At 37.2% G+C, this 286,047-nt stretch overlaps 2 protein-coding genes and 1 pseudogene across 4 annotated transcripts; 2 read left to right on the top strand and 1 right to left on the bottom strand.

Moving 5' to 3' along the window:
* Window positions 1-119,679: 119,679 nt before the first annotated feature.
* Window positions 119,680-125,865, bottom strand: SPINK2 (serine peptidase inhibitor Kazal type 2). Its single transcript, XM_074229360.1, has 4 exons — window positions 125,625-125,865; window positions 123,601-123,650; window positions 121,411-121,520; window positions 119,680-120,043 (listed from the first exon to the last, which is right to left on the bottom strand). The coding sequence occupies exons 1-4, from the start codon at window positions 125,683-125,685 to the stop codon at window positions 119,998-120,000; spliced, it is 267 nt and encodes an 88-aa protein (XP_074085461.1). The 5' UTR covers window positions 125,686-125,865; the 3' UTR covers window positions 119,680-119,997.
* A 54-nt stretch (window positions 125,866-125,919) lies between these two features.
* On the top strand, window positions 125,920-262,293 carry REST (RE1 silencing transcription factor). Of its 3 annotated transcripts, XM_074229357.1 has the most exons (5): window positions 125,920-126,208; window positions 129,244-129,350; window positions 234,605-235,524; window positions 243,216-243,299; window positions 256,454-262,293. In XM_074229357.1, exons 2-5 carry the CDS (start codon window positions 129,262-129,264, stop codon window positions 258,298-258,300), a joined length of 2,940 nt encoding a protein of 979 aa, XP_074085458.1. In that variant the 5' UTR covers window positions 125,920-126,208; window positions 129,244-129,261; the 3' UTR covers window positions 258,301-262,293. The 3 variants fall into 3 exon arrangements, with proteins under 3 accessions (XP_074085458.1, XP_074085459.1, XP_074085460.1); XM_074229358.1 differs by lacking the exons at window positions 125,920-126,208; window positions 129,244-129,350 and adding an exon at window positions 231,115-231,199; XM_074229359.1 differs by lacking the exons at window positions 125,920-126,208; window positions 129,244-129,350 and adding an exon at window positions 232,349-232,417.
* On the top strand, window positions 209,097-209,873 carry LOC141516294 (E3 ubiquitin-protein ligase RNF170 pseudogene; annotated as a pseudogene).
* Window positions 262,294-286,047: the final 23,754 nt, after the last annotated feature.

Genomic DNA, 286,047 nt, shown 5'->3' with positions numbered 1-286,047 from the left:
TCCACAGATAAAAAAAATGAACCTATCTCAAGGTTGGAAGGAGTCAGATCCAGACTGTATGGGAAATGGAGAAGGGTTGGGGGAACCCTTCTAACTTACTTGCTTTGAATGGAACTTTCAGTTAGACATTGCATCACTTCAAAACATCTGCCTTGGGAGGTTGATTTCATGAGTTCCTTTGGCCATCTGCCAAATTGAGTGCCAGCCCACGGTTGCCTAATTAGCAAGAAGTTGCTTTACTACTGGAACTGAATGTACAATATGGTGGCTAAGGGGGAGAGCCGGGTTGGGATGATATTATTTTTATTCAACATCAAGAACTTTTAATCTGATTTCTTCAATTCCCACTGGTATTTCTCTCCCTTATAGGATGATTCCAAACATAGGAGTTGAAAGGTTCCTCATAGAAGTTAAATCAAGACTAGATGTGCTTGTGGGTATGCATCTTGAGAAGGAATCCTGATCCTGTGTGTTTGTCACCCTTGGAGGAAGTTACTGAGAACGACTGAGGTCTATTGATGGTTGAGATATATTGTACAAGTGTGGGGGCACTGGTTCACTACTTTTTACTTATTAGTTCCATACACAAATCATTGATTATTTGCAATGTGCTCACCCTATTAGGTTAGAGTTTTTGTGTGAGAGAAGCTTTGAGGTGACTGGGTATGGGAGTGTCTGTATTTCTTTCAGCACATACTATGGGAAGGTTAAGTGTTTGCTTATTTTGCTCTTCTTTTTCTGCATTAATTTTTTTTCTTTGATCAAAGATGAATATCTTGGAAACAGTAGTCACATGTAAAAGAAAGGAAAATATGGCATGCTAAAAAATGAAAAAGTGAAAGAAGATAAGTATTTTTGTACATCTGTGGTATTCAAAGAGCGTACCTGGTGCCAGAGTAAAAGTTTTGTTTTCTATTCTCTAGGCTCAACTGAGATACGAATCTATTTATTCCTGTCTCCCTAATTCCTTGGACACAAGTACTATGTCTTGGAACTGGATAGAGAATATCACAAGACATTTTTTCACAGGGAGGGGAAATGATTTCCAATAGTCACACATCTAATAAACTGGATTATTAGGACTTCAAGTTTTTAAAAATTCCAAATCCAGTTAGTTTGGTGTTACAGTTTTTTCTCATGAAGTAATTAGTGTTATAGCATGTGTATATATATATATATATATATATGTATGTATATATACATACATATATATATATATATATGTGTGTGTTTTAAAATCTACAAAATCCTTTCTTTTCTTCCTATCACTCAAACACTATCCTAGATCCCTTCACTTTGCAGTTGTGAGAACTGAGACCCAAGAGGCCCAAGGTGACACAGGCCACTATAAATTACTGTCAGAACTGTGTGTGTGATGGAATCAGCTCACAAGATAATTGTTAAATTTTCAGTGTGAGCATTTATATATCAAAAATCTGCACATGCTAAAAATCACGTTTTAGTACTTTGTTAATTTCCTTGATGTCAAAAAATGATGGAGAAAATAATAATGCATGTTAGATTAAAAAGTGGATCCTGTGCATATATTTCTAAACCAGAGAGCTAGTTATTAGATATTTACCAGCATACCCCATCCCAAACCAAAATCCAAATTAGCGTTCAGTCTGTGAGGAATACACTTGTAAAACAAACTGCCGTACAAAGGAAGGAAGGTTTGATGAAATTAATGGGGTACTAGGAAAAGAAGAGGCCAGACCTGTCACCCCTCCTATACAGCAAGGTATAATTTGGGGACAGAATGATAGATTTGGCATTAGAAAATTTGGGTTTAAACTGAACCTTTACTACCCTACTCCCTACTTCCCCCCACACACACACTTTTGTGATTTATGGTAAATCACTTCCATTCTCCGGTTTGTAAAAAGAAAAATAATATGAAACCAATAAAAGAGGTGAATTTGATTTTCTCTGTGCTGCCTTTAACTAAATCTAGTTGTTCTTTATTTGGTTTCTTAATATTCTTGTGAGTAAAATCCAGCAAACAAGTAAAACCCAGCAGCTAACTCCAAAGCCTAACAGGGACCATTTGAGGGCAGCCCATTTTGTTCACCTTGGATGCTCTGTAGGCCCCGACTGCTCCTCCCCATCCTAGTGAAACCTCACAGACCCATTTGCTGTAGTACTTAGTCTAGTTGTTGCCCTTGGGCCCTAAATGGGGTCATCCTGTCCAGGTCTTCCCTGAAGGAAGGGGGAAATAGCAACATCTTATGCACAGAAGCATAGTATTAAAGCCTTCTCATTTCGAAGCCTCTCATTTGAGAAACTAAGGACCATAGAATTTGTGACTTGGAAATCACGCAGAAAGCAAGGAAGCAGAGTCAGCAACTGATCTCAGGCCCTCTGCCTCCAAATCTAATATTTTCCCATTATCTCAACCAGCCTCCAAATAAGGGCTAGCAGTCTTGGGCACCTGTTGGATCCTAGGCTGTTCTTCACCATTAATGGTAAGATTTGAGGAATGTTCCATTCTTTTCTCTAGATTTATAAAATCATAGAACCATTGATTTAGAGTTGGAAGAAACTCTAGATTTCATCAAGTCACTCCCTTCCCCTCATTTTATGGATGAGGAAAATGAGTCACAGAGAGGATAATTGTTAATGATATGATAATATGTTAACATGATATAATCAAATAATATTATTTAATATAATGTAGTTAACATAATATTATATATGTAATATATAATGTATATTATATACATATATTATATAATATATACATATATAATATACTATCATATATCAAATCATATTATTATATTTATAATAACTAGCTTTTACATAGTGCTTTAAGACTTACAAAAATGCTTTACAGATATTATTTTTATTTGATCTTCTCAAAAAACCTGAGAGGCAGACACTATTTTTAATCCTCATTTTACAGCTGAGAAAGGTATGCAGATAGAGATTAAATTCCAAGCCCAGAGGTCATACAGTTAGTCAGTCTTAGGCAAGATTTGAATTCGTATCTTCTTTACTGAAAACCCACTGTATTCAATGCCACTTTGCTGCCTTAACTTTCTGGCTCCCCTTTGATTTCAGACTGATCATATTGTCCTTCTGGGAAATGCTGGGAAAAGCACTACAGAAAATTAAGAAAAATAAACTGCAAATATTCCATAAATATTAGTCCCTCCTCAAATCTGATTTATTACAATGAAATTTGATATCCCTAGTCTTTTCCTGTTTTTTGATATTCTCATTTGTGGTCTTCAGCTAAAGCCTGGGAACTGTGGACTGCTGCTTACAGTTGCTTTAGCTGCAGAGCCTTATCCAGTTCTAATGTTCTCTAACATCTTGAAATGTTTCATAAATTCTCCTTCCTCTCCAGGCTGTTTGGAATTCTGTTGTCAGTTTTGAATGTACACCTTCCACCTGGGTCATTCTAGGCCAGAAGTTCTTAATATGGTATCTGTGAATTTGGTTGTTTTAAGTATTTGATAACTTTTTCACTATAATTGTATCTTTTATAATCTTATTTAACGTTTAAATGTATTTAAAAACATTCTGAGAAAGGATCCATTCTAGATTTCGAAATGACCCCATGTGATAAACTTTCCGTACTTACAGGATCCTAGGAACTACTTCAGGAGAAAGTTTAAACCCAAATTCTTCTGTCTTGCCTCATTTCTGCTCTAGACCATTATCTGGGTCAGAATCCTCCTCCTGCCTCTTCTCCCATCACCATCTTCAAAGGGCAATGCTTCTGACTTTCTCTCTCTCTCTCTCTCTCTCTCTCTCTCTCTCTCTCTCTCTCTCTCTCTCTCTCTCTCTCTCCACTTGGGCTTCATTAGTAGCAAGACTTTTCCCTTCTGTTCTGGATGCATACAAACTCTTAATTCATCTGGCCCTTTGCCCAGGACTTCAATCAAATGAGAGCTTTCAGGACCTTGATCTTTAGATCCTGACCGTGAATGAGGCCCTGAGAGAGTAATTAAGACCTAAGGAGGAAGGGAAGAAGAGTTGTGGGAAAGTGACAGGTCATTGAAGGCCATCTCGCGGTAAATATTCTTGACTTTAGAGGACTGATGGTAACCTTTTCTTAGAGAGATGGTGGATTATAGGTACAGAACAAGGAATATGTCAGTTTTGGACAAAGTATTGGTTTATTTCACTTAAAATATCTTTTGTGTTATAAAGGGAAATTTTATTGGGGAGGGGGGTGATAGAGGGAAAGATCGAGAAGGTATCATGGGGGAAGCAATAGTACTGATTCTTAAAAAGCACTAAAAATGTTTATTTACATTAAATAGGTGTCTTTTTTTAAATGTTAGGGAGAATAATTTTTCCTTAGTACCTTACTCTTTCAAGCATTAGTTTGAATTTTGAAGTTTCTGGAATGGTAGCATTCTTTCTTCTACTTATAAGGACTGGGTGTGGAATCTGACTGATTAAAAGAGAATATCTCTAGCATGAATGATAGGGAGTTATAAGCTGGCCACCCAAGTGTCTAATTAACCTAATTTACTAATCACCTTTCTCCTCTCCTTTGTAGTTGAATTCTCACCCTACCTAGTTCCCAAAGTCACTGCAAAAAGTGGGAAGAGGTGATGAAGGGAAGTCTCAAACTCCATACTTCAAACTCATCTTGAGGATGGGGGTGCCACTAAGGCAAATTAATTCAAGGTCCAACCTGGGTGACACATAGAAATGATAGGATTTAGAGATGGAAGAGTTCTTAGAAATTATCTAATTCAAAAATCCTATTTTATGGATGAGGAAACTGAGGCCCAAGGAAAGACATTATTTATCCAAAGGTCATATAGATAGTAAGAAGCAAAGCAAAGATTTGTGACTATTATATCCATTATTCTTTCCAGTAGGTGGAAGTAGAAAGTTTGAGCATTGGGGAGGGCAAGAGAACATAGGTTTTTGAAAAAAACTTAACTGAATTCAAAGACAGGTGTTCTTAACCTATTTCTGTGTGTCATGAATCCCTTTGTTGGTCTAATGAATCCTGTGGACTCCTCAGAATAATGCATCATTGCCTATATTCATAATAGAAAGAAATGCTTAATTTCAATTAAAGATTAGCAAAAATAAAGATGCATTTTTTTCTCTGACAAATTTCACAGACCCTCTAAAGTCTTTGAAGGTCAGTGTACCCCGTGTTAAGAACCCCTGCTCTAAGACATGTTAAATAGATTCAAGGAATTGGAGCTCCTCATATTATGCATTTGCTTAAACAAGTATGTGATTAGAATAGCCAATCTTTGTGATAGTACTAGGGTAAAGAGATGAGTCCTGGAAACATTTAGGAGATCATTGGAGTTTGAGCCACTGAGTAGAATTTTATTAACAGAATGAAGAAAGAAATCTGGAGGGGGAAAAAAAGTGACTCAACTTGACAGAAGAAACTTCTGAAAAAGTGAGAGGGAGAGAGATTGTGTGTGTGTGTGTGTGTGTGTGTGTGTGTGTGTGTGTGTGTGTGTGTGTGTGTGTGAGAGAGAGAGAGAGAGAGAGAGAGAGAGAGAGAGATGATGATGATCATGATGATGAAGATGATGATGGTGTCTAAGATTCCTTCATTCTTCTACATTCTAGGATTCTGTGAAATGGAAATAGGGCAGGTACTGATAGAAGATTAGAGATTGGAGGTAGCAAACAAAGCAATTTACTTGAGGAGTTGCCAAAAGTAGGAGGGGCAGCTCACTACCTCTACACATCATTGTGGATTTTGTAACATACTTGTTGGGAAACTGTAGGTTTAAAAAAACTATCATTTGTGATGAAATTAATGTTTTGGTCCCTTGTGTTTTATTATTCAATTTTTGTCCTACTATGCATTTCTGGAAAAGCTAATCTAGTCTTGAACATTTTAAGCATGGAAGCATAAACTGTGTCTTCTCTAATCCATTTCTATACTGGAACACAAGACTGGGCAATGGTTGCTCATACATAGATTACTGCTCATGATTTAATGTTGCCTATAAAATGCCTTCTGATGTGGGCTATTACATAAACCAAGGTAGCTGCTATTGCATCTGACTTTCAGTCTGACTGTGGAGTCGCCCCTGAGACTGGTCTTTCCAGTGAGTGCTGTTGTACCTGCAGGAGAGCTTGGTGTCCTGGGTTGGTTTCACATGGCTGACCCTGCTACCTTTGGTTTTTGTTTCATTTTGTTGACCTATTATGAAAGAGATCCAGGTGTTGGCTGCTTCTCTACTGCCCAGCCTGGGCAGAGTTGAAACTAAGATAAGTCTCTGACAAGTTTTTTGGTCCTGGAAGGGTCAGAAAGGGAAGAGGAGAAAGATAGGATGAAAAATCTTGCCTCTGTTCCAAAAGAGAGCTGAAGATTTTCCTCCATATAAAAAATGTCATCATTTCCTAGAGTAGGATGGTGCCTGAGGATTCTGAAATACTTGGCAGATTCTAATCGACCAACTGATTGTGTTCTAAAATCCACTTGGAAATCAGTGACTTGGAAGCAGGAACACATAGTACTTTTCCAATCAATGAACAGGCATTTATTAAATGAACCAAACACTGGGCTAAATTTTGGGGATATAAAGAAAAGCAAAAATAGTCCTTTCCTAAGGAGGTTGGTTACCCATGTCCCTTGACCAACTCATAGAAGCTTATTAATTCTAGGATATACCTAATGTATCATATTAAATATGTTTACTTTCTTCTTCTTTGTATATTGGTTTATGTGAATGTTTTAAGTTCACAATAAAAATAATTTTTAATTGATACTTTATTTTTTCAAATACATGTTATAAAAGTTTTTCAACATTCATCCATATGCATATGTATATTTTTTAAATTACTTAATTTCCTTTCACCCTCCCTTCCCATCCCCATCTCCTCAGTGGTGAACAATCACATTAATGTTGTACATACACATTTTTGTTAAATATGTTTACAGAATAATCATTTTTCTGTATAAGGAATTAGGACTAAGGGAAGGAAATACATAAGGGAACTTTTTAAAAAAGTGAATATAGTGTTCCTCAGATTCTGAAGGGTTTTGTTTTGTTTTCCTTCCTCTGGATAGAGATAGCATTATCCATTGGCAGTCTAATATGGTTGTCCTAGCTCTCTGAACAAAAAATAAAATTAAATAAATAAAAATAGATGAGTACAGTAGAACTGAGTTGTATTCAGAAAAATATGTTCAAAGTTCCAGCTTAAGAAATAAGAATTATATACCTCCTCTTCCTCCCATGACACATTGACATTAAACCAAGGGGCAGTAGGCATAGGGATAGGACTTTGGAAGGGAGGGGACTCCAGGGTTTATCTGTAGAGGGCAAGAAGGAGGATGAGGGGTGGGAGAGAGCTCTGAGGAACTGGGCTCAGTTCTCCAGGATGATTCCTTTTCTCAGGGTCCTAGGTTTTTATTTGCTGGCTTTCTTGTGCCTTGTTATCCATCAGTTGCATCCAACTAGATTTTTGTTTCTCCTTGATGTACCATGGAACTTAACTTACAATCATAGATTTAGAGATGGAAGGACCTTAGAGACTTAAGTCCAATTCACTCATTTTTCAGATGAAGGGAACTGAAGTACAGAGAAATTGCATGATATCCCTGGGGTCAGACAGCTACTAAGTGTTTGAGGATTTGAACCCAAGTTCAGGTCTGGTGTCCTGTCCAATATACCATGTTCCCTCTTTTGAGTGAAAAGCAGTTTTCTAGTTTCTCCCCTATTAACTTCCTCAGTAGAAAGTAGATCCAAATTCTTTTGAAGATTTAAAAGATAATTACTGCTAAGAATACTAGGCTAACAATTTGGGGGTTCTCTTGAAATTTCTTCCTACCTTTTCTTTTCAAGCCTATTTCATCTTCATTTCAAGTAATATGTGTCTTGGGCATTCTCTCACAAGAGTTAGAGAGGATACTCTAAAGACCAGAACAGGACTTTGGGCAAGGAATTATGGTGAGGTCTGTGGGCTAGGGCTACTGCCCAGGAGCCCAACCCTAGAGGAGAGAGAAAAGAGTCACTTTAGGGTATGAAGATCTGCCTTCCCCTCTTCTCTTCTCTCCTCTCCACTACTGCAAATCTTACCACTAAAGATCCTATTCTGAACTAGTACTGGGGTTAGAAGCAGAATGGAAAGCCCAGGAAGCCACAGTGAAGAAGGGGTTACTGAGAGAGAGATACCACGGGGAAGGGGGTGAGTTGAGAAGGGGAACTCTTGTAGATATGCAGTCACCAGGAGGGTGAAACTCCTCTCAGGAGGCTATTGCTACAGAACAAAACTGTTTGTAAATCAGAACACACTATTTATTGTTTTTTTCTTTTTTTTTTCAATTAACAAGCACTTATTTTCTCTCCCTTCTATCTTTTCCTTTTACCATTAGGAGAAAAAAAAAGAAAAACAAAAACTTTTGTAACATATGCATGGCCAAAACAAATTCCCACATAAACATGCCCAAAAATGTATGTCTAAGTCTTTATCTTGAGTTTATCACTTTTCCGTCAGGAAGCGAGTAATCTGATTTGTTATGAGACCACTGCAATGTTATTTGATCTTTGAATTGATCAGAATTCTTCAGAGTTTCAAAGCTATTTAGCTTTACAATGTTATATGAACTGTTCTCCTGCTTTAGCTCACTTCATTTTGCATCAGTTAATACAAATCTTCCCAGGTTTTCTGAAACCATCTCTTTTATCATTTCATATGGCACAATAGCAAAAAGAGAAGAAAAATAAATCAAAGAAAATAAGTACAGGCAAAGAGGAAACAAAAAAAATATCCATTTTTGTAGAGAACACTACATAATCAACAACATTCATTGCAACAACAACTTCATCAAAGTTGCAGGATATGAAATAAATTCTATAAGTCATGAATTCTTAATCATTTCTTGGTGTCACAGACTAGTTTTGCAGTCTGGTAAAACTCCTCAGAATGTTTTTGAAAGGACAAAATAAAAACACGGAGGCTTACAGAAGAATAGGGAATTCAGGAAACTCTCTGGTCTGCTAAGGAAGATGCCCCGGGGATGTTCAAAAATTCTTGACAGGAAAGTTGAGCTACCGTTTTAGAGTAAGATCAGCAAAGAGGAAGGAACGTGTGGCTGTTTGTGCCAGCCAGTCTCTATTTTCCCAGGAATCTTCTCTCCCTCTACCAGCATAAATCAACACCAGTCATGAGGTCCAGGTTCCTGATTTTCTTTCCCAAATGCATGGTCTGACTTGACCAGATAAAAGATTTATAAAAACACAATAGACTTTGGCCCTTTGGGGCCCCACTGGGCTGCCCAATTTGGCCCAGGGCTCCATCATTCTTCCTGATGTATCCCATATCAATGAATTGCTTTACTGTTTTTACTGATTTTCATGTTTGGTACTTTGGGTACTTTGAACCTTCCTAAGTCTGTGTTAAGACAAAAAGAAATCAGTTATATAGAAATACAGTTATCAAGATACTTTTTAAAAAAACAAGTTGGGAACTCTTGACTATGTCAATCAGTATTCTATATTTTACAATACAATAACAACTACCTACTGTTTAAGGTTAAGCATTTTCTTAGGCAACCACACAGTGAGGAAGATGGATTAGAGGAGCTTCTCACCCTGTGATTACCTGATTCAGTGTAAATAGCTGAGCTACAGTCTGCAAGATTGGAGCCCCCTTTGACCAGCAAACACTTAGAAGCCACAAAAAAGGGATTACTTTGGCCTTTTCTTTAAAGCTGCTTTGTCAGCGATTGTCTGTCAAAGATACTGAACTAATAGTCAGGTTCTAAATGACTTTCGCTGTACTGATATTTCAGAGCTAAAAAAAAGGGGAAGGAAGTAATGTGGCAGGGGGGCTATCAGGGGGTGATTTTCCAAGGCATCATAATGACTGGCAGCTATGGAGGAGGAATGGAATGTCTTGGAGATGGGAGAGCAGCAAGCAAGAATTCCCACAACAAAAGGAGGCAAAATTATCCATGCAAATGCTTTGGTAGAACAAGGCTTCTCTCAAAGGCACCACAAAAAAAAAAAAAAAAAAAAAAGTAGCAGCAGGCAAATAGGGTGTGTTTAGAATATGAGGGTGTCCAAAAAGAAATCAGACTTTCTCTGGAATGAAGGAAATGGTTGGTTAAGGAGGGGAAATGATTCTTCATAATGGAACAGAACTATTTTAGAGCTAAAGAGAGGAGGCTTTCCTTAGGAAGGATACCCAGCAATCAGTGGAGATTCAATAGCCAATTCCAACCCAGTATGCTCTTCTAAATAGCAAGCATTCTCAACCTGGTTCCATGAGTAGATTTCAGAGGATTCATGAATTTGGATGAGGAGAAAAGTTACATCTTTCTTTTCACTAGTCTTTAACTGACATTTAGCCTTTCGTTCAATTGTTTGAAACCATTATTCTACAAAGGGATCCATAGCATCCAAAAAAGTTAAGAACCCTTGTTCTGGGTGCATTTCCAAAGTCATATTTATAATAATTCATATAATGTTCAGTTCGTTTTTGACTAAGTCCTCAAAAGTTGGAAAATACCAAGTGTGAGATTAAAGCACTCTTGATAATTCTAGTAACTGAAGCCATTATTTGGGGGTAAAAAACAAATAAAGTTGGAGTCCAACTTATACAAGTTGGAGTACACACTTATACTTACATAAATGAGTCATGCCAACTTACACATGCAAGTTTTATGTATCATTACTAATGTTTCTATTTACAGGGCAGAGTAGGCACCACTCAAGTGGAAGGTTGTCAAAGGCAGTGAGTACTATAGGGAATTTTAGGGGCACTGGACTGGCCACTTGAGCACTACACAAAATTCTAAAATAATTAATTTTCCCCTTAACTCATACTTTTAGGTCTTCCCTTGTGCCAGTTTCCCAACTTTGGGTTCCAGGGGCCCAATAATATCTCCTTTGTCCTCAAGTATCCCTTTTACATTAATAATAATAATAATAATAATAATTCTATTTTATCTAGGTGTTAAGTCAGCTGATGAGCTAGGTGACATAGCAGAGAGAGTGTTGGGTATGAAGTCAGGAAGTTCTGAATTCAAAACTGGATTCAAACACTTATTAGCTGTGTGATCCTGGGCAAGTTACTCAGCCCTTTTGACTCAGTTTCCTTTTCTGTAAAATGAACTGGAGAAAGAAGTGACAAATTACCCCAATTCTTTGTCAAGAAAATCCTAATTGGGGTCTTGTAGAGTCAGGCATGACTGAACAACACAAAGTAGAATGTAAATGACTACCAATTTTAATCTCCCCCTCCCCCCAAAAAAGGTATTTTAAAAGAGGGCCTTTGACACAAATTAATCTCTAATTGCTAGAACTCAATAGGGTTTTAAAAAAGTCTCAGGCCTTCCCACTTCATTCTGATATTTTTCAGATCATAGGATGGGGTGTGGTTAGAGACATTTCCTAAATGTAAAGTCTGGGAAGCAATGTGGTATGGTGGAAAGAATGTTGGATTTGGAGTCAGAAGTCTGGTTGCACATTCTGGCCATTTGATTCTGGACAAGTATTTTATCACTTTGTGCTTACTTACATCTATAAAATGGAGGGGTAAAACTAAATTTCTAAAGTAGCTTTAATAAGATCTTAGATTTGATTCTGGAAGAGATCTAAGATGTTAACAATTCAGTCCTACTCTCATTTTTACAGGACCAGAGAGATTGTGACTTACCCAAGGTCACACAGCCACCAAGTATCTGAGAATATCCTTGACCTGGATTTTCCTCTGTCTATGTGACCACTCTGTCTCTCTGAGAGAAGATAGGAACATCACCCAGGCAAATTTCTGATGTAGTAGAAGTTTCTCTTTTTTGCCCTTTCCAGTTCCTTTTGCTATATTCTTTCCACCATTCCCCCCCGCCAACAATTTTTTAGCTTTTCTCATCTCCTGGAATTCAGTTGTTCAGTCATTTTTCAGTCATATCCAACTCTTTATGACCTTATTTGGGATTTTCTTGGCAGAGATACTGGAGTGGTCTGCCATTTTCTTCTCTAGCTCATTTTACAGAAAAGGCAAAGAGTTAAATGACTTGCCCAGGGTCATATAGCTAGAAAGTGTTTGAGGCCAGATTTGAACTCTGGAAGATGAGTCTTCCTGACTCCATACCCAGTACTCTATCCACTGTATCACCTAGCTGGGGAGCCCCCTAATTTGCAAATAACATGCTTAATAAATTCATTCATTCTATTATGGTATTTGTATCTTTAAATCTACATTTTAATGAAATGAGATGATTAAATCCCAGTCACAAGATATTTCTTTCTATGGGACTTTAAACATTTATGAGAAGGAACATTTAGTCAACTCACTAGGAAAGCCACAGCTTTTGGCTTCCTCTCTTATTAGCACTTAGCTGGTATGTGATGCATTCAAAATATTTCACAATCAATAAACAGCTCATTTCTGCCACATCTTTGTGAGAGGGTAATATACTCACCACTTCACAGAAGGCATTGCAAGATTAAAAAACAAAACAAAACAAAACACTTGTGCAAGGTCAGGTAAGCAAGTCTGGAGGACTTGGAATCTCAACTATTTTGCTGGAAACATTTGATCCCGTTTTCAGCTATAGCTTGAGATCTGTGTTCTCCAGAAAGCCTTTCCAGAATATCATTTATCCCAATAGCCAAGACATCCTTTTTCTTGATAGTTAGAAAAACTTACACTATCTTCTTTCATCTTTCCAAAAACTCTATGAAGCTGACAAGGCAAATATTATTCTCCTTTTAAAGATGAGGAATCTGAGTCTGAGACTAGTTAAGTGACTTAAACTAAGGTTAGATGACCATTGAAGCAGGTCTAGAATCCAATTCTTTAGACCCTTATGCAGGATCCTTTTCAATCTAAAATGTGGCACAATCTTCAATTCACTACTTTCCCTTCATCATAGAAAAGTAGGCCCTTATTTTCTTATTTCTGTAATTATATTGTTGGCTTTTCTTCTTCCCTATTAAACTTTTAAACTGTCTTTTTTTGAATGAGCATCCTAAAAGTGGATACTTCTCCTTTATCCTCTTTTCTTTATGAATACAGTTTCCCCCATGGTAATATCCTCTACATAACTTCAACTATTATCTTTGTGGATGACTCTCTAGCTCCCCAATTTACCTCTTAAGTACTGAACTCTTCTTAGGGCTCTGGATTCATACTTCCTGAGGCCTATCGAATTTCTTCATTTAATTGTCCTGTGGACAATTCAAGCTCAGTATATAGTATAAATCATTTTATTGCATTTTATTGTGCTTCATAAATACTGTATTTTTTTTTTTACAAGTTGAAGGTTTGTGGTAATCCTGCATCTAACAAATCCAAGGGCTTCATTTTCCCAACAGCATGTGCTCACATCATGTCCCATTTTGGTAACTATCACAATATTTCCATCTTTTTCATTATTATTATTATTATTATTATTATTATATCTGTTATGGAGATCTGTGATCAGTGTTCTTTGATGTTACTACTAGAATTGGGGGAAGGGGATTCTCTGTGAATCACACCCATATAAGATGAATTAATTGATAAGTGTTGTGTATATTCTGACTGGTCCATTGACTGCTCTTCTCCCTCTCCTCAGAATCTCCATGATTCCCTGAGATACAACAATATTGAAATTGGATTAATAACCTTACAATGGCCTCAAAGTATTCAAGAGAAAGGAAGAGTCAGTTGATGAGACAAACTTCATTGTTGTCTTATTTTAAGAAATTGCCACAACCACTTCAATTTTCAACAACCACTCTCCTATTCAGGCAGTAGCCATCAACATCAAGTCAAGACCCTTCATTAGCAAAAAATTACAACTCACTGTAAGCTCAAGATGATAGCATTTTTTTCTCAATAAAGTACTTTTCAATTAAGGTATGTACAATTTTTAGAAATAATACTATTGCATATTTAATAGATTATAGTACAGTGTAAATATAACTTTTATATGTACTTGAAAACCAAAAAATTGGTGTGACTTGTTTTATTGTGATATTTGCTTTATTGTAGTGGTCTGAAACCAAACCCACAATATTTCCAAGGTATATCTGTGTGTTAAAAAATAAAACTTTTTTTTTTTTAGGTTTTTGCAAGGCAATGGATTTAAGTGGCTTGCCCAAGACCACACAGCTAGGTAATTATTAAGTGACCAAGGCCAGATTTGAACTCAGGCACTCCTGACTCCAGGGCCAGTGCTCTATCCACTGCACCACCTAGCTGCCCCAAAATAAAACTTTTTATCTCTCCTTTCCCACCCCACTGTCTCACAACTTCTCCTACTGATTCTCCTGTTTCTGTTAATGGCATCACTGCCATTTTCCTTGTTAACTATATTCCAATCCAAGTCATCTTTGACTTCCTACCTCCCCCATCTCCTACATACAATCAGTTTTTAAGTCTTACTATAATAAGAGTTCAACAACTCCTGTCTGACCTTATTTGCCTGTACTAACTAAATGTCTGAAGGCCAAATACGCTATGAAACTAGAACTAGATGCAGGAATTTTGTCAAGAGGTATGAACTGGGTTTGAAGAAGAAAGTTACAAAGGAGTATTATATAAGGGAATAAGTATTGGCATATTTGGCAATGGTGAAAACTAAAATGAGAGTTACAAGACAAAGATAGTTTTCTCTTTCACTGAGAAAAGTAGTTCTAGCTAGAGTAAGGAGAAAGTATAGATGCAGGGTCAGTTAGTCTGAACTCACATCTTTCTGGAAGCCTGGTCCTGTTGACCCTAAAGCCAGAGAGGCAAATGACTGCAGCCAAAAGATATCAGTAAACTCCCTGCCATCTTTAGAAATCATGTTGAGAAAAGACCACCTCTGAGTTCTCCTTAGAATCATGAATTCTCCACTGGTGCCTATAAAAAATTATATCAATTTTATGAATCGGAGAATAGAAAAAGAATGAATATATTTTCAATTTATTTTCTTGTGAGTTTCTTTGCCCTTTGTATTAATTAGATATCTTGCTACCAGATTTATGGTTCAAATAAAGTCTTTGAGTAAAGAATGCCTTGAGTAGGGGAAAAGGAATTAACAGATTGGCACAACAGTTACAATAACTTGTCCAAGTAACAAACTTCCTCAGAATTAGAATGGACTAAATTGTCTCCATGAGACAACAAGAGATATTAAAACAAAGTCAGAATACTGGGAAGAATAAATGAAAATGTGAAGCATCTCATGGCAAAAACAACTGACTTGAAAAACATATTAAGTAGAGACAATTTTTAAAACTCATTTCATGACATAAAATAAATTAGCAAAAAAAGTCTAGACACCGTATTTCAAGAAATCATTAAGTAGAAAGAATTCACAAAACCCAAAATGAAAACTCCAACAACATTATAGCAGAAATCCAAAATTTCTGAGTCAAAGAAAAATAATTCAAGTAGTCAAGGAATAAGGGAGGGGTGGGGGCAGTCTAGAGAGAAAGTAACTTGGAAGAAAGTTTGGTTATAAACAAACTCTAACGATATATAAAATTTATTTATTGCAGCTCTTTTTGCAGTGACAAATAGAAGGGTCTGTCAATTAAGGAGTAGTTGAAATAAGATATAAAGTATATAAATATACCATATCATGTATATAAATATGATAGAATGCTATTATGTTGTAAGAAATGATGAAGGGGATATTTCAGAGAAATCTGGGAAGACTTGTATGAACTGATAACATGGTGGAGTTGGCAGAAAGAACCAAGAGAAGACTATTTTACAATCACAACAATATTGTAAAGACAAACAACTTTGAAAGACTTAAGAACTAAGATTAGTAAAATGACCAACCATGATTCCATATGACTAATGATTAAACATGCTACCCATCTTATTGAAAAGATATGAAATGGTGTAAAATGAGCCTTTTTTTGATATGGCCAATTTGTGATTTGTTTTTGCTTAACTATACATATTTTTAATGGGATTTGTTTTTCTTTTTATCTCAAAGAGCATGAGCAAGGGAGAGAAGGCTTGAAATAGTAAAATATAATTAGAAAAACTTTTCTAGTAATGAGAATTTCTACCAATTGATAGTAAGTTCCCTGAGAGCAGAGATTATTTCTTTTATTGTTGTTGTCCTTGAATCTGTCAGGTCTAGCATTGTGCTTAGTTTTAGATACTTATTAAATGCTTGTTGATTGATTGATTGATTGAGGATGATATTCCTGACCAAGGACCTAATGCCAACTTTTTGAAAAATGTCCAGAAACATTTTTTAAAAATCAACCATAAGTGAGGTAGTGGAGTTTCCTTTGCTACAAGTCTTCAAATAGAAGTCAAATGGCCACTTTTTTGGTTTGTTATAGAGAGGATTCATGGTCAGGTATGAATTGGACTATGTGGGTTCTTCCCTAACTCAGAGATTAACTTCCCTAACTGTGATTCTACTATATAATGTCTATATAAAGCTTTCCTATAATATGTCTATGCACACACACACACACACACACACACACACACACACACACACACATACACATATTTGTTTCGTGGTTGGGTTGTTTCATTTATCGACTGTACTGAACAAGCCTCCAAGTTGAAGGTGAGAGCTGCAAGGATCCATTACTCTCTCTCTTTCTGTCTCTCTTGATCACTCTCATTCTCTATCTCTATTTCTCCTCTCTGTCTCTTTCTCCTTCTGTTTGTCTGTCTGTCTGTCTCTCTCTCTTTTAAACTTTTTTAAAAAAATTTATTGAAGGCAATGGGGTTTCTGAGTTACTTGCCCAAGTTATTAAGCTGTCTCTCCTCTCTATCTCTCTCATCCTCCCTTTCTCTTTCCTCTCTCTCTTTGTCTCTGTCTTTCTGTCTCTGTCTCTCTCTGTCTCTGTCTGTCTCTGTGTCTCTCTCTCCCATGTCTCTGTCTCCCTGTCTGTTTCTCTCTTTCTCTCTATCAGTCTATCTCCCCATCTCTTTTTCTGTGTCTTTTTCACCATGATTAGATAATAAATTATCTTTGACAAGCTTGTGTCAAAAGCAGAATACTAAATTTTTCTCTTATAATAATAATCTCATATATATCTTTGTTGTTGGTGAGTAGTTTTAGTCACGTCCAGTTCTTCATGACCCTATTTGGAGTTTTCTTGGCAGAGATACTGAGTAGTTTGCTATTTTCTTCTCCAGCCCATTTTATATTTGAGGAAACTGAAACCAACAGGGTTAAGTGATCACAAAATTACTAAGTGTCTGAGGCCAGATTTGAACTCAAGAAGATGAGACTTCCTTACTTCAGACCCAGCACTTTATCCACTGCACTATTATTTGCTTTTATTTATTTTAGAGATTCCAGGAAAGGGGATCCAAAACTGGCAGAAGAGAGACATTAAAGGAAATAATTTCATAAATGGTAAAATGGTATATATCCGTGAATGGATAGGAGTGGTCAGGGAAGCTTCATGGAAAACAATATTTCTATTGAATAATACATATTATTTTGATAGGAAAAAAAGATACATTCTAAATAAGGGAAATACTGGAAGTAGAAATGAATATCTTGTGTCCCTAAGTTCTGGGGCTATACAAAGAAAAAAGAAAAAAGTCCCTACTCCCAAGGAGTTCACTTTCTAATTAGGGGTTACACCATATAGAGGAAGATTCAGGTTCAGGACAGCCAACAGGGTCCAAGAGTGCTCAGAATATAGTAGAGGGTTCACTAGAAGAAAGGAAATGAATTTTTTTGAAAAGATAGATTGGGAGTAAATGGTAAAATGCTTTGCATGCTAAATGATGATCAGATATATTCTTTTCAAAGTTCCTACCTTCTTCCATCACCATAATTCTTGCATTTCTTTTTTTCCTGCCTTCTCAGATTTTCATTAGTGGTCTCAGCATTCCCACATGTGCCACAACAAATTTTAAAATATACTCAGGATTTTAAAAGGTGGGGAGTCACTGGACTAGATGCTTCAACCTTTTGAATTTATCATTGTTATCAATTATTAGCCCATTTAAAATCAAATTCTCTATCCTCTTTCAGTCTTGTTTTTTGTCAAAACCAACACCAATTAGAAACTTCAAGGGTTTTTCTTAACAAGCGATGTTTGATTAAATGCTCTTAGTCATTATGTCCTTGGTAATAAAGGCAACTGATTTTGCTGACCCCTGGATTCTTTGCTGTCTAATTTGAAAGCCAGTTCCCAATAGGATCTCTGGGAGCTGGCCAGAGGCTTTTAAAAAACCTTTAAGAAGTCACTTAGTATCTGCAAGGATCTTTGCTCCTTTAAGAAAGAATTTCCCAGCCGTAAATTGGCTGATCCTGTGCTGGCATGGAAGAAATCCAACGGGTTCTGAAGGAACTGCATACCTAAGGCAAATTCATGTCTTTTAAGATCAACTCTTTGGTTCTCTGGAAACTACCAGAAACTAAATAGCTGGCCATGGGGCAGGTGGCATTCATGTAATTTTCTTCCTTTCACATTCACCAAGCACAAACTTCTAGCTTCCCTTTTTTTCAGTCAGTCACTTAAAAATTATAATCAATAGATCCTATCATCTTTAGACCCTCATGGACTCAGGTTCAAATCATGAAGACCTTTAATCATAACTCACCTATTTTGACTCATTTTTTCCTACCTAGTTTGAATACCAGAAACTTTAGAATTTAATCCAGGTTTAGGAATTCAGTTCCTTACCATGATAATGGACCCAGGCAAGGAATAGCATTAGAAAAGGAAAAAAAAAATAAAATCTAATGATCTGTGTAGATATAGGGCTACCAAATCTATGTATCTATGTCTATCTACTCATTTATCTGTCTATTTATTGGGACAGAAAAGAGTAAGTTAAATAATATCAGCACATTTCTGGATGAATCTGGTGTTCTAACATCACTTTAGAAATGAGGACTCCACAGGACTCATTCACACAAGGCAAGGTAGACAAGGTTTGTTTGTAGTTAAAGTGAGGTGTGAGTGATTTCAATGTACTCAGCCTTGTTTCCTCTCCCAGTCTGAGGCAACTCCTGACTTCCATTTGCCTCAAACCATACTCATTGCTTCCAATTACTGTCCCCCTCGGTGCCAGCCTGGTTTCTCTGTCTTTCTTCATGGTTACAAATATCAGCAGAAATCTCTATCTGCTTTCTATTTTATTGGTAAGCAAAAACTCTTCCCCTAATTATTTTATTAAGGGGCTTGCACCAGTCTTGGCAGGAAATGTCCTTCTCTGTCTTTTTCACATCACACACACACACACACACACACACACACACACACACACACACACACAGACACAGACAAATACAAATACAAATATACATTTTCAGTGAGACTCCCTCATTCCTAAGCAAAAAAAAGGGAAAAGTGAGAGTTGTCCATAGACCCTGTACTCCAATAACATCCTGATACAAGGACGTAATACTTTGGATGACTTTGTGGTGGTAGTTGGCACAAGTAGTGATCTGAGAGCATAACTTCTGAGATCCCAGCATCTCTATCTCCTATACAAGCATTCAAGGTAGTATGTATAAATCAAATATGGGATGGCCTTTATTTTATTCCAAAAAATATTGCAAAGGTTAAATAGGAATGCATGAACAGACAAAAATCACATAAACTCCCACTTGAATGGAAATGAACTTTGATCTGCTATTAGGGGCAATCTTTTGATATTCTATTGATTCCTTCTTTCCTACCTAGTCTCCCTGAAACTCAAGGTACCACCCTCTGATTTGAACTTACCCTGGCAAGTAAACATACTCTGGGAGCTGCTAAAAAAGAAATCCCTTTCACATCAGATATATATTATCTGAGTAATTCATGGCAATATCATGGATAATATGTCCCTATCTTTTCCTCCAGTTCCCATACCCCCATGATGTAGCTTTATTTCTTTAACTTCATGGGTTCCTTTGATAATTCTCTATTTACACCAAGAGTTTAGGATCCAAAAATATTACTCATGAACTTTGGATAAAGTAAATATATATACAAATAAATATACACGTCTGCCTCTGCTATGTGGTTCATTAAGGAAATCTTATCAGGAGGCAGCTGCCTCCATCACTGTAATGGGAAAGTTCACTCTCAGGACTGTGTTTTTGATTTGTGCCCAGAAAAGCAAACAAAACAATAGAAAGAAAATGCTCAGCTATTTGAAATTAAGGAATATTCCTTTTGGGCCACCTGGAAGGTATATAATGTACAAATCATCATTAAGTGCACCTGGAGAAAGGGAGGTAGGTAAGAAGAAGGCACAAGGGAAAAGACAAAAAGGGAAATGAGCCAGTCTACCAGCTTATCTTTATAGACCATAGAAAGAAGGTAACTCCTTTGACAAGAATCCAAATCTTAAGCTTCAGTTAGTTAAGCGTGGGGAGTTTCCAGGCTGCCAGGGCAGGGGCAAGTATCCCCTAGGCAAGCAGGAAAGGTTACCTTCCATGGGGGGGGGGGTGTACCTCACAGACTTTGAGACAAGGGCCCACACCCTGTAATTTCATCAACATGATTAGAAAACTCACCCAATTAGGGACTCCCCTAATCAAACTTCCCTTCTTCCCTTACTGAAGAAAAACCACATAACTGATTCACTCACCTCCAGTGTCTTGATTGTCTGTAGAGGTAATGAGTCAGATAATAATGATAATTAATAATAATAATAGAGTTAGATAGTACTTTTAGCTTTGTAAAGTGCTTCACAGATATTATCTTACTTGCTTTTGAATAACCAACCATCCCTGTAGCTTTTTGAACATGGAGCTCCCTCTGCAAGACCTGCCCTTTCTCACATTAGTGACTTTCTCCTAGAGTCCCCCATTTGGTGGAAAGGCCCAGACTGGCTTTTAGTCTTCTAAGAACCCTATTTTTGGCTTCTGGATTTCAAAATGATGTCTCTCCTATCCCACTCTTCCAAACTTTCATTCTCTTTTCCCACTCTTTTCATCTTTTTATAGTGTTGCATTTCCACCCCCATTAGAATGTAAGCTCTGTGAGGGCAGAGACTATTGATTGTTCTTTTCACTAGTTTCTCTTTATCCGAAGCAGTTAGCATAGTATCTGATACATAGTAAGAACTAAATAAATATTCATTTCCTTCCTTCTTGAACTCAGATCTTCCCAATCCAAGTCTAACACTGTTCACTGAGACACCTAACTGCCTTAATGATCCCTGTCAGTTATCCTCCCTGCCTTTGAAGGTTAAATTCCCCCATTAAGAAAAAGCAAACAAAAAACCCTTCCCCTATAATCTCATTCTCCATCCCATTTTTTAAGTAAAGGTTAGGCAAGGGTTAAGGTTTCAGATTTTAACAGAGTAGTTCTGATGATTTAAGGGGGGTAGGGAGTGTTGGGAAGAGGGAAAAAAGGATGTGCCAGAGAGGAATTGGAATCAGAAGCTTTCAGGGCTAGTGCCTAGGAAACCACATCACCTTGTATTCAGTATCATTCCCACACTGCTCAGTCTGTCTGAGCCAGGTGACCAAAGTCTAGGCCTTTTGCTGAATATAATTGCTGTAAGCAGACTTTACAGACTGGGGAGCTGGACAGAGATTTTGAAAAGATGTCTCCACAAGAAAAAATGACTCTGTTAAGTGGAAGAACAATAGCCCAATCCATACCTCAGTGCAAATGAGGAATAACTTCTAAATTCTCCCCCCCCCATAGAACTTTTATAATGTTCCCTTACCCAAATGCTTATTTTTCCACTTACCAGCACTTTTTGTTCTTTTTCAAGAAAAGAAAGACATCCCCCCAATAATACAAGTACACACGGGGGTCATCAAGTTGGAGTAGGGGACTGACCTTTGGGGGCTTAGCTCTGGCAGCTTGTGGGTCTGGGGAGCCTACTTGTAGCGCCCAGTGATGTGGAATAAGCAGACATGACTCTTTATGAAGAGCATACGCAGACATTTTGGGGAATATTTTCCTGTCTACTTAGCAAGAAGGAAAGAAAGCTTTTCCACTGGATTCTGGCAGCTAAGCCTGCCTACAGACAAAAGCCTAGATGACTTGACCTCCTTCTCTTTGTTGTAAGTCTCCAGGTGAAGACTGTGCCAAGGACCTTCAGTCCCCAGCGAGGTTGAAATGAAGCCATGAGCTCATGCCCCTGTTGTTGCTTTTGTCCCTGATATGTCTTATTATTTCCTTCCTTTTGTGAAGGAATATTAGAAACGGAACAGACCAGACTGGTGACCTTGTGAGCTTCCAAAAACTGAGAGCCCCTGGGGTCCAGAAACTTGGCCAGGAAGCCAAGCATGATAGAAGCAAAATCCTGAGTGACTTATATGACCCAGCCTTACAGTGGAACTACACAAAGATTTCTGTAAGTCAGGGAGAGACTTTTCTATCTCTCAGATGCCATATTTGAAAATGACTTGGTGGAAAAAAATGTTTTTCAGCCACTCTTCAGTTTTGAACCAATGCTCATCAAGGTTTGAGATGAGCTAGGGAATTGTGTGTTTCTGTATCCCTAGGAAATATCCCACTGCAAAAGTTAGTTAATTATTTGTTTAAATGTTAATTGTTTAAACATTCTATTGTTTGGTCATATCTGATTCTTCATGTCCCCATTTGGAGTTTTCTTGGTAGGGATATTTAACTGGCTTGCTATTTCCTTCTTCAGCTCATTTTACAGATGAGGAAATTGAGGCAAATAGGATTAAGTGACTTGCCCAGGGTCACACAGTTGATAAATGTCAGAGATTGGATTTGAACTCAGAAAAATGAGTCTTCCTAACTCCAGGCCCAACACTCTATCTCTAGTTAGCTTTAGCTTACTGGTGAAAGACTATTGCTATAAAATCACTGTACTGATGCTTAGACCATCAAGAGACAGGTTAGTTTTTATCATATTGTTGCAAGCTTGTCACCGTAATATCAACATACTGATGCTCTGCTTAGAATAACATGGGGGGGGGGCTCAATAACATGGAAAAGACCCCATAAGGCCAAGAACTCCCACTATTTCCTATTAGATCAGGCCATGGAGTGAAGATTGTTCTTTCTTTTAAGATTTTATGTATTTTGATTTTTACAATTTTTACCCTAATCTTACTTCCTCCCTCCCCCAACCCCTCACAAAAGGCAGTCTGTTAGTCTTTACAAGAGTGAAGACTGTTCTGAAAGAAGCAGTGAGAAGGATGGTTTTCCACAACATTCCCCTCACAAAAATCATAATGTTAAAGTCATTCCCTCATCCATATGATGTCATGATCTTCTTTGATTACAAAGGACAACAATGGAGCTGCTAGGTGGCGCCGTGGATAGAGCACCGGCCCTGGGGTCAAGAGTACCTGAGTTCAAATCTGACCTCAGACACTTAATAATTACCTAACTGCGTGGCCTTGGGCAAGCCACTTAACTCCACTGCCTTGCAAAAACTAAAAAAAAAAAAAAAAAAGACAACAATCATAAATGATATTGCAGCTATAATCACTAGCCATTGATATTAAGGAAAATGCCAGAACAGGCACTTAAGCCAAATGTATGAAAGACATACCCTATGCCCTCACAGGTACCTTAGAACCCTCAGGACTAAGATATAGCTTTGCTCTAGGAACTTTACTTGCCAATAAAAATGGGAATGGAGATAAGGTCCCCCCAAAGACTACATTGTTGATTTCTCACTTGACTAAAGTTTGGTCTTCATTCTCATGTTGACCAGAAGAGTCCTTGGGGAATTATTATAGAACAATTAAAAATGCTGTCTTTGCTGTAGGATTGGACAGAAATAGAAAACCAATGCATTTTTTTTTTTTGCAAGGCAAATGAGGTTAAGTGGCTTGCCCAAGGCCACAAAGCTAGGTAATTATTAAGTGTCTGAGACCGGATTTGAACTCAGGTACTCCCGACCCCAGGGCCGGTGCTCTATCCACTGTGCCACCTAGCTGCCCCAAATCAATTCTTTTCTGAAAGGAGCAAAATGCATTTTATGGGAGAGGACACTGATGCTCAGAACTGGTAATTGACTTAACCATGGTCGCACAAGTAATATTGGAAGGGCAGGATTTGAATCCTGGTCTTCCTAACTCCAGGGGCAGCTAGATAGTGCTGTGGATAGAGCCCCAGGCTGGAGTTAGGAAGGTCTGAGTTCAATGTTGGGCTTAGACACTTAATTAGCTGGGTAACCTTGGGCAAATCACTTAAACCTATGCGTCTCAGTTTCCTTATCTGTACAATGAACTGGAGAAGCTAATGACAAACCATTCCAAGGAAAAACCTAAACAGGTCACAAAGAGTAAACCACAACAACTTACCAACTCCAAGTCCAGCTTGTGACCTCACTCTATCTCTCCATATGAGATGGATACTCACAGAGGGACTTGGAAGGAGTACCCCTTCCCCAGTTTGGAATTACTCTTCCTTCTTGTTAGATATCTGGACAGGCAGAGCTTCATTTCCCTAAATCTCTCTATGTATATTCTTTCTCATCCTAAGGTGATCTTTTTTTTTATAAAAGATGGTTCAAGCTTCCAAATGAAAAGGGACTTTGGGGATAGGTAGGAAAATAGGTAGACTATCTCCTTCCAGCTGTCTTCTTGATTCCTGAGCAGGACAATTGCCATACTTTTTTCCTCCTATCTCAATATTATTTTCCCTTGAAGTACACGAAAATGACACAATTACCCCAGAAGTTCACTACCCAAAAGCCTTTAAGGTATATGCCTCTCTTTCTTTTTATTAATTAGCATCAAAAATAGTAGTCAACTCCCTTTGTATTTCCTAGATCCTGGAGATTTGTATTTGTTCGATTCTAATCTCTCTCTTAACATTTAAAAAAAAAATCACTTTTTAATTTGACCCAATTTTCCATGAGCTGTTTCAAACAAAACCATCAAGGCCAGCTACCATATAGCTTCTGCCTGGTCTGTGAGGAGGGAAAGTGTCCGCTTCAGCTCTGATACATTCCTCCATATAGATGAAGACCGAAGTTCCCACCAGCTGGTGGACTACTCAGGGACATAATGGTGGGAACCTTTAGAAGTTGAGGGGAAATGGCTTGGAGTTCTGAAAAGGAAAGTGGAGGGAAGAGGAAGTAACTGGATGTTCAAAGATTATCACCTTTCATTTGAGGTGATTCCATTGGTATTGGGGATTTCCTATTCAGGAAACTTGTATTAATGCTAATGACACCTTCTCTGTACCTTATATCCTTAGAGAGCTGCCTAGAAAACTGAGAGGCTCAGTGACTTGCTCAGAGTCACCTGTCCTGTATGTGTCAGAAGCAAGACTTGAAAGTGAGGAGGCAGTGGGTGTATGGGTGTATTTGTGTGTGTGTGTGTGTGTGTGTGTGTGATATTTCTTTCTTTTTTCTTCCTTCCTGCCTTTCCTCCTTTCCTCCTTCCTTTTTTTCTTTTCTTTCTTTGACCACAATGAAGGGTAATTATCAATGTTAGGTGGTATTTTAAAAATATATTTAAGTGATATAACAAAAGCAAAATTCATAGCACATTTCATTAGATGAATCCCAGGGAATTTTATGTTTTATAGTTTTTAAAAGGTGACCATTTATGTGTTGCAGAATATTACCTGTACTCACAAAGCTAGAGAAACTAACACCTTAGTACTAATGCATAATACAATATTGAATATTTTTTAAAAAATCATGCAGTTAGAAAAAGAACAAACTTTTTTTTGAGAAGTTAAACTGCATCTGAACATGCCAGTACCCAAGTTTATAAAAATATTTTCTATTTCCAGTTTGAGTTCTAGATGGAAAAACAAGAATCAGAGTTTTTGTTTTCTTTTACCCTCTCCTAATCTCACTTGTCTTTTAAAACTCAGCTAATGCTTCAATCTTCTGTGAAAACTTTTCCAACTACCTCAACAAAGATAAATCTTTGAGAAATATTTAAATATTACACATTTAATTCAGCAACAATTCAGTGAAGTAAACTTTTTAAAAACTACATAATATGCATTTTATTTAGCCATCAAAAATCTCTTTAGAGTGGTAAACATAACAATAAATAAAACATAGTGCTTATGTTTATAATCACTATAGTCCTATAGTCACCTCTCATTATATTTTCTGTCTTCTAGTTTTTAACCTTTATTTTGAGAAACAAGACATAAACAACAATTAGACAAAAAAGATATTATTGTATGTCTACCACTCTAAAGATGCTTAAATGAACAAATGAATACTTTTTTGCATAAATTGTATTATTTAGCACAATGCTAGGCATGTTTTTGTTGCTGTTTAAACATTTTTCAGTCATGTCCCACTCTTTGTGATTCATTAGGGGATTTTGGTTGATTTTTTATTTTTGGCAAAGTCATTAGAGTGGTTTGTCATTTTCTTCTCCAGTTCATTTTACAGATGAGGAAACTGAGGCAAACAGGATTAAGTGACTTGCCCAGAGTACACAGCTAGTTAGTGTTTGAGACCAGATTTGAAGTTCCAGATTCCAGGCCCCACACTTGTCTCCTGTGCCTGTCCAATAATTGATGTAAAATAAATAGATGTCACTTACTTGACTTGTCTTGCAACAAAACACCAATGAGCAAAACATATCTCTTCTTCTTGAATGAATGAAAAAACATTTTTAAAAAGTTCGCTACATTTAAAGGATTCTGCTAGATGCTAGGGATACAAATAAAAATTGAAAATAGTCCCTTCCTTCAACAAGCTGACATTCCAGGAAAGATGGAGCATATCAGGATGGATAATGGGGGGGGGGGGGAGTTTTGGTCTAGAGAGGGGAATGAAGTCATAGTGCAATTTGATTAGTACTGAAAATATTAGTTTAGCTACATTCCCACAGCAAGAGGGGAAAAGTTCTTCAGGTTTTTCTTCTTTTTTTAAACAATCTAGCAATCATTAAATGCCTACTAAAGTCAGTCAACTAACATTTATTAAGTGCCTACCATATTAATTAATGGGAGGACAAAGAAAGGGGAAAAAAAGTGCCTTTTCTCAAGGAGAACACAGTCTAATGAGGGAGATAATATGCAAACAGCTATGATCAAATAAGATCTAAACAGGATAAATAATCTCAAAGAAAAAGGCAACATTCTTGTAGAAGGTGAAACTTTAGATAAGAATTGAAAGAAGGAAAGCTAGAAGACAGAGGAAGGGAGAGACTTCCAGAGTTGGGGGCAATCAATGAAAAAAGTATAATGTATGTGGAAAAACAAAAGGACCAGTGTCACTGGGTCACAGGGTACCATGCATTAAGACACTATGCCTTTATTGTATATGGGAAAAAGGACATTATGTATGTCCTGTTACATGACTCATCATTACTTGGATTCAGATATAATCCAGATCAAGTGTAAACTACCACAAAGGTCAGCTATCTATATGACAATTAGCCCAACCAGCCAGCGTTCTAACACTAGGATCATAAAGTGATCTCACTCTACTAAGCCCTCCACTCATGAATTTTTAACAACTTGATCAAATGGTAGCTCCAAAAACCCCTGAACGCTTCAGTGAAAGGTGGGAAGCATTATTCTTAGTAATAGAAGAGATTTCTTCAATCCCCATTCAGCCCAGTGTTGGTAGTATTTAAATCTGTTGAGTCTTCTATGCAACGGTCCACTGAGACTTCACTCAGATGTCATTTAGTAAGGATGGAATCAACATATTGATTTCAAATGACTCATCTCATTCACTCTATATCTCACTCAAAATGGTCTATTTGATGTCTTATATCTCCACGCCTTAGAAAGGACTATGCCTGGAATGCTGTCCCTCCTTACCACTACCTCCTGGAAATTCCATTGCAATCTCAGTCCCAGTGCCACCATTCTACAAGAGAGTTTTCTGGAATTCTTCTTTGACTTCTCCTAGCTAAAATGACAATATTTATTTTGTATGTCTGTGTTAATTTGCCTGTGTTGTTTCTCTCCAGTAGAATATAAATTCTGTTAAAGAAGAGACTTTGCACATACCCAGATTATCTAGTATGCCTATGCCCACCCAAGAGAGGCTAGGAACCAGCTTCTAGAAGACAATATCCTTCATTCCTTTACCACATGGATGGTAACAGCCTCTTTCAAATGGCTGTGCAGCCAAAACCGACTGCATCTGGGTCACTTACTCTCTCTCCAGAGACATCCAGAAAAGGTGAAGTGTCTATTCACCCAAAGTATGGGTGCCATGATTTAAAGGGCTACCCTCTCTCTTCCTAGCTTTTTTTTTGAGCCCTGTAGTCCTGAGAAGCAACCTAGGGTTTAGTTTTGTTCTGTTCTGTTTGTCCTTTTCAGTTCTAGACACAAGTTGTGGAATCCTCAGATCTGGGATCCTTGAGTCATGATGACCTTTGAGGCAAACTTGGAAGCCCAGTGTTGCCAGTCCAACAGGGATGCCCTGAAACCTAAACCTAAGAAGAAAGGTGCTTTGGCCTTGGAATTTGGTGAGACCACACTACATGGTAACTTAACTAGATTGGGAATCTAATATTCTTTCCTTTCCCAGACTGAGGTGATACTGGGTGGGGTTTATGCCTTCAAGTTTTGAGGGACCATTTGTATTTTGTCATAATATGGACTATTGTCATATGTCATAAATATGGACTATTTTTTTATTTAAGGCAATGGGATTAAGTGATTTGCCCAAGGTCACAACTAACCTGACTATCAAGTGGTCAGATGGAACTGGGGTGCAGGGGACTCCCTAAAATAAAGGGACATCATCAATGCAGGCTTGAGTCAATGACAGAGAACCTAGACACCCTCCAATCCCCTTCAGGGTTGAACACTAGAAGAGGGTGAAATGTAAATATACTGGGCTTTCAGGTGGCAGAGATCAAGATAGTCTACTATACAATGGGAGTTTGAGAAATGCTTGTTGAATGAATGAATGACCATTAAGTAATCAGCAGTTTACTCACTTCAAGAAGCCATCAAGTAGCCATCAAGAAAAAAATAGCATTTTGATCTTCACTGACATAGTTGGGTTCAAACCTAAAACTTGAAGGTCGAAAGTACTTACTGTACCACTGGGTCACCATCTCTACCTTTCAGGGTTGATGAAATATGTTCAGGATTCACACATATGATGTTGTCTTTTTTTCATATGATGTTGTCTTGGGAAAATACAGCCTAGGTGTTAATTCAATTTTGAATGTGTCAACCAGATCTATTATAGTACAAGTTGGAGGTAGGAGGAGAGGTATAAGGAGGAACTAAAATAAGACATCATATCTCATGTAAAATCAAAACCACAATCACATCCTTCTCCACCCCCTCTAAAAGATAAAAGCAGCAGAATTACAGCACTTTATTAAAAGAAGACAAGCCAAGTTTAAGTCTCCCAGCAAAATTGGCTTTAGCATAAATCATTCAGGAAGTACTGAGAATGTGGGAATAACCACAAAGTAAATTGTAAGACGTGGTCATGGAAGCTAGAGGCAGACAAGAAGAGACCCTGCATGGGCACTGGAGTTTGGACTTATGATATTCTGGTCATCTCTCCCAACTTCCAGACCTTCTTTAAATCTAATGCTGATCAGAATGGCAAAGGTGACAGATGACAGAAATGACAAGTACTTGAGATCGCATATACTGTAATGCACTATTGATAGAGCTGTGAATTGGTCCAGCTACTCTAGAAAATAAATTGAAATTATATTAGAAAAGACATTAAACTATATGTACCCTCTGACCCAGTGTAACCACAATTTGGCACATACCTCAGGGAACTAATGATGAAAAGAAAGGCCTATGCATATCAAAATATTTCTTGCAGTATTTTTTGTATTTTTGTATTAGTAAAGAATTGAATGCAAATGCCCATTCACTGGGCATCTTATATGAATAATAATGATATAGTACGCTAAAAAGAAAGTTTCAGAAGGACCTGAGAAGACTTGTTTAAACTGACACAGAGTGAAGTAAGCAGAACTAGGAGAACCATTTACATGAGGACCTCATGTAAAGGAAAATAACATTGCAAGATATTGGTTTGTTATTGCCATTCGTTATCAAAGAAGACCAAAATGACATCACTATCTTTGAGACAAATTACAGCGTGTCCTACTGTGGCTGATCAGATCAATACGAACTCGGAACGTTGTACTATCGGGCAGGCACAAATAGTCCATGTGAGGGCAGCTAAGTGGTACAGTGGATAGAGCACCAACTCTGCAGTCAGGAGGACCTGAGTTTAAATCCGAACTCAGACACTTAATAATTACCTAGCTGTGACCTTGGCAAGTCACTTAATCCCATTTCCTTAAATTAAAAAAAAATAGTCCATGTGAACACCTGGGGTGGGTACTCTAAACTTATAGATGTCATGTTTCCCTCGAACTGCTTCAATTCTGCCTTTCTCATAGAGTGCTGCACCCTCACTGATGAGGGCACGCCATGCGGAATGGTCCTGTGCCAGTATCTCCCATTCTACATAATCAATTCCAAAGTTCTTCACTGAGACCTTCAGGGTGTCTCAGTATCGCTTCTTCTGACCCCCTTGTGAGCACTTGCCCTCTGTGAGTTTTCCATAAAATAGTTTTTTTGGCAAGCATATGTCTGGCATTCTAATAACGTGTCCAATCCATTATAATTGTACTCTCTATAGTAATGTTGGAATGCTAGGCAGTTTAGCTCAAGAAAGGACCTCAGTATCTAATATCTTCTCCTGCTAGGTGATCTTCAGAATCCTCCTAAGACAATTTAAAAGAAACGATTCAGTTTCCTGACATGGCACTGTCCAAGTTTCACAGGCATATAGCATTGAGGTCAGCACAATGACTCTGTAGACCCTCAGTTTGTTAGTTAGTCTAATACCTCTTCTCTCCCACACTTTCTTTTGGAGTCTCCTAAATACTGAGCCAGCCCTAGCAATGTGAGTGTCATCCTCATTGTCAACGTGTACCTCCCTGGAAAGGACACAGCCAAGGTAAGTGAGCTTGTCCACAGACCTCAAAACTTCTCCATTTGCTGTATTGGATGGTTCACATCTGGGTGTTGTGGTGCTGGCTGATGGAGTATCTGTGTTTTCTTGGTGTTAAGCAGAAACCTGATCAATACAGTGGATTCTGAGGACTGATGGCAAAGCAAACTTTTCCTCCTCTCAGAAGAGAGGTAGTAGACTGTATAAGGAATAAGACATAAATTGTCAACCATTGTCAATGTTTTACTTTGCTTTGTTTGTCTCTAGTTATTTATTATAAGAAAGAGTTTTATTTGGCCTTCTTTGAGAGTTGAGGTGCAAGCATGGAGATTATCATTGAAAAGTGACTATGATACTTTTTTTAAAAAAATTATTGATTATTCTTATTCTTCCTTATCATCATCCTCTTCCTCCTCTTCTCCCTCCTCCTCCTCCTCTCTTCTTCTTCTCCTCCTCCTCCTTCTTCTTTTCCTCCTCCTCCTTATTCTTTTTTAAGTCTGTTCTTTAAGAAGGATATAGACAAGCTTGAAAGAATCTAGAAAAGAGTGACCAGGATGACATAAAAAGATTTGCTATCCAGAATTTGGTTAGATAATAATATATGTTATTTTATAATATAGGATATATATAATATATAATAGTAATAACAGCATATAAAGAGTATTTTAAGGATTGCAAAACATTTTACTATGTTATCTCACATATACTGTGATTATAGGTTCTATTTTGCACATGAGGAAACTGAGGCAAACAGAGGTTAAGTGACTTGCCCAGGACCACACAGGTAGCAAGTGAATTGGACCACCAATCTTCCTTATTCAAAGCCTAGTATTTTATCCATTTCCTCATTAGGAACTGAGAAGGTTTAACTTGGAGAGGAGAGGACTTAGGAGAGCCATGATGTCTGCCTTCAAGTATTTGAAGGGTTATCATGTAAAAGAGGGATTTGCTTTAATTTGCTTGGCTCTAGAAAGCAGAACTAAGAGCAGATGGTGGGAACTGCAGAGAGGCAGATTCAGACTTGATATTAGGGGAAAGCTTCCTAACAATTAGAGCTGTCCAGAAGTGAAATATAATCATTCAGTAAATATTTATGGATGCCTACTCTGTTCAAGGAGCTCTGCCAGGCTGCAGGAGTGCAAAGACAAAAAGAAAGAGTCCCTGAATGTTGGGCTCAGGAAGCTGTCAGTAATGCAGATTATATATCATATGGGGCAAGTGAGATGAAAAAAGACTGGGCAAGGAGGTAGGAGTCATATCATGAAAAGCCTTAAAAACCAGGTCGAAGAGTTCATATTTTATATTCTAGGCAGTAGGGATCCACTGAAATTTAGAAAACAGGGGAGTAACATGGTCAGCTTATTTTAGATCTTAGGGAGAAATTTTTAATTTTTTCCTTTTCATTATTATGAATCTGGCAAACAACAAAGTCCATTTCCTTATACTAAGAATGGGAAAAAAGAAATGAATACAAGCCATGAATCTCCACTAAATATACCTTTGAAGGGGGGGAGGGTTTGTTTTTGTTTTTTTTACATGTCAAGTTTATTGTAGTGATCCCAACATTGACCACTTGTCTGTACTCCCTTCTGAACTTTCACTTTTTTATATTTAAAAAAGATTCTTTTCTTATAGGAAAATTAATTTGGTTGAATGTAGGATGAATTAGAGAGAAAAGGAAATTATACAACAGTTTATTCAAGAGGTAATAAAGGCATTATCAAAGGGATAACTGTGAGAAATGTTGACAAGATAGAATCAAGAACACTTGATAAAAGATTGAATAAAGGGCTAAGAAGGAATGCTTTGTGCATAGAACACTGAACCTAGAGTCAAGAAGACCTGAGGTCAAATCCAGCCTGATATCTCTCGCTATGTGACCCAGGGCAAGTCCCTTAACATGTCTTCTTCCATTTCTTCATCTATAAAATGGAAATAATAACAGTACCCACCTCCCAGGGTTATCGTCAGCATAGATGAAATAATATTTGCAAAGCCCTTTGTAAATCTTAAAGTGTTACATGATGGCTAGTTATTATGAATGTGCCCTTCAAAGCTGTGAATGGGGATGATCTAGATAGGGTTGGATTCCCCATGAATGGTTTGGATTTTTTTAGCAGGTTAGGTTTAAAAAAAAGTATGTTTATTAGTTTATAGCTTGGATTAAATGGTTTCTGAGCTCCTTTCTAACTTTGATGCTATGATTTTTTTTGTTATTTCTCCACTTCTTGATTGTCAAAGATATTTGACTCCATGGCAAAACACAGAAGCTTGGGATGTGAAAAGGAAGAAGAGAGGGGAAGGAGGAGGAGGAGGAGGCTGAAAGCAAGGGGGGATCATAGGAAGATTGGTCTCAAGGTTTGCTGTGTTTGGCAAATAGAAAGTGTGTATAGGAGCAGTTTTAAATCATGGACAACAGTGAATGAAGGTATTTTAGCATGAAAATTGGCTGCACATATTGCCTTGGAACCTAGGATACAGAAGTGGAAAGCTATGCAACTTTTCTGGGAAATATTTATTACCATTCTTATATTTGATGGAGTTCTTTGTTCAATAGTGTCCGTATGTGTACTTTTTGTTGGGTCCAACTTCTTTCTCCAAGGGCTATAGCATTTACATTTGGATGATATCCCTCAAAGATGGGGGGATGTTTAAATTTGTTGGCAAATAATTGGGAAACATATCCAGAGATTTATTACAGATATTCACTATCACCCTGCTTACCTTTATGGTGGGGAGCAATTTGGACTATCATCCTCTTTTTAAGTTTTCTATTCTTCTAACTCATCATTTGTCAGAGACACATCAAGTACTCAAAGGAAATTGTAATTGATTCTCTTTTCTTTTTTTTTTTCTTCCTTCTACTCTCTCTGTCTCTCTCTCTCTCTCTCTCTCTCTCTCTCTCTCTCTCTCTCTCTCTCTCTCTCTCAGTATGAAGCTCTTAAACTTTGGCAAACAAATTAGAATTTGCTTTCAGATAAAACTCTTAGATAGTTTAAATCAGCATCTCTGCAACTTGTACCTACTGCTTTTGGGTTTCCCTTCTGGTACAAAGAGGAAAAAGTCTTATCCCTCTTTCACACAGCACTTCAAATACTTGAAAACACCTATTAGATCCCCCATCAGTTTTTTGTTCTCCAGTTTAAATATTCCTACTTTCTCCCATCTGTCTTTGCATGACATCTTTGTCACTCCTTTCACTATGCTACTTATTCCCTTCTGGAGGCACTTCAGCCTTTTAATATCTTTTCTAAGATGCATTTATCTCTAACTTTAAAAGGGGCCCTGCTTGTGTCAGAAGAGAATAGTGCCAAAAGAACAGAGTCCTAAACACTCCTTTCTTTAATGATTTCTTATCATTCTGAGTCTAATAGGAATAATCTCTCTCAGAGGAGACATGGGGAATTAAAGCCTATGAAATTAATTTACCATAAAACAACAATTTGGAACATGAAAAAATTAAGGAAGCCAAAACTGTGAAGTGTTTCTTGCTTCATATTCTTTAGGGAGACCATAGGCTAAAGAGTGCCAGACTGGGCATCAAGGAGACCTGACTTGGTCCATGCTTTGCTATAACTAGTAATATGAGCTTATTGCTCAATTCACTTGGCCTCTGTGAGTCTCAGGTTCCATTTTTGTAAAATGGACAAATTGGACTGGTTGACTTCTAAAGTCTTTTTCCAGCTCTAAAATCCTAGGATTCAAGATATTTCTTAAAGAAGCTCGAATACATATATTTTCCCCTTCTTCTTGCCAAAATCAATCAATGGGAGCCAGGAACTATGGTGTGTTCAGTTTGTTCAGTGCTTTGATAGACATTGTAAGAAAGATGAAAGACATCTAAGTCATTGTCTCTACCTTCCAATATAAAAGTACTAGTTCAGAAGACAAAATTAACCCCAAAGAGCTTCTGATGAACTTTGTTATGTGGTATTGACTATATTACTAATTATATTTGGGGAAATTTTTTTAAAAAAAGGAAAAATGAATATAAACTTCAATAATTCTAGTAGGCCTTCAGGGTATGGGACTAAAGACAGATATTATAAGGTACATGAGATGTGTGAAGAGAAGACAGTTAATGGTTGAAGGGAGAGAGTAAACTGAGTGATATTCAGAACAAGGAAACAGATTCCCTAAGGCCCTAATATTAAGGGCACAACACATAATATATGACGCCACTTTGGTAAGTATTTTTTCTTCTTCTCAACTGAATTTGTTTAATTTATTTCTTGTATAATTTTCAAATCATGAATTATGAAGTTGATTTGTAGGAACATCTTATTCTACTTGCCCCAGGTTCATCTCTGACCTCAGATTAGCCTCCTTGCATCTTCTGCCCTTTGTTCTTGGGTTTCCCTTCTGGGAACAAGTCTTATCCCTCTTTCACACAGCACTTCAAATACTTGAAAACATCCATAGGATCTCCCCTCAATCTTATGAGATTAAAACAAAAAGATTTTGGAGGTAGATAGTTAAGAGAATGACCTGACTAGAGTTAACATCACATATAGAATCTACTGGAAACCGCTGGACACCTATCAATAGGATAGTTAATGTTTTGAGGGACTTTAAAAACCAGAGGGAGGTGTTTAGGCTTTATCTTTTGGGTAAAGGGGAACAATAAAAGGTTAGAAGGAGGGGAAATTGGAAGAATAGTCTGACAATAATTTGTAGAACAGATTGGAAAATGAAAGAGACTAGATGCAGAAATATATCTGATGGATATATTGCTGACCACCAACAATGTCAGAGTATTTCCCTCTGTATCAGCAAAGGTAGCCTACAGAAATAGAAATCTTGCCAAAGTCTCAGGAGACTTGAGGACATTCAGTTCTTTCTATCCACCGGCTGGACCTGGGGAACAAAGCCCTGACTTGTGGCCTTCAATGTTCTCTTTGATGGGGCCCCAGATGCACATGGTTGTGTGATCAGATGAGGTTGCCAAGGTACAGGGATGGCAGCAGGAAAATGTTATGAGAGCAGGAGGGGAGGCAATTTGGACAGCTGGCATCTTGGCTCTTCCCTAGGCAGTGAAGGCTGTGAGTGTGGTCTGAAACACACAGGAATCTAGGAGGGGCCACAAGGCCAGGACTGCCAGGCTGGGAGAGACTGGGCTCCACATGCATTAGATTTCTCTGAGGAATTTGTTTGCAAGGGGCTATTCACAAGAAAAGGTTGGTACAATCCAGTGTAGGAGAAAGAACATAAGGGTCAGCCTTGCTCTCCAAAAAAAAAAAAAAGAATAAGGAGATTGGTTTGTTAGGTGAGGTCTGTCTGAAAATTAAAAAAAAATATATCTCACCAAGTCTAACAAAAAATGTATTGGTCTACATCCTTAGACCCCCCTGTTCTCCAAAGAAGAAATGGAGATATATCTTCTTTACCTCTTCTTTTGGTCTTAGCTTTGATGTTGTAATGTACAGGGCAGCTAGATGTCACAGTGGATAACCTCTGGACCTGGACTCTAGAAGATTTGAGTCCAAATCCTGTCTCAGATACATTCCAACTGTATGACCTGAACAAGTCATTTAATCTGTCTGCCTATAATTCCTTATTTGCAAAATAGGAATAATAGCACCACCATCCCAGTTATTGTGATATTTATAAAGTTCTTTGGAAAACTTAATATACTATGAAAGTGCTGTTTATTGTTATTATTATTAATTATATTATTTTTGTGGGAGGGGTTTATATGTGTTTATTAGTCTTTTCATCTACCTTGTTCTGGTCATTATTTTTTCTAGTTTCAGAATAATATTATATTAAATGACTGGATTACAATTTGCTTAGCATTCTGAAAGGATGAGTATCTACTTTGTTGCTGAAAAAAAGAACTATTATGATCTTTTCTTGTGTATGATTCTTTCTTCTACATTTGATGTCCTTGAAACACATTCCTTTTGGGTGGCTGGGTGGCTAGGTGGCGTAGTAGATAAAGCACCAGCCTTGGAGTCAGGAGTACCTGGGTTCAAATCTAATCTCAGACACTTAATAATTGCCTAGCTGTGTGGCCTTGGGCAAGCCACTTAACTCCATTTGCCTTGCAAAAATCTTAAAAAAAAAAAAAGAAATATATTCCTTTCTAGAATTGTGATCTCCAACTCAAAGAATATAAAGACTTTAGACATTAAAATGAATTTCAATAAATGACATTTAAAAAAAGAAAGTAAAAGAGTAGGAGCATTTGACATGGGCTCCAAGGCAGGGGAATCATTGGGGCAAAGTATCAAGAAAATGTTAAGAAAAAATAGTTCTCTTTTCTATTTTCCTTCTGGGCCTCAACTTCCTTCCTTGAAAAACAAAAAACAATTGAATAAAATGAACACCAAGGCTCTACCCCGGTTCCCTTCAAGTGTTTGCTTCCTGGGCAATGAATGTATTTGACAATGATAATGTTAGCCAGCCAAGGAAACATTTCTTTAAAGGTACAGAAAAGAACAAAAGGAACAGAGGGAAACACAAATAAGGAGGAAGGTTTTGGAACCTGCTTGCCAAATTTATTACATACCTTAAAAAAGAGAGGAACCTGATTGTACATGTTGGAGTCTTATGATTTCATGTCCAACTAGGTATAGGTGCTACAGTTGGTTTCAACTGGCTCTTAAGGGCAGATTATTAAATTTTCAGTGTGAGCATTGAGACCTCAGAATTTGGCAAGAGCCACAAATCAGGACTTGCTTGTTGTTTAGTTGATTGTCTAGACTTAGGAAAATGTTAATAATGCAAATTAAGTTTAAAAGTGCATTTTCCAGAGCTGATTGTTAAATATTTACCAGCACACCCAAGTGTATAGCGTTCATTTTCTGTTCTTCATATTTGGAATATTTGTGTTTGCTCATGTTTGTCAAGTTTAGAATATCAAGGGGCACCTAAGTAGCACAGTGAATAGAGCATTGGCCTTGGAATCAGGTGGACCTGAGTTCAAATTTGACCTCAGATGTTTAATAATTACCTAGCTGAATGGCCCTGGGCAATTCATTTAATCCATTTCCTTGCCCCCCCCCAAAAAAAAAACCTAAAAAAAGAAATATCAAGTTTAAAATTTTAATTTAATTAAAATTTAAAATTTAATTTGAATTTTAAAAAACTAAAAAAAAGGTAATGAGCTAATGTTAGGCTTACATCACACATGATACAACCAAGTTTCAGAATTCATCATTGAACTGAGAAATACAACTCAAACCAACTCAACAAAATATTTATTAAGCACTTATTAAGTCTAGGTTACCAAAATGGGTACTGAGGATACAAAAACTAAGAAAAAAGAAATAAGATCATCTATCCCTACCCTCAAAGAATTAATCTTCTAGGGGTGAAGCACATAGATAAGAAAATACAAGACAATTTGGGGAAAGAGTGCTAACTCCCCCAGTATCAGAGGCAGCTAGTGAGACAGTGGTTAGAATGTGGACTTAGAGAGGGCAGCTAGATGGTGCAGTGGATAGAGCACTGGCCCTAGAGTCAGGAGGACCTGAGTTCAAATCTGACCTCAGATGCTTAATAATTACCTAGCTGTGTGACCCTGGGCAAGTCACTTAAAGCCTTGCAAAAACAACAACAAAAAAGAATGTGGGCTTAGAGTTAGGGACTTGTTCAGTCACCAACTCCTTTTCACCTCATTTGGGGTTTGCTTAGTAGAGATGCTGGAGTGAGTAGTCATTTCCTTTTCCAACTCATTTTATAGATGAAGAAACTGAGGCAAATAGGGTTGAGTGACTTGCCCAGGGTCACCCAGCTACTAAGTGTCTGAGATTTGAATTCATCTTCCTGACACCAGCCCTGTTGCTCCTACCCTTGGAGTCAGTGAGATTGAATTCAAATATCACCCTACAGCCATATGACTCTGGATGATTACTTCTGTTTCAACTGTAAGATGAGAACAAGAATAACCTGTTGTGAGGTCCGGGCACACTGTAGGCCCTATATATACACTTATTTTCTGCCCTCTTTCCTCCCCACCCCCAACCCACTATCAGCAGAGTACAATGGAAAGAACAATGAATTTTGTCAGATAGAGGTTCAGATTCCAGTTCTGATACTTATTACCCTGTGACCTTGAGCAAGTTATTTAACCTCCCTGGCTTTCAGTTTCCTCATGATAAAATGAGTTGGTTAGACTAGGTGACCTGAGATTCCTTTGCTTTCTAGAACTAAGGTCTGCTCTCAACATAGGAAAGACTTCAGAATTGTGAAAATGGAAAGAGACCACTTGGGATTTATCACAAAATGGGACAAATCCTGAGGTTGGGACAAATGAGGATAATTCAATATGAGTTGTTTTTTTTAAAAAAAGAAAGGGATAAGAGAAAGAACTGTGGAGTTTAAACTAAGACCAAAGTCTATTACCTGCAATTTTTTTAAAGTGTCTTATGGAGCTTTTATGGATGAAGCATTGGAGAGAGCTGAGTTTGAAGATTATAATATATGGAGTCAATGGAGTCAATGGCTAAAAGGGAAATGTAATGGGAGTAAGAGAAAGGAGAGGTAGAATAGGCCTAGATATTTCATATAATAAGTTTTTTTATTACAATGAGCTATTGCAATGATATGGAAGGGGGGAAGGCGAGGGGGAATGAGGAAACCTTTGCTCTCATCAGAGGTGGCTCAGAGAGGAAACAGTACATATACTCAATGGGGTATAGACATCTACAATAAGGAGGAGAGAAGGGGGACAGAGGGATGGGGGGGATGTGAGTGGTGGAGGAGAGGGTGGACTGTGGGGGAGAGTGGTCAGATATAACACATTTTCTTTTTTACTTCTTGCAAGGGGCTGGGATTGGATGGCCTGTCCAGGACCACAGGTCCAGGTGGTTGCTGAGCCTTAGGGGTGGTATGTGGGCTCTGGGCCTCTTGGCTCCAAGGCTGGTGCTCTGTCTGCTGCGCCACTCAACTACCCTACAGTACATTTAAGAAGAGGGACAGAGTGAAAGGAGAGAGAAAATATAGTGTATAGTACTGGGGAAATACGAAAGGAGGGAGTTGCAATCAGCAATAGTAACAGTGGAAAATTATGGAAGTAACTTTTATGATGGATTTATCCTAAAGAATGTGATCCACCCACGACAGAGCTGATGGTATTGGAACACAGACTGAAGTACATTTGTTTTTATTATTATTATTATTATTATTATTATTATTATTATTATTATTATTATTTTAGTGGGGTTATGGGGCAGATGGGGTTGGGTGGCTTACCCGGAGTCATACAGCTGGTTGATTGTTGGGTATCTGAGGCTAGATTTGAACTCAGATACTCCTGACTCTGGGGCTGGTGCTCTGTCCACTGCACCACCTGGCCGCCCCTACTACTACTATTATTATTATTATTATTATTATTATCATCATTATCATTTTATTTTATTTTGGGTTTTTTTGTTTTTTCAGGGCAGTAGGGTTGGGGTGGCTTGCCCAGGGTCGCACAGTCTGGGCCTGGATTTGGCTTTGGGTGCTCCTGACTCTGGGGCTGGTGCTCCATCCAATGTGCCACTTAGATGCCCCTATTATTATTTTTTTTAATTTTAATTTTTTCCTCTTTCCTTTATTGCTCATGAGGGTCTATATTTTTTGGGGTGGTATTATGTTTACTCTTAAACAAGAATATTTTAATAATGTATAAAAAACAACATTTGTACAAAAATAAAATAAATATAAACAAAAAAGAATAATATATATATATATATATATATATATATATACTTAATTCCATATACATGTTTATTAACACCAGATGAGGTTACTTATCCTTCAGTCTCAAAGAAGCCATGACATCAGGAAGTTGATACCATGACAAGCACATGAATTGGATTTGAGTGAGGTGGTTCTGGGCTAAGTCTCCTCCAGAGCCTTCTGAGTCTAGTGGTCAGATATGGATCAGGATGAATGGAGATGGTCCTGGATGTGAGGCAATCAGAGTTAAGTGATTTGCCCAAGATCACATCGATAGTAAATGTCAAGTGCCTGAGGTTGGATTAGAACTCTCATCCTCCTGACTCCAAGGCAAGTGCTCTATTCACTTCACCACCTAGCTGCCCCAGAAGGGGCAGTATGAACTGAGAGACTTTTTTATTATTCAGTAAGTTTATCTTTCCAAATAACTGGTCTAATATAAAGTCCAGAACTAATAGGCTTCAATGTAACTCAATTTCTTTTTGTGGTCTTCTTACAATCCTCTGAGGGATCATTGATTATCATCACTTGGCTTGTTATTTTTTTAAGGTATCTTTTTACACAAAATATCAAAATAAAATGTTCCTTGTGAAAAAAATGTCTTATATACTACATAATTTTGCTATCTCTAATATTTTATTAGGATATGATTTCTCCCTCAACACATACAATTTTGATCAGTATATAGCATGGGAACAATGTAAAGATTATCAGACTGCCTTCTCTGGGGGGTGGGGGGAGGGTAGGGAGGGGGAGGGAAAAAGTATAAAATTCAAAACCTTAAAAAAAGATAGGTATAAACAACTATTGTATATAATTGGAAAACAAATAAAATATTTTTTAAAAAGAAAAAGAAAAAAGAAAGGGATATAAGGAGGAAAAAAGACTGGTTAAGAGATCGAGGACTATGGATGTGAAATATGGGATATATACATATACACACAAACACAATACACCTACACATATGCACATACATATACCATATAATAGGTATATATGTATATATACACTTATGTGCATGTAAAAATACATAGACAGAAGAAGGGATTGTTGCTTAAATGTTTTTCTTTATGAGAAAGGGATCAGGAGCCTAAAGGGAGATGGATATCATGTTAAAACAAAAAGGTACCATGAAATTTGTTAAAAGACAGAGGGTACAGGGTGACCTTGACCTATGCTGTCAATGTGGGCATCTTGGCTCCATTGGAGACACTTAGGGTTCTTCCTAATATTCAGTATCTGGGTGTTACCAGACGAGAAACTCCCTTGACCTGACTGTCCTCATACTTTCCAGACCTGTCACCATCCAGTCCCAGAGAAGTTTGCCATTTTTATATCTGAAATCAGGTCAGGCAGGTAGGTGTTCTTAATTTTTTTTGTGTGTGACATGGGAGTCTAGTGAAGTCTGTGGAACCCTTCATAGAAGAATGTTGTTGTTGTTATATTCTATTCAGTTAGAATAATGAAAAATAAAGATAATAGTATTGGGATTTTTTTCACCATCCAAATTCATAAACTTTCTAAACTTTATCCATAGACTTTTTTTTTTAGAGTTTTGCAAGGCAAATGGGGTTAAGTGGCTTGCCCAAGGCCACACAGCTAGGTAATTATTAAGTGTCTGAGACAGGATTTGAACCCAGCTACTCCTGACTCCAGGGCCAGTGCTTTATCCACTGCGCCACCTAGCAACACTATCCATAGACTCTTTGGGGATCCATGAGTTCCAAGTTCGTTGATGAGAGACCAAAAAAAAAAAGAGGTCATCAGGTTCTAGAATTTCTACCTCAGTTTGTTCCATCTTTTTTTATTTCAATCATTTTGGTGCCTTTGGCTTTCCATTTCTTGTTTCTCCATAAGTCAAATGTTCATGAATTATTATCAAAATTATTTATTAATCTAATTCTATATTGTTACAAAGTATTGTGCATATGCTATCTCACCTGAAGCCCACAATGACCCTGTAAAATAGTTATTCCAGAATTATTATCCACAGTTTCCTAGAGAAGAAACTGAGGTTGAGAATGTTAGTGGTAGACCTGGAATTCAAACCTCTATTTCCAGATTCCAAATTCATTCTTCTTCCTATTAACAGGGAAAGTGAGTAATATGATCATACAAAAAACGTGAATAGTTTAACAGCTCTTAAAATTGGAAATTTTATTTACAGAGAATATTTTTAACTGAAGCCAGTACCTAATGAGACATTTGGTTTTTGTCAACTATGGGTCTCTTAAGTTTGCTGGTCTTTACCACATAAATAAAGTGAATACTACCTTGTCAGCTTCTGCCAGTTGGGGTTTCACACTCTCTCTTCAGGGAAATGTGCTCTGACAATATCTCCTTGCCAGCTCCCACATAAGCATGTGAAGCCCTGAGAAATGGGTTGTATCACACAGCTGCTAAAACAATGGCTCAAGAAAGAAAGAAAACCTTGGGGGACACCAGCTGATAGCCAGAGTTATGGCTAGACAGTCAAGTCCATCCGCATTTTTAAGGACTTAATACATGTAGACATTGTGCTAAGTTCTGAGGATACAAAAAAAAAAGACAAGACCTGTCCTTGCTCTCTAGGAGCTCATGATCTAATAGGAGACACAACATGCCAACATCTATGTGCAAACAATACATATACCAGATAAACTGGAAAGAATCCAGTAAGGGAAGGCACTGGTATTAAGTGGGATCAGGAAAGGCTGCTTATTAAAAGGGGGAAATTGTAGTTGATACCTAGGAGAAGTCAGGAAATTGGAAAAGTGTAAGAAAAGGAGGGAGAGAATTCCAGCCAGTGAGACCAGTGCTGTTTGATTTTGGGTAGGAATGGAAAGGAAAAATTGCTTTCCAATATGTATGGAAGACCTCATGTTAATAAATCTACTAGCATACCAATGTAGAATTCCTCTGAGACCTGGCTTTTGGAACTTCAAGGCTTCCTCTCTTTTCTCAGACACATTGTGTTTTATCCTAAAGCTTTTGTCTCAGGTTTAACTCATCCCAGTATAACCCTCAGGATCTATCCTTCAGTTAAAGATAGTAGCTATGTGGATGGGAACCCCAGAAAGTGATGAGATTTCTTAGGATGTCATGGAACCCTTCTAAGACCACTTTAGAGTATTTCCATTCCCTAGTATGTTGTTAAGGCTTTGGAATTTAGCTATTAAAAACCTGCTGCCATCTGTGCCTGAACAAATCAAAAATGCAGGTTTGTTCGATATCTGGAAAAAAGATCAGGACAGTTGATTTAAATTAAATTTCTCCTCACCAAATAGTTACAGTTAAGCAATGGGAATACAGCTTATGAACACATTCATTCGAAATCTATCCTCATATGATGCTTAATGTATCAATGCCACAATTAGATATAATTAAGACTCACCCTAACACTCCCTTTTAACTCCACCCTCACTTGCAGATGACAGACCAATACTCTCCTCAAATACAACCCAGAAAAACAAAGACCAACCCACTGAAACAAAGGGCCATTTGAACCCGTCTGAGTAATCAGGTGTGTTCTGGCCCCAGTATCACTGGATTCCAAACTTGGGTTGACTAGCACTCAACCCTGGACCTCTTAAAGGGGTGCCAGAAAGCGTCTGTAATAGTAGATTGGGTGGAGGTGCTTGGCTTTCTTTTCTTTGAAGGAGTAGGTAGCTACTTTCTTCTTGGAGAACTGTTGATTCCAGTTCTCTGGAATAATGTTCCTGCATTCTTTCTGCATACCTTTGTTTCAAAGAAGATCATTTTTCCTTTTTAGAAGGAAATTGTGTAATATAATGACAAGAGGGCAGGGTCTGAAATCATTGGATTGGATTATTGTCTCTGTTCTTGACTTATGGGGGAAGATGGTGATAAATTTAGTTTTAACTATTTAAACCCGAAGATTGAGTTATTTGATTGGCATTCCCCACCATACCTGTGGTGGCACATCAGCTAAAATGCCAGACCTGAAGTCAGGAAGATTTATCTAAGTTCAAATCTGGCCTCAGACACTTACTATGTGCCCTGGGCAAGTCATTTAACCTTGGTTGTCTCAGTTTCCTCATGTGTAAAATGATCTGGAGAAGGAAATGGCAAACCACTCCAGTGACTTTGCCAAGAAAACCTCAAATGGGGACATGCAAAGTTGAACACGACTAAGATGACTGAACAACAACAATACAATACCCGGTACAATACAGATCACATAGAGCTGCAGGTGCGGGGAGGTGTGTTAATAGGTATATTGCTGTTGAAGGCCAAAGCACATGTTGGTACCTCTCCAGTTACCCATATATAAAGGAACCACCCAATCATCAATAGCAATTGAATGATGACCTGTCTCTGTCTATTGAGTAAACTTATCTATTCTATATTCTGGAATACTGAGGCGGGGGGGGGTGTTGAAAGGTTACCAGTGAAGTCCATCCCCGACCCATCTTGTTCAATATTCCACATCTGACTACTCACACCATTTCAAAGCTTAGGTGAAGCTCAGGGAAAAGGATAATGAATTTGGAATTAGGTGATATGGATTCAAATCCATATCATAAATGCTTTGGCATTTATTAATCAATATGAACTTGGAAAGTCATTCTGAGTCTCAGTTTCTTCAAATGTAAAATAAGTGGCCTAGAATATATGATTTCTAAGGTCCATTTCAGATCTAAATCTATGATCCATTGGTACTTCTTACTATTCCAGTCCTTTGACCTGACAATCCAATAATGAGTATCTCCTCTCAAGGAAGTCAAAGACAGAAACAAAGGTTCTATCTCTCAATCTATCTATCTTATCTATCAAAATATTCATAATAGCATTCTTTATGGTAGAACTAGAAATCAAACATATTTCCATCAACTGGAAGAATGACTAAAAAAACCCTATGAATGAAATAAAACATTTTTACTCAGTAAGAAATTATGAAAATTTGGAATTCTGGGCAGGTAGGAGGTGCAGTGCATAAAGCACCAGACCTGGAATCAGGAGGACCTGAGTTCAAATTAGACACTTAATAATCGCCTAGCTGTGTATCCTTGGGCAAGTTGCTTAATCCCATTGTCTTGCAAAAACAAAAACAAAAACAAAAACAAAAATCATGAAAATTAGAGATTCAGACAAACATGGGAAGATCTGCATTCACTGCAAATTGAATGAAACCCAGAGAATGATATATAAAATGACCACATGGCAGGACAACACACACATATCCAGAATCAGTTTCTTCAGTCCCACTTACCTGCCCATCACTATCACCACCACTACCACTACCACCATTGTTATCATCACCATCATCTCCTCCAAGCAAGAGCAAGCAGAGCTCCCTGGACCCACTGGGTCTTGGGCTCCCATTGGCCAGTCCACTATTACAGCTATGCAACAATGTAAATGAAAAGATAAACAAAAGGAAGTTGTCCTCTGAATAACAGCAAAACCAATGAAAATGCTAGATAGGAGATAATACAATAAATATATTTATAACAGAGAAATTCATTCCTCATGGCAGAGAGGCAGGAAACTAATAGGATAAGTATTGTATACTTTGTCAGACAAGATCTAAGTAACATTTTGTTTAATTGTTTTTCTTTGTGAAAAGGAAGAATTCATTCTGGAGAAGATGGGTGAAAAATGACTTGATGAAAGGGCATCACTAAAACATTTCAAAATAAAAAAAAAGACAGGAAAATATCTGTTCTATATTGTACTCCAAATTTCTGCTAATAAGTATTAAAGAAATAATGAGTGCTAATAAACTAATATTCCAACCCCCTCTAGTTGCATTTCAGTTGGAGCCTGCTGTAATTACTAAGAAAGAATTCAGTTTTAAAATGTTTTTATCAATATCTTTTATATTTAATGGTCATTTTCATCCTCCCCTTCTGAAAAAGAAGATAAATAAAAAACATTTTCAAGCAACAATCTTGTCTTTCAGGGCATGCAATAGTTCAGCATTTCCCCATTTCTCTGCCATTAGGGAGGAGGTTTATTTCTTTTTACATTATTGTCATTTTTATTTATAATGTTCTCTTAGCTCTATTTATTTTACTCTGCATCTATTCACATAAATCTCATGTTTCTCTGAATTTCTCATATTTCTCAGTTCTTATTATTCAGTAACATTCATTTACATTCATATATAATTATGTTGGGGCAATGAATATTACCCACTTTGTTTCTATTTCTGTACTTTGATAAAGAAAAATTTCATATTTATAAAGAGATTTAACTAGAAGAGAAAGCATCTGGAGGAGCTGGGAAATAATCTTTGATTACAATCTCTGCTAGCCTCTAAGGTCTTTCTGCTCTCTTCCTTCTGGTGGTGGAGCCAAGTCTCACATGGATCTCCAGACTTTAAGATATTATTATATATCCTTGTTGGACATATATATTGGGATTGGAAGGAATGTTTTGGAGGAGGTGTCATAAAGCATAATTCATATACTACAAAGTCACTTGGCACAAATGGCTTCCATAAACATTAAATGACAATCGTGATTTGTTAATAAGGTATTGATGGTGGATATACAAGTCACCCTACTAGGCATGATGTTATGAATGGTGACAGCATTAACTTACATGAAATCCTCCCGATACCAAACCTCATTCTTTGGAATTCTAGGCTGATGAAAGAACAGGAAAGCATGATGAGCATTCTTGTGATCCAACAAGTAAGTGTAGAATTGTTGGGGAACAAGTAGATAGATAGATATAGATATAGATATAGATATAAATTAGATAGAGATAGATAGTGATAGATATAGAGATAGAGAGATAGATGATAGATATATAGATATAGATATAGATATAGATATAGATATAGATATAGATATAGATATAGATATAGATATAGATATAGATATAGATATAGATATAGATATAGATATAGATATAATTTGCAGGTAGTATCATTTTGCCTTCTCTCAGCTAGGTGGTACAATGAATAGAGTTCTCACCTAGAGTTGGGAAGACCTGGGCTCAAATCCAGCCTCAAATCCTTACTAGCTGTGGGATCCCAGGCAAGTTGCTTAACATCTATTTACCTCAGTTTCCTCAACTGTAATATGAAGCTAATAAAAGCACCTACCTCCCAGGTTGTGAGAATCAAATGAGATAATAATTGTAAAGCACTTGGATGGCCTGTCTAGAGCATAGTAAAGTACTATATAAATATTAGCCATTATTATTAATTATTATTATCGCTGCTTGCCCCTGGAGGAAATACCAAGAATGAGAGCATCTTTGCAATGTTTCTGTACAAAGGATGATGAACTAGGTGAGATCTGTTGGCATCTCTTCTCCCTGGAAACAGAACTTGGACACACCTCCATTTGCTCTCTTTGGGTAGGGATGGAGAGAAGGGAGAAGGGAGGATTTTTTAAAATCCATCACTGCTAATTTCCCAACAGCAATCCTATTTTCTCTTGTAACAAAATATAGTTAAGTTAAAACAAACCATCATATTCCTTACTTTTCTTTTTTTTAGGAAACAGCCATAGAGATCTCTGGCATCAGAAGGTATGGGTTCGATTTTTTAACCTCCAGGCCTCCATTTTTTCATCTGTAAAATGAAACAGTTAGACTTGAGAACCTTTAAGGTCCTTTCCAGTTCTAGATCTCTAGTCCTCTTGTAGAAGTGGCTGCCATCCCAGGATTTATCGCCCAGAGGCACAATCCATGTCTCTTACCCCAGGGAGTGATTCCAGAATATCAAGGTCCTTCAATTGAATTTGAGTCATGCCAGAGAGTTCTTAAAAGGACGCAGTCTTTGAGAGACAAACTGAGAGATGGAGCAGCGAAGGCAATTGCAGACCACATGCAGCATAGGAGAGGAGGGTGGGGAAATGGGGTAGGGGGAGTCCTTCCTCATCCTTGCTAGCATTGAATGAGATGAGTTAGGGAAGAATTGACTCCACAGGGGCAGCAACCAAAAAGAGAGATGAAAAGAAGGCTGAGTTGTAGGGGACGTTTCCTGGAGGCCGTTTTTGCCTCAAAGCAGAGGTTACTTAGAAATATACAATACAGAGAGTCTTCCTTCTATCTGTCAGGAAGTTTCTTCTGGGGTCTCTGAGTTATTGTGATTGTATTAACAATTTTTCATCCAGTAAAAATTCCATAAAACAGCAGAGAAAAAGACCCCACAAACCTGAGTATCATATTGCCCCTAAACTAAAACTGACCTAGCTGCTGTTTGTGGCTAATTAAATCTCCAGACTCTCATGTGAGAAAGGAAAGTAGAATGGCAAGTCTGGAGATCTATCTGAGACTCAGCTCCACCATCAGAAGGAAGAGAGCAGAAAGACCTTAGAGCTTTCTATAGCATCACCTACTCTATGGGGATCCAAGATCCCTTCTGAGTCATAAAGAAAGCTCAAAATGGAGTTTTTGTTTTGGAGGAAAATATTGTAAAAGAGAATTTTGACCATATGATAAGAAGGCCTAACAATAGGGAGCAACTCTTCAGAACAAAAAAGAATATTAAGAAAGAGAGATAGGGTAGTGTAAGGGAATTGGACTGGGAGCCAAGAATCCTGGGCTTTAGTTCCAACTTTGTTGCTATTACTACTACTACTACTAGCTAGCATTTGTAGACTGCTTTAAGGTTTGCTAAGTGCTTTACAATTATTATCTCATTTGATACTCATGACAACTTCAGGAGGTAATTAATATTATTATACTATATATATGTATATAAAACTTTACAAATGGGGAAATTGAGGCAGGTAAAGGTGGCTTTTGTTGTGGTTGTTTGTTGTTGCTGTTAAGTGGCTTGCTCAAGATCAACCAGCAAGGTAGGATCTGGAATCAGATTTGATCTCAATCTTCTCAATTTCAAGCCTAAAACTTAATCTACTAGGTAATACAGTAGGTTGAATGCCAGGCCTAGACTCAGGCGATATTTGTCTCATCTTCCACAGCGACTTCATTACCTGACTTTCAATCTTCCCATCTAAGCTAAACCTTATCATCATCCTTGGGAATGTCATCATTCACATGAAACACACTATCATCACAATTTATCAACCTCCTCAATTCCCATGATTTCCATCTCCACTCTCCCTCAATCACTCACTAGCCTTTAGCATGACTGGAACTTTTTCTAAAATACTTGCCCTCCCCCTCCTTTTCTTTCCCATTATCTAGCTTTCCATTTCTTGCTCTTCTTTTCCCCTTCTGATTCTACTTTTCACCCTCCTCAAGTAGTCTAGATTCTTAATCCCTCCCTCTTATTTACATTCTTTCCCTTATTCTGGTCACATCCCTCCCTTCACAGTCTTGACCTGATAACTATTTCACCCTTGATAGCATTTTCCCAAAACTTCTACTGTTCCTATCTTGATAATCCTTTCCTGAAATCTCTATTTCTCTTCTCTTTCCCTATTTCTCCACTGAAAAGTGCTACTAAAGGAAGCAAGTACCTTCCTTGCTAAGTCCACTAAAAATGCATGCCTATTTGACCTTAATTGCACCCTAAATACTGTATGGTTATTGTTTTTCAATAATGAGTCATATTTTTAACCCAGAGATATTCCCACTAATCGTAACAGGATCTAAATCTTCTCTCTTCTTAACCCCCTCCCCTCCAAACTCCCCTATTTTTTCTCTTCTTTTTTTTTGTGTTGTCTCCCTTAGTTAGAATGTGAGCTCTTTAAAAGCAGGGATTGTCTCATTTTTTTCCATTTGTATACTCAGCATTTAATACAATGATTGACCTATGTAAACTACTTAATAAACACATCTTTGTGGATTCATGAATTCATAACTTTACATGCCCACTTGACTAAGAGGATCAAGGTCATCCATTGTATGCTTCCTCTCTCACACACTCAAAACCTCTTTTTTTCTTGACCAGAGGATGAGATGGCCTTCTTTCTCAGCAAGACCTTCTATTTCTGCCCTTCCTATCTCTTCCTGAACTTTGCTTCATTGATCATCTTTCTCTCATCTTCAGTCTCTCCTTCCTTAGTGGCTTCTACTCTGCTGCCTACAGATATGTTCAAATCCCCTGATTCTTCAAAAGTAATTTCTTTGAACTTGCATTTTTCTCTAACTATCATCCTATAACTGAAAGACTTCTCTGAAAACTCCCTAGCTTTTGGAAGAAAGCTACTTGGTAAGTGATTTTTTGCTTTCAGGATTAGATTATATTTTATTTTCTAAGAAAAATTGCTTGCTTCTTTATAATAATAATGCCCTTTTATATTTGTAGTCTATAGTATTTTTATACTATGCTATATAGTATATAATATATAAAATATTCTTTGCTCCATAATTATGCCCTTTTATACCATATCTTTTATACTGTTATATAATATGATATATAGTATATCTTTGCTTCTTTACAATGCCCTTTTATATTTTTATACTATACTATATAATACATATTCTTTGCTTCTTTATAATAATGCACTCATACTTTTATACTATAGTATCTTTTTTCTATAATATAATTATGTCTAAATATCTATATTATAATCTGTATATCTATATTATATCTAATATATCTATATAATATCTATTATTCTATAATATAATATGTAGTATATTCTTAGCTTCTTTATAACAAAGCACTTTTATACTTTTAAACTATACCATATAATAAATAGTGCATTCTTTACTTCTTTATAGTAATAATAATGCCCCTTTATACTTTATACTATTGTATCATATATATATATATATATATATATATAATAGAGTTTTTATACTAATCTTTTCTTCCAAAAGATCTTTAATCTCTCTATCTCTAAATACTGCCACCTTTCTGTCTGCCTGGAGACATGACCAGACTTTCTCTATCCATCAGCATCACTGGAATTAAGGTTTGTGAAGGATTTTAAATATGCTACCTCATTAGAACCTTAAGACAACTCTGTTCTTTTCACAGTTGAGGAAACTGAGACTAAGAAAGGTTAATTGTCTTGCTCTAGAATCTGAGATGTCAGGTCTCTCCCACTCCAGGTCCAGTGCACTATCCATTGCACCACCCAAATACCATTAAAAACAAAACTACCATACTTTCAAAATATCCTATAACTCTTTCCCCTTTCACAACTAAACTCCTAGATTAAGTTGTCTACATTTATAGCTTCCATTCCTTCTCCTAAGATTGCAGATCCTTGGGAACAAGGACTGTTTTTTTTTTGCCTTTCTTTTTCTTCCAGTTCTTAGTATAATATGTAGTAAACACTTAATAAATGTTTATTGACTGTCTTACCCTCTTGTAACCTAGCTTCCAGCTCTAATCGCTCTATTACAATTGTTCTCTCTATGATCCTCATTTTTCTTGAGTCTTATGTAGCTTTTGGCCAATTAACTAACATCTCCTCTTGAAAATTCTTTCCCCCTTAGCTTTCATGATCCTGTTTCTGCTGATGCTCCCACTACCAGTTTGACTACTCTGTCTCCTTTGCTAGCTTATTACCCTACTCCTACCTCCTTAGTGTGGGTGGCCCCCCAAGGCTTTGTCCTTTCTTCTTCCCTCTAATACCCTTTCTTTTAGAGATTTCATCTCCCAGAACAATTTCTATGATTGCTTCTATTTGGAGTTGAGAAATAACCCATTCTTTCCCTTTGAGACTCTCACTTCTCCAAATGTCTATAGAACATAGCCACTTGAATCTTGCCTTCTGCTCCTCAAATTCAACATGTCCAAAACAGAACTAATCATCTTCCCTCTCTAAACTTGTTCCTCTACTTTGAATCACCATTATCCCAGGGTTTAAACTCTGAGAATCTAAACCTTAACCATTTTTCACCCTTGCCTTTTAAACATCCCACGCATCTAATTAGTTGTCTACATCTGTTGATTCTTTCTCTACCATTTCTCTCCTTTCCTTTGCATTCACACTGCCACTTTAATTCAAGATTTATAATCAGTTGTCTGGACTTTGTTGTAATGGCCTCTTTTTTTCTTTTCTTTTTTTGAGAGGCAGTGGGGTTAAGTGACTTGCCCAAGGCCACAGGGCTAGTAAATATTAAACGTCTGAGGCCAAATTTGAACTCAAGTCTTCCTGACTCCAGGACCTAGTTTCTCCATGTAATAGTCTCTTAACTGTCTCAAGTCTGCCCTGACTTTCCAATTCATTCTTCAAAGGACTGCCAAAAATAAAATCCTTTCAAATGCTGAGTTTAAAATAATGTTACATCTCTCTCCTACTCAAAAACTATCAGTGGCTCCTTATTTAATACAAAATGTTCCTATAATCTTGCTTATAGAAACATACCCATTAATATTTCTTATTTCTTAGAACATACTAAGAAACAAACATATTAGGATAGGGTCCTGGATAACATATTTTTTGCACGAATAAAAAAATACAATTGGTACTTAAATTCTAAGAAAACAATGTCTGAAGTTGAAATCTTTCTCAGTCATTCCTCTCAAAAGTTTAACCAGTTTCTAAATAGAGAGGCCAGATTCCCTAAAAATGATTAGAGTAATGAATGAATTAGACAGCATCTCTTTCTCCACCTTGACAAGATTGAGTGATTTTAGGGAAATTTTTCTCCAGGGTTAGCCAACATTTTGATTTTAGGTGGCATAGTAAATAAAGCCCTGGGTCTGGAATCAGGAAGATCTGAGTTCAAATTTGACCTCAGACATTTACTAGCTGTGTGACCTTGGACAGGTCACTTAAGCCTGTTTGCCTCAGTTTCCTCATCTGTAAAAATCAGCTAGAGAAGGAAATGATAAACCACTCTAGTATCTTTGCCATCAAAACCTCAAAAGGAGTCACAAAGAGTCAGACAGGTCTGAAAATTGCTAAGCACTAACAAAAAAACCCTAATCTTCATATTTTTGTTTTAATCTTTTTGTAGAATCTTGTCTTTGTGTTTTAGCACTATAAATTATAAGTAGAAATGACTTGAATCAGAAAAATTTTCAGTAATCAGGATATGATTGCCTATTTGGATTATATCTCTTTTCAGTAGCTGTGCTTAGAATTTAATTAAATTCACCTCTGACAGGCTTATGCCAAAAATATGGAATACTGAGTTTTTCTTTCACAGATTATACAACAATAACAAATCTCTCAGGGTTGTCCTGAAGAGCAAATGAATGAATATATAAAGTGCTCTACAAACATTAAAGTGCTATATAAATATATTGTGATTGATAAATCAGTTTCCTCTCACAAACCCTTTTTTAACTTGTACAAAATAAAAAGTCTCTTTCTTTCTCTTCAGCTTGGCTTTTAATTTCTTCAATTTTTGGAGACTTGCTCTCCTTCCACATCACTGCCAATCCTTTATGAGTCACATGCTTCTTGTAGGAAAATTCCTAGGAATTAACTCAGGAAAGGCAAATGGTAGGGAAGAATAGATTTGTGTGGTATTCATATTATGCTTTCCTTTCTTAAAAAAAGAAAGAAAACTAATCTGATTATTAAATGATTAAAGGCAAAATTAAGCAGACTCTTAATATTGAGAGAACACCAACAGACAGTTTTTTGAGCCAATGATTAGACATCCCCCAACTATCTTAAAAGTAGTAGTGAATCCAGCGAGGGGAAGTGAAATGTTACAGACCTTACCTTCAGGTCATAAGGACCAGGGTAGTCATTGTTGCATAAAGAAATTTGAAGAGACCTTCATGAAATAATGCAAAATGAAAGGGGAAAAAAAAAGAACTAAATCAGAGCACATACTAGGGCCATGGATAGATGAATGGATGGATGAAAAAGCATTTATTAAGGGTTTATTATGATTTCAAACACTTCATTAAGTGCTAGGACTATAAATCCTAAAATGAAGAGAGTCCCTGTCCTTGAGGAATTTGCATGCTAATAAGAGAAGATGATATATATAGATGATTGGTGGACAGGGGAATGTATTTTTATTTGAAAAGTTATAAGGATAATGAGTGGAGTCATAGGGAAATAGGCTTGCCATATAAGAATTAAAATGAGTGATGCTGAGTGGACAAAAAATTTTAACAATAACTTAGTGGCAGTGACTTTATATGTTAAAATTTATTCCTTTAAAGTAAATTATTACTAAACAAATTGAGCTGTTTCTCATGAAGTTCAGTGTTAAGTATAATAAAATATTTAATTATAGAACATAATGTGAAAAGAAGGAAGAGAAAAACGATTGAGTTAAAAAGTTAATTAAGAAACCTGATTCTGGATTCCATGGATTGGAGAATTAGGATTGTATTTATTCTGTGTGGATGCTCAGAGTTCACCCATGAAGGATGAGGAGAAGGACTTGACTCCCCCAGAAAATTTTCCAGTCCCTAGCCAGATGACAGATGGGTGCAGAGCTGAGCTGACTGGGGTCTGATGCTACTGTCATTCTGCTCCTACCTGGGCAGCAGAGACATGGCCCATTTTAACCAATAACTGTATCACTGCCTTGAAAAGCCTGAATAGTCTGAGTTAGCAGGCCACTGATTCAGTAATTCTTTCTCATGCCTTAAGTCCAGTATGACATTGAGAGGAATAGGGAGGAAGTTAGGCTAACAGTGAGGTTTCTGAATGAAAGATTCTCTCTCCCATGCTAGTTATTCTTTCAAAGGAAGGAGAGAAGAGAGATCCTTTTTTCATAATTAATTCATTAATCAACAAAAGGAAAAAAAACTTCTGATTTTAGTCTTAATCTTAACTTTAAATAAGACTATATATATATATATATATATATATATATATATACATTAAAATGACATTGAATAGTCCATAAATGGTCTACTTTATCCTTAACGCTTAGCAAATTTTAATGACTTCTTGAACCTCCAAAGATTCCAAAACAGTAATGAGTAGTATGAGTATCTGAGGCAGAGTCTTCAGAAGGCAACTGAAACCACAAATTCTGAAGAAATTAATATTTCCTGCACAAGAGTCTTTTGTTCTTAAAATATAGACTTGCTATTAGATTACTCACCATTCCACACCACATTAACATCAAAGGATCATCACATTTCATCAATGTTACCTGAGACTATAACACTTCCTTTCCTTGCTGAAATATTTATAGCTCAACTAAAGAATGAGGATTTCAATCTTTCTGCATTAGGAGGAAATGATATAAAGAAGTCATTTCTCATAGGAAAAAAGGAATCTGTAAAATCTTTAGATTTTGAAAAGAAATTAGTGTCTGTTTGGGCAACAGTGTGTAACTGTCCACACAAATGTATGAAACCGGATACCTGAATCAAGGAGTAATTTCTTCAGTTCTCCTTTTCTAAGGAAGTTTAGTGCTTTAGTTCTAAGTTTAGTTAGTAGATCACTTAGATTTCATGTGAGTCAATTAAGGACTGTAATTCTGGCTTTCTCGAGAACCTTTGGTAGATTACTGAATCAGTATGCATGATTCTCCTGGAATACAAGCTATACATATATGGAACATAAAATATAAAACATAAACTCAAAGAAAATTTCTAATTAAAATAAGTTTTTAAAAATAACGTTGTTGTTATTATTGTTATTACACAATAAAATTATGGCTATTTAGTCATTTCCTCTTTGACCCCATTTGGAGTTTTTGTTAGCAAAGACACTGGAGTGGTTTGCTATTTCCTTCTCCAGTTCATTTTACAGATGAGGAACTGAGGCAAAAAGGGTTAAGAGATTGACAGGTAATAGGATGGATTTGAAACCATAGACATGAATCTTCCTTGTTCCAAACCTAGTACTATGTTACCTAAATGACCCAACGAGGAGAAAATCACATTAAAAAAATAATTTTTCAACTTATATTTTCTTCCCTTGGATATATAAAAATGGTACATGAGTTTATGATATGCATTGTGAAATTGTTATTTTGGTAGAATTAACTAGCTTTAATTCAACACATATTATCTTTAAAGATGGACTCCCCCCCCTTGGTTAGAAGGTGGGGAAATGTTGCATATGCAGTCAAATGTGTTTGTTTTTTTTGTTACAGAAGGACTTAGTGTTGAGGGAGGGGCAGTGTTTAAATCAGGAAATTACTACAGTGCAAAAAAGCTAAAAACCCCAATAAAACAAACCCCAAACCTCATATCTCTGATGTACATCCTTAGTATTGTTTCTTCACTCTGATATCTCTGTTAGCATCTATTTCCTGGAGACTGTGAATTGTCTTGAAAAGGGTAAAAAACAATGGAATTCTACAGTATCACAGAATCTGAGGTGGTCAAGATCTCAGAAGTGATTTGAGGTAAAAGATACCTGATGGGATTGTCCTCTGCACCTTGTGGTAATCATTCTTCCCCCTGGAAAACCTCCTGGACTGAAGGTCTGGTGGCCAAAACTCTTTGGGACAACTCAAATGGTTTTTACCTTGATCATTTACAATGTTATCTTGAGGGAAGTCAGCTTTATAGTTATCATTGAAACATCACAGTGTTGGAGGTGGAATCTGAGTGGGGACAGTTGAGGTTTTAAGTTGTGAAATGCTTCGTTTAAAATTTCTCAGCTGGAATACAAGCCATGTCCTACTATATTTATATTATTATATTATATTATATTATATTATATTATATTATATTATATTATATTATATTATATTATATTGTATTGTATTGTATTACATTACATTGTATTGTATTGTATTATATTGTATTGTATTATATTGTATTATATTAGATTAGATTAATTATACCATATTATATCATATCATATTATATTAATTACATTATGTTATGTTGTGTTTATTATATTATTATATTATTTTATTTTATTTTAAAATTATATTATACATTATGTTATACTACATCATATAATAAAAATGCTCCTGCTGAAAGGAATCTCAGAGGACATTGATTCTTAGGAATCCCATATTGTGGGCTAGCATAGGCAACTAATCATTGCAAATACACTGAATATGGGTATGAAATACAAATATACTTTCTGTAGAATGAATAAATATGATATCTTGTATATATTTGAATTATTATTTTTCAAAGGTATGTAAAAACTTAAGATAAGAAAAATACAAACTCAATTTTAAAAATCCCTTATTTCTGGAATGCCTTCCTCCCCATCCTTGTCTGTTAAATTTGTGTCCATATGCCACTCCCTCCAGGAAACCTTCCTGAATTCCTGTGCCCAACCCTCTTATCCCCAATAGCCTTTCCCTCTTCAGACTTCACTTTGCTTCTGCCTGTCTCATTTACTTATCCCTTATTACTTTATTTATATATCCTCCACCTGCTATGAGTATAAGTATAAATCTTAAGGGCAATCTTAAGGGACAGATTTATAAAACTATGACTCCAGATCAGGGCTGGAAGGGGAAGACATACTCTCCCCACATAGTGATCTTGAGACTATTGTCCTTATATCCTATTCAGCACGGCCCATTCTGTGCAGCCTGACCCCCAAGCTCTCTCCTGGTCCAGAGCCACAATTACCATGGGTTCCCTCTCCTGGAGACCACCTTTCCCATTAAACCTATTGGAAGGTGAAGCAGGACTGCATCCACTCCTGGATGGGAATACACATGATAATACTGCCCCTATTTAACTATGGCCAGCCATCTACTGGACCATCCTCTCCTGTCCCTTAATCAAATGCTCTCAATGTGCCCTGGGTGGAAAAATACTTAATCATAGACCTGTGAAACTGCTTCTTCCTTAAGTATCCTGTCTCCTTCATTCCCCACTTATAGTACTCTTCACAGGGAAACTTCATAAGTGTTTATTGAGCAGAATCGAAGGTAGCTTCAACTTCCTCACTTTTACTGACATCCAATTCAGATTGAGTTAACTAGACTTGAATTCGGTCCCTCCCTCAAAATGCTCACTGCCTCCACTATTACTCAGAAAAACAAATAAACATTAGCTGTTCTCCATCTGTGTTCTCATCGGAGCCCATTTGGATCAGTAGAAGAGAACAGGATAAGATTTGTGTTAGGCATGTTGGTAGTGAAATGGAAGAGACCATGTTCTAGAATTCTGGAGGGCAGCTCTGCTCTGGGTGGATTTGGCTTTGAGTGATGGGGCATAAGAGAGGGAGGTGGCTGTGTTTATTGCTTGAGCACTACAATCCTTTTACCAGTCTACTCCTGGCCCCTTTTGTCTGCTAGGCTGACTTTCTAGAGCCTAAGCAGAAGCACTTTTTTTTTTAAAGCAGAGATATTTGTTTTTGTTTTTCAGTTTCCTGCTTTAAGAGTTTCTGTCAGACCAGTTTTCTTGAGAAACGTTTTGAATAAACACCAAAAGATAGAGGGTGAAAAAAATGTAATGGGGCTAAAGAAAGTTCAATTTATCCATATCATAGGTCTTAAGTTTTGGTTCCCACACAGAGGTAAATACATCTCACTGAGGCACAGAGAATCTCTTTGAGAAAGAATTAAGGAATCAGGAAGATAAATGCCTTGGGCCAGCCCAGTGGAGTCACTCCAAGGCATTCAAGTTCATCTGTAAATTAAAAAATAAATAAGACTAAAAATACAAGTGTATCTTGATTTTATGTAAGAGATATGTTCTTTATTTTGTGGATAAACAGCCTTTTTTAAAAAATGGAATCATTTTAAATACACTAGATAGATCGAAAGTCTTTGTCTACGAATCAGGAAGGATGAAAGCAACACCATTTATATAAAATAGGCATCCAAGTAAGTACAGAATCTGATTCTGTGTGTCCTGCTATAGCAATACCTTGGTCTTTAAATAACTTCTCACATTTCTATAGTCCTTTCAAATTTAAAAAGTGCTTTTCTGACATCTCCATGAAGTAAATAATGTGTTATCATCTTCATTTTACATAGGAGCAAACTGTGTCTCCAAGTAATATACCTAAAGGTCACATGACTGTAAGAATTAGCCTAGACATTATTGTAGATCTGTAGCAAAGACCAGAGCCTTCCATGCGGAGTGGCCTTGACATCCTGTGCCAACTCCTAGCTATATGACTTTGGGTAATTTCCCGATCCTGAACTTCAACTTATTCATTGTAACATGGATTAGATGGGGGAAAAACAACATGGGGTGATTGAACCTTCTAGAAATACCTGTCCAGCTCAGTCTGAGAAATTTTCTGTGACTTGAGTCACAGAACTTATATTTATGGGACCTACAGTAGAATCTTACTTTTTTCAATCAATTGTATGAATTACTGGAAACTTGGAAAGATAGAATTTTTTTGGATCAACATTGATCTCCCTAACTTAATCATGCTGCAAGTATAACAGTTGCTTTGGGGCAGGCCCATCACCTATTCTCTTTCCCACTTAAGCAGATTTGCCCCTTTTTAAACAGTCCCCATCTACCCTCCAAAGGCTTACCATTTTGATGCCAGAAGTTTGAATTGACTTTAGCCCCCTTCAGCTCAGAACTCCCAAACTCAAAAGATCTACCAGCCTTCCCTTTAGTAGGTATTACAAGTGGGAAAAAAAAAATCCTTAAAGAAATTCAATCTTAATTATGTTCAACTATGTTAATTTAGCTATATAATATGCTCAAGTGAGATTACTAAGGCATTATCTAATTAAAAAATAGGAGCTTGTTGAAGGGATTGAAAAGAGTTTATATGTTTTTAAGGACAAATAGTCCCCCCCAAAGTCAATTAAATTTGACTCAGCAAATATTTTTTATTGATTATTCAGAGATGAGATTGTTTTACTCTCATATTTCAAATTAGTGGAAAATAAACAATGAGGGTTTATTTCAATTTCCAAATTGCACATTTCACAAAAAAGCAATTTCCCCACACATGAACCAATAGTTTACCATTGTTTTCATTTATCCTGTTACTTCTAATAATAGTAAGGGTTGATACCTGCATTCACAGAAGTAATCTAAAACATTAAAGTCTTGTGTAGTGAAAAAAAAATGAGGGTTTTTACCCTAATCTATTGTTCCAGTTACTGCCCAATCTCCTTTAAAAGCTCCACAATGTTCCTTCCTCTGCCATGCTGATTCATCCTGCTCTTCTTCCTCATTCTCTCAAATGGGGTTAACCATCTATATCCATAGACTTTCACTACAGAATATTAGATTTGAAATAGACCTAAGATATTATCTCATCTAAATCCCTTTGTTTACAGATAAGGAAACTTAATCCTAGAACAAAGAATTGTCTTGTCCAAGGCATCAAACAACAAAATCATTAGCATGGCCAAGACCAGACCTCAATCTCTCTTACATTCAGTCTAGGATTTTTTTCATTATTTCAAACTTCACTTCTATAAAGAGAAAACATAATTTCACTCATCTTTTTCAGCTGCATTTATTATTCCAACTATGCGACATCTTAAATTGAATTGCTCACCTCAAACTTGAGCAGAACATGGAGCTATTTATCATCTATGACTTCAAGTATCCAATTTCTTCAGCATGGCAGTCAATAGCAATATATGACTTACCCTATAACCCCCAAACTAAGAATCTCAGTCATTTTTTTGTTCTTCATATTTTTGCTTCTTTCATTGGACATATTCAATCTATTGACTAAGTCTAGGTCTTAACCTTTTCAGTTTTGAGACTTCTATTCTTCAGCTCTTACTCTCTTGATTGGTGAACACTTCATTTAGCTTTCCTTCAGAGAGCTCCAGTCACAGTTCATTTTATTCCTTATTCTCTGGCCACCTTTTTTCTTTTTCTTATTTCCCCATCCCATCTCCCAATAGGAAAAAGAAGGGGAAAAAAATAAAGAAAAAACACTTGTAAAAAATAAGCATAGTCGGGGGTGGCTAGGTGGGGCAGTGGATAAAGCACTGGCCCTGGAGTCAGGAGTACCTGGGTTCAAATCCAGTCTCAGTCACCTAATAATTACCTAGCTGTGTGGCCTTGGGCAAGCCATTTAACCCCATTTGCCTTGCAAAAAAAAAAAAATCCCCCCCCAAAAATAAGCATAGTCAAACAAAACAAATTGCTCATTGTCCATGTTTTTAAAAAAAATGTTTTAATCTAATCTCTGAGTTCATAACCTCTATGTAAGAAATGATCCTTATATTCCACCTTTTGGTTCATAAACTATACCATCTTCATGGTTCCCTCCTCACCCAGCTCAGGAAATTCTCTTGCTCAATTATTTTAATCTCATAATAAATTTTTTTTGTCTTTCATTCTTGAAGAAGACCATGACTTCAGGGAAGTGATGCCTTGACAAGCATATGAATTAGATTTGAGTGAGGGGGTGCTGTGCTAAGTCACCAGCCTCACTCTCTCCTCTGAAGCCGTCTGGGCACAATGGTCAGATGGCCCTGCATGTGAGGCAATCAGGCAAGTATCTGAGGCTAGATTCAAACTTATGTCCTCCTGACTCAAAGGTCAGTGTTCTATCCACTGTGCCATCTAGGAAGTACTTTGTTCTAAAAGGAGTATGATAGCTATTCACTCCATAATCAACTCCCATGATTTCTTTTTTATTTGCCATTCCACTTAATGATCTCACCTTTTTATGTGTACTTCATGAAAACACTTTCATTATAATACAAACACTTGATACTAAATCAATACATTTAATTCAATAACTCCTTTGGTTTAGGTCAAAAGTCTCTAGAAGGCAGAGACCAGATCAATGAAGTTTCTTTTGTGGGGCTTCGGGGTGAAATTGAGAACTGGAGTAAGCAGGATGCTTTTACAATAATTTGGTAAAAAGTTATATTTAGGCGCGGCTAGGTGGTGTAGTGGATAAAGCACCGGCCTTGGAGTCAGGAGTACCTGGGTTCAAATCCAGTCTCAGACACTTAATAATTACCTAGCTATGTGGCCTTGGGCAAGCCACTTAACCCCATTTGCTTTGCAAAAAAAAAAAACAACCCTAAAAAAAGTTATATTTAGACAATAGCCTGGGCAAGGAGTCAGTTGGTGAGTCCTATATGACAGTGTACAGCTGGTAAATTCATTTTTATCCATAAGCTTTGGATAAGAGAGCAAAGAGTGTATCCTTGGACATATACTTCCCCAGTTTAGCAACCCTGCAGAGGTCACTAAAGAGGTCCCCAGAGTCAAATGTGGGGACTTAGACATTGAGAATGCATTAAAGCCCCCAGGCAGCTGCCTTTTTGCTCTGGATTGAAAAAGAACCCTACCTTGATTTTCCTGGCTCAAGATCATAGATATTGTAATTTGCACCAGTAAAAGAAATTCAGGAAATTCGAGTAATTTAGTCTGGCATCATTTATACTTCTATGAGTTTAAAATATTTATACTGGAATTGCTCCACTGATATACCTGACCCTATTCATGAAAGTACCTGTCACCAGCCAGGGAGGGGGGGAAATGGGGGAAGGTGGAGTTTTTACAGACCTTACAGTAAGCCTTAGTTACAAAACAAACACAGTTGAAACAAATGTTGCCAGCTATTAACTTTTCTTTAATACTCTAATTCCAGACCCTGAAAAAGATGCCCTGTATCTTTTTGCAGTTTACACAAAGCAAGTCAGCAATAAATGAATGTCATTCCCATAGAGATTGGTTGCAGGAACATCCTCATTCAACCCATAATTCAGTACTCCCTGACATCACCCTACTGATAGATGGTACCTACAAAGGTTTTCTTTACTAACTTTCTTTTGGTGATGGTTAATGAATCTAACCATTGCATTAAATGAAGAGGAAATAGGAATAGAGAATTAAAGACTTTGCACACTGTTGCTTAGAGATTCAGGGACAGAGAAAAATGGGGAGGCAGATTCCTTACCTTGAAAGTGGGTATTAGTGTACTCCACCCAAAAATCTCATTTTAGTTTCAGAATCTGGTAGTTAAAGAAACCTCAGGCCATGAGCCTTCAACCTTTTTTATGAGTCATGAATTAATTTGGTAATTTGGTGAAGTCTCCAGAAGTGAAGGGATCAAGCATTTAATAAGCCCCTACTATACTAAGCACATTAAAATATTATTTCATTTGATCTTCACGATGGCCATGATATTATTATTATTTCATAGTTGAAGAAACTGAGGCAGTTAGTGATGATTATTAGAATTCAACTCAGGTCTTCCTGACTTGGGAATAAAGTTTTTAAATCATTGAAGGACTGCTAATTTTAGTTAGCGGTAAGTGAAAATAAGGATATAATTTTTTTCCATCTATGTTCACAGACCCATTAAGCCCCCTCAGTTAAGAAATCTAACCTTATGCTTTTATACTATCCAATCTAACTTAGTATTCCAAGCAGGTATTCAGACATTTATTAAGTACCTGCTATTACTAGGCAGTAGACATGCAAAGATGGAAAATGGTATCTTTCTTCAATGTTTTTCCTATAATTTATTCCTCTCAAAATCAAATTCTCAGAGGGAGAAGAGAACATCAAGTTAAAATGAGCTGTATGCTATAGAATGATCAAAAAGAATAAGGATTTTTTTTTAAAAGGTCATGTTGGTCATCCAGCTTCCACTTGAGTATTTCCAGGGATGAGAATCTCTAGTGTAAATCCTTCCATTCTCCACACAACTCTAGCCAAAAAGTATTTTTTAATATTTAGCCAAAATTCATCTCCCTGTAATTTCTACTCATTAGTACTAATTCTACCCTCTAGAATAGGGAACCTTTTTTCCTGCCAATGGCCATTTGGATATTTATAATATCATTTGTGGGCCATACAAAATTATAATCTTAAAAATTAACCCCCCATATTTGGTCAAACATTTAATTAATTCACCTCTGGAAAGCTCTTAGATTTATTGAATTTGGAGTCCTGCCTGTGGTTGCTTATGGTGGTGCCTGACAAAATAATTTCAGAGGGACTCATATGGCTAGGAGGCTAAATGTTCTGTCTGCCCCTGCTCTAGAACAATAATGTCAAACCCAAATAGAAACCAAGGCTGCAAACTGAACATAAAGATCCCTCCCTCCATAAATTGACTTAGAAAAACACATATTTACATTAAAAGTATTAACACTATCTCTGTTCTATTGTATTTTTATTGATTTTAAGTATTTCACCATTCTGGGCAGCAGTAGTTATAACTATATTCAATAAATTAAATCCCTCCACTTGGGGGAGGGGGGAGAAGTTCTAAAATCTTCCTATAAACTTTTGATCATTAAGTAGACATCTCTGTTACTTTAACAATTGTACACATGACACAGTTTTAAATGCTCCCTCCCTACCACACACAAATTGTCTGGTAACCTTCCACTAACTATCCTCCAGTTTGTCATTATCTCTCTAAAAATGTGTCACCCAGAATGACTAGAACTTAAAAGATCTGGCTTTGAATCTCAGTTTTGCCATTTCCTGTTTCTGTGATCTTGGGCAGTTTTCTGATTCTTGAGTGTCCTATTTTATAAAATGAAAAGGAAGAATTTTGACTGCACGAACTACAAAGCTTTTCCAAGAGTAAGATCTTAAAATTGAATTAGAAGAGAATGGTTAGAGTGGGAAAGTCTGAAAACAAAAGATTCTTGAAACTTTTTTGCTCTTTCTTCACTTGAGTTTTTTTCCATAAAATGACTAATATGGAAATATTTTTACATGATTACATATGTATAACCTATAGTAGATTGCTTGCCATTTCAGGGATGGGGGGAGGAGAAAGGGAGGGAGGAAATTTGGAACTCAAAAAATTTTAAAAGAATGTTGAAAATTGTTTTTACATGTATTGGGGGGGAATAAAATTATACCTACAGGAACTGACACATATATGTCAGCCTTTGGTGAAGGTTGTTTGTGATACAATCAAAAGGAAACATAACTGAGGTCTTTGGACTTTCCCTCAAAGATATATACCATCACAATATGTGATTTTTATCTCACCAAACCAAATCTCTTTGTTTCAGATGTCCTTGAATGATTAGTGGGAAGAACTGATGACTGATAAAGGAATATGAGAAGAAATACAAGCAAAAAGAAGTGAGGAGCAGAGCTCCAGGAACTCAGAAGTGGCTCCCTGGAAGGGATTTTACTGTTAATACAATGGTAGAAGTTGGAACTGCTCAATGGATCCTTACACTAGAATAACACTGACCATTCAAGATACAAGGAAGCAGTTGGCATTGTCTCATGCTTTCTATGGTATGACCAGGAAGCATAACATGATGTTCTTGGACATTTGAATAAAGAGAAAAATCCTTGAACTAGTGAGAAATAGATTCTACTAGGGGCGACTAGGTGGCACAGTGGATACAGCACCAGCCCTGGAGTCAGGAGTACTTGGGTTCAAATCTGACCTCAGACACTTAATAATTATCTAGCTGTGTGGCCTTGAGCAAGCCACTTAACCCCATTGCCTTGCAAAAATCTAAAAAAAAAAATAGATTCTACTGCCCCCCCCCAAAGTGGTGGATTTGCATTTTAAAAAAACAAAAAAGTTTGAGTTGGGCTTAATGTGTCCAAAGGAAACTGCTCAAAGCATTAGTCTTGTAAGCACTACATTTTTGTCTCTAGAAAGAGAAAGTAAGAACATGAGGCATATTCTAATAGTGACTGACCATTTCCATTTCACCCACTATGCACAAATGACTCTCCAAACAGTCTTGTTTGAGGGTCATAGCTACATATAAACCTCCTTCAAATTACCTCTTAACCAAGATACATCCTAGTTTTGAGGCTCTTTATTTTCTGTTTTCTTTTACCACAAAGCATAAGTTAATAATAAAATATTTCTCTTTCTCAAATATGAAGAAATCTTGAGGAAAACCTAGACATCATTCCCAGGTAGCACTGTATGTATGTATGTACAAGAAATATCACATGCTGATTTCACATGAAGTTGTGGACCTTGAAATCTGAGCATAAATCTCAGTGGCATCTAATGCTCCAAAATGTTGTCAATAGATCTATAATGGTAGCAGAGTTCTACTGAGAAATCTTGGAATGGAGAAAACATACAAAAGAGCAATAATTTATAAAAAAAAAAAACATACCCTACCAAGTTATGGAGAGAGAAGGCAATTTGCCATTTTAAAAATCAGTTCTAGAGAATGATCAGAGCCCTACCAGATAGTGAACCAGAATCACTTATTAGTTCATCAGTTACCTGATGAACTGGTAACGATTCTGAAGAAAAAGAAAAAAACACCTCCTTCCCAGTCACCACTTGTTGCAGGAGATGATAATTCTAATTAAGAATAGAATTGGATACTCATCCATGCTAGAGAGGGTATTCATTTAAATAATAAATTCATCCTAGCCATAGGAGGAGATATCTATCTCTTCAGATAAGGAGGGAGAACCAAACCCAGAAGCAACTCTTTTTTAACATGATACTCCAGATGCAACTGTTCAAAAAGGAAGCCAAGAGAATCTAGCAGATTGACTCATCTAGCAGAGAAACTATATTCTATGAGAAACTGTATCAGAAGCCAAGAAACTTGCCCAGTCTGGCCTAATAGAAGATGCTATGTTCTTAGAGGAGCAAGTGCAAAATGACTTGTCCATTACTAGTGCCAAATATTGCAGTGAACATCACAAGGACTCTTCAGAGAAAGGACATCAAGGTTCTGCAGTTCTTCATTGTCTTAGCATTTCCTACACATTTTGCCCCTGACTATTGTGCTTTAAATCTGTTTCCATTCTCACCCCCACCATGGAAAATGTGATATTTTTGGAAATGCATCCCAATTTGGGAAGGGAGTACTTTGTCACTCCAGTTATTCCTCTGCCACTTGAGTAAATATTTTTCTAAAACATTATTTAGCTATTCACTGTTTGTTCCTGGGAAGCACAATAATGAGTACTCTGACTACAGTGTTATAAATAAAAGTACCCCTAGGCTTAGGTAACAATCATCCCTCTGGGGACCAATCTGATCAGTCTGAGTACAGGTGGAGATGTGAGCTCATAGTGGATGCTATGGAAATTAATAAAAAGGTTGAACTACATGATCTCTAAAAATTCCTTCCAGATATTCAGAACGAGACATAAATTTTCAGACTGAGTTAAAGTGTCTGGGTCTAATTTGGCTTTTCACTATGCTTATTTGTGACAAGAGAGAACTTTAAGAATGGTAGGAATTGGTTGATATTGAAAGTAATTCCAAAAACAGGAAAAAAAAGTCAACTTTTTAAAAAATGCATAAAGGAGCAATAGAAAGAAAGTTCAGAAGGGCACACAGACAAGCTGGGCAGTTTTGTTTATGTCATGTTAAATTTAATATATGCCTTTAAGACTACTCCTATTTTCTGATCTTTATATACTGAAATGTTTGTGTATTGATTTCATAAAAAAATTAATTTTAAAAAGTTTTTTCCAATTATAACATTCTGTAATTCCACAAGAGAATTAGTGGGAAAGAAAGCCGAAAAGGTCAGTTGGAAAGGAATTTTAATGCCAAAATAAAGATTGTATTTTATACTAGAGGCAAGAGGGAAGCAAAGGCTTTTGAGAATGGAAGTAACATGGCCAGATATGCTTTAAGAAATTCATTTTGGCAGCAATGTGAAGGATGGGTTGGGGAAAAACAATGGGAGCAAGAAGACCAATTACTAGCCCAGGTGAGTTAATGAAAATTTGAAATAGGGTGGAGTTAATCTGAGTGAAGAGAAGGGGATGGATGAGAGAGACTGTGAAGGTAAAAATCAAGTCTTGGCAACTTACTGGATGGCAGAGGGAAATGTAGAGTTAAAGATGAATCTCAAATTTTAAACTTGTATGACAAGAATAATGACAATGGTTTCAAAAGAAATAAGATTAGGTAAAGAAAGGACAGACTTGTTTCAACCAAATCTACTCTAAATAGGTTAGCCATCAAGTATCATGTGGCTTTCTATTTACTAAGATAGTAGAATAAAAGCAATTGAGACAGAACATCCCTCCCTCAAAAAAACAAAAACAAAAAATGATAATATATTGCCTTACACTGTGGGTTCAAGCTCAGAGAGCACATGACAGAGGGGTAATTCACAGCTCTTGGTTACTGGAAGTCCCTTTCTCCCCTTTGTGTGGAAATAATGAGGTTTTGCTTAAATATAGTAAATCTATATCTATCTGTCCTTAGCTGTTGGTGTAGATACTACCAACAGCCCAGGTAAATCTGGGACCTTTAGAAAATTGGTCAAAGCTTCTTCTTACCCCTCCCCAAGACAGTTTCTCCCTCATCAGAGTGCTCGAAAGCTATACATTCTGATTTCTGGCTTCCCATTCTAGCTAACTTGATGCTTTCATACAGGACTTGGAGGGCATGACAAGATTCCCCAATCAATTGAAACAGACCTCTTCATTTTTTTCACATTCAATCTAAATTTTTTCTTACTTAGATCAGATATCAAGATTAAAATAAAGTTAAATGGTTTAAATCCCAAACTTACATACCCAGTATTATTCTTTGCCTTTCTCTGTATCCTATAAGTTCCCCAAGGGCAAGGTCATGTCTTGTACATGTATTCCCTATAAAGTATAGCACCTTGTATGTAACAGACCTTCAAAAAGTATTGTTTATATCAGGATGATGATTTCTTTATTCCTCACATCCTCTGATACATTCTGTAGTCAAAAGAATCCTACTGTACTCCTTGAAGGAAATCTGAGAGCTGAATTAACCCTTTCAAGAAACTATAATATGGTTTAGTAAACTGTTTCCTTAGTATTTGGCAGGGGACATGTTTACAGCCCTTCCCAAAAGGGTTTAATTTTCAGCTAGAAACTATTTTAATCACATGAAAAGTTGGGTTATCCAGGGTACCTAGAGCCATTTCCTAGCCTTGATGAATAGGGGTTTAGCAGTTTGGATGTACTGTTATTTAACAAACTTATTATTGGCTTCTTTTCTATAGCCGGTCTTTTGATGGAGCATAACTTAAATTTATATAGCTATTTCAATGAAGACACATTCCTTTAAAATCACATTTTTCAAAGAAATAGAAGACTAGATTCTTGATCATTAGTTGGTGGTCATTAGAACATAATTCTACTTAGATAATAGGGATGACAAAGGTAAGCAGAAGTCTTCCTGACCTATTTATTTTCTTAGGCTGCTCCTTTAAAGAGGAATGTTTAGATTTACTGCACTTTTTTTCATGATTACACATTCCTTTAAGAACAATTTTTCAAAACAACAAAAGACTAGGTTTTTGATCGCTAATTGGTGGTCGCTAGAAAATAATTCTAATCACATAACAAGGGGTGACAGATGCAAGCAGAGATCTTACTGACCTACTTCTCATGATTGGATGAGAAGTGTCAGTGGTCCACAGGGCAGCAGCTGCTGCCACTTTGTGGCTATGACATCAGCTTGAATCTGGCTTTGTGATCACAGCTCCCAAAATAATGATGTTAATAACTTATTTACATAATGCTTTACAGTTATAAGTCAACTTCAGACATTCCATTCTGTCCTCATAACAACCCTACAAGGGGTTATTATCTATATTTTATAGGGAAGAAAACTGGCTCTCAAGTTAAGAAACTTGCCCAAGGTTATATAGCTAGTAATTATCAGAACTGGGATTTGAACCTTAGTTGTCTGCCTTGAAATCTATTACGTTCATCTATAACTCTGTGTTCACTGTCTTAAAGGTCTTGCAACTAAAGTAAACCTGCATAACTATATGTTTGAAATAAAAAATGATCTAGGAAAGTAGATTGTTATAGCTATGTCACAACTGGGGCTGGCACAGTAATCTCATAAAGTGACCATGTTACAGCATGAAATTTAATATAAGGCAAGCTTGTCTTAGACCTCATTTAAGGGTCTTACTAGAAAGGCCTTGTAATATTATCTCCCACATATGTGGTCTGGAGCATAGAATCTAAGGGTAGTATTATCCACTTAAAAAGTTATAGAAATAAAACCACCATAGGTGTAATCAACCAATTATCTAAAAATCAGTCCTAAGGCTATTGCTTGGGCTGCCAGAAACTCATTTTACAGCTTGCTCTGTCTTCAGCAACCCACATCTTGTGTCCCAGACACATTATCCTGAGGTCTCTGATGGTCTTGTTAACTGGCTCTAACCTGTGGATGGCCAGAATTGATTAGAGCAGGCTAGAGACAGGACAGTCAGGAATCACACAGAAGTTTCAGTTCAAAGTGAGGGAAACAGCTTGCAAGTAAGGGAGATTAGACACTTGTGCCAGGGCCAGGACCCTGGCCCCTAGTAGAGGGACCTGAAGCAGAGTGGGAAGATCTCAGTACTTATACCAATGGCTATGCAACTGTAGCCCTGACCATGATAGGTTAACAGCAACAACATGACAAATTTGATTCATGGCAGGACTTCATGATTAGAATATGGGCATTTGTCCAAGCTCATCCTCAGAGAACACCTGGTGCTGTTCAAAGCAATATGATAATTATATGATTTTGCCAGAGGGTGAGATCCTCCAGAGAATGAACGCAAAGGACTGTTGTTAAGCCAAGTTCAGGGCTGTTTATTTGCTCTGAAAAAAGGGGTGTCTCCTAATATCTTGACAGCCTTCAGCCTTGATCTCCTGGCCTCTACTTTGTAGAATTTACACAAAGCCCAACAGAAGGGCCTCTTAACCCCTGACACAGGAACAGCCAAGAGAATGACCCAGAAAGAGTCATCAGGACCACGACTGTCCAGAAATGGAAAATATCTCTAGGCAAATATCTAGAAGCAGCTTATCCCATATGGCCAGAACATAGACTACATGTAGGGGAATAATGTGATTTATGTCAAGAAAGGTCTGCCGGAACCAGGTGGTGGGATTCTTCTGTGCCAAACTGAGAAATTTGTATTTTATTCAACAGGGAATAGGGAATCACTGAAATTTTTTGAGTAAGAAAAATGACAGGGTCAGAGATGTGCTCTAGAAAGATTACTCCAATGAATGTTGTGAAGACTAAATTGTGAGGAAGAATGGAATGATGGACTGGGAATCAAGAAAACCTGTATTCACATCTTGTTCAGATACCTATTGTGGAACTCTGAGCAAGATATTGAACATCACCATCCCTCAGTTTCCTCATCTGTAAAATGGAGGTAAGGAATGAGGAGGGAGAAATAATTACCTCTAAGGTCTCTTTCAGCTCTCAATCTATTATCCTACATTGGAGAAATAAAGAAAATGGTAACAGGGAAACCAGTGAGGAGGCTATTGCTATGGTTTGACAAGAAATAATAAAAAGGGGGCAACTAGGTGGCCCAGTGGATAGAGCATGGGTCCTGGAGTCAGGTGAACCTGAATTCAAATTTGACCTCATTCACTTCATACTTAGCTGTGTGACCTTGAGCAAGTCACTTAACCCCCTTGCCTTGCAAAAAACAAAATAAGAAGTGAGAAAGGCCTGAGCAAGTCTGATAGCATGAATAAAAAGGGAGGTAGAAGTGAGAGTAATGTTGTGGAAATGTGGTGATTAATTGTATGTAGGAAGTGAAAGGAGAGAAAAGAATTGGAGGTGATTTCAAGTTTTTGAACCCCAATGTCTGAGAAGAGAATAATGCCATCCATTAACTGATACCAGTCATTCAATAAACATTTTTGTTGCTATTCAGTCATTTAGTCATGACCAATTCTTTGTGACCCTGAAGACCCATACAATCCATGGGGTTTTCTTGGCAAAGATACTGAAGTGGTTTCCCACTGCCCTCTCCAGTGGATTAAAGAAAACAGGTTAAGTGACTTGCCCAAGGTCACACAGCCTGAAGCCATATTTGAACTTAGGTTTTCCTGACTCCAGGCCCAACTTTCTATCCATCTAGCCACCTAGCTTCTTGCTGTAAACAATTATTAAGAGCTTACTATCTGTAAATAATGAAACCAAAAAATGCCCTCAAAGAGCTGACCATATAACAGTAAAGACATGAAAATAACCATATACAAATAAGCTAATAAATTGAAAATAATCAACCAAGGGAAGGTACTAGAATTAAGATAAATGGGAATAGACTTTCTTATAGTAGATGGTATTTTAGTTGGGACTTGAAGAAAACCAGGGAAACCTAGAGGCAAAGATGAAGAGGGAGAATTTTCCTTTTTGGTAGACAGTCAATGAAAATACTCAGAGTCAGGATTGTTGGTAAGAAGAGCAGACTTAAAGGAAAATGAATTCAATTCAGTTTTGAACATGGTGAATTTTACTTGCTGAAGGAAACATCTGGGGAGAGATGACCACAGGGAGTTAGACAAACAGAGCTAAAGCTCAGGACAAAGATCTGGGAATCATTATCTATGTAAATATGATCATTGAAGATCAAAATGTTGATGAGATCTCTGATAGAGAGTCAACAAGCAATTTATTAGACATTTTCTGTGCTGGGGATGCAAATAAAAGCCAGCATAATACCTGCCCTCGAGGATCTTACAAGGGAGAAAACATTCAAACAACCAAGTACAGATATGTAGACAGAAGACCACCAAAGACAAGAACTTTAAGGAATTGGAAGGGAGAAACACCCATATTTGGAAATTAGGAAAATGAGGAACCAGTAACAAAAACTGAAAAGGTACAGTCAGTTAGACAAGAAGAGACTCAGAAGCAAATGATGTGATAGAAGTCAAGTGGGGAAGAGTGTCTAGAAAAATGGGGTGGTCAAACAGTGTCAAGTGCTCCATAAAGATTAAGATGTCAAAAGATTGAGAAAAGACCCTTTGCAATTAAAAATTCAGTTATTGGGGTAGCTAGGTGGCACAGCGTACCGGCCTGGAGCCAGGAGGACCTGAGTTAAACTCCAGTCTCAGAAACTTAATAATTACCTAGCTGTGTAATCTTGGGTAAATCACTTGACCCCACTGCCTTGCAAAAAGTAAAACAAAAAAAGTCAGTTATCTTAAAGTGCATTTTCATTTTCAGTAAAGAGGTGGGAACAAAAATCATGTTGCAAGGCTTCCAGGATCAAGTTTTAAGTGGGAGAGAAGTGAGTGAATAGGAAGTGAACAGCAATGAGAAGAACTATTGTCAATGGATGCTGTCTTTCTGTCCCATTGATCATTTGTCCTGACTCCTTCAATTGTGACAAAATAACTCACAGCTTTCTGCACATAGAAAACTTGAGCTGGCTGATTAGATTAGCTAGGACATAATCCTTTCCACAGAAAAGCAAATAATTGTCATCATGGCTAATATATAATATTCAACCCTGAAATTTATCTTAACTTCCTTACTATGTAAGCAAAATATATAAGTTGTGGCATCTGACCAGCAGGCTCTGACTGATTCCTTTTAGACTGGACAATGCCCCTCACAGCTTCAGGCCTGCGGTTGATGGTTTCTGTGGCTGTCCTGGCTGGAGCTCTGATTACATTTGGTTTCCACTGGTACAACCAGATTCCAGGGGTTTTGTTCTCCAGGGAAACACCTTGGTCCTTATGGTGAAATGAACACACTGTAAGGGCTAATAGACTGATGCATTCTTTCTACCTGTTAAGTATAATCTTTCTACTCTCCTTGGGTCAGACTTTCTCATCAGAGAAATGCATGGAAGGAGGAAATTGGGCACTTGATGGATTCAAGTCACTTGGTTCTGATCTAGGCTACTGAATTAATTAATGGGTGTGTTTGTAGAACTATTTCTAATTTTAAAAATTCATGGAGAATAAGAAAGGCATAGAAGACTGGGAAATGGTGTATGTTCTGATTTTTTAAGGAAAGAGAAAAGATGGAAAATTATAGGTCTCTGCTCTTGAAGTTAATTTCTGGAAAAATTCTAGAATGTTAATGATGTTTGTTCTTCATTCTCAAAGGAGATCGTGACATTAGAAAACTGATGCCATGACTAAATGATCACTTGTAAGGAATGTTGTTGATACCTAAATAAAAGAGGTAAAAGTTTAATAATTTATAAGTATAGTAATTAGCTTTATTTGGTTGATCTGGGATACTCCAAATCAAATTGGTGATTTGATTTGCCTGGCACCCAAAAAGCATTATGAAATGTGAAAGGAATCCTCTGGGAAAATAGACTTACTATAATGGTATTGCTGGGTCAAAGGGCAGAATACACCTTCATAATTCTTTTAGGATAATTCCAGATTGCTCTCTAAAATGGTTGGATCAGTTCCACTAACAGTGAATTAGTGTCTCAATTTTTCCACGTCCCCTCAAACATTTCATAAATTACATGATAGTTTTGTTATATACTTAAAAGGAATAGCAAGTTGTACATAATAGATTTTCAGTTTCAAGTACAATCATTTTCCCCTATTTTACTATGTTACAGAAATGCTTGTTTTATCTAAGTTCAAAATAACTAAAACTTTAAAAAAAGAAAAGAATCCTCTCATTCAATCACTGAAATGCCCCTTGTCCCCATGCAACTCAATTTAAGAACAAGACTAAAAGGGGGTAGGTAGAACTGGAAGCAATTATCCTAATCATCCCCACTTTTATCCAAGCAACCAAACTCATTGTAGTCCTCAGTTGTTCTTTTTTCTTTCTTTCTTTCTTTCTTTCTTTCTTTCTTTCTTTCTTTCTTTCTTTCTTTCTTTCTTTCTTTCTTTCTTTCTTTCTTTCTTTCTTTCTTTCTTTTGGCTTTTGCAAGGCAATGGGGTTAAGTTACTTGCCCAAGATCACACAGATAGGTAATTATTAAGTGTCTGAGGCCACATTTGAACTCAGGTCCTCCTGACTCCAGGGCTGTGCTCTGTCCATTGTGTCACCTAGCTGCCCCCTTCAGTTGTTCTTAAACATTGCTGACGGCATAGAATTATTCTTTGCCATCAGGAATATTTGAGTTCAATGAAGAGTTGTAAGTCAGAAGATACTCTAATGTGAATGGTTTATAAGTATAAATTCCATGTAATTTGTAGGACACCTAGATAAAACCTCAAGGCACAACTTTTCAAAACCATTGCCTTACATATAATATTCTATAAACTATAATACATTAAAATACAAGAAGTTTGAAGTCATGGAGTCAGCTTTCAAGGAATTTAGGTTATTAGGACAGATAAGACATACACAAAGCCCCATCAATCAATAAACATTTATTAAACATTTACTATGTACTATGGTGCACTGTGATAAATGATAGGAATACAAAAAAGAGGCCCAAACCAGGCTTTGCCCTCAAGAAACAGCAGAAAATGATTGTGAAAGTGAGTAGTACTAAAAATATTTATAGCAGTTCTTTTTTTGGGGGGGAGGAGAATTGGAAATCGAGGGAATGCCCATCAGTGGGGGAATGGCTGTACAAGTTTTAGTATATGAATGTGACTAGAATACTACTCTGCTATAAGAAATGACAAGTAGGATGAATTTAGAAAAATCTAAGAGGACTTATATGAACTGATGCAAAGTGAAATGAGCAAAACTAGGAGAACATTGTGCACAGTATCAACAACATTGTGTGATAATCAACTATGAACAACTTTAACTCTTTTCAGCAATACAATGAGCCTGGACAATTCCAAAGGACTCATGATTAGAAAGGACTTTGCACCTCCAGAGAAAGAACTGATGGAATCTAAATACAGATCAAGCATATTATTTTTACTTTATTTTTTGATAATTCTTTTCATGTTTTTTTCTTTTACAATATGACTAATATAAAAATATGTTTACATGATTGAACATATATTGCCTATTTTAGATTGCTAACCAAAATAGGGAAATGGTGATGAGGAAGGAAGGGAGATAATTTGGAACCCAATTTTTTTAATTGAATGTTAAAAATTATCTTTACATGTAATTGAAAAAATATTTTAAAAAGAAAAAATTGAGTAGTGCTGACATTAAATAGTGTAACTTACAGTCCTAAAGAATTGCCTACAGCACTGAGAGGTTAAATTATTTACCCATGTTCACAAAACCAATACTATAGAATAGAACTTAGACCCAGGTCTTCCTAATTCTGGGTCTGAATCTCTCTCTATTACACTAAACTGCCTCTGTGTAATGTCTTATGTTCAATATTTTTTATTTTTTAATCATTTTCTGGGTTGTGAATGAGAAAGGGAAGCAGTAATGACTTTACATTGTTGAAAATTAGTCATCTGATCACTTGGGAAATTCCCCGATTTTACTTTGCAATGATATTCTGACCCTGAGTGGGTTTGTCCATTTTTGTGGAATGAGCAATCAGGGATGTGCTTCAATGGAAAGAAATCCTGGGACATGTGCCAACTCACAAACTGTTTCTGGGCTTCTGCTGTACCGGAAACTATGAAATTGTACCATGTAAAAATTGGCTTGGAAGGATTAGCCACACAAACTAAAATGCCAGAAATAGTGAGATAAAATGGAATAATCTGAGTCAAATGAGCTGTGTTCAGGCAAGTAAGAATCTGGCTAGGAGATAGTCCTGGGCTCAGTTTGATTACTCTAGAAAGCAGCAGTCCTGCCTCTGAGAAACAGGACATTAGTGAGTGTGAAACAGCTGCACTCCCAAAGAATCTGAGTAAACTTCTCATGTTCTGTCATCAGCATGGACGGAGTGTCCCACGGAGAACAGACACTGTTAAATTTTATGCTGGCCATACTATTGTGTTAATGGAGCTCACTTCTCAACAAGCAACTCCCAGTTGTTGCTGAAACTTATTTTTACGAGTGGCTCAAAAAATAATAAAAGTATTTAAAAACTATAAAAGCAAAACTTATCTACTGTGAGTATATAAATTTATATAATGATAAATAGATAATCGATGAATAGATATAGATATACAAACCATAAAAATCCTTAGAATTCAGCTAAAAGAAAAAATTATATTTCTGAGAGCAAACATGGACAAAACAAAAAAAGAGATTAATTAGTTGACTATGCAATTTTAAATCTGAAATGAGCCCAAAAGAGAAAAATATGGAAAATTATAGAACATACATTTCCACAAAAACTCTATAACTGTGTTCACTCTTATCTGGCTCTTTGAGGCCCCATTTGAGGTTTTCTTGACAATGATAGTTGAGCAGTTTGCCATTTCATTCTCTAGCTCATTTTACAGATGAAGAACTGGGGTAAACAGAAGAGGAACTGAGGCAAAAAATGACTTGCTCAGGGTCACACAGGTAGAAAGTGTCTGAGACTAGATTTGAGCTCACAAAAATATGTCTTTCTGACTCCAGGTCCTGTATTCTATCCATTGTGCCACCTAGCTGCCCTAAAAAAAATAAATAGATTACTATGTTTGTCCTTCATTTTCGAAGATCACAACATTAGGGAGATGATGCCATGACAAGCATATGAACTGGATTTGAGTGAGGGATGCTGTGCTAAGTCATCAGCCTCACTTTCTCCTCCAGAGCCACCTGGGTCCAGTGGTCAGATGTGAATCAGGATGATTGAAGACAGCCTTGAATATGAGGCAATCAGAGTTAAGTGACTTGCTTAAGGTCCCAATGGTAAGTGGCATGTGTCTGAGGCTGGATTTGAATTCTGGTCCTCCTGTCTCCAAAACCAGTGCTCTCTATTCACTGTACCATCTAGCTGCCCTTATTAAATAAGAAAATGCAAAAAATCATAAAACAGTAGGAAATCACAAGCAAAGCAGAAACAAAATTCTTGATTTTTGCCAGTGTCTTTGTAGAATGCCTTGACATCAATCAAAAATTAATGGCAACACAATAATCCAGTAAATTTTTAAGATATCAAATCATAAAACATCTGCATTCTTGTCTGCTACCAACAAAACCCATTAGAAAAAAGTAGAGACAGAAATTCCATTCAAAATAACTACAGATGTATAAAAATGCTTGGGAATCCATCTACCAACCCACAGGGGAACTATATAAATGGCAACTATAAATCATTCTTTACGGAAATATAAATCAAAATAAATGGAGAAATTGTTAATTGCTCATCAATAAAGTGTGTTAATCTTATAAAATCTACAATACTAAGTTAATTTGCTTATTTAGCGCTGCACCAATCAAACTAATGAGAAATTATTTTATAGAGTTAGAAAAAATAATAATGAAATTCCTCTGGAGGAACAAAAGGTTACAAATGTCAAGGGAAATACTGAGGGGGAAATGGGAAATATGGAAGCCTAGTAGTTCCAGATCTCAAATTATACCAAGTATAAGTAATTATCAAAACAATTTTGCACTGGCTGAAAAATAAGAAAAGTTGATCCGTTGAATATATTAAGTACACATTTGGGGCAACTAGTTGCTGCTGGGATAGAAGTCAGGAGAATCTGTTGTTCTTGTCCTCTGACTGGCATTCTAACAGTGTGGCCAGCCCATCAAAGTTGTGCTTTCTGTAGTAACATTTGAATTCTTGGTAATTTAACTTGAGAAAGGGCCTCGGGTCTGGTGTCTTCTGCCAGGTGATCTTCAGAATCTTCCTAGGACAATTTAAATAGAAGTGATTCAGTTTTCAGGCATGAGGCTGGTAGACTGTCCAGGTTTCAAAGGCATATAGCAATGAGATCAACACAAAGGCTCTGTAGACCTTCAATTTGGTAGTTAGCCTGATACCTCTTCTCTCCTACACTTTCTTTAGGAGCCTCCCAAATACTGAGCTAGCTCTGGCAATGCGAGTGTCAACCTCATTGTCAATGTGTGCCTCCTTGAAAAGGACATTGCCAAGGTAAGTGAACTTGTCCACAGTACCCAAAACTTCTGCTGTAATCAATGGTTTCACATATCGATGGTGTGGCGCTGGCTGATGGAGCACATGGATTTACTTGGTGTTAACTGTTAAAACAAAATTATCACAAGCAGCAGAGAATCGATCCATACTTTGTTGTATCTCAGCTTCAGAGGCTGCATTGAGTGCACACTGAGGGCAAATGAAAGATCATGCACCAACACTCCCTCTACTTTAGACTTGGTTTCAACTTTTTAAGATGAAGAATTTACCGGCAGTGCAGTACCTCAGTGAAGGTTTTTGATATCATGGCTGAAAACATCATGCTAAAAAGCCTGGGAGCAAGCAACATCCTTGTTTCACTCCATTAGTGACTGGAAAAACTTGAGAGTATTATCCAGTATCCAGAACCCAGGCAAGCATGTGGCCATGAAATCGATGTACAATAATATGAAACAGAAAGTTAACTGTTTTGCTTGTATCTGAAAGAAAACTTCATCAAATATATTGGTAATTTAAGTCCCCTATCACTAATATATCATTTTTCCCAGCATGGTTTGTATCCAGATTCTCCTTCTATTACTTCTTTGTATGCTGTAGGTCTGTTGTCTATAGGTACTACCAAGATATATTAATTTTTGTTCCTTCCTCCTTTAACTTTCACCCAAATCTTCTCCACTCAGGTATTATACTCATTTTTATGCATTTCCTCACATAAGTGTACCTTCTTAATACATATATATATATGTATATATATATATATATATATATATATATATATATATATATATAACACTATCCTCTTTCACCTTTTACATATTCTATTTCTTATTAATAAGGTAAATGTAGCCAGAACAGTGATTTGCCCAGGAACTCATAATTCTATCTTATTCAGAGTAAACATATTTCTGATGCAAATCCTAAGATATCAAAGATGCAAGGACAGTGAAGTTAAAGGAAAAATAAATAACCAAAGTTGATGATATAAAAAATTTTTACTGAGTCAAGCAATTCCTCCTCTGATTATAGTGTTATACCACATCTCTAAGCATTTTCAGATGTTGATATTTTACCTTTCATTTCTGTTGAAAATCATCATTAACAGGGCAGCTAGGTGGCGCAGTGGAAAAAGCACCAGCCCTGGAGTCAGGAGTACCTGGGTTCAAATCTGGCCTCATATACTTAATAATTACCTAGCTCTGTGGCCTTGGGCAAGCCACTTAACCCCATTGCCTTGCAAAAAAAAAATCATCATTAGCATTGTTGGACTTCCAACTCTCACTTCACTTTCACAGCTCTAGATGACTTCACTTCTTTATTCTTGGAAGTGACATTATGGAATCATGAGAACTCACTGTGAGAAACTTCTGTACCTGGCTGACCAGCATATTGTTATCTCACCATTCCTTGTTGTCATGACATAACAGTGCAGGTCTGCAACTGGGCTGGATTTGGACCTTTATTACCCTGAGAGTTAAAATAACATCTGGCTTGGTTCACAATTGTTGGGAATATTGACTATTTAATATACATTTTTCTGCTACTTCTACATTGTGCTATTTTGTAACTGCATTACATATCATATGATTCATACTGATCAGTAGTAATAGAGAAAAGATTCAGGAAAAGAAAAATGAGACCTAATATTTAGGATTGCCACCTGAATAAATGATGAATTTGGAAAAATTTTAAGTGTCTAGCCATAATTAGCTATCAGAAATTTGTTCTCCTGAATTGTTTTTTTCTTTTCAACACATATGCTTAGCCCCTAGGTCTATTTGCATTCTTTCTCCCTTCTCATTAGAGTTAGTAACATGTCTACATCTCCACATGTAATTTTCATTAACAGGTTTAATCCTTCTTCTATATCATTATTAGACAGAAGAATCTAAGACACTTACTATCTGGTGTGACCCTGAGCAAGTCATTTAACCCTGATTGGCTCCAAAATACACACAAAATATACAGAAGCAAATGCAAACAGAGCATAGTGTTTAATAAACCTAAGTTAATTAATTAATTAATAAACCTAAGTTACTATGGCAAAACAGTTGGGAAAACTGGAAAGCAATCTGGAAAAATATCTCACACCATACACCAACATAAGTTCCAAATGTACACATCTTTAGACATAAAGGATGGATGACAAAATAAAGAGAAAGAAAGAAATTATTTTTTAAAGTAATGAATGGGGGAATTCATAATTAAAAAAGGAATAGAAAGGGTTACAGATTTACATGGACAATTTTAATTAAAATATTCTGTACAGACAAAACTCAAGGTTAAAATTAGAAAGTAAATGGGAAAATATTTTACAGTATGATGCTTTGATAAAGACTTCATTTATATATATTATATATATATATATATATATATATATATATAAAATATATATATATGTCCTTTCCAAGGAGGTACACACTGACAATGAGGTTGACACTCGCATTGCCAGAGCTAGCTCAGTATTTGGGAGGCATATATATATATATATATATATATATATATATATATTCATCAAATGTATATATAAAAATGGTCAAAGAATATGAACCTATAATTCTCAAGAGAAAAAATTCAAGCTATCGTAATATTCTTTTAGGTTTTTTTGCAAGGCAATGGGGTAAGTGGCTTGCCCAAGGCCACACAGCTAGGTAATTATTAAGTGTCTGAGGCTGGATTTGAACTCAGATCCTCCTGACTCCAGGGTTGCTGCTCTATCCACTGCGCCACCTAGCTGCCCCATATGCAACACTGAGGTTCTATCTACTACGTCTCAGATTAGCAAAGATGACCAAAAAAGGAAGAGACTGTGAGAAAACAGGAAAAATCAATGCATTGTTGGTAGAACAGTGAATTGGACCAGTCATACTGGTCCAGTCATATATGGCACTATGCCACAAAATAGTTATTAAACTAGGTATATCTGTTGATCCACTCCTAGGTTATATGCCCTCTCAAAAATCACAGAAAGAGGAAAAGGACCATATGTACAAAAACACTTACAGCAGAACATTTTGTAGTGGCAAAGAGCTAGAAACTAAGGGGTTGTCCATCAAGCGGATTTGTGATGTATGAATTGTGATGTATGAAACTTAATGAAATAGTGTTGTGATGTAAAAAATGATGGAGGGAATGAATGATTTCAGAGAAATCTAATAAAATCTACATGAATTGAGACAGAATGAAATTACCAGAACCAGGCAAATAATTTTTACAATAACAGCATTGAAACAAACAAAAACAAATAACAGCAATAACAAACCAATTTTGAAAGAACTGTGATCTTGATCACCCTTCTGAAAGTCCCTTTACCTAGTTTTGTCTAATAGTAGCCATTCTTTGATAGGGAGGGGCAGGGAAGGAGGAAAGAAAAAAAGGTAAAAATAGACATTTACATGATAAATTTATTATATGTTCAAGATGAATAACAAATTCAGATAATAGAATTTTAGTTTCATGTGAAATCATCTTTTTTTTAATTATACCATGTTATGGAAATGCCTGTTTTATTCCATTCTTGACAGAGAGGAGATAAATACAAGATGTAAAATATGATATAGTTTTGAACACAGCCAATGAGGGAATTTGTCTTGACTTGACTATACAGATTTGTTACTATGTCCTTATTTTTATTTTTCCAATGGGAGAAGTTGGTAGGTTAAAGAAAGCTAGGAACAGGGCAGATAGCAAAAAAGAAAGAAAGAAAAGAGGGTCACTGAGGTATTTTTTAAATATAGAGAAAAGAAAGCAGAACTCTCTGAAAAAAGTGCAAACTAGTAAACCATCTTTGAAAGCTATAGATTAAATTTATTATGTATACTTAAGAAGAAAAGTAATCCCTACTCAGGAGAGACTTATAATTTCATGTTCAGTTCTCTTTTTTCTAATTGAGTATAGATATGGAAATGCTCGTTTTTATTTGTTGTTTGTTAAATTCCAATTAAACTTAAAAAATCCTTTTAAATACTATAGGAAACAGAAAATTATTGGAGAAATAGATCAATTGGGGGGGATTTTAGAGTTGATTTTTTTAAAACTAAAAACCAATTCTCTAAAAAACCTGAAAAAATTGATAATACCTTAGAAGATGATTAAAAAGAACAGGGAGGAAAAATCAAATTATAAAAAAAAAGGTGAAAAACTTAAAATTTGTAAGAGAGGATTATCTACAAAAATATGAAATAGTCAAATGAATGAAATATGAAATAGATATTTAAATTAAATTTAATTAATTAAAACTCCAATTTCAGAGACTACCTATGTGAATAAGCCTAGAAAAATATGACAGAGCATTAGAAACAAGTGCATAAAACCACTAACATTTACATCTGATTGGCAAATAAAGCTTTTGGAATTCACATTGTAGCAATTTAAACAATGCTATTTCCCTTTTCTTTTTCCTCTTCTCTGTCAATGTCAGTATACCTTTTAGTTTGGGCTATCCTCTGTACATTGGTTAAAAAATGTTTAACAAGTGGCTCTCGGAGGGGAGGGGAGGGGAGGGGAAGAGATTTGCAAGACATTTTTAAAAGTTTAACCTTCACTATCAATATTTTCTCCATCACTTTCTTAAATCTAGACTATCAACAAAAAAATAAATCAAGCCCTGATTTGTGGCTTTGCCAATTTCTGTGATTTAAATTCTCTAAAAATTCAAAAATTGGCTTTCACAAGTCAATATGAAATGATTTCAACATTCTACACAGTCTCTATGTTGAAGAGAATTTTATTAATCCAGTGAGAAGAAAGCAATTATAAATAAGAATTTACCTAAACAGACTACCACAATTTTAAAACCTGATACTGTATTATCATTAAAACCATATGATACAGACAAAAAATAGAGAAAACTACCAAAGGAATATAACAGAGATACTAGGCATCTAAATGTATATATAAAAGTTCAATGTTTGCTAAAACTATAGAAAATAAAAATGTATGGAGTTTTTTGTTTGTTTTGACAAGAGAGGGGCCCTTGTATGTGTTAATGGTGAAGATTATTGGAAAGTGGTTGGAATATAAAATCAAATATATTAATAAAACATAAATAAAAATTTAATTAGATGTAGTTTGGTGCAGTTTATGGAAAGTCAGTCTTGGAATCAAAAAGACTTAGGTTAAGGAAACAAACAAACCCACAAATGGTAATAATTATACAAGCCTCCAAATTAATCAGTGATCAGTTGTGGAGCTTGGCTGGGATTCTCAGGAGAAATAAATAAGTCACATAAAAAATTTAGTACTTTGATAGATATGACAACTGAGAACTCGAGAACCAGTGAGACATATTGCCCCAAAAGATCCATTTGGAGGGAGAAGAAGAGGAAGGGAGGCAAAGGGAGAAAAAGAGAGAAGGAGGGAGAGGGAGGGGAAGGGTTGAAGTGTCAGATAATTTGACTATGCTGCTGAGAATCAAGATATGCTGGTATTTGAACTCCTCATTGTCATCTGTCCCAAATAATAAATGTGTTTATGCTACATGTCCATTTTTCCTGAGAGCCCCCCAGCCCTACCCACCACTAGTAGTCTAACAATTACCTTAATATCTTCAAAATATGATTTGATTTTTAAAATTCCATTTACTTCAACTTTGTCAAACATTTGCTGGAAAGACTTGCATGAATGGATGCTGAATGAAGTGAGCAGAACCAAAAGAATGATGTACCCATTAACAGTAACATTATGTGATAATAGACTGATCTCCTCTTGATAGTTCAGTGATCAAGGACAATTCTTAAGACTTGTGATGGAAAATGTTATCTACATGCAGAGGAAAAACTATGGAGTTTGAATGTAGACCAAGCACTATGTTTACTTTTTAAAGTTTGTTTTATTTTTTCTCATTTCCCCCCACCCATATGAGTAATATGGAAATATGTTATACCTGATTGTTTATATATGACTTGCTACTGTGGAGAGGGGGGAGGGAAGGGAGGGAGGTAGAGAAATGTGAAACTCAAAAGATTACAAAAAAGATGAATGCTGAAAACTATCTTTGTAATTTAAAAAATAAAATAACATTCAAAAAATAAAACTATCCATTGCAGAGGTTAAAAAAATTTTTTTCAAAAAGATCAGAATAAAGCTTAGTTCCCATAGCTCTAGTACACTCTCTTTTTTTTTTTTGCAAGGCAAATGGGGTTAAGTGGCTTGCCCAAGGCCACACAGCTAGGTAATTATTAAGTGTCTGAAGCCGGATTTGAACCCAGGTACTCCTGACTTCACGGCCAGTGCTTTATCCACCGCACCACCTAGCCACCCCTCCAGTACATTCTCAATGAGGGCCCTACAATTACAATCTCCTAGAACAAAATTTCTAAAATAGTTCAGATTTTACCTGGGTATATGCTTTTCAAATTGCAAATATATATGTATATATGTGTATATATACATATATATAAGCAATGTATTGATGATCTCTGTCATCTCTTTTTTTTGTTGTTGTCTATTGCTTCACATTTCATCTTCTTTGTTACTTTTCTATTTTGGAGTCAAGACATGGGTTCATACTTTGTTTTAGAGAATTCTAACCTGAGTGACCCTAGAAAAGTCACTTAATTTTCAGGCCCTCTATGTCCTCATCTATAAATTGATGGGGATGAATTCATTGACCTCTAGGCTCCCTCCTATGCAATATTTAAGTATTACTTCTTTCAAACTGTGCACCAGAACACTGATGAGGGCTGGGGAGAGTATGTGTTGTTATTAAACCCCTATTCCACAAAGACTCCAGCCAGGAAGTTGTGGTATAGACTTGAAGCAATTGGGGTAAATTGATCTGAAACTCAGTTGTGGGCTTTTTGGACAAATAGAATATCAAAGGAATTATTACAAAAATGGCAGGGAGATCCTTATTATCCTTAAACATCTTTCAGGTGACTTTTAATTGCTTTTATCTTCTGGAACTGCTTTTACCTAGAGGCATTGGAATATGTTTTCAGTAAAAGAACCATTTATTCAAATTCTTGGTTCTGAGTGATCCATCATACCAGATGCAAAACTGAGATTGGACCATCCAGCAACATTTCAAATTGCAATTGTCAATCTGGAAAAATAAACAAAACAAAAACAAATACTCAGACCAACTAAGAGATCTAGTAAATAAATAGAAGCATTTGTTCAAGTTGGAGAAATTGCAATTCCAGACATGTACCTTTATTCAGATAGGGATGCTGGGACAGAAAAGAGAGGAGAGGATTCTTATAGAGCATAATTGTGGGAAACAGTAGGAAGATGTATAGTCTGAATACACAGGACAGCGAAACTGTAGGAAGGGAGTGTGGATGGTGTTGAAAAATTACATGAACAAGGAGGTAGAAATATCCTTGGAATTCTTTGTCCAGGAGCAAGGGTGGTTAGAAACTGTGGGTGTATAAGGAGGGGAAGGGAAGGGGCAGAGTTCTCCTTGGGGACAGTTAGAAACTGCTGGTCACAACAGGTTAGGGGCACATTATTTCCCAGGGGTTGGCACAACTTTTAAAGTTGTTAGAATTTCTGAATTTCAGAATTCAGAAAAAGATCCTAGGGAAAGAAAGACCTCAGAAGACTTTTAAGATTTTAAAGTCTTAGAGAGTAGCCAGAGCCACCTACAGGAATTGCCTCAGTTCATAGTAAGCTTAAGAAGGGTGAGGAAGACCCTACAAAATCAAAATTACAAAAAATTAAGGAACGCAGACTTGGAAGAGACCTCATAGTGATGTCATATTCAAATAGGGATCCACCCAACCAACATAAGGAAGGATCCCTGTGGGCGTATATTGACTTAGAAAATAACTTTATCTTTGTTTTCTTGAATTTTTATTTATTTTGTGAAATATATTGGGGATTACATTTTAATCCAGTTCAGTTTGCCCTTGAGAGTGTTCCAAGAGCGGTCCTTATGTCTCTTATCTACTCCAACAGGCATCACCCTACAGTATTTCAATTAACTAATTTTAGTGTTGTAGGCCCTATTTTTGTCCCAGATAGTATACAGGGTCCTTGAGTGCTAATGTGAATGAACAAAACCTGGGGAATTACCCCAGAAACCTCTTTGCTAACTGACATCAGACCCATCAATAATTACAAACAATGCATTGACCTAGATCCATTCTAGAGCACATGTCCCCATCTATCTCCAGAGTCAGCAGGAGAGAGTTTGTCCAAATTTTATTGGATTCTCCAACGTAAGAAAGGTGCAGTTACTTACACTGGAGAACATCTAAAGCTTTGCACATACAATGAGACTGAAGAGCCAGCATATTTAAGTCCCTGAGGCAGGGTAATCAGGGCTCTAGTTGATCCTTCCAGCTGGCTCCATCCAGATACTATAAATACAGTACTGCAGAATGAAAAGTCAGATGGGACGTCCTCAGCAGGAAACAGCCCAGTTAGGGGTATTTCCTCCTGCCCTGGAGCCCTCCCTTCTGGGAAAGGAAACCAGTGGGGTGTGTTCTATTTGTAAACCCTTCATATTTTCCCTGTTATCTGTGGTTGTTGTTAGTCGAGCAACTGCAAGACTTGGGTGTCCTTCTTAAGCAGCTCTGCATTTCAGTTCCAAAGGTCTTTGAGACCCTGTAGCCTTTTGAAGTCACTACTTTTATTTAAAGGACAGGTGAAGAGATCAATATGAACTAGACACAGGAAGGCAGTAAAGCAAATACAACCCCACAAAATCAGGGAATTGTGTTAGAGTTCCTGCTGAACAAAAAGGGGGGGAATTTTCTGATGCATAAACCAATTACTGGATTTTTGACTGTTTTGTTTGAAAAATAAATTATTATTCTTTTGTTTTGACATCAAGTACATTTCCCAACATTTTCTCCTCCTATTCCCAAGAAGCCATTTCTTTTTTTATTAAAGATTTTATTTATTTTGAGTTTTACAATTTTTCCCCTAATCTTACTTCCCTCCCCCCATCCCTCACAGAAGGCAATTTGTCAGTCTTTACATTGTTTCCATGGTATTCATTGATCCAAATTGAGTGTGATGAGAGAGAAATCATATCCTTTTAAGGAAGAAACATAAAGTATAAGAGATAGCAAGATCAGACAATAAGATATCAGGTTTTTTCCTAAATTAAAGGTAATAGTCCTTGGTCCAACTCCACAGATGATATTCTCCATTGCAGAGAACCCCAAATTGTCCCTGATTGTTGCTCTGATGGAATAAGCGAGTCCATCAAGGTTGATCATCGCCCCCATGTTGCTGTTAGGGTGTACAGTGTTTTTCTGGTTCTGCCCATCTGGCTCAGCATCAGTTCATGCAAATCCCTCCAGGCTTCCCTGAAGTCCCACCTCTCCTGGTTTCTAATAGAACAATAGTGTTCCATTACATACATATATCACAGTTTGCCAAGCCATTCCCCAGTTGAAGGACATTTACTTAATTTCCAATTCTTTGCCACCACAAACAGGACTGCTATGAATATTTTTGTACAAGTGATGTTTTTACCCTTTTCCATCATCTCTTCAGGGTATAGACCCAGTAATGGTATTGCTGGATCAAAGGATATGCACATTTTTGTTGCCCTTTGGGCATAGTTCCAAATTTCTCTCCAGAAAGGTTGGATGAGTTCACAGCTCTACCAACAATGTAATAATGTCCCAGATTTCCCACAACCTTTCCAACAATGATTATTATCCTTTCTGGTCATATTGGTCAGTCTGAGAAGTGTGAAGTGGTACCTCAGAGAAGGAAGTTATTTCTTAAAGAATAATAATAATGTTTGTCCTTCATTTTCAAAGAAGACCACAACACTGGGGAGGTGATGCCATGACAAGCACATGAATTGAATTTCAGTGAAAGGGTACTGTGCTCAGTCACCAGTCTCACTTTCTTCTCCAGAGTCATTTGAGTCTGGTGGCCAGATATGAATCAGGATGACTGGAGATGGCCCTGGATGTGGTGTAGTCATGGTTAAGTGACTTGCCCAAGGTCATATAACTAGTAAGTGGCAAGTGTCTGGGGTCAGATTCAAATACCCATCCTCCTGAATCCAAGACCAGTACTCTATCCACTACGTCACCTAAAAACAAACAAATACAAAACAATTTGGCAGTCCTACCCAATATACTGAAAATATGACATTACAATTTGCATGTACAAATGAAATTTAAAAATAATGTTACAAATTGCACTGCAAATGATCTTCTTATATCTTTTCTTGGGGTCAGGAAGGGTTGGAGGTGCCTTCTATCTTTTCTTTATGGTCAGGCTTGTTTATTATTATTTTGGGGACCATAGTTTTTATTACCAGCACAGAGGAGGAGAAGACAACAGGGAGGGAAATCTAAATAATATTCTCAACTTCATGGGGATATTTAGGAGTTTAAAGAGCTAATTTTTAGCTCATTTTCATAGTTAAAAAATATTTTTAAGACATCTAAGATCCTCAGAAAATGAAATTGAGGGTGAGGGAGTTCTAAATTAAAGTTAGAATTCCAAAATTCAGAAGAAAGATCTCAGAGGACATTTAATCCTTCTCTCTTCCTGCCCCATTACCATGTTGTAGGTAAGAAAACTAAGACCTAGGGAAGTAAATTAGCATGCCCAAGGTCGGAGATAACAATTTTTTAAGACATTGAATTTGGACCCTTTTTCTCTAGATTTCAAGAAACAGTATGTATTCCAATGTACCACCCTCCCTATAATGAACTTTTACAAATTTTACTCAAAAAATTCATTGGGTAATAATTGCCTTAGTGCTATTTTTGAATCCTTGGAAATCCTGGCAACTGTAATGACTTCAATTCTACAAATTCCCTTGGTCTCTGATGTGACTTTGGATATGGAGCCTGGAATTCTTTATCAGTTCAGGAGTTTCAGAGGCCTGTGCATCATATATCCCTTTCTAGGTGGCCAAAGTCTGCTCTCCAAACCATTCCCTGCTGATGAGAACATAACCCTTGGGCCTTTCCCTCCGGAAGGAAGTTGGTTGTTGATCAGATCCTTTAAAAAATAAAACACAAACATTTGATTCTCTTTCATCTAGTCCCTGTGTTTCCCTCTTCCAGACTCTTTTTTTTGCAGATAAACCTTATAGGATTAGATATTTGGAACTCAAGAGACATTTACTTAGATTTAATTCCTGCAGACAGGAATTGTGTCCTGCCTGAATCAAAACTCACAGTGATATATTCAATAAAAAGAAAAAAATCAAATTTGTCAGATATTTTAAAGTGAAGAATCCCAAATTGTAAAATAGGTTTAGGGTACATTATTTAGTTTTAAAAACTGAGGAATACTTGTAAAAAGTACCCAGTATTTGTAGACACATTCAAAAGCTCTTTTAAAGACCCTTTGACTGTGAAGGTAGTAGTCTTTTGAATCTATGTTTATGAGGAAAATATTAGAGATAAAGTACTTTGATCACTTTATGTAGATTCTTTCTTTTCTGCTCGCAGAGTAGCAGCCATAAGCTTGTCCAGCTTTTTTTTTTTTTTTTAGGTTTTTGTAAGGCAAACGGGGTTAAGTGGCTTGCCCAAGGCCACACAGCTAGGTAATTATTAAGTGTCTGAGACCGGATTTGAACCAAGGTACTCCTGACTCTAGGGCCGGTGCTTTATCCACTACGCCACCTAGCCACCCCAGCTTTCTTTTTTTTATAATTTATTTTTATTAAAGATATTATTTGAGTTTTACAATTTCCACCCAAATCTTACTTCCCTCCCCCCACCCAAACCACAGAAAGCAACCTGTCAGTCTTTACTTTGTTTCCATGTTGTACATTGATCCAAATTGAATGTGATGAGAGAGAAATCACATCCTTAAGGAAGAGACAAGAAGTCTAAGAGGTAACAAGATCAGACAATAAGATATCTGGTTTTTTCCCTAAATTAAAGGGAATAGTCCTTGAACTTTGTTCAAACTCCACAGCTCCTTCTCTGGATACAGATGGCACTCTCCTTTGCAGACAGCCCAAAATTGTTCCCGATTGTTGCACTGATGGAATGAGCGAGTCCTTCAAGGTTGATCATCACCCCCATGTTGCTGTTAGGGTGTGCAGTGTTTTTCTGGTTCTGCTCATCTCACTCAGCATCAGTTCATGCAAATCACTCCAGGCTTCCCTGAAATCCCGTCCCTCCTGGTTTCTAATAGAACAATAGTGTTCCATGACATACATATAGCACAGTTTGCTAAGCCATTCCCCAACTGAAGGACATTTACTTCATTTCCAATTCTTTGCCACCACAAACAGGGCTGCTATAAATATTTTTGTACAAGTGATGTTTTTACCCTTTTTCATCATCTCTTCAGGGTATAGACCCAGTAGTGGTATTGCTGGGTCAAAGGGTATGCACATTTTTGTTGCCCTTTGGGTATAGTTCCAAATTTCTCTCCAGAAGGGTTGGATGAGTTCACAGCTCCACCAATAGTGTAATAGTGTCCCAGATTTCCCACAACCCTTCCAACAATGATCATTATCCTTTCTGGTCAAGTTGGCCAATCTGAGAGGTGAGGTGGTACCTCAGAGAAGCTTTAATTTGTGTTTCTCTAATAATTAATAATTTAGAGCAATTTTTCATATGGCTATGGATTGCTTTCATCTCCTCATCTGTAAATTGCCTTTGCATATCCTTTGACCATTTGTCAATTGGGGAATGGCTTTTTGTTTTAAAAATATGACTCAGTTCTCTGTATATTTTAGAAATGAGTCCTTTGTCAGAATCATTAGTTGTAAAGATTGTTTCCCAATTTATTACATTTCTTTTGATCTTGGTTACAGTGGTTTTATGTGTCTTGCCCAGCTTTCTATGTGGTCTCCGTGCCTTGAATTCACTACCCTATCAAAACCCATCCTTTACTCCATTGTGCATGTGGTCTTAATTCACTGCTTCTTATTATGTTTCAATAGTTTCCAGTGATCTTCTGACTCAAGTTTATACTCCTTATCTTGGCTTTCAAGGCTTTCCATGACCAGACAACAACTAACCTTTGAATCTTTTTTTCCAATATTCATCACCATATCAAATTTATTATTCCAATGGCACTAATACATCTGTAAATATTCATGATGGCCATTGCATTGCACAAAATTCTCTTGCCTTCCTGTTACTGGTCAACAGAAAATATTGCTTTAATTTTCCCTTCATTCTTCCTAAAGATCCACAACAGACCATTCCCTCAAACAACCTCCTCATTTGCAACTTTTTGAGTTTGAATCTTAATCTCTTGACACTAAAACTCTTCATGTTCTTTTCTGTTCCTGGAAGAATGAGCCATTCACTCTCTCCTTTTCTCATCTGGCCTGTTGCATCTCCTGTCCACAACTGACATGGACTTGCTACCTGCTGATTTCTACCAGTAGAAATTCCTTCATTTCATCCAGACTCAGATGCAATCTCCTCAATGAACCTTTTGCTGTCATCTCCTTCTTCTCCTTCCCTATGAGTTCCTTGAGTCTCAAAAAGCCCTTTATCTGAATTTTGCTCTTCTACTTGTGATAAACTGAGTGTTTAGTACAGACTGGCAAACAGGTGGTGCTTAATAAATGTTTATTACCTGACTGCCTTGGTTCTGTTTTTTCTTTAAGTCTTCCCTGTTTTCCTAACCATATTATAAATTTCTTAAGATTAGGGTCAGTATCATATCTATCCTTGTAACTCTATGAAACCAGATAGAAACATAGAAATTGCCCAATAGGTGTTTACTGAATTTCTCAATCAATAAGCATTAACATTGTGACAAGGTCTGGAGATATAAAAAGTGGCAAAAGATAACCCCTGCCCTCAACAAACTTATAAACTAAAAAGGAAGAAAGTATGCAAATAAATATATACTAAGCAAGATTGATACAAGATCAATAGGAAATAACAGAAAGTACTAAAAAAACTTTTGAGGACAGATCATGCAAGTTTTTATTTATTTTATATTATTGCAATAATTTTGTTATAAGAGTGAACATAACCCCCAAAGAAGATGAGAAACCTCAAGAATAGTGAGAGAGAGAGAAAAAAAATGTATTTCAGTCTATGTTCAGATTCTAATGACTCCGTCTCTGGGGTGAGATGCCTTCTTTATCATAAGTCCACCTGAAAAGTTGGAAAGCACTAAAATTGAATGAAATTTGGAGAAGGCTTCTTATAGAAGGTGAGATTTTAATTGGAATTGAAAGGAAACCAGGGAGCTGATATGAGGGAGAACATTCCAGGCCTGGGGGACAACCTGAAATGAAAGCATCTTGCTCATGGAATAACCAGAAGCCCAGTGTCACTAACTCAAAGAGATAGCATTGGGGATTAAAGTACAGGAAGACTGGAAAGGGAGGAAGGAGTTGGATTATAAAGAGCTTTGAATACCAAATAGAGCATTTTGTATTTGTTCCTGGAAGTAATAGGAAAAACATCGGACTTTATGGAGTACACAGGTGACATGAAGGAAACCGCACTTTAGGCAAATCACTTTAGTAACTGAATGGAAGAGATATTGGAATGGGGAGAAACTTGGGACAGGTAGACCCATCAGCAGCCTATTCCAACAAGACATGAGGTGATGAGGGTCCACACTAGACTGGTGGTGATATCAGAGGAGAAAAGGGATTGTATTCTGGAAATAAGACAAAGGCAAAGTCAACAAACCTTGGCCATTTCTTAGAAATGGAGGTTGAGAGATAGTGAGGAGTCCAGGAAGACTCCTGGGTTGTGAGTCTTAAACATTAAGAGAAAAGATAGGAGGCTTAAAATAGGGGAAATGAATTCAATTTTGGAGTTATTGAATTTCATGTTTCTAGTAGACATCCAGCTTGAAATGTCTGAAAGGTGGTTGAAGAAACAAGAAAGAGGTCAGCAGAGGGACAGAATCCCAAGGGACAACTACAGTTAGAAGGCATGATCTGGATGAGAGTCTAGCAAAGGAGATAGAGAAATGGGTCAGATAGTTAGGAAAACCAGAAGATTTGTGTCCCAAAAAAAATCTAGAAAAAAGAGAGCATCATGATCAACAAGGCTGAAGGTGGCAGAGAAAGGAGAAAAGGTCATTGGATTTGGCAATTAAAAGATCATTGGTAATTTTGCAGAGAACAGTTTCAATGTAATGATAAGGACAGAGTTGTGAGGGGTTAAGATGAGAGAGAGAGAGAGAGAGAGAGAGAGAGAGAGAGAGAGAGAGAGAGAGAGAGAATGGGAGAGAAGAAAGTAGAGGTACCTATTGCAGATGGTCTTTGGGAATAGTTTAACCACGAAGAATTGAAAAGAAATAGGACAACAGTTAGAGGTGATGAAGGATCAAGTGAGGGTTTTTTTTTCAAGGTAGGAGAGACATGGACGTGTTTGTAAGCAGAAGGATACCAGTAGAGGAGAGGTTGAAAACAAGTGAAGGAGTGGAGATGACCCAAGGAGGTAATCTATGGGAGGTGTCAGGATGATTTGGAATCACTTAAACAAATAGAAGCCTTGGGAAGAAGTCCACTTCATCAAATTAGGGGAGAGAAAGGAGAGAGTTGAAGAAATCTGAGTGACAGGAGAAGGGGAACGATGGGAGATGAGAGAGTTCATGATGAATGACCTCATTTTTTCCCTGTAAAATATGAGACAAGGTTCTTAGCTGAGGGCATAGATGGAGAGGAGTCGTGGGACACTTGAAAAGGTTTGGAAGAAGTACTGGAAAGAGTGAGATGGTAAGTTGATAGGGAGGTACAGTGGGATTGCTTAGCAGTAGTGAGGGCCTAATTAAGGATGTGTGAAATAAATTTGTACTGATTGTCATTCTTGCACAAAAAAGCAACTGTAAGCATCTCATCCTTTCCAATGAAATAAAATCTAAACTGATGTAGTCTTACATCCAGGGCTTTCCATCATCTATTTGGTATACCACCCACCTAAAATGTCTTTCTGCCTCTTCACTTATTCAGAATCTCCCCATCCTTCAAAATCAGTCATATACCAAAAACTTTGCAAAGCTTTTCCTGCCTTCCTTAGCAGTCTAAAGAGATATCTCTCCTCTGAATTTTCATAGAATTCATTTTCAGTCTCATTTCATTTGCTAAAGGTATCCTCTGCTGATCCCTTGAACTGTTATTCAAATTTTGTTGACTTGGAATATAAATATCAGAGTCAGTATTTGAACCCAGTTCTATTGCAATTCTAGAGAGAAGGAAAGTTTGCTTTGATTTTTATGAGCTCCTATGACAAATGCCTTATATTTTAATACCACCAAGGTGACTGGATTCTCCTGACATATGTTGTTAATATAATGAAAATTGATCTAAAATGGCTAGCTGATTGAAAACTCATTAAGAAGTGCTAAAAGAAAATGCTCCTGGAACTGTGATGCAGTCAGAGAAAGTAATTCAAAAGCTACTTATGGTGTTAAGACTTTTCTTAGCACTGGCCTTGGAGTCAGGAGTACCTGGGTTCAAATCCGGACTCAGACACTTAATAATTACCTAGCTGTGTGGCCTTGGACAAGCCACTTAACCCCATTTGCCTTGCAAAAACCTAAAAAAAAAGACTTTTCTTAGGCTATTTGAATTATTCGTGTTTATTTGGGGTTTATCTCCATCATTTTCTATCACAAGAGGGACCACAATCTGAAGTCTTGGACTTCTGTTTGTGTAGTTGTTTTTTAGTTGTATCTAACTCTTCATGACCCCATTTAAGGTGTTCTTGGCAAAGATAATAGAGTGGTTCTCTAACTTAATTTACAGATAAGGAAACTGAGACAAATAGGGTTAAGTGTCTTAAATGTCATCTAAAAATTGTTTGAAGCCAAGTATAACTAAAGAAGATGAATATTCTATCTTCTTAGCTGTCTACTTGCCCTTGGACTTGTTACCTATCTACAAAGAAAAAAGCCTGTGACATTAGTGTGTGTGTGTGTGTGTGTGAGAGAGAGAGAGAGAGAGAGAGAGAGAGAGAGAGAGCAACCTAGAGTTTCCCCATCTTGTCCTTGCTAGAAATACAGAGGTCCATTCATGACCTAATCTTACTACTGCTTGGCATGGAAGTTTTGACCTGCTCTCTTTGTGAACTAGTCTAATCCATTCCTCCTCAGTCATCTTGGAGGTCTTCCTTTCCAAGGGACTCACCATATTGGTGCTTAGTATGGATGCTCAATTGGCTTTAACCCTACTGAACTCAGAACCCCAGTCATCCATAAGCCTCAGTCTCCCTAGTAACTGGAACTTCAAGCCTTCATCATCACTTCTGATGAAGGGGGAGGTCTAAAAGTAGAGCAACTAAAGCCCAGTGAGTGTCAAATACCTGAAAGACCAGCCTGGCAGCAGTCAGTGGAGAAGGGGTCAAGTGGATGAGTTTTCATTGGGGTCCTTGAAGTCAGGATTCTCAGCAAAAGCCAACCAGGATTGGAGCCAGTAAGGTGTGTTTCTGAACTTTGAGGGACTGCAGTATGCAAGCTCCAGAGACTAAGATGGGAAATGTGGAGAGATTGAGTCCTTTGAGGCTGATTTTGTGACCTTGGGAAAGTCACCTAATCTCTTAGTGTTCAAACAAGGGTCTGGCCTACATTGATAAAGGGAATTTCCTCACCAGAGAAAATCATAGGTCCAGTCTTTTTGTCTGTTGGATTTATGGGCCCTGCCTACTCTGTAAATGAAGCATGCACTGGAATGGTAATTGGAATTTGATTACCCAAACCACCTCACTCTGAATCTGCAAATGGAAAGAGATTCCAAAGTTGAGGGGAACTATACCTAATACTTGGTGTAAGATAAAGACCATGAGAAAAAAACAAACAAACGAGATATTGTAAAGTCAGACCAACCCCCTTCCAAAAGATCCTATATTATAAATAAATAGATCTTTTCCACCCTCAAAGGAGGAAGAATGTTTGTTCCTTTCCTGGAATGTTTATTAAATGCATCAATCCTAAGTTAGGGTGGGTCAGCTTGGTTTTCCTTTCTGTCCTTGGCTCCTTTCTACACCCCAGTTTTTCCTGACTCAAATTTATAGCATTTCATGTCTTTATTCTAGAGGGTGATTCCACACATGCAAGGTCCTCCTGGAGGTTGGTTTGCTTTTGGTCTCAGACCTGCAATTTCACTGGTCTAGGGAACTCAGAGTGAGAAAACTGCCTTTACCAATGTGGAGTGACCATGGTTATGTATCTTATCTTTTGAGAGTTGCCTGGGGCTCTGAGAAGTTAGTGATCTGCAAACACATTAGCTTCCAATGGATCGTCTTTGGTTTGCCCAGATAGAAATGGGGTCTTCAAGGATCACAACAAGAAGCAGTCAGATGCAGTTTTCAATTTTACAAAACTGTCCCAATGCCATCAGTTATTTCTACACCATTTCTTTTGAAGTCTGGACAGATTCCTTGGTTGTGTGGACTATTCCCTAGGAGCCACTGCCCCCTGGTGTTCCAGAAACCTCAGAAGATGACAATATATGAATAATGATGTAGGTAGATGTGTGTGTGTCTGTGTGTGCGTATGCGTGTGTGTGTGTTTCAGTCTGTGTTCTGATACTATCAGTTCTGTCATAGGCAGATCACATTCTTTATCATAAGTCCATCATAGAAATTACTTCTAATTTTTCCACAGTTGCTGTTGTAATTCCATCCATTCCTCCACACTACCATCTATTATATTTTCTCTCTCCTTTCACTCTGTTCCTCTTCAAAAATGTGCTGCGGGACAGTCAAGTGACTAGCAGACAGAGCACCGGCCCTGGGGTCAAGAGCCCCAAGCCTACATCCCACCCCAGAGACCCAGCAATCAACTGTCCCTGTGGTCTTGGATGGGCCACCCAATCACACCACCTTGCAAAAAAGTAAAAAATAAAATGTTATATCTGACTATCCTCTCCTATGATCTACCATCTCTTCTATCACCCACATCCTCTCCCTCAACCCCCCCCCCCCCGTCTTCCTTTTCTCCTCTTTCTTCTAGATTTCTATGCCCTACTGAGTGTGGATGTTTCCTCTCTGAGACATTTCTGATAAGAATGAAGGTTCCCTCATTCCTCCTCACCTTCCCCCCTTCCACTCCATTGCAAAAGCTATTTCTTTACTCTTTTACATTAAATATTTTAGCCTATTTTATCTCTCCTTTCTCTCACTCCCAGTACATTTCCTTTTCACCTGTTGATTCCATTTTTTATATTGTAACTTCAAATTTGGCTCCCTCCTGTGCGTCATCTATAAAAGATCCTTCTAACTTCTCTATTAAATGAGAAAGTTCATATGAGTATTATCAGCATCATCTTCTCATGTAGGAATACATGCAACGCATCATCTTTAAATCCCTCATAATTTATCCTTCTCATCCACTCTCTCTATGCTTCACCTGAGTCCTGTACTTGAAGATCAAACTTTCTGTTCAGGCTCTGGTCATTTCAACAGGAACATTTGAAATTCCCCTATTTCATTGAAAGTCCATCTTTTCCCTTGGAAGAGGATGTTCAGTTTTGCTGGGTAGTTGATTCTCAGTTGCATTCCAAGCTCTTTTGCCTTCTGGAATATTATATCCCAAGCCCTACAAACCCTTAATGTAAATGCTGCTAAATCCTGTATGATCCTGACTGTAGTTCCACAATATTTGAATTGTATCCTTCTGGCTGTTTGCAATATTTTCTTTTTGACTTGGGAGTTCTGGAACTTGGCTATAATATTCCTGGGGTTTTTTTTCTTTGGATCTCTTTCAGTAGGAAATAAGTGGATTCTGTCAATTTCTATTTTGCCCTCTGCTTCTAGGATATCAGGGCAATTTTCCCCGTAGAAATTCTTTAAAAATGAGGTCAAGGCTCTTTTCCTGATCAAGACTTTCAGGTAGCCCAGTAGTTTTTAAATTATCTCTCCTGTATCTGTTTTCCAGATCAGTTGTTTTTTCAATGAGTTATTTCACATTTTCTTCTAATTTTTCATTCTTTTGGTGTTGAATTATTGTGAATTGATTTCTTGCAAAGTCATCAGCTTCCTTTAGCTCCATTCTACATTTGAAGGACTTGTTTTCTTCAGAGAGCTTTCTTATCTCCTTTTCCATTTGGCCAGTTCTGCTTTTTAAAGCATTCTTCTCCTCATTCAGTTTTTGAACTGGTTTTTAATATGTTATTTTATTTAATATGTTATTTTCTTCAGCATTTTTTTGGATATCCTTGACTAAGCTGCTGACTTGGTTTTCATGTTTTTCCTTCATCTCTCTCATTTCTCTTCCCAATTTTTCTTCTACCTCCCTTATTTGATTTTCAAAATCTTTTTTGAGCTCTGTCATATCCTGAGCCCACTTCTATTTTTCTTAGAGTCTTTAGATGCAGAAGCTTGTCTCATCTTCAGAGTATGTTTTGGTCCTCCATGAGACCATAGTAATTGTCTGTGATCAGGTTCCTTTTTTTCTGTTTACTCATTTCCCCAGCCTGTACCTGGTTTGGGGGTGCTTCCTGAGCTTTTGAGTATTATTGGGACACCCCTGCAAGGACCTCAGTTCCTTCAAGGTCTTATGGGAGGCTCTGACTGCTCTCCTGGTCTGTGCTTTGGTCTGTGGATGACCACAAGCACACCCCTCTGCCCCGGGGCTGTGAGGAAGGTCCCTGCTCTGTGGGGACCCCAGATTGCAACCAGGTTCTGAATATGGTCAAAGTCCCACAGTCCTGTTCCAGGGACAGAGGACAGACCTAGACAGTCTCCTTCTATTCTCTTACCTTCCGTGGGCTGAGTGCTCAGGGAGCAGCTGCCAAGTGGCTCCCTGCTGGGCAGTTCTATGGGGCTGCTTCCATCCATTTCCTGGGATCCAAGCTGTGCTGAGGACTGTGGCCACATGAGGAGGGCCATGCTGGCCTGGGCTTCACACTCATTCTGGCAGAGGTCTCCCTGCTGATCTTCCAAGTTGTGCTTGGTTCTCCCTAGTGTGCAGGTCAGGAAACTGCTTCTGCTACTGGAGCCAGGGCTCCCAGGGACCCAGGTGCCCTGGGGCTGTTCCTGGAAGGCTGAAGCTCCTTCCCTCCAGCTTGCTGCTACCCCCTCCTGAGCCTTCCCAGTATTTTCTAGGTGACCTTGGGCTGGAGAATTGCCCCACTGGATCTTTCTGTGGGTTCTGTCTCTTGAAAACTTAGTTACAGACATAATTTTAATGTTTTTGAAATATTTTGGAGAGAGCTCCTAAGAAAGGCTGTTCTCCTGCTGCCATCTTGGCTCCACCCCCTAGACTTTTTTGATAAATTTTTTATTTTACATTTACATATAAAATGAGAAAAGAAAAAAAAACATTGTCATGTACTCAGCAGACCAGAAGAGAGGATTCAATATAAAAAATAAATTTCCATTTCAAAGAAACCTTTATAATGAATACTATACATTGTTTTCAAAGCTGCCCAGCTTTTGTTTGCTTCCTTGTTGGTTTTCTTTTGTTCTCTGTGGGGCACCTTTTACTTTATTTTTTCTTCTCCTTCCCTCTCACTGTAAAGAAGGCTACAATTAAGCATGGACACACACACACACACACACACACACTCTGTGTGTATATATTAAAATTATATACATATTCATATAGATACACAGAATACATGTGTATATATTATATATATATAATTGTATATACATAGATATCTATAAACATGCACATATATACCCATTTGCACTCAAACATATATGTAGCAGGACTGTACTATGCTTATTTCCTTCTATCATCTATTTCTCTGAAGGTGGAGAACATCTCCTTTCAAAGATCCAGGTATTTCTATGTCTTTCTAAATCAACAAGTTCATAATTTCTTATACCACAGCAATATTTCTTTCTGGATTCAAACAGTGTCTTCCTTCAAAGGATCCTATTTTTTTCTTGTAAAGGACTTTTATAGTATTTTATTTTATCCCCAATTACATAATGTGAAAATTTTAGCAATGATTTTTACAGGATTTTGAGTTCCAAATTTTTCTTTCTTCCCTCTCCTCTTCTGAAAATGGGAGGCAGTTTGATATAGTTTATATATGCCCTATCATATTAAACATTTCCATATTAATCTCAGTTGTGGAAAAGAAACAGTTCTAAAGGAAAAAATAACTATGAAGAAGAATAAATTTTTTAAAATATGCTTTAGGGCTGCTAGGTGGTACAGTGGATAGAGAGTGGCCCAGGAGTTAGGAGGACCTGAGTTCAAATCCAACCTCAGACATTTAATAATTGCTTGGCTGTGTGTCCTTGGGCAAGTCACTTAACCCTATTACCTAAAAATAAATAAAAATAAAAATATGCTTTAATCTGCAATCAGAGTCCACCTGTTCTTTATCTGGCTACAGATAGCATTTTCCTTTATGAGTCTTTTGTATTTGTCTTGGATCATTGTGTGTTAGGTGCCTACCTGCTAAATTATACTTTATTCCTTACCTATATTTTATTCAGGAGCACTGAAGACCTGAGAGACAAAGATGGCAAGTTATCTGTATTTCACAGAAAACAAGTGCTTAAATACCCCTGCTTGTCCCTGGTTTTCCCCCAACTCTTTAAGTCATGATCATTCCATGTGCATCATAATTAGTGAGCCAATGGATCAGGATAATGCCTATTGGCATATTTGGTGGCTTTAAAGGAGAGATCCATTCTTCTGCTAGAATTTTTGTTCATTTTGTTGCAAATTACTTTTTGGCAGTTTACCTTAAATTTCTTAAATTAACCTTAATTTTTTTTTTTTGCAAGGCAATGGGGTTAAGTGGCTTGCCCAAGGCCACACAGCTAGGTAATTATTAAGTGCCTGAGGCCGCATTTGAACTCAGGTACTCCTGACTCCAAGCTAGTGCTCTATCCACTGCGACACCTAGCTGCCCCACCTTAAATTTCTAATATGTGTTATTGATTCCAATGCAATAAAACAATAGTAAAAAAACAAACCAGGCATTCAAGTCAATGAACATGAGTTATTAAATTTTACAATAATATTTCCATTATATTATGCATGAATCCACAGATTCACCCCAGAAGGGAGTCACAATTTGTGATATTTCCCTTACCACCCGTTCAAAGCAATCACATGTTAATTTCTATGTTTTGACATTTACAGTATTCAAATAGCTTACCCGTTCACAAGAGAACCAAACACTATTAGTATTTCTTTTGAAGTTATAACAGAACACATAGCTGATAAATACATATATATTCCCTTCCATAAACATATGATGATAGATGATGAGATAAAGATTATAAACTTTCCTCCTTTACCAACAAAAGACTTTGTGATATTGGTGACAGTTATCAATATTGGTTTAACCTCAAACAAATAAGCTTACAAAATTTAATACAATATTTACTAAACCTTTACTAAAGTCTCAATTAACCTCAATTAACTTCAGTTGAACATAGCCCTTAACACTAGGCCAACAAAAACCTAGCTCACAGCTAAAATCATTTCAAACTTTGCCATTTACAAGCCTTCAAATGGTATAAGCTGATAGGTTCATATCCCATTTAATTTTAAATTAGACCGTTTTAAGCAATTAAATTCAAAACCCAAACCAAAAGGAGCAATATTAACTCAGGTAACTGTAACTACATCAGATATGAATTACACACACACACACACACACACAGAAACACACACAAAGACACAGGAGTTTAGACACAGATACAATTCTTTTGTATTAGATTTCAAATTTACCAAGGTGAGGTTACTGGATACCTTGGCCAATACCAGATCTCAGAATAGAGAAACATTTTCCCACCTCTCCAGGCCAGTAGAGAGATGTAAAATGTCCTATAGATGATAAAATACGCACATACACACATACACACACATATATTTATATTTTGACCGGTCAAGAAAACTAACTTTTGGAATCAATCAGGATTTCTTGAGGAACTTCTTAAGATTTTTGAAATAGCCAATCAAAAAAAATTGAATGACTTCTTAAGCAACTTCACAAAATTCAAAGTTAACTATTATATTACAGAGATATTCTTCTTTCTCCTGATTTTGGTTTTCTCCTTCAGTGATAATGCAGACATTACTTTCAGGAATCCGGATTTTTCCATTTCCAGTGGAAATACAAACATATCCTGGCCCTCGGATTATTACCTGGTCCGATCCTTTCCACTTTCCTTCCCTATTTTTCCACATTACTTTTTCTTGCATAGGGTATTCATACTAATCCTCTTGGAGTACCTGTTTATTTTGTTTGCATCATTCAGTTCCACAAAATTTCATAGCCGGAGTAAGCCAATTGGAATCAAATTTCAAAAAATTTATAGTTTAAATTGCATAATTCAATCTATTGGCAGGCTTATCATATATTCCCCCTTTTTGTTTTTGAAACACCATTTTAATCATCCAGTTCATTCTTTCAACCATCCCTTGCCCCTGTGGATTGTAAGGAATTCCTGTAATATGTGTGATAGCAAATTCTGCACAAAACAATTTAAATAACTGAGCCAGATAGGCCATGCCATTATCAGTCTTCAAAGTCTTGGGAAGTCCACCAAGAGAAAAGTAACTCAATAAATGAGTTCTCACATGTTTAAAAACCTCCCGGGTTTGTGGAGTCACCCAAACAAAGCCTGAATGGGTATCAATGCAGACATGAACATAATTCAGTCTGCCAAATTCAGATACATGAGTGACATCCATCTGCCAAAGAGAATTTGGACCCATCCCCTTTGGATTCATGGAATCCCTTGATGTTTTGGGGAGAAAGGGCACAAAGAGTACAGTATAGCACAATTTTCCTAGCTTGTTCTTTGGTAATCCCATACAAACCTTGTAATGATTGCGCTGACAGATAATAATTTATAATGAGCTTTCATAGCTTCAAAAATACAAAAGGTTAATATAGCATCAGCAATAGCATTTCCTTTAGCTATAGGATCTGGAGCATCAGTATGAGATCTGATATATGTGAGCAGAATAGAGGACAAGTGCGTCTTCTAAGCAAAAGTTGTAATTCTCAAAATAATTGAATAATACTCAGGTTATTGGTGTCCTTGATTTGTGGGAAGTTTCTAAATGCTGTAGAACACCCCAAACATATTTACTATCGGTGATAATATTGATGGGTTCATTAATTGTCACATCTTGTATTACTGCATAAAGTCCATTTTGTTGGGTAGATTGAAATAGAGTAATAAATAGATCCCTTCTATTTTTATCTGGAATATAAAGGGAAGCTCTGTTATTTCTTGTCACATCTGTAAAGACATTTATACTGTCTACAAGCTCCTTTTTCACTATCTTCTCCACAATCCAAGGCCATGAAGAGAAAAACTTACTAAGCATTAATGATGACTTAGATGTTATTGGCATATTCACCAAAGTCTGCCATTCTTCCAAATGCTTAATACTGTCATCTATAATTTCCATCCATAATGGAATGTAAATCTTTGAAGGCTCTTTTCCAAATAACCCTAGCACTCCATAGTTTTTTTAATCAAAAGTGCAAGCATTTGCAAGTATGTAATGAACATGTTATTTCCCTACACACTTAAGTATACCCATTCCACAATGCCTTGTCCTTGACATATAATCCCAGTAGGACACTCTACACTGTCCAAAATAGTTATCTCAAGGCCCTGCAAATGATGTATTGTGTTGGTCATGAATCAAGTGCATAATGGTTCTGAACGCTAGACTTTGCCTCTGCAGTCCACTTGCTCTTTGATAACAAATTCTTGTCTCCTCTCAGCATTTCATACAGTGGTTTCATAAGAACATTAGAAATCCTAACCCGAGGTAATATCAAGTTCTGAACATCATTTAATGTCTGTACTTTGTCTATATTTAATGCAGGAGGCTTGATTTTTATGGTGGTGGAAGCTACCTGGAAACTTAAAAAATGAAAAGGAGGATGTTTTTGTATTTTGTCTGGAGGTATCACTAACCCATATTCCTTAAGATCAGCTATGGTATCTCATAACATCTTTTCTAATACTTCACTATTTTTGTTAGATGCCAAGATGTCATTCATATATTGTAAAAAAAATAATGCAGCTTTATATTTATTCCTAACCCCCTTTAATGCTTCATGTACAAAATATTGACATATAGTTAGACTATTTTTCATTCCTTGTGGCAATGCCTTCCAATGATACCTATGAGGAGCTCCAAGGTTTGTGTTGGGAATGGAAAAGGCAAATTTCTCATAGTCTTATGGGAGAATGGGAATAGAATAAAAACAATCTTTAATGTCAATCATCCACAATTGTTGCTCTTTGGGAATCATGTTGGGAGAAGGTAATCCCAGTTGTAAACCACCCATATCTTTCATAGCCTCATTGATTTTTCGTAAATCTGTTAACATCCTCCATTTCCCTGATTTCTTTTTTATAGCAAATGCAGGGAAGTTCCAAGGACTGTGACTCTTTTCCACATGCCCTTGTTCTAATTGTTCCTTAATTATATCTTTTAAGGCTAAAATCTTTTCTTCTGTAAGGGGCCCACTGTTCCACCCATATAGGTTGGGGATTCTTCCATTCTAATTTAACAATCAGTACATAAATCCTTTCCAACTCGACAGCAGCCCCAATCAAAATATCTGTGCTACTTTTTGCCCCTATTGACTCAGTATATCTCTTCCCCATTATATTGTGGGGAGTCCTTCAACTATGAAAGGAGTGGCAGGCCCTGCTTTATCTTCTTTTCTCCATTTCAAGGGTTGACAGGAAATTTCTGTTTCCTGTAGACCTCTAATGCCTACTAGGTTAGTATAGGCAGCTTGTGGCCAGTTCTGTATGGGGAACACAGTCTGATCTGCCACAATGTCAATCAAACCTAGAAAAGCGATTCCCTCTACTTGGATAACATAAAGAGGTTTTTCTGAAGAAACTGTAGTAGTGAACATGGTTTCATTATTGTTCCTCAGTTTTTGCCCCTTTATCAGCTCCTTTTTCTTACAAATTATACAAGATCCTGAAAAAACAAGTAACTGAGCTATACATTAGTTCTCATTTATGCAAAATATCTTCCATTTCACATAAGTTGTTGTTTATTGGCATATAATTGCTTTGAGTTCATCTTCTTTAGTTGCATAATCATCCTTTTCATTTTTAATACTAGCAATTTGGTTTTCATCTCTCTTTTTATCTAGTGGTTTATCTATTATATTGATTTTTTCATAATACCAATTCCTAGTTTAAATTATCAATTCAATGGTTTTCTTATACTGTTTTGTTAGCTTCACCTTAATTTTTAGCACTTCAAATTTAGTGTTTAATTGGGGGTTTTTAATTTGTTCATTTTTTATTTTATATTTCATACCCAGCTCATTGGTTAACTTTATCTTTTTTTTGATATGTAAGCACTAAGAGAGATATAAATTTTCCTCTGATTATTGTATTTGCTGTATCCCATAGGTTTTGATATGTATTGTCATTTTCTTTAATGGAATTACTGATTATTTCTTGTTTGTTCTTTAATCTATACATTCTTTAAGATTAGGTTGCTTATTTTCCAATTAATTTTTTTCCTCTGTTTCCATGACCCCTTATTAAATATAATTTTGTGGTCATTGTGGCATTGTGGTCTATAAAGTAAACATTTAATATTTCTGCTTTTGGCTATAAAATCTTTGCTTCCTAATATAGATCAATCTTTGTAAAGGTACTATGTACAACTATGTACAACTGAGAAAAAGGTAGTATTCCTTTCTATTTCCATTCAATTCTATCCAGATCTCTTATTTCTAGCTTATCTAAAATTTTATTCACTTCCTTAGTTTCTTATTTAGTTTTTCATTACAAAGGAAATGTGACATCCATAAGTCTGACCTGCTTCAATTTTGCTTTCCTCATAGAGTGCAGTGTTCTCACTGATTAGGACATGCCATGCTGAGTGTTCCTGTGCCAGAGTCTCCCATGCTGTACAATCAATTCTAAAGTTCCTCAATGAAACCTTTAGAGTGTCTCAGTATCACTTCTGACCCCCTTGTGAGTACTTGCCCTGTGTGAGGTCTCCATAAAATAATTTTTTTTGGCAAATGTACATCTGGCATTCTAACAACATGTCCAGCCCATCATAGTACACTCTCTGGAGTAATGATGGAATGCCTGGCAGTTTAGCTTGAGAAAGGACCTTAGTGTCTGGTATCTTCTCCTGCCAGGTGATCTTCAAAATCTTCCTAAGACAATTTAAATGGAAGCAATTCAGTTTCCTGACAAGGTGCTAGTAGACTGTCCAGGCTCCACAGGCATATAGCAATGAGGTCAGCACAGTGGCTCTGTAGAGGTAATCAGTGTAATACCTCTTCTTTCCCACACTTTCTTTTGGAGCCTCCCTAATACTGAGCTAGCTATGATGATGCATGTATCAACCCATTGTTGATGTGTACCTCCTTGTAAAGGACAATGCCAAGGTAAGTGAACTTGTCCACAATACTCAAAACTTCTCCATTTGCTGTAATCAATGGTTCCACATTTGAATGATGTGGAGCATCTGTGTTTTTTTGGTGTTAACCATTAGACCAAAATTATGAATAGCAGCAGAGAATTGATCCACGCTTTGCTGCATCTCAGCTTCAGATGCTGCACTGAGTGCACAGTCATCCGCAAATGGAAGATCATACACCAACCCTCCTTCCACTTTGGTCTGGGCTTGCAGCCTTTTCAAGTTGAAGAATTTGGTATCAGTGCGGTAGCTGACCTTGAGGCCATGTTCATCCTCAGTGAAGGTGTTTGATAACATGGCTGAAAATATCATGCTAAAAAAGTATGAGAGCAAGTACACATGCTTGTTTTGTGCCATTGGTAACTGGGAAAGCTCAAGAGCATCGTCCACTATCTAGAACCCGGGCATGCACACTGTCATGAAATTGATGTACAATAGATGAACTTTGTCAGGCCATAAACCCCCACAACTGATAATATCAAAGACTTTGGTCAGATCTAAAAATGTTACATACAGACTTATGTTCTGCTCCTGGCATTTTTCCTGGAGTTGTCAGGCAGCAAACACCATATCAAATGTTTCTCTACCCTTTCTGAAGCCACACTGACTCTCAGGAAGGTGACCAACTTCTAGATGAAGGATCACCCTATGGAGAAGGACTCTGGCAAGAATCTTACCAGCAATGACTAAAAGAGAAATACCCCTGTGATTGTCTCAGAACAATCTATTACCTTTACCTTTATAAAGATGGATGATGGAAGAAGCATCCTTGAATTCTTGGGGTATAACCTCTTCATGCCAAATAACCTGGAAAATTTCAGTTACTTTTTGGATGAGCAATGGACCTCCCACCTTGTAGATCTCAGTTGGAATAGAATCAGCACCAGGTGCTTTGCCACTTGAAAGGAGCCTAATGGCATCCAAAACCTCTTCTTCAACTGAAATTTCAAGTAGGGACTGGTTGACTCCAACTTGAGGTAAATGGTCATTGACTTCTGCATTGATTGATGATGGTCTGTTAAGAACACTATGGAAGTATTTAGCCTATCTCTCCAGGATCATGTCCCAGTTGTTAATTAGTGTGGTCACAACCCTGCACACAGACAGCCCAGGCCATACAGTCAATTCTCCACTGAAAGCAGCAGTGGGATTCAGCAGCCCCTGGGTGACTAAGCAACTATTTTAAGAATCACATTGCTCAGGAAGGGGCTAAAAATGGTGCTCTAAAAATTGTCTGCTTACGCAGCTCTGAATTGATTACCTCAGCAGGTGGGGATCCCCCAGTGTGGTTGAGACACAAAAAAATTCTACAAAAACTTCTTCAAAGAAAATTCCACTCATGATCTGTGCATGGGATGTGTGCACACTCATAGACCACAGAAGATCCAATAAACCTGAAAGGCAAACAGCTCTTGTTGCTAGAGAACTCAGCAGGTACGGTATCCAAATAGTAGCCCTGAGTGAAACAAGGCTGACAAATGAAGGCCATTTGACTGAAGTCAGAGCTAGATACATGTTTTTTCTTGGAGTGGCCACAGTGAAGGGGAATGCTTGTAAAGTTGGGGCAGATTTTGCAATGAAAACCAATCTAGTCAGCATTCTTGAGTGCCTACCAAAAGGAGTGAATGACAGGCTCATGACAATGAGATTTTCAGGTCCAGGAAATGCTATGTCACCATCATCAGTGCCTAATGACAAACACTGATGAAATTAAAACAAAAATTATATGAAGACCTGAAGACCTTTATCATCAATTTACCAAAATAGGACAAGCTTATAATTCTGGGTGACTTTAATGCTAGAGTAGGCTCAGATTACCAGACATGGCAGGGAAACCTTGGGAGGAATGGGAACGAAACAGCAACAGCAATGGTCACCTTCTACTGAATACTTGTGCATCTCATAACCTTCTCATCACAAACACTGTCTTCCATTTACCTAAACACAATAAAACTTCCTGGATGCACTTTATAGCAAACATTGGCATTATTAAGTTATATGATTGTAAGGACAAGAGACAGGATATGAGAGTAACAAAGGCAATATGTGTGGTGCAAAGTGCTGGACTGATCACAGACTCATACTCTCTAAGCTAAATATTCATATTTAGCCAAGGTGGCAGCCCCAAGGAAAAATGAATACTAGAAGAATTAATGTCAAGAAATTAGAGTGTCAGCTGGGTGATTGTTGGGTGTCTGGGGCTGGATTTGGGCTTGGGTGCTCCTGGCTCCAGGGCCAGTGCTCCATCCACTGTGCCACCTGACTGCACTTATTATTATTATTGTTATTATTATTAAATTTTAATTTTAATTTTTTCTCTTTACTTTATCACTCATGCGGGTCTATATTTTTGGGGGAGAGGGCATTATGTTTACTCTTAAACAAGAATATTTTAGTAATGTATAAAAAAGTCATCATTTGTACAAAATAAGAATAAATAAACAAATGAATGAATAAATAAATAAATAAATAAAATGTAAAAAAAAAAGAAATTAGAGTGTCTCTTTGAGTGAGAATGCTTTGTTGCTAACTTGGAGGGAAAACTGAGCCAACAAACAGCAACAGTGGAGTAGAGAAGGAGTGGGCAATTTTCAGAGATCTGGTGTATAGCACTGCATCATCTGGGCCAGACTATCCCAAAAACATAGACTGGTTTGTTGAAAATATGGGGAAATACAGAAGCTACTAAATGAAAAATGAGAACTCCACAGGATTTACCAGCAGGATAGTTCATCCTCTTCTAAGAAGGAAGCATTTAATTCCAACAAAAGTAAAGTCTAAGTGAAGCTTAGAGAGATGCAGGACTCCTGGCTCAGTAAGAAGGCAGGTGAAATTCAATTTTATGCAGATGGTAACAAAACAAAATGTTTTTATGATGCCCTGAAGGCTATTTATGGCCAAAGACATATGGTGCATCTCAAATACTCAGTGTCAATAGATTTTCAGAAATATAGTGGTTATGAGAATGCTGTCAAGAATTTGATTGATCACTTCAAGCTGCATTATGAGTTTCTTGACTCCCAAGACAGATTCTATTAGGAAAGTGGGTCTCTAAAAATCTGAATTATTAGTAAATTATGAAAATCACACATTTCCTTCACAAGTGTCCCATAACCTGTGATCTTTTAGTGTAGCAGTTGTTAGGTCTTGTGTGGCTCTAACTGTGGCTCTGCAATATAGTAGAACCTAAGTTTACAAATTTAATTCATTCCAAGATTCTGTTCCTTAGACAATTTGTATTGCAAATCGAATTTTCCTATAGGAAATAATGTACAGTCAGATGATTGGTACCACATCCCCAAAACTATTCATGTAAAAATAATTATTTATAACTATAAATAATTTTTTGTCTCTAATAGCAATGATTAGTAGATAGTTTATACTATCTACTTCATAGATCTTTCTCTGGATATAGATGACATTCTCTATCATGGAGCCCCCAAAATTGTCCCTGATCATTGCACTAATGGAGTGAGAATGTCCATCAAGATTGACCATCACCCCATGTTGTTGCTAAGGTGTACAGTGTTCTTATGGTTCTGCTCATCTCACTCAGCAACAATTGATACAATTTTTTTTCTCTGAAATCCCATCCCTCCTGATTTCTAATAGAACAATAGTGTTCCATTACATACATAGACCACAATTTGTTCAGTCATTCCCCAGTTGATAAAAATAAAACAAATTAGCCTGCACTTTACCTTTGAGAAGAGTAGTGGCTGGTATGAGGGAGATGAGAGAGAGGAGGAAGAAGGATTATTGCTTGGAAGGAGAATCTCCTTCCAGAAGAACACCAGGGATTTTGAGGTTGGAAATGTTCTCTCTTATACTACTTTCACTCAAAATAAGACTAGCACTACTGCCTTCACTTATTTTTCATTTTTTTTAGAATCACTTTCATGTGTTGACTCACTGATTTTTTTTCTTTACATTCCTTTCTGACTAGGAATCTATCTAACAATACTTGTTCTTGATTCTTTTTCAGATTGTCATGGAAATGTGACTTGCATTATCGTTAAAAATATTCATGGCTCTCATTGCCTTATTTGAGTGATTTTTTTCAACAAAATTTTGCATTTTTTCCCACATTTGATAAACCTCCCTCATCTCACTTGACTTGAGTGATTCCTCTGACCTCTCACTGGCCTGAGATTCCTTTGCTTGACATATGAAAACAAAAAACAAAAAACAAAAAAAAATTGCTGTAGTTGAGCAATTCAGTCAAGCCATTGAAGTACAAACATAATGTTTGTCCTGCAAATTTTTGTTCATTCCAAAAACCAAAGTTTGTGAAAAAATTTTTCTTCATTCAGTGAAGTGTATGAAAACCAAGCTATTTGTAACCCAAGGTTCTTTTATTCAAATATATAAATATTTTATCTGTTTTCCAATTATATATAATAGTAGTTTCTACCAATCTTTTTTGCAATGTTTTAAATTCTATAATTTTTTTCTCTCACTCCTATGCCCTACCCCTCCTCCTTCCTTCCTCCTACCTCCTCTTCCTCCCTTTTCCTTCCTCCTCCCTCCCCTCAATAGAAGGTAATCTGATATAATCTCTCTTTTTTGGGGGGGGGGGGTTTGCAAGGCAATGGGGTTAATTGACTTACCCAAGGTCACACAGCTAGGTAATTATTAAATGTCAGTTCACATTTGAACTCAGGTCCTCCTGACTCCAGTGTCAGTGCTCTATTCACTGCACCACCTAGCTGTCATCTGATATTTTCTTCACATTTGTTTCCATGATATGTCTAAAATCAAAATTGAATGTATTGAGAGATAAAACATATCCATAAGAAAGAAAATATTAGATGACAGTAAAATTATGTAATATACAAGACAACTTTTAAAAAATTGATGATAATAATCGTTAGTCTTTGTTTAAACTTCATAGATCTTTCTCTGGATATCAGATGACATTCTCTATCATGGAGCCCCCAAAATTGTCCCTGATCATTGCACTAATGGAGTGAGAATGTCCATCAAGATTGACCATCACCCCATGTTGTTGCTAAGGTGTACAGTGTTCTTATGGTTCTGCTCATCTCACTCAGCAACAATTGATACAATTTTTTTTCTCTGAAATCCCATCCCTCCTGATTTCTAATAGAACAATAGTGTTCCATTACATACATAGACCACAATTTGTTCAGTCATTCCCCAGTTGATAGACATCCCTTTGATTTCTAATTCTTTTCCACTATAAATAGAGGTGCTATGAATATTTTTGTACATTTAGAGCTTTTACCCTTTTCCATGATCTCTTCAGGATACAGACCCAATAGTGGAACTGCTGGATCAAAGGAGATGCACATTTTTATTGTCCTTTGGGCATAATTCCAAACTGATCTCTAGAAAGGTTGGATCAGTTCACAGCTCCACCACCAATGTACTGGTGTCCCAGTTTCCCCACATCCCCTCCAACACTGATCATTATCCTTTCTGGACATATTGACCAATCTGAGAAGTGTGAGGTTGGTACCTCAGAGATGTTTTAATTTGCATTTCTCTAATCAGGAATGATTTAGAGAAATTTTTCATATGATATAGATAGCTTTGATTTCCCTGTCTGAAAATTGCCTTCACATATCCTTTGGCCATTTGTCAATTGGAGAATGCTTGGTTTCTTTTTATAAATTTGAGTCAGTGAGATAAGCAGAACCAGAAGAACACTGTACACCCTAACAGCAACATGAGGGCAATGATCAACCTTGATGGACTTGCTCATTCCATCAGTGCAAAAATCCGGGAAAATTTGAGGTTGTCTGCAATGGAGAATGCAGTCTGTATCCAGAGAAAGAACTGTGGAGTTTGAACAAAGACCAAGGATTATAAACTTTAATTTAGAAAAAAAAACTGATATCTTATTGTCTGATCTTGTTATCTCATACATTATGTTTCTTCCTTAAGGATATGATTTTTCTCTCATCACATTCAATTTGGATCAATGTATACCATGGAAACAATGTAAAGACTGGCAAATTGCCTTCTGTGGGAGGTGGGGAGAAGGAAGTAAGATTAAGGGGAAAATTGTAAAATTCAAAATAAATAAAATCTTTACGTACAAAAATAAAATAAAATAAATTTGACTCGGTTCTATATATATTTTAGAAATGAGTCTTTTGTCAAAAACACTAGTGGTAAAAATTGTTTCTCAATTTACTACTATTTTTTTTTATCTTGGTTAGGGTGTTTTTGTTTGTGCAAAAGCTTTTTCTTTTCTTTTTCTTTTTTAGAAGGCAATGGGGTTAAGTGGCTTGCCCAAGGCCACACAGATAGGAAATTATTAAGTGTCAGAGGTCGGATTTGAACTCAGGTACTCCTGACTCCAGAGCCAGTGCTCTGTCCACTGCACCACCTATCTGCCCCCGTGTAAAAGTTTTTTAATTTAATGTAATTAAAGTTATCCAATTTGTTATTTATAATGTTCTCTATCTCTTCCTTGATCATAAACTGCTCCCCTTTCCAACGATCTGACGAGTAAACTATTCCTTGTTCTCCTAATTTGCTTATCATAATGTTTTTTATGTCTAAATCCTGTACCCATTTTGATCTTATCTTGGTATAGTGTGGCAGATGTTGATCTAATCCTAGTTTCTGCTATACTGTCTTCCAGTTTTTCCAGCAATTTTTATTGAAGAGTGAGTTCTTATCCCAGAAGTTGGACTCTGGGTTCATCAAACTACAGATTGCTATAATAATTTCCTGTTGTCTCTTTTGCATCTAATCTATTCCACTGATTCACCCCTCTATTTCTTAGCCAGTACCAGAAGTTTTGATGACTGATGCTTTATAATTTTAGATCCAATATGGTTAAACTGCCTTCTTTTTTATTTTTTTATTAAATCTCTTGATATTCTTGACTTTTTGTTTCTCTGTATGAATTTAGTTTCAATTTTTTCTAGCTCACTAAAGTAATTTTTTGGAAGTTTAATTGGTATGGCACTAAATAATTAGTTGATATTTGCCCAGTTATTTAGATCTGTTATTTGTGTAAAAGATGTTTTATAATTGTTTTCATAGAGTTTCTGAGTGTGCCTTGGCAGATAGACTCCCAAGTATTTTATGTTGTCTGAAGTTATTTTAAATGGGATTTCTCTTTCTAACTCTTGCTGGTGTATCTTGTAATATATAGAAATACTGAGTATTTATGTGGGTTAATTTTACATCCTGAATCTTTGCTAAAGTTGCTAATTGTTTCCAGTAGTTTTTAGATGATTTTTTAGGGTTGTCTAGGTATACTATCATTTAATCTGCAAAGAGTGAAAGTTTTGTTTCTTCCTTCCCAATTCTAATTCCTTTACTTTCTTTTTCTTCTCTTATTGCTGAAGCTAACATTTCTAATACAATATTGAATAGTAGTAGTGATAACCAGCACCCTTGTTTCACCCCGATCTTATTGGAAGTATCTCTCACTGATCCCCATTACATATAATGCTTGGTGATGGTTTCAGATAGATACAGCTTATCATTTTAAGGAACAATCCATTTATTCCTACACTCTCTAGTGTTTTTAGGAAGAGTGGGTGCTGTATTTTGTCAAAGGCTTTTTTAGCATCTATTGAGATAATCATATGATTTCTGTTGGGTTTGTTATTGATACAGTAAATTATGCTGGCAGTTTTCCTAATTGAACCAACCCTGCATTCCTAAAATAAATCCTGCTTGATCATTGTGTATTATCCTAGTAATGCCTTGCTGTAATTGCTTTACTAACATTTTATTTAAGATTTTTGCATCATATTCATTAGGGAAATTGGTCTATAATTTTCTTTCTCTGTTTTGACTCTTCCTGCTTTAGGTATCAGTACCATATTGGCATCATAGAAGGACTTAGGCAGATTTCAATCTTCATCTATTTTTCCAAATGGTTTATATAGAATTGGAACCAATTTTCCTTGAATGTCTGATCCATCTACTCCAGGAGATTTTTTTTTAGGAAGTTCATTGATGGCTTGTTGAATTTCTTTTTTCTGAGATAGGTAATTTAGGTATTTAATTTCCTCTTCATTTAACCTGGGCAATTTATATTTTTGTAAATATCCATTTCACTTAGATTATCCAATTTATTGGCATAGAGTTGGGCAAAATAGTTCCAAATTTTTACTTTAATTTCCTTCTCATTGGTGGTTAATATACTTTTTCATTTGTGATACTGGTTTTTCTTTTTGAATCAAATTAATCATAGATTTATCTATTTTATTGGGTTTTTTTCACAAAACCAACTCTTGTTTTTATTTATTAGTTCAATAGTTTTCCTGCTTTCAATTTTCTTAATTTCTCTTTTAATTTTTAGAATTTCTAATTTGCTGTTTAATTGGAGGGGTTAAAGTTTTCTTTAACTTTTTTTAGTTGCATGCTCAATTCACTGATTTCTGCTTTCTCTATTTTATTCATGTAAGCATTTAGAAATACAATATGTCTCCTAATAACTGGTTTGGCTGTATCCCATAAGATTTGGTATGTTGTCTCATTAGTTTCAGTGTCTTGAATGAAATCATTAATTCTTTCTATGATTTGTTGTTTGATCCACTCATTCTTTAAAATGAGGTTATTTAGTTTCCAGTTAAGTTTTAAGTCTATCTCTCCATGGCCCATTATTGTAATTTTTATTGCCTTGAAATCCTGAAAAGGATGTATTCAGTATTTCTGCATTTCTACATTTGATTACGAGGTTTTAATGTCCTAGTTTGTGATCAGTTTTTTTGTAGGTGCCATGTACTGCAGAAAAAAAAAGGTATACTCCTTTCTATTCCCATTCAATTTTCTCCAAAGGTCTATCATGTTTAAGTTTTCTAACATTCTATTTAGCTCTAACTTCCTTCTTGTTTATTTTTATGGTTGGATTTATATAATTCTGAGAGAGGGAGGTTGAGGTCTCCCACCAGTAGAGTTTTACTGTCTTTGTCTTCCTGTAAAACTCACTCAGATTCTCCTCTAAGAATGTGGATGCTAAACTACTTGGTGTATACATATTTAGTAAAGAAATTGCTTCATTGTCTATGGTACCTTTTAGGAGGATATAGTTTCCTTCCTTATCTCTTTTAATTAGATCTATTTTTTTAAAGATTTTGAGTTTTACAATTTTTCCCCTAATCTACTTCCCTCCCCCCACCCCCCACAAAAGGCAATTTGCCAGTCTTCAGATTGTTTCCATGGTATATATTGATAATTAGATCTATTTTTGCAACTTCTTTGTCTGACACAAGGATTGCTACCCCTGCCTTTTTTACTTCAGCTAAAGCATAATATAGTCTGCTCTAGTCTTTTATCTTTATATGTATCTCTTTGCTTCAAATGTGTTTCTTATAAACAGCATAGTTTAGGATTCTGATTTCTAATCATTCTGCTATCAGTTTACATTTTATGGGAGAGTTTATCCCATTCACATTTAAAGTTATACTCATGGGGGCGGCTAGGTGGTGCAGTGGATAGAACACCTGCCCTGGAATCAGGAGTACCTGAGTTCAAATCCAGTCTCAGACACTTAATAATTACCCAGCTGTGTGGCCTTGTCCAAGCCACCTAACCCCATTGCCTTGCAAAAACTAAAAAAAAAAAAAAAAAGTTATACTCATCATTGCCCTCATGGGCTCTTCCCTCTGTTTTTTTCCCCTTTTTTTACCTTATCTCTGTCCCCCAGTATTTTTATTCTGAATACCATCTCCTTCAGTGTGTTTGCCCCTTCTATCCACCCCCTCCCTTCTTTCCCCTTTCCCTTTGCCCCTTCTTCCTTCCCTTCCTTCCAGCAATTCCTCTTCCTCCCCCCCCCCCCCCGCCTCCTTTCCCTTAATACTTGAAAAGTGAGATAAATTTTTAAACTCAACTAACTGTGTTAATCCCTCTTTGGGCCAAATCTGATGAGTAAGATTCAGGTGGTTTTCACCTCCTCCCTTATTCTTTCTATTGCAATAGGTCCTTTGCAATATGATGTAATTTATACCATTCAATCCCCCCCTTCCTCCCTTCTTTTTACCCCTTTTTAAGGGGATATTATTTTTAAATCATTCCATCAGAGTCATGGACAAATCATGAGTGTCCATTAATTCTGGCTGAGTATATTCCTTCTAATAGAGTTACAGTTCTTAAGAGTTATGAGAATCTTCCTCCTAGATGGGGATATAGCCAGTTTCGTCTTATTAGCTAACAGTTTTTGCTTTTTTCCCCATTTGCCTTTTCCTATATCTCTTGAGTCTCCTGTTTGAAGACCAAATTTTCTGTTTGGCTCTGGTCTTTTCATCAGGAAAAGTTGAAAGTCTCCTATTTCATTAAATGTCCATTAAATGAAGGCTCAGTTTTTCAGGATAATAAATTCTTGGCTGCATTCCAAGCTCCCTTGCTCTCCCGATTATCATATTCCTGGCCCTTAATCCCTTGATGCAGCCAGGTCCTGTGTAATCCTGATTGTAACTTCTTGGTATTTGAATTGTTTCTTTCTGGCCACTTTCAGGATTTTCTCCTTGATCTGTTAGTTCTGGAGTTTGGCCACAATATTCCTTGGGGTTTTCACTTTGGGATCCCTTTCAGGAGATCATCGATGTATTCTTTCAATGACAGGTTGGGCACAAACAATCCATGTAACACCTGTGGTGGGTACTAAACTGCCTAACCTTCTAATGTTATTACAGAGTGGGGCTAGACACATTTTTAGAATGCCAGATATATGCTTGCCAAAAAAAACTATTCTATGGAGAATTCACACAGGGTAAATGCTCACGAGGGGGTCAGAAGAAGGGATACTAAAACACCCTGAAGGTCTCAATGAAGTTGTTTAGACTTGATTGTACAGCATGGGAGACACTGGTACAGGACCACCCAGCGTGGCGGGTGAGGGTGCTACATTCTATGAGGAAGACAGAATTGAAGCGGCTCAAAGAAAAAATGATATCCCTAAGTTTAAAGTACCCACACCAGGTGTTCACATGGACTGTTTGTGCCCAATTGGGCACTCCAAGCTCATATTAATCAGCCACAGTCAGACACACTGTAATTTATCTTCATAGTAATGTCATTTTGATTTTGATGGACAAGAACCAACAATTGCCATACCTCTTTTTTTTTGTATTTTCATTGCTTGATGTTTAGTGAATGAATTTTAAGTTCCTTGAGTTTAAATATTTATTGAATTAATTTTAAGTTCTTTGGGCTTTGAGCTTCCTTGACTGTTAAAATGGAGAGGGTGGTAGTATGTGAAATTGCTCTATGTGACCAATGGGACCCTAGTTGAACTCTCATCTGTGGTCCCATGCCTAATTTCTGCAGTTCCCTTTCATTTACGCTTTCATGCTATATACTCTTCAGATACAGGAAAGAACAAGAGGTCCATTTCCAAGGGGAGGGCACAGTAATAACTCCAAAAGTCTCCAAGTTCTTGCAGGATTGAGGCAGCTCTGTTTTTAACTGTTAAATGATCCCAACACTTATCAACAGTACATCAAGTACATTAAATCAAGGACAGTAAACCAAACAAGAAGTTTTCATTAGATAAGAATTTCTGTTTGTTATTATTTCTAATTATATTCTAATTGTATTTCTAAATAGATAGTGTGGTATGACAACAGTGACTATAAAAGTAATGAATAGCTCATGGCATCAGAAAGACCTACGTTTGACTCATCTCAGTTGTTTTGCTATGAAAAGCAGAATAAGTCATTTAATCTGAGACCAATATACTGACTTCTGTCCATAGGATCAGAATTTGTTTTACTTGACGATGCATATTTGATACAAATGTTTTAGTTAACAGTTAAATTTTAACTCAGAACAGAGCTGCATTCTACCACCCTCTTGTCCTTCTCTCAGGTTGGCATACTGAAGCTTGATATTTCAGATTTCATGCTATAATACATGTTATCTGAAGAATCTTCGGAATTGAGCCACCAGGGAAGGTCACCCTTGAGTACCCTAGGTTTATATTGCTTTATTTGGGACATCTAGCCTTCTACTGACTTTGAATCTAAAGAGAGAGTTTCTTCTAAGAGCAGGCTCTGAGCACAATGCCCTCCAGGACTAGACAACCAGGATGCTGTGTTGAGTCCCATGGCAACCACTAATCCTAGGGCTAGGGGCCAGTGGGAAAAAGATTCCATGCCAGAGAGGATATAAACAGATGTTAAAAAATTAATCTCTTTTTAAATGATGAGAATCCAACCAAGCAGTGTGCTCATTTCAGATTACTTAGTCTATCAAAAACCCATATGAAGTCTCTGCAAAGGACAAAGTTCTCAATATAAAAATCGAAGTTCACAGAGCAGGATTTGTTACTGTTAATTTTTAGACCCAAATGGCACAAGATAAACACTACCCTTCTCCCCCCACCTTTTTTTTAAACCAGATTATGGGAGGAACTTCCCCTTTCATCTTGGAGAACAATACTTTCAGGACACTAGCAGATAATGTCACTAGCATTGTAAATGCCAGAGACTAAACCCAGATTCAGTAAGGCGTTATCATCCTTCCTACTGCTTTGATAAAATTTTCAGGTCTCTACATTTTGATCCCAACCTAGGAAAGGCAGCTTCCTCCATCCACTCTGAAGGTGGGACTGTGCAGCGAAGGTGGGACTGTGCAGCCAAGGTTACTAGACCCAAAATCACTTTTTCATCCATATTTCTGTGATTTGCTAACTTCAACTTTATCCAGTTGTCAAATTCTTGACTCTTTGTGTTGAGAGCTCAGGACTAGTTCGATCCAAAATACTCCCCTTAGAAAATCAGAAGTGGAAAGGTAAGTATCTTGTTTTCTCAAAGGGTGGGGCTGTTCTTTATCAATAAAATATACCTTCTTCACTTAAAAGGCAATGTTACAGGTGAAACAAGTAGATCTCTAAATTGCAGAGAGGACAGTGACAGTCTCATATTGCAGTAAAATTAATTGCTAGTTTTATTCAGGTTTGGAGAAAATGCAAAAATCATTAGGCAGATAAGATCTTAATTAGTTCTGCAGAGGAGATATATAGCAAAGGAAACAACCAACCTGGATTTTAGAAACTATCCCTTTTCTTCCCACAACCCCTCTCTCTAATTAGATCTTAGTAATAAATCTTCTGGAAAGCACTAGGGAAGTGTGTCAAACCTATTTATGAAACTTGAAAAATTAAAGTTAAAATTGCAGGTGATGCTCCCATTTTAAAGTGTTTTTCTCTCAGCTGTATTTTCTTCTGCGTCTGCTGAGCCATTAGCATGACCCCCTCCATTTGATTTGAATATCCTGGCCTTGGTCCCTGCAAATAAACAAAGCAGAGATTCCCAATCATGGCTTTGCCCTATCTCAAAATAAAACAAAATGTTTTCCCCCATCCTACCTCTAAAAAAAATTATCATTGCCTGCTGTGTAACATTATTCTTTGAGGAGGATGTGTTTATTCAAATCTAGGAAACCAGTATGGGAGAGAGAAATACAAAGTCTGCATCTCCTAGGTTTTATATCGGCCAGGAGCACCTTGGCATCTCTACTTCACCTCTGGAGGAAGGCCCAGCTTGGGAAAGAATGGGGAGCCTGGAGGGGAGTATGTGAAGATTTTGAATCTATTCAGTGTCAAACCACTAGGATGTGTGGTTTAAAAAACAGGAATTGTGAGTGCCCCTAGGCACTATCACTGGTCAGTTATCAAGTACATCAAGTACATTAAATAAGGACAGTGAACCAATCGACAAGTTTTCATTAAGCTTTCTATATAGAGAAATAGTGTGATGTGATGACAGTGACTATACACGTAATAAATGGTTCAGGGCATCAGAAAGACCTGGGTTGGGCAGCTAGGTGGCGAAATGGATAGAGCATCAGCCCTGGATGAAGGAAGACCTGACTTCAAATCTGATCTCAGACACTTAATAATTGCCTAAGCTGTGTGACCTTGGGCAAGTCACTTAACCCCATTGCCTTAAAAAATAAATTAAAAAAAAGAAAGACCTGGGTTTAAATGTATATCAGTTGTTTAGCTATGAAAAACAGAATAAGTCATTTAATCTCTCTGAGACCCAGTTTCCCATTGTTAGATAGGATATCATAATTATCATATTTCCCAGGAATGCTAAGTCAAGTAAGAAAATAAGTGTTCCCTATTTTGCAAACTTAAAGAACTGTACAGATGTAAATGATTATTATACCAATATACTGATTACTAAAGTTCATAGGATCAGAATTTGTTTTGCTTGACTATGCATATTTGAAAAGTTCTGATTTTCTTTCTCAATGGATAGGGGAAATGAAGTAAAGAAAATAAATGTAGGTTAATTTAAAAAAAAAAATTAGAGAACATTTACTGCTTGATGTTGGGAAATAAACAGAAAAGACTGATCATATTTTCATCCTAAGACAAGATATTTAGAATATCCCTACCATCTCTAAACATCTATGATCTGAATTTGATTTTTTCCTTTAATAGCTTAAGACAACAGAGATATATAAACCATATCATGGGCATTCTTTTCAAGTCTGATTTTTATAGTTGCTCTGATAATAAGGACCACTCAACAAATGATTCCTTCACTTAATAAGAAATTGGGCCTATTTCCTAAATGATCAAGAAGCTAAGAGGGAATAGGGGTATAGAATAGATTTGAGGGGCCCATTGCTGTCATACATCACCTATTTTTCTCGCAAAGTATACATTCATTGGCATAAGTGACAGAGTCTGTTCCACATACAGGGTTTAAGTCTCTTGGACATCCTGGAGTGCCATACATTTTGCAGTCTGGCTAGAAAAAGAGAGAATTTTAAAAGCCTGGAATAATTTGTCAAATAGCAGAATATCATAGGGTGTTTTTTCTTATATGTCAAGACTTAAATGGATGTGATTTTTAAAAAGATCTGAAGCTTTGCTACATAATCAGAAAGTATGCATTTGTAGTAATTGTTATCTTAAAGTCTTAGAATTTGTCTAAAGAGAAAAATGTAAGCACCACGTAACTGTAGAAATTTCTATAATCCAAACTACAGCGAGAACATTATCTGAGTACTTAGTGATCCAAGACCCATACTCATCACGGAACCAGATTATACTTGTCCTTACACAGTTTTAGGATTGCAATCAGTTTCAGGTTATGATTCCAGTAATAAAAGTGGTAGTCATGATACCATGGTAGACAAGAGGGCTATCCTTGGAGTCAAGAAGAATTGGGTTCAGGTCTTGCTTTTCACATCTCCAATAGATGTGACCCACTCGGCTGTCTAATGAATTTCTTTTTTTTTACTTTTTATTTTTATAAGGCAATGGGCTTAAGTGGCTTGCCCCAGGTCATACAGCCAGGTAATTATTTAAGTGTCTGAGATGGGATTTGAACTCAGGTCGTCCTGACTCCAGGGCCGGCGTTCTATTCACTGCACCACCTAGCTGCCCCCTCAGGAATTTCTTTTAAGATTATCATTCATGGGGCGGCTAGGTAGCACAGTGGATAGAGCACCAGCCCTGGAGTCAGGAGGACCTGAGTTCAAATCTGACCTCAGACATTTAATAATTACCTAGCTGTGTGATCTTGGGCAAGCCACTTAACCCCATTGCCTTGCAAAAACCTAAAAAAAAAAGATTATCATTCATCTATGTTAATGAAAGTTTCTTACCAAAGTTTCTCCAGGAATCTCCTTCATCCTACAATATACACCACCCTGGAATTTTCACCTCATCAATACTCTGCTCTCACCCAGTGGTGGGATTCAAATAAATTAACAATTGGTTTTGCAGAAATCAATATAAAATTAGGTATCAGTTCTACTGAACTGGCTGAATGCCACCACTGCCCTCACTGCCCCATTCCCAACTCCCCTCGGATTAGAGAGAAGAGACAACCTCTCTTATCATAACCTCCATTTAGGGAGGGAGCCCAGGTTGGGAATCTCTTAATTTACCATCTAGTTGTACTTCTCTGGACTTGTCCATCATTCTTGCCTATCAAGAACCCCTACTCCCTTGCTCTTCTTCTTCCTTTTGTATGTTGTCTCTTCTTTTGGATTGTAAACTCCTTGAGGAAAAAAACTATTTTTTGCCTTTCTTTGCATCCCCCAAAACTTAGCACAGTGTCATCACTGTATGTCAATGGGTTCTATGAGTGTTTGTGTATGTGTGTAGGCAATTGGAGTTAAGTGACTTAGTCAGGGTCACATAGTGAATCAGTATCTGAGATCAGATTTATACTCGGACCCTCCTGGCTCCATAGCTGGTGCTCTATCCAATGTGGCACCTAGCTGGAACTTAGTAGATGCTTATGACAGACTAATGAAACCACATATCCAGTTTAAAAAAAAAAAACCTGTATCATACTTGTAAATAATCATACTTGCATGATTTCTAAGGGTCAGCTAGATGACACAATGGATAGAGCACTGGGTATGTAATCAGGAAAACCTAAGTTCAAATCCAGACTCAGACACTTTCCAGGTGGGTGATCCTGGCAGTCATTTAACCTTGTTTGCCTCAGTTTCCTTCTCTGTAAAATGAGCTGGAGAAAGCAGCAAAACACTCTAATATCTTTGCCAAGAAAACCCTAAAATGGGGTCATAAAATCAGATACAATTGAAATGACTGAAGAAAATGATTTCTAAATTCTCTTCCAACTTGAGATTCAGTCTATCTCATTATGTGATACAAAGACATTAGTGTGTTTGAAAACTGACAAAATAAAATCATTCCTTAGACCTTCAAAATGTAGTTTTTAATGGAATTCATATGCTTATTTTTACCTATATCCTGCCTAGCAAGACAACTTGTGTCAAAAACTGTTTTTAGATCCAGACCTATTGAAATTAGTAACACTTTTAACAAAAAATGGAAGCAATACTTACTACTGTTGCTGAGCCCATGTCATCATCATAGTAATTATAGGCAGAAGCCACTAAAAGAAATGGAAATGCATTGTTTCATAAGCATTCCTTAAATAAGTTATTATAAAGTAATCTTTCATCAATGCTTTCATTTTCAGATTTATCCAGTTTTAGGACTTAGGTTCTCATCCATCCTTTTAAAACACACATACCCGGGGCAGCTAGGTGGCATAGTGGATAAAGCACCAGCCCTGGAGTCAGGAGTACCTGGGTTCAAATCTGGTCTCAGACACTTAATAATTACCTAGCTGTGTGGCCTTGGGCAAGCCACTTAACCCCATTTGCCTTGCAAAAAAACATAAAAAAATAAAACATACTTGCCTCTCTCCAGTCTGTTTTGTAATTTGGCTGCTCTTTGCACTTCCCAGGCAGGAAGACCATTTATCTCTATTGTTAGGAACCCTTTTAAATGTGTTGAGCAGTCTTGGTTTCTTGAAGTTTATTTATGCTAACATTCTCATACTCCACAGCTTTGAATTGAAAGACTGAAAAAAGTTATCCAACTTTACCTAACCTCTATAACCTATCAGCTAGAAGCTCTTTAAAATTTGGTCTGGTTAGGATTCCCTTTAATTCTAATTTTGTGTTTGAATAAATAATGACACAAGTTAAACCTAAGCTTAATAAAAACAATAAATGAAAAGACATGACTAAGGAAATGATAGTAACAACTGTTTGCACAAAGTAGGCAACTATGAGGATTGGCTTTGTACTGATCAGATTACATCTAAAAAGTTTTTTAAAACCACATTTTACAAAAGATGTTAATAAAATGAAAATAAAAAGCATCCAGAGGAAAGACACCTGTTTAAGGAAAAACCTTAATATCAAGTTCATGAAGTTTAGTTGAAGGAACTTTGGATTTTCAGCCTGGAGAAGAAAAGACACAATGGGGATATAATGTCTATTTTCATGTTTTCTAAGGGCTATGACGCTGAAGTGGGATTATTAGATCTAAAGAGCTTCATCTCAGAAGGCAGATCCCTAAGTCTTGGGTGAGGGGGCAAAGATTTTAGAGTCCCTTAATATAAGGAAAATTTTCCTAACAGTTATCCTAGAGCGGAATGGACTGGTGAGTTCTTGATGGAAGCATTCAGGCAAAGAATGGATGTCTGTTGGAAATACTATAGAAATCCTAAAGTGTCTTATAAATATTGTTACTGTAAAAGTTCTTCAACTTTAAAGTACTGAGAATTTATCCATATATGGTAGGATCACCGTTGTTATCAAAAAGCACAATTCCTGATCTTTATTTCCAGAAAAACCTCCATTTCCCAGCTGGTCTAAATAACAGAGATCAGGTGACTACATTTAACAGCAGAGATTAAAACTCTCACACAGAGGAAGTAGAGGAATTAATTGAAGGTGAAATGAAGCCATTTAGTAGCCTCCTAAGTAGGTGCTTGGCTTGACTCTTGACTCTTCCCCCATTGCCCCGTCCCCCAAGCAGGACCAGGTCTTTATTGTCCAAAAAGTAACAGAGAAGGTTCTCTACCATATCACGAGATGAAGTGGACCTCTGAATTTATCAGGGTAGGGAACTCAAACTTCCTCAACCCATTCAAATCTCCATCTCTGCAACTTGGGAGTCTGAGAGCATGACTTTGGTGGAGAGAGAGAGCCCTTAAAATCTAGTTCGAGTCTAGCCTGGACACATTTTGGCTTGGTGGTGACCCAGGGAAGCCATTTATTTCATTTCTCCTTGTTAAAGGAGACATACAACCCCAAATTACTGGATTTTTGCCTGAGATTTAATCCAACCGCCCCTATTTTCAAGGATGAAGAAATAAGGTCAACCTAAGCGAAGTACCTTCTTTCCTTTACCTAATCACCTTGCCCAGCCCCGGTACCTTTTCCCCTAAAGATGTTCAGTGAACAGGAATGCCTTAAATTTGTTTTCTTCCCCACTCTCTTTTTTTGGGGGACGCGGTGTGAGAGAGAAGAGGCGGTAAGGGGGACAGGTCAGTCTCAACGGTGTCCCCTACCTGAGAAGTCCGTTGTCAGAAGGATCCCGAGCAGGAGGAACATAACGAAAAACCGCTTCATCCTCTCCGGGTGAACTCGGGCTCGGGCTCGCGCCCCCAAGCCAGCCTTCAGCACCTTGGGAAGCCCTTGGGGGCGAGGGAGGTCCGCGCTCAGCAGTTGTGCCACCCTGCGGGAAAGGTGCGCAGACAGGGATTTCAGGCCCGCCCTCTGTATCCCCACCCCTCCCGCGGCCCCTCTGGGTCTGGGGGTCACTCCTACGTCACAAGAGAGCTCTGAGCCCGCGGGGCAGGGATGGAGAGGGACCAGAGGGAGAGAAAGGCGGAGTTAGCGCTCTACCTGTACCCCAAGACTGTTCTCCACTAGCGCGTGATTGAGCCCAGAATAAGCAAGGCAGGCAGCAACTGGGAAGTTTCTAGGGATAGGAGAAAGATCATTCCTTCCTTCCTTCATTCCGGTTGGATGCTCTCAACTACCTGAGCTATCTTAGGGAGCTCTACCTAAGCACACTAGCCACCTTGAAAATCCAAAGGGTACACGTAGCCCCAGAAACAGCTTCGGCTTTAGCCAGTTTGTGTGCGCTCAGGTAGGTTTTTCCTCAAAGGGGCTATTTAAATAAGAAAGGTTCAATCTTAATTGATGACTTTGTATTTGTTCTTTTATTTAGTAGTTTGTTTTTTTAAGACAGGAGGGATGTGTGGTAAACAAAGACAGATTTCTGATACTAACAGTAAGAACTGCCCTAAAATAGGGGATTCCATTTTGAGGGTAAGGGTACACATAGAGCTATTCTTGAGGCGGGTAGGATCCCAGGTTTAGAATTGAAAGGAATCTTAGAAACTTTCCATTTCATCCTCTTCCTATTACAGATAAGGAAACTGAATCCCAGAGAAGTTGATTTCCTCACATCACTGAGTCATGGCAGGCTTGAATCCAAATCAAACCCTGAGATTACTATTTATATTGCATTATATTGCTGGTGATTGGGGCAGCTAGGTGGTTCAGTGGATAGAGCACCGGCCCCGGAGTCAAGAGGACCTGAGTTCAAATCCGACCTCGGACACTTAATTAATCTAGCTGTGTGACCTTGGGCAAGTCACTTAACCCCATTGCCTTGCAAAAAAATAAAGAAAGAATGTTAGAAAATCCTGAGGAATAAGTAAATATATTGAGACAATATCTTCAATAAAGTCTTGGGCTACTAAATTAACCAATGAAAATCAACAGCACATCTATATAATGATAATATCAACAGCACATCTATATAATGACAAAAATCCAAGAGAATAATAATAAAGGAATATCATCAAGCTAACTGTAAAATTCATAAAATTTTGGGGAGGTGATTTAACAAAGCAACAGAAAAACTTGTATAGCTTTGATTACAAAGTACTTCTTTTACTTTCCCCCAATACTTTATTTTTTATGTTTTCATATTATTGCATAATTCTTTTTTAAATTTATTTTTAAATTTTACAACTTTCTCCCAATCTCACTTCCCTCCCCCACCCCTCACAGAAGACAGTCTAATGGTCTTTAACATGTTTCCATGATATACACTGATCTGAATTGAATGTGTTAAGAGAGAAATTATATTCTTAAGGAAAAAATTAAGTATAAGAGACAGCAAGATTACATAAGATAACTTTTTTTAAATTAGAGATAATAGACTTTGGTCTTTGTTCAAACTACTCAATTCTTTCTATTAATTAGTAAATTACTAAACCTAAACTTAACCTAAACAAGCTGTAATACATCAATATAATAGAATATCACTGTGATTACAGAGAAGCATAGAAAGACTTACATGAACTGATATAGCAAAGTGTTTCTTTTAAAAAAAATAACTAATATTTAAAATAGTTGGAGAATTATTCAATGCTCATGACTGGGCCATGCCATAAATGCAATAAAAAAAAAAAAGACAATGTCTTAAAATAAACTCCATTTGAAGGAGTAGATTGGTTCAGATAACAGGGGCAAAAACTTTACACCCTGGAGTATGTCTTAACAAGAGGCTTGTGGTTTCTTATTCTTTTAAGAAAAAAAGGGAATCATATTGTTCTGATAATTACCACTTTGTAATAAAAGTTTGAGAATATGTATTGAGATTTTTATTGATTCCCTCGATATATTTGACCTTTTGTCCATCCAGATGACTTTTGCTATTATTTTTTCTACCTTTATAAAATAAATTTTATTGATTTGAAAAAAAAAGAAAAAAGGGAAAGGAGATATGAGGTCCCAAAACCCACTCACAAGATGCCAGCATCTCTCAACAATCCAATCAAGAAAGCCACTTTTTTTTTTTTACTGTTTTTGTCCTTCAAGCTCTATGAAGCCTAATAGGGAATGCAAGAACATCATAAATTAGTTTGGCAGCTGATTTGGCTCAAGCTGTCTTTATAGGAGACCCCAAGGGAGGGGATTTAATTCAACATAAATTCCCTCCAAGAGTTGGAATTGCAGGGCATTGTAGCATTCTGACATTACTAGAACTATCCAGAGGGAGTGACAATTATTAACAATTTTTGGTCACTAATTTTTGACACTACCAATGCTTAAGGCTCATTGTGAAATTCTCCAATTGTAATATGAGAAGGAACAGGAGGAAGAAGAGGAGGAAGAAGAGAAGAAAAAGTAGAAGGAAAAAAGAGTCTATGGACTTAGAGATGGTTTATAAACAAATGTAGTTATTTTGCTAAGGTTTTCAAAGTTAACAAGTTTTCTAGCCTCTCGGAATACTATTGAACCAATAGCATTGTCTTGATGGTGTGTGCATGTGTACTCAACTTCTATTGTGACTATAACAATTTGGAATTCATCAATTCTACATGTAGAATTTTTTAAAGTTGAAAACATTGAAAATAGAAAAAAGATACGTCCTGGAATTTATGTTCTAGTTAGAAAATTTCCTAGCCATGAAAGTCCTCTCACAAACAGGCAGGTAATGTTTTCAATACTCCTCTAATAGTACTTCTAGTACACCAATGGTTTTTACTGATCAACTGATAGCTAAAGATGCTATGCTGTAAGATATATCTACAGACATTCTTTCTCTTCTGACTGCCAATCGCGACTATTGGCATCCTCATAGCTATAAATCTTCAGATGTTTGGAATAGGGTTTTTAAGGTCCCATGGTAGAAAAGGGGAATTTTCTGGAAATTCAATAATGAGCAGCTTTCTCTGATGAAAATTTGGCATTGGAGGGGTTATAGTGTTTATTGTTTAATCCAAAGACTTAAACCACATTTCCTACAGGTGAATTTATTTGCTTTCTTTCATTTCCAAAAATTCCCCCAGAAACATGGTTGTTATAAGCATCTGCATTTTTAGAATACAGTTGTTCCATTTATATTTCTTATATTTAATAACTGCTGACATGATATTCTTTTATGTATATAAAAGAATAAGTATTAAAATCTGAAAAATGCAGTTGCCTAAGAAATTATAGGAAAATTGTGCTTTGATGCTTTGTGACAGGTTAGTAGACTTTGTACTGTAGGTGTATGAATTTGACAAGTACATAAATCAGAAATAGAAATAAAAAATATTTGCTCAAAAGTGAGAATAACTGCTAAGTCTTTCTTTTGTTAACTGTTTCTTCATATACTTAAAGGAAACACTGGCAACTTAAATGATTTGTAAAACATGTTTGACATTCTTCTCCAGTCCTGACTGCCGAGAACTCAAGTTAGACTGTGATACAACTGCCATCCCAGGAGGGTGAGTTAGCTCTCAAAACACAAACACACCATGAATCTACTATAGCTATTATCAGAACTATGTATTGTGAGTTCATTTTATGTTGTTTAAACTTAAATGACCAAGCTTTAACATGAGGTCATTTTTTTTTAAAAGTAAAGTACTGTCTTCCTCTCTCCAAATGTATCTTGAAGAGCAGAATGTTTGTGTTTTAAGTGGCATTATTTTTATCCAGTAATATGGTTAAACAAGAGTATTTCCAAAGGGTCCCATTACGGAGGTAAATTTTCTCCAAAAAAACTAACTATATTTGTATTATTTGCCATTCATAATATCCATCCATATTACAAAATCTTCTTGTTCTAAAAAAATTAGATGAAAGAATGTTCAACATAAATAAGAAGAAATCAAATCAAAACAGTCTTGAGATTTTATCTCCCACTCAGCAATTGTTAATAATGACAAAAGATATGTATGGGGGGGATTATGGGAAGATAAGCACACAAGGGTATTGCTGATAGAACTGTGATTTATTATGACCAATTTGTAAAGCAATTTGGAATTCATCAAATAAACTAAAATGTCCAAACTCTTTTGCCCAGTGATTCCACTACCAGGCATATGTATGTCCCAAGGAAGTCACTGATAAAAAGAAAGTCACGATAGATTCATCAAAATGTTTATAGCAGCATGGTAGCAAAGAACTGAAAATAAAGTAGATATCTATTAATTGGGAAATAACTAAACCTAAACAAACTGTAATATATTAATGTAATAGAATATTACTGTGATTATAGGGAAGCATAGAAAGATTTGCATGAATTGATACAGAGTGAAGCAGGCAGAGCCAGGAGAATAATATACACAATGACTGCCACAATATAAATGGATACAATCAGGAAAAAAAACATTCATGGATGAATCCCCCAACTCCTTTGCAGATGTAGGAGGTTTATAAGGATGGAACTTTGAATATTTTTTCAAATTTTTTAATGTATTGATCAGATTTTGCTAATTGTCTTTTCTCTACCTCTTTTTCTTCTTTTCCTTAAAAAATACTCATTATATGAAATATCTTTCTGGAAGGGGGAGAAAAGGGAAAAAACATGCAAATAACTGTGTATAAACAAGGTCTATACTGGGCAAATTTAAGATGATCAACAAAGGAAAGGTGTTAGCTTTAAGGGGGAGCGGGAAAGGTTTCTTGTAAAAGTAGGAGTTTTACCTGAGACGTGAAGATAGGGAAGTTTGGAGGTGAAAATAAGAAGAGAAAGAGTTCCAAGTATAAAGGCAAGTTGAACTTTACCCCATTGCCTTAAATAAATAAAATTTAAAAAAAAAACAAAGAAAAACAGGATGTGGCAACAGATTGGATATGGGAGAATGGGGGAGGTGAGAAAGAATAAAGAGCAATTGAGCTTCATATCTGTTCTGGGTGATAAAATGGTGGCACTCTTCAAAGTAATAGGGAGAAGACTAATGGGGAACAAATAGTTTTGCTTTGGACATGTTGAATTTAAGATGTCTCCTAAACATCCAATTCAAAACATCTAATAAGCAGCTGGAAATTTCAGACTCAAGTCTAGGAAAAAAGTTAGGGCTGGATAAATAAATCTGGGAATCACTGTATAGAGATGATAGCCACACAACTAGGAACTGGCAGACCCAGGAGTTGAATATGGACCTTTTGATTCCAAAATCTAGTTTTCTTTCCATGTCTCCAGTAAAGAAAACCATCCTCTTCTTTAAGACTCTTTTGAAAAAATACTCACCAAACTTAAATCAGATTTGCTCAGCACAAAGAGAAATTAAGACTTGGATTGGTCTCTGGATAATTCAAGGTATTTGAGGGAACAAGGCAAATATAACTTTTTCCTTGAGTTATCTGGGTACTTCAGGTAATCATTATGGCCCTTCTTGAATGATAGGATAGGAAAAGATATCTACTGGTTGTCATGGTTGTGACTATTAACCAGGAATTCTATGAAAACTCCAGAGAAGGAGAATTCCACATCTCATCTTATGAGCCGATTTTTAGAGATGTCAACCACAGAACAAAACTGAGTATGAAAATAAATGGGGAGAGAGGATACTGGGAAGATGGAGGAATTGGTCAGAAAATTCCAAGCTCTCCAGATTTTTTCCACAAATCAAAAAAGCACCTCAAGGTGAAAATAGAATGGGCCTCAGTGATAGGACTTTTTATCTCCTAGACAGTATAAGGAGTCAGGATTCTGAGTAGCTGTGGTCAAAAAGGAACCAGCCCATGCATGGTGAGTGCAGAAACCGTGGCATGTGGATGCTGCTGGCTAGGAACCCTTATAGGGGGACTGAGATCTCAATTTTGCTTTCAGGCCAAAAGGGAAAAGCTGAAAATTATTGTCACTGAAGGGTTCTTAGGGAAAAAAATCATTTCCTGCCTAGTGAGCCGAGGGGCCCCAGCTGTGATTTAAGAGGGGAAAACGAGTCCAGAGGTTGGACCCAGGACAAAGCTCATGAGGCCAGAGGGATGATGTCCTCACTTCAGGACTAGAGGTGAATATAATAATAAAAGGTGCTAAAAAAGAAAAAAATTTAAATTAAAAAAGGAGTAGGCAAAGGAAAATAATCCCAACCATGGACAGTTCACCTTCATAGGAAGATACTGAAGCAAAAAAAAAAAAAAAAAAAAAAGACTTTCCCAACCCAAAGAGTACTCCAAATGAGTACTCAAAAAGAATTCAAAGAAGAACTAAAAAAAGACTTCAAAAACCAAATATGAGAGATTGAAGGAGAAAAAATAATGAAATTCCAGAAAAAAACCAAAAAAGATTATGAAGTTAACCAACTGGTAAAGGAGATACAGAATCTTAAGGAAGAAAATGACTCCCTGAAAATTTGAAGTGGGCAGGAGGAGTCAAGTTATAAAGAAATAATAAAACAAATTATAAAGAATGACAAAATAGAAGAGAATATGAAACACCTCATAAGGAAAATAATCAGATAAAGAAGAGGAAACATAAAAATAATCAGACTATCTGAAAACTATGATCAAAAAAAGAATATTGATACAAAAATACAAAATAATTGAAGAAAATTATCCTGAAGTGTTAGAACAAGAGGGAAATTAGGAATAGAAAAAATTCATTGATCATACCTGAAAGGGATCCTGGAGGAAAAATAACAGGAATATCCTGGCTAAAATCCCCAAACCCCCCAAGTTAAAGAGAAAATATTAAGAGTAACAAGAAAAAAACAATTCAAATGTGGCAGAGTCACAATTAGAATTGAAAAGGTGTAGCAGCAGCTACATCAAAGGACCAAAGGTCTTGGAACACTATGTATGGAAGGGTCAAAGAACTAGGATTACAGCCAAAAATATCACACCCTGCAAAGTTAAGCATTATCTTGAATGGAAAGAAAATGGACATAAATGAATTGCCAGATTTTAAGGATTTTGTTGCAAAAAGACCTGAACTTAATAGAAAACTTGACAGACAAGATCCAAGAGAAATATAAGATAAAAATCAAAGACTAATTACAAGGGGCTCAATAAATACAAATTATTTACTGTTTATACATAGAGATGTAAACCATGTGTTCAAGATTGTTATTAGTAATTAGGTAGTTGGAAGGAAAGATTAGGGTAGAGCTGAGTAGGATGGAAGTCTTAAAAGCAAAAAAGTATGGGAAAAACATTAAAAAAAGTTATTTTAAACCAAAGAGGTGTGATAGAAAAAATTAAAATAGAGGAATTAGATGGGGAAGGAGAGCTGGAAGACTACTTTCATCAGGAATGGGCTAAAGAGGGAATAATATATATATAAATATAGAGAGAGATGTGTTTATTTGTATATATGTACACATACATATATGTGTGAATATGTATTTATGTATGTATGTAAAGAAGCCTTTTAAATTCAGAAAGAAATAAGAGGAGGAAATAGAAGAGTTTTGAATCAGAGAAAATAAGTTAAGGGTGTATATACAACATAAAGAAGGGGGCATAGAAGGGAAGAAGTCTTGAAAGGCAGGGAGGTTAAAGAACAGGAAGGCGAGATAAAAAGTAGAAGTAAAATAGAGGAGTGAGGAGGGGTTGTTGCTTTCAGGAAATGTTATAAAAATGAAAGATACACACAAATCAAATATATAGATCTCTATGAATATGTATATATGTGGATGATTTTATATGTATACATATAAAAATATATATGGATATAGATCTACTCTCTATGAAGAAGGCAGAATTGAAGCAACTCAAAGAGAATGTGAAATACATAAGTTTAGAGTAACCATCCCAAGTGTTCCACAGACTATTTGTGTCCAACCTGTGGTAGAACATAGCAACCTCACATTGTTCTGATCAGCCACAGTTGGACACACTATAATTTGTCTCTAACATAATATTCATTTTAGTCTTCTTCAATAATGAAGGACAAGAATGTGGAATGTGTGTGTGTATTTACACACATATATATATACATATATATATATATATATATATATATATATATATATATATATATATATATATATCCACACTCAATTGTAGCCTTGGAAGGAGGGGAAAAAAATAAACAATGAACACACACACACAGCAGAGAACAGAAGAAAAACTAGGAGGGAGCAAAGAAAGGATGGACAATTTTTTTTTTTTTTTGTTTTTGTTTTGCAAGGCAATGGGGTTAAGATGCTTGCCCAAGGCCACACAGTTAGGTGATTATCAAGTGTCTGAGATCAAATTTGAACTCAGGTACTCCTGACTCCAGGGCTGGTGCTCTAGCCACTGCGCCACCTAGCTGCCCCTGTAGGATGGACAATTTTGAAGACAATTTGTAGTATTTATTTTATAGACTTTTTTGAAACGAAAATTTTTGATTCATATTATGAATTCTCTCATGTTTTGCTGTGCATAGACAATGTATTTTTATTTTTATTTAAGTTTAAAAACTAAAAAGATATAATAAAAAATAAAATATATGGTGATTCTGTGTTCTTGAATGCTAAATTTTATTATAACCTCCACCTTTTATGTGGCAGCAGAGTTAGATAAGAACATCTAGTTTTGTAAACCAAAACTATTGATCTCACAACTATGACAACCATGTGTTTTGCATTTCTGGGTCAGTCTCAATTCAATATTCGATCTCGTTAGCCCCATAAAAAATTGAAATGTCCTGAAAGTCCCATGATTTCAGTGAGTAAGAACAACGTGAATTGGAAAGTTTGTATGTTCAATTGATGGTGTTCAATCATTTCCGACTTTTCAAGACCCCATTTGGAATTTTCATGGCAAAGTTTTGCCATTTCCTTCTCCAGCTCATTTTATAGATGAGGAAACTGAGACAGAGTTAAAGGACTTGCCCAGGATCATACAGCCAGTAATTGTTTGAAGTCAGATTTGAACTCAGGAAGATGAGTCCAGGTCCAGCACTCTATCTACTGCATCACCTTTGAATTAATGCATCAGTATATGTGTGTATGTATGTATATGAATACACATATTTACATGTATATACACAAACATATATATCTGGGGTAAGTAATGCAGTTGGACAATCAGTTGGAATAAGAATTGAATGGGGGAAGAAAATGTACTAGATTGCATTTGGATCTTTTTCTAGAACTTTTAATTATCTAGAACTCTTAGCGATCCCAATTTATTCCTAAAAATTACACATGCAAATATTATCCCAGTGGAACCTTAAAATTTCCAAAGTATATATGGGGGGCACAAGTCACTTTTAAATTACTTCCAACCATAACCCTTGGACAAGTAAATGGAGGCACTTCAGTAAAACCAAGAATAAAAGTTAACAGATGAATTGCCCCCAATGCTTCTCTGATGGCCTAGAGACAGACTTTTAGAATATTTTGGAGGATCTGTGAATGAACATGGACAAGAACTACATAGAATAAAACACATGACTGGGCTTCAGTCTTCATGGAAGAAGGTAATAGACACATTGATGATTAATTAAAAATAAGTGCAGAAAACCTTAATACAGACTTGGAGAGATTCTAAATACCAATAGTATTGATTCAAGAAAATGAAACTCACAAAAAGATTGCAAAGAACCCCAGCTCTACTGAGGAGAGATACAAATACAAAATAGTAGGGGAAATGGTGGAATCTAGTTAGGTCTACTGGGTTCCCAGGTGGACTTAGGAATCTTGTAGGACACCCTCTCTCCCTAGACCGGGAAAGTGTGGTGGGAATATTATCTGGGATAGAACCAGGTCTTTTATTTTAACAGAGTACCTCAGCTTCTCTGTTTTAGCTTCCCAAGTGTTTCTTGAAAAGTATCCATCAAGGAGAACATCACTAAAAACAAACTAGATGATTTTGATTATATTAAATTAAAGATAAAACCACTGTAACCAAGATCAAAAGAAATGTAGTCAACTGGGAAACACTTGTTACAACTGTTTCTGACAAAGGGCTCACTTCTAAAATATACAGAAAACTGAGTCATATTTAAAAAAAAAAGCCATTCCCCAATTGACAAATGGTCAAAGGATATGCAAAAGCAATTTACATATGAGGAGATCAAAGCAATCCATAGTCATATGAAAAATTGCTCTAAATCATTACTTATTAGAGAAAAGCAAATTAAAGCTTCTCTGAGGTACCACCTCACACCTCTCAGATTGGCCAATATAACCAGAAAGGACAATGATCATTGTTGGAAGGGTTGTGGGAAATCTGGAACACTATTACACTGTTGGTGGAACTGTGAACTCAACCAGTCTTTCTGGTGAGAAATTTGGAACTACACCTTTCAAAGGGCAACAAAAATGTGCATACCCTTTGATCCAGCAATACCACTACTGGGTCTATACCTTGAAGAAATGATGAAAAATGGCAAAAACATCACTTGTACAAAAATATTCATAGCAGCCCTGTTTGTGGTGGCAAAGAATTGGAAATCAAGTAAATGTCCTTCAATTGGGGAATGGCTTAGCAAAGTCTGGTGTATATATATATATGTATGTATATATATATATATATATATATATATATATATATATATATATGTATATGTCATGGAACACTATTGTCCTATTAGACTCTAGGAGGGATGGGAATTCAGGGAAGCCTGGAGGGATTTGCATGAATTAATGCTGAGTGAGATGAGAAGAACCAGAAAAACACTGTACACCCTAACAGCAACATGGGGGTGATGATCAACCTTGATGGACTCGCTCATTCCATCAGTGCAACAATCAGGGACAATTTGGGGCTGTCTGCAATGGAGAATACCATTTGTATCCAGAGAAATAACTGTGGAGTTTGAACAAAGACCAAGGACTCTTACATTAAATTTAGGAAAAAAACCTGATTATCTTATTGTCTGATCTTGCTTTCTCTTATACTTAATGTTTCTTCTTTAAGGATATGATTTCTCTCTCATCACATTCAATTTGGATCAATGTATACCATCAAAACAATATAAAGACTGGCAAATTGCCTTCTGTTGGGGGAGGAAAGTAAGATTTGGGAAAAAATTGTAAAACTCAAAATAAATAAAATCTTTTTTAAAAAATAGGAACAATAATAGACACAAAAATAATAAATTAAATTTTAAAAATTTATCTGCTTAGTTTTAAAAAAGATCAAAGACTATTACCTTTAATTTAGGGAGGAAAACCCATTATCTTATTATGTAATTCTGCTATCTCTTATACTTTATTTTTCTTCCTTAAGGATACAATTTCTCTCTCATCACATTCAACTTAGATCAATGTATACCATGGAAAGATTGTGAAAGCTAACAAACTGCTTTGGGGTGGGGGGAAGGGAAGGAAGATTAGGGAGAAAATTGTACAACTCAGAATAAATAAAATTTAAAAAATAAAAAAATAAAATTGCTTACCCAGCTCTGGCCTTATTATTGCAACAAGAGGCAATTCCCACAGTGTAATTGAGACACAAATCTACAAAAACTTCTTCAAAGAAGATTCCACACACCATTGGTACATGGAACATGTGCACACTCACAGACAACACAAAATTCTATAGATATGAAAGATAAATAGCTCTTATTGCAGGAGAATTCAGCAGGTATGGTATCCAAATGGCATCCTTGAGTGAAACAAGGCTGGCAAATGAAAGCCAGTTTACTGAAGTCAAAGTGGGAAACATGTTTTTCTGGAGTGACTGCAGTGAAGGGGAGCATCGTGAAGCTAGAGTTTTGCAATGAAAACTAATCTAAAGGAGTAAAAGACAGGCTCATGACAATGAGATTGCCACTTCCAGGAAAATACCATGCCACCACCATCAGTGCTTTTACTCCCACCATGTCAAATACTAATGAAGTTAAAGAAAAATTTTATGAAGACCAGGAGACCCTGAGAGGATAAGCTTAAAACTCCAGGTGACTTTAATACTAGAGTAGATTCGGATTACCAGACATGGCAGGGAGGACTTGGGAAGAATGGAGTTGGAAGTAGAAACAACAATGATCACTACTGAAGACTTGGGCATTTTGTGACATTCTCATCCCACAAAAACTGTCTTCTATTTACCTAACACAATAAAACTTCCTGGATGCCCCCTTGTAGCAAACATTGATATTTAATAGACTATGTGATTGTAAGGAGAAGAGACAGGATGTGAGAGTGACAAAGGCAATTTATGGTGCAGAATGCTGGACTGATCACAATCTAATCCTCTCCAAACTAAATATTCACATTCAACCAAAGCAACAACCCCAAGGCAAAATGAATACTAGAAGAATTAATGTCAAGAGATTAGAGTGTCTCTTTAAGTAGGAACAGTTTGTTACTAACTTGGAGGAAAATCTGAGCCAACAACAGTGGAGTAGAGGAGTGGGTAGCTTTTAGAGATTTAGTATACAGCATTTGCTCATCTGGGCCAGAACACTTGCAAACACCAAGACTGCTTTGATGAAAATGATGGGGAAATACAGAAGCTGGTAAATGGAAACTGTGAACTACACAGCGTTTACCAACAGGATAGTTCATCCATTTCTAAGAAGGCAGCAAAAGTTTAGTGAAAGTTTAGGACTTGGGGCGGCTAGGTGGCGTAGTGGATAAAGCACTGGCCCTGGAGTCAGGAGTACCTGAGTTTGGATCCGGTCTCAGACACTTAATAATTACCTAGCTGTGTGGCCTTGGGCAAGCCACTTAACCCCATTTGCCTTGCAAAAGCCTAAAAAAAAAAAAAAGAAAAAAAAAAGAAAGTTTAGGACTTTTGGCTCAGTAAAAAGATAGATGAAATTCAGTTATATGCAGATAGTAACAATCCAAAGTGCATTTATGGTGCCCTAAAGGCTATTTATGGGTCAAAGACATGTGGTGCATCTCAACTACTCAGTGCTGAGGGAGCCACACTGATTAATGATCAGGACATGATCCTAGAGAGATGGGCTGAACACTTCCAAAATGTTCTTAATAGAGCATCAATCAATGGACCATTTATCTCAAGTTGAAGTCTATCAATCCCCAGCTGAAGTTCTAACTGAAGAAGAGGTTTTGAAGGCCATTAAGCTCCTTTCAAGTGACAAAGCACCTGGTACTTTTTCTATTCCAGCTGAGATCTACAGAGTGGCAGGATTCATTGCTCATCCAAAAACTGACTGACATTTTCTAGGTTATATCACATGAAGAGGTTATTCCCCAAGAATTCAAGGATTCCGCTATCATCCATCTCTATAAAGGTAAAGGGAATAAATTGTCCTGTGACACCCACAGGGATATTTCTCTTCTATTCATTGTTGGTAAGATTCTTCTCAATAGGCTGATCCTTCATCTGGAAGATGATCACCTCCCTGAGAGCCAGCGTGACTTCAGAAAGCGTTGAGGAACAGTCTATATGGAGTTTGCTGCCTGATAACTCCAGAAAAAATTCCAAGAGCATAACTGAGATCTGTATCAACATTTGTAGATCTTTCAGTCATGGGTGTTTATGGAAAATTATGTCAAACTTTGGATGCTCAGAGAAGTTCATCAGTATTGTGCATTAGTTCCATGATGGTGTGCATACCTGGGTTCTGGATAGTGGATAGTGCTCTCGAGATTTCCCAGTCACCAATGGAGCAAAACAAGCATGTGTCCTTGCTCCCATATGTTTTCAACTATGTTATCAGAAGGACTTGGGAAGAATGGAGTTGGAAGCAGAAACAACAATGATCACTACTGAAGACTTGGGCATTTTGTGACATTCTCATCCCACAAAAACTGTCTTCTATTTACCTAACACAATAAAACTTCCTGGATGCCCCCTTGTAACAAATATTGATATTTAATAGACTATGTGATTGTAAGGAGAAGAGACAGATAGGATGTGAGAGTGACAAAGGCAATTTATGGTGCAGAATGCTGGACTGATCACAATCTAATCCTGGGGATGAACATGACCAGAAGGTCAGCTACAGCACTGATGGCAAATTCTTCAATTTGAAAAGGTTACAAAGTCAAGACCAAGTGAAGGGAGTGTTGGTGCTTGATCTTCTGTTTGCAGATGATGGTGCCCTCAAAGCAGCTTCTGAAGCTGAGATGCAACAAAGAATGGATTGATTCTCTGCTGCTTATGATAATTTTGATCTAACAACACCAAGAAAACACGGTTGCTCCATCAACCAGCCCCACACCACCCATATGAGGAACCACCGATTTCAGCAAATGGAGAAGTTTTGAGTATTGTGGACAAGTTCACTTCTCTTTGTGGCATCCTTTCCAAGGAAGTTCACATTAACAATATGGTTGATAAGTACATTGCCAGAGCTAGCTCAGTATTTGGGAGGCTCCAAAAGAAAGTGTGAGAGAGAAGAGGTATTAGACTGACTACCAAACTGAAGGTCTACAGAGCCATTGTGCTGATCTCACTGCTGTGTGTCTGTGAAGCTGGACAGTCAACCATCACCATGTCAGGAAACTGAATCGCTTCCATTTAAATTGTCTTAAGAAGATTCAGAAGGTCACCTGGCGGGAGAAGATACCAGACACTAAGGTCCATTCCCAAGCTAAACTGCCTAGCATTCCAACATTACTATAGAGAGATCAACTATAATGGACTGGTCATGTTGTTAGAATGTCATATGCATGCTTGCATAAAAGATTATTCTGTGAAAAACTTAGGGCATTCACAAGGGGGGTCAGAAGTGATACTAGGATACCCTAAAGGTCTATCTTAAGAACCTTGGAATTGATTGCATAGCATGGGAGACACCAGCACAGGGCTATCCAGCATGGAGTGCCCTCACCAGAGAGGGTGCTGTGCTCTATGAGAAGGCTCAATTACTCTCACCAAAAGGGCAATCAAAGACAATTCTTAAAGGCCTATGATGGAAAATGCCATTCACATTCGGAGAAAGAACTATGGAATATGAATGCAGATCAAAACATATTACTTTCACCTTTTTGAATTTGTTTTTTGCTTTTTCCTTCCTGTAGTTCCCCCACTTGGTTCTGATGTTCTTTCAGAAAATGACTAATAACAAAACTATATATACCATGATTATACATGTCTAACCTATATCAGATTACTTGATATCCCAGGGTAGGGATATCCCCAAGAGGGAAAGACGGGAGGGAGAAAATTTTACAAAAACAAATGCTGAGGGGTGGCTAGGTGGCATAGTGGATAAAGCACCGGCCTTGGAGTCAGGAGTACCTGGGTTCAAATCCAGTCTCAGACACTTAATAATTACCTAGCTGTGTGGCCTTGGGCAAGCCACTTAACCCCGTTTGCCTTACAAAAAAAAACAAATGCTGAAAACTATCTTTAAATATAATTGAAAAATTAAATTAAAATTTAAAAATATTAAAATATTTTAAAAAGGTCATCTAGATGGCTCAGTGGATAGAGCACCAGCCCTGTAGTCAGGAGGACCTGAGTTCAAATGCGGCCTCAATCACTTAATAATTACCTAGCTATAAAAACTCCTTTTACCTGCTCTACCAAATAAGGAAGCTCATATGAGCATTATCAGCATCATTTTTCTATGTAGGAATACATGCAGTTTATCATTAAGTCCCTCATAATTTATGCTTCTCCTCCACTCTCTATGCTCTACCTGAGTCCTGTATTTGAAGGTCAAACTTTCTGTTCAGCTCTGGTTGTTTCAACAGGAATATTTGAAATTCCCCTATTTCATTGAAAGTCCATCTTTTTCCCAGGAGACATTTTTATTCTTTTTCATAATCTCTTCAGGTATAGACCCAGTAGTGGTATTGCTGGATCAAAGGGTATGCACATTTTTGTTGCCCTTTGGATGTAATTCCATATTGCTGTCCAAAAAGGTTGGATGAGTTCATAGCTCCATTTGGTATGTGATTTTACAAAAAAGGGACTCAAATACTTGTTTTAAATTTTCTTTTATATTGGGATTAAAAAACAGAATAGTCTTACCTGCAGATCTATAATTCATTTTATGATATGGGAGTGGCAAGGAATATAATATTTTGTAATAAATTATTCCAGGTTTTTTCTAATTTTCAAATGATTTGGGAATAGTTTTGTGTATTTGTGTGTTCTTAGAACATTTGGGGCCTCTTTCTAGATTTCTGAAAGATTTAGTTTTGAATATTGAATATTGTGGAATACCTTAACTGAAACAATTGATCTGGAAAACAGATTCAGGAAAGATAATTTAAAAATTATTGGGATACCTGAAAGTCATGATCAAAAAAAAGAGGCTTGACCTCATTTTTAAAGAATTCCTATAGGAAAATTTCCCTGATATCCTAGAAGCAGAAAGCAAAATAGAAATTGAGAGAATCTACCCATCTCCCCCAGAAAGAGATCCAAAAAAAAAAAAACCCCAAACAACCCCCAGGTATATTAAAGCCAAGTTCCAGAACTCCCAAGTCAAAGAGAAAATATTACAAACAGCCAGAAGATCACAATTCAAACATCGTAGAGCTGCAGTCAGGATCACACAGGATTCAGCAGCAACTACATTAAGGGCTCTAGGGCTTGGAATATAATATTCTGGAAGGCAAAAGAGCTTGGAATGCAACCAAGAATCAACTACCCAGCAAAACTGAAATCTTCTTCCAAGGAAAAAGATGGACTTTCAATGAAACAGGGGAATTTCAAATGTTCCTGCTGAAATGGCCAGAGCTGAAAAGAAAGTTCAACCTTCAAATGCAGAACTCAGGTGGAGCACAGAGAGTGGAGGAGAAGGGTGAATTATGAGGGACTTGAAGATGAACTGCATGTATTCCTACATAGAAAAATGATGCTGGTAATGCTCATATGAGCCTCCTTATTTGGTAGAGCAGGTAGAAGGAGTTCTTATAGATGAAGCACAGGAGAGAGCTGAATTTGAAGATATAATATATTGTAAAAATGGAGTCAAAGGGAAATGTACTGGGAGTAAGAGAAAGGAGAGGTGGAATAGGCTGAGATACTTCATATGAAAGACATTTTTTTTTTAGCTTGGCAGCTAGGTAGTGCAGTGGATAGAGCACTGGCCCTGGAGTCAGGATTACCTGAATTCAAATCCGGCCTCAGACACTTAATAATTACCTAGCTGTGTGGCCTCAGGCAAGTCACTTAACCCGATTGTCATGCAAAAATGGGGAAAAAAAAAGAAAATATTGCATTCCTTTCTTTGCATCTGTTGCTGGGGTTAATTTCTGTGAATAGACTGTAGCCCCTGAAACCTAACCAAAGAGCTAAAGGGGAAGAGAGTTGGGGGTAAGAGGGGGGACTGCTGATAGAATCTATCTAAACCAAATTTGTTATACTTTCAGCACAGCTTTCTATCAGTGAGTGCACCCTTTTGAGAGCAAGTAAATAAAGTTCAGACCCAATCTCTGAGAATTTCTTTTGGGGTAACTTTACCCCACACAGAAGGATAATATTGAAACTGCCAAGTTAAATAGAATGTATATTTGTTAAAACTATAATAGGTTCATAGTCTCACATGTATTCTTTTTCAACCTTCACGTATAGGAATGCTCATTTTGTTTTGCAAGGCAATGGGGTTAAGTGACTTGTCCGAGGCCACGTGGCTAGGTAGGTATTAAATGTCTGAGGCCCAATTTGAACTCAGGTCCTCCTGACTCCAAGGCCAGTGCTCTATCCACTGCACCGCCTAGCTACCCTGGAATGCTCATTTTTAAAATGTCTGCAAGTTCATAATAAAAACACTAAAAAACTAAAAATAATGATTAAATTCTAGTAAAATATCCAAAAAAATTTTGCATAACCTCTTGCAGGTCATTTAAATAGAATGATAAGTATGTTATTGTATAACTAAGAGTTAGAAATACTATGTAGTCAAGGTCAGAACTGTTATTGGGGACAATTTGCTACCAGCTAATAAAGACCAAGGTAAACAGAGAGTGCAGGACCTGGAATCAAGAAGACTCATCTTCCTGTGTGCCCCTGGGCATGACACTTAAACCTGTTTGCCTCAGTTTCCCCATTGTAAAATGAGCTGGAGAAGGAAATGTCAACTCACTCTAGTATCTCTTGCCAAGAAAATTTCAAATGGAGTCATTAAGAGTCAACCAGATTGGGGCAGCTGAGTTCAAATCCAGACTCAGAACCTTAATAATTACCTAGCTGTGAGGCCTTGGGCAAGTCACTTAACCCTATTGTCTTGCAAAAAAGCAAACAACAAAACAAACAACAAAAAAAGAGTCAACCAGACTGAAACAACTGAACAACCAGCTGCCAGGTAGCAGGTGCGAGTTGCATTTAATATTTAAGTTTCATTCATATTATTCTTCTATACATACTAGCTTCGGTTTTAGAAATAGTATACAACTCATATATAATTCTTTTTGAAATAAATTCTAGGCAATATTTCTCTTGATTTTGCAATTATAATGATGTATTTGAAGGGAAAAATTCTCCTTTTCTTCTCTTTGTGGGTATAGAAACTATGAATATGGAGGAGGAATCTTGCTTGAGTCTTTTTTTTTTTGCTAACAATCCCCCTATCAGCATAATCTAAATTCTTTTGTTTGGTATATTACTAATTCTAAACATGAAGCAATTGACAAGTGTATTTTCTACAGCAAAGAATAATTTATATTACCTCATCCATGCATCTGATATGGAATTGTAACCTTAGACGTTGATTCTCAAATCATTCTTTTGTATGTATATTATTTTTACAGTCTAGGTACTGTAAAAATTGGGTTGAAAATTCACCTAAGAATTTTTTTCCCACTTAAAATGTGAAGATTCAGTAATACACCATGGAATTCTTATTTGGAAAAGTCACCATTCAAATCTTGCCTCAGACACCAGTTGTGTGCATAGACAGACCACTTAATCTCTTTTAGCTTCAGCTTACTTTTCTGTAAAATAGGGATAATGATACCTGTGGTAGGTACCTATCTCACAGGGTTTTTATGAATTCAGTTCCAGTGAGACAATTTATGTAAATCATTTGCAAACTTTACAATGCTATATGAATATAAGGTTTTCACTAACATCTCTAATCACTTGATCAGAACAGAAATAGAACTGCCCAAGCAGAGGTTTTTTGATCAGCTTGGATGATAAATTGTTGTAGAAGTTGTTTTTTACTGTCCAGTTCTGGTTTTACCACTTTTTTTCCTAGTTTTTCTATATGTCTTGTCACATAATAGCAAGGAGCTCCTGCCATCTGCTGTAACTAGAGTGTACTACATTAACTAAAAGGAAGGATTCTCAAGTCAGAAACCAGCAACAAAAATTATGAGAATTTTCTATTAATGGAACTTTCAGGTTGTAACACTACATTAAAAATTGGAAGATGGATGGAATTTCAACAGACTGAATAAGGGTTTTATTTTGCTAATATCATTAAGCAATAGTGATGCCATTTTAATTGTCCTAAATTTTCTATTTTTCCATTCTCCTGCCAGGGATTATGAAGTTTTATGCAAGAATATAAAGACCTCTGGGGCACAAGTGGAAAAGTAGAGTTTGTAAAAGATAAAATGATGATAATAATAATAATAATAATAATAATAATAATAATAATAATAAATAGCTAACATTCCTATAGAGCCTTATATATATATATATATATATATATATATATATATATATATATATATAGTTTTACAATTTTTGTTTCATTTAATCCTCACAATAATTCTGGGAGGAAAGTGATATTATCCCTATTTTACATATGAGGAAACTGAAGTGCAGAGACATTAAGTGACTTGCTAGGGCCAATCCTGGGGCACTCCATCAGTCCCGAAACATTTATACAGAAAGTGAGCAGCAAGTTAAGAAAAATGATGTCTAAAACAATAAAGGGGGGGTGGGGATACAGTGGGTACAGTGGATAGAGCACCAACCCTGGAGTCAGGAGGACCTGAGTTCAAATGTGGTCTCAGACACTTAATAACTACCTAACTTTGTTACCTTGGGCAAGTCACTTAACCCTATTGCCTTGGAAAAAAACAAAAACAAAATGTCTGAGTAAACAATTGACATTAACCATGGATTAAATGATAGGAATGCAGGACTCTTGACCAGCTGTCACACCAGGCCATTCCAAATGTTCCTCTATCCTCTTTCCTCCTCTGTATCACATTCTTCCAACCTCCAACATCCTGACACAAGTTAATATTATCCTTTGGTTTTACTGATTCATTTTTTTTTGCTGTTGTGTTTTTTTCTTCTTTGAAATATTTCTTTCAGTTTTTCAGGAACTTTTTCATTCTTCCTGATAATCTGGAAAATGGAAAAGCATTATGGACCTTTCATCTTCTATAGAAGATAACCTGAAAATGTTCATCAAACATAGTAGCAAATTGGCAAAAGGCTCCAATCTGTCCTTTACCTGCAGCCCCACAGTTGACCCTGTGCTCACTACCCTGAGATCACTTGTTTTCTGATAGAGGAATTAAGTTTCTTAGGGCTTTATTTCCCCACACACACCTTTGGATTTCCCAGGAAATTTGCTATTTATAGAGTTGCTAATTATAGAAAGTTATGGGTTAAGTTTTTTTTTTTTTTTCTGTGCAAGGGGAAAAAGCAAACCTATACCAGCCTATAAAATAGAGGTCAGGTGTGGAAGAATTGATTCTAACCCCCAAAAAGGGAATGCTAAACAATCTAAAGATGATTAGGGAAAAAGGAAAAGAACCTAGATGTTCTAAAATGTTTATAGCAGTTTTCTTTCTAATAACAACTGAAAATTACAGGGATGCCCATCAATTGGGGAATGACTGAACAAGTGGGATATGATTGTGATTGAATACTACTGTGCTATAAGAAATGATGAACTCAATGATTTAGAAAAACACAGAAAAACTCACATGAAATAATGAAGAGCAAAATGGGCAGAACCAAGAGAATATTGCAAAATAATAAGTGATATGATTTTAAGAATGACTTTGAGAGAATGTTATTTTGAGTATTATAAAGACCCGAATTAACTATAAATGACATATGAAGAAAGACACTATTTTCAAATCCAGAGAAAGAACAGATAAAAAGAAGTATGTATAGAGCAATTTTACATATATGTATGTGTACACTCCCCCCCCCCATATTTGTATCCAATGGTAGTTATCTCTGGAGAGGGGCCAGAGGAAGGAAAAAAAAGAAATTTACATGATAATTTTGTTGTGTATTTGAAATAAATAGCTAGTTGTACAGAGTATATTTGAAGTTTCATGTACTATCATCTTGGGGGGGTTGCAAGGCAATAGGGTTAAATGACCTACCCAAGGTCACATGGCTCAATAAGTATTGTCTGAGACTGGATTCTGATTCTAGAGAGATGCTCTATCCACGGTGCCACCTAGCTGCCCCAATCATCTTTTTTTTTTATTGTACCATGTTATGGAAATGCTTGCTTTAATCCATAAATTAAAAATAAAATAAAAATAATAAAACAATGAAAGATCATAGAATGATCAAAACTGAATCCAGGAACTAGTACATTCAGTTAGAGGGCTAATATTCAGGCCTTGCTGAGATTCAGCTTCTTGGCAAGGCTGCTAATTACCTCTTTCTATTTCTCCTCTATTGGTCATAGTCTGGTCAATCACTGAATCTGATATTCTTTCCAATGGCTTGGCTTCCTTAATACCTGTCCGCAATACCTGCAACCAACTTGGTAGTATCTTCCACTTCTTGTAGATATTCCTAGATCTTCTTATCCTCGAAGGGAAATGAGGAATAACAAGGAAGACAGAGTCAGTTAAGCATCTTTATAAGCTTGACTAGATGAGTCTCTATTCCACATGGTCCCCACCACCATTATGATGAAGTCGGGAAGGACCTCTCTCTCCACTCTTAACTGGAATCTGCTCTTGTTGCCTGAAAAACAGAAACCAAGAGCATATGGAAGTTGCCTCTTCTCCCTGATATCATTAGACAATACTAACTTTTTTTTCAGCTCAACAACCAATAGAGAGGGGAGGTGACAGACTTCCACACTGTTCAAAGCAGGCAGAGAATACCTGCCCATGCTCCAGAGGGATGAGGAGCTAACTATTCACAGGAAAAAGAAAGATGGACATCCCTAGCCATTTTAAACTTCTCAAATAGAGGAACCAATTCTTCTACTCCTGCCGGACCCAGGACTGAATACATGATAGATAGCTGATAAATCCTTCCCAATTCATTAATGTTAATTGATCCCTAGCTTTTATTTGGGGGGAAGGTGTTCCAAAATAGTTTTAGTAGAATTTTAAGCTATTAATATTTAAATTTTGCAAGATATGTATTATTATTATATAAGCAATGTTATATTATTGTATTAATATTATATTATATCAGCATCATAATTATTAAGCTATTAAAGCTAATAATCGCACTAAGATTTTTGGAATACTTATTGGTTATTTTATCATCTTGGTGTATTCTGAAACATCTACTGCCACCTAGTGGACCCCAACTTTTTAAACTAATCAAGAGTTACCTCATCACCCCCATTCCCACCTGTCTTTATCTCCTCCCCATCCCCACTTGATTTTATGTCGATATCCCAGGATCATAGAATCTCAAAATCAGAGGTCATTTTGCCTAATGTCTACATCTCCCTCTACAACATGTCAAAAATGATTTGGTCTTACTTGTAGACCTCCCTTGTGAGGGGACCTATCAATTCCTGAAGCAATCAGTCATTTATTAAGCACCTACTGTATACCTAGGTACTATGGAAGCCTGAAGCATCACATTCTATTTTAGAAGGCTGGGTGGTACAGGTAGCCCTGCAGGCAGGAAGACCCGAGTTCAGTTCTAGCCTCAGATGCTTAACTAACTCAAGGCAAGTCACTTAAGCACTGTCTGCTACAGTTTCCTCAACTGAAAAATGGGGATAATAGCACCAGTTATTTAGGGTTGTTGTGAGCATCAAATGAGAGATTTGTAAAACGCAACTATTAATTAAGCACATGGTTAGTCCTTTCAAAGACTCATTTCCCTCTTATTGTAAAAGGAAGTTTGGTTTTGCAATATTCAGTTATTGCTTTTAGTTCTTTCCTTTGGAGTCAACCAAAAAAAAAAAAATCTAATCTCCCTCACCTCTAGTGATAAAGTTACCAAAACAAAAAGCTAGGGGTAAAGTAGGTCATTGAAGCATTTTTTTTAAATCCACAGAATCAAACTGAAAGAAGGTCAGTAGGACACGTAGAGAAGCAGGACAGCTTGAAACAAACAGAACCTGCTGATTTTGTTTTCTACTTGGAGAAAACACATGGGCTGCATATGGTGTAGATTTGTGGCCACATGTGCAATCTTTTTTTTGTTCTGTTTTTTTTTTATGTGGGAAATGTTCGTCTTATTTCATGTTTGCTACATTCAGAGAATAAAAAGAAAGTTACACATTGAATTTAGCATATATTTAAAAGTAAAAGCAAGCCACATTACTAATAGAGATCCTTGGTTTCACATACATCTTTTTTCTTTCTTACTTTCTTTTTTCTCAATTGCATGGAAAAATTTTTAACATTCTTCTTTTTATTTTGAGCTCCAAATTTTCTCCCTTCTCTCCCCTCCAAAGAAGTCAAGCAATTTTATAAAGGTTATACATTTGCAGTTATTCGAAAAGTGTTTCTAGATTAGTCATCTATTTAAAAAAAAACAAGAAAAATAAAGTTTTAGAAGTATGCTTTGAGGGGCGGCTAGGTGGAGCAGTGGATAGAGCACCGGCCTTGGAGTCAGAAGTACCTGGGTTCAAATCTGACCTCAGACACTTAATAATTATCTAGCCCTGTGGCCTTGGGCAAGCCACTTAACCCTATTGCCTTGAAAAATCTAAAAAAAAAAATAGAAGTATGCTTTGATCTACATTCAGACTCCATCAGTTCTTTCTGTAAACGTGGACAGCATTGTTCATCATAAGTATTCGCAATTGTCTTGAGATATTGCTGAGAGTAGCTATTATTCACATTTGATCATTGTATAATATTGCTGTTACTATGTACAGTGATCTCCTAGTTCTTCACTCTGCATCAGTTCATATAAGTCTCCCCAAGTATTTTTGAAACCATCTTGCTCATCATTTCCTATAGCACAACAGTTTATCATCATAATCATGTACCACAGCACATTCAGCCATTCCCCAATTGATGGACATCCCCTCAATTTCCAATTCCTTGCCTCTACAAAATGAGCAACTATAAATAGTTTTGTACATGTAGGTTCTTTTCTCTTTTTTATGATGTCTTTGGGATCATAGAATAAATGTTTCATAAAAGGATATGGGGGGTGGCTAGGTGGCACAGTGGATAGAACACCAGCCCTGGAGTCAGGAGTACCTGAGTTCAAATCCAGCCTCAGACACTAAACAACTACCTAGCTGTGTGGCCTTGGGCAAGCCACTTAATTCCATTGCCTTGCAAAAACCTAAAAAACAAAACAAAACTGTAGGACCTCCCCTCATAAAAGGATATGCATAGTTTTATATCCTTTGAACAACAAGGTACCAAACTGTTGTCCAGAATGACTAGATCAGTTGACAACACAACAGTGTATCCCAACTCCACCAACAGTGTCCCAATTTTCCCAATCCCCTCCAACATTTTTCATTCTCATTTTCTATGATATTAACCAAACTGATGAATGTAAGTGGTACCTCGGAGTTGTTTTAATTTGTATTTCTCTAATCAATAGTGTCAGTCCTCTTTTTCTTCTCTATTTTGTAAAATGGAAATGTTCAATTTCATATTTGTTTGGGTCAGAATAAAATAAAATGTAGAATGTAGCCTTCTTGAGGGTAAGAACCATTTTTGTCTTTCTTTGAATTTTCTGTACTTGGCACGGTGCCTGGAACATAAAATACACTTAATAAATGTTTATTGACTAATTTATTGATTTTTTTTAAAAAAGACATTAGAGGAGTCAAAGGAGCTAAATTTGAACTTTGGATCTGTCTGTCACCTGCTACCTATGTGATTTTAGGTAAATCAATTGACCTTTCTCAGTTTCCTCTTCTGTAAAATGAGTTTGGACTTGTTGGTCCCTTGAACCCCTTAATCCTATGATAGTATCATTTTTTTTCAAAGAAGGAAAGTGTTAAAATAATAAATCATAGAAAACTAATGACTAGGAATATAATGTATACATATAATATATATGATCTAATTTTATATATAATTTATATTATAATATTATATATATAATATAATGCCATATTTGGAGTGGGAAAGAGGGAAAGGGGAGGAAGAAAACAGATATTTATTAAGCACCCATTAGGTGCCAAGCAGTGTTCTTTTTTAATTGATATTTTATTTTTTTCAATTACATGTTATGGAAGATTTTCAACATTTATCCACTTGCATATTTATAAATAACACATTTTTCTACCACCCTCCCTTGGCAATGAACAGTCTGGTAAAAGTTATATATGCACATTTGTGTTTAACATATATACATATTAGTCATTTTGTGTATGAGGAATTAGAACTAAGGAAAAGGAAAGAAAACCATGGGATAGGAAGGAAAAAACATAAAAGAAGTTTTAGGAAAGTGAATGTAAGATATCTTCAGATTCTGTGGCTTTGTTGTTTTGTTTTCCTCTGAATGCAGATGATGTTGTCCATAACAGGTCTCTCCTAGGATTGTCCTAGATCTCTGAACTGCTGAGAGTTGCTGCATCCATCATAGTTGATCAACTCACAATGTTCTCTTGGTTCTACTCCCTTAGATCAGCATCAGTTCATGCAATTTTTTCCATATTTCCTCTAAAATCTGACTATTCATGGTTTCTTAAAGAACACTAGTACTTCATAGCATTCATATACCATATTTCACTTAATTAATGGGCATCCCCTCAATTTCCAATTCTTTTCCCATTACAAAAAGTTCCAAACAGAATTCTAAGGGCTTCACCAATATTATCTTCCTGACTTAGAGTCGCAAAGACCTGTGTTCAAATCTTACCTCAGATATTTTCAGCATTCATTTTTGTAGGGTTTTGAGATCCAGATTTTTCTCCCTCTCTCCCTTCCCCAAGACAGCAAAGAATGTACATGTACAATAATGTTAAACATATTTCCACATTTTTTCTTAATTTTATTTTCTTTTCCAATTACATGTAAAGAGCATTTGTCAACATCATTTTTATTAGATTTTTGAGTTCCCATATCAGTTATTTTCAAGCTATGCAAGTCATTTAACCTCTCTTAATCTCACTTTTCTTCATCAGTAAAAATAAGGGGAGATGAACTAAGTGGGCTATGATGTTCAACCTGGCTCTTAGTCTGGTGCTTTGACAAAGTTGATGCCCAGAAGCCTTTGCGCATTGAATTCCTTGTCTTGTGACTCTTCCTGGAGTTTTCCCCAGTTCCCATGGATGCTGCCTGACATTTTTTAACAGGACTTTAGCTTAAACTTTAGAATTTGCCATCAGTGCTGTAGCTGACCTTGATGCCATGTTCATCCTCAATAAAATGACTTAAAATATCATGACAAAAAGCATGTGAGCAAGAACATATCCTTGTTTCACTCCACTGGTGACTGGGAAATCTTGAGAGCATTGTCCACTATCCAGAACCCAGGCAAGCATGTTGTCATGAAGCTGATGTGCAATACTGTTGAACTTCTCTGGGCAATCAAATTTTGACCTAATTTTCCATAAGCCCTCATGACTGACAATATCAAAGATCTTGGTCAGATGTGCAAATGTTGTATAAAAACCTCTGTTGTTCTCTTGCAAGTTTTCCTGAGTTGTTAAGCAGCAAACACCACATCAACTATTCCTCAACATTTTCTGAAGTGATCAGGGAGGTGACCATCTTCCAGGTGAAGGATCAACCTGTATAGGAAGACTCTGGTATGAATCTTATCAGCAATGACTAAAAGAGAAACTCCCCTGTAATTTTCACAGTACATTATTCCCTTTACCTTTATAAAGATGGACAATAAAAGCATTTTTGAATTTTGGGGGGATAACCTCTTCATGTCATATAAACTAGAAAATTTCAGTCAGCTTTTGTATGAGCAAGGGACCCCTCACCTTGTAAATCTCAGTTGTAATAGGATTAGCACCAGGTGCCACATAAAAGGAGCTGCATGTCATTCAAAATCTCTTCTTCAGTTGGAGCTTCAACTAGGGAAGGATTGACTTCAACATGAGGTAAATGGTCAATGGTTTCTGCAATGATTGATGATGATTTGTTAAGAATAGTGTTCAGCTTATCTTTCTAGGATCTTGTCCCAATGACTAATCAATGCAGCTCCATCAGCACTGAGTATGAGATGCACCATAAATCTTTGACCCATTAATAATCTTCAAAGAGTCACAAAAGCACTTTGGATTGTTACTATCTGCATAAAACTGAATTTCATCTGTCTTCTTACTGAGCCAAGAATCCTTCACTTGTACTTTACTTTTGATGGAATTAAATGTTGTCTTCTTAGAAATGGATGAGTTACCTTGCTGGTAACTCTGTGAAGTTCTCATTTTTTCAATTAGCAGCTTCTATATTTCCCCATCATTTTCATCAAACCGGTCTTAATGTTAGCGAATGTCCTGACCCAGCTGAACAATTGCACTGGAAGCTGCCCACTTCTTTTCTGTTCCACTGCTGCCAACTGTGTGTTGGCTCAACTTTGCCTCCAATTGGCAACAAATTTCCTGCTTAGAGAAGCACTCTAATCTCTTGGAATTAATTCTTCTGGTAGTCACTTTGCCTGGGGGCCACCACTTTGGAGAGGATGAGTCTGTGATCAGTTCAATATTCTAAGTCAAATATTGCTTTTGTCATTCTTATATCCTGTCTGCCTCTTCTCCATATAATCACAGAGTCTATTAGATGCCAAAGCTTGCTGCAAGGAGCCATTCAGGAAGTTTTACTCTATTCAGGTAAATGGAAGACAGTGTTTATAATAAGGTCATGAGTCTTCAGTAGTAGCTGATGTTTGCTGTTACTATTTCCAACTCTGTTCCTCCCAAGGACTCCTTGCCATGTCTGTTAATCAGAGCCTACTCTAGCATTAAAGTCACCTAGAGGGGGTGGAGTCAAAATGGTGGCATGAGGACGGGCTTTCCCAGGAGCTGTCTCCAAAATATTTCAAAAACCTTAAAATTATGAGTCTAAATTTTCAAGAGACAGAACCCACAGAAAGATCCAGTGAGGCAATTCTCCAGGCCAAGATCACTTGGAAGATAGTGGGGAGGTTCTGTTCCATGGGGTTGGAGAGGGCAGTAGTGCAGCCAGGCAGGAGCAAAGGAGCTCCAGCTATCCAGAAACAGCCCTTAGGGCACCTGGATCCCTGGAAGCACTGGCTCCTGGCAACAGAAGCAGTTTCCTGACCTGCCAACCCAGGGAACACTAAGCACAACTTGGAAGATCATCAGGGAAACCACTGCCAGAGCATGAAGTCCAGGTCTGTTTGGCCCTCAATGCAGCCATGGCCCTCAGGGCAGCCCAGATCCCAGGAAATGGAAGAAGGCCCTCAGAGCCACTCAGCAGGGAACTGCCCAGCAGAAAGTAAGGGAGTCAGGGGAGACTGACAAGGTCTCTTCTCTGTCCCTGGGACAGGACTCTGGTGCTTTGTCCATATTCAGACCCTGATCACAGTCTGGGCCCCCATACTACCGTAGCGGAACAAGGACTCTCCTCCCAGCTCCAGGGAAGAGGGGTGTGCTAGTCAGAGCCTCTCATAAGATCTTGAAGGAACTGAGGTCCTTGCAGGGGTGTTCAAATAATACCCCCAAAGCTGGGGAATCACCCCAAAACCAGGGCATAGACTGGGGAAATGAGTAAACAGAAGAAAGGAACCTGACCACAGACCATTACTTTGGTACCATGGAGGATCAAAAGTCCAAGCTTCTTCATCTAAAGCTTCAAAGAAAAATAGGAATTGGGTTCAGACTATGGAAGAAATCAAAAAGATTTTGAAAATCAAGTAAGGAAAGTAGTGGGAAAACTGGGAAGAGAAATGAGAGAGATGCAGGAAAAACATGAAAACCAAGTCATCAGCTTAATCAAGGAGATCCAAAAAAATGCTGAAGAAAATAATACGTAAAAAAACAGTTTAGGTCAAATGGAAAAAGCAGTCCAAAAAGTTAATGAGGAGAAGAATACCTTAAAAAGAAGAATTGGCCAAATGGAAAAGGAGAAAATAAAGCTCTCTGAAGAAAACAACTCCTTCAGATGCAGAATGGAGCTAAAGGAAGCTGATGATTTTGTGAGGAATCAAGAAACAGTAAAACAATACTAAAAGAATTAAAAACTAGAAGAAACTGTGAACTATCTCATTGAAAAAAAAAACAACTGACCTAGAAAACAGATCCAGAGAGATAATTTAAAAATTATTAGGCTATCTGAAAGCTGTGATCAGGAAAAGAACCTTGATTTCATTTGTAAAGAATTTCTACAGGAAAATTGCCCTGATATCCTAGAAGCATAGGGCAAAATAAAAATTGAGAAATCCATCAATCTCCTCCTGAAAGAGATCTCCCCCCAAAAAATAACCACTAGGAATATCATAGCCAAATTCCAGAACTCCCAAGTCAAAGAGAAAATTTTACAAACAACCAGAAGGAAACAATTCAAATATCATGGAGCTATAGTCAGGATCACACAGGACTTAGCAGCATCCTCAGTAAGGGCTCATAGGGCTTGGAATATAATATTCTAGAAGGCAAAAGATCTTGGAATGCAACCAAAAATCAACTACCCAGCAAAACTGAATATCTCTTCCAGTGGAAAAGTTGGACATTCAATGAAAGAGGGGAATTTCAAATGCTCCTGTTGAAACAGCCAGAACTGAACAGAAAGTTTGATCTTCAAGTATAGGACTCAAGTGAAGCACAGAGAGAATGGACAAGAAGTGTAAATTATGAGGGGATTTAAAGATAATGAACTGCATGTATTCCTGTATTGGAATATTCATATGAACCTTCTTATTTATTAAAGCACATATAGAAGGAGCATATATAGACAAGATACAGGAGGGAGCTGCATTTGAAGGCATAATACATTATAAAAATGGAGTCAATGGATGAAAAGGAAATGTACTGGAGAAAAAGGAAAAGGAGAAGTAGAATGGGATACAATATGTCATGAAAAAGAGTCAAGAAAAAGCTTTTGCAATGGAGTGGAAGGGGAGAAGGTGAGGGGGAATGAGGGAGCCTTCATTCTCATCAGAAATGGCTTAGAGGAAATAACATACATACTTAATAGGGTATAGAATCTAGAGAAAAATAGAGAGAAAGGGGATAGGAGAAAGGGGATGGGGGATGTAGGTGATAGAGCAGAGGGTAGATCATGGGAAAGGGGAGGCAGATACAACACATTTTCTTTGTTACTTTTTTGCAAGGTGGTGGAATTGGGTGGCCTGTCTGGGACCACGGGGATGGGTGAGTGCTGAGTCTCTGGGGTGGGATGTGGGCTTGGGGCCTCATGGCCCTGGGCCAGTTCTCTGTCCAATGTGCCACTTGGCTGCCCCATGGCACTCTTTTGAAGAGGAACAGAGTGGAAGGAGAGAGAAAATATAATAAACGGTAGTGGGAAGAATGGATGGAGGGAATTACAGTCAGCAACAGCAATTGTGGAAAAATTATAGAAATAACTTCTCTGATGGACTTATGATAAAGAATGCCATCCACCCCAGAAACAGACTGAAGCACATTTTTTTTCTCTTTCTTTCACTTTATTTCTTGTGAGGCTTTTTCTTTTTGTAGGAGGAGAGGGGATTATGTTTACTATTATACCAAGATTATTTTAGTAATGTGTAAATAAATAAAAATGTAAATTAAAATTAAAAAAAGTCACCAGCATTATATGCTTGGCCTCTTTTGGTACATTGATGGTAAGGGTCTCCAGATCTTCATAAAATTTTTCTTTGACTTCATCAGGGTTCATCAGGGAGGCAGCATAAGCATTGATGATGGTGGCAAAGTGTTTGCCTTCAACTGGCAATCCCATTGTCAGGAGCCTGTCATTCACAGCTTTTGGTAGGCATACAAATTTGTTGATAGATTAGTTTTGATTGCAAAACCTGCATCATTTTCACTGCAGCCACTCCAGAAAAGCACATATCCTGCTCAGACTTCAGTAAATGGGCCTTCATTTGCCAGTCTTGTTTCAATCAGGGCTGCTATTTGGATTGATACCTGCTAAGTGCTCTCGAAATATCTTTCTCTCATCTTTAAGGTCTATTGGATATTGTGTTGTCTATGCGTGTGTGCATGTTCCATATGTTGTTGGTGAGTGGAATTTTCTTTGAAGAAGTTTTTGTACCTTTTTCTGTGTTTTGACCACAAGGTAAGATCCCTGCCTGCAGAAGTAATCAGGCCAAGGATAGGTAAGCAGATAATTTTTAGGGTGCCTTTTCTAACCCCTTCCTCACACCAGAAAGTGAGAAGTTGCTCACTTAAAAAGTTGCTCAGACACCCAATGCTGCTTCCAGTGAGGAAATTACCCTATGACTTGGGCCTCTAATGTGCAGAGTTGTGACTACAGCTCCTAGTGTATCCAAACCTGCTGCTTCATCACTTACCTGTCACAATAGGACTTTGAGATAGAAATGGTAAAGTGGCATGGGTGATGTCTTTTGATTCATGAGTAAACTGAATTTTATAAGCCAGAGTTGCACAAAGTCATCAACTTCACTCTCTCTTCCAAAGTCAGCATTGTCCAGTGGTAAGACAGTCAAGACAACTGGTGATGGCTCTAGATGCAGTGGATGAGTCTTCCATATCTAACCAAGCTCTAAGGGTTCCACAGTGCCTGCTTCAGCTGCCTTCATGGCCATTGGACTGAATTGTTCTCATCTACCCATTCTACCAATAGAAGACTTCACATGCTTAACTCATCTAACTCACCGATGGACTTGAGATCCCCCTGGTTACCCTCAATCCGGTTTACCCACATGTCTAAATTGTTTAACTGGGTGTGACCACTATGCATGCTACAGTTTCTTGGAGCCACAGGTGAGAATTAGGTGACTTGAGTGAACATCATAGATGGAAAGAAGCCCTGAAAAGGGTATGGCAACCTTCACACACACCAGAGGTATTAGTCTTCCTTGAACACACAAAGGCTATAAACAACATTGGGCTATTTGCTCAGATCTTTTATAAACTAATGGTTCCCACAAAGCAATGGTCCATGGCCCTCTGCTCTCTCTTACTTTGCATCATTGCCTTTCTTGGGAATGCACTGAAATGAATCTTTGGAGCAGAGGTGTGAATACTGTGGGGGTGGAGGATAGTTGTAGACATTTCAAGGTAGTCAGCTTCTTCTCTGACCTGCTCTGAAGTTGATTCTAACTGGATGTGCTACAGCAACCAGATAAAAAGGGAAAACTATTAATGAGCTATTTTGTCTATAGGATACCAATAAATTATGTGACTAATTTGGAAATATGCCTTATGTGCTGCACATATGTATAATATTTATCCTTCATTTTTGAAGAAAACATCAGGGAGGTGATGCCATGACAAGCACATGAACTGGAATTGAGTACGGGGAATGCTGTGCTAAGTAACTATACTCATTTTCTCCTCCTGAATCATCTGAGTCCATTGACCAGATATGAATCAGGATGACTGGAGACCCTGGATTGGGGGCAATCAGGGTTAAGTGACTTGCCCAAGGTCATACAGCTAATAAGTGGCAATTGTCTGAGGCTGGATTCAAACTCCTGTCCTCCTGACTAGGGAGGAAGAGAAAAAATACAGAACTTAAAACTTAAAAAAAAATGAAGGTTAGGGGCAACTAGGTAGTACAGTGGTTAGAGTAATGGCCCAGGAGTCAAGAGGGCTTGAGTTCAAATTTGACCTCAGACACTTAATACTTAGCTATGTGACCTTGGGCAAGTCATTTAACTCCATTGCCTTGAAAAAATAAAAAAAAATTAGTTTTAAAAATTGTTTTTACATTTGATGGGGAAAATAAAATATTTGAAAAATTCATGCTAGTTCTTAAGATAAGAAGCAAATCTATTGTTCTATTATTCCACTTAACTGCTTTTTAGGCATTTTCAATCCTCAAATTTTTTGAGGAAGTTATTGGGCAATTGTGGAAAGGCTAGATAAGGGAAAAAATAGGGAGACAGATGTGGAGATTACTTCAATAGAAATTAGTTCTTGAGAACTCTAGTGTGGAGTTCTCCTGCAGCAAAGAATGGAAAGACCCTTCTTGAATGGGTTATCATGAGTGTGGTCATCATGTGTAGACTAGACTAAAAGAGTAGCGAGTTATACATCTCAAATTCTGTGACTCAGTAAGTAGATAAAAGGGAAAGATGGCTAGCATTCTTGAGAAGATTTGGGAACTGGGTGTGGAAAGGGAAAGGAAAGAAGCTGCCTATTGACTCTTCTGTCTACAGAGGGTTTATGTACAAATCGGTTTTGAAAATCCATTGAGTCCTTACAGCCACAAAGCTACTTCTCTCAGTCAGTCACCCTCAGATGTGGGCACAGCTTTTGCCAAGAACGTCTCCCTTTGAACCAGAGAGTTAGAGTGTCAGCTTTCTCTTGTCCTGCATGTGGGCAAGTGTCCCAAGATGGAGAATTCCCAGAGGTCAATGAATGGCTAGCACAGCTGACTGACCTGGGCAAACAGCTCAGCAGCCAGCTATTGGGAAGGACTGAAGGCCGGAGACACTGTCCCACTCACAACTAAGTCTTCAAGCTCTTTTGTGAAGATGACCAGACAGCTCTCTGCGTGAGATGTGGCCAGACCACGGAACATAGGGTTCACATGCTCTCTCCTGTAGAAGAAGCTGCTCATCAGAGCAGGGAGATGCTCCAGCACATGCAGAGTTGCTTGGGGCAAGTTTGGAGGAAGCTGAGAAACTTCTAGTTCAGGAGGAGAGATCTCTTGACTCCTGAAATTGGATGATCACAGGAGAATACAACAAACTGCACCACTTCCTAATAGAGGAAGAAACCAAGAATCATGAAAGGATAAGGGAAGAGAAAAGGGCAAGCCAGCACAGAATATCCCAGCATATGCAAACCCTTCAGAACTTCATTCCAGCTCTAGCTGGAGGAAGCAGACCACCAACCCAACATGGAGCTGCTACAAAATACTAAGCAGTTACTGGGAAGGGGTGAGTTGGTGTTATCCCAAAGGGCCAAGAATATCACCCCAGAGCTGAGAATTTTTCCCATTCCTGGCATAATAGAGATGCTCAGGTGATTCAGAGTGGACATCAGTCTGGATCCCACATCATCCAGTACCTTTGTGATTGTTTCTGAGGATCTGAGGATTGTGAAGGCTGGAGATGGCTGGCAAATGGATTCCAAGCATCCTGAGGATTCTGATTGCCACAGTGTCTTTGCTGAGCAGACCTTCATCTCAGGCAGGCAGTACTGAGAGGTGGATGTCACTCAAATTCCTCAGTGGATCCTGGGGATCTATACACAATACTTGGGGTGAAAGGGGCTCATGGACATTGACCCCAATGGCTCTATGTTTTTGCTTCGATGTGTCTGGAAGGAAGGTGATTACTTTTTCCAAAGTTATCCTGAATCATTGAACCATCGACTAAAAGGTCCTGTGCCCAGGATTGGGGTGTACCTAGAATACAGCCCCAGCGCTGTTGTCTTTTACAACATTCTCCAGAACTCTGTCATTTATAGATTCCACCCTGTTCCCTTCATAGCACCTGTCACACCCATCTTTTCTCCTGGTCCCCCACTTTCAGGAACAAAGGCTGGCCCCATGACTCTCTGTCCAGTGGACTCCCCTCTTTGTGTTGCTGCTAGTCATCTCTGAGCATTTCTCCAAAGATGAATTCTCAGCCTTCCACTAGACTCCCTGGCCATGGTCCTTCAATTTTCAACCTTTTCCTGCAACAGAATGAACATCTCTTACCTACTCATGATGAACAGATTCCATGGTCATCCATTGGAGACTTCCACACTGTAAATTGATTTGAACTTTTTCTAGACTCATCCCCCTGGAATGTCAGGAAAATTTACTTTGTGCCCTAACTGAAATAAAACAAAATAAAATTTATCTTTTATTGTGCTTATGATTTTTTCCTTGTCATTCATTCCTTTAAGTCCTATAAGATTCTCTGTGACTTCATCTGGGGTTTTCTTGGCAAAGATTATGGAGTGTTTTATCATTTCATATTCCAACTCATTTTATGATGAAGAAACTGAGGTAAACAAGGTTAAATGACTTAACCAAGGTCACAGAGCATCTGAGTATCTGAGGCTGTATCTAGAGACAGGAAAATAAAATTTCCCGATTCCAACCTAGATATATTTGTATGTTTTATATACAAAATAAAGACAAGGTAATATTGGAGGGGTTAATGCATAGGGGACCATTTGCAGCTCAGGAAAAGCTTCCTGGAAGAGGCAGTTGCTGAGTTTTTTGAGTTGTACTTTGAAGGAAGGCAAGAATTCTTCATGGGGGAGGGAGCACCTTCTAGATATAAGAACAACCTGAGCAAAGGCATAAGGATGAGAGATGAAGGCAAGTCTGGATGGGCCACAGAAGTCTGTGAAGGGTAGTAATGCATCATAAGGTCAGAAAAATAGTTTGGGGTCTGAACTGGATTGGAAACTATTGCAGTGCTGTGTCTTCTGAGCTTTGTTGAGAACAGTGATGCATTGGTCATGGGTCATGGAAACTAGAAGAGGAAGGGATCTCAGAGATCAGCCCAAACTCATTATTTTACAGATGAGGAAACAAGACCTGGGAAGATGAAGTTATTTATCCACAGTAGTCTAGGAAGGAGGGCAGCAGACAGCCTGCATTAATTAGAAGGAAGTATAAAGACCAGAGCTGGGACTCAAACCCAGCTCTTTTGAGTTCGAATCCAGGGCTTTTCCCATTATACAACATGTCCTGTGGACCAAATGTTCTGGGCTTCTCTTAGCCTGGAATATACTCCTTCAGGATTGGTCAAACAAAGAACAAATCCATTTCCACAGAGAACTGAAAACAGGCTTCACTCTAAGAATTTATAGCTTGAACTCTGACCTACAGGATGTCAGAATCTAAAGTAATCAATGAAGTAACCACTGCCTCTGATCCTGTGGCATGTGACAAAACATTATGGAAATCATCTCACAAAACTTCAGACTTTTTTTTGATTCAAGGAAATCAGCACAACATGGGATAATGGAAGGGATCTGATAAGAGAAATAACAAAGGACTGTTTATCCATACTGCAATATACTCAGGGTACATGTGGAAGACAATTCAAATAGAAACTTGCCCACTGTTTCCAAATTATAATGTAAAAAATGGGTTTGGAACATCCTACTTTCTCTGAGCCAAGCCATTGTCCATTTCTTGTGGCCCAGGAGGGAGAATTAAGTCAATTTGGGTTGTCTCACTGGTGTTACTTAGTGTAGATACTGGATTCTGGGTCTGCTCTCCAACTTCCACATTAAATTCATTCAAAGATTTGTCCTTCTCTAGTGTTAGGAAGGGTAAATGTGAGGTAACTTGGTTGCCTATGGTTTTCCTTGCTGGATTCTCAACAATACTACTCATAAAAAGCCTTTGTAATACCTGAAAGATATGGGTGGGGATGACCAGAACCTTGAGAAAGAAGCAACTACTTGTAACATGGGATTTTTTTCCATACAAAAACTCTGATCAACCATAAATTGCATGCTTCAGGATAATTAATCTCCACTATCCAGAAACAAGAAAGGATACCTTTCTCAGAATGACAGCAGGCTGAGACAAGGAAAGTTGCCCCTCCCGCAATGCTTCTCTGGTCTTTGAGTTAAAGCCATCTTTCCCTTCCCTTGGGACATTTTCAAGCTGTTCTCCTATGAGCAGGTAATGGCAAAACAAGAAAATCTCTAAGGCAGAGGATGGCAACTGGTGCCAAGACTGCACTTCACATTAATTTATATCATACTTTTAAAAGCAGTCAGTTCTTACCATATGAAAAGTAGCATTCTAAGGGGAGACCTATAGTGTAAGGTAATGTTGTCCCTCAAAAAAGCAAGATTCCTAGGATCTTCTTTTTATGAAAATGGAAGTTAATCATTTGAAGCATGACTGTACTCAATTGAACAGACCCTCATTGAAAGATAGTCTTTTCTACTTAAATTTCAAAACAATCACAGAATTTAGAGGATTTAGAGCTAGAAGAGTATCTACTGCTTTATTTTGCACATGATGAAACTATATGTAGAGAAAAATTTATAGCTTCTCTGTTGGGGTGGCAAAGGAAACTAAGGGAGTGTTCATTAATTGATGAATTATGTTATATGAATGTAATGAAATATTATTTTGCTGAAAGAAATTATGAAAGTAACCTTTCCATGAATCCTGAGAAGACTTGTATGAACTGATGCAAGGTGAAATGAACAGAACCAGGAGAACAGTCTATACAATAGCAACAACATTGTGAAGACAAAGACCTTTGAAAGGCTCAGGAACTCTGAGCAATATGAGGACCAGTCATGATCTTCCCTCCCCCTCTTCCAGAGAACTAATGAAGAAGTATGATATCTATTTCTTGAGAGAGAAGTGATATAGATGGAGTATAGATTGAGACATATTTAGACATGGTTGATGCAGTAATTTGGTTTTATTTTATTTTTTCATTTTTTCCAATTACATGTATAGATAGTTTTCAAGATTCATTTTCTTAAGATTTTGAGTTCCACATTTTTCCCTCCCTTCCTGTCCTCTCCCCTCCTCAAGACAGCAGGTAATCTGATATAGGTTATACATGTACAATTATGTTAAACATATTTCGATATTAGTCAAGTTTTGAAAGCAGAATCAGAACAAAAGGGGGGAAAACCTTAGGGAAAAAAGCACATTTAAAAAAAATGAAAATAGTATGCTTTGGTCTCTGTTCAGACTCCATAGTTCTTTCTCCAAATGTGAATGGCATTTTCCAACAAAAGCTTTTGGCATTGTCTTTGATCATGTATCATTGAGAAGAGCCAAGTCTGCACAGTTAATCACTGAACAATGTTGCTACCACTATGGTCACAATGTTCTCCTGGTTCTACTCACTTCACTTAGCGTCATTTCATATAATTGATCCACATACAGTTTCTTATAGAACAATAGCCCTGAATACAGGGCCATCTCCAGTCATCCTGATTCATACCTGGCCACTGGACCCAGATGACTCTGAAGGAGACTGACGACTTTGCACAGCCCCCTCCCCCAATCAAATATAATTCACATGCATGTCATGGCATCGCCTCCCTCATGTCATGATCTTCAAGAATAAAGGACTATGCAATCATCACCATCATCATAGAATAATAGCATTCCACCATATTCATATTCCACAACTTATTCAGTCATTCCTTAATTGATGGGCAACCCCTCAGTTTCCAATTTTACTACCACAAAAAGAGCTGCTATAAGTATTTTTGTACATGTAGGTCCTTTTTCCTTTTTTTATGATCTCTTTGGAATACAAACCTAGTATTGGTTTTACAGGATCAAAGGGTATGCACAGTTTTATTGTCCTTTAGGTCTAATTCCAAATTGCTCTCTAGAATGGTTGAATCAGTTCACAACTCTTCCAATAGTGTATTAATGTCCCAGCTTCCCCACATCCCCTTCCACATTGAAGCATGTTGTTCAGAGTGCTGACAAGATTGAACTGCAATTGTTTGCATGTTATCTCCTTCATTATATTGTGAGCTCTTTGAGAGCAAGGAGTATTTTTTTTTACATATCCTAAACACACACACACACACACACACACACACACACACACACACACATACAAATGTCTTTGAGAAACTTCTTTCTAATTTAAGATTAACTAGTGAGTAACCCAATCCTCATTTCTGCCAGTCAAGACAGAAATCAGGCTATGTGCATTTGTACAAAAATCATAAAAAGTTTTGGAGTTTCAGAGTTCCCCAATCACTAAAACTTCAAAGTTTTCCAGTTAGTTATATGCAAATAAACAAATAACAAACAACACTGAAACAGGGAAATTAATTTTCTCTCTTGCTTCTTTCTTAATGTTTTTCATGTAAAAACACATCTGTATTTGTCTTTGTCTCTTTCAAACATCAAAACAAAGTCTTTACATATTCATTGTTTTCCTCTTCATTTTATATCAGGTTATATAATTCTTCCTATAATAAACCTGTATGTTATCAGTCCAGGTAGGGTGGGGTATAGAAGACAAATTTAATTTTAACCACTTTGCCAGGAGTGGTTAAAAGCTAAGTGAATAAGAACAGTTTAATAATAGTCTTCAATTATATTAAAATTTTCTTAATCATTATTGAGGATGCAATTAGATGATAGGTTTTTAAAGAGGAGAGGGAATTTTCTGAAGATAATTGTTAAATATTTGAATGTTATTGAGGGGAGGATTCTAGAATCTATTTTTCTGTAGGATTATTAAATAAATAGATCCTTATATCAGAGTGGAAGGGTATGAGGAATATGAGTTTTCTTTTTTTTAATAGGTTTTTGCTTTGGGATTTTTTTTGCAAGGCAAAATGGGTTTAAGTGGCTTGCCCAAGGCCACACAGCTAGGTAATTATTAAGTGCCTGATGCAGGATTTGAACTCAGGTACTCCTGATTCCAGGGCCAGTGCTCTATCCACTGCTCCCCCTAGCCACCCAAGTATGAGTTTTCTTAGAGTTACTTTCTAACTTAAAAGATTCTCTGAATTAGACCCCCATCATATATCAGAACTTTTCTTTGAAAAGGTGTAAAATTGTACTACTTCTGTGATTTATCTTTCTGAGACTTCGACCTCATTTTCTTGCTAGTCAATCTTTTCCAACAGATGGTTTCCTGATAAAAATGTACAATATAGAAAGTGGAATATTGATAAATGTTTAACAACTAGTTATATCCAGGGCAGTAAGTTTAATCTGCACTATTAACATTTTTTCCCCATCAATTTCTTAAGTCTAGACAATCCACAAAGCAGTAAGACAAACCCCAATTTGCATTTGTTTGTGGATATCTGAAGTATGATTACTCCCTTTGAAAATTTAGTGATCTGCTCTCACCAAGGCTCCAGCACAGTCCTGGTTGTACATAAATGATATCCACCTTCTTTTTATATTTGTCCTTTGTTTTTAACCATTCCCTACAAAATTGCTAAATGACATAAAAATTTATACAGCTAAATCTTAGTACTTTTGATGCTTAAAATCTTTGCCTTAGACTAGATGGCAACTTCTAAAGCACCTAATCCAGTAGTTCTCAAAGTGTGATCCAAGGACCTCTGGGACTTTATTAACTCTTTCAGGGGATCTTCAAAATCAAGTTATTTTCATAATAGTATTGATTTTTTTATTTCTAATATGGTATATCAATAAATAGGACCCATATAAATAAAAGCACTTTTGGGGGAGGGGTCCTTAATAATTTTTAAAAGGGAAAGAAGGGTCCAGAGAATAGAAAGTTTGAGAAATGCTGACCAATTCCCTATTTTACAGAAATTCAGCCCTGGAAATGTGAATTGACTTGCCCACAGACATGGGAAAATTTCCTGCTCCCTGTTCTTAGTGTTCTTCCAGAATACAAACTCTATCATTAATATATTTCCTAAAGCTCTGTTTCTTATATTGTAGTTTGAGATATAGTTCCTGTGGAGAGACTAAACAGATTTGTGCTGGCCTGAAAATAGCATAATGGAACAGGAATAATTCTACTCTTGGGAAATATGCATTATGTTCCTACTGGCTTCATCAAACTCTTTTTTGATCTTGCCCTTAAGTTTATTTGCAAGTCCATCATAGAGAATTTTGAGATCAGTGAAGAAACTCATAGCCCACTCTAACTGCTGGTAGTATTTTGTGGGTGGAGTCTCCAAAATGAATTTTAAGGAGACAGACTGATCATCAAGTATTTACTAAGAATAAAAAAATTCTAATTCCAAAATGGAAAGTTGGTTTGGGTCTAGGACCTCAAGTCAACACCAAAGAGGAATCACTTGTGGGACTTTATGATCTCCCAGACCTCCCACTGCTACATATACCACTTCATTCTGTCTATTTTCTCCCCAGTAGCCTTGCTGGGGGACCAGAAACCACATCCTGGAGTAATTAATTCTTTCAAACCAGAAACTCTTGCCCTAGGGCCTTGTACTGATTGATGGATGCCTCACTTACCCTCTCTGCCAAGTGACTTCAGCTATGCCTCACTTTATTTTTCTCACTTCATTTTCTCATTGAAAAAAATCTCTTTAGGGGCTTAGCCCTACCCAATCCAAAATTATATTATAAAGCATCAGTCATCAAAACTGTCTGGTATTGGCTAAGAAATAGAGTGGTAGACCAGTGGAATAGAATAGGTTGCAATAGCAGGAGATGATTATAGTAATCTGCTGTTTGATAAACCCAAAGTGTCCAGCTATTGGGATAAAAACTCTCTCTGATAAAAATTGCTAGGAAAATTGGAAGTTAGTATGGAAGAAACTTAGATTAGACCAACACCTTACACCTTTTACCAAGATAAGATCCAAATGGATACAGGATTTAGACATAAAAAACAATACTGTAAGCAAATTAGAAGATCAAGGACTAGTTTACCTGTCAGATCTGTGGAAAGGGGAACAGTTTATGACTAAGGAAGAGTTGGAGAACATCACTAAAAACAAACTAGATGATTTCAATTACATTAAATTAAAAAGCTTTTACACTGATAAAACCACTGTAACCAAGATTAAAAGAAATGTAGTAAACTGGGAAACAATCTTTACAACTAATGTTTCTGACAAAGGACTCATTTCTAAAATAGACAGAGAACTGAGTCATATTTTTAAAAAAAGCCATTCCCCAATTGGCAAATGGTCAAAGGATATGCAAAAGCAATTTACAGATGAGGAGATCAAAGCAATCCATAGCCATATGAAAAATTGCTATAAATCATTAACCATTAGAGAAATGCAAATTAAAGCTTCTCTGAGGTGCCACCTCACACCTCTCAGACTGGCCAGTATGACCAGAAAAGATAACGATCATTGTTGGAAGGGTTGTGGGAAATCTGGGGCACTATTACATTGCTGGTGGAGCTGTGAACTCATCCAACCTTTCCAGAGAGAAATTTGGAACTACACTCAAAGGACAACAAAAATGTGCATACCCTTTGATCCAGCAATACCACTACTGGGTCTATACCCTGAAGAGATGATGAAAAAGGGTAAAAATATCACTTGTGCAAAAATATTCATAGCAGCCCTGTTTGTAGTGGCAAAGAATTGGTAATCAAATAAATGTACTTCAATTGGGGAATGGCTTAGCAGGTATATGTATGTCATGGAACACTATTGTTCTATTAGAAACCAGGTGGGATGCAAAAAAAAGGAAAATAAAAAAAAGAAACCAGGAGGGACAGGAATTCAGGGAAGCCTGGAGGGATTTGCACGAACTGATGGTGCTGAGATGAGCAGAACCAGAAAAACACTGTACATCCTAACAGCAACATGGGGGCAATGATCAACCTTGATGGACTTGCTCATTCCATCAGTGCAACAATCAGGGATAATTTGGGGCTGTCTGCAATGGAGAATACCATCTGTATCCAGATAAAGAACCGTGGAGTTTAAACAAAGTCCAAGGACTATTACCTTTAATTTAGAAAAAAACTTTTATCTTATTGTCTGACCTTGTTATCTCTTATACTTTGTTTCTTCCTTAAGGCTATGATTTCTCTCTCATCACTCTCAATTTGGATCAATGTACAACATGGAAACAATGTAAAGATTGACAAATTGCTTTCTGGGGGGGGGTGAGGGAGGGAAGTAAGATTAGGGGAAAAAATTATAAAACTCAAAATAAATAAAATCTTTAATAAGAAAAATCTCTTTAACCAGGCACAAACCTTCTCCCTTCTCCTTCCTTATAGCCTATCAGTTCTGGGTCCATAATCAAACCAACTGTCATTTCTTCTGGAAAGGGACTCTATTCATTATAACTTTCCACCCCAAATGCCTCCTCCATCACCCCTCTCTTAAATATGTTATCTCTTACCTATTAAAATGAAAATATCTTGAGGTCAGGACTCTAGTTTTGTTATTTGTCCTCCCAACACTTAGCAAAGTGTTTGGAACATTATAACAGCTAAATAAGAGGGTTTTTTTTCTTTTTCAAAAAATTTTTTTCTTGATATATTTTCTTTTAACACTGCCAACATATCTACTCAAGAGTCTTCTCATACTCCCTCCCTGAGAGTCATTCCATGTTACAGATAATATTTGATAATAAAGATCAAAAAAGTCTGAAAATATATATAATGTTCCACATGTGGATCTCCCATCTTTGTAAGTGATTGGGATAAGTATGTCTCTCATATCTCTTCTTTGTGGTCCTGCTTCTTTGCAATTTCTCAATATTCATTTTTATTGTTTTGTGATGATTGTTCTTTTCATTATATCATTGCAGTTATTGCATATGTTGTGTTCTTGACTTTGATTACTTCATTCTGCATCAATTCATGTAAATCTTCCTTGCTTCTCTATATCCTCAATACAATAATATTCCATTAGATTCACATACTACAATCTGTTTAGTTTTCCACCAGTTGATAGGCATATATCTAGCAGCTAGTCTGTAATTGTGATCTGAATTCAACTCCAGCCTTAGACACTTACTAGTTTGGTGCTCAAGCAAGTAACTTAACTACTGTCTTCCTCAGGTTCCTCCACTGTAAAATGAGGACAATAATAATAAAACCTACCTCACAATGTTGTCATGAAGATCAAATGAAGTAATATTTGTATAGTGCTTAGCATATTGTCTGTCTCACAGTAAACACTTAATAAGTGGTTGTTTCCTTCTTTCTTCCTAGTTCTACACTGCTTTAAAATGTACTACTATAAACAGGGAAAGTATTTTCATTTACCCATTCAATTATTCATTCGGTCATTCATATACCCTAAGGATGTCAAAAACAAAGTCCTATAAATATATATATATATGTATATATATATGCATACATATGTATATATATATTCCAAAATATTCAATACAGTCTTTTTTGTGATAACAAAAAATTAGAAACAAAATGTGTCCATTGTTTATGGAATGCTAAACGGTGACACAAATATGTAATGTAATATTGTAATAGTATAAGAAAAAATGAAGATGAATTCAGAGAAACATGGGAGGATATAATGCAAAATGAAGTAGTCAAAACTAGTAAACTATAGAGATATTTCTTCATTTACTCAATTATTACAAAATATATTTCTAAATATATATATATATACCACATATATACAGATAATGACTATAACAATATAAATGGCCAGAACAATAAAACCAAAATAAACTGTATAGTTTTTTACATAACTCTTACCTCCCACTGATTACCCAACCCTTGCCTCAGCCTTTGAATAGCCTAACAAATAATGAAGTAAAATAAGTCAAAATATTGGTCCCAGCTGAAAAAGTATGCTCTGTTTCACACCTCTCCACCAAGAGGTAGAAGACTTATTTCATCATTAAATATTTTGAAGTCATAATTGGTAACTTTATTGATCAGAGTAAAACTTTTTTCCTTTTTAAAAAAAAGTTTTTGTTATGGGGAATGATTTGAAAGGTAGAGGGAAAGGGATGAGAGGAGAGGAATATATTTGGAAATATATATGATGTGAAAACAGAAAATATCAATAACAATGATGATGAAAAATATAGTGAAATTTGCCTGTTCTCTTATCATACCTTTACTGAGTTGTAAGTCACTCAAAGGATAATGGAGAGATGCATAGTAGATTATAAATAGGTTACTTCATAATAGCAAAGAAGAGTTGTACCACAAAAGTGGTATAAAAGATACCCATAATGGAGGTAGACAGGTTATGCAAAAGGAGTGAGTGAAAACCTGTGCTGCTGAAAGAAAATCATGAAAATATGTTAACTGGTCTACTGCAATTTATATTACATGATCCCAATTGGGACCTCACCAAAGCAAGGTACTCTTTTTTTTCACTGTCTTTTTTGTTATTATTCATTCATTCATTCATTCATTCATTCATTCATTCTTCCAACTACATGTAATGGTAGTTTTTCAACAATCATTTTTTTTGCTGGATTTTGAATTTTATATTTTTTCCTTCCCTCCTTCCTCCTTCCCTGCCCCCCCCAGAACAATCTAATATAGGCCAGACATGTACAACCATAAGGCAATCCTTTTACACTTTTCTAATCAACTCATTTTATGGCAGCTAGATGACTGGGTTTGGAATCAGAAAGACTAATCAAATTGACTTATCTTCATGAGTTCAAATGTGACCTCAGATAACTTACTAGCTATGTGACCTTGGCTAAGTCACTTAATCCTGGTTGCCTCAATTCCTTATTTATCTCATGATCTGGAGAAGGAAATAATCTTTGTCAGTACCTTAAATGAAGTCAACCTAGAATTGGACATGACTCAATAACAACAAACCACAATTTATGTAGCCATTTTTTTTTAGGTTTTTGCAAGGCAAATGGGGTTAAGTGGCTTGCCCAAGGCCACACAGCTAGGTAATTATTAAGTGTTTGAGACTGGATTTGAACCCAGGTACGCCTGACTCCAGGGCCAGTGCTTTATCCACTACGCCACCTAGCGGCCCCGATGTAGTCATTTCTTAATCACAGGGCATAGAAATAAATGTTTTCTAGATTAGCTATATTAAAAATAAAGCGGCTATGAATATTTTTTGTTCAGATTTTTTTCTTTTTATGACATCTATATGGCAAAGTTCCTGCCATGGGATCTCAGGATAAGGGAGAATGATTAATCTTGAGACTAATTGTTTATAGCCATGTTGATCTCCCATCTTTAGTATTCCCCATTTTTGCTTTCCAAGAAAGATTTCTTCTTTGTAGTATAGTAAGGGTTCTATGCTCTGTTTTCCCCTCCATGTATGCTATATAGCACTTGTGTAATTTTCATAGATAAGGGTTTTTGAAGAGTTATTTTACTCACCATTGTACCTGCTCAGAAAGAAAGGTCATTTCTGATATAATCTGAAACACTGCAGTCACTTGACAGTTTTAGTGTGATTACCAAGGTCACAATGATCTTGCAGTACTATCTCTGACTGGGTTAATCAAATGGAAAATGGAAAAAAGATAGGAAAGTTAATGACAAAATGACTGTCTACAACTAAATTAAGAACCCTCAAAATAAGGATCCAGAAGTATATCTTCTGGCTATATAGGAGTTTGCTTCAATGTAAAGACAAGGATTTCTTCTGGAAATGGTAAAATGATGCTTCATTTGATTTTATATAACCCTGGTAACCCTTGGCTGGTCACAGAGAAGAATGCTCCCTTATGAAGGGAAATGTCAACAGGCATCAGGGGAGATGGGCACTTACATGACTAAATTTTTGTTATTAAATGAGTGTTTCCCGCAGGGATGAGCATGGTTTCCTTTAGTTAAGTAATTTTACTCAAATAAGTTTTCAGTTCTGCTGGCAGGATTTTCTGCAAGTAATCTCATAAATGAATTTTGAAAAAAAACAACATTTAGGGCAGCTAAGTGACGCAGTGGAGAGAGGAAAGGCCCTGGAGTCAGGAGGACTTGAGTTCAAATCCAGTCTCATATATTTAATGATTACCTGGCTGTGTGACCTTGGGCAAGTCACTTAACCCCATTGACTTGCAAGAAAAAAGAAAAAAACAACATTAAAGTTCTATAAGAATAATTTAGAAGGAATTGCACCAGAATTATAAACGAAATCCACTTCCTTCTTGTCATTACCATGGAGATGGGAAATGCTTCTCTGGGAATCACCAGCCACAGCCCTGGATATCATGGAACTGGGTTTTTGGGATGTCTTTCTGGAGATTTCTGGGAGATCTGAGAAAAAGGATTGGAAAGGAATAAACTAGGTTGAGTTATAGTTGAGAGTTCATCTTCTATCTTGGTACCACATGGGCTTTGTAGAGTCACTCACTTAACCAGGGCTTGGATTTGTGGTCTTTGTTTTTTTTTTGTTTGTTTGTTTTGTTTTGTTTTCAGAATGATTCTGAAAAATGTGTCTGCTCTTGGCAAACGGGGTGTTTGCTGTGCTATTCAAAATCAGGTTGGGATGACCCAATGCACCCTTAGAAACAATATCCTTTTTCCCATGACTGTATCAGAAAAGGAAGCAGTCACCCCAACTCCTCTTGGTTGAAAGGAGGAAGGAGACTCAGTCAGTCCATTCTCTGTAAATTTGCACATATACCCACATTCTCTCCCCTCCCCTATCCTATGTTCTCTGTTCTTTCCCTAAAGATGATTTATTTGTTCCTTTTTTATAATAAATAATAGTTTCTTTTCCTTGTTGTGGGATCCATGTTTTCAATTCCAATAGAGTTTGGGAGGAACAGACCACCTAGAAAAAGGCAGAAAACATCTATCCTCAAGGAATGAGGAATCACAGACCTTTGGGATTAGTCTCCATAGGACTTTAGTCATCTCAGAGCTGAATTACAGGATCCATTCTAAGCTGAGATTAGTAACCAACTATATTTTAAGATCCAACAAGGACCTGGGGAAAGAAGATTATCTTTCCTGTGTGCCATGGGAATCTCCTTTTGGATGCTCTGTCTCTATTTAAAACAAACAAACATTAAATGTGCAGCCATCTCTACTCTCCTATATGATCACCATCCTCTATAATACTTAAAATTAAATATCAAAACATAGAATGGGGAGGCTCATAAGGTAGAGTTCCCCATTACAGGAGTTATTTGGAAAGAGGAAGGATGACCACTTACCACAGACATTATAAAGAAGATGATTCACATGAAGAAGCAAAACTAGATTTTAAATGATTTCTAAGGTTTTTGTGAATATCAAATTGTAATTGGAAAATCTTCATTCGTTAAGTGGGAAAAGTCCATTCCAGGTCTAGGAAAGCAGGGATTGATGTCAGAGAGGAACAAAAAAAGAATCTGCAAGTCAGACCATCTCAGTTATCTGGGTAATTGAAGGGGCTCAAATCAGATGGGGGGGCGGGACTGGAGAGTCCACAGCCTAACGAACAGTCAGTTGGAAAAATAAATTAATTAATTGCAAAAAGAGAACAAACAGAAAACTAGAAAGCCCAAATTACAGAAGCACATACAGTCAGTCAGGCTCTCCTAAATTTAGATTTTTCACTCTGAGGCTGGAACACCCCATCCCAGCCAGGGGTCTCAGTCAGGACCAGCTGCCATCATGCTGACTCAGCTATCCCAGCTGAGTCACCAGGGGGTGGACCAGACCTACTTTGCCTAATGCTTTAATTACTGTTTCCCAGAAAACATCACATTAAGTTAAACAATGGTACAGGGGACAGTTAGTTCCATAGGAGCAAGGGCCTAAGTGGGAAATATCTGGGGGGGGAGGGGAGGTTGAAATTGGGATTATACTAGTTTAATTAATACAGGGAGTGGAAAGGGAAAAAAAATACTAACAGGCTGAAGAGCAGAGTTTCCAGTATTTTCCAGTCTCTTCTCCTGAGTAGGGGGAACACACCCTTTTCCAAGTGGTCCAGACTTGCTGTTCTCTACAAATCAGAGTAGAGTGGTATGAGAGGAAAGGTGGGAGGGCACTGACATCAGAAGAATCTTGCAGTAGGTTAAAAGGTATTCATTATACCATAAAATTACATTGCTTTGGGGAAGGATAGTGGAAGAGGGAGGGTAGCACATTCTGTAAAGAAAGATGAAGAAGTCAGTTGAAGGAAGAAAGGAAAGCAGTCATTGAAAGAGAAGATTGAAGGGCCTGTTTTTCTTTTGTATTGTGTCCTTTTAAGGAGAAAAAAAGATCATACAACTTGTGCCCAAAGGGTAAAAATGTTAATAAAGGTCTTGCTTCATACTTTTATTATGCAGTAAGTAACTAGCAAATCTGAAAGTTGAAAAATCCGAGACTCTCCACTTTCAAATGGGCTCAGCAGGATGTGGTCATTTTTGACAATTACAGATGGAGTGGGATGTGGACCATGTGTGGATATGGGCCAGAGGAGCCTCCCCTGGAGGATGCAAAGCCAGACCACCGCCAGTGCTGCTCCCTCATTGCTAAAGGACCCAGGGGGCACTGGAATGATGAATCAAACCCCTTATTAGCCAGGGAACAGGAAGAGATGCTGCTTCGCTGTGTCTTTAAAAGGGGGAGACCTAATGAGAAATCTCTTCTCTTCTCCAGCTTCATATTAGCACCAGACCCTGGAGTTTAAAATCCAGTCTCAGGCACTTGCCACTTACTAGGTGTGACCTCGGGCAAGTCACTTAACCCTGATTGCCTTGCATCCAGGGCCATCTCCAGTTGTCCTGATCTATATCTAGTCACTGGGTCCAGATGACTCTAGAGGAGAAAGTGAGGTTGGTGACTTCGGACAGCAATCCAACTCACTTACTTGTCATGGCATTACCTCCTTAATGTCATAGTCTTCTATAACAAAGGACAAAAATCATCATAATCATTATGTTGGGGTTATTCCAGCTATCAACCCGAGAACGGTTGATGCTCCTTCCTCTGATCAATTTCTCAAATGATGACATGTGAATCCATACTTGAGCCTTGATCTTAGGCAACCAATTCATTGATCCTGAGATGGGAGATAGAGAAAAGGCAATATGCTAAGCCCTTTACAAATATTATCTCATTTTGATCTCCACAGCAACCCTGGGAGGTAGGTGATACTGTTCTTACCATTTTGCAGTTGAGGAAACCAAGGCAAACAGAAGTAAAATAGCTAGTAAGTGTCTGAAACTGGATTTGAACTCAGGTCTTCAGGTTTAGAGCTCTATCCATTGCATATTACCTGCTAAATGGATGAATAGCAGAATCCCAGAACGTAAGTCATGAAGAGAAGCTTATAAATATGTAATACTCATCACAACTGATCTAAGTAATCAATAGTCAAAAATACCAGAAAAGAAAACAAAAATAGAAAAGTTACTTCCTGAAAAAAAAAATCTCGAACTCTACAAACTTTTGCTGTATAAAGTCACACTGCTTATCTGTCTGCACCCCAAAATTCTGCTATGTACCAGGTTTCTCCAAGTAACCTTCATAGCTCTCAAGAGATTATCAATTCTGCAGATGACTCAGACTCATTTCTCTCATCCTAATCTTTCTCCTGAATCCCAGTCCCCTGTCATCACCTATATTTTAAATTGAATGCTCCATAAACATCTCAGATTCAATGTATATATAAAATTCATGTTTTCCCCCAAAAGTCTCCCTTCTACTAAACTTCTCTATTTCTGTCCAGAGTATCATTCTTCTAATCTCATAGGTTTACACAACTCAACATTATTTTCTTAATATTTCACTCTTTTTCACTCCACATTTATAATTAGTTGACATCTTGCCATTTTTAACATCCATTTCTATCTTTTTGCCCCCTTTTTTCACTCACACAGCCACCCTCCTAGTTCAGACACAACTAGGTGGCACGATGAATGGATAGGTTACTGGGGCTAGAATTAGGAAGACTGGAAATCAAATCCAGTTTCAGACATTTATTATTTACATGATTCTGGACAAGTTATTTATTCAGTCTGAATCGGTTTCCTCAGATATAAAATGAGGATACTAATAGGGTTGTTCTAAGGATCAAATAAATTAATATTTGAAAAATTATAAAATTCTTTTTCTTTGTGACAAAGAATGCTCAGGGATTGGGATGGAGGGGTAAGGAAGGTGCAAGGAAGGAAATATGGGGAAATAGCTATGATTTAAAAATAAAAAGCACTAATTTAAAAATGGATCTCTGTGTGCCCTATTGCAATGCTCTGTCCCTAGCAAACTCTTTTTTTTAATAAATATTTTGTTTTCCAATTATATACAATAGTAGCTTCTACCTATTTTTTGGGTAAGGTTTTGAATTTCACAATTTTTCCCTCCCTCTCTCTTCCCTAACCCCTCCCCCCCACAGAAGGCAATCTGATAATCTTTACATTGTTTTCATGTTATGCATTGATCAAAACTGAATGACACAGCAAATTCATAATCAATGCTTTTTTAAGTGAGTTTTTTTAAGCATCAGAATAGGAAGGAGAACTTGGTACTGGTCCCAATTCTGTCATTATCTCTTTTTTTAAAAAATATTTTTCAGGGGTGGCTAGGTGGTACAGTGGATAGAGCACCAGCCCTGCAGTCAGGAGTACCTGAGTTCAAATTCAGCCTCAGACACTTAATAATTACCTAGCTGTGTGGCCTTGGGCAAGCCACTTAATCCCATTTGCCTTGCAAAATATATATATATATATATATTTTTCAACTACATGAAATGAGTTTTCAACAATCATTTTTACAAGTTTTTGAGTTTTAGATTTTTTTCCTCCCTCTCTTCCCTCCCCTGCCCCAAAACTATGCTAAACACAGATCCATGTTAATTATGTTGTGAAAGAAGAATCAAATCAAAGCAGGGGAAAAAAATATAATACATAAGACACCTTTTTAAAAGGTGAAGATAATAAGCTTTGGTCTGCATTTAAACTCCACAGTTCCTTCTCTGGATAAGGGTGGTATTTTCTATCACAAGTCTTTCAGAACTGTCTTTGATTATTGTTCTGTCTCTTAAAGTGACCCTGGGTAAGTCATTTTCCCTCCTCAAGTTATCAATTTCCTCTTCTATAAAATAAATGATCTATTTAAAAATATATATTTCTAAGGTTGAAGAAATCTAAAATCCTATGACTCTACCTCAGTAGACCTATGGGTAGGCAAGAAAATTATTCTCCAAATACTTTAAATTCTTTGTCCTTCCTTCTCTGAAATTTTAACCTGCAAGATGGAAAAGAATATAGAGCAGAGAGCATTTTCCAGAAATGTAAGCATTTTCCCCAGAAAAGTAAGAGGAAGGATATTAGTGTCACTGGACTTCATAGAGTTAGGAGGATGTGAAATCAAATCCAGTTTCTATTCTTTTAACAATACATCATTGAAACATATAATCTTTGACTAATATGTCTATATTTATTCACCTAATATCTATCAAGTTGATAAAGAGTATTTTATTATCTCACTTTGCAGAAGAGCAAAATGAAATCTAGCAAAATGCTGCCCAGAGGTTTTGAGAAGTAGTGACCCAAAATTAGTTTTTCTTTGACTTTGAGATTACCTAGCTCAACTCTCTAATATTATAGATGAGGAAATTGAAACCCCTAAAGTCCTCCTATCACATAGGTGGCAAGTGGCAGAGCCAGGAAGCATGTAAAATCTGGTTTTCTGATTTCAAATTCTGAACTCTTTCTCCTATACCTCATTGCCAGAGGTTTGTACATAGAGAGCTAGATATAGGATATGTGTATGAATTAGCAAAAATATAGATGTATATATCTTATTATGAATATGTGTGTATGTATGCATATTTTGTGATTTTTATGGGGTAGGGAACACCCAGTGAAAAAATTCCCTCTTCCAGGGGTGGCTAGGTGGTGCAGTGGATAGAACACCGGCCCTGAAGTCAGGAGTACCTGGGTTCAAATCTGACCTCAGACACTTAGTAATGACCTAGCTGTGTGACCTTGGGCAAGCCACTTAACCCCATTGCCTTGCAAAAACTAAGGGAAAAAAAGAGAAATTCCCCCTTCCAGTACAGGTACTCTGTGACTTACATTCTTTACATTCCTCTCAGGTCATTTTTTTTTTTTTTGCCACTATCCTTTGCTGCCAAGAACTTTCTCATCTTCCTCTTTCCCTCCCACCATAACAAATCAATGCACTGTAATAACACTGTGGCAGAGCCATCAACTACCCTAGGAGCTCCTCTCACCCCATCCCTTTAACCTCTTGAGCCCAAGGTCCTTGGTTACTCTTCCTCTATGGGTGTTATGTTTCCTTATTAAAAACATATTCTCATTCAAACCAGAAGAACATTGTACATTGGATCAACAATATTATGTGATCATCAACTACAAATGACTCAGCCCTTCTCCCGGACACAAGGATCCAAGACAAATATAATAGATTCAGGATTGAAAATACTATGTAGGGGCAGCTAGGTGGTGCAGTGAATATAGCACTGGCCCTGGAGTCAGAAGAACCTGAGTTCAAATCCAGCCTCAGAGATTTAATAGTTATGTAGCTGTGTGGGCTTGGGCAAGCCACTTAACCCATTGCCTTGCGAAGAAAAAAAAAAGAAAAAAAAACCTAGATCCAGAGAAAGAACTACAGAGTCTGAAGGCAGAAGGAAGTACACTATTTTCACTTTTACTTTATTTTTGGTGACTTTTCCCCTCTTTTGACTTTTTCTTCTTTCACAATACAGCTGATGTGGAAATATATTTACATGATTGCGCAGGTATAGCTTATATCAGATTGCTTGCTGTCTTGGGGAGGAGGGATGGGAAGGAAGGAAGGAGAAAAAAATTTGGAATTCAAAATCTCATAAAAAGATGAATGCTGAAAGCTATCTTTATGTGTAATTGGAAAAAATAAAATACTATTTATAAAAAAAAAACAACCCTTAGCCTTCAAGAGAAGAAAAAATTAGAAAACAATATATGCTCATAGAGTCTATTTTTGTGTTTATATCTCTTCTTGAGATATACTAATTGCTGGAAGCACTCCTAGCCTTCATAAGAGTCAGAAATAGGATTTCAACCCAGATTTTCTGGACTCCAAAGTCAGTTCTCTGTCCATTACTACATGCTGCTCTCACGTATAGATAGAAATGGACATGATTATTAATAAATATATACACATGTAAAAATACCTTTCAATACATAAAATGATGTAATGATAGACTCCTTTGTTAATAGGAAGACATTTCTTTCAATTCATGAATATATACCTAGCATGCTCTCTAGATATAGCTCTCCTCAACAACAAGATTGAGATCAGGAGAGGATAGTTATTACCTCCTGTTTAAGGTGCACTGGGGGGGGTCATAACTCCCAAAATTATAATTCATGAGACCCCTACCTGTACATTTAACTATTACAGTTTCTCAGTAGGCCAATATCAGTTCAAAACAAAATCACATTAAATAAGGAAATGTTTTACATGACAGGCATAACCCATATCAGGGAGTGGGATTGGGATAGGTTAGAATTTGGAACTCAAAATTAAATAAAGCAACCAACCACCAAATGTTATAAAATTGTTTTAACATATAAGTGGGGGGAAAATAAAATACTATATATATATATATATATATATATATAGAGAGAGAGAGAGAGAGAGAGATGGATATGGATATGGATATGGATATAGATGATATAGATATAGATATGGATATGGATATAGATATAGATATAGATGTAGATGTAGATGTAGATGTAGATATAGATATAGATATAGATATAGATATACATGTAAATGTAGATATAGATATAGATATAGATATAGATATAGATATGTACATATAAATGTATGTATATAGGTAGGGAAGTAGGTATTTTTTAAAATCACATTAGTAAGGTGGTAAGGACAGTGGCTACCACAACATTCTCCTTGTAAACTGGAGTTTATCAAATCTGCCCCACAAATGTAAAGAACATCAATGGGCAAAATGGGCACAAACTATGAATATGTTGGTAGGGAAAATGGCCAAGATAATATGCTTCTGGGACTACAAGGTCTGAATAAGATTTCTTGCAAGTCTTCTGGCTCTCCCTTCTGGCTGAATATTCTTGGCTAGATGGATCAATAAGCTGGACTTTCTGGATCTGCTCCTCACTCCAGCTCGCATTCCAACTGCCAGGCTAATTCTCCCTCAATCCACCATTGGCTCTCTTTTTTGCTGCCAGCTGCTTTCTATCCTTTCTGTCTATTTTCTTTCTCTCTTTTCCCAGGTGGGTGCAGTATTTCCTTTGAGGTAGGCAAGACCCCATGGCGGGTGTATTTGTATGTGGGGAGAAATCCCCTCCCCTCTATATTTTTTCACAGAAGCCCAGGAGCCTCATCCCACCAAGTTGTTTGCTACCTAGGCTCTGCAATCTTCAGGGCTGGTAAGATCTAGTATTCTAAATACTAGTGGGGTGCAGCCAATCTTCTGGTGGCCAATCTAATCATATTAGGGAAATGTCTTCAGTCTAAATAAAGCAAGTAACACTTCATTACCTCTTGTCATCTGACCCTTGCTTCCTGTGATCTTGGGGGATGGGAAAGAAATCAATATCCCCCACATACATTTGTCCACATCCATGTATATATGTGCAGGTATATTTATATGGAAGTACATCTGCTTATATGTGTATCTTGCTTACTCTAGCATAACACAAAGCAAAACAAAAATGAACTCTAGAAAAGTCTATCAGGATTCTACTGAAGAGCTCTCCTGAAGTACAGGAGGAAGAACATTCTAGTTCCCTCAGCTCTCAGCTGGACTTTTCTACAGACCTTTACTGTACTTGATTTGTTTTCTTTACCCAAATGTGAGGTAGATTATTTTCCAGTTCTTAAATCAAGTGCCAAAATTATTCTTGGAACAGTTCCTTTAATCTGTCTGTTTCTTTTTCCTGTGATTCTGTGGTCAGAACGGCCAGACTTTCACAGTCAGTAACTCTGGGGTCAGATCCTGATCGTTCCCACAGACAACTGGTTACTTTAACAAGCCTGTTCAGAGGGACCCAAGACACCAGAGGATTGGTAATAGAATCAGGAGGCTTTAGCTAGAGATGAGAGTCTCTATAGTTTTTCAAGTTATGAGTGATCCACAGAAATGGCAGTAATACCCAGGGACTTCCCTTCTGCCCTTTCCCACAATCAACCAAGTTTTTTTAAGAGGAAAAGGCAAATGCATCATATTTCTTAGGCCCTCATCCTAGTTCCTTTTCCAATTCTGTTCTTTCATCCACTATCCCTGTGTCCCTTGCTAGACATATTCTCTTCAATGCCAATAAACATCACACCTTTTAATCATTCCTATCTAGCCCTCATAGGTGCTTAATTGACTATTTTTATCTTAAGTTGAATTTCTCAAACAATTATCTGTCCTCATTGTCCTAGCATTATTAAATTTGCCATATTAGCAAAAATAATGTAATAAAAGCTGTTATTCATTTTGGATGAAGTGAGTACATTATAAATTCAGATAGATATAAAGATAGAGATACAGATACAGATATTTAAAATTCAATTGCTAGCCATGTGGTAAGGATTTCAGACCCTAAAAAATCAATTTTGCAATGCTGAATATATCATTCTTGGAAAATTCACACCCTTGGTGGCACTCTGGTATTATAATCAAGTCTGCTTTTCCGGAACTATTGATAACAGTCTTGTAAAGCAATTAAAAAAGCAAATGGCTTTTTTACATAATCAGTTCAAATTTCTTTTCCCTACAAAGCATAAATGGCAGAATTCTTGAACAGTGTGGTTTTCACTTTGTAGAAACTTTGGGAATTCTTTGAACTAATGATTTGTACAGTCTATAAATATAAACATAAAATTGTGAATTATTTTCTCTACCAGCTTTCACTTAAAATTCATTTATAATTCTTTATTCCTGAAAATAGTCAATTTTAGGAACAAAGTTATTGACTACAGACTCAGAACATAGTCTCTCTCTCTCTCTCTCTCTCTCTCTCTCTCTCTCTCTCTCTCTCTCTCTCTCTCTCTCTCTTCTCTCCTTAAAAGCCTTTTTACTTAGTTCACTACCAGTATATTCCTAGATTAATTCCTAATCAATTCCCTGAAGGAAACGCTTTGTCAAGGAAACACAGGCATACTACAAATGGAAAGGGGAAAAAAAGGAAGTTTTGAAAGGTTAAGTGACTCATCCTGGGCGAAATGATGAGTCAAGTTTAGAAACTGAAATTATTCAAAACTCAGATTTCTGTGTTCCCATTACAACATTTCTAGTCTGTATTTCTATTGTTTGGATCCCTAGTTTTTGTCATCTTGTTCAGACCCACCCTCTCCATGTTCTGCCCTTTCTCCTTTTCCCACACTTTACACTTCCCAGGCCTTTAAAATGAGAACTTATCTATGTTGAGCTTGTAAGCATTACAGGTCTACGCATTACCTCTACTTCCCACAATTAGCCTTCTAACCTGAAATGAAAAAGGATAATCTTCATGTTTCTTTCTTAGCTTTGCAAATACTAAGGGAGCCCATTCTCTTAAATACATCTTGGTTTTGTGATACTGAATGAATGAAAAAGCATTTATTAAACTCTTAATCTTTGCCAGACATTGTGCTCAACACAGGGATTCAAATTAAAAAAATGAGACAGTCTCTACTCCCAAATTGTTTTATTATTCTTTTTTTAGCATTTTTATTTAAAGTTTTAAGTTCCAAATTCTATCTACTCCCCCTTCCCTGAGACAGTAAGCAATAAGATACAGGTTACATGTGCAGTTAGGCAAAACATTTCCATATTAGTCATTTTGTAAAAGAAGAATAAAATTTTAAAAATTGAAACAAAGTGAAAAATAGCATGTGTCAGTCTGTATTCCACCAATATCAGTTCTTTGTCTGGAACAAAATGGTATGCTTCATCACTAGTCCTTTGGAATTGTCTTGGATCACTGAATTGCTGAGAATAGCTAAGTCATTCCCAATTCTTTATCTAAAGGATATTACTAGGGGCATCTAGGTGGCACAAGGAATAGAGCACCAGCCTTGGAGTCAGGAGTACCTGGGTTCAAATATGACCTCAGACATTTAATAATTACTGAGCCATGTGGCCTTGGGCAAGCCACTTAGCCCCATTGCCTTGAAAAAAATCTAAAAAATAATTAAATAAATAAACAAACAAAGAAAGAAATAAAGGATATTACTGTTTCTGTACACAATGTTCTCCTGATTCTGTTCACTCCACTATGCAGTTCATGTAAGTCTTTCCAGGTTTTTCTGAAGTCAACCTGCTTGTCATTTCATATAGCATAATAATATTCCATTATAAACATATATCACAACTTGTTTAGCCATTCCTCAGTTGATAGGCATTCCTCAGATTTCCAATTTTTAGCCACCATAAAAAATGACTTCATAATTCTAATTGAGAGGAAATGGACATATTGGGGAGTGATGACCAAGGAAGGGAGTGTCTAGGGAGTCACAGAGCTAATAAGTCAATCTATAAGACAGTCAATTGAAGTAGTGCTACTATTGATTAGTTTACTGTGCAAGGATGGTTGGGGAGAAAAAAAAGATATTGCTTACCTATGGTAAGTTAGATGGCAAGTTAGCCTAAGAATATTACTGAATGGGGCAGAAGCAGTTCTGGGGTCTGAACCCAGCTAGAGAACATGGACTAGGTAAGTTGCCTTACCCCAGTCCCCAGTCAAGATGGTGGAGACACAAGAGAGGAAAAAATTGACAAACAATGAGGAAAACTCAAGATTTAAAGATTAAAGATACTTTAGAGATCATCTAGCTCAATGCTTTCATTTTACAAATGAGGATACAGGGAGGCTTATCAAAATTAAATGATTTGGGGGGCAGCTAGATGGTGCAGTGGATAGGGCACCTGCCCTGAAGTCAGGAGGACCAGAGTTTAAATGTGACTTCAGATACTTAATAATTTCCTAGCTGCATGACCTTGGACAAATCATTTAACTCCATTGCCTTGCAAAAACTAAAAAAAAAAAAATGTAAATGATTTTCCATTACACATTAGTAAATGTTCAAACCCTGGTCCACACTTTCCACTACACATAGATAAAGGTACCCTTGATTATCAGCAAAAGAGCAAAAATTAGGGTTCTATCTAGGCACAGTCATTCATAAGACAGGAACGATTTTCAGAACAAGATAATAAAATATTAGTGAGTTTAGGGAAATGACTGACCAGGGAAATGTTTGATACAGCATTGAAATGCTAGTGTCAATAGATAGATAATGAGGAGGGGTGTCCCCAAAATGAGGAGGGGGTCCTCATTGAGATTTGACCTTAAAAAGAGATTACTTTAAATTTATGCTAATCCTCAGAGTTTGTTCTAATCCTTAAGAAACAGCAAAACAGCTAGGGGCAGCTAGATGGCGCAGCGGATAAAGCACCGACCCTGGAGTCAGGAGTACCTGGGTTCAAATCCAGTCTCAGACAATTAATAATTACCTAGCTGTGTGGCCTTGGGCAAGCCACTTAACCCCACTGCCTTGCAAAAAAAAAAAAAAACCTAAAAAAATAAACAGCAAAACCGAATTAGGTTAACATATAGACTTATTTATATTTCTCTAAATTTGCAGATTACACAGGCATACGTGGGGGAATCTGACTAAAGAGTCAACCCAAAAGTAGGTCAGGGAACCATGGTCCTAATTCCGTTATCCACTAGGAGGGATGGCTCCCAAAGAGAAGGCCTCTCCCAAATCTAAGATCTCGGTGCCTTATCAATTATCGCATCTTCCCTTTCAGGATGTTGGCACACCCAGTGACCTTTGGTACAATGGAATTGTTTATTAGAGGTCAATAATAGAGAGAGCATTTATTTAGTAAATATATAGTAAATGTCAGTATTCAGGAAGCTGGGCAGTAGCTACTTAACAACTATTTAGTATAGGAAGCTTGCTTCAATAATGATCATCAGCATCACAGTCCTTCTATGTCCTAGGAGGTAAAATCCTAAGGAGTTGCCTGAGACATCTAGAAGTTAAATGACTTGCTTCTAAACTAATAAATATCAGAGACTTCATTTGCACCTGGACTTAGGCTCCTGACTCCAAGCCCAGCTAGAGGTTTTGATTCTCTATCATAACACTGCTTCTAAACCAGGAAAGACCATGTTACAGAGTAAAGCTTTTTGAAGAAACAGTCACAATTACAATAAAATACAGCAGCATCAGGGAAATCATCTTTCTTTCTCTCTGCTTATCTCATTTTCTCCAAGATCATATCTAGCTTACTGACTGAAATAAAGCAAGCATTTTTTAAGATCAAAGAAAACACTTGATACTCCGGAATTCTTTATGATTGGGCTTCATCTTCCCTCTGATCTTTGTATGATACGTTGCACATTATTGATTCTACTTAAGGGACAAAGGAAGATTATAGTTCTCTGTTTCTAGCCTAGAGAAATCTATAAACTCATTCTTAAGAAGCACCAACTACAGCCCTATACAGCTTGGAGGACCCATTTTTCAACAATGTCTGTACTCAGAGAAGGGTTGGGAACAATATACAAAGAAGGGCATGTTCTCACAGTCTTGCAATAGGGGTCAGTGAATATCTAATGGTTATTTGGCGAAAAGGTCTTTAATGAGCATCGGAAAATCTTCTGGCATATGCAGGTGTCCTCAAGTTCTTTTCCTGTCAATAGCAGAGGATTGTTTAATTTGGTGACTTGCAAAGGAGTGATATTGTTCTCAAATACTCTGGGATTGTTCATTTTTTTTTTAAAGTATCAGAGTTAGAGCTGAAAGGGACCTTAGAGATCATCTAGTTTGGCCTTTTCATTTTTTAGATGAGAAAACTAAGGCCAAGAAAAATTAAGTGACTTCCTCAAGGCCATTCAGTTAAGTGACAGAGTTGAGAATTGAACCCAGTGCAAATCCAGTGTTCCTTCTTTCGGTCCAGATCTGGCATTTTGCCTTTCTAGCCTTATTTTTTTTGAATGTGAATCAACAAAAAATGTTGATTTAAAAAATCATTTTTTAAAAGATCTTCATCAAAACCCCAAACACAAGCACTTGTGTTTTCTTGGATTCTACAGAGAGGATATTTCAGGCATATAAGTATTTGCTTTGCTTCTATAGTGGATTAACACAAAAGGATAATTTAAGGAGGGAGGTTGTGTTTAAAGAACTCTTAAAAATCTGGAGGATGGGGGCAGCCAGGTGGCAGCTAGGTGGTGCAGTGGATAGAGCGCCGGCCCTGGCCCCAGTTCAAATCCAACCTCACCACTTAACTACCTAACTGTGTGACCTTGGGTAAGTCACTTAACCCCATTGCCTTGCCAAAAAAAACTTAAATAAAAACCTGGAGAATGACAGAGAACTACTATTCTCTCTGAGGTAGTTAGTACCAGGTCCAAGTTTCTATTTGGGTCAAGTTTCTATTTTTTTTAAAGTGTTTCTTTTATTACAGACTAGAAGAGTAAAGAAAAATAAAATATTAGGCATCTTAATTTATTGTAATTATTGCCTGACATTCAAAATTTAAAAATGGTAATGACTCTAATTGCATTAATAACATAAAACAGATTATAGGCAGAATAGTATAATTGAACTAAGTGTCAGAAGATCTGGGTTCTAGTTTATGATTTAATTACCACTTAACTTTGGGGTGTCATTTAATGGCAACTTGATGGTAGAATGAATTAGGGCTCTGGATTTGGAATCATACAAAAAAAAGCCAAGTTCAACTTCTACCCAAATATTTCCTAATTATATACCCTTGGTTATGTCACTTAACCTCTCTCTGCCTCAGTTTCCTCATCTATAAGTGAGAATAATAATAGAATCTACCTCCCAGAGTTGTTCTGAGGACATATGTTGTATATAATATGTTACTTAGTTGTGTCCAACTTTTCATGACCCTGTGAATCATAATATATTAATGCTGTTCATGGGGTTTTCTTCGAAAAGATGCTGGAGTGTTTTGTTTCTGTAGTAGATTAAGACAAAAGGATTAAGTGACTTGCTCAGAATCACCCAGCCAGTAAATGACTGAGGCCAGATTTGAACTGAATTTGAATTTAGACTCCAAGTGCAGAGCTCTATTCATTGATTCACCCTCTCCCTGGTGTGGTTTCTTCATTTATTAAAAAGCCTTCTGATAAAATGGGTAAATTGTTAAAGTGCCTACATCAAAGTAAGGTATTGTTAATAAATGTATTAAAAAAGGATCATATGTTGTAATATGTATGCATGATAGTATGCTGTGGAGTAGACTTAGCCTCAGAGTCAAGATTTGACTTTTTCCCCAATTGACAAATTGTCAAAGGTTATGCAAAGGCAATTTACAGATGAAGAAATCAAAGCAATCCATAGTCACAAGAAAAATTGCTCTAAATCACTACTTATTAGAGAAATGCAAATTAAAGCATCTCTGAGATACCACCTCGCCCCTCTCAGACTGGCCGATATGATTAGAAAGGATAATGATCAATGTAGGAAGGGTTGTGGGAAATCTGGGACACTAATACATTGTTGGTGGAGCTGTGAACTCATCCAACCTTTCTGGAGAGCAGTTTGGAACTGTGCCCAAAGGACAAAAAAATATGCATACCCTTTGATCCAGCAATACCACTACTGGGTCTATACCCTGAAGAGATGAGGAAAAGGGGTAAAAACACCACTTGTACAAAATATTCATAGCAGCCCTATTTGTGGTGGCAAAGAACTGGAAATCGAGTGAAAATCCTTCAATTGAGGAATGAATGGCTTAGAAAAACTGTGGTATATACGTGACATGGATCACTATTGTTCTATTAGAAACCAGGAGAGATGGGGATTCAGGGAAACCTGGAAGGATTTGCATGAACTGATGCTGAGTGAGATGGTCAGAACCAGAAAAACACTGTACAGCCTAACAGCAACATGCAAGTGATGTTCAACCTTGATGGACTCGCTCCTTTCAGCAGTGCAACAATCAGGCACAATTTGGGGCTATCTACAATGAAGAATACCTCTGTATCCAGAGAAAGAATTGTTGAGTTTGAAGAAAGACCAAAGATTATTACCTTTAATTAAAAAAAACCATTATCCTATTTTGTAACTTTGCTATCTCTTATATTTTCTTTTTCTTTTTTTTTTTTAGGTTTTTTTGCAAGGCAATGGGGTTAAGTGACTTGCCCAAGGCCACACAGCTAGGTAATTATTAAGTGTCTGAGGCCAGATTTGAACTCAGTTATTTTTCTTTCTTAAAGATATGATTTCACTCTCATCACATTCAACTGAGATCAATTTATACCATGGGGTGGAGAGAAAGAAGCAAGATTAGGGGAAAAATTGTAAAATTCAAAATAAATAAAATCTTTCTTTTATTTAAAAAAAAATTTGACTTTTGACACAACCTTCCAGAGTGACCCTGGATAGATCATTTTGTTACCATCTCCAGTCATCCTGATCCATATCAAAAGAGAAAGTGAGGCTAAGGACATTGTACAGCACCCCCTTACTCAAATCCAATTCCCTTGCATGTCATGGCATCACCTCCCTAATGTTATGATCTTCTTCCAAAACAACATCAACAACAAAACACTGCTCTAGGCCAGTGGTGGAAAACTCAAAGAGAAATGGGGTTCATTAATAGGTACATAAGGAACCCACCTAGGATGCATATTGTCTTAGTTTTAAAATTAGGCATTATCTATATTTTATTGTTTTTCTATTTTAAAAAATTCCCAATTACATTTTAATTTGGTTCTGGCCAGTTGCAGCCCATAGGCCATGTAAGACTTGGTGTTTGGCACTCCTGCTCAAGCTAACTTTTAAGACAATAAAATGAGGAGGAAATGTTTACCTGTAAGCTAAAATTTCCTCTGCCTGAAGTTCCCCATACCAATGGAATCACAAGTCCACTCCCTATCTGAGTTCCTTCTATAATTCCATCAACAAGAGAAGGATTATATATGTTATAACAATGAAAACTAGAGGAAATGGGCACAGCTATCCAGTCACTAATACAGATCGCAGCTATTAGAAATAACTCCAACTAAGTATAATTGTAAAAGTCACTTCAGATTTTATGGGTAATAGACCAAGGACTTTTTCACTGGCCCCACACCTAATATTGTAGAACTGGGTTTTTAGGAGACTCCAGGAAAACCTGGGTTTGCAATCCAACTCTATTGTTATTCATTAAGTACTTAGAAAGGGCCAAACTGAGGTGCTAGCCCTTGGCTATGCACAGAAACAAAGACAAAACAAAACCCCAAGAAAAAACTGTAGAATTTTCTAGGATTCTACAGAAAAGATACTTCTGGCAAATAAGTATTTGCATGATAATTTGGGGGGGGGGGATTGGTATGGAAAGAAAGAGCTCTTAAAAACTAGCAGGACCCTCTGTGGTGATACTCTGCCCAACCTGAAAGGAAGTTACCAGAGGTGATATTTGGATTTGGATTCCAGGAGCCCCAAGGCTAAGGCATGAAGGTAGGAGATGGAATTCCTAGGCAGTATGGCAGAGGGCTACAGACTATACACCTCTAAAACTAATCTAGAGTCATATTGTAAAGAGTTTTTAAGTGACAAACTGAAGAAATTGGAGAGGCAGGAAGGAACCAATCAACATAAGCAAGTAGAGAAGAACAATAGGGTCAGAGCAGTTTTAGAGATATTCCTCAAACATGATTATTTTAGTATTCACATAGAAGATGGAGAAGGAGGAAACTGGAAGCTGGGGGGGAGTGATTCAATTTAGAGGTTATTTCTACTGTACAGTTAAGGAATGATAAACTTTAAACTCTCTTGAGTCTTAGTTTGCTTATCTGTACAATGACCTTGGTTGGGGGGGGCGGGGGGGAGGTGGCAAGAGAATGTACTATCTTCCTCTAAGTTTGTTGAAAGTTTTAATGAAATCATGTGAAGTGCTTAAAGAACTATAGATGCTAGTCTTAAAAATGTATATTATTTTCTTGATATGATGAGTTTTTTAATTAAATAAATTGGTATTGATATCATTTGGTTTAACGTCTACATTTCCCAAGGCATTCCTCTAAAAGGGACCTTCCAAAGTATCAGTCAAAAAAAAAAACCCCAACATAGTAAAATAAATCTATCTGAAGGAAATGTTCGTGTTTATTACTAGTAATTTCTTTTTTTGATTGAGTGTGATAAAGCCAATAGGACTTTTGTAGTTTGCATTAATATGCCTGATTGCCCATTATTACAATTATATATTAAGGAGTTGGTTAACCAGTATTATTTTTTTATGTTGTGAGGATTCAGTATCAGATAGATTTCACTGCTCAATGGAAAACAGATGTGTACACTCTATATGGTTCCTCCACAAGTTAGGTCCGCAGAGGCCACAAATCTGCATATCAAGAAACAGCCAATGCCTAGGAGCAGACTCCTAGGGTGCTCTTTGGTACAATGCCATTTTCATGGAAAGCTCTCAGGCCTTCTATCATCTCTGAGATGACCAAATTCAAAAACTGTGTAAGGAAATGATTTTTAAAACTGCATTCTGAATGACTGCCTCTTTTCATGACAAGCTTGGTTGTGTTATAATTGCCTTTGATGTCCATTCTATGGCCTTTCTCCCTTGCATAACCCCTGTCACAGTCAATTATCCCCAGGCCTTGTCCACCACAATGGAGGCTATTGCTTAAGTTACAACCACCGCTCCCGGTCCCTGATGCCAAAGGCTACGGGCACTGTTGATTACTTCACAGCATCAATAACTTCTGACTAATGATTTGCTCCCACACTGAAAATCTGATTTTATTTTCTACTTTGAATGCCTACAGTCATACTGTTTTCGGCTCCGGTTCTGCTTTAGATCTCAGCAGGCCCCTCAGACGACATCTCAGCATTGGTCTGGAGATTTTTAATAATGCCAGGCCCCACAGGGAAGTTCCCGGTGTGCCGCACAGAGCTGGGTCAGGACAAGGGCCTGGTCTGGGTGGCACCCATTTTGGTGTCTTCTAGAAAGAAGATGCTTCCTCTCTTACCATCCTTACTAACTGCCGCTGCCCACTTACCCTGCTGCTGGCTTGCCCTTAGAGGGAGAAAGATTAGTTTCTTAAGGGATGAAGAAAAAGAAAGCCAGGCTACCTCCTTACTCCTAAATTGAATGGTTCAAGTCAACAAACAGTTATTATGTGCAAAGTTCTGTGGAAAATTCAAAGAGAAGGGCTATTCTGTACCCCCTCCCCAAGGCCTTGACAGTCTAACTGGTGTAGAATCAATAATCATACAACTGGTCTTAAACTTTTACAGTATAGGAACATTGGAGAGTTCTGGGGATCCAAAAACAAAAAGCCATCATAAATACATATTATACTCAGCAGAATATAATATGGACATGAGAGGGGGACACATGATGAGCTCTTAGAAAGGAAAAATAATTTCCCACAAGGAAATGGTGCTAAGAATTGGCATCTGAATGGAACTGAATATTGAAAGATAGGATTTCAGCTTGTGGACAGGCAAAAGGAAGGCATTTCAAATATAAAATACTTTCCAGAGAACATAACTTGTCTGTACTGTGCTGTTTATGGGGAAGGGGATTTAGAACAATATAAAATAAGGCTGTAAAATTGCATGTTCAAGGATGTATGTGGGTGGGTGACTTAAATATTGGACTCCAGAGTCTGGCTTACTTTCAGTTCCTTAAAAACAATGCTCTGACTCTCAGCAGTTCAGTGATGAAGGACAATACTGAGAGATCTGTTATGAAAAATGTTATCCATGTCCAGAAGAAAATATACTATGGAGTCTGAAAGCAGACCAAAGCATACTGTGTTCACTTTTTAAAATTTCTTTTCTGTTTTTTTTTTTCTCGTGGGTTTTTTTTTACCCCTTAGTTCTAATTCCTCTTTCACAATATGACTAATATGGAAATATGTTAAACACAACTGTATGTGCACAACCTACATCAGATTGTTTGCTTCCATGAGGAGGGCCGAAGTTAGGGAGAGTGGTAGAAAAATGTGGAATTTAAAAATTTGCAAAAGAATGAATGCAAAAAACTACCTTTTGTATGTAATTGGAAAAATAAAATTTTAAAAAGAAAAAAGAAATTGATGTTTCACAGACTGAAACAGATGGTAATGGAAAGAAGGACTGGACCTGGAGAAAGGATGTGATATTTGTCCTCCATTCTCAAAGAAAACCATGACTTAAGGGGAGGTGATGCCATGACAAGCAAGTCATAGAGTCAGGAAGGGGTGAATTCAGATTCTTCTTCAGACACTTACTAATTCTATGAACCTAAGAAAGTCACAACCACACTCCTTGGTTTCTTCCGTTTAAGGGAATTTAATCCTGCTTAATAGTAAACATTGCTACAAAAGGACTAATAAAGAGGATCATGTTTTGAAGGGACCAAAACTCAAAACTCTGGCTTATGAAAATGAAAGGAATTTTAGATGCTTGACTTAAAGAAAAGAATAATTGAAAGGGACATGAGAGCTATCAAACAATGTGGGGGTTGTTTTTCTAATGGAAGAATTCAAACTTGTCTTGCTTACTCCAAGGGATTGAACTGAGTGGAAATTGCTGATAAGAAAAATTTGGCTTGATATTAAGAAAAACTTAAGAATCAGTTCTTTTCACACAGTGTAAAGTTCATTCCTAAATATTAAAGGACACTGATTTCTAAAAGCTCACAAGGTAGTTTTCTTTAGTTCTCTGCCTTAGAAGTTTCACTAAGAAAGTGAATAAAGAAGAACCATTCATCACCAAAACCACCACCATCATCGTTATTAGTACCCCCATCATTGTCATTACTACCCCCATCATCATCATCCTCACCATTATCATCACCACCACCTTCATCATTACCATCACCTTTCACCCTGACTCTCTTTGCTGCAGTGTTCTACACCCTCACTTCTGCTTTTTTGATTTCCCTAGCTTCCTTCCATACTCAACTCAAACCCATCTTCTACAAGAAGGATTTTCCCTCCCTCTCAGCAGATCTCTCAGCTGCTAATGCCTTTCTATTTCAATTAACAATATATTTTATTTGTCCACTGTTGTCTTTGTGTTGTTGCCTCCTTTAGAATGGTGGCTCCTTGAGGGCAAGGACTTTTTAAAAAATCTTTATATTGTTAGCATGGCACCTGTAAGAACTTAATAAATACTAGTTAATTGATTCCTTGCAAAGCAAAAAGCTGGAGGGTTTTAAGCAGAGAGAACTAATTATGTACAGTTACATTTGGGGTGGCTAGGCTGTGTAATGAATAGAACAGATGGCCTGAAGTCAGGAAAACCTGAGTTTGGTTCTAGCTTCTGATCCTTACTAATTGTGTCACCCTGGGGAAGTCACCTAACCCTGTTGGCCTCAATTTTTCTCATCTTTAAAATGAACTGGAGAAGGAAATGGCAAACTATTTCAAGTCTCTTTGCCATGAAAACCCTAAATGGGGTCACTAAAAGTAAGACCTGATTGAACAGCAAAAAGAAAATACAATTAAACTGCTACTGTGAAGGATGAAATGAAAGAGGCAAAGAATGGAGGAGAAGAGGCTATTACAATAAGTTCAGGAGAGAAGTAATAAAGGTCTGAAATAGAGAGATGTTTGAATGAGCAGCCACAAAAAAATATTATGGTGAATTTTATCTAATTAGTCCTTTTTTTGTTTTTTGTAAGGCAATGGGTAAGTGACTTGCCCAAGGTCACACAGCTAGGTAATTATTAAGTGTCTGAGGTCGGATTTGAACTCAGGTATTCCTGAAATCCAGGGGCAGTGCTCTATCCATTGGACCACTTAGCTGCCCCTTGTTAGTCTTTGAATTCTGTCAAATTGCATGTTAGAAATAGATCTGAAATACATTCCTTTTATATGCTAAGGACAAGAAAAGCATTTTCTACAAAATGGCTGTGATGGAGTGTGCATAAAGTTGATACAGGCTAAATTCTAACAGAACAGACTTTCTAATTCAACAAACATACTATGTGCGCAAGATTATGGTATGTTCACAGACAAAACCAAAGCAAATCCAAAAAACTCATTGCCTTCTATTAGTTTTTATTCCACTGGGGAGGGGGGCGGGGAAGTAGGATAAGGATATCATTTGTTTTTCTTTTAAATGTAAAGACAATTTTTAACATTCATTTTTTTACATAAAATTTTGAGTTCCAAATTTTCTCTCTTTCCCTTTTCTCCCTCCTCCCTAAGATGTTAAATTTGATATGTTTTATATATATATATGTATATATATTTATATGCATATATGCATATATCATATATATCTTGTAAACATATTGTCATATTAGTCAGGTTGTGAAAGAAGAAACAGAACGAAAAGAAAAACCCATGAAAAAAATAAAGTGACAATAGTATGCTTCAATCTTCCTTCAGGGTCCAATAGTTCTTTCTCTAAGTGTGAATAGCATTTTTTTAGGATATAACTTGTAAACAGATACATATATAAATGACAGTTGAAGGAGAATTTGCCTACAGCTTTGGAATTAAGCCAAGTTCGCTTCCCTTAAGAGCAGGTTGGTTGAGCTTTGAAGAAAAAACAAGCACTGGAAGGACTAAATGAAATATGCCTCTTTAGGGTGTAGCTAAGGTGGTTTTGTGGTTAGAGCAAGTATTTGTTAACGTGTGACCTTGGGCAAGTCATTTAACTTTTAAAAAAACTTTAAAAATTTTAACCTAATTTTTAGGCTGAATCAATTGAAGGAACGCATTTTTATCCATAAATTAAAAAATAAGAGAATGAACGTTTTCATTTTGGAATAAAAATTTTGCATTAACTAACACTTTGTCCTTCTGTTGCTACGATTGTTTCTAAGAGATTCTCTTGAGGATAAACTTTGAGATAGAGGAGTTCAAATCATTGTATTCTCTCTCAGACCCAATTTCATATAAAAATGGAGATAGTAATAGTAGAAGTCAGAGAATATATGTAAAGTAAGCTGAAACCTTGCAAGTCTGATAAAAATATTATTATTGGGGACGGCTAGGTGGCCCAGTGGATAGAGCACTGGCCCTGGAGTCAGGAGGACCTGAGTTCAAATTCAGCCTCAGACACTTAATAATTACCTAGCTGTGTGGCCTTGGGCAAGCCACTTAACCCCATTTGTCTTGCAAAAACCAAAAAAAAGAAAATCATTTGTATTCTAAAATGAAAATGTATCATCCAGACATTCATTACATATAAATAGATGAATGAATGAATGGTTAAATCGACAGGCAGATACACAGATAACAGAACACTGAATAAAGCCTATTATATTTAGATTTTTGTTGTGTTTAAAAGATAGTGAAATCAATAATGATTTTTAATATAGTAAAAAATTGCTAGTATTTTTAAGATTTACAAAGTGCTAACAATAATATCACCTCATGTGTTCCTCATGGAACCCTGACATTTTCAAATTATTTCAGAAACAAAATCTTGCCAGCTTATATTGGAGAACTTCTTAGTATTATGTGTTCAGACATTAATGAAGGTAGTGTTCAGTCAACTAATATTTAATTAAGCACTATGGTTTTCTTAACATTATTCTCTCCTATAGGTTCTTCCTGACTATCTGACCAGATGCATTTTGGTTTCCTTTGCTGTATCTTCACCCAGATCATATCTGATTAATAGGACTCTGTCCTGGATTTTTCTCGATTTCATTTGATGATCTCATCAGTTGCCATGGATTTAATTAGGACCTCTTTGCTGATGATTTTCCAATCTTCTTATCCAGTCCTAACCTCTCTGCTCATTCAGCTGCTTATTGGACAAGATATACAGTAGATATCTTAAAATAACCATGTCCAAAAGTAAACTCATTATTCCCCCCCCTCAAAATCTCTATTCTTTCAAACTACTCTGTTATTGTTAAGGGTACCAATGGACTCCCTGTCACTCAGGTGTCATCCTTGATTTCTCTTCCCACTCCCTATATCCAATCTAATGTCAATACCTGTTGATCTCACCTTTTCAGTATTTCTCAAATATATCCTCTTCATTCCCCTGATACTGTGACCACTCTGGTGCAGGATAGGTTGGGGTGGGTAGGGTGCCTTATTACTTTACGCTTAGAATATTGCAATAGCCCACTGGTGGATCTGTCCATCTCCCTAAAATCCAGGTCTGTGTCACCCTTTTCCTGCCCAATAAATTCCATGAATTTCTTACAGCTCTAAGATCAAGTATTAAAATCTTCTGATTACTGTCCAAAAAACTTGATAGTATGCCTGCCCTCTTACCTTTCCAGTCTTCTTACATTACCCTCCACTATACTCTGTGATCCAGGGATACTACTTTCTTTACTATTGTTCAAAGAAGACATACCATTTCCTACTCTGAACATATTCACTGGCTTATCTCCCTTGCCTGATCACCTTACTGGTTTCCCTGACTTTTCCTGGCTTGCCCTGGCTAAAATCCCATCTTCTACCAGTCTTTTCCCAACCCCTCTTAATTCTAATACCTTCCTTCTCAATTATTTCCTATTTACCTTGTATTTAGTTTGTTTAAACATAGTTATTTTAGGCGGCACCATAGGTAATATTAGTGCATAGACACAGATTCAGATCCTGTGATGTTAGTAGAAAGAATTATTTTATCTGGGAGCTAGATAACGAGATTAGAATCCTCATTCTGCCACTTCCTCACTATAGTAACAATAAATCTTTTCAAGTGACGGTAGGATGAGTTCCTAGCTTCTTTCCTCTTTTCATCCATCTCTGCAATTAATTTTCAGACCTCCAGTGATTAATTGCATCCCATATTTCCAATCATTTCTGCTTGGATGTTAACCATGTTAATCAGAAGCAGGTTCAGGTCTTGCACCTTCTGCTAGAAGAAAGAATCTTTAAGGCAAGTCAATAAGGTATCTAGAGTGAAAAGAATGATAGTGAGGTCTTTGTCTTGAAGGGACTAGCATGGTGCCAAGCACACTGAGAGTATTCATTGAATGCTTACTGATTGACTTACATAATTTGGTTCCAGTTACACTTAAATAGGTGGACCCCAGACTGAGGGGCAGGCCTACTCAACTTGAAAAATTCAAAAGGAATTGTTTGCCTGGGCAGGGGATGTCTTCTTGGTTTGGAGGATTCCAAGTGGAGGCAACTGGGCAACCAGTTGCCTTGTTCAGGGGGTTCAGTTATGTGGGGACTTCTGGGACTTGGGCATCTGAAATTCTTTGTTTCAGTAAATAAGTTTTAAGCAGATTTGACTTATTTAAAATTATTGTTATGTTTTAACTGGCAGTTTTAACCTGGCTTTTCCTCTGGGATTTATTTATTGATATGGTGCTGATTGGTATCCTTCCCATTTGCTGGCAAAAATTCTCTGGTACTTCTAGGTCTAGGACAATTAGCTTCTTTAGTTCTCACATTTCCTTTGTTTAGGCCGGTACTGGTCTGTTCCTGTAATTACCCTAAAATCTGGTTGCTTAAGGCCATCCCCCAGCCCCCAAAAGGAATTGATGTGTTAATAGAACAAATAGTTTTCAAAGTGCTGTTAATTAAATTTTGTCGGGAATATCTACAGAATTTACTTTGATCATCTGTAGGAGACTGAAGACTCTTTCTCCATCCCTTTGTCCTTGTGATCTTGGTTTCTTGATTGTAAACCTTAAAAATCGAGAGTTAAAATAAAACGACAGAAAATATAGACATGAATTTTTTCTTCTCTGGGATTTACCCTTAACCTATAGGTGATGATCCACTTTTAACCCTACATTTTTAATGTTTGCAGTAGTTTTAGGGTTCACCTTGGTTAGAAAGTAAATTCCTGGATGAATGTTGAAAGCTATCTTTACATATATTTGGAAAAATAAACTAAATTCCTTAATTTAAATTTTAATATTATTTTTGGGAGGGTCTTTGGATCCCCTAAATTTAACATAATTCACACAAGTGCATAATACGTTGTTGTTCAGTCATGTCCTATTTTTTGTGACCTTGTGGACCATGTCATCCATGGGGTTTTTTACACAAAGATATCTGAGTGGTTTGCTATTTGCTTCTGCAGTGGACTAAGGCAAACAGAACTAAAGTGACTAGCCCAGGATCACACAGCTAGTAAGTGTCTGAGGTCCAGTCTGAATTCAGGTCTTCTGAGTTCTATCTACAGCTGCCTAACTATTCATGTTATTATGTTTAGCTAGTTTAACTCTTCTTGACCCCATTTGGGGTTTTCTTGGAAAAGATAATAGAATAGTTTGCTATTTTCTTCTCTAGGAAACTGAGGCAAACAGGGTTATGTGACTTGTCTAGGGTCACACAGCCAATCCATGTCTGGAACTCAGGTCTTCCAGGCTCCAATATATTGAGCCACCTAGCTGCTTTGCATACTACATGCTGTGTGATTAATTGACGGATTGATAGACTCCTATGCCAGAATTCTAGGTGGCACAGTAGATAGAGTCCTGGGTCTGGAATTAGGAAGCCTTGACTTCAAATCTAGGGCTGTATGACCCTGGGCAAGTCTTTTAACCTCTGTCTCTGTTTTTGTTTTTTTTTTTAGGTTTTTGCAAGGCAAATGGGGTTAAGTGGCCTGCCCAAGGCCACACAGCTAGGTAATAATTAAGTGTCTGAGACCGGATTTGAACCCAGGTACTCCTGACTCCAAGGCTGTTGCTTTATCCACTACGCCAGCCTTTATCCACTACGCCTGCCCCCATTTCTTAAATTATAAATGGAATTAGTAATATCACTTATAAGAGGCATCTAGGTGGTGCAGTGGACAGAGCATTGGACTTAGAGTCAGGAGGACCTGAGTTCAGACACTTGATACCTACAAGTTATATGACCTTGGGCAAGTCATTTAATCCCATTGTTCCACAAAAACCAAAATAATAATAATAATAATACTATTTCCTAGGTTATTGTGAAGAACAAATAAGAACGATAAAAGCAACCCTCCTTCAGAATCTAGTAAATTCTATTGAATCCCATGGAATCCCTATCTGCCTTTAAGCAGATCAAAGTGTGCCTCCTGAAAAAAAAATGCTTCTTCATTCCTCCTATTTTCTAATGTCTCAATACCTCCACCAGCAAATAATCCTTTCTTATTCATTTTGCATTTACTTTGTGTATATATATATTTTGTATCAAAACTCAAGGTACAAGTTTCCCTGGTAGATTGTAAAATCCTTGAAGGCTGGAGTGTTCTTATCTCTATATTCTGCTAAACACAGAGTTGGATACCCAATAGGGACATAGCCAGTACTTCATCAAAGGTCCTTGCTCATACAGTGGTTGGATGACCAAATGTAGCATAAATCTGAAAACAGTTGAATTCTAAGAACTAACCTTTCTCACTTTAGGGGAAGGTGGAGTGGTTTAGAGTAATCTATAAAATTGATGGAAAAGCACTGAGACATCTATTCCTGTGGGAGGTATAAATTGGTGCCCTCTCTAGGGAGGCCTTCAAACAAAGACAGGCGACCCCTTCTTAGATATATTTTCATGGGAATTCTTTATCCAGGCTTAATTGCCCTCTGAGATCCATACCAATTCGGAAAATTTTATGAATACTGTGGTAGTCTTTGAATCAGGAAGAAGAGGGTTCAAATGTCAGACCTTAACTAGTTATGTGACAGTAGGGAAATTCACTTAAACTTTCTGAGCTTCAGAAACTACCTCATGAACAAAATAGGATTATTATCATTATAATTTATTTATTTATTTTAGGTAATTGTCCACAGGATCAAATTAAAAAAAAATATATATATATATATATATCTATAAAGAATTTTACGAATCTTAATGCTTTATAATTCTGAGGATTTAGGATGAAAAGTGGTAAGAACAGTGTAAGAACCCTGGTCTTGAAATCAGAAGGCTTCTCCAATCCTGAAGGTCTCCACACTATCCCTATGGCATATAAGTGCTGAAGTAGAAGATACCTTTGGCATTCAGACCTAAGTTCAAATCCAGTTTCAGACATTTACTAACTGTGTGAGGTTGAGCAAGTCATTTGCTTGCCTCAATTTCTTCATTTGTAAAATGGGGCTAAAACAAATCCTAGGGTTGTTGTGAGGATCAAAATGAGATAATAGGTATAAAAAGTGCTTAGCACAATACCTAGAAAAAATCTAGTATTAATTAACACTACTACTATTATCCATTCATTTTCTTGTCTAATTTATAATACATGTGAATTTTGGGGAAATTATATAACATTCTACTTCCCTGCATAGTCTTACTTTTTTAAAAAAAATATTAATTCATATTAATCTTGGCCCACACTATGGCCAAGGGAGGCTTGGGTTGGGACCTATCGTTGGCCAATCAAAGAAAGCCTGAGTGATTTTGGGATTGGTAAACTTCACAATATCTTGTCAGGGTTCAGGGATCAAAGTTTACATTTCCTTTGGGAAGAACACGAGTTGGGGGTGGGGGCAGAGAGAGAGACAGAGGACAGAGACAGAGAGAAGGAGAGATGGAGAAGAGAGAGACAGAGATAAAGAGAGACAGACAGACAGACAAGAGACAGAGAGAGGAGAGAGAGAGAGAGAGAGAGAGAGAGAGAGAGAGAGAGAGAGAGAGAGAAGAAGAAGCAAAAGAAAGTTGTGTGACCCAACTGAATTGGATTTAAAGTGTGTATGCGGGTGAGACCGCACGAAGTCTACAGCATCACTTTTTCTTTCTGAGCTATCTCAGTCCACTGGTCTCTCAACCTCAAGTTCTTTTTCTTTTGAAATCTGTCAGTCCATTCTTAACACACACAGTTTGTCCAACTAAAAGAGCATTATCATGACTCCCCCTTGCCTTTGGGATTAAATCTACAATATTTGCCTGGAATGCAAGGTTCTCTACCACCTACCGCTTCCACATTAGATTCATTCAATAACATAAAAGAGGAGAGGCAAATAATAATAATAATAACTTTTATAGTATATTTTAAGATTTGTAAAGCATGTTTTATGTGTTATCTTATTTGACACAAATATTGAATAACTATAAAATGATTATAATTCAGAATGCAATATGATAAAACTGAAAGACAGGCCCATATTGCTATATAGAATATAAGATTCTCTTCTCTAGAAAAAATTCACAGAAGAGGTAACATTTTAAGTGTACCTGAAAGCTAAGTAGGAACCAGGCAGAAGGAATTAGTTAGTGGTGAAGTTATGAGAAATAGATTTGAGATAATCTTTATTTCTAAGTTTATTAATTAATTCAGTGATAAAAATGGTGGAAGATCATTTTTATTATATTCCTTTTTATATTTCATTTTAATATTATAAATATTTTTCAATTATATGTAATGACTTTTTTATTTTTTTAATTTTTTTTGTTTTTGCAAGGCAGTAGAGTTAAGTGACTTGCCTAAGGTCACACAGCTAGGCAATCATTACATTTCAGTTCGAATTTGAATTTAGGTCCTCCTGACTCCAGGGTCAGTGCTCTATCCACTGAACCACCTAGCCGCCCCTACATGTAATAACTTTTTAACATTTGTTTTTTGAGTTCCAAATTTTTTCCATACCTCCCTCCTTGTCTTTCCTTCCCTAAAAAAGAATTTTAAATAATTTATATTTATATACAGTCATGAAAAAGTTTTCATATTAGTCATATTGTGAAAGAAGAACAGACCAAAAGGGGAAAAAGTGAAAATATGTTTTGATCTGTATTCATATACCATCACTTCTTTCTCCGGTTATGAATGGCATTTTCCAACATGAGTCCTTAGAGATTCTCTTGGATCACTATTGCTAAGAAGAGCTAAGTTATTTATTGTAGGTTCATCACACAAGTTGCTTTTACTGTGTACATTGTTCTCCTCTGCTCACTTCACTTTCATAGTTCATATAAGTCCAGGTTTTTCTGAAATATACTTGCTCATCACTTCTCAAAGCATAATAGTATTCCCCTACATTATATGTCACAATTTGTTCAGCCATTTCCTAACTGATAAGCATCATCTCAACTTCCAGTTCTTTGCCACCACATAAAGAGCAGCTAAAAATATTTTTTACACTTGGGTCCCTTTCCCTTTTTTAATGATCTCTTTAGGATACAAAACTAGTAGTGTAGATCAGGTATTCCTAGAAGATAGTTTTGTCAAAAGTTCCAAGGTTAGTGAACACCCAGATAAGGAAATAGTGGTCATAAAGAGTCTAGCTTACTTTACCAGGAACTGGGAAGGTAATAATACATTATTTAATTTTTGGTGTATATGAACTATTTTTTGTCATTATCTATATGTGTGTGTGTGGGGGGGTCTAGCATTGGAAGCTCTGGGTCCAAGGGTAGGGACATTTTAATCACTCTCTTCAAATAACCATTTGTGCTGGAGAGCCCAAATGGAGCTTTTAAGAAGGTAAAGGGACGCGTCCTTTGATAAAGAAGAGAAAGAAAGAATGGGTGAAGATACAGTACAGCAAAATGTTGAGGGTCAAAGGAGAAAATTGAAAATGTTTGTATTGATATCAGTAAAGTCTGATCTTTGGCAGAGTAAGAAGGGTGGAAAGTGTAGACTACGGTTTAAACAAATGAGGAAATCTGTAGTAGTTGAGGGGAATGTGATAGTGTTAATTAGAAAAGAATAAATAATGAATTACCAACCTGGAGGCCCATTTGGGGTCAAACAATGTGGGTTTTCCTGGGAAACAATTAATTAGCCCAGTTTTTTGTTTTTGTTTTTTTCCCAGTTTAGGTCTTGGCAATAGGAGAGCAAGAGGACAAATGGAAATATGAGGAATATTCAGAGTAGGGGACTTGGCTATGTTATTGTTCAATTGTTTCAGTCTGATTCTTTATGACTTCATTTGGGGCTTTCTGGAGTGGTTGGCCATTTCCTTCTGCAACTCATTTTACAGATGAGGAAACTGAGGCAAACTGAGATTGAGTGACTTGCCCAGAGCCACACAGCTGGTCAGTGTCTGAGGTCACATTTGAACTCATCTCTTTCTACCTATCCAGGCCAGGTACTTCATTGCCTTGGCAATATAACTTAAAATGCTTAAACTGATGCACTCTGTAGTTTGAACTCTACAAGGTGAGAATTGTGCCCAGATTTTTACTAGTCTTTTATGACTGATATAGAAAGGAAAGGAACTAGGAAATTGGAATTTCTATACAAGGATAAAAAAAACTTAAGAAAGGAACTACAGTCTATTGTATCATACTAGCAGTGTCAGAAAGCCTGGAATATTTTGCCAGAATGGGTTTTTTGGACTGTTTTTGAGGATTTTTTTCTTTTTTAGGTTTTTGCAAGGCAAATGGGGTTAAGTGGCTAATTATTAAGTGTCTGAGGTCGGATTTGAACCCAGGTACTCCTGACTCCAAGGCCGGTGCTTTATCCACTACGCCACCGGCCCCCCTGAGGATGTTTTTTGACATGCATTATATCTACCTGGAATGCAGGAAGATATAAAGGAAACCTGCCACTTGGGGTGAGGGAAAAGTCCTGTGTAAGTAAAGCTACAGTCTAGACCTCTTCCTCCTCTCCCATTCATTCTCTCATCACACCCTTTTTAATGTTCAATTTACTGAGAGGAGGAATCCTGACTCATCTCAAGAAACTGTATATTTCAGACTAGTGGGAGAGTAACAAAGTTACAGTGTCCAAACAAGAGAGGCAGATGTGAATCCAGATCCTCTATTCCAAATTTTAGCAAATAAATTCCTATGTTGACAAACTCAATGATAACCCTTTATTAACTCTCCTTTCTGACTTCTCCCTTCACTCAAAGTCGTACCTAGGAGAATCTGTTTTGACCTATAATTTATAATTTTAAAGCTACTGGAATACTTTAATCAGGCATTTCTTTTGACAGAACTAGTTTCAATTGTCTGGGCAAAAGAACAGTGATGAAGAATTCTGACAGGGAGGCAAAGGGCATACATTTTTTGGATAGAAAATGGGAATCTGTTTTGCTTGACTATGCATATTTGTTACAAAAGATTTGGTTTTTTATTTTTTTTTTCTCAAGGGCAGCATGAAAGGGAGATAGTCCTCCAAAAAAAAGAATAGAAAAAGAAAAAAGATCATTGAAATACCTTTTAAAATAATTCACATAAGAGAATAGGACAGAGACACAGACAAGTTAAACAGCTTTGCCAGTTACATATTAAATTTATTGTATATTTTTAAATCACGAGCAATATACATAATAGAAATTTGCATGTTCATAGACAATCTTTTTCTTTTTAATATGTCTCCTGAAATGCCCTTTTTAATCTTCTAAATTCAGAATACAGATAAATACATTAAGTGGAAAAAAAATATCAAATTGTCTGGGTAGTAAGCCAGTGGTTTTCAAAAATTCAATCCCTAGAAAATACACAGTTATATGGTAGGACTTCTCCAAGAGTCTTTTTTTTTTCTTTTTGTGTAAAGAAAATTGTCCTAGAAAGAAAACTGTGACTACATTTTATTATAAATAAACTGACCTTAAGTCCTATATTTTCCAATTAATTTACAACTTAAAAAAATTAATTATTTTTTTTTTTAGTCTTTGCAAAATGAATAACATAGGATTATAGATCTAGGTCTAGAAAGGCCCTCATTTGATAGGTAAGTAAGCTGAGTTTCTTTGTTCAATATACTCCGAGTTTTGTTTTGGAAAATATAGTCAATGTAATATGGACTATAATTTTACATTGACTCTGTTGTTTAATTGATGTAAGTACTCCCTTCTATGATAGGATCAACATCTACCAGGTTTCCTTTCCCTCATACACGTATATGTATTAGGCTAGATTTTCTCAATAAGGAGACAGAGCCAGGACTTGATGGGTCCAGGAATGGGCTGAGGCTCAAATCCCTTGATGCAGCACCCTGGTGACTTAAGGTCTGGCATCAAAGGTCCCAATTACCCAGGGTCAGTGCCCTTCAGATTTGATGGATGCCCAATGTAACTACATCTTGCTTCTTATCAAGATGAATTTCCATTTGGAGATGAGGGTGTTTGTCTATCCTAGCTAAGTACTACAAATATATCCTTACTAAGGTAAATCTAAATAAACCTCTTTTTGATTAACTATTAAATGACTGAAATGCCTCATTTTGTTCCAAAAAAGATGCTAGAACTAGACCTGCTTCTAAGACCCTCTAATAATGAGGATCATAATCTATCTCCATATTCTTTTTCTATGTAATTTTTGTCCATATCCTACCATAAATTCTTTAGAGAAGATCAATACAACATGTAGAACTCTTCTTCTAGGTTTTGTAACCATCATTTTGTGACTGGCAACCCAGCACCAGGGCTGTCCATCTATATTAATTGTTACTCTTGCCTTTGGTCTAGTGACCTTTGGTCCACCAATTCTGGGGCACCCTACATAGCTGTCATAATAGTTCTATCCTTTCACTATCCTTTCCTCACATTTTAGGATTGCCTAATTAACCTATCAGGACTTGAGTCCCATACCTCCTTTACCATCACCCAGGGCTACCCTCTTCCCTACATTGAAGAGGCCATGATGAACTTCCTTGTTCCTCAAGGGGACTACTTGGATCCTATTTTAGCCTGGATTGGAGCCCCCCTCCCCATATTGTGAAATTTCTGGTGTTATCCTCAAACTGAGTATAATACATATTAATGGCATCTTTTTCCTTACCTGAACTGTTTCTGGCTCTTAGAATGATTGCTTCACCAGCTTCTTGCCTTTGAAATTCTTGCTATTCCTTAAGCATTTCATGGGAATTCTCCTTGACATCCCCAAAGGATGGTATTACCCAGCAGTTCCTCCCCCCTGACCTCCTAACTAGAGCATGCAAAGGTGCCATCAACTCATCTTTTCTGATCACCTATCTTCTGGATGACATATTTTATATAACTTCCAGTTCACAAGAATATGGCAACATGCTGCTTTGATCTATCTAAACCAGTCCTAGGTCTCTATATTACCCATTAGCATCTACAATTATGATTTTTCAGAGATTGCAGTGTTATAGTAGTTAGTAGCTGTCTAACATTATGAGGAGAGGACTGATGTTAAAAAGACAGGTATTTGTGTTAGTAAGCAAGCTGAGATTATTGTAAGCATCACAGTTTCCCACCTGGCCCCTCTTGAGTTCTGTTTCAGTTCATTGCTCATCTGTAGAATGCTCTGTCATATTCATTGTCATTATGGCTTATAAGGGGCCCAGGATCCTAATAGAATCTTCCAGTAACATTCATGGTCTCTCAAAGGAGATCAGGCTAACAACCCATAAATGAAAAAACAAATGAACAATAAATAAGCTCATTACCAAGCCTGTGAGATGCAGTCTGTCAGCTGGTCCATGAACCATAGCCAAACCTTTGTCTCTCTTATGTTGCCTTACATTAGTATTATTCATTTGTATATTTTGTCTCATCTTTGAGATTATAAGATCCTCAAGAGCAATGAATGTGCTTTGTATTTAGGTATCCCTAACAGTGCCTGCCAGCACAGGGTTCAACTGTAACTAAACGGAGTTGGTTAGAGCAGCTAAAGAGTCCTGAGGGTTATCATCACAAGTTCAGGGATACTTTATATGACCATGCCTCATATCTTATGAGTTTCTCCATACTGAGTAAGAATTGCATCTGTTTGGATCAGATCCATTTGTTAAGTACCAACATGCACAAAAATGACTAGCATTCTCCTATACCTTTGATTTCTTTTCTGTCTTCTCCAGACTTGGCAAAGTGCTCTGTTCTCTCTACAGACTTAAGGGCTTGCGCAATCTGCAGGAACAATCACCCATTGATAAGAACAGTAATTAAGAACTTTATCAGTTATAAATTTCTATCCTCAAACCCAGTAGTTGTTACTACTTCAAATACCATATGGGATTTCCTGGAAAAGTGTAAAGGAATCTTAATGGTTAATCCAGGATTATCACTTCCTTCATGGAAACAAAATAATGGAATAATGCCGAGGAAACCTAAGGACTTTATGTATAACTCTAGCCACCTGATTCCTGTCACCATCCTCCTTTGGATACTCTGCCAGGAAAGGCTTGGAAGGTGAGAGGTAGGGGAAAGATGCGAAAGATAGGGTTGTTTTTCAGCTTAAACTGATAATGATGTTTCCACTTTAAAGTGAAAAGCATTCTGGGTTTGGAGTTTAAGCCTTAGCTCTGCCAATTATCTGGGTGACCTCATGTTAGATATAACCTCTCTGGGACTCAGATCCTCATCCCTAAATTGAAAGGACTGGACTAAATGACAACTGAGGTCCCTTTCAGCTTTAAACCTAGGATCAGAATCATAGGATTTTAAGTCAGAAGGAATGATAGGACTTTCATTAATCATTAATTACTAAGATTTCCCCTTTTCCTTCAATATGAATTAGTTTTCTCTTAAAGGCAACAAAGGTAACTGTGGTACTTGATTGGCACCTGTTTCCCTTGACAGATTGCTGGTCACCCAAGGACATAAAAATGCCCCTCATAGAACTTTCTGTTTTGGTGGATTTCTGAAGACCATGCAAGTTACAATATTGACTTGCACTACTGACACACACACCTGGAGATGAACTGCTGCAATGCCCTTACTGCCATATGCTTCATTAGAGAAAAGTAAACTTCCTCTTGTTTACTGTTCAGTCACTTGTGAGTGAATGAACCAAGTCTCATCTCAACATGGAACCAGAATAGGGTGCTCAGTGCACTGACCATTAACAGAGGCACCTTTCATTTTATTGTACTGTCAACTGCAATAGACCCCTGCAGACCCTAATGATCTGGGCAAGTCATCTAAGTTGTTTAAATATTAAAAGATAGTTGCTAAAAGGTCAGTTATATTGTTTAGAACTCAGAGGTTAGGTTGATCCACTTCTGAAAGCCTCAATACAGAAAAGATCTGAAATTAAGGTAAAGTGATGTTTCTGGGCAACAAGTTGGCATAGTGGGTAGACCACTGGCCCTGGAGTCAGGAAGAATAAGATTTCAGGAATGGTATAAACCCTAATTCCTTGCCAGAGTATTTGCTTCAGTCAAATTTAATTAAACAAATTAAACAAATACAAATTAATCAAATGCTGAGATACATAAGCAAAAGCAAAAAAAAAAATCAGCATCTTTGCCCTCAAAGACCTTACATTCTATATGTCTACATGGTGGAGACAGATAAGTGAACAGAAGTTAATTGAAGAATCACACAGTCACATGGACTAGTCTTTGGCAGGATGGTCAGTGTTCCTATAGAGAAGATGAAGAGCCTCGTTGAATGGTTGAAGAACCCTTGTAAGCAACTGAGGCTCTGTTTTCTTTCTTTTTTGTTTTTTAGGTTTTTTGCAAGGCAAATGGGGTTAAGTGGCTTGCCCGAGGCCACACAGCCAGGTAGCTATTAAGTATCTGAGACTGGATTTGAACCCAGGTACTCCTGACTGCAAGGCTGGTGCTTTATCCACTACTCCACCTAGCCGCCCCAAGGCTCTGTTTTCTTGAAGCTTCCATGGTCAGTCAGTTTCAGGGGTCCCATTGCTGGAGGCAGAGAAGCTCGACTGAGGTTTCTCAAATGAAATAATCAGAGGTTGAAGCAGGCATAAGAGTCCCAGAAGGTTGAATAATAAGGATTGTAGAGGAAGACTTTAAAGGCCAAAGAAACTCTTTGATCTTGGCTGCCATAGAAGGTGCCGGATTGTTAGTAAGAAAAGCAACCCTGGAGAAGATGTTGCTCCTCTAGGCCAATTGCCAGGAGAACAAGGAGGAAATACTATGGACTTTTTTGTGTGACAGTCATCCAGAAATCCATGAAAACTATCTCGATGAAAAAAAGCTCATTTTCTTTGGGTCTGCTGCTCATCATAGAATGTGAAGTTTTAATTGTGGCTGCAATTATATTCTTGGTCAAAGCTTTAAGTTATTACTTTGTAGAAATGATTGCATCCAATAATTTTGTATCCAATATTTTAAAATAAAAATTTCTTATATAAATAAAACCAATGTAGCCAAGATTAGAAGAAATGCAGAAAATTGGGGGAAAATATTCATAGACAATTTCTCAGATAGGATATGATTGGATTGGAGTACTGTTGTAGTGTTAGAAATGATGAGCTGAGGTGATCGAGAGCCACGCGGCCACAGCCTCTGCCGGGCCGGGCCGGGCTGGGCTGGGCTGGGCCGTCGCGGCAGGTTTTCCCCAGAACTGGAATGGACAAACAGCAATCTGAAATTCAGAATTTGAAACTGGATGATTCAATTATAGAAGGAGTAAGCAACCAAGTCCTTGTGGCAGTTGTGATCAGTTTTGCTTTCAAAGCTACACTGATATATATACTTTTAAGACATACAGAGCAAAACATTCACCCTGATAATCAAGAGCTAATCCGGGTGCTTCGGGAACAACTTCAGACAGATCAGGATGCACCTGCTGTTATTCGACAGCAGTTCTACACTGATATGTCCTGTCCAATATGTTTACATCAGGCTTCTCTTCCTATTGAAACAAATTGTGGACATCTTTTTTGTGGTACCTGCATTATTGCATATTGGCAATATGGTTCGTGGCTTAGGGCCATTAGTTGTCCAATCTGCGGACAAACGGTTACCTTAACTCTTACCAGTATTTGGTGAAGAAAATCAGATTCAGAATGTTTCAGAATTGCATCAAGATATTAACGACTATAATTGAAGATTCTCAGGACAACTCAGATCGATTGTGGAAAGGATTATGGATCTGCCCACTTTACTGAGACATGCATTCAGGGAAATGTTTTCAGTTGGGGGCCTTTCCTGGATGTTCCGCATCAGGATTTTACTTTGTTTACTGGGAGCTTTTTTCTATCTGATATCACCCTTGGATTTTGTTCCTGAAGCCTTGTTTGGAATTCTAGGATTTCTAGATGATTTCTTTGTCATCTTTTTATTGCTTATACTCCATCACGTATGGAGAAGTGATAACACAAAGGCTGAACAGATGAAATAAATGAATGTTGCTTGAGCTTATGTTGAAAACCATTCAAGAGAACTATAGCAAAACACTTGAATATCATTTTTTAGATTCAAATACATCTTAGGAAATTTTGCTAACTGGAACTGCATCAGTGTATTGGAGGTTGTAATACTGAAGCTAGATTTAAACATCTAAACCATGTCTATTTGTTCAGGAACTAAATAATATCCTCTGAAAAGGCCACTATATGGAAGGGATTAAGTGAAAAAGGAATATTTTTACATTGTGACTTTTTCTCTCAAAAATAAACCAATTGGCTTTAGAAAGTTATTAAATATGGAATTCATCCACTCCCTTCCCATATGAAATATAGATATTATAAATGAATAATTTTCTTATAGTAAAATGCTACATAAAATTAAAAAAAAAAGAAATGATGAGCTGATTGATTTAGAAAAACATGAAAAGGTTTGAACCTATGAAGGAAGGAAGATGCGATCCACTCTAAGAAAACAGGCAACAAGTTGTGTGGCCTTGGGCAAGCCACTTAACCCCATTTGCCTTGCAAAAACCTAACCCCCCCCCCAAAAAAAACCAGGCAACAAACAGGGAAATAAACAGTCATCTAATGACAAATAAGTACATGAGTGTATATACATGTGTGTTTATATAGATATACATATATGTGTGTGCATATATATACATATATATACATATATATATATATATATATATATATATATATATTGAGGAGAGGTATATATATCCAGAAAGGGTTAAAAAGATAAACTAAAAAAGTACATTGCAGAGAACAGATTACAACCAACAAGGAAACAAAGAAAAGTTGGGAAGCTTTGAAAACAGTGTCTTAATATTTATGTAGGTTTTTCTGGAGATGGAAATTTATTTTTATATTGAATTCTATGTTATGATCTGCTGTATACATGGCAGTGTTTTGTTTTTTCTTTTTCTCATTTTGTATTTGTTTAAAATAAACAAATTTTCAAAATAAAGAAAAATAATTGTTGTCAAACAGATGCTATTCTAAACATATAGAGAGATACTGGGCATGGCCATAAAATGAGACAAGCATTCCTGACTTGTTTATTATAGCCTTCAGGTCTCTTTATCCAAATTCAGTTCAATTTAGTATAGTATTTCAACTTTTCTGGAGGGGAGACTAGAGAATCTAGCTTTATATGCACAAATCTCATTCAGAGATTTAATATTTTTAACTCTTAATTCATATTAACAAATTCATTCATTGAGTACAGTTTTATGTGTATTTTAGATGGTAAGCAACAAAATTCTATCCTGCTTCCTAAGTGAACTTAAAAGTGCAGGAAAATTTTCTAAATGAAAAGAGTTAAAAACTGCGTACAATTCTAGGTAGCTTTGTCACTCTTAAGCACCAATTCACATGCCTCCACCTAGAGGGAGCCAACAGAAGGTTGTTGATACAATCATTTAGGATCTTTTGAGCTACTCTTGATAGAACAACAAACATCTGTTCACAGAACGCAGATGCTTAGGAAGTAATTCTATGTTACAATTAATATAGGGATGGCCTTTTGAAAGTAAAGACTTTAGCAAGAGTGCTCTTTAGTTTGCATCTTTTCCTCTGGCTCATACTTTGTTAAACAAATAGTTCAGAAGAACCCTTTTAACAAAACTGTTCTTCAAGATCTTGCTTGGAAAATTAATAATCCCCAAAGCCTTTAGAAAATGTGTATTATGACACTTTTGGACAGGGCCAGGATGAAAGGAGATAGAGAATAGAATAAATGAGAGTGGGGAGGAATAGAGTGGAGGTACAGCTAGTAATAGCAATGTGGGAAAAATATTGAAGCTACTTCTCTGGTGGACTTATGATGAGGAAAGCAACTCACCCCAGAGACAGAGCCATTGGAATTCTGAACACAGACTGAAGTACATTTTTTTCCTCTCTCTATTCTTGAGGTTTCTTATCTTCTTGGGGGGAGGGAGGTTTATGTTTACTCTTATAACACATTCAATTTCCATCATGTATACATCAATATATATAGCATGGAAACACTATAAAGACTTATCAGACAGCCTTCTGTTTGGGGGAGGGAAGGGGGGTGGGGGAAAATTGTAAAATTCCAAACCTTACAAAAAATGATAAGTAGGTACTACTATTGTATATAATTGGAAAATAAAATGTTAATAAAAAATTTTTTAAAAAAAGAAAATGTATGTTATGGGTGACCTGGGGAAGAAAAAGCTATTTTCTTCATATTAAGTAACTCATGTTCTTCTATTTTGTCTTTTCTCAGACCACAGCACTGATTTTTGATGTTTTTCATAATTTGCAAAGTGGTTTCTTTTCGAAATTGATAAAAAATATTTATTGAACCTCCACTATGTGATTAGAAGCATTGGTTGCAATGAGGCAAGTCTTAAAAATAGAAGACACTAGCCAATCCTCCAGGAACTCTTAGTCAACTCCATTGCTGTTGATATAGAGGGAGAGAACAATGGAATTTATTTGGGTTTCTGAATCATAATCTTGTATTTCAGTGGTGAGTCATCATCTGGGTACCAAAAGTCTATTATTACATTAGCACCATCTTTATGTGTATCAGAGAGGGTTTAGAGTGTCACTGGTACAACCTTCTTAACTTGGGAACTCAGAAGTTTATGAGATTTAATAACTTTATATCCACCTTTAAGCATTTATTTTCTAGAACCCCTGGAGGGAAAGAGCCATACTGTCTTAATGAGTTGTATGGATCTGCCCCCAAGTCAACTGAAAGGGTAGTTCTGCTAACAGAATGAGGATAGGGCTTTTATTGATGCAGGGAACTCTGGTGAAGAAATTCCTAAAAATGTTGACCACTATTTTCTAGTCAGTTGTTTATTTTTGCCCAAATATTAGACCTGTGATAAGACAACCTATGAATATGACTGACACAGATATTCATCGGCATATTTCTACCTGTAACCTTTTTGTAATTTTTCCTGCTCCCCAGTTCACATAAAACTTTTCTCATAAGATATTCTCTCTGTTCTTTCTCTTCTATGATCCAGTTCAGAGATTCTCCCCATTTATACCCCTTTCCTTTTCCCTTCCCCTCCCTCAAAAGAAATATAAAGAAAAGGCATCCTATTCAAACTCTTTGTCCATATTTATGTCCATAATTTTATATCTCTTTGCATAGTTGTTTTGTTCTATAGCCCATGAACCTGCTTTCCCATGGGATTAATTCAAATAAATATTGATACTCCTTCCCCCCAAAAAAAATTAATTGGAGATAGTAGACATCACTAACAAACAGACATCTGGTGAAAGGTTTTTCATAAGGAGCTGGTAATTTGGATGAGCCTTCAAGAAAACGAAGAGAAATAGTACATTCCAGTTACTGGATACTGGACAAAAGCAAGGAGGAAGAAGAAAAAATTCCCAGTTTGAGGACAAACAAGGAAATAAACTGGGCTGAAATATCACATTCATGAAGGAGGTAATTCAAAGTAAATCTGGAAATGTAGATGGAAGCCAGATTGTGGGGGACCTTAACTCTTAGAATGAGGAATTTTGAATTTTGTCCTAAAGGAAAAACTATAGAAGATTTTGAGTAGGTACTGTTTGGAGGGTGGATTGGAGCAGGAGAAAGAATAGAAGCAAAGACACCAATGAAGAGGCTATTTCAATAGTCAGGTGAGATGGGATGAAGGTTGAATTATGGAGGTGGCTGTTTCAGTTTGGGGCAAGAGAGCTATGGAGGTATAATTGGACAGCTTGACCAACTGGTTGGCTTTGGGAAGAATCAAGGATGGCTTTGAAATTGCAAATCTGGGTGACCAGAATCTATGGTAGTCTTCTTGAATGTATAGGGAAGTTTGAAAGACGGGTGGGTATGGATAATAAATTCAGTTTTACACATGTTAGATGTTTAGGGGAAATTCAATTTGAAATGTCCACTGGTTAGCTGGTGGTGCAACCAGAGCTCAGAAGGATAAGAGTTATAGGTATAGATCTAAGAATCACATTTTTAATGTTATTTTGTTTTTTAAATTACATACAAAGATATTTTTTAATCATTTTTGTAAGCTTTTGAGTTTCACATGTTTCCCTTCCCTCCACCCTACCTGTGACAATGAGTAATCTGATATAGGTTATACATGTACAAATCATATTTAACATATTTTCATATTAGTCATGTTATGAAAGAAGAATTAGAACTAAAGAGGAAAAAAGTAAATTTTAAAAAGTGGAAATAGTATGTTTTGGTCTGCATTCAGACTGTTTTTTCTCTGGATGTGGATGGCATTTTTCATCACAAATCTTAGAATTGTCCTTGATCAGAGTCATATTTGGTTTTGATCTGGATGATTAGAAAGATGAAGTGACCCTAATAGACACAGGCAATTTGGGAGAAAAGGAAAGTTTGGAAGGTTAAGAGGGTAAATAATGGTTTTAACAGTGATTTGAGGGGCAGCTAGGTGGCACAGTGGATAGAGTACCAGAGTCAGGAGGACCTGAGTTCAAATCTAGCCTCAGATACATACTACTGTGTGACCTTGGGCAAGTCACTTAACCCTCATTCCCTATAAAAACAAAACAAAACATTGGATTTGTGTTGCCTACTGCACATCTAAGTACAGATATCCAGTGAGTAGTTGTGATCTGGGAATTCATGAAAGAGATTCAGGAAAGATCCACAGGACTCTGAGCCAGGTGGCTAGCACTCAGTACTCTATCCCTTTCTATTTTATTTCAGGGCTCTTTACCTACAAGTACTAGTCAAACACAATGTGTTCCTCCCTCAACTTACCAATCTCCTTTCTTTCCCAGACCCAGTATGCTGTTTTAGTTATTGATCTCCTGCTCTTGAAGAATAGGATAATATGATTATATTAAAACAAAAGAAAAACACTAAATTGAAAGGAATCGATACATTTATCAAAAAACTCAATGTCAAAAAAATTCAATATTCCCTTCTACTCCTACAAAAGAAAAAAAAAAGCAAATCCTCTCAGGTTAAAGTTTTATTTTTATCTTCTCTGCATTAATTACAGTGAATGGTATGTACAACAGGCTTATTAATTCTTGTTCAGAATATTAGATATTTAGCTGGAAAAGAAATGATAAGAGGGGAGGATATGATGCCTATCTTCAAGTATTTGAAGGACTATCATCTGGAGTGGCATTGGACTGGTTCTCTTTGGCCAGAGAGGGCAGAACCTGGAGCAGTCAGTCAGTAAATATTTATTAAGCACCTACTATGTTAGTTTTAGAGATAACCACAAAAAACAGTACTAGCTCTCAAGGAGTGCATAGTCTGATGGGGGAGACATGCCAACAATGTACAAGAAAATTATATCCAGGACAACATGTAAATAATCAATAGAAGGAAGGCACTGGAATTGGGGATGGAAATAAGGTAGTGTTGAAAGGTTTCCTGTAGAAGGTGAGGTGGGGAGTTTAGTTGGGACTTGGACAGTAGACAGCCAGGAGGGAGAAGTCATTTAAGGCTGTTTCCTGGTCTATAAAATGTTCAATTCTGGCTGTAACCATCAAGGTAGATATTCTTGGAAGAGACAGAATTTGGACTAGGGTATTTCTAACAAAGCAAATGGTTTTTAAACACCTAGTTAATTCATGCCTCCATAGGAGCCACCTTTACAATGCTGGGAGCCCTCCCCTGACACCCAGAGAACAGGGAAGTAAGGGTGTCCCTCAAAGCTTCTTGTTTACCCCTATCCCCCCAAACACTTTCTGGGGCTTTCCATTCTGCAGAAGAATCCAAAGCATGGTTTGGAGGCTACAGTTAGTCTCTATGTTCACCCCAGCCACAACCAATCTAATATTACTGACATTTCCCCCAACTGAAACTCCACCAAGGTGAACCCTCTGCATAGGCATCTCTTTTTTCCACTTCTGGTCTTGGGAGAGAGGCTCTTAATCAGCCCCTTCAAGGTGAGACTTGAAAGTTTTTCAAAGTGGGACTGTGTACCTTTCCATTATTCCCCACTCCTTGAGATTGAATTTTAAAGACTCCTTGCTCCAGAACTACTTAAAAGTGTATAAAAAATCCTTACTTCACCAATTTCATAAATTCTCTGAAAAAAAAACCCAATAAAACAACAACACCTCATCCCTCCATACCAGACATTAGGAAAATGTGATTTGGAAACTGATTACTATGTAAGGAATCAAAGATGACACTGAGGCTTCAAATTTGGATAACTGTAAGGATAGTGATGTTCTCAACTATAGGAAGGAAAGGCCTAGGAGGGGTGGCTTTGGAAATAAAGATGAGTTCTCTTTTGACCAGGTTGAATTTGAGATGCCTACAGGACTTCTAGTTGAAAAGTCTTACTGGCAGTCTAGAAGCACTTTGATGGATAGCAAAGACCTGTAAACAAAACTGATCCAGAATAGATGAGAAGGGAAAAGATGTTAAGGGCTCTGGAGCATTGAAGGTGTGATTTCCTGTGTCCACATGTATTTCCTTTGATTGTGCCTCTACAAGAGTACTCTAGTGATCACTATTCCCACAAATGCTTTGTGTAACTTTAGGAAAGCAAGGGAGTTCCAGGTTTATGGGAGGGAATGTTTTTATTAACAATTGTTTTAAGGTCCCTTAACCCCATTGCCTTTCAAAAATAAAAATAAAACAAACCCCCCAAAACTTGTTTTTAAGACTAAAGTCCTAAGAGATGCCTTTGTTTTGAACTAATTGATCAGTTGGTTAACTAATAAACGTAAACACATCTATGGGGGTTCATGAGCTAGAAATGTGCCCATAAAGTACTTTTTTTTTTTTTTTTTGGCTAGGCAATTGAGGTTGAGTGACTTTTCCAGAGTCATAAAGCTAGGAAGTTTTAAGAGTTTGAAGCTGGATTTGAACTCTGGCTGACTCCAGGAGCCAATGCTCTCTATCTACTGTACCATCTAGCCGCCCCCTATAGACTTTGAATTTTGGGGTAGTTGCCCTTCAGTCCCCCACCCTGGTCCCAGCTCTTGAGTTTCAGTTATTGGGAGTAGTCCCACCAAAAGGAATGTATCATGGGCAAAGTTCACTGGGGAAGTGGTTAAGATAAAATAACTGATATAAAAACAAAAGGTAACATGAACACTTCGAATTTTTTTTTATTATTATTTTTGCAAGATAATGGAGTTGAGTGGCTTGCCCAAGGCCACACAGCTAGGTAATTATTAACTGTCTGAGACCAGACTTGAACTCAGGTACTCCTGACTCGAGGACCAGTGCTCTAACCACTGCACCACCACCTAGCTGCCCCTTTTTAAATTTTTATTTTTAAACATTATTGTTCTAAATGTAAAGACTGGCAAATTGCCTTCTGTGGGGGGTGGGGGTGGGGGAAGCAAGATTAGGGGAAAAATTGTAAAACTCAAAATAAATAAAATCCTTAAAAATTATTGTTCTAAAAATACTTTATTGATGGGGCGGCTAGGTGGTGCAGTGGATAAAGCAGTCAGGAGTACCTGGGTTCAAATCCGGTCTCAGACACTTAATAATTATCTAGCTGTGTGGCCTTGGGCAAGCCACTTAAGCCCATTTGCCTTGCAAAAACCTGAAAAAAAAAGAAAATGAAGGACAAAAATACTTTATTGATGTCTTTTTTATTTTATAATTTTGCATAGTATCCCTCCCTTGTGCCCCAAGGGGGAACATCTCAAATGATAAATAATTTCAACACAACTGAATAGATTTAAACAATACATTTTAAAAGTCTGAAACCATAAACATAAAGTGTTCATCCGATGCTGAAGGGTTTAAACAATTATTCTTAACAACATTCCCCAAATACAAACAAGAATTTTTAAAATGCACTATACTTGAAACTGAAAGCTTGATACTTTTAGGGTTTTAAAAGTATATTAAACAAGATGGAAACAAAAAATCTAGTTTTACTTCTGTGACCCTTCTCAATTCCTTTTCTTCTGCATATTTTCTGAATTTTTTCCTGTTTATTATTCCTTAAATAATTTTAGCTAGTATTTATAGATGATTTCTTCTCTGAATGACTTAAATAAGATTTTCCATTATTTCTTCTTGTTCTTCACGTTTGTCATTTCATATATTTCTGTCATTCAAATTATCATTCATGTCATTCCAAATATTTTGAACTTGTCATTCATATATTCATGATTCTTTCTGTACATACTAGATTTGATATATGCATAATGATTGTCCAGTGCTTAATAATCTTTGCTTCCATTATTTTAAATTTCCCACCATTTGTTTAGGCATCAGCCAGTCATTGGAGCCATGATTTATTTTCAATTTTTATTCTCAGTTTTACAATGTTTTTGTAAGAATACTTATTTAAAAATTCAATAACATCATTAGGGTATAATGATAATGGTAGGGTTGTTGAACTACTTTGAAACTCTTACTGTATGATACTCTATTACTTTCTACAAGAACCAAAACAAGTCACAGCCTCATCAGGAGTAAAGTGATCTTATCTCTTTATCTCCAATCAGTATTAATTTGATGTTTTAAAAATGAAATTAATTATTAATAAACAAACCACCATCCTATCTAATTTCTACTCCTTAAAATTATGTCTAAAACAAGGGAAATAATAGTTCCATTGTGCTATGGCCTTGTCAGAATCTGTATTCCTGTGTTCATTTCTGGGTCCCATGTATATGTAAAAGAAGCAGTGACATATTAAAGAGCAACTGGGATAGTGAAAAGGAATTGATGATGTATCCGAGATAAGAAATAAATTGAGGAGCTTGAAGATATCAGAGTGGCCTTCAAATATATGAAATATATATATATATATATATTTATAGATATCATCATTATTTAATCCATTTATTGCATATCCATTTAATCACTTACATATTTTTAAATCAGATATATTTGCTTGGTTTAAATTGCCATTCCTTAAAGTTCAAGCATAGAAGATCAAAAGATTCTGTGTAACTCTAGGGACTAAACCTAGGAGTGACAGATGGATCCTCTAAGGAAGGGAGAGTTTAGTTCAGTATAGAGCCATCCAGAATGGGTGTGCTCCCTCATGAGTTCCTCCATATCATAACATCATGAGATCAAAGACTTAGGTAATCTAGTTTCAACCCCCCCGATTTTATAGATGAGGAAACTGAGGTTTGCCCCAAGATATTATGAAGGGAAGCAACCATTCCTTCCTTCAACAATTTCGAAACAAATATTCATTTAGTATCACTAAAGAAGCTCCAGGTTGGAAAAGACCTCATCTGGAAGTGTTCATGGAGACACCAGATAAGCAGCTCAGCTCCTCTTTGAAGAAATAGTGGTCTAAATATGGCATGATTGGCAGATGAGCCCCTGTCTTAGCTGCTCCTAATGGTGGTTTCTGCAAAATCAGACCTGAGAAATCTGGGATGCCCAGATATATAGTCCTGACTCTGCCAGAAATGGTCTCCCAGACTCTCCACACATCCACCAGAACTTGAAGGACAAACATCATCAATATCATCATCATCATCATCATCACCTAATCCGTTTATTGCATATCCATTTAATCACCTACATGTTTTGAAATCAGATATATTTGCTTGGTTTAAATTGCCATTCCTTAAAGTTCAATCATGAAAATAAGAGAAAAGAATCTTTTATCATTGATAAATGTTAGTTTTCCCATCTTAAAAAGACCACAATGTACCTGAGATCAGGGACCATGCCACAGACTCACAAAATATTTTAGAATTGGATAGAGTTTTAGATATCATCTAGTCTGATATCAGCATTCTGAAAATTTTACTAAAAAGGGACTATTTTGACTTTTTTCTTTTTAAATTAAAAATTAATAGATGTCTGTCTTACTCAAGACCAAAGCAAGAGAGGAAGGGATAAGAGAAAGGGGAAGTGGGGTGATAAGCAGGAGCGAGGATTAAGGGAAGCGGTAGTCAGAAGCAACACAGACTTTAGAGGAAGGACAGGGTCAGACTGTCAATGTGTGAGTGTGTGTGTGTGTGTGTGTGTGTGAAAGAGAGAAACATTAGAAAATAAGATGGAGGAAAATACATAGTACCAATATTTTTTTGCTACATGGCTAATATGGAAATATTTTACATGAGTTTCCATGTACATTATATTATTGGCCTTCTGAAGGAAGGGAGAGAATTTGGAACTCAAAATTTTAAAAAATTGACCACAAAAGTATCAGTACTTTTTTTGTTTTTTTATTTTTTATCTGTTAACATTTTGTTTTCCAATTATGTTCAATAATAATATCTACCTATCATTTTTGTAAGGTTTTGAATTTTACAATTTTTCCCCCACCCTCCCTCCCCCCCCCCCCACAGAAGGCTGTCTTAGTCTTTACATTGTTTCCATGCTATACATTGTTGTAAACTGAATGTGTTATAAGAGTAAATATAAGAGTAAACATATCCCTCCAAGAAGATAAGAAACCTCAAGAATAGAGAGAGAGGAAAAAAAATATACTTCACACTGTGTTCAGATTCCAATGGCTCTGTCTCTGGGGTGAGTTGCTTTCTTTATCCTAAGTCCACCAGAGAAGTTGCTTCAATATTTTTCCCACATTGCTATTACTAGCTGTACCTCCACTCTGTTCCTCCTCACTCTCATTTATTCTATTCTCTCTCTCCTTTCATCCTGGCCCTGTCCAAAAGTGTGTTATAACTGAGTACCCTCTCCCTCGATCATCTCTCTTCTATCACCTATTCCCCCCTCCCCCCATTTCCCCTTATCCCATCCCTTTCTTCTCATTTTTCTCTAGGGTCAGTACAATTTTTTAAAAAATAAAAGAAAAATTCCTCAATAAACAAATCTATTTTTTTCCTTTTACCCTTGTGACAAATTATCATAGTCAAAACAAATCTATTTTGACCATGGCAAAAAAAAAATGCATTCTGTGTTAGGCTCAGGCTTCATCATTAGTCCTTTGAAATCATGGTTACTGCATTGATCAAAGTCCTTAAGGTTTTTCAACATTTTATTTTTACAATATTAATGTTAGTGTATATAAACTGTCCTCCTGATTCAATTCACTTCATATTTTTCCAGCTAATACAAGTCTTCTTAAATTTCTCCAAAACCATCCTTGTGATCATTTTTATGGCATGATAGTATTCTATTACATTCACATTACATCATTTTTCGGCCATTCCCCAATTTATTGGTTTTCCTTTAGTTTCAAGTTCTTTGCCAACACTATAAATACTTTCCACACATGAGTCCTTTGCATCGTTGCGCTCTTTGGAGCATAGGACTGGTAGTATATTTCTGGTAAAGCCTATGCAAATTTAGTAATTTGGAGGGCATCTTTCCAAACTGCTCTCCAGAATGTTCTTAACTCTTCAGCAGCGTATTCATGTGTTTGTTTTCCATCAGCCCTTTCCAACATTAATCATTTTCTTTTCTTTTTTCGGGGGGGGGGTTAATTTTGCCAATTTGATGGGTGTGAGGTTAGTTTGCTTTTCTCTATTAGTGATTTGGAAAATTTTTTTCACATGTCTATTGATAGCTTGGATTTCTTCCTTAGAAAAATACTTATTTTTAAGCCATATCAAGTAACTTACTTTCCCAATGAGGGGAGTGGGGTGGGAGGAAGGGAGAGAATTAGGAACTCAAGGTTTTTGGAAGTAAATGTTGAAACCTGTTTTTGCATGTAACAGAGGTGGGGGAGATGGGGTGGGATATGAAAAATGAGCTAAAATATCAAAAAAAAGAAAAATACTTGTTTATATCCTTTGACCATTTATTAATTGAGGAAGACTTTAATTCCCTCCATTCCACAACACAATAGTAAGGATTCAACAAGTAATTATTGATTGATTAGCTTAGAGAAATAAAATATTTATTGCATAGCAGTTACTTGGGGAACAACTAGGTAATGGAAGAGTTCCAAGCCTGAAGTCAAAAAAAAACTTGAGTTCAGATCACACCTCAGATATTAGCTGTATGACCTCATCCAAGTCCCTTGGCCTCTGCCTCAGTTTCTTCATCTATAAAATGAGGATCATAATATCACCCATCTCCCAAAGTTATTATCAGGGTCAAATGAGATAAAATTTGTAAAGTGCTTAACACAGTGCCTCAAACAGTAAGTGCTATATAATGTTTAGATTATTATTATTATCACTACCACCACTATTTCTGGTACTACCACTATTGCTATTATTTCAGATGAATTTTATGACAAGAAAGTATTTTTTCCTTCCATGTCTTTTTTAAGTTACTAGAGTCATAAAATCTATACCCTCTCGTAAGAAGAGCATTCTGAGAGGTAACATGCTATAGTGGAAAGGGCAGAGTAGTGGGGTTTTTTTTAATTTACAAAATTTAAAAAAAAGTCATGTGCACATCAAAACATAGAGGATTCATAATATAAAATGATAAATTTTGATTTCAAGAAAGCCTATATAATATTAAACATTGTGTTCAAAATTGTCCATCTTTGGGGCGGTGGCGCAGTGGATAGAGTACCGGCCCTGGAGTCAGGAGTACCTTGAGTTCAAATGTAGCCTCAGATACTTAATAATTACCTAGCTGTGTGACCCTGGGCAAGCCACTTAATCCCATTGCCTCATCAAAAAAAAAAACCCTAAACAAAAAGTTATAGATACAAAATTGTCCATCTTTGCTTTCTTGTAGATTTTGTTGCTCTTTTTTTTTTTTTAAGATTTTTCAAGACAATGGGGTTAAGTGGCTTGCTCAAGGCCACAGGGCTAGGTAATCATTAAGTGTCTGAGACCAGATTTGAACCCAGGTACTCCTGACTCCAGGGCCGGTGCTCTATCCACTGTGCCACCTAGCCGCCCCCTCTTGTAGGTTTTGTACTATGCACTGCTTATTTTTTTTCCTCCCACCTACCTCCTGGATGGCTATGATTAAGCATATGGATACACACACACACACACACACACACACACACACAGACATATATATACATATATATATATAGAGAGAGAGACATAGACACACATATTTACATGCATACTCACATACATATGCACCTAAACACACACACACAGACATATATATATATATATATATACACACACATATATGGGCATAGACACGCATATTTACATGCATACTCATATACATATGCACCCAACCACACACACACATACACACACACACACACACACACATATAAACAGCTGCATACATACACATAAATATATAGCATGGGGACAGCTAGGTTGCTGTGTGGCCTTGGGCAAGCCACTTAACCCCATTGCCTTGCAAAAACTAAAAAACTCCTACTCTACTTCTACTCTCTATTTTGCCCTCCTATTTCTGAATTATCTGCCTTTTAAGGAATCCCTCCCTTATACCCCCTTCTATACCCTCCATTAATCTATAAACCCTTCTGTAGACCCTCTTATCCTACTCCCTTACCCTTTAACTCATTACACTCCCCATCCCCTCCTCTCATTTCTTTCTGCATTTAGAAGGTTTTTAGATCTTTTAGTGGGGATTCACTGCTCTTATCACAATGATTTGGGGGGGGAGTGTTCTTTTAATTAGACTTTGTAAAAAGGATATTTTTGGGCAGCTAGGTGGCACAGTGGATAGAGCACCGGCCCTGGAGTCAGGAGTACCTGGGTTCAAATCCGGTCTCAGACACTTAATGATTACCTAGCCGTGTGGCTTTGGGCAAGCCACTTAACCCCATTTGCCTTGCAAAAAAAAAACCCTAAAAAAAAAAAGGATATCTTCTATCAGACTTGATATTAATGCCAAAAATATGGTTGTGCCCAGCCCAAGGACTCTGGATCCTGTATTATCTTCTCTTTTGGGGGGGTCTTTAATCTTTTCCTCTGCTTTTGCTGCTTATTTTTGTTTTCCCTGGAGTCTGTTCAACATGCACAATACCTTCTATCCTCAAAACATTCTTCCCTTAATTCAACTCATTGTGCATAACACGAAAAGTCCTCAACTTGAATCATTTCTTGGGTCACGTTTTGGGACAGTGGGCAGGAGAGGTTGCCTACTTTGCAACTCGCTCCTTGTCCCTTCTCACCTCTGTTCACAAAATGTTACTAACCAAAGGCAGCTATTTTATCATCATCATCATCATTATTATTATTACTGTTTTATGTAATTATTTTACCATTATAACTAATTCATTCTGAGGCAACTAGGTGGCGCAGTGGATAGAGCACCGGCCCTGGAGTCAGTAGTAGTTGAGTTCAAATCCAGCCTCAGGCACTTAATAATTACCTAGCTGTGTGGCCTTGTGCAAGCCACTTCATTTGCCTTACAAAAACCTAAAAAAAAAAAACCCCAACAACAACAGAAAAGCTGATTTATTCTGTGCCTGTTCTTCTGCTTAACATAAGTATCAATGAAATATAGGGGTAATTTTTGATGAAAAACAGAGGAAACATTACTTGCTTCTATCTGAAAAATAAATTAACTAAATACTTAGGAATGGAAAGTATCTGATAATACAAATAAAGCTAAACTTAATGGTCCACCTGAAAAGAAGAAAAAATTTATCTAAGGATATAATTCTAATTATTTAAAAATTATTTTAATGATTTTATGGAAGTTTTAGAGATGCAGTCTTCAAAAATTACTTGGAGCAGCTAGATAGCCAGGTAGATAGAGCACAGCCCTAGAGTTCTATCCAGCCTCAGAGGCTTGATACTTATTAGCAACAATAACAATTATTGGACATTTTAAGAAAAACATAATGAAAAATATTTTTGTTCATGGACAATATGAACATTTTTTTTCCTTGACTCTGCTTGTTTGTTATAAGGGTTTTGTATTTTTCCCCCCCAAGGAGTTAAGGGGCAGGAAAAAAATAAGTATTATTGAAAAAAAAATATAAAATCAGAAAAAATATACAAAACCAGGAAAAAAAAAACCTATTTTCTAAGGACAGTCTCTTGAAATGGAATGATCAAGAAGTTCTTTTAAGAAAAATATATTAGTTGATAAATCCATTTGAAGTTTTTGCATATAATGATTTTTCAAATCATTATAAGCAAAATAAAATCAAATCACCCAGATCTTGACAGTAATTAAAGAATATTATTATAGATATAGGCAAACAATACATAGTTGTGGCATTTTGGGAATGAGAATACTCAGGGAAGAAGCCTTCATTGAGATGAAGTGGGCAGAATCATATTAGAGTTGGAAACTTTACAGAAAGTACAGAATTATTGGATCAATTGTCATTTGTTCCCAATATCTGACTTTTTAAAAAGTTTTCCTTTACTATATGCCAAACTACAAATATTTAGTACTGTTAAGGCCCATGGTGCAATATTAAATATTCAGTATCAAAAATTCGTGTGGAATTGTCATTACAGAAAATGCACTACTGTCTATCTCCTTTTGTGCTGCACTCTAGGAGTTGCAAGTGGCTAGAGCAGTGGCTCTGGAATCAGGAGGATCTGAGTTCAAATCCAGCCTTGGACACTTAATAATTACCTGTTTGGCCTTAGACAAGCCACTTAACCCCATTGCCTTGCAAAAATCTAAAAAAAAAAAGTATCTGCTGCACCCTAAAGTGCGTGGGCCCCTTATAGCAGGCTTGCAGCTGACACTTCCCTAAGGCTAGTTCCCCTATTAAATTGTGAGCAGCATGAAAGCTTAGACTTGTCTTATTTTCCTGTTTGTATATCTGAGACTTAGTAAACACTGAAATGCTTTCTTTCTTTTTTTTTTTTAGATTTTTGCAAGGCAAACGGGGCTAAGTGGCTTGCCCAAGGCCACACGGCTAGGTAATTACTAAGTGTCTGAGACCAGATTTGAACCCAGGTACTCCTGACTCCAGGGCTGGTGCTCTATCCACTACGCCACTTAGCCGCCCCTGAAATGCTTTCTTTATTCATTCATTAAGGTCCAAGCAACAGGAACATGAAGGAAGGGAAACTATGCAAAATAATATGAAGTAAGCCACCTTCCAATGTTTTCCAGTGACCACAGGCTTGGACTGTTTATTCCTCAGATCTCAGAGGACATGGTTCTAGTCTTTTCTCAAACACTTTGTAACTGTATGACTATGGGCAAATCAGCTATCTGCTTAGAATCTCAGCTTCCTCCACTGTAAAGCAGAGAAAACCATCCCTGCTTTTTTACCTGCAAGTGACCATATACCATAAGGCGGTATGTAAAGGAGAGTTACCACTATTTAAAGAAAGAAATGAGAGCCAGATCTTATAACAATAACTGAAAGGCAAATTAGTGAAGAAATGCTAGGGGCAGCTAGGTGGTGCAGTGGATAGAGCACCAGCCCTGGAGTCAGGAGCACCTGGGTTCAAATGTGACCTCAGACATTTAATAATTCCCTAGCCGTGTGGCCTTGGGCAAGCTACTTAAACCCTATTGCCTTGAAAAATCTTAAAAAAAAAAAAAAGAACTGGCTAGTGTCCTTGCCCAGTGATCTCTGGGAGTGGGAGAGGTGCCCCAGAATTGAAGTAGTTTATGTGTTGAGTCAGTTTTTTTTTAAAGGGGGGAAAATAATGGAGTCTGAAAACTAAGGGGTCAGTGAACTTGACTTTCTGGAAAGAATTCCTGGCAAGATTCTAGACCATATTATTTTAAGGGATGACTAGAGAAAATTAGAAAAGAGGCAGCTGGGTAGCAGAGTGGATAGAGGACTGGGCCGGGACCCAAGAAGACTCCAAATTAGGCCTCAGACACTTAGATGCATGACCCTGGACAAGTCCGTTAACCTCTCTGCCTTAGGAGAAGGAAATGGTAAACTATGCTAATATCTTTGCTAAGAAAACTACAGGGTCAGGAAGAGTTAGAGCCATCTGAACAACAACAATGAAAATTTTGAAAGGTCCTATGACAAAATACCAACATGGCTTCATCAAAAACAGGTCTTTAGGTAGGGTGGCTAGGTGGTGCCCTGGAGTCAGGAGTATCTGAATTCAAATCTAACCTCAGACACTTAATAATTACCTAGCTGTATGGTCTTGGGTAAGCCCCTTAACCCTGTTGCCTTGCAAAAACCTTAAAAAAAATAAAACTAAATCATATTGGACTAATATAATTTCCTTCTTTGATTTGGGAATGCTCTAGGTCAGGGATTCTTAATCTGAGATTAAGATCTTGGGAATTCCCCCTCCTAAAGGTCATGGATGGGCAAAAAAAAAAATCTTGATTTTCACCAACTTTTAAGTAAAATGTAAGCATTTTCTTCAGTTATGAACATAGGCAACAAACATTCTGAATCAGGGTTCATAGTTTGTACCAGACTGCCACAGAAGCCCAAGATAAAATAAAAGATAAAGAACCTCTGCTTTAGCTAGAGTTTACATAGTTGAGTGTTTTTTTTTAATTTTTCAAGGAAAGTATTGAACAGTGCTTTCATGTTACTATTTTAAGGAATGGCTAGAGAAATAAGGAAATTACAATTAGATTACAATTATCTAGATTCAAATCTGGATTAATGGATATCCCCAAAAAGTGATCATTAATGATTTGAGATCAAATAGAAAGGTCTTTAATAAAGTGTCCCCATGGGTTCCTACCTGTGGTGGTCCCTGTTCTGTTAAATATGTGTATTAATGACTTGGAAAAAGGCATGAATGGATGGTTTAGTTATCACATTTGCAGATGGAACAAAATTAGGAAGGAACACATCAGATGACATGATTTGAAAAGATCTTCCCAGGCTAGAGGACTAGGCTAAATCCAAGTACATAAAATTCAACACATAAATTTAAAAATCAAATAAGAGATTTTTCAGTAATCAAAAATTTTCTTTTTCTCCCTTCCAAGATACCCCTGACCCCCCCCCCCATTGAGAAAAAAGAGAAAATCCTTATTATAATTATATAGTCAGGTAAAACAAATTTCCATATTGGCCATTGCCAAAAAAACCAATCAAAACCCCCCTCTCTCTGACCCTTGAGTCCCTCATGTCTCTATCAGAAGAAGGGTAGCATGTTTTATCATGAGTCTTTTGGAATTGTGATTGGTCATTAAATTGATCAGAGTTCTTAAGTCTTTCAAAATTTATTTTTATGAGATTATTGTCATTATATTAATTGATCTGTTCCTACTCATTTAAATGTTTGGAAATTTATATGAGTCTTCTCAGGGTTTTTGAAGAATGTGAGGAGTTTTCACAAAAGACAAACTGGAAACACTTAAAGCCTTGAACCTTATGGTTTGTTTAAATTCCCTTAAATTCTGGGCTAAGAAGCAGAGATGAGGTTGACGAATGTTGGTTGGTGATTGTGGTGGGGCCAAAAGTGGGAGATCCCATCTCTGAAATGGGAACAACTAAGAAACTGGCTGAAATGAAGAATGAATGAGAGGGAAGGACATGAAATTAGTCTTGATTGATAGATTTGGAGTCATATCAAAAAGGGCATTAATTAGGTGACAAACTGGATTTGTGATTTGATAAGAAATAGTGAACCCCTTGAGGAGGAATCAAACCTTTAGGAATATCACTTTGTGAGTGGGGGAATATTAAAGCTGTGTAACAGATGGTTAGATGGACAGATGGATGAATGGATGGATGGGTGATACACTGGAGTCAGTGAAATCAATGAGGAGGTCATTGTGAATGTATACATTTGGGATAATTAAGGCCTTAATTCAACAGCTAAATTTAAAAATGTGTAAATAAGAAGGTAAGAAAAGACTTGGCAATTGATTTAGCATGCTGGTGTAAAAGAGAATGGAAGATGACTTTGAGGTTGTAAAATTGAGTGTAGAGCAGGATGATTTCCTTTAAGAAAAATGGGGGGTAAGGTGGAGCAGTGGATGGAGCAATGGTCCTGGAGTCAGAAAGACCTGAGTTCAAATCAGCCCTCAGACACTTAATAATGGCCTAGATGTATGACCTTGGGCAAGTCACTTAACCCCATTGCCTAAAATAAATTTTTTAAAAAAGAAAACCTCTGAAAGAAATAGGGGGGAGGGGCAGTTAAGTAGCCAGGGCAGTTAGGTGGTGAAGTGAAGGTCTTTGGAGTTAGGAGGACCTGAGTTCAAATCCAGTCAACTACATGGGTTTGGTGGAGAGACCATAGAATTTTAAGACCACAGTTAGGAATTGTTCAAGGAAGGATTTTAGTTCTGTTTAGGATATGCTGAGTTTGAAATGCCTATCAATCAATCAATCAATCAACAAGCATTTAATAAGTGTTTATTAAGTGCCAGGTATTGGAGATATAAATATAAAGAATGAAGCCATTTCTACTCTGGAGGAACTTATGTTTAAAAGAGATTATGTTTAAAAAGAATGCTGAATTATTAAAAGCTCAAGCATTTTGATTCCAAGTCTAGAGTCATTTCCACTGTTTCACATTGCCCAGTTCTAGATTAGTGAATTATAGTAGGAAGGAGGGACACAGTGTACACAGTTCACCCCAGGGGCCAGATAGAGGTGGTGGTTGGGGAAGAAAGGTCAAGGAAGACACTGGGGTCAGACAGTTCCCCTGGATGGGCAGCCAGGTGGTTTTAGCAATTTAGAACACTTTGATTGCAGTATGTTAACAGGTTGAAAGGGGTGCTTTGAGCAATATTGGGGTGAGAGGGGAAAGATAAACTATGCATATGTATCAGTGCTTATTTGCATATATGTACAGGTACACATTATTTCTATTTATTTTTAGGGTTTTTTTTTTTGCAAGGCAATGGGGTTAAGTGGCTTGCCCAAGGCCACACAGCTAGGTAATCATTAGGTGTCTGAGCCCAGATTTGAACTCTCACTGCGCCACCTAGCCACCCCTACACATTATTTTTGATGAAGCTTGTTTGTACAGGCCCCTTATCAAATCTGGATTCTTGCAACAGCTTGCTGGCTTTTAGTCTGTTTTCTCTTCCAAGCCATCCTCCATCTAGCCACTAAGGTGATTTTCCTAAAGCACAGGCCTGATCATGCCACCCCACCGGCGACTTCCCATGACCATGGGGATCAAATACGGAATGCTCTGTTGGCATTCAAAGCCCTTGCTGACCTACTCCCCTTCCTCCCTTTCCAGTCTTTGGCCTCCAGAGGAGGCCCTGCCTTTCTGTACTCCTCAAAGGAGGCCTCTGCTTCACTACTGACCCTCTTAAGTCCCAACTAAAGTCCTCCTTTCTCCGGGAAGCCTTCCCTAATCCCTCTTCATCACAGTGCCCTTCTCTCTGTTCATGGTTTCCCTTTTGGCTTCTTTTGTGTGCCCTTGTTTGCCCGGGGAGTCTCCTCCACGAGACTGTAGGATCTTTGAGGGCTGGGTCTCTGGTCTCTTTTTTTGTGATGCTACATCTCAAGTAGGCCCCCTTCGGCCTATGCACCAGAATCCTGGCTCTCCCTCCCCGGGAGACCTTGAGGCAGATGCTTGGCTGGCTTGGCCTTCCGCTGCCGCCTCTTGCAGAACTGCCACCCCACCACCACCGCTGCCCCACGGCTTCCCTTGGCCATCCTGGTGACTTGTCCCACCCTCGCTTCCTTCCCGTGCCCTCTCCTTCTGCACTTGGGCAGAACCCGAGCAGGAGGGTGAGATGCCCTTCCTCCATCCATGCATCCATCCATTGTGTCCTCCCTTGGGAAATGAAGGGGCTGCGGTCGCATGACCCCGAGCCTGGGACCCTGGGACTGTTTCCCACTTCTGTGAGATGAATGTTTGCGGACTGGCATGCAGACCTGCTTTTTTTGCACTTTTTTGGGTCGGTGGCCCAACAACCGCTGCCCGACCCCATTTTCAGGGCCGCTCCGCCGTCACCTCGCCCACGGGGGCCACGCCAGGGCCCTTTCTGGAGCACCGCCCCGGTAGAAAACAGCTCGGACCCCCCCAAAGCGAAGGCGAGGGACACGCCCCTTCGGACCGCCGGGCCCCGCGCCCCGCGCAAGCACGTGCTTCCCCGGGGCTCCCCCGGGCCCCGGGAGGGCGCAGGCGGCGGCCCCGGCCCGAGCGCGGCGGCCCGAGCGGGCCCGGCTCCGGCCGCAGCCCAGGCGCCGCGGGACGTGCCGGGAGGCGGGGCCGCGCCGCGCGCTCCGGGCCGCGGGGCCGCGCACGAGGAGGTGGAGGGGGGCGTGTCGCGCCGGAGGCGGCGGCGCGGGCGGGCGGGCTGCGCCGCGTTGCCTCCTGTGCTGGAATGTGCGGAGCGAGCGGCCGCGCGGCGCAGCAGCCCGGACCTCTGCAGCCGGACACTCGGGCTCGGGCGGCCCCCGCGGCTCCGCCGGGCCCGGCAGTAGGGCCCCGAGCGGGCAGCGGCCGCCGGAGGCGCCTTCGCGGCGGGAGAGCCACCTGCGGCCGGGCCCCCCCCCCCCCCGCCCCCGGGGCCTCCCCCGGCCCCGCGGCCCGAGCCCCCAGCCCCGCTCCGCCGGCGGGTCCTCCTCCGGCCGACGCTTCCCGACCCTGCGCGCCACAAAGAGAAGGCCGAGGAGGGCGCACACGTGCTGCGCCCCCGCCCCCCAGCCCCGGTGAGTGCCCCCCTCCCCCAGGCCCGGGCCCGGCCGGAAGGAGCGGCTGGGGCGGGGAGGCCCCAGGTAGGCTGGCTGCGGGGCGGCAGGAAGGAGGAGGCGGCGAGGCGCTGTCCAGGGCTGATCTGCGGAGCCCGCGGCTCCGGCGGCGGCGGCGGCCCCGGGCGGGGTGAGGCCGAGGAGCGGGAGCGGGGGGCACCGCCGCGGCCGGAGGCGCGGGGGCCGCGGCGCGGGCTGGGGGGGGGCGCCTGGGGACCCCCGGAAGGGCCGGAGCCGGGGCCCGCGGGGGCGCGCCGCGAGGGCGAGCGGAGCTGCTCGGCGCTCTAGTCCTGAAACAAACTTCCTGCCGCCCCGGGCCGGGCCGCCCCGCTCCTCTGCTCCCGGGGCCCGGGCCGCCCCGCTCCTCTGCTCCCGGGGCCCGGGCCGCCCCGCTCCTCTGCTCCCCGGGGCCCGGGCCGGGCCGCCCCGCTCCTCTCCTCCCCCGGGCCCGGGCCGCCCCGCTCCTCTGCTCCCGGGGCCCGGGCCGCCCCGCTCCTCTGCTCCCCGGGGCCGGGCCGGGCCGCCCTGCTCCTCTGCTCCCGGGGCCCGGGCGCCCCCCGCTCCTCTGCTCCCGGGCCCAGGTGCCCCGCTCCTCTGCTCCCCGGGGCCGGGCCGCCCCGTTCCTCTCCTCCCCTCCCCCGGGCCCAGGTGCCCCGCTCCTCTGCTCCCGGGCCCGGGCCCAGGTGCCCCGCTCCTCTGCTCCCGGGCCCGGGCCCAGGTGCCCCGCTCCTCTGCTCCCCGGGGCCGGGCCCGGTCCCGGGCGCCCCGCGCATACCCGCAGTCCTAGGCCCCGGCCCGGCCCGGCCCGGCCCGCTGCCCCGGCCGGAAGGCGCCTCCGACTCGGAGCGGACGGCTTGAGTCAGCCGCGGCCCGGCGCCGCCTCCCATGAGGCTGGACAGCGATTTCGGCCGCCCTCCCCCCGCGCCCGGCCCGGCTCGGCGCGGCCCCGGCAGGCGCCCGTAGCCGGCCCCCGGGCCGCCCTGGGCCCAGCTCCGTCCCGTCCGTGGGGGGCGGGGGAGTGAAGTTCGGAAACTTCCGGAGGGAGAGGCTGGAGGGCGGGCGGGCCGGGCCGGCGTGGGTGGGGGACACCCGCTCCCGGACCCTCGAGGGGCTGCTTCCTCCCCGCCGGGGCCCAGGCCGGGGCCGAGCCGCCCCCACCCCGCCGGAGGGGAGCCGAAGGTGGGAGCCCGGTCCCGGTAACCCCGAGCCCCCCGACTCCCCCATCCCGGGAAGAAGGAAGAATGGGGAGAGGGTCTCGGGCGGACGGGGCATGGCCGGGGGGGGGGGGGTCCCACCCAAAGCCCCGGGGCCGGGCTTCGGGGAAATCCGTCGCCTAGAGTGTGGGCCTGGGGGAGAGGAGGGAGGGCCGGGGAGCCCCGGAGTTTGCAAAGAGCCGCTTTGTGTTGGGTATTTTGAGAAAATGGCCGAATGCCTATTTCAGGCAGGAATGCAGCGGCGGCGGCGGCGCAGCCCAGAGGAATGTCTGCAGCCTCCCGGGCCCGCGGCGAGCGCCCCGGCCCCGGCTCCGGCCCGGCCCGGCCCGCCCGGGAGCCCCCTCCCCCGGCCGGAAACTTAGACTTGGCTTTGGAGGACAAAGTAGCAAAGTGTGGCCCTTGGAGGGGAAGCGACGGAGGGACCTAGACCCGACCGACCGGGCCCCGGAATGCAAGCGAGCCGGGGGGCTCCCTGTGTTGGTATTTGGATGAAAAACTCCCCTGGGCCGGCCGGTGCCGGACCGGGCTGGCTTTTGTTTGGATACTCGGAGGAAATCCCTTCCTTGGGTGCCCCAGCTCGGGCTCCTGGGTCCCGAAAGGCGTTTTGCCAGCTCCACCTTTTGTTTTCTCCAGAATCGAGGTGATAGTTTAGGAAGGCTGGGCAGGTCTTAGGTCTGTGGGAGCCGGAGAGCCCGACCCTCAAGGGCCAGCCCGCTTTCTTGAAGGTGGTTGTGCTGTAATGGCTTCCAGGCAAGTAGGCCAAATCCTGCGTGCAGGGAAAAAAAAGTTACTCCAGGTCCTGTTGGCTCCTGCCCCTCCCAGGAGTGAAATTCATGGTTGTTGTTTCATCCATGAGGCTTTTAACCAATCAATACCACCTTCCTTTCATCGGAATCGGGGCCATTAACTTTTTTATTTTTTTTGGACCAATGAGAGCGTTTAGAAATTAAAAGAAACTAGATGGTCCTTTTCACAATAGGTTAGTCATCTGGAATTAGTGATTGAGTTCATATGAAATTCAATTAAGTTGACCAATTATCGCAGTCTTCCACTTTCCAGACTCGTCTATGTGTTTGTGTGTGTGTGTGTGTGTGTGTGTGTGTGTGTATAATGAATGCACAGCATGGCTTTCAGAGGCCTCAAAGCTTTCTGATTCATGAGACAAGTGAAATGTAGAGGGGTGTGAAGGGGAGGAGAGAGAGCTCTACAAGGTTATTGAAATGTTCTGATAATTCTGTGAAGTGGAACTGCATACCTAAAAAACTGGAAAGAATAGGGCAAAATAAGATCCTCTAAGCCAGACTGAAGAATAAACCTGTGAGTTTTCCACCTGAAATCCAGAAAGGACAGAGTGGAGAGGCCAGGAAAGGAATGTAAATCAAAGACTTGGACTAAACTTGGCTGGCAACATTATTGAGATTGACATTTCTTTTTGAAGAAGTTATGAAAAAAATTTTCTTGTTTGGGATAAAGGAAAGAATATGGTGATTTAAAGTATTTTTAAACAGCAATAAAAATTATTTCTAGTTCTGTTGATTTCAGTGCTTGAAAAGACCAATGATTTTATTGGTTTGGTGAAGATGGTATTCCTTCTTACTAGATTTCATGAGTCGCTATAACCAAAAAGCCATATTGCAGATAATCCTTTGAAGAACCAATATCTGAATTTATCTCTTTGATCTCTAGGAAGCCTTCATCTTGTTTTAAGTCTCCTAGAGTTGCATTTTGAAAACTCAAAAGTCACATTCACTCTTCAAAAGTGGCCTTGAAGGGGTGGCTAGGTGGCGCAGTGGATAAGGCACCGGCCCTGAAGTCAGGGGTATCTGAGTTCAAATCCAGCCTCAGACACTTAATAATTACCTAGCTGTGTGGCCTTGGGCAAGCTACTTAACCCCATTGCCATGCAAAAACTGAATAAAAAAATGGCCTTGAATACAGATTTTGAGGGAACATGAGAGTTCTTAAGAGCTCATAAAGTAAAAGAAAGTGTTAAGTAATATATTTGAAGAGTTAGCTTCATTAAATCTCTGAGAAAGGCAAGACATTACTTTCTTCAGTTTAAAAAAGTTTAAAACAGAAGTGGGTTTCTTCAGTTTTAGACTTGAAAATTATATCTCTTCGTTTGATTTTATTTGTTTTGGTCTGCTTACAGAGCTGCTGTTATGGCCACTCAGGTGCTGGGTCAGACTGGAGGCAACGGGCTTTTCTCTGGGAATGCCAATATCGTCATGGCATTGCCTAACGACATGTACGACTTACATGATCTCTCCAAAGCTGAACTGGCAGCACCTCAGCTGATTATGTTGGCAAACGTGGCCTTGACTGGGGAAGTGAATGGCGGTTGCTGTGACTACATGGTTGGAGAAGAAAGACAAATGGCAGAGTTGACCACAGTGGGAGACAACAACTTCTCAGACAGTGATGGAGAGGGACTTGAAGGGGCTCCTGGAATAGAAAATGAGTCGAATAGACCTGAAAACATGGAACTGGGGTCTTTAGAAATCATCGTTGTTGACCCTCAGACTGTGTATGAATCATCTGTTCCAGAGACTTTTAGTTCTGAGAAAGATCCTCCCTCAGAGACACCATATCAGCCAGATACCCCTGAGGACAAATGCAAGAGCTTGAAAAGTAAGCCCTTTCGATGCAAACCTTGTCAGTATGAAGCAGAATCTGAAGAAGAGTTTGTGCATCATATTAGGGTCCACAGCGCCAATAAATTTTTTGCAGAGGAAAATGCAGAGAAACAAGCACAACAAACACAGACCAAGGAGTCAGAGTCTTCTGTTGCAGAAGAAGCGGATTTTTCCAAGGGGCCCATCCGATGTGATCGCTGTGGCTATAATACTAACAGATATGATCACTATTTGGCTCACTTAAAGCACCACAACAAAGCAGGAGAGAATGAGCGAGTCTACAAGTGCATGTTATGCACATACACCACCGTAAGCGAATATCACTGGAAGAAACACTTGCGGAATCATTTTCCCAAGAAAGTATATACCTGCTCCCAATGTTCCTACTTTTCAGACAGGAAAAACAATTATATTCAACATATTCGAACACATACTGGTAAGAGTTTGCTGCTCTTTTTTCCTCCTCTTCCATGGGTTGGGTTTCCTTTGTGGGAGCCAGGGAGCCTTTTGTCTAATCTTGGTTTTGCTTCGACTCATGTGTTGAACCTAGGCAAGTGTCTTGAATTTTAGGTGCTCATCTTGAAGAGAAGAGGCTGGTCTAGACAGACAACTTTTTTGGTAGAGTTAAATGCTATTTGCACTATTAATAAACTTGAAAATGTAAAATAAAATCTTATTAATCAATTCTAATTGAAAGGAGGCTATATTTTAAAGGGCTTCTAAAAAAATTTTAAATCCCATTTTACTTTCCAGTATTGTAAACTGAATGCTAACATTTTTGTATACTGTAGATTTAGTTATAAAAGTCTACCTGTGAAGCTTAATTTTTTTCCTTTAGCAGTTGACATTCCTCTAGAAATTTCTTGTAGACCGTTCATTTCCTTTAGTTTAAACCCCCCCCCCTTTTTTAGATGGTATAAAGGTAAGCTTCAGGTTTTGTTAGTACAACTGTCAAAGGAGAGGCCCTTCCTTTTACATTGGGAAAGACAAAATCTGCTTATTGAGTTGGTAAATTTAAGAAAAAAATAAATTCCAGGGGCAGCTAGGTGGCACAGTGGATAAGGCACCGGCCCTGGAGTCAGGAGTACCTGAGTTCAAATCCGACCTCAGACACTTAATAATTACCTAGCTGTGTGGTCTTGGGTAAGCCACTTAACCCCATTGCCTTGCAAAGTCCTATTAAAAAAATAAAATAAATTCCAAATTCTCATTTTGTAAAACTCATGAAATCTTAAAACACATCACTTCTCTTTTCATAAATATTTTGATCAATGGGGCAGCTAGGTGGCAAAGTGGAGATACGGCACTGGCCCTGGAGTCGGGAGTATCTGAGCTCAAATCCGGTCTCAAGACACATAATAATGACCTAGTTGTATGGCCTTGAACAATCCACTTAACCCCATTGCCTAAAAATAAAAATAAATATTTTGATCTAAAGCTATTTACTCCCCCCCCCCAAAATTTGGAAAATAAGAGGTGCATTTTTAATATTAAGAGATTTGAAGACATCATATGATTAAAACGGTACAGTTTGGTGGTGTAGTTATCCAGGTTTAGATCCATATCTTCCTACAAATAAACACACAGACACAGGTGCACATACACACAGAGACAGTCTTGCACGTGGTCTTTTTATCAGTAAAATTCAATTTAACTTTATAAAGAAATCACTTTAGTTGTAATTTTTCACATCTTGTGTTTTTTCTAATGGTGTAAAAATGCTATCTTTGAATTTAATTATTAATAAGTAAATATTCTTAATATATTATTTAGGTTACAAGTGAAATAACCAGAAAATTAGGTGTTTATCAATATAAATCTCTGCAGAATAGGCAATTTTCCCAGAAGATTGCTAGAGCTAAACAGGGTGATACAAAATATTGAGGTGTGTTGGCAGACCTGTTGAGAGATTTCTATTTGTATATCCTAGTCATTGATGTTAAGTATGTTGTATATTAAAATGTAGTCTCTTGATACAGGTTAAATATTTTGAGTACAGTAAAATATTGGACTTAAAAGTCATTTAAATGGGCCACCTATTTAAAACTGTAGTTGGTAACTAATATTGCATCAATGTTTATTTATTCAGCACTTCATTAAAAAAATAGTTTTCATCCCAATAGCCCTCTGAGTTGATGCAGATAATACTGTCCAGCTTGAGTACACCAGAGTAGAGAGAGAGCTAAGTAAGAGCTTGCAGGCCTGAGGAAGAAGACTTGGAATATGAGAGAGAGCAGGACTCAAAGTCACCTTCTGAAAAAAAAGACTCCCAGTAGTTAAGGAAACTTCAAGCATTCAGTCTTCCCTAAATGAGATTGACTGGTTTCAAACTATTAAGGTTTTGATTTTAGTTTACTCTTATCACTCTGGAGTAGGAATAAGGTCAGATATATCCTCTGTAAGTAGATAGAGGGTGGGGAGAAAATGGAAGAAAGGGACTTGATTTGCCCAGCTAGGTAGTGAAGTCAGGAGAACCTGAATTCAAATCCAGCCTCAGACACTTAACAGTTATCTAGCTGTGTGATCTTGGGTAAGTCACTTAACCCCATTGTCTTGCAAAAACCAGACCAAAACAAAAAATGTCAGAACTGAAACCAAATCCCCAACTCCCTTGTTCTCTCTCTGCTTTTACAGTATTTTTGTATTTATCACACCTTAAAACCGTGCTGAATAGAGTTCTTATACTATTCTGACTCTTCAATCTAGGAAAAACATCTGAATTGATTCTAGAATTACGGTGAATGGAATGTGACCTACACTTTGTGTTGGATAACTTATGGGCATTTTATTTTGTGGCTTGTTGGTTAGTTTAGTCATGAGCCAGTTTTGCCTGCCAGGATACTCCTGATCAACCTTTTACCATCTCCTGTCCAACTTATACTTCCTAGTATACTTCTTTAATTATAATCCACACATTTCAAAATTTGTGTCTTATTTTATTCTGTACAATTGCTTCCATTCATGAACATGAATATATTCTTAAAAATAAATAGTCTTAAAATAACATATGAAAAAGTTGATAATAGCTAATATTGATGTAGTGCTTACTCTGTGCCAGAAACTCGATTTAGTGCATTACAGTTATTGTTTCATTTGATCCTCATAGTAACCCCGGGTGGTAGTTGCTAATTATCCCCATTTTACAGATGAGGAAACCAAAGAGGAAAAGAGAGGTTGGGTGATTTGCCCAAGGTCCCCACATGAAGTTGATGTTTGGGGTCATAGTTGAAACTGATTTTTCTGATTCCAGATCCTTTGCTCTGCCTATTTCATCACAATCAAATTTCCTAATTAATATTTTGTCTAGATGTCTAGTTTAGTTAAAATACAATCTCTAAGAAAGAATTCTGGGTAGTCCTTCAGAATTTTAGTAGTGGTATTATTACTTCAGGCTTCCAACTTCAGGTTGGAAGAGGGGAGAATTGTTCAGCCTTTTTTTCTAACTACATCATAAAATTTCCACACCATCTGATGTCATTGTTACCTGTTTCTAAACCTGTAATTGAATCTCCATTAAACTTTCACTAGGTCATTGCCCAAATTTACATGGTTTTCTTTTTAGTTCAGGATTTGTAGCCCTATTCCAGTTTCAGTAGTTGGTTGAATTTTTTAAAGATATGGGCTGCTTATTTGAACACAAATTGGCTTTAGTTAAAATAAGATCTTCCAAATCTTGTATTTTCTAGCTTAATAATTTTTCTAGAGTTTAGAAGGAAAAAACTTTTTTTTTTTAATCTATGTCTTCTGGGAAGAGGGACTGAGAAACATTAGAATGTGGGGGCAGCCCCCCCAGTTGTGGAAAAAGAGGAAAAAAAGACAATACTAACATCCTAAAAAGTTTTTCCATTTTCTTCGTATATTTAAAAGGCAATTAATTTAAAGGAATATAATAAAGCATCATTTCTTTTGGGGGTTGTGAAATGTTGTATAAGCTTAATTGTTTTTAAGTTGAAGGAGGAGGATATATCAGTATATTGCTTTAAAAAAGAATTATAAGAGAAATGAAGTGGGAGGTTGGTGAGAGAAGGATTGGAAGGTCCTACTACGTACATTGAAATAGGTTTGGAAACGTTATGAGAAGTAGATCCTTACCCATTCGTACAATGATATACAGGATTGCATTTCTGTGTTCAAATCTCAAGAACTGCATTCCCCTGAAAGTTATTAAGCAATTGATAGGTTTAAAGAAGAATCACAGATGTATCTAACAGTAACTAACTTTTAATAATTCTCTTAATTTGTTTCTTTCATTAAACATTAAATTACTTCATACTAAAGAGGTGGGTGAGAGAGATAAAGGGCAGTTGGAAGACCCCAGGAGTCACTTAATCTGATTTCTCTGAAATACTCATTTCTCTCCTTCTCCCTCCACCCCATGCCACTGAGGACTCTGAGGCCCTTAGAGGTTAAGGGACTTGCCAAACCGGTTGTTTTGCATCAGAGGTGGCATTTAAACTCATGTCTTCTGACTCAGAGAACCACTGCTTTTTCCCTGTACCATGGTACTTTTTAAGGGCAGAGTCTGTGCCCTCAAGGAACTTAGAGTCTTAAATACAGAGCTATGATACAAAGGACAGAATGTGAAATTTTTTTCCTATGAATGTCAACACCATGACAGAAATGATTCTCTTTGAGAAGGCTTCATTGAAAAGATAGCATTCAATTAGAGTTCTAAAGCTGGACTTGAAGCTAAGATGGAGGTAGGGGTTAATATTTTATGTGGAGTAAGAATTGGTGAGTAGTCTAGTTTTTAGGAGTATTTGAGAGCATTCATATAGCATTTTGGTTATTAATTTATTTTTAAATGTTTGGTTCCATTTTATCCTATTAGAAGATGATTTTTTTTTTTTTAGGTTTTTTGCAAGGCAAATAGGGTTAAGTGGCTTGCCCAAGGCCACACAGCTAAGTAATTATTAAGTGTCTGAGACCGGGTTTGAACCCAGGTACTCTTGGACTTCAAGGCGGGTGCTTTATCTACTAGCCACCTAGCCACCCCTAGATGATTCTTTTTTTTTTAACTGTTTTTTAGGATCTTTTGAGATTGTTGCAATTGGTATTTTTAGAATAGAAGTTTTTGGCTATACTATTGAACCTCATTTATATATTTAGTTTTTGAGGATCAATAGTTGAACTCTAAAGTTTAAACATTGCCCTATCTGGATATTGTACCCTGTTCAGAATTTAGTACTGCTTTATTTATGATGATCCTTGGAGATTCTTTTTATTCTTTTTGAGTTTTTAATCTCTGAAAAAGGAATAATACCTATCCCTCATCTACCTTTCCAATACATTGAGAAGTCATTTTTAAGTACCCCTAAGCTTCTGATATATAATGTTTAAATGATGTTTGATGTGGAAATTAATTAGTGGAAATTGGAATTAGAAAATGGCAGAATTAGAAATTGCCCAGATTCTTTCCAACAATTTATCCAGCTTCCTTCATATTTTCACTTTAGTCCTTTCCCTCAGTTTTATTGCTTTTTATTTACATATAAATTTAATAGAGGTAAAGTGCAAGTTGATTGGAAGATATTCCTCCCTGCCCCCAATGTTGTACAAGTTCACACATAGCCTTAAAATGTCACTTTCCACCAAGGAAAAGTGTTTTTGATTGAAAATCAGCTTAATGCAGCTTTACTTAAGCCCATTTAAGAGTTGCATCATTGACATCTTCAGCCCTTTTAGTTATAGACAGCTTCGTTTGTTGTTTTAAACCATGGTAGTCTCCCTAATAAAAACTTCCATTTTCTTAAAATGTCTCCAGTCCAAAGTTTCTATGGCATTGTTGCCACTAAAGAAAGAATCATCATTTCTATTGTTATTTTTTCCTGCTCATTCCTTCTTCTCTGTTTCTTTTTATTTCCCCTCCAGCCTACTCCTCCATTTTTTCCACAACAAAATCACAACTTGAATTTGTATTTTGAGGTTTACAAAGTACTTTCCCTTAGATTTACTCTCTTTTCTTTTTTGGTTTTTGCAAGGCAATGGAGTTAAGTGGCTTGCCCAAGGTCACACAGCTAGGTAATTAAGTGTTTGAGACCAGATTTGAACTCCTGTCCTCCTGACTCCAGGGCACATACATGCTCTATCACTGTGCCCCTAGACTCACTCTTAATCTTTTTTCTTGTTTTTTAAATGAGAAACTTTTAGGTCTAAAGAGGTTAATTAACTTGCCTAAGGTCACATAGTTTTTAAGTGTAGGTATCAAAATATCTCCAAGTCTATTGGAAAAATTAGATCTTTCCATTAGATCAAGTTGCCTTTCTGATAGTTTTCATCTGTGATTTCATTAGTTAAAGGAAACTCTCTGATGAGAAATTACCTTTATAGATATATGATCATACAGCTGAGGGTTTTCAGAGGTAGGACATGAATTCACATCTTTCAGATTCAAAAACCAGCTTTCCAGCCAATTATGGTATATTTTCTCATGACCAGATTGTCACCTCTAACTTTCATCAATTTTATTATATTAATGCTGTAATTTTAACTCTAGTATTCTGGTGTGTTTGAAGTTTTTTTTTTTTGTACCCTCAGCACAGTTGTGCTTAAGAAATACTTGTTGGGTAAACAGTTGGGAATAGCGCTGCATTGTTTTATATCATGACATCATTTCCTTGATGTTATAGTCTTCAAGATGGAAGAACCCATTTAATACTATGATTAAATAGTTGTGCTGCTTTTAGGGATGTTAGATATGGTGATTCCTGATGAAAACAGAGGAGAGTGCTGGCCTTTAATTCCAGAGTCATAGAGGAATATGAGTTTAAACCTGGAAGGGACTCTAGAAGCCAATTCCCTCATTTTTATAGATGAAGAAACTGAGGAATGAGATTAGATGACTTGCTTGGTGTCACTTAACAAATGAGATTTTTTTAAGTCAGTGTTGGAAATACATTCTCTTACCTAATAGGTGATAAAGTTAAGACCTCGAAAAGTTAAATGTTCTCAGGTCACATACATAGTGGCAGAATTGGCACTGGGGATTTTCACCCATTGTTACTTTCCAAGTTATCTTGAAAGAATATCTTGGGGCAGCTAGGTGGCACAGTGGATAGAGCACCGGCACTGGAGTCAGGAGTACCCGAGTTCAAATGTGGCCTCAAACACTTAATAATTACCTAGCTGTGTGGCCTTGGGCAAGCCACTTAATCCCATTGCCTTGCAAAAAATCTTCTTAAAAAAAAGAATCTCTCTCTCTCAGTGTACACTTAAAAATTTATTAGTCTTATCCAAAAAATGGTTATTAATATTAATCTATCTCATAAAGTTGTCAAAACTGTTAGTTAAGAAAAAGAATACTTCTATAAGAGCTTATATTTTTATGGTTCATGAAGCTTTGCAATGTACTTCACAAATATAGGTTCCAAAAGTCTTAGTACACTTTAGGCCTTAATAACAAAGCTAGGTTTTTGGCGCACCCCGTACTTTCTCTTGTTTGATCCTCAGAGTAACCCTTTGAGGTAAATTGTACAAGTGTTAATATTCCCAGTTGATGGGGATGTTATGAGAAAATTAAGTTCAATAAAGTTATTTGACATGCTTAAGGTCACAGACAAGTAGAAATTGAACCTATTCATTTATTCTGACTTCCAATCCTCCTATAATTACTAATTTAACTTTTTGTAAAAGTACCTTCTTTACAGCAAGTGTGAGGTAGGTAGTTTAAAAAGAAAAATTGCCTGAGTAATTGTAAGTCATACACACACACACACACACACACACACACCATATGGTTAATCATAGTTTTTAGAAAGAATTATAATAAGAAAAAAGGAAAATTAAGTTCCACACCTGTGCATTTTTACTGTGTTCAACTTTAAAATTTATTATGATTTCAAAGCTGATTTATTCATATGCTGAATCACACCAATGTATCAATTGTGTTTTGCCTATGCATAGGCAGTGAAGAAATTTTTATTTATTGTCTTTATTTTTGTGTATATTTTTTTTTCAATTACATGTAAAGACAGTTTTCAACATTCATTTTTGGTAAGATTCTGAGTTTCACATTTTCTCCCTCCTATCCTACCCTAGGACAGCAATGATCTAACACATACAGCCATGTTAAAAATATTTCCATATTAGTTTATTGACATTTCTATTATGTGATTTATTTATTTGCAGGTGAACGCCCATATCAGTGTGCTATGTGTCCCTATTCCAGCTCCCAGAAGACCCATTTAACTAGACATATGCGAACTCATTCAGGTGGGTAAAAAGGGGGATGGGGCTTCTGTCTTGATTGGTAAATGATTTTTATAGGGAGATTCTTTTAGAACTGTTGACTTCAACTTTTAGAAAACATTTTGAAATGTTTTTATAGGCATAATATTTCATTGGAGTTATAATAAATGACTTATCTGGTAAAAGGCTTATGATTAGATAAGTGATCAGTTAATAAACTTAACTGATGGCATTACTGAAGCAGCTTCTTAATGTTGTGATTGATTTGATATTGTGATTAAACTAATCTATGTCTCCACCTAGTGGACACATTTGCTTGTTTTTCCTTTTAATTCATTGGATGTATGGTAACTTTTGTGAATAGGAAAATAACTTGTATTCGGGTATCTTTAATCTCAGTGATATGGGTCCTTCCAACACTGAAGATTGCAGATTAAACAGAGTCTTTGAAAGTTGTGACACCTTATTTGCAATCTACTTATAAGCCTCTCTGAACTCTCTGAAGCATCAAAGTTAAATTTCCTTATAATTGAATCATTTCCAGATTAATTGGACTTTACAGAGCTTACATTCTAATGATATAGACTTCAGGAACCTGGTTCACCTCCTTGCCATAATGAGGCATCAAAGTAGACTCAGTAAAGGAATCATTGAAGATATCCAAATGACCTAGTAATGACCATTATTTAAGTTGCATACTTATGGAAATCTTTTTTTTTAATTGGGGTTTCAGATGCATTTAATCTTAATTAGTATAATAAAGACCTATGAAAAGACCATAGTTCTAATAAAAAGGACTCTGTTTCTTAGAATGTAAAAAAATGTTGCATCTCATATGCTATAATTTGGAGATTTTTTTAATGATTGTTTTTGACTGATGAAAAATTAACTGAAACAACATAATATAGCAGCAAAACAAATACAGAGACTTAGTTGTACTAGTTAATAATTATAGTTGTAGAAGGCAAAGGGGATACAAATGAAATTACTAGATTGAAGAGCTTTATTAACAATTTGACTTCTCATGTCTTAGTTTTCTGATGCCTTTTTTAATATTTCATTTCCCCAGACACTCTTCTCTGTATCTTTGCTCAGTGATCCTTGTAACAGTTAAGGGAAAAAACCTAGTTAACTTGTGCATCATGCATACCTTGTCTGATATTAAATACATACTTCATGTCCATAGTTTCCTACTTCAAAAAAGAGGGAGGAAGGATAAAGTATTCATTGCTTATGTTGATTTTTATGGATCTGTTCTTATCAGTTCAAATAACTCTTCCCATACCTTTGAGAATTCCTCATTTTCTTAAGACAGTAATATTTCATTGCATTTATGTGACACAAGTTGTTAAGCCTTACCCAGTCAATAGGCATTCATTTTGTTTTCAATTCTCTTTTGTCACAAGAAATGCCACTCCATATTTGGAAAATCTTTCTTTCAGTTCTTGACCTCCTTGGGTATGTGCTTTGTGGGATCTCTAGTCAAAGGGTTTGGACATTTTTATTCATTTCACCTAGCTTCAGATTTCTTTCTAGAAGAGTTGGGAAAAATCTGTGATTCTTCTAATAGTGTATTAGTGTGCCAGCTTTTTATTCCAATACTTAAAATTTTGCCTTTTGTCATCCTTGACAGTGTGATCTGTGATGAAGGCTGTTTCTATTATTGTAGTCCTCTTTATTGGTGGTTCAGAGTTTCACAGTTGTTCATAGTTCTGAACTTTTTTGAGAGCTCTCTTCGGTCTTAAACACTCATGTGAAAACTTTAGTTAAGCTTAGAGAGGGGATCTGTGGGTGTGGGTGTGGGTGTGAGATTTCTGAGACAATTTTAATGACTATAGAAAGTTTTTTGCAGCCCAGATCCCTGCAGATTACCAGTTGTACTCCATTATTTTGACTTCATTTTCTTCTTACTGACTTGGCTACTTTTTAAATTCTATATAATTTTTAGAAAGATTTTTATGGTGCCTTTCTATTAACATAGGAAGGGAACCTCACTATCAGAAGCTTTTTCCACATGAAAGAAATATGAAGTTCTAACTAATCATTAACATTTGTTTCTTGTTTTCAGTAGAAATTCAAATGCTGTCTTTTTCCTGTTCTTTAGGGTGTGTTTTACTTTTGGGGGGCTACATATGGTCCTTATACTTGTTGTTAAGGAATTTTTAGAATAATAGGCCATTTGAAAATTATAAAATTACTAAACCTTGGTTAGCTCCTTATTTTTCAGTTAGAATTCTGGCTTCAGTTTTTATAAATTATTTTATAAATACAATTAGTACATAAGGTTTTTTTTTAAGATTTTAAGATTTGATTTGCATGACTTGCAATAGCATGAACATTCTGCATTTTGATACTAGTCCCATTATGAACAAGATTGATATTGACTATCTGTTAAAATAAATTCCCAAGTAATTGGGTCTTTAAGAATGATTTTAAATTATTTTTTGACCATTTTAGTTTTTTTAAAAAATGTCTAATCATTATACACTTTCCCACCCCCTTAATAAAGAATAAAGAGGAGGAAAATGTCTTAACAGAACCAGCCCAACAAAAATCAGAAAATACTCTGGCATGATTGAGCTCCCCTTCACTTTTTTTTTTAAACCATCAGAACAGAATTTATTTGTGCTCATGATTCTCTATTTTTCTTGTTTAATTTTCTTAGTACCCTTTCAGGGTGTAAGATTCTGAAGGAACTTTTGTTTTCCTGTTAAAAGATTAGTACTACATCATCTTAGAAATCCTTTTTTGGAGTGTCCTAGATGAGCCTTGCTTTCACAATGAGTTTATCTCTTCTGGCTGTTACCATTCCCTGGGACTTTCTTAGGGGAGAACCCTCCATTCTTGGTGTTTCTGGACACAGAATTTTGCTGGATTCACATGTATCTCTGACTTATCTTGTCAGTTTTTATGTGGTTTGGGGTTGGAAGAAGTCTTTTCACATAGTTTCTTACTGAAAACCTTGATTAATTATCTTTGAGTACAAATCTAAAGTTTTTGCTGCAATTGGTTTGTTGGAGTTAGGCATCCAGAATGTATCTGCTTAGTCATCTTGACTAGACCTTTCCACTGCCTTGCCAGTGGAATATGTGGGTTAGAAGATTTGTGGATATTTGTAACTTTTTTTCTCATAATTGCCTATTGGCTTCTAGAATAGTTGGACCAATGCAGAATTTCACCAATAGTGTATTAATATGCCTTCTTTTTTCCACATTCTCTTCAAAATTGTCTCTTATCTTATGTTATTTTTGAGAGTCACTGGGTGATGTGAAGTCAGAGAAACCTTGATTTGTAGTTATCTAAATATTAATCATTTTGAACAATGGTCTTATATTCTGATAGAATAGAGACACGAAACTTATTTAAGGATCCTGCAGTCATGTATTGAGTTAGAAAATTACATGTTAACATTATCTGTCTTTATATTATGGGGCCAGTGTTTGACACCTCAAATTGGAACATTTGTTTGAGGTCAGGGCCTAATGCCAACTCAGCTTCAATTTTAGAAAACGGATCCCTCTTGTGGGAAAATAAGGGAAATCTGATTCTATCACAGCATTCTTTTATTTCATTTTCCCTAGATATTAATATACTCCTTATGAAAAAATCCATTTCTTTAATATGATGCCTCTTTTAACTCCTTATCAGGAAATTACTATACTGATAGCACCACAATTTTTTAAACCATTTCCCAGTTTATGGTATCCACTTTACTTCCATTTCTTTGCTACTACAAAATATGGCTAAAGCATGATTCATAAGCAGGTACCAATAATAATCCTTATTGATAGAATTGGAAAATGAAATCAGCTGATGAATGTAGTATGAGAGAACAAAAGTAGGTGAATAGATTCACATAAAAAGACCAAACCAAAGGCCTTTTAGAACCTTGCATAAGGCCCTCTATGTTATTTATGGACAAATGTGAGCAAGAATTGCCTTGAGATGGAAAGGCATGGATGGGCTCAAAAATTGCCATCAGTTAAGTCCCTAGCACTTATGAGCTCTCTCTCATCTTGTAATTTTTTTTAGGGTTTTTTTTTTTTTGCAAGGCAAATGGGATTAAGTGGCTTGCCCAAGGCCACACAGCTAGGTAATCATTATGTGTCTGAGACCAGATTTGAACCCAGGTACTCCTGACTCCAGGGCCGGTGCTTTATCCACTGCGCCACCTAGCTGCCCCTAGTGTGGGACTTTAATAAGCCTGTCTTTACCCAAGTTTTTTTTTTTAAATTGGACAGGGAACCTAGAAATTCCTTGGCTAAAACTTAGTACCTCACAATCTATTTTTTTATAGTGGGTTTTTTTTTGTTTTTTTTTTAGTAAGGCAGTGGGGTTAAGGCCACACAGCTAGGTAATTATTAAGTGTCTGAGGTCGGATTTGAACCCAGGTCCTCCTGACTCCAGGGCTGGTGCTTTATCCACTGTGCCACTTAGCCACCCCTATCACAATCTATTTAAAGAGATATTTTATTTATTTTGAGTTTTACAATTTTCCTCCCATTCTTGCTTCACTCCCCCCCACAGAAGGCATTCTGTTAGTCTTTACATTATTTCCATGTTATACATTGATCTCTGTTGAATGTGATGAGAGAGAAATCATTTCCTTAAGGAAGAAAAATAAAGTATGAGATAGCAAAATCACATAATAAGATAACAGGGTTGTGTTTTTTTTCCCCCTAATTTGAAGGTGATAGTGTTTGGTTTTTGTTCCAACTCCACAATTCTTTCTCTGGAGGCAGATAGCCTAAAATTGTCCCTGGTTATTGCACTGATGGAATGAGCAAGTCCATCAAGGTTGATCATCACCCCCACGTTGCTGTTAGGATGTACAGTGTTTTTCTGGTTCTGCTCATCTTGCTCAGCATCAGTTCATGCCAATCCCTCCAGGCTTCCCTGAATTCCCATCTGTCCTGGTTTCTAATAGAACAGTAGTGTTCCATGTCATACATATACCACAGTTTATTAAGCCATTCCCCAATTGAAGGACAAATACTTGATTTCCAATTCTTTGCCACCACAAAAGGGCTGCTATGAATATTTTTGTACAAGTGATGTTTTTTCATATATCTATATATATGTGTGTGTGTGTGTGTGTGTGTGTGTGTATATATATATATATATATATATATATATATATATATATATATATATATATATATACACCTCTTTAGGGTATAGACCCAGTAGTGGTATTGCTGGATCAAAGGGTATGCACATTCACAATCTATTTTTAAATATAATTTTATTGTCATTAGTTTTTTCACGATTACGACAAGTGACTTTATTGAAAAACAAAATTCTGAAAGCATATGCAGCATATAGCATCTGTGGACCTCCTACTTCGAGGAATGAGTGGATTAAGAATGTTACCTCTTAATCTCTTTTCAAGCTATGTTTTTTGTTTTTATAATTTTGTAACATTTTTGATTTGTGTATTGCTCTTTGCATTTTCATTGTAGTTACTGATTTTATCGTTTTCTTGGCTTAGCTTAATTTACAGTGTGGATGGTTCTTAAAGATTTTTTTCATGCTTTTTTATATTCATTCTTCACAGCATTTTCATTCACATACCACAATTTGTTTAGCCATTTCCCCATTCAGTAAGCATCTACTAAGTTTCCAATTCTTTGCTATCACAAAAGCTGCTGCTATAAATGGGAGTAGAAATTATCTTCTTTACAATGACTTTCTTAGGGTATAACTTAAGTAATGGAATCTTTGGGTCAATGGTATGGACATTTGGTCATTTATTTACATAATTCCAACTGTTTTCCAAAATGATTGTACCAGTTCACACCTCCACCAAGCAATACACTAGTTCCCATAATCCCGCCAACATTTGTGACATGTTTTTGTCCTTTTATCAGTTTGTTGAAGGTGAAGGGAAAGCTAATGGTTATATTGATTTGCATTTCTCTTATTATTAGTGATTTTAAGCATTGTTTATGTGGCTGTAAATATACTTGGGAATTCTCTTTGAGTAGTTTGCTCTCCTGTCCTTGTGTGAGAATGGCTGGTAGTCATATAGGCATACAATTATCCCTTCCACATTGCAAATGTGTATTAAGGGGATTTTAGGGGTTAGGACATTGACACCCTTTTAATCTGGAAAATCCATGTAAAAATTTTTGGCCCTCCCTTTGTACCAGAGAAGTCTGAATTATAATGATATTAAAAAATAAACTATTGATATTGTACAATACTCTGCATATATTTTATGCATTTTTGAGTTTCTAAAGTTTTCTTTGTTGTTGGCTAGCCATCCCCATGTTGTCAGTGGCTTCCTCAAAACTCTCCCAAAATTCACACTTAATTTCTTTTTCCATTCTGTGCTATTTTAAAATTCATGATATAGTGAAACTGCAGTGGGGCAAATTGAGATGTGAAAAGGATGACTATATATTACTCCATTTTAAAATTTTTAAAATTTTATTTATTTTTCCAACTACATGCAACAGTAGTTTTTATCAATCTTTTTTTTGCAAGGTTTTGAGTTTTACATTTTTCTCTCTCCTTCCCTTCCCTCCTCCTGACAGAAAACAATCTGATATAGACTTTACATTTTTAACTTTGCCAAACATAGATCCATATATATTGATCATGTTGTGAGAGAAGACTCAAATCCAAATAGATGAAAGAAAGCATTAGAGAGAAAAAAAAATGACAATTCATAAGACTTTAGTCTTCATTTAGGCCCCACAAGTCTTTTAAAATTGTCTTTGATTACTGTACTGTTGAAGTGAACAACTCCATCATGGTTGATCATCACCCCATGTTGTTGTTAGTGTGTGTAATGTTCTTCTGGCTCTGACCAGTGTCAATTTATACAAGTCTTTCTGGGCTTTTCTGAAATCCCATCCGAACAGTAGTACTCCATTAATATACATATACCACAATTTGTTCAGTCACTTCCTAATTGGTGGGCATCCCCCCAATTTCCAATTCTTTGCCACTACAAAAAGAGCTGCTATGAATATTTTTATACATAGAAGTCCTCTTTTTTTTTTTTATGATGTCTTCAGGTTACAGATCTAATAGTGGTGTTGCTGGATTAAAGGGTATGCATAGCTTTTTGTTTTCCCCCTTTGGGCATAGTTCCAAATTGCCCTCCAGAATGGTTGGATTGGTTCACAACTGCATTATCAATACATTAGTGTCTTAGTTTTCCAGCATTCATCATTTTCCTTTTTAGTCACATTGACCAATTTGATAGGTGTGAGGTGGTACAGAGATAAAAATCTTTTTTTTGTGATGTTTTGAGTTTCACATTTTTCTTTCTCCTTCCCTCCCCTGATAAAAAGCAATCTAATATAGGTTTTACATGTATAACTATATTAAGCATATATCATTATATGACTCTTTTGATTGTCTGATAGACAGATTATATATCTTGAATACCAAATCTTTTTTCCCCCTCTTTGACTTATCCTGGGTGCATCAGTTTTATTAGCAGAAGCTTTTCAGTTTGATATAATGGAAGATAATGTCTTATCTTTTGTAACTGTCTCTATCTCTTGTTTAAGAATTCCACTCCTATCCATAGCTGAGAAAGAAACAATTTATTCCTCTTCTTATTTTTTTAATGTCACAGTCCATTTATAATAAGATTTTATCATTACTTTATTATATATTCAGACAAAATCTGCCTACCTGGAACTTTCATCTATTAGTCCTAGTCATATTCTCTGGAGTACCACACTCTAAGTTTAGATTCAATATTAATCTTCATATAATTTGAAGATCATCTTACCTGTGGCCTCTATTCATCTTTACCTGTCCTCTTCTATTCCCTTCTCATTACCCCTTTCAAGGTAAGCATCTTCTATTCCTTTTTGTTCATCTGGATTTGTTAAGTCTTCTTAATACAATCTCATAATTGAACAGTCACAGGCGTGACTTGGCTAATGCCTGGTAGTCACTTTTGTTCCTTCTCTTGTCCTGGACATTTGGACTCAGATCTATGGACTGCAATTTAGAATCCTGTTCAAAAGTTACTGTAGAACACTGAGATTTGAGGTGACTTGACCAGGGCCCCAACCAGTATGGATCAGAAGAGGCAGGATGAACCTGGATCTTTCTGACTCCAATGCTGACTGCCTCTACTCTACCAAACCACCTCCTGGAAATTCAGCTGTTGTTAATGGAGTGATTGACCACATTGAAGTGTTGGAGTCAGTGTTTTTGAAAAAATATTTTATTTATGTTTCCAACTATTTGCAAAGATAATTTTCAACAATTCGTTTTGAGTTTCACATTTTTCTCCCTCCCTTCCCTTCCTTCTCCTCCTGATAGAAAGCAATCTAATAAAGGATATACATGTTTAACCATGTTAAATATATTGTAAAGAATCAAATCAAAAAGGGGGGGGAAACCGTTAATAAAATAAATTTTAAATTAAAAATAGTAAGCTTTGATCTGCATTCAAACTCCACAGTTCCTTCTCTGGAGGAAGATGGTATTTTCCATCACAAGTCCTTTAAATTGTTTTTGAATTTAAAGTATCTCTGAGGTACCACCTCATACCTTTCAGACTGACCTATCTGATCAGAAAAGACAATGATCAATGCTGGAAGGGCTGTGGGAAATCTGGGACACTAATATGTTGTTGGTGGAGCTGTGAACTCATCCAACCTTTCTGGAGAGCAATTTGGAATCATGCCCAAAGGGCGATAAAAATGTGCATATCCTTTGATCTAGCAATACCACTACTGAGTCTATACCCTGAAGAGATAATGAAAAAGGATAAAAACATCACTTGTACAAAAATATTCATAGCAGCCCTGTTTGTGGTGGCAAAGAATTGGAAATCAAGTAAATGTCCTTCAATTGGGGAATGGCTTAGCAAACTGGTATATGTATGTCATGGAACACTATTGTTCTATTAGAAACCAGGAGGGACAGGATTTCAGGGAAGCCTGGAGGGATTTGCATGAACTGATGCTGAGTGAGATGAGCAGAACCAGAAAAACATTGTACATCCTAACAGCAACATGGGGGTGATGTTCAACCTTGAAGGACTCACTCATTCCATCAGTGCAACAATCAGGGACAATTTTGGGGTATCTGTGATGGAGAATACCATCTGTTTCCAAAGAGGGAATTGTGGAGTTTGAACAAAGACTATTACTTTTAGTTTTTTTTTAAAAAATGGTATCTTATTGTGTAATTTTGCCATCTCTTTATTTTTTTCCCTTAAGGATATGATTTATCTCTCAACACATTAAATTTTGATCAATGTACAGCATGGAAACAATGTAAGGACTATCATATTGCCTTCTGTGGGGGGTGAGCACAAGAGGGAAACAAGATTGGAAGGGAAATTGTAAAATTCAAAAGATGATAAAAAAGAATTTTTTTTTTAATTATCTTGCTGCTGAAATGAGTAAGTCCATCAGAGTTGATCATCTCTCAGTGTTACTGGTAATGTGTACAGTGTTCTCTTGGCTCTGTTTACTTCTCTCAGCATCACTTCATGCAAGTCTTTCTAGGTTTTTCTGAGGTCTGCCTGCCCATGATTACTTACAGAACAACAGGACTATCACATTTTTATGCCATGACTTGTTCAACCATTCCCTAATTGATGAAAATTCCCTCAGTTTCCAATTCTTTGCCTCTATAAAGAGATCTGCTATAAATATTTTTATACATGTGGATTTTTCCCACCTTTTTTTATGATCTCTTTGAAATACAGAACCAGCAGTGGTATTGCTGAATCAAAGGGTATGCATAGTTTATTGCCCTTTAGACATAGTTCCAGATTGTGCTTCAGAAGGGTTGGATCAGTTCACAACTCCACCATCAGTGCATTAGTGTCCTAGTTTTCCCACATCCTCTCTAAGTGTTGGAGTCATTTAAACCCCTCTGACTTCCTTGGAGTTAAACTTACTCAGTATAGGATTTTCTATTTATCCAGACTACATTAATCTTGTTCAGTTAACCTTCTTCCAGTCCACTGATTTTTTTTTTTAATCTCAATTCTGTTTTGTTGATGTAAGCTTAGTTTTGTATTAGTGCCTAGTATCTAGATGGTACTAATAAATGTTTTCGTTGACTGAGCATGTCTTCCCCAAGAAAACTACTGAAATTTCCTGATTCAGTGTTATTGTTTGTTTTTTGCTATGTTGTCCCTCATTCTTTCATGTACATGTTGGTATTTTTGATATACTCATTGCTTTTGTTTTAGAATTAATTTTAGATATGACCCTTTGGGAGTGACCTGAGAAAGTATTAAAAAGCATTTCTGTGTATTTTCAATAGGTATCCTTTATTGGTTTTTTTGAACAAAATATACTTCCTTAGAGCTTTTGCCTTTTGAAAAGGTATTATTATTGGTTAGTAATATTGCATTTTATTTTTAACTGCATCTCTTTCAAGATTTGAAACTTTTATGTCAAGTTAATCCTCTTCATTTTGATTACATAGGAAATATTTATATTCTTAACTTTGGAAATAAATAGCTTGAAATTCTTTTTATGCCCTCATGGGAGTTTTGTGTATTCAACACTGAGCTGTTTAACATGTTTTGGGAATATTTTTTAAAAGTACTTACCATTTCATATGCATGTGTTTTATTCTTTTTTATTACATGACAGAATTTTGCTAAAATTTGAGTATTAAGTATTTTGTTATATAATATGCATAATATAGGTCACATCATTATACATATTTATTATAGACTATTATATAATAAATTTTAAGTATTTTACCATTAGTTAGAGAATTTTTCTTAATGTAAGGAAGTTTAATGTCTTAAATAATTTGGAAACTGTCCTTTTAGCATTATTATACATTTTAAATCTTTTAGAGTTTTGAACAACTTTGATATTTTTGAGACTGTGTGAATATTGTGTTTGATCAATTGTTAATTTCCATTTTTCTACAATGCATTCCAAAGGACCAGTTGGGTATGGATACCATTTGGTAATTTTACTATAGAGTGATCTAGATGGGTATGTACTCTGATAGAATGTGTGTTACTCTATATTGCTCCTTTTAATTTTTCTTTTTTTTTGTTACTGTTTTTCAATGTATTTGTGATTGTGTTTTTTTCCTAGCTTATTCTTTTATGTGCCATATTTACTTGTGTTTTCACTCTGAAATACTCCCTTACTTTCAAAGTACCTGCCATCTTTTACTTACAAATTGTATGAACCTGCCAGAAGGGAATCCTTTTAAGTAGGATTCAATACAGTTCAATAAATATTGAGCAAATGTAACTTTTTTTTTGTAAATATGATGTTTGAGAAAAATTTAAGAATTTTGATATAATCCCTGCCATAAGTTCATAGATTTAGAACTGTATGGGACTTCAGGGATCATCTATAACTAGTTGAAACCATTATACAAAGTCTGAAACTGATATCATGTTCACAGTGAGCATTAGAGGAAGGATTTGAACTCATATTATGAGTTCTGATTCCAGAGCCAGGTCCTTCTCTACCACTCTGTCTCCTGGTAGGAGATTATCATTTAGTAGGGGAATCAAATGCAGTTAAAATATATAGTATTGCACATTAAGTTCATTATAAAATGCCAAGCAAAGTGTTTTTGCAGGATTCAAACAGCAAAAGGATATGATAATGCTTATGAGTAGTGGGATAGAATATTTAAGAAAGGTTTCACAAAGATAACATTTGAGTTGGGATTTTAAAGGATGGATAACCATTTAGCAGATTTGATGTTATTCAGTCATTTTTTCCTGTCACTCAATTTTTCAAAACCTTATTTGGAGTTTTATTAGTAATGATACTAGCGTAGTTTGCCATCTCTTTCTCCAGCTCATTTTGCAGCTGAGGAAACTGAGGTAAACAGGATTAAATGACTTGCTCAGGGTCACACAGCTGATAAGTATCTCAGGTCAGCTTTGAACTCAGGAAAATAAGTCCTTCTGACTCTAAATCTGTCATTCTATCCATTAGGCTACCTAGCTCCCCTAGCTAGTTTGATAGGAAGAGGATATTCTAGGGGGTTTTAAGAGATTAGGATAGAGAGGTAGGATGGTCCGGATAGAGAAATGTGACTTTTACTGGGTAGGCATTAGAGAACCATAGTTGGTGATAGAACAGTAGGTAAAAACTCTTAAGCCACTGCAGTAGGCCAGGAATTTGGTAATGGGGGCCTCTGTGTGTATGGGTTGAAGACATTGAAGTGAATGAGATTTCTGAGGCAAAGAATGGAGAAGAGAAGGAAGAAATAGAAGAGTAGTTTGTTTCTGATATTACCTTCCATGAACTGGACATGGGTTTGAAAACAGAAGGAGATTAAACTTGGCTGTAGAATTGAAAATAGGTGAAGTTGAGATTGAAAAATAGGTGAAGTTGAGAACTTTTAAGACATGAAAGGAGAAATTTGAGGGAATTATCTATGGGATGACCTTAATGTCAGTGAAATAAGAGGTACCCTCCATCTACTCTTTTAGTGTTAGGTGAAAATTTAGATAAATGACTTAAATCTCTCAGAATCCCCCAATTTCTCCTTTTAAAATGAAAGAGCTGAATTCAGTTTCTAGTGTCCTATCTTGATATGATCTTATGATTATGATTATGAAAGAACAGGTTTTTGAACTCTCACTGTGGTAAATGTGATACATAGTTTGTGCCGATAGAGACAGTGGATTAACCTAAGGAACAACCAGTAGTTGTATTCCATTAGCTGAGTGAAGTAGCTACTTAACCTTTTCCTCTGAAGTCCTAGTGGTTTTATGCTAAGTGGCAGGGTTAGAGGAAAGGCAAAAATAGTTTCTGACCTCAAGGAACTCATAGGCTAATGGAGAAGATAAACATGAACATGATATAAAGTGAATGGAAGGTAATATCAGAGGATAAGGCTTGATATGGCAGTCAAAGCTAGGGGAACCAGGAAAGACCTCCTGCTCTACATTGCTATGCAGCTCCTAGGAGGACTCATTTTAAAGGCTGATGAGATTCTCAAATAAAAGTTAAGAATGGTAGCAAAAACAGATAATTTTTCTTTTCTCAGTCAAAACATTGATGAAGAAGAGGAGAAACCATACTCGTAATTATGGCAACTAAAAGATGCATGGGTCAATTTTTTACTTTATGCATATTTGCTTAAACTTGGGTACCTTGGTCGCATCCATCTCTCTACATTTGTTCAAATTAGTTTTTAATTCATTTTATTTTATTTACCTTCCACTTTTCTTATTTTATCCACAGGTGAGAAACCGTTTAAATGTGATCAGTGCAGTTATGTGGCCTCTAATCAACATGAAGTAACCCGACATGCAAGGCAGGTTCACAATGGACCGAAGCCATTGACCTGCCCACACTGTGACTACAAAACAGCTGATCGTAGTAACTTCAAAAAGCATGTGGAGCTCCATGTGAACCCAAGGCAGTTCCTTTGCCCTGTTTGTGATTATGCTGCTTCCAAGAAGTGTAATCTGCAGTATCATATTAAGTCCAGGCATTCTGACTGTTGTGATATTGCAATGGATGTTTCCAAAGTGAAACTTAAAAAATCCAAAAAGAATGAGGCAGACAATTGTGGTTCTGATAACGTGGCAAGTGAAAAAACTGAAAAAGAACAAACAAAATCAAAGGGAGATGTGGTAGAAAAGATAAATGAAAAGAATGTAAAAGTTGAGAAAAAAGAAAATGCCTCAAAAGAGAAAAAGCCCTGCACTGTGCTTTCCTTAGGCCAAGTGACCACCCGAAATCGTAAACTGGCAACAGAGGTAAAGGAGATAGATGTCAAAACAGGGAAAGGTTCAGAAAAATCATGTAAAAACAAGAAAGTTAAAAGAAAGATGGAAAGTGAAGCAGCTTCCTTAAATAGTAACCCAGTGAATGATACGGAATCTGTAGTGAAAAAGAAAAAAAAGGTAGAAAGCAGACCCAGAAAGAGCCAGGAAACTGGAAAAGATGAAGTCAGAGTGGAAGAGCATAAAAGGCAGAAAACTTGCCTGAAGAAAAACAAAAAAAAGAAGTCATTGAAAAGTAAACATGGTAAAAAACCTACCAAGTCTGTTCAGATAAAGTTGATTCAAAATGAGTTGGTCCCAGAAAAGTCTCCTCCTCCTCCTCCTCCTCCTCCTCCTGTTTCTCTTCCTCCTCCTCCTCTTCCTCAGCCTCAAGAAGTTCCAAAGGAAAAGTCTGACAGCCCTAGGGAAGAACCACAGAAAGAGGAAGTCCTTGTGGAAGATACCTCAGTGCCTGTTAATAGCCCAATAATGGAAGAAAGGTCAACTGCTCAGGATTGTTTGTCAACTCCAGTGCTGGCACAAATGCCTGTACCTGTATTAGCACCAGCACTAGCACCAATACCTTCACCTGCACCAGGATCACCAGATGAAAATGTAGAGAAAGCTGAAATGAAAGACCAAGAAATGCTCCTTGAACAGAAGGAAGAAAACAAAGAAACTGCACTTCAGCAAGCTTTAGATGAAGAGCCAAATAAGAGTCAGTTTGGTTGTGTGCAAGAGTCACTTGGTCCATCATCTTGTGAGCCAGAGGAGGATGTTCCTGATAAAGAGCATCAGACTGACATAGTGTGTGAAATGGAAACTGAAACGAGTCCAAGCCCAGCAGAGCATCTGGCTGATAAAGGCTTGACAGCTGAAGAACCCCCTTCACTGCCAGAGCTGCCCCTGCCAGAATCCCCACTGTTGCCAGAACCTGAGTTGCCTGTCCCTCCGCCACCAGCAGAGCAGTGTGAGCCCGCTTCTCAAACTGTGCCGATGCCTTCATCCGCTCCCACTGCTGCAAACGAGTCTCAGGAAATTGATGAAGATGAGGGCATCCACAGCCATGATGGAAGCGACCTAAGTGATAACATGTCGGAGGGCAGTGATGACTCTGGGTTGAATGGTGCCCGAACTGTACAGGAAGAAACAAATAGAAAAGCTTCCCAGGAAGAAGTGTCAGCAACTGTTGAAGCAGCAAACTTTGTTTGCATTTTCTGTGATAGGTCTTTTAGAAAGGAAGGAGAATATAGCAAACATCTTAATCGACATTTAGTAAATGTCTACTACCTGGAGGAAGCAACTAAGGAGTTAGAATAACCAAACTTGATATGAGCAAACCTACACTTCTTTTATAAGATCTATTATGTTTCATGAATAATTATTGTAGTAGATAATTCCCTTTTGTTTAAGTTTGGAGTAGTGTCTGATGATTTCTGGTATATACTTTTCCCTCACCACCCTTCTTGTATAATAGTTTGTTAATCTCTTATATACACTAGTGAATCCAAGGAATTGGATTTCTTTTTTCTACTAAACTAGCACTAGTGAAAGACTATTAGCTTTTGCATAAATTATTTTTTAAAATGAGATTTAGAAAAGCAAGATTATATACAAATGTTATATTGACCATATAGATAGTCAATGTTTTTTCTCATTTCTAGTCTCTAGTTTTATCTAAAATACATTTTTGGTTTTTTGATTAGTTAGGCATAAATCAGCATATTGGTAGCAAATTACTTTTTTTTTGAGGAATATGATGTCTCTCAGAAAATTAGCACTTTTAACAAAGAAAAAAACCACAGTGTGGTTAAAGAAATGAACCGTCATGTTTTTTGTTTTTCCTTATAATGGACAGTGAATTTTGTCCACATTTATTAGTCTTTTTTCTGATTTTGATTAAAATTTCTGATTTGTATATGTCAATCTTCACAAATATTATAACAATGGTTTTTAATTGTGGGGAGTGTTATTTTTTATTTTTGGTGGTGCTTTAAATGGCTTAAAATGTTGCACATTGTGTTTTTGATTTTTTTTTCCCTTTTTTTACCTATGCAGTGTAATCTTTTAGAAATAGCTTTTTTTTCTGTACAGGAACACTTTATATATGTGTGTGTATGTGTATATATGTATATATGCATGTTTTATTTTGGTTCATTTAAAAATACTTTCAGGTTTGTTGCTTACCACAGAGCAGGTATTTTTTCTGTTTATTTCCTTTGCTGCAGTTTGTTGTCTTTTTTCATGGGGAGTCAATTTGAGTTTGCTAAAATTTAGAATTACTTGTGTGTATATGTGCTAATGTATAGTTTGTAAGCAGATGAAACAAATGCAGATTCAATCCCCAATATATTTTGATTTTCACATCTTATGCATATTAGAATCTGTGTTTCATGTTAATTTATTTTTAAGTGGCTGTAGTAAATTGGCATTCCTTGGTTTTGATTTAACAATCATTATGCAATTTGGCTGTTACTGTATATATGTATGATGAGTTTGTGAGAAAAATCTTACATAGCAAACATCAATAGATTTTTTTTTTTCCCCTGAGTCCATTTTGGTATGGCTACTTCCAAAACTGCATAGTATAAATTGAACCTTTCATATAAACATTTTTTCCTAAGTGGCTAATGTCCATATAGCCACTAATCCAAATAAATAAGTATAATATGCTGGTAAGTAGCAAACCTGGGATTGAAAAAGAAGGGAGGGGAATTGCCTCTTCCTTTTTCATTCAAGTTATACAAAACCTTGGGATACTCCATAGTTTCAGCTGGGGTAAGATAAGGCATTTATAGTTGTTTGTAGATCCACCCCAGCTCCCTATGAAGAGAGTGACCAGGGTATCCAATACAGTTAAATCTAACTTAGGTGCCGTCCAGATTAAAAAAAAAAACCCAATATACTCTGAGGACACATTTTGCTAGCTCCTGCACTGAGTGTGTCCTGGCTTGCCTTGTACGAACTTGAGGCTATTAAAAAAACAACCATTCAGATTCGTCATGGGCAGTTGACACTAGAAGGGATATCTTTTTAGGACCAAGTTCTTAGTGGTCCTTTTTTCATAGGTTCTTTGGCAAGCTGCTAAAGACAATAAATAAAAATTTGACTTCAAGGGTTTTTTTTCCATTTTTTTTTATCTGAAAAATTTTCATGGTAGATATATTGGGTTTGAGCACAATGAGGAAAATTAACCTTGAGAAATCCTAATCTTGAATTTCTGGAAAGTCATTTTTACTGTTTAGGTTATCCTTAGACACGGACCAGATCATGGAAAATGAGTTCTGGTCATATTTCGGCCATGTTCCCAAATGTGCAGCAGTACAACTTGAATGAATGGGGAAGTTTGGGTAGAAAGTGGGGGTGTGGGGGAAATATGGACAAGCGGATAGGGTAGATGCTTCTTTTGGCAGTGATGTAAAGATGAGTTTTAGATTAAAGGGTGTGAAACTTGGTATTGGGAGGCCAAAGATTTAAGGAAGCAGAAAAAGCTCATGGCAGGAGTAAGTTGTGTGATGTAGCATGTGTTCAGTGTGCATGAATGAGTATGATTAAATGGTGTTGAATACTAGGCTCTGACAATCATTGTCAACATAAGATCAAGTTGCAACTATATTTATGTTTAAATTTTTTTATAATGAAACTAGTTATGTCTTCCTTTAAAAAACACCTAGTTTTAATATTCATGGGTACATTTTATTGGGTTTTCTTTTATAGTATATGAATATAAAAATTGCCATCTTTTGGTAAGTGTTTAACTGAGACTTATAGAAACCTCAGTTTTGGAAAGAGGTTTCATTGGGTCCCTTCAAATCTCTTAAGCAAGAAAATTTGCCATCTCTATAGATGTTGAAGAGCTTTAGCAATATTCTAATCCAGTTTTAAGACTAGTCTAAAAAACTTAAAAATTAAATGTAACAAATTAACAAATAACTTGATCATTAAACTGATCAAGACCTATGTTGCTGCAAGATAACTTTTTGTTTTACTGGGTAGAAGGTGGAACTTTTAAGACCCTTCTCCCAGCAAGTAAGGACTTTGTGACAGTCAGGCCTATATTAGGTACTGTCCTTTATTGCTATGTATTTTTGCCTTTTGATTTAAAGTAAATCAATAATTCCAAATACAAATTTCCAGTAAATAGAAATTTTATTTGGAATATTTAGTATTTGCATGAAAATCTCATCTTTCAATTTTTTACTTGGATAGAACTGAATCTAGAATTTTGGGCAATATATTAAGAGAAAGTAACAAGAAGTAACATTCTGTATTCATATATGTAAGTTGATGCTTCTGTATTATTGGTAACAAACTATCGAAAAACTATAGTGTGTGAACCTAATTAACTTATACTGTTGGTCTTCTAAAATATGTATTTGCCCTTTAAACTTATGTGTACCACAATGTTTCTTTTCTCAGTATTTTCAATTTATTTCTTATTTCTCTTTGGTTTCAGTCATAGGTGCTTCTTTTTCTTGGAGGCTTGTTGATGATGCCTCTTGTTAGATATAAATCTGCTCTTGTCTTTCATGCTTGGCCCATTTCTGGAGCCACTTCTCAGTTTGAACTATGTTGGGAGTGGGGAGGATGTATTGATTGGCATTTGAAGGTTCATAATCTTAAACAGAAGCAGAGCCCATTGCATATTGTCCTGTGTGTTTTGATTGAGAAATTTGAAACTTGTTAGTGTAGTTCTCAATTCTGGACTGAGGCTCAAAGGCTGAAGTTTTTTCTTTTTTATATATAAATTGCAAAACAGTGAAAACTGACAGCCAATGTGTTGTCACCTTGCTGACCTCAGCAGAATAACTGAGCTTATAGTGTTACTCAAATTCAAGGAAATCCTTGAATATTGGTTTGTGTAGATCCACAATCTACATGCAATATTAACTGAATCCAGATAGCTAATGCAGTTGTTTCACATGTACATATGCTTTGTTTTTGTAAGACTACACTAGTTAATGAACTTTTGTAAGCTGGCACTGAAACATTTTTTATAATGTTTTGTTGCACCATGTTTGAAGCTTTTACAGTGCAATAAATGTATTATTTTCTGAAATAAACCAAAGGTAAATTTCTCATGGTTCTTGCTGCCTGCTATAGCAGCACTTGAGGATCTTTTATACATTTGTAATAGATAAAAAATAAACCAGATTGCAAATCCTGTTTTGTTTTTTTTTTTTTAACCTAAACCATGTACAAGTCTTTGGTCCAAATTGTAGTGTAAAGTTAAACTAAATTGCATTATATTAACCGATATGAGTGTATTTCCCTAAGCATAGTTACGTTGAAATAAACATTATTAAAAAAGTGTGTATCGCCTCGGTGTAAGTCTTGTTCATAGTCCTTGAAAATTATTTCAGTATAATTTTAATTAATTCTTCATTTACTAGATAATTTGATTTGCAAGAAGGCCTATATAGACATGGAGCTATCAGGGTCCCTTACATAATTCCTTGTATTAGGGAGTTGTTTTAGAGACTGTAGTTAAATTAGAGTGATAACTTGCAAAAAAATTATTTTGACATGAAATAATTGAGAGGCTTAGTTAAACATGATCTACATTCTTGTAGCTAGTATAACTACTGCTTTTTAATAACATCCACCTCTTATTCCTGGTTCAGCCTTCCAGGGTCACATAAAGCAATTCTTGATTCCTTTTCCACATGAAAGCATTTTAAGTTTTCAAACATCTCTAATTCTTTCTTTGAATATAACTTAATGAGCTACTTCTACATTACCAGTGCTGCAGCTTGTCTTCAGATAGCATAGAATTAAGGTCTTTCATCAATTCTGGTGGTTTTTCAATGGCCTTCCTTAAAATGTGATTCCCTTTTGTGAACACAATGCCCCAGATGTACCCGACCTAGGGCATGGTAGGTCCTCTTACTCCAGCTTAAGGTCACATTAGGCTACTTGATTTCCTTGTCACGCTTCTCATATTGAATTTTTGGTCCCCTAAACTTTTTTAAACTGCCGTGTTCCCTCTTGTGCTTGGGAAGCTTTTATTAACCCAGTTAATACTTTACATTCATCCTTGAATTTAATCTTATTTTTTTCAGCCCAGTGTTCTAAATAAACTTATCAAATCTTTTTGATAACCAGCTCTTGTCATTCTGAGTGTTAGCTTGTCCCATGTTTGTGTTAGATGAAAATTTAACAAGAATACCATTTATGCCATTATCCAAATCATTGTTAAAAATATTAAGCATCCCTGGAGAACTCCAACAGAAAGAAGCTTTACAAATTGACACCGACTGTTAATGAATTGTCCTTTATTAATGAGTTATTCTTTGAGTAATCATGATCATTTTGATCCCATCTAATTATACTATTTAGCCTATATCCATCTTTTCATCCAGAATACCATGAATTGCAACACCTTTCATCAAGCCTTTTCCTAAAATCTAGATAAATTCTATTTACAGGGTAATCTGTAAATTTCTAAAGTATAGAAGTGTTTTTAACTGTTTCAGATCTCTTTAGAAATTCTGCCTATTCTAACAAGTAGATCTCTTAATTGAATATTATTTTGTTAAAAGTATGGAGAGAATAGGGCAGCTAGGTGGCACAGTGGATAAAGCACCGGCCCTGGAGTCAGGAGTACCTGGGTTCAAATCCGGTCTCAGACACTTAATAATTACCTAGTTGTGTGGCCATGGGCAAGCCACTTAACCCCATTTGCCTTGCAAGTATGGAGAGATTTATAGTCATCTACTTTTTGAAGTTATTGGAGGACTTCTTGGTTGGATTGAAAGTTGGATCAGATGACCTCTTAGGTCTCTTCCAACTCAATTTCTTAGTTGTTAGCTATTGAAATTTTTTAAAGATTTTATTTTGAGTTTTAGAATTTTTCCCCTAATCTTACTTCCCTCCCCTCCACCCCCCACAGAAGGCAATTTGCCAGTCTTTAAGTTGTTTCCATGGTGTATATACATTGATCCAAATTGAATGTGATGAGAGAGACATCATATTCTTAAGGAATTAACGTAAAATATAAGATAGCAATATCAGACAATAAAATATCAGGTTTTTCCCCCTAAATTAAAGGTAATATAGTTCTTGGTCTTTGTTCAAATTCCACAGTTCTTTCTCTGGATACAGATGGTGTTCTCCATTGCAGGCAGCCCAAAATTGTCCCTGATTGTTGCACTGATGGAATGACCCAAGTCCATCAAGGTGTTCCATGACATACATATACCACACAATTTGCTAAACCATTCCTTAATTGAAGGACATTTACTTGATTTCCAATTCTTTGCCACCACAAATAGAGCTGCTATGAATATTTTTGTACAAATGATGTTTTTACCCTTTTTCATCATCACTTCAGGGTGTAAACCCAGTAGTGGTATCACTGGATCGAAGGGTATGCACATTTTTCTTGCCCTTCTAGCATAGTTCCAAATTGCTCTCCAGAAAGGTTGGATGAGTTCACGGCTTCCTCAAAAATGTAATAGTGTCCCAGATTTCCCACAGCCCTTCCAGCAACGATCATTAGCCTTTCTGTTCATATTGGCCAGTCTACGAGGTGTGAGGTGGTACCTCAGAGAAACTAATTTGCATTTCTCTAATTAGTAATGATTTAGAGCAATTTTTCATAGGACTATGGATTACTTTGATCTCATCTGTAAATTGCCTTTACATATCCTTTGATCATTTGTCAATTGAGGAATGATTTTTTTCTTTTAAAAAAAGCTATTGAAAATTAATAAATTTGCTTTCCGCGCTGCCCAGAAGAGGGGTCCATACGGTATTGTTCACGGTTTCCGTCGTAACTTTCAAGGGAAACTTTCACAATGTCCGGAGCCCTGGATGTCTTGCAGATGAAGGAGGAGGATGTCCTCAAATTCCTCACTGCGGGCACCCATTTGGGTGGCACCAATTTGGACTTCCAGATGGAACAGTATATTTACAAAAGGAAGAGTGACAGCATCTATATCATTAATTTGAAGAGAACTTGGGAAAAGCTTCTGCTGGCAGCTCGTGACATTGTTGCCATTGAAAATCCAGCTGATGTTAGTGTCATCTCATCCAGGAACACTGGCCAGAGAGCTGTTCTGAAATTTGCTGCTGCCACTGGCGCCACACCTATTGCTGGACGCTTCACCCTGGGCACCTTCACTAACCAGATCCAGGCAGCTTTCAGGGAGCCTCGCCTCTTGGTGGTCACTGATCCTCGTGCAGACTGAAGCATCATATGTTAACCTTCCAACCATTGCACTGTGCAACACAGACTCCCCACTTCGCTATGTGGACATTGCCATTCCATGTAACAACAAGGGAGCTCACTCGTTGAGTCTGATGTGGTGGATGCTGGCCCGAGAAGTCCTGTGGATGCATGGTACAATCTCCCGTGAGCACCCATGGGAGGTCATGCCTGATCTTTACTTCTACAGAGATCCAAAGGAGATTGAAAAGGAAGAGCAGGCCGCAGCTGAGAAGGCAGTGAAAAAGGAGGAATTTCATGGTGAATGGACTGCACCTGCCCCAGAATTCACTGCTGCTCAGCCAGAGGTGGCTGATTGGTCTGAGGGCATCCAGGTGCCATCTGTGCCCATTCAGCAGTTCCCTACTGAAGACTGGAGTGCTCAGCCAGCTACTGAGGACTGGTCTGCAGTTCCTACTGCTCAGGCCACTGAATGGGTAGGAACTACCACAGAGTGGTCCTAAGTTTTACCCAGATGCTCTAATAGTGTTGGAAAAATGCGGATGGAAAATAAACATTGGTTTCTTAAAAAAAATACAAATAAATTAATAAATTTACAAAGAAAAATATTTAAAAGGATATCTCTCACTTAAATGTCTTAAATAAGCAATTAAAATGTATTCTTCAAATGTAGCAGAGATACATGATTTTTAATCAGTGTTCCCATGTTGCTGTGATTGAAAATAAAACCATTACTTGATAACCCAGTCTTAGTTTTATTGTTTTTTGTTTTTATTAATGCTCATCCCATTCCACATTCGTGATCACACCTACCTCACTTGAGAGTAGCATATGGGGTTTTATCCATCACTAAATTGAGATTGGATGCATTTAAAAATGGGATCTTTTAAGTTTTTTAAAGTCATCATACAGAAGGGGGCATGGAAATGGAATAAGCATTTATATAGCTATACTTTTCACACTACCCTGAAAGATAGGTACTTTTATCTCTGGTCTGCAGCTAAAACTGAGGCAGACAGGTTAAGTGACTTGCCCAAAATCACACAGCTCTTATCTGAAGTTATATTTGAACTTGGATCTTGCTGACCACTTCTTTATACATTCTCTTAATTAGCTCCCACATTTTGTATTTTCAGCTTCAGCTAGCCCTTTTAAGGATTGCTGATTGATACATAAATATCTCAACCCTCACAACTTAATTAACTCCATTTTAAAGCTAAAGAAACAGATTGAAAGCTTAAGCAACATGATCCAGGGACACATAGCTACCAAGTGTTCAATCTTTTTACCACAATTTACAATTAAGGTCGAATGTGATTTTCTTTTGGTATTAAGTATTTTGAAAGTATCTAGGGGCAGCTAGGTGGTGCAGTGGATAAAGCACCGGCCCTGGATTCAGGAGGACCTGCGTTCAAATTTGACCTCAGACACTTAATTACCTAGCTGTGTGACCACAGGCAAATCACTTAACCCCAGTGCCTTGCAAAAACAAACCAAAAGAAAAAGATGCTTATTGAAAGTATCTAGAATCATCAAGAAAATAATTTACCTTATATATATATTGTATGTATTTTTGTAGAAGTAAGCAATTTGGAAAATAGAGAGCACTGGTCTTCCAAATATTAGCCCAATTTCTCATTTTGGGACCCAGTATATTATATATGTGCAATATGGGTTCTACATATGCCATAGTTCATATAGTTTTTTAATCTTTTTATTGCAGTAGATTTCACAGGAGATAATTTAAAGAAAAAAATGCTGTTTTTTTATTTTTGTATCACCTTATGTTTCTCAATTTCCCTTTTCCCAGGGAACCATCCCTTATAATAAACCATATAAAAAGGAGGACCATTTTGGGAAAACTAAACTCAAAAATCTGATGTTCAGTATTCCATAGCTGTAGCCCCACAGTCCACAGACAAGTAGTGGGAGGTGCTTTTTCCTGTCTTCAGAAGTCAAGCTTATAATTTAAAAGCATTCTGTTTTGATTGTTTTGCTGTTCTTTCTGCTTACATTGTTGTAATGATATATATTATTTTCTAGATTCTTCATTTCATGTAATTCTTCATGTTTCTCAGTTGACCATAAGTTCAATATGAGTCAATTGCATGAAATGGGAGCCAAGAAATTTAACACAATTTCAGACTATGTTAAAAGAAGGATGTTGTCCAGAGCTATACCAAACCCTGTTCTGACAGCATCTGGAATGTTGTATTCATATTCAGTTATAAGTATATAAAATATAATTGACATTTATGATGGCAAGTTCAAGGAATTGTGAATATTTGAGCTAAAAATTTTGTTCTTCACCCTTTCCTAAAAGAAAGGGGGAAATGCTAGCTATTTGAAAGTGCTTGAAAGGAATTTGACTAGGCTAGAAACTCCAAATTAGGACTTCCTCAGAGGGACATAAAACTGTCAAAATCTTACCAAAACAAAAGAAGTGAGGGGACTGCTATTAAAGTAAAAACCCCATTTTTAAAAATGTCCTAATTTTCTTCTTTTGCAGTTTGCCTAAATTTAGTTCCTGTTTCCATCCAGATCAACCCCAAAATTTCAAAATTAGTAATAACAAATATTTACATGATACTTGGTTTTGCAAAGTGCTTTATATGATATTTTATTAAGTTCCCATTCATTTAAATCCAGTGTTCACAATATTCCAGGATCAGAATGTTAGAACTGATGTGGCTCTCTCCTCACCAATATTTTTCATATCACTATTAGACCAGTAAGTACAAAATCTCAGCAATTTATCAAATCAGAATTTATCTATGTGTTTGTCATATGGCACAAAATAAATGCTTTTTCATTCATTTCTCAACATTTATTTTCAACAAGAACTTTCTGAAATTATCAAAATTCAGTTCTATGTCTCCTTTTCCCCTCTTGTCCAAGGTCTAAAAGTTTCATTGATGCTGAAGAAATGTACCTATCCCCTCCCTCTCCATCCTGTCCCAACATGGACATATTCAAATCCAGGAAAATAACTCATACTTAAAATATAAATACAAATATTAAAAATGCAATTGGATGTTGTATGAGTATAAATGAGCACAAGATATGATAAATGTGTCTCTTTTTTCTTTTTTTGGTAGTAGGGGGAATAGCAAATCTGTTAGTCTACGTTCATTAGTTAACTTTGCTTAATTTTTTTAAAATTTGCTTCAAAGGGAAGAACATTTTTAGAAGTCCATGAAAGGGAAAAAAAACAAGAAAAATGTAAAACTAGTCTGGCATGGAGCCATTGACTGCTTTTATTAAAATATTAATAATGTGACTAAAATTATGAAAACCTACAAGAGGACAAAATGATAAAAATTAACTCTGGATTTCTAAGTGACTTGTTTGTATTTATAGGATTAAAGGTTAAAGTGGGAAAATCTGTATTGTACAGGAATTTGGAAAAGACTCGGTGGCCTTAATGAAAAAAATCCGAAAGACACTTTGAGATCGAGCCGATAGGATTATTCTATGAGTTTCTCCTTTCTCATATCACCCAACTCCCGCTGACACTTGAGCTGATAATGGCAACAAAGTAGTTCTTCCATTTCCGAAAGTAATCCTGTGAAACGAAAGCCTGTGCTTGCATGAGTCATTGAGTACGCTGAAGAGCTATCACATAACAGCCCGGTCTAGTCCAGTGGCTACAGTTAAATTAAAGAAGTCTTTGTGTTGGAAAATCATCATTGAAGACATACACCTTTTTATGTCTTTGGATGATAGCAATAACTCTTAACTTAAAGCATCTCCAGACTCTACTAATTGTGTAAGGATGCCCTCAAAAACTTGGCTAAATTTTTCACTTGTATGACCCTAGTTCTAGACCTTATTAATCACCAACCTGAGTGTCTTCTCTCTTCTGTTCCTCTCTATCTAAAAATTGCCAAAGTAGTTTTAAAGATCAAAGCTTCCTTGTTAAAACATCTTCATTAACATCTTTAATATAGAAATGAGGAGGTGGCTAGGTGGCGCAGTGGATAGAGCACCAGCCCTGGAGTCAGGAGTACCTGAGTTCAAATCTGGCCTCAGACTTAATAATTACCTAGCTGTGTCGCCTTGGGCAAGCCACTTAACCCCATTACCTTGCCAAAAAAAAAACCCTAAAAAATATTTCTAATATAGAAATTAGACTTATGTGATGTCAGGAACTCTATGAACTTCAGTTTCCTCATCTGTAATATGATGATGTCTGGACTTCGCTTTTTGACCTGCCTATAGAGGAGATACCCTCTGCCTGAAATACTTTCTGCCTGTAGTAAATCATATTAATCTTTCAAGATCCACTTTAGATATTGTCACCGCCAGGAACTTCCCTGATCACCTCATAGAGTCACGGTGTTTAGAGCTGAAAGACAGGTAATCTATACCTCCTTTACAATCTTATATCACCTCTTTTTTACATTTTTTGTTTTGTTTTTATTTTTTTGCAAGACAATGGTGTTAAATGACTTGCCCATGGTCACACAACTAGGTAATTATTAAGTGTCTGAGGCCATATTTGAACTCAGGTACTCATGACTCCAGGGCGGGTGCTCTACCCACTATACCACCTAGCTGCCCCCTTTACATCTTTTTATGGTTGCTTGAATAATGTCTTAAAAACTACTTAAAAGAGATAGTACCTTATTGAGGATGACTGCAGATAGCCCTGGATGCAAGGGAATCAGGGTTAAGTGACTTGCCCAAGGACACACAGCTAATAAGTGTCTGAGGTCAGATTTGAACTCTGTCCTCTTAAATTCAGTGCTGGCGCTCTACCCACTGTGCCATCTAGCCGCCTTTTTATAATAATTGGTGCACAGTAGCTATCTATTGACTGGATGAATGAAAAGTTTAAGTTACCCTTATAAATAACAATGATTTCTTCAGGGCCCATTGAAGTGTGTTGTGCTATTTGCCCCTCTACCAAATAGTCTTGACTATTTATTACAGTCTTAACTTATTGATTCAGAGAATATTTATTGTTATATGTTATATGTAAGACACTGACTAGACTTTTTGAATTTGAAGCAACATGTTGCAACGAAACTTTTGCCTGCAGAGTTAAGGATCTGGGTTTGAATCCTAGCTCCACTACTAATGTGTGACTTAGGGCAAGTCACTCAGCTTACCTGGATCTCAGTTTTTTCATCTGTAAAAATGAAAAGGCTATGCCCCCTAAAGTCATCTACTGCTCTGTCTATGATTATTTTGTCTATTTTTTTCTCCCTTGATATTAGACTATCTGCAATTCTGATCCTAAATCATCCTAAAAAAGAATAAAGTGATGGGAGGGGGAGGAAGGGAGAGTAGATTTGGAGGGCAAGACATCTTTCCCATGAGATAAATACGTGAATTTTGTAAGAGACCTTTTTTGCTTAGTTTTGATTCTTTAGCCCAGATAGGTGAGGTTGATGAGTTCACAGAATATATGAAATATTATATATAACAGGAGCCTCTCTCTCCAAACTAAGGCCTCTCCTCTCTGCAACTGTGCTTCGGTTAATATATGTGAAAGAAAATATAGTTTAGTCTTGAGAACCCTATCCAGTGTGAGCTCTAGTTACAAAAATCAGAAAATAAAAGCATTTAACTGTACCATTAAAAAAACCAACCATAATGATCAGTATATATCTTTGCAACATTTCTCAAATATGCCCCTTTTCTCCTCAGATATGGCTGGCCTTCATCTCCTCTTTCACATTACACCCCACTATGATGCTTTGATTCAGTGATACTGGCCTCCCTTCTGTTTTCTATTTTCTCAGGAAGACATTTCATGGGGCATTTTTCTCTATCTGTTCCTCTTCATCTCCACCTTTTGGCTTCCTTCAAGTTCCAGCTGAAATCTGACCTTAGAGGAAATCTTTCCCAATCCTTCATTCTGATACCTTCCCTCTGTTGATTATTTCCTATTTAATCTATATGTAGTTGCTTTGTACATAGTTATTTATGTGGTGTCTCTTCCTAACTCAAGGACAGGAACTGTCTTTTGCCTGTTTTATTTATTTATTAATGTCTTCAGTAACTTAACATAGAAGCACTTCAGAAATGCCATGCAATTAAATTAAATTAAATTATTAACCTTTGGGGGAAAAACATCTGCTGCTTTCCTAGATTTCTGTTTCAGTGAAAGAAACTGAATAAATTTCTGATTATGTGAGTGAGTAAGTAGTGAGATAGGAAACACACTGAAAAGACACCGCAAGAACCAGAAAAACATTGTACACTCTAACAGCAACATAGGGGTGATGATCAACCCTGATGGGCTTGCTCATCCCTTCAGTGCAACAAGCAGGAACAATTTTGAGCTATCTGCAATGGAGAATACCATCCGTATCCAAAGAAAGAATTATGGACTTTGAACAAAGACCAAAGACTATTACCATCAAATTAGGGGGGAAAAGCACTGTATTATGTAATTTTACTGTCTCATACTTTATTTTTCTTCCTTAAGGATATGATTTCTTTCATCACATTCAACTGAGATCAATGTATAACATGGAACCAATGTAAACACTAACAGAATGCCTGCTGTGGGGGTTGGAGGGGAGGGAAGGGGGGGGGATTGTAAAACTCAAACTCTTTTAAAAAAAAAAGAAAGAAAATAAAATACACTGCAAGGAAGGATGCCTTAGTTTCTTGGGTCGCTTCTTCCAGCAACTTCTGGCCTCTACCACTGCCAGTGACAGCTCATAGATACAAGAAGCCGCAGCAGTCATTCCTTTGGTTTAGTTCACCAAAATTTTAATGCTTTTAGTTTTGGGTTTTTTTTTTTGCAAGGCAATGGGGTTAAGTGACTTGCCCTAGGTCACATGGCTAAGTATGTCTGAGGTCACATTTGAACTCAGGTCCTCCTGATTCCAGAGCAGTGCTCTATCCACTGTGCCACCTTGCTGACCATGCTTTTGATTTCTGAAAAAGGCAACATGCTACTTTTAATATTCTTTTAGCACTTTAATCTGGCACTACTTGAGTCTCTTTGCCTCTACCATTCCTATAGATGCAACGAAATAGGCTCCTTAGAGAGTTGCTCTGTAAATATTTCCTTGTCTCCTTCATGGAAAATCTCCAATCCTGGCAATGGAGCAAGTTGAGGGTGAATGCTTTTCTTTTACCTTCTCCTACCTCAGGGTCAGGAAACAAGATTTTCCAAGATGTTTCAAGCTTACTCCTGTGTTTTTCTGAAGCTTGAGTGGGGATAAACACCACATGTACCTTTCTTCTTTGGTCCATACAGCTCTCATGATGACCTGTATAGTGAATATTCTTAAAGTATTTTTAAATCTCAAGGAGGTACCTAAGGAGAGGGGAAGGATGGATTGGGGCACAAACAATGAATCATAGCCTCTATCGATAAAACTGCCATTGACTATTAACTATTGACAAAGCACAACAAAAGTCCATATTTTCCTTATGTGTATTTGATAATACCAAGGTGAGTAAAATGTGTTATTTTTTTTTTCTTACCTTATATCAGTGAGAAGTGGGGAAATGGTTTTCATAAACTTAGGATGACCTTATACAGAACCTGAAATAACTCCCAGGTACAGTTTATTTGTCAGGCTTAAACATGAAGGTAAACATGTCTGGTTCTAGACAAAATTGTGAAACGGCCACAAGAGATTCTCAGTTTCTGCTTATTTTTTTCCTCTCCAGAGGTACAAGAAAACTAGTTTGACTTGTCAAAGTCATAAAAAATTGATCAAAGCTCTGATTTTTTGGATTGTAATGCCAAATAAGCAGAATAGGTATACAGAAGAATCCCTGATAGTGGTGATGCCTTAGCTCAGTTTTCTTAGCTTTATTTTATTTAGGAGCATACCCCCTGGGACTGATAGTTGTAAGCTTGCTTAGAAGGCCAGAATTAAAGCACAAGGAATAGCTTTGAAATTTATTATATACTTAAAAGGAAAAGAGAGAGTAACATATAATAGAGATTTGACATTTCATGTACTTTGTTATATGGAAATAATGCTCATTTTATTTGATGTTAAGTTCAGGATTTTTTTTTTTGCAAGGGAAAAAGAAACATGCTAAGAAATTTGCCCAGGTCACATGACTAAGTATTAATTGTCTGAGGCTGAATTTGAACTCATGTCCTACCAACTCTAGGCCAGTACTCTATCCACTGTGCCACCTAACTGCCCCCATATGTTTAGAATTTTTTAAAAGTATGTACTTCTATAGGTGGAGTTGTGAACTAGTCCAGCAATTCTAGAGAACAATATGGAATTAAGCCCAAATTGCTATAAAACTGTGAATACCCTTTGACCCATCAATACCACTATTAGATCTGTATACCAAATAGATAAAGAAAAGGGGAAAATACAAAAATATTTATGGCAACTCTTTGTGGTGGCAAAAAATGGAAAATGAAGGAATACTTACTCTTTAGTTGGGCAATGGCCAAACAAGTTGTGTATATGATACTATTGTACTATAAGAAATAACAAGTAGGGGCAGCTAGATGGCACAGTGGTTAAAGCATCGGCCCAGAGTCAGGAGGACCTAAATTCAAATCCAGCCTCAGATACTTAAAAATCATCTAGCTGTGTGACCTTGGGCAAGTCACTTAACCCCATTTCCTTGCAAAAAGAAATAATGGTTTCAGAAAAACCTGGGAAGTTTTAGATGAACGAATGCAAAGTAAAGTGAGGAGAACAAAGTACACAGTTATAGCAATATTGTAACAATCATCTAATATGAAAGCATTAGCTGCTCTGATGAAGACAATGATCTATGACAATTTTTTAAATTGAAATTTTATTTCTATAAAAAGTTTTTTATAATTTGTTTATATAGTTCCTGGGTTTGTTTTGTCAGGTATACTCCCATAGATATGTTTATACATACACACACACACACACACATACATATATATACACACTTTGAATAGTATTTTTTCCAATTGCATATAAAGATAATTTTCATCATTCATTTTTTTCTAAGATTTTGAGTTCCAAATTTTTCTCCAATTGGTCAATTCTATTTTTGAAGGAGTTTTCCATTTGACCATTTGAGGTTTTGAGAGAATTATTTTCTTCCCTTGTCCCTTTTTCCCTCTTCTTCCCCCTCCCCAACTCAGCAAGCAATATGATATAGGATATACATGTTCAATCATATAAAACATTTCCATATTAGTCATGTGAAAGAAGTAATATGATATAAGAAAAAAACATACACAGAATGAAAGTGAAAAGAGTAAGCTTTCAATTTGTATTCAGACTCCATTGGTTCTTTCTCTGGATGTGGTTATTGATCCAAGACAATTTTTTTTTTGGTTTTTGCTAGGCAATGGGGTTAAGTGGCTTGCCCAAGACCACACAGCTAGGTAATTATTAAGTGTCTGAGAACGGATTTGAACTCGGGTACTCCTGACTCTAGGGCCCCGTGCTCTGTCCACCACGCCACATAGCCGCCCCAATCCAAGACAATTTCAAAGGAAATACATAGCAGTTCCAACATTGTTTTGCTAGTTTATATCCTTCTTTCTGTTTTTAAATGATTCATTAACCTTTTTTCTTTCTCCCTTGCCTTCACAAAAATGATGACTTCCTTTTACAACAAATACACATAATTATACAAAATAAGTACAAATGTTGACTGAGTCTGAAAATGAATCTCTCATTCTACATCTCTAATCAATCACCTCTTCCCAGTTATTTATACTTTTAGGGAGGTAATATCAGTCTTTTATAGTCGTAATTATTCATTATGATCAATTCCAAATTCTTTGGAATCAGTCTTTCAGAGTTGTTTTACTTTACAATTTTGTTGTTATATAGATTATTCTCTTAGTTTTAAGCCCTTCTACTCAGAATCAGTTTATGGAAGTCCTACCAGTTTTCTCTGAAGCAGAGGTGATGGTGGTATTTCACAGGTGTTAACATGCCAGTAATTTTTAAAGCAATAGACCTTAATGTTAGAGTTAGATAAAGTTAGATTTTAACTCTTACTTAAGATTAGATTTAGAACTAACACGAGACATCTAAGGATGGAGGCCTCTTAATGGGAGAGGTCTCTTGATTGCCCTTGTCTCAACAAGACAGATCTCTGGAACCTTGCACCTGATAACTTTCAGGCATTGGCAAGTGAGAGAAAAAAAGCCACACCATGGTTTTGTCAAATTTTTGTCACTCATCCTAGTTGATCCATAAGATACCTGAATTCTTTTTCTCTTTCATAACAAGAAAAATTCACTAATTCAGTTGAGGACCATAGAAACTCTAGGGGAGATAGGAGGGAAAAGAATGGGGATTCTTGCTCAGCTGTGTCTTGATTCCCCATCTCTGCTGTCACAAACCAGGAACTAGTTAAAGAGACCCTTATAGAAAGTATCCAGAAAAGGGCAAAGGGAGAGTGCTGTTAGGCTCTAGAAAAAAAGGTTAATCCAAAACCTAGTCAGCTTGCTGCAAATTCGCCCGATAGAGCTTAAATAAACCCTGAAATTCAAAGAACTATGACATCCACAAACTAAACTATCATTTAGCTCTTATCTCTATATCTTGCCAAAAAGTGATGTGAGAGATTCAAATCTATCAAAATCTATCTAATCAGTCAAAAATGAAAAGAAGGTTAATTTGGCATCACACATTCAGAATAATGTGGTAGTCTACTTTCATTTCTAAATAGTCAAAAAACTGTCAACCAACAAGCATTTTTTTTAATTTATTTAATTTAATTTATTTTTTCCAGTTACAGGCAAAAGTAGTTTTCTATATTCATCCTTTTGCCAGCTTTTGAATTCCACATTTTTCTACCACCCTCCCCTCTTCCCATGTCTTATGTACAATTATGTTTAACATATTTCTTTATATTAGTTATATTATGGAAGAGGAATTAAAACTAAGGGTTTAGGGGTGGCTAGATGGTGCAATGGATAAAGCACCAGACCTGGAGTCAGGAGTACCCGGGTTCAAATCCAGTCTCAGACACTTAATAATTACCTAGCTGTGTGGCCTTGGGCAAGCCGTTTAACCCCGTTTGCCTTGCAAAAAGCCTAAAAAAAAGTTTTTAAAAAACTAAGGGTTTAAAATCCATGAGAAAGAAAGAAGAAACTTTAAAAAGTGAACAGAGGATGATTTACTCTGTATTCAAACTCCATAGTTTTTCTCTGGATATGGATGGCATTTTCCATAATGGGTTTCTCTAGCTCTCTGAACTGCTGAGAGGAGTTGTGTACTTCATAGTTGATCATTATCCAATGTTGCTGTTAATGTATACAATGGTTTTGCTTATTTCACTCAACATCAGTTCATATAATTCTTTCCATGCTTTTCTAAAGGCTGGTCACTCATGACTTTTTGTTTTTAGGTTTTTTTTGGCAAGGCAAACGGGGTTAAGTGGCTTGCCCAAGGCCACACAGCTAGGTAATTATTAAGTGTCTGAGGTCAGATTTGAACCCCGGGTACTCCTGACTCCAAGGCCGGTGCTCTATCCATTATGCCACCTAGCCGCCCCCTCACTAGTGATTTCTTACAGAAAAATAGTGTTCCATCACTTGTTCAGTCATTCCTCAGTTGATGGGTATCCCCTCAATTTCCAATTTTTGCCACTACAAAAAAAGTTGCTATATTTTTGTACATGTGAGACTTTTCCCATTTTTTAATGATCTCTTTATGAAATTACTGGATCAAAGGGTATGATCAGTTTTATTGTCCTTTGAGCACAGTTCCATTGCTCTCCAGAATGGGTGGCTCACAACTCTATCCACAGTGCCTTAGTGTTCCAGTTTTCCCACATTCTCACCAACAATGATCATTTTCCTTTTTTATCATTTTAACCAAACTGATAGGTATGAGGTAGTATCTCAGCATTGTTTTAATTTGCATTTCTCTAATCAATAACCAACAAGTATTTCTAAAAAAAGTATGGTGTGCCACCACTATTTAAGGCACTGGTATTACAAAAATAAAAGTCCTTGTACTTGGGCTTATAATCTAGTCAGGGGGTGTATGCATATTTTTGTTATTGAATCATTTTCAGTCGTGCCTTTCTCTTTGTGACCCCATTTGGGGTTTTCTTGGCAAAAATACTGGGGTGGTTTGCCATTTCTTTCTCCAGTTCACTTTACAGATGCGGAAACAAAGGCAAAAAAGTTACACAGGTGGTAAATACATGTCTGAGACCAGATTTGAACTCAGGAAGATGAATCTTCCTTAAATTCAGGCCCAACACTATCCACTCTACCACCTAAACACTCTATGCACAGATATAGTAATAAACCAAAGAGACAAGACACATGTAAGATAATTTAGGGTTGTGAGAAGGCAATACCAATTTGGGAATTCAAGAAAGGCTTTGTGCAGAAAGATATTGAATTGGACATTCAGTCCAAGTATCTGAAAGGCAGTTGGAGCTGTGAGAATGTAGGTCAGTGGAGAAATTAGAACAGGTTAGATTTGAGAATCATCAGTATAGAGATCCTAATTAAACACTTGGGAGCTGATGAGCTCACTAAGTAAAATAGTATAGAGAGAGAAGAGGAGGGCCCATGACAGAGCCCTACTGGTCACCTGTGAATACCTACTGTTAGAGGAATGATTGAATGAACTGGAGGAGGATCCAGCTAAAGAGTCAGGGGAGTGGTCAGCCAGGCAGGAAAAAGAATCATTAGAGAATGAGGTCTCCAAAAGCTAAAGAGAAGAGAATTTCAAATAAAAGAGAATGATCAACAATATCAAAGGCAGTAAAGAGATCAAGGAGAAAGAAAATTGAGAAAAGGTCATTGAATTTGGCAACTAATAGACCACTGGTAAGGTTGGAGAGATCAATTTTGGTGGAATGATAAGGTTAAATTTGAATTTTAAGGGATTAAAAAGAAAGCAGGAGGAAAGAAATTGAAGGCATTTCTTATTGTAGAGCCCTTTTCTAGGAACTTTGTTATAAAGGATAGGAAAGATATAGGATAATAGTTGGCAGGAATGGAAGGATCAAATGAAATTTTTTCAGGAGGGGAGGTGTGGGCATGACTCAAGTTTTGGTACTCAACATCTTGTAAACTCATCCTAAGTTGCCTCTCCCCTCTGATTGAAGGTTGAAGGTTGTAATATTGAACTTTTCCTAAACCTTCCTTTACAGAAAACTCACTCCCTTCTAGGAACTATATTTCTATTAGCATTTCTCCTTGCTTTTGGCTTCATTGCCCGTCATGCCCCATGACTGGTATCTCCTGGTAGTCACTCCACCCACACCTGCCTTTTCAGATTCCTTTTGTGTATTTTCCCCCCAATTTGATTGTAAGTTCCTTGAGGACCGGACTGACTTTATTCCTTATTTGTATCTTCACCCTAGTTCCTGATACTTTATAAATGTTTTATTTATTTATTATAAAAGTGCTTTATAGGGGACAGCCAGGTGGTACAGTGGATAGTGAGCCAGTCAGCCCTGAAGTCAGGAGGACCTGAATTCAAATCCAACCTCAGACACTTAATAATTACCTAGCTGTGTGACCTTGGACAAGACATTTAACCCCATTGCCTTACCAAAAAAACACACACACAAAAGTGCTTTATAACTGTTTATTGAATTGAATACTTATAGGCAGTAAGGAAGGAGTCAGCAGGTAGGGAGAGATTGAAAATATGTGATAGAGCAGGCAAGGCAGAAGAGACAATTTATTGGAGGAAAAAGGGATTACAATGTATTCCAATCCAAAGACACAGGGAGGAGGTAGATGGCCATGTATGAGGAGTAAGGAAGGCTGGTTTGGTTGGATTATAACATTTATGAAGGACAGCAATGCCTAACATAGCTAGAAAGGAGGTTGAGGCAGCCAAGTTGGGTAAGGTTTTAAATGCCAAATCATCCCTTTAATAAAATACATTAAAGAGTTTTGCCAGGAATCAAAATCAGGTTCTTTGGCCTGTAGTTTCAAGTATTTGCTTTTTTTTCTTTTTTTGAAAGTCAGAACAGCATTAGTCCTAGGAGTACAGCATTAGTTCTAGGAGTACTCTCTCATTATTCAATTAAAAGATTACAGCAGCTCAGAGGTTTCATCTGCCATGTCTTTTCATTACCAGTGATGTCATTTGGATAAGACTGGTGACTTGAATTTATTGAAGAAAGATATATTCTCTCTTACTATACTTTCAATTAAAGTGGGTTTCAATTCCTGTTAACTATTTTCCTCAAAAACTTCCCATTCAAAGGTTTGTCCTCTTTGACAGAGAAATTTAATGCAAAATGAATAGTTGAGCTCTATGGTTTTTCCCTTTTTTTGTTATCCTTATCCGATTCCCCCAATTATATATCTTTTGTCTTTCTATGAAAAATAGCTTTTAAAATGCCCCTCTTTCGACAATGATCAATGTTGGAAGGTATGTGGCAAATCTGTTATACATTGTTGGTGGAACTGTGAACTCATTCAACCTTTCTGGAGAGCAAATTGGAATTACACCCAAATGGCAACAAAACTGTGCATACCCTTTGATCTAGAAACACCACTACTGGGTCTATACCCTGAATAGATGATGAAAAAGGATAAAAACATCACTTGTACAAAAATATTCTTAGCAGTCCTGTTTGTGGTCGTATAGAATTGGAAATCAAATGAATGTCCATCAGTTGGGAAATGGCTTAATAAACTGTGGTATATGTATGTCATGGAACACTATTGTTCTGTGAGAAACCAGGAGGGATGGAAATTCAGGGAAGCCTGGAAGGATTTGCATGAAATGATGCTGAGCGAGATGAGCAGAACCAGAAAAACTTTGTACACCCTAACAGCAACATGGGGGTGATGGTCAACCTTGATGGACTTGCTCATTCCATCAGTGCAACAACCAGGGACAATTTTGGGCTGTCTGCAATGGAGAATACCATCTGTATCCAGAGAAAGAATTGTGGCATTTGAACAAAGACCAAAGACCTTTAATTTAAAAACAAACCATTATTTTATTATGTAATTTTGATATCTCTCATACTTTATTTTTCTTCCTTAAGGATATGATTTCTCTCTCATCACATTCAACTTAGATCAAAGTATACTACAGAAACAATGTAAACAATGTAAAAACTAACAGACTGCCTGGGGAGGTAGGGGAAGGCAAGCAAGATTAGGGGAAAATTGTAACATTATAAATAAATAAATTTTTAAAAATATTTTAAATGCCCCTCTTTCCTATTTTCTGTCCTTAGAGTTCATGAGCTTCATGAACCCTGACACAATCCTTACAGGACCATCCCACTGGAAGTTTCTTTTTTTAAAAATATATTTATTTATTCTTATTTTGTACAAGTAATGTTTTTTTATACATTAATAAAATATTCTTGTTTAAGGGTAAACATAATACCCCCTTCCCCCAAAAAAATATAGACCTGCATAAACAACAAAGTAAAGGGGAGAGAAAAAATTAAAATTAAAACTAAAATAATAAAAAAATAATAGTAATAATTGTAGGTATGGCCAGGTGGAGCACCAGCCCTGGAGCTAGGAGCACCCAAGCCCAAATCTGAATCCATACACCCAACAATCACCCAGCTGTGTGACCCCATGCAAGCCACCCCAACCCCATTGCCCTGCAAAAACCAAAAAAAGAAAAAAAGACCCAAAATAAAATAAAATAGTAATAATTATAATAATAATAGTAGGGGCAGCTGGGTGGCAGACAGAGCACAGGCCCTTGAACCAGGAGCAACCGAGTCCAAATCCGGCCTCAGACACCCAACAATCACCCCACTATGCAGCCCCAGGCAGGCCACCCAGCCCCATTTGCCCTGCACCCCCCCAAAAAAAATAGTAATAATAAAAAATGTGCTTCAGTCTGTGTTCCAACACCACCAGCTCTGTCATGGGTGGATCACATTCTTTATGATAAGTCCATCACAAAAGTTATTTCCATATTTTTCCACCATTGCCATTGCTGATCGCAAATCCCTCCTTTTGCATTTCTCCACTACCATGTACTATATTTTCTCTCTCCTTTCACTCTGACTCTGCTGTAGGGTAGCTGAGTGGTGCAGCAGACAGATCCCCGGCTCTGGGGCTGAGAGGCTCCAAGACCACTACCACCCCTTAGGCCCAGCATCCACCAGCCCTGTAGTCCCAGACAGGCCATCCACTCCCAGCCCCTTGCTAGAAGTAAAAAAGAAAATGTGTTATATCTGACCACTCTCCCTCCATGGTCCATCCTCTCCTCCATCACTCACATCCCCCCCTTCCCCCTGTCCCCCTTCTCTCCTTCTTACTCCCCACTGGAAGTTTCTTACCCTTAATTCTATCGTATGAACATGACCTAAAAACAATCTAAAAACAATTCATGAATTCTCTTCTATGCATAATATCTTTATCAGATTGTCTGTCTTTTTCTTCTTCATTGTCCTCAGCGAATTTGTATCTTCAGAATGTCATGTTTAAGAACATCATAGCTCCGGGGGACCCATTTAGGAATATTTTGGTAGATGTTTAACAACTGGTTTTCAACATGAAAAGAAATGTACTGAGAGAAATGATTATTAATAACTAATGATTTGGGGAGATCCAGAGTTTTCCCCTTTTTCTAAAGTTCTGAATTTAAAAATTCAGTCTCTTGAACTTTTTAAAAGTTCAGTCTCTATTGATAATGAGATTGGACTAACTTTCCCTACCCCCCACTTTTAATAGTATTTTTTCCTTAACTATATGTAAAAATTTCAAATTTCATTTTTATAAAATTTTGAGTTCCAAATTTTTCTCCCCCTGCTCATGACAACAATCTGATATTAATCATATTAAAAATTTCCATATTAGTTATATTATAAAAGAAGATTCCAAACAAAAGGCAAAACTACAAGAAAGAAAAAAACAACAGAAACAAATCTTAAAAAGTGAAAATAGTAAGTTTTGTCCTGCATTCAGACTCCATAGTTCTTTTTCTAGATATGGATGGCATTCTTTCGCATGTCTTTTAGAATTGTCTTTCATCACTTTATTGCTGAAAAGAGCCAAGATTATTACAGTTCATCAGTATATAACATATTATGTACAATATTCTCCTAATTCTGCTCACTTCAGTCAACTGATATTCATGTGAGACTTCTGGACTTTCTTTTTATAATTTAATTTTTTTTTAATTTTGACTTTTTGCCAGGCAATGGAGTTAGTGACTTGCTCAAGGTGACTTACTCAAGGTCTCACAGCTAGGTAATTAGTAAGTGTCTGGGGTCGAATTTGAACTCAGGTCCTCCTGACTTCAGGGCCTGGCCTCTATCCACTGCACCACCTAGCTGCTTTTGGAACTTTCTTTTCTGTAGACTGACCACTCCATTTTGTTCTGCTCACACCTGGGTGGGGAGTAATTTCTTTGAATAGATTGCCAAGGCTGGGGGTAACTTAAGAAGTAAATGATATAATCAAAGTTCAGGTTGAAATCCTCATTGTTATATTCATCTCTTATTTATTGTTAGCCCATTCAAGTTGATTGCCACCCTCAAGAACACCATTCTTCTTCCAATGGGCATATAAATTTGAGCCTGCCACCATGAGTGTCTTTGGTCTTTTACTAAAAAAATAATAATGCTGGCATTATTAATGAAATTATTATTACCCAGAAAGGGAAACTTTTTAATTGCTGCAGTACCCATGACCCACTTTTAGGTTTAAACCATATTATGAACATTTTCTCTATCACTTTTTTAAGTCTAGACAATCGGCAAAAATAATAAATCAAGCCCTGATCTGTAGCTTTTCTATTTCCAAAGTATGTATGTTGGTAAATGAAAAATTTAACAATGGGTTCAGGAGCTAGCTCTAGCACATCCCTGATTCTGTTCCTTTTGAGTCAACTTTCCCTGTGGAATTTTAGGCCTTGGTAAAACAGTTGTTAGACAATTAAGTGGCACAGAATGCTGAGTCTGGAGTTAGGAAGACTTGAATTTGAATTTTATCTTTTACTTATTAACTGTGTGCCCCTGAACATGTCACTTTGCCCTCTTTGTCTCAGTTTCCTCATCTTAAAATGAACTAGAGAAAGAAATGGCAAATCACTCTAGTATCTTTGTTAAGGAAGATATGATAGGAATTCTTTGAAATCCATTTTTCCAAAATATATAGTATACCTCAGACCATACTGAACATTCCTCTTGTTTTGATCATTTACTGTTTTAGACTAAATGAATTTTAGAGCCTACTAGTACTAGGATCTTAGTAGTGGAAATATTTGAATAGTTTTTTCCTACTTTTTTTCATTGGGAATGCATCTTTTTCAGTTACATTGTGGATTAAACAGGCTTTTCTATACTAGCCTCAGTCATCACTGTTTAAATCATTTAGATCATGATTTTTGTAGGAAGAATTGTTCTAATTTACAAATGAAATTTTGGAGCATAACTTGCCTTTCAGTTGGGGACTTCTCACATCCAAGGCTACCAGTAGTTGTTCTCTTGAATTGGAAGTTTCTTGGAATGTTGCACAGGACAGAACTTAGCCCAATTGCTAACACTCCCATGAGAGTGGAAATTGAATGTATGAACAGAATATGCAATCTTTTAAGAATAGGAACTATATTTTCTAGTCCTTATTGGATATTCTGTTGTTTATGTGCATTTCATCTATTTTAGAGGATTATTATTGTTTTTATTATTCCTTTAGCACCTTCCTAATGATAGTGGTTGCAGCTTTGTAGAGCTAGAACTTTTGGGGGTCTGTTGTAAAGACTTGTTTTCAACTGAATTTCTTCTGGGCACAGAAAATTGAATGAAGTAATTAGTTTGAGGGAGGCAACTTTTCTTTCTGTCCTTTTTATCTTGAAACTTTTGTCTTCCTCAGGCCCAGTGTCCTTGGAAGGTAACTCCCCTAATGTGTAACTGCTAATAGGGCCTTGCCATCTTAATAGAAAGAATTGTGCTTTTTGTGCTGTTTGTCATTTAATCATTTTGCCTGCAAAATAACCTCACTTAAAAAATATCATCATGTAATTGTGCCATAGATCAACTTGAAAACCGTACCCAGATGTTCCAGTGACTCAGATGCAGCCTTAACCCCGAGTGGTATTGAGGGATAATCGCTCTTCTTACCAAACCTGATGCCAGGCCACCAGTAACATCACAATTCAGATCACATGATAATGAATTGGAGAGGCAGCTAGGTGGCACAGTGGCTAGAGCACCCATCCTGGAATCAGGAGGACCTGAGTTCAAATTTAGCCTCAGATATTCAATATTTATTAGTTGTAGTGCTTTAACCCCATTGCCTTGCAAAAAACCAAACAAAAAAAACCCCAAAAAAGATAATTGAATTGGAAACAGAACTCTTTGCAAGAAGCACTAATCTTTCAGTGCATGTGCAAGTCAGAACTAGGAACCAACTGAATCCTTCAAGTGTATTTTTGAAATTTGTATTAGTAGTATCTACTACAGTCTCATGGAAACACAGAGATGGCTCTTGGTTTCAATGTTCCTTTACAGGGTTTTTTTTTACCCCCAAAAGATTGTGGACCACTTCCCAGAATACTGTTTTTAAAATACACTAAATAAGGTGCAGCTAGTTGGCACAGTGTAAAGAGAACCAGCCTGAGTGAAGTGAATAGAACCAGGAGAACAGCAACATTGTGAGATCAACTATAATGGATGTAGTTTCTCTCAGCTGTTTGGTGATCAAGGACAATCTGGAGAGACCCATTATATGAAAATTCCGTCCACATCCAGAGGGAAAAAACTATGGATTCTGAATGCAGAACAAAATAAAATATGTTTACCTTTTAAAAGTTTCTTTTATGTTTTTCCTTCTTTCTCATTTTTTGCCCCTTAGTTCTAGTTCTACTTTCACATCTTGATTAATATAGAAATATGTTAAATTTGATTTTACATATATAACCTATATCAGATTGTTTTCTGCCTGGGGAGGGGAGTAGGAAGGGAGGGGGTTGGAAAAACATGGAACTCAAAAGCTTGCAAAAGGATGAATGTTGAAAACTATCTTTGCATGTAATTGGAAAATAAATAAATAAACATACATACATACATATATACATAAGGGAGGGCAGGAGAAAGAGCACCAGCCCTAAAGTCAGGAGAATCTAAATTAAAATTTAGCCTGAGATACTAAGTTCTGTAATGCTGGGCAAGTCACTTCACCCCAATTGCCTCCAAAAAAAAAACTGCTTTAAAAAATTCATTAGGCAGAATAGGATTATAAAGGAAATCAAAATTTTTTTAAAGAATTCACAGATTGTTATTATTATTATCATCATCATTATTAACATAGACTCAGCTGCTGTATTCTGTTCAGCCTTTCATGTATCCCACTTCCATATCCAACTTCCCAACAGACAGAGAGTGTAATGAACTTTTAGGTCAAATCTAAGAGAAAACTTAATGTAGAAATCTTGAATTATACAAAGATCTGAAAGAGTTTGAGGTTTCTTTTGTCCTTTTGAAAGAACTGATTTTATGTCTTTGTAAATCTGGCCCCAAATGACTTCTATGAGTAGTTTGTAAATATCTAAATTAGAATCCTGGTGTGTGGGGAAGCTGGTTAGGAGAGGAGTGAAAAGGTTATATAAAATAGCCCACTTCTACTCCTATTTTCAGTAGGTGAATGTCAATAAATACAAAGTTAGCTTTGAAAGCACTTGTGGCTTTTTGACCTTGGGTGAGCCTATTTTGCTCTACGTCCCGGAACTCTTCCCATGTGACCTATTTATTAGAATTTTGTTTCAGAGGCTCTTGCAGGTCCCAGGCCTCCCAGAACCAAAAGGGAGGGGTGGCAGCTTAATGGGATAAGGCTGTCCACCCTCCACAGATGTCTACAGACCAGGGGGGGGGGGGGCAGGGAATTTGCCTGTCCTTAGCTTGTTCTCCTTCCATTGGATACCATGTTGTTTTTATTTGAAGCTCACCTCATTGGCTGGCCCGCCCAGGGTCTAATTAGTTCCATTTGTCTTTGACTGGCAACAGTAACAGTTTGTTTCCAAGTGTTGCTTCCTTCAGCAGTC

The sequence above is a fragment of the Macrotis lagotis genome, chromosome 3, assembly GCF_037893015.1.
Source record: "Macrotis lagotis isolate mMagLag1 chromosome 3, bilby.v1.9.chrom.fasta, whole genome shotgun sequence".
Lineage (NCBI taxonomy): Eukaryota > Metazoa > Chordata > Mammalia > Peramelemorphia > Peramelidae > Macrotis > Macrotis lagotis.
The sequence above is the reverse complement of the archived record's forward strand: the minus strand, read 5'-3'. Positions and strand labels throughout refer to the sequence as shown.

Bases quoted from the DNA above. Each gene is read 5' to 3' on its own strand.
- SPINK2 (XM_074229360.1), bottom strand. From the start codon at position 125,685: ATGAAGCGGTTTTTCGTTATGTTCCTCCTGCTCGGGATCCTTCTGACA. The intron at 121,521-123,600 runs GTAAGTATTGCT...CTCTTTTTCTAG, and splicing joins ACATGGGCTCAGCAACAGTA to CCAGACTGCAAAATGTATGG. The intron at 120,044-121,410 runs GTGATGTATGAC...GTTTATTTGCAG, and splicing joins ATACTTTGCGAGAAAAATAG to GGACCAAGGCCAGGATATTC.
- REST (XM_074229357.1), top strand. From the start codon at position 129,262: ATGATTTGTAAAACATGTTTGACATTCTTCTCCAGTCCTGACTGCCGA. The intron at 235,525-243,215 runs GTAAGAGTTTGC...ATTTATTTGCAG, and splicing joins ACATATTCGAACACATACTG to GTGAACGCCCATATCAGTGT. The intron at 243,300-256,453 runs GTGGGTAAAAAG...TTTTATCCACAG, and splicing joins ACATATGCGAACTCATTCAG to GTGAGAAACCGTTTAAATGT.